Source organism: Globicephala melas, chromosome 15 (assembly GCF_963455315.2).
Source record: "Globicephala melas chromosome 15, mGloMel1.2, whole genome shotgun sequence".
Classification (NCBI taxonomy): Eukaryota; Metazoa; Chordata; class Mammalia; order Artiodactyla; family Delphinidae; genus Globicephala; species Globicephala melas.
In genome coordinates, this window is record NC_083328.1 from 70,012,514 (window position 1) to 70,298,461 (window position 285,948).

A 285,948-nucleotide genomic window follows, 5' to 3' on the forward strand; every position below is an offset into this window, starting at 1 on the left:
CCTCATTTAGCTAAAGCAGTGAAAACAGATTTAGTGACCACTGACAGTAGGGGAAAGTGCTGAGCTCCATTCTGTTGTGTGCAGAGGTGACTGGGCATTTTAAAGGAAGGAGGAGGGAGGAGGGAGGAGGAATGGCAGGGGCTTGAACAGAGTCAGGAAAGTGAGAAATTACAAAAAGTGGGAAGGGGTGTTAGGTCCATGTGAAATCCATCTGGGTTTGCTAACTGGTACCTATCGAAGTTAAGCTCCTACCCTCCCACAGAGACTGAGAGTGGGCCCTGCCTTCAGGTGTTGGCTGGAACAGTGAATTAATTCATTGGCAGCCTTGAGTTTTCTCAGGTAGGAACTTCGAGGCGGCGAGGGTCATTACTAGGGATGCAGGCTTGAGCTGTGAGACGCTATGTTAGTGTTTGCTAAAGTCTCTTTATAGGCCAAAGTTGAGTCCTACAAAGAGGGCTGACAGGAGGCTGGTTAGAGTTTGGTCAAGGAAAGAATCTTCGTCACTGACTTTGAATGTCTGTCAGTGCCAACTCCTTATCTCCACCCCAGTCCTACCCATCCTCTTCCCAGCCCCTACTCCAAAGCCTCTTCCATTAGTAAGAAGCCTTTCCTCCTTGGGGCTCTCATTGGAACACTTGAGATGAGCATGAGATTAAGGATGGTTCTATTTATTCTCTTTAACCATCCACAGGCTCTATTACAGCAAGAACACTCCTCCACCTCCCACAGGCCTGACACAGGACCCAACACACAGTAGGTGCTCAAAGAATGTTTGTTCATTAATGAAGCCATCTAGCCTTAATCACAAATGTTCAAATGTTCTGGAAGTTGCCTTCAAACCACCCTCCCCCGGGACCTGCGGTTGATTGGACAATTACTCCAGAGCTGGAACAAATCACCCTCAGGCGCTCAATAAAACTATTCAGTGAATGCTGCTGACAAAGGAGCTGATTGCCACTGCTTTGACCCTGAAAGTAATTACATGCACCAGTATCCATCTGCCCTCAGGGTGGCCCGAAAGGGGGCCCTCACCTTGACACAGCTCTATCTCCTAAATAAATTCAAAAGAGCAAACATTGTCTCTTCCCCCAGGATCCTTGTCGCTTGTTAGGAATCAAACTGAGGGCGAGAGGTGTAATCTGCATATGTTACTGCCTCCCCAGGCTCAGCTGCGCTGCCTTAACCTTCTCCATCTCAGACACCAAACACTGTTAGTCCCCTACTGCAGGCAAAGTCAGCAGGACAGCCTGGGATCACATGACTGTTTGCTCTGCCCTCAGCCCATCACTGTCACTTCCACATGTCAGCCACTACTGGCACCATTACCTTCTTGCTCCCACGCTGAAACACTGGAAGTTATCCTTGGTGCTTCTGTCTCTTCCTCCATCCATCCATTCATTCATTCTCTCTGCAAGCACTTAGCGAGCACCTATGAGAAGCAAGTGGATGGTGCTGGGTTTATACTAACGAACAAGACAGGCATGATCCCTGCCTTCATGCAGCTTACCATCTAGAGAGGGAAATGGAGATTAACCAAACAGACATACAAATGTTCATTTTAAATGAAACACACCAAGAATTCCCTGGCAGTCCAGTGGTTAGGACTTGGCACTTTCACTGCCAGGGCCCAGGTTTGATCCCTGGTCGGGGAACTAAGATCCTACAGGCCTCACGGTGCGGCCAAACAGATAAAAATAAAAAACAAATAAATAAAACTAAGATCCTGCAAGCCACACAGCACGGCCAAAAAAAATTTTTTTTTAATTAAACGCACCTATTATTTGCTGTGTTCTTTGCCTGTCCCTGTAGGGAAGGAATGCAGCATAGAGGGGGAGGTCATCTCCCAAGGCGGCCTTGGTATTCCTCTCAGCTTGACCAAACTTTAGAGAGTTTCTTCCTGACCCTATGTCACTGAACTCTCTTTCCTTAGAGCAGTTACTTTAGAAAACTTGTCCTTGTAAATTCTTTCTCTGCTCCCCTTGAGATGTAAATCTTCTCCCAGCCTCTTACCAGTTTAACAACCCAGAAATGTCCTCTTAGAAATGTAGTCATCAAGGAAAACAGTGCCCCTGTTTCCCGGTCTGTGCAGGAAGGTAAGAGCTTCTCTTTGATAAGCACCAATTAGCAGACACAGGTGGTCTAATCACCTAGACCGATGGCCTCCACTATTTTTCTGTTACCCTACCCCTGGGCTTAAAAACTCCCCTGCATTTTGTTTCAGTGTAGTTGAGTTCAATCTCTCTCCTGTTGCAATAGTCTTCAATAAAGTCCTCCTTGCCTGTTTAACTCTGTCCGGTGCAATTTTTCTTTGGCATCATACAGAAATGAATAAAACATGGATCCTGCTCCCAAAGAGTTTAAGGTCTGATTAGGAAGACAGAACTTTCAAAATTGTAGTAAACGCTGTGAAAGAAAACCAGAGGAAGCTATAAGAGGGTGCAATGAGGAAAACACATTTAAATGAGAAGGAAGAACTCATGAGGAGTGATATTTAAACTGGGACAAATATCTCTCTGCTCTAGGCAGAGGGACAGTACACATAAAGGCCTTCAGATCAAACAGTCAGCTTCCAATATATTAAGACCCTGTCCCCCCATCAAGTCCTGTGCGCATGCGTCTCTTCTTTCACTTATCAAAGCTCAACTCTGACTGTCTGCTCCCTCAGCTCAATAACATTCCATGAATCCCAGGCACCCCCTGAATGGAGTCCATAGCTCTTAACTTCCTCAGCCTTGGGTCAAGATTGTGTCTCATCTGGTTCGTTTTACCTCTCAAACCGTATGGAGAGAAAGTGTCCCAGTGAATCACAAGCCTTCTCGGGTGTGACAGAGGAGGGAGCTTCCTGCAGAAGCAACTGGAAGACAGCCTAGGAGGTATGAATGCACAGCACTCACGTGACTGAGAGTCAGTTCATAGAGTTGAAATACACAGAGTTGAAATAGAGTTGAACAGGAAATGCCATGCTCTCCTGTGATGAGCTGGGCCCATGCCCAGTCCACACAGCAAGAAATCCAAGGACCCGAGGCTGGAGCACAGAGCTTGGACCCATGACCAGTGGAGCCCGTACCTCCCTTAAGGCCTGTTGCAGCGGCTGGCAGGAAGGGCGTGCTGGCCTGAGAGCGCCTCCTCGGGGAAGAAGGAGTGGTTGACAGGCACAGCCCACTGCAGCCTTGCCCACAGCTCCCAAGACCCAATTACTGTCCTTGACTATGACCTATTGGAGGGTCAACTTCTCCCTGGGAGGAGTGAGAGCACCGCCTCACCACCTCTGCCCAGTCTTTTCCAGCTCTCTTGACCTGCTGGCCCCAAGCACAGGATTGTCTCGGTCAGACCTTCCTCCTGGGTCATGCTCTACATCTCAGAGCCAAAGTCCTTGTCTCTTCATCCACAAAACACCCTCCTTTCTTCACCCCGAGGTCGGGAGACTGCTTATGCCTCTGAGGTCTGAGCAGGGGTCCAAGCACTCAGCTCCTCCCCTGTCAGAGTCAGAAGCTTCCTAGAGCCAAGCCTGCAGCCTCGACTCTTGCTTCTGCGACGAGCTCTACCTGCACCCTGTCGAGGGCGATGAGTTACTGTGGAGGTGGGGCAGGACTTTTCTTCTTTAATTCAATTAAGCCACATGCTGACTGTGATTCTTTCTCTGCTATCTAAGGCAGCAGGTTCCTTTGCAATTACTTCCCCTATGCTGAGGCTGCACGTCGGCAGGGGGTCTCCAGGCAATAGAGATGAGGCTGTAGAAACACAAAGGCAATGTGATGGGGGAGAGGACAGACCAGGAAGACCAGAGGACCAGCCAGGGAGTATCTGAGAGAAAGATCAATCGGGAACGGGAAGCACAGATGGCCCTGAACAAGCCATACCTGGGAACCAGTGGAGATGTGATTTCCAGCTGCTTGCAGGGGCCTTAGAAATGAGCGGCTATGTCTTAATTCGGGTTTCCCCAAAAGCAGACCCAGAGACAAGGATTTGGGTGCAGGCAGTCAATTCGGAAGGTGATCCAAGGAAACACAGTGAAGGAGTGGGGGAGTGAGGCAGGGGAGTGAAGACAGTAAAGTCCGCATTAATGAGCAGGTCGGTCACTGGGCAGGTGGAGCTCAACCCCACTCGGAACTCTCTACGAGGCTAGGTAGCACACACCTGGGAAGTGTCCCCAAGGGGCAAGGAAGCCAGGTGTTCATTCACTGGAGTGGTTGAATGATAGTCCTCAAAAAGTTGTCCAATCCCCAGAGCCTACGAATGTGACCTTCATTGGAAAAAGGGTGTCTGTCACCATAATTAAGGATCTTGAGATGAGAGCACCCCGGATCACCCAGGTGGGACCTAAAGCCAATGACAAGCATCCTTAGAGGCACAGGGAGAAAAGGAGAAGGCCATGTGAAGTCGAAGGCAGAGGTCAGAGTGATGCAGCCACAGGCCAAGGAATACCAGGAACTACCAGGAATTCAAAGTCAGAAAGGATTCTCCCCTAGAGCCTTTGGAGACAGCCAGTCCCTGCCAACACCTTGATTCGATTTCAGACTTCTGGCCTTAAGAGCTGGGAGAGAAGAAATTTCTGTTGTTTTATGCCACCCAGTTTACAGAAATTCGTTCCAGCAGCCACAGAACACGGACACATCCACCAACTCCCATCCCTCCTTGGTTAAGGGTTACTCCTGGGGTCAACCTCCCAGCATTGCCAGGCTGCGCCACCAAAGGCTGAGCCCAAGAAAGACCTCGGGCACAGAGACACCTGTGCTTGTGGTAGGACGCCGTCACTGAGGATGAGAATTGCCCACTGAAACTGCAGTTGACCTGACCTCTGTTGGGGAGATGGTTTGAGGAGGGAGGTGGGCACTGACAGCACCTGCTATAGGATGGCTCGAGTTGGGTCAGGGCCACCTTCTGGTCTACCTGTGTTTTCCAAGGGGACCCCTATCAGGAAGCAGGCTCCTCCTCAGAATCAACCCTCAGGTAGGACAAGCAACTCACATTAGGATGTGCCAGCTGTGTGCCCACATGCACATCCCCCCAAACACACCCTTCCAATGCCCCTAAGGGATATGGAGCATGTGGTGGGAAGAATAATGCTCCCCAAAGATGTTCATGTCCTAATTCCCAGAACCTATGAATATATGACCTTACGTGGCACAAGGGACTTTGTAGATGTGATTAAGAATTATGAGATGGGAAGATGAGCCTGGATTGTCCAGGTGGGCCCAATGTAATCCAAGGGTCCTTATTAGTGGAAGAGGGAGGCAGGAGGGCCACGAGGTCAGAATCACAGGCAGATGAAGATTCTACCCTGCTGGCTTTGAAGCTGGAGGAAGGAGCCTCAAGCCAAAGAATGCAGGCAGCCTCTAGAAGTTGGAAGGGATTCTCGCCTAGCACCTCCAGAAGGGCACACAGCCCTGCTGACACCCTGATTTTAGCCCAGTGAAACCCATTTCAGACTTCTGACCTCCAGGTAAGAGAATAAATTTGCATTGTTTTAAGCCACTGAGTTTGTGGTAATTTACACAACATTGGACATTAACACATTTTATAGACTTAAAAAAAAGGGGGGGGGCTTCCCTGGTGGCGCAGTGGTTGAGAGTCCGCCTGCCGATGCAGGGGACACGGGTTCGTGCCCCGGTCCGGGAAGATCCCACATGCCGCGGAGCGGCTGGGCCCGTGAGCCATGGCCGCTGAGCCTGCGTGTCCGGAGCCTGTGCTCCGCAACGGGAGAGGCCACAACAGTGAGAGGCCCATGTACAGCAAAAAAAAAAAAAAAAATTGGGATTAGTCCAGGGGCTGTGAGCAACGGGATGGCTGGGAGAGCATTTCTGAGATATTAGTTGAGGTTTTCCTTTTCCTCCTTGTAGTTCACTCTTTAGCTTTCTTCCCTTCCCTCCTCCCGCCCCAATTCAAGCCACCAAGCCTCTGAGTTCACTGCCTGCGAGAAGGGGCAGGACGTGACCCAGGTCAGGGAAGTAGAAACAGGACACCTGCCTGGTTTGGGTCTCCACGAGCCTGTGTCCTTGGGGGACATAAACAAAAGTGTGAGAGGAGCACGGCCAAATGTCCTCCACCCCACCAGCCATGAAGATAATCTTCTCCTGGGATTGAGAAGGAGAAACACAGAGATCCTGTGGGGGAAGGGTCCTGCACCTGCACCCCAGGGAGGCTATAGGAGGCTAGAAAGGGAAGGCTGGGGTGGGAGGTGAGCCCAGGTGCGCGGGGCTGGGAGTGGCTGAGAATCCACTGGACTTGCACCTCGTAAGTGGTACGGTATTTAAGATGGAACAAGCCCGACTTGGGGGAACATGCTGAGTACCCTGGTGATTGTGGTCAGAGCTGGGGTTCAGGCGAACCCCTGTGGATGGGGGAAAGATTTCCCCTGAAGGGCACAGCTGTCTCTGCCATGATCCCAGGGCAGGATATTAGGGCATCTCAGACTGGGCAACCAAAGGATGTCCCCTCCCTCTCAGGCCAAAGAGGACATTTGGCAGGGACTCCAAACCTCGTGAATACCTGGGTGTACCCGCTTCTGGGGGCTGAGCTGCCCCTGCCCTGTGGAGGCCAGCCAGAAGTTCCTGGGGTCTCCGCAGTGGTGCTTGGGTCTGCGGGCTGCAAGAGCATCTCCCCAGCCCCACACCCTCAGCCGAGCGACTGAAGGGGTGTGTGGACCCCAGGAGACCAGAGAGGGGGATTCGTGATCATCAGTGACGAAGACATCCCTGTCCCCAGGGCAGACTTCTCACCAGTGTCCCTAGCAGGAGTGCAGCCACAGCAACAGAGGGTCCTGCCAAACCCCTCCCCATACCCACAAGATGGCAGCGGAGAAGTCCTCTGAAATAACGGAGGGGACTTCAGGGGGCTTTACCACCAGCAAGAGGCCCAGAAGGGGCTGATGCCAAAACCATTTAATTGTAGGCGGGATGGGTGATCTCATTTCACAGCCCGGGGAGGCTTCCAGCTTACAATTGTAATAAAACATTTTATGGGGAAGAAACAAAATGGGAGCAAATTTGAGTGTAAGAACAAGCAATGGTTTAGAGTTCTGTATCATTAGCAGAATTAGATCAATTCAAAACATAAACCAGGAATAATAAGCCATCTCTCTCCGGGTCACCCTGTGTATTCAATGAGATCTATGGTGTACAAAGGACCCACCAGAGCCAGTCATACAGTCAGTCTAACTACATAACCAGAGGGTCATTTTTAACACCCTCCGCACACACTCTAGGGCAAAATTTTTCCCAGGAATAATCATGGAATAATCAATAGTAATTAGTTTTTTGATTCATTCTTTAGTTTTAAAATCACTGACAGTTATCAATTATAAAGGAAAAAGTCAATGTTACATATATTATTCAGATTCCATAAAATATTTACTATAGGAACTGAAATTAGCACTTACAGAACACAAATTTTTCCAGCTCACCATGTATACCCCATTTCACTGTTCTAAATTCTAAGCATAAATAGAAACTCCAACTGGTCACATAGAATGATAGAATTAAAGTAATACATTAGTGTTTTTCACCATTTAATTGCTGGCCTATCACTGTTATTATTGAGTCAACTGTTTAAATGCAGGAATATGTATACCACAGGCGTTAGAGACCTGAATTGGGCCCAAAGAGAACTTGAATGATTCTGAATCATTAGGAACTTACTTTTACAATGAACATGTATAGCTGAGCCCATAAATCTAGAGGGATGACTATATAACAGGCAATTCTTTGGATTAAATGCCATGTAAAATACAATGTTTATGAAAGGATAAGTGATTAAAATATGTCAGTTTGAAGCATGCATGTATATTAAAACTGGACGGTAACCACAGCAATTTAGATTGTAGTTCAACTGAATATTTCAGGGTGAGGGCATGTTTGATACAGTTTAGAATTGCCAGTGTATCATAATGATGAAAAACAGACTGGATAAACAACAAAGTCCTACCGTATAGCACAGAACTATATTCAATATCCTATGATAAACCATAATGGAAAAGAATGTAAAGAAAAAAGAATGTATATATGTGTATAACTGAATCACTTCGCTGTACAGCAGTAATTAACACAACACTGTAAATCAACTATACTTCAATTTAAAACATTTTTTTAAAAACACATATATATGGAATCTAAAAAAAATGGTTCTGAAGAACCTAGGGGCAGGACAGGAACAAAGATGCAGACGTAGAGAATGGACTTGAGGACACAGGTAGGGGGAAGGGTAAGCTGGGACGAAGTGAGAGAGTGGCACTGACACATACACACTACCAAATGTAAAATAGCAAGTGGGAAGCAGCGGCATAGAACAGGGAGAGCAGCTCAGTGCTTTGTGACCACCTAGAGGGGTGGGATAGGGAGGGTGGGAGCGAGACGCAAGAGGGAGGGGATATGGGGATATATGTATATATATATAGCTGATTCATTGTTATACAGCAGAAACTAACACAAGATTGTAAGGCGATTATATTCCAATAAAGATGTTAAAAAACAAATAGACTGCCTTTGTTGGTCTTATCATTGTTTTTAAATTCTCTATAGATAACGCTCCCTGTTGTTGCCTGCACCCAGGCAGTGTTCCATCCTCATACACTACAGGTGACCGGAACCCCTTCCATTCTTTGGGGGAAATCATTCCTGCTTCAAAAAATGAAAATAGTTCATACTGATTGTCTGCCATAGCTCTAAGAGCTTCACATGTATTAACTCGTTTACTTCTCAGTACACATCTACGCTGGTGGCTAACTGTCCTTATTGTCATTTTACAGATAAGAACACTGATGTATTCAGAGGCCTTGATATTGTATTTGGAAGTGCTCTGTACACTGTGCCAGACAGATATTACTAAGTTGGCAGTCATGATAGTGAAGTTTTCACGTATTTGGTGATGACAATGGACCAGAAATACCAGGGAGAAAAAGAAGGGTAGATGTTTATGAGGCTGTTAACAACCTGGACAAAATACCAAAGCCAAATTCAACGGCACCAGCGCTCCATATTCCCAAAATGGAGCCTGTGAAGACGGCCAGACGGTGTGACCACGGTCCCCAGTGCCAGGCGGCCAGCTACCAGAGACGTGGTCCAGCTCACAACTGCAGCAAGTCTGTGGTTGCAGACAAATGGCTTCAGCGCTCACAGTCCCCTGGAACCCAGCACCCGCCAGCCGCCCTGACCCCCGCAAGAGCCAGGTCACGCAAGGACTCTTGGCTCTGCAGCATATTTAGAGGGGAGAACTGGGAGAGGCAAGGGACCACACAGCTGCCCGCGGGGATGCCCACCGCCACCCGCGGGCTGAGACGAGGTGGTCCGGACAATCCGTGAACCCCTCAATAGAGGCAGATAAGCAGAATCATGCTGCTCTTTACAAAAGCACATTTAGTGAACACCTAGGGCTTGCGCTGGATGCGTCCATCTTTTCCCTTGCTGTCTTTCATTTATTTAACGCATGCCTCATAAAGCTACTCTTTTCTGCCCATGAGTAATGTATTGTTGGACAGTCACTAAGCTGGAACGGGGTGCAGAGACAGCTGGATTGGTCACAAATAGGACCAGAGCTTGAAGCCCCAGATGACCCACCGTAGACCCTGGGAGCAGCTTGACAACCCCAGACGGGATCCACCCTGGAAGGTCGTGCAGGCCACCCTTGCATCCAGCGCTGGAATGGTCTTGCGCGCCTCCAAGGATAGGGCACGCCCTGCAGCCTGAAACAGCTGTGGACATCTCAGAGGTGAGAAAAAGCAGCCTATTGCCCAAGCACGCCACGCTGCCCCTGTCTCTACACACAAGCCACACCTGTGGCTGGGCCGGCCTTTCAAAGACCTTCGGTGAAGCGCCAGGCTGCCCTGATCAAAATGAATCCACACCCCCACGTCGCCCAGCCCTTGTGTGCCCAGCCCACAGCGGCCTGTGTTTCAGCCTGTTTTATAACTACCTGTCTCCCCCATTCGACTGTGAGCTCTTGAAGGCATAAACTGAGTTTTCTCCTTCATACCTGATCCCCAAAATGCTTTAAAATCCTTTTGTTAAAAAATGCAATTCGGGAATTCCCTGGCGGTCCAGCGGTTAGGACTCTGCGCTTCCACTGCAGGGGCCCCGGGTTCAATCCCTGGTAGGGCAAGTAAGATCCCGCAAGCCGCATAGCCAAAAACAAACAAACAAACAAATTAATTAAGTAGGTGTTGTTTAAAAATAAATGCAGGGCTTCCCTGGTGGCGCAGTGGTTGGGAGTCCACCTGCTGATGCAGGGGACACGGGTTCGTGCCCCGGTCCGGGAAGATCCCACATGCCGCGGAGTGGCTAGGCCCGTGAGCCATGGCCACTGAGCCTGCGCGTCCAGAGCCTGTGCTCCGCAACGGGAGAGGCCACAACAGTGAGCGGCCCGCGTACCGCAAAAAAATAATCATAATAAATAAAATAAAATAAATGCAATTCTTTAACAACAATCACCAAGCTCCCTCGGCTGTCTCTCTCTCTCCCTCCCTCCTCCCTCCCACTCTCTCTCTTTCTCCCTCCCTCCCTCCTTCCCTCCCTCTCCCATGTGAGGAAATCACACAGAGGACCCTCCCTTCCGTGCTGAACACACGGCACAAACCATCAGCCACCTCTCCCCTCCCACACCCTCACCCTACATGCAATTCCCAGCTTTACTCCACCCCCAGAAAATGAAAGTTCAAAGCAATGGTTTTGAGATCTCAGATCGACTTTCTAATCCAATCTCTGTTCCCATGGTTCTCAAGCTTGATCAGGCATCAGCATCCTCTGGAGGGCTTGTTAAGACACAGAGTTCCTAATTCAGGCGTTCTGAGGTGGGACTCAACAGTTTGCACTTCTAATAAGTTCCCAGGCGATGCTGGTGCTGCCAGTCCAGGGACCACACTTTGAGAACCACAGTGCTTGAAGGATGTTCCCAGCCACCGCATGGCTGGCATATGGGGACAGGAGAGGCATGGAGGACTTGGGCAATATCCTGCCTTTTCTCACCACCCAAGACATCCACAAGCTGTTTCAAGCAGCACTGAGCACACTGAAGGCATGGAAGCAGAGGGTACAAGACTGTATCACAGGGGCTTCCCTGCTGGCACAGTGGTTAAGAATCCACCTGCCAATTAAGGGGACAGGGGCTCGAGCCCTGCTCCGGGAAGATCCCACATACCGCGGAGCAACTAAGCCTGTGCGCCACAACTACTGAGCCTGAGCTCTAGAGCCTGCGAGCCACAACTACTGAAGCCCGCGCACCTAGAGCCCGTGCTCCATAACAAGAGAAGCCACCACAATGAGAAGCCCGCACACCGCAGGGAAGAGTAGCCCCTGCTCGCTCCAACTAGAGAAAGCCTGCGCACAGCAACAAAGACCCAACGCAGCCAAAATAAATAAATAAATTTATTTAAAAAAAAAAAAGACTGTCACACACACAGAATCTCCACTGATGATTTATCTAACCCCTGCTTACATACCTCCAGCAAAAAGATGCCCATTACTTGGAAAGTTAGACTACCCCATCTTCAGTTATTTCTTATATTGAGTGACTTGTCACCTCCTACCTATGGTTGCCAAATAAAATACAGGACTCCAGGACTTCCCTGGTGGTCCAGTGGCTAAGGCTCTGCACTCCCAATGCAGGGGGCCCGGGTTCCATCCCAGGTCAGGGAACTAGATCCCGCATGCCGCAACTAAGATTTCGCATGCCGCAACTGCAGATCCCGCATGCCACAACTAAAGATCCCACATGCCGCAACAAAGATCCCACATGCCACAGCTAAGACCCAGTGCAGCCAAATAAATAAATAAATATACTTTAAAAATACAGGATGCTTAATTAAATTTGAATTCCTGATAAATAATGGATAACGTTTTGTTAAGCATGTCCCATTCATCGTTATTTTTATTTGATAAATCTGGCAACTCTACCCATTAGGTCTCCAGGTGCTTGAGCCAAGGTCCTGCCAATCCTGAAGCAGCCAGGTGAACTCAATCTCAGGTGAAGTTACTTCCTCCACGTCCCAAAAACCATTTGAGTCAGAGGCAAGAGCAAACAGAGTCAGCCTCAGGAAATACACTTGACCAGAGCTGTACTTGGAGTCTGGGTCTTACAGCTAGTCCAGGGCTTGGTCACTGTCAGGAAAATGACCTACCACCTGGGCTCCTCCAGTGTGTGCCTCCTTGCCTTGAAGCAGATAGATTTTTATGTGCTGGAGCCCTACCAGACTGCCAATACCTGGTCATCCACCCGCACCTACCCCAGAGGTAAATGCTGGCGCCTAGACTAAAAGCTACTTCTTCTGACTCCCATGTTGCAGCCTTTTCACTGATTCAAGAATAATTTACTAAGAGGTGACCCCAGATAGTAACTAGACTTCTTGTGGTGATCATTTTGAAATGTATATACATACCGAATCACTGTGTTGTTGTACCAGGAGCTACCATAGTGTTGTAGGTCAGTTATACTTCAGAAACAAACCCATAGAAAAAGAGAGCATTTTTGTGGTTACGAGAGGTGGAGATTGGGGGCAGGGGGAGTTGGAGGAAGGTGGTCAAAAGGTACAAACTTCCAGTTATAAGATAAATAAGTACTAGGGATGTCATGTACAACATGACAAATATAATGAACACTGCTGGATGTTACACATGAAAGCTGTTAGAGCAAATCCTAAGAGTTCTCATCACAAGGAAAACGATTTTTTTCTATTTCTTTAATTTTGCATCTGTACGAGATGAGGGGTGTTCACTAAACTTACTGTGGTCATCTTTTTTTTTTTGGGGGGGGGGGTTGCCGAGCCGTGCAGCATGCAGAACTTCCCCGACCAGCAATCTATCCCCTGCCCCTTGCATTGGAAGCGCGAGTCTTAAGCACTGGACCACCAGGGAAGTCCTGCAGTCATCATCTCATGATGTATGTTAAGTCACATCATTATGTTGTACCCCTTAAAACTTATACAATGCTGTGCGTCAATTATATCTCAATAAAACTGGAAGAAAAAAAAAGAGATGGCCCCAGGATCTAGCAGAGGTGCTAAATGGTGGAGAAACCCTCTTGTGCAAGTCTTGTCATTTCAAGATGCCAAATGCCATGGATCAGAAGAGTCCTACCCACTTTCTGATGTCCCCCTTAGAGACCACCCAGCCCAACCAGAGAGGAGAAGGGACTTGCCCAAGCTCTGATTCAAGTTGACAGTAGAGCTGGATAAGAATCTACGTCTACTGACCTCAGCTCAGACATCGTCCCCCCTGCTGCCAGGACCTCTTCCAACCACAAGGGAACTTCTACTGGCAAATGAAAACCGCAGAGGTACACCATTTTCTCCCATGGAACTAACAACAGTAGAAAATTCTGACAATGCCAAGCATTGGAGTGGATGTGGAGAAAATCGTACTCTTCTGTGCTGCTGTTGGGAATGTAAATTGCTAGAGTGACTTTGGAGAAAACTGGCAACACCAAGTAAAATTGAAAGTGCGCATACTATACAGCAAAATGGTCCCCACTCCTCACGGCCTGCCTCCAAGGAAACACCTGTGCCCAGTGAGATCTGGGGCAAGGATGCTTGTGGCAGCATTGTTTGTTACGGTGAAAAACTGGAAACAATCTAAATATGCAATGAGAAGGAAATGAGAAACAAAACATGCCTTATCCACATGACAGAATACCTTGCAGCAGTTAGAATGAATGGATTAGAGCTAAATTTGCCAACAAGAATAGAGGTCAAAAGTGGCCTTGTGTGAAAAACAAGGTGTAGGGGACTTCCCTGGTGGTCCAGTGGTCAAGACTTTGCCTTCCAATGCAGGGGGTGCAGGTTCGATCCCTGGTCAGGGGGCTAAGATCCCACATGCCTCAGGGCCAAAAAAACAAAATATAAAACAGAAGCAATATTGTAACAAATTCAATAAAGACTTAAAAAAAAGAAAAAGAAAAACAAGGTGTAAAGGGACCCAGGGCAAATTTATGTAAATATCGAAATGCATTCCCACAAAACAATGCCATGTATCTATTATTTATACTATATCATAAATGTATATAAAAATACAAATGTTTCAAGACAATTTATTTTAAAAGGCTTGCCCAGAAGGAAACACAGCTCTTCACGAAAGTCACAATAGTTGTTGATTCTGGGAAAGGGGTAAAGTTTAAAATGTTAAAATAAAATATCTTTTGTTCAAAATACACTTGAAGTAAATATAACCCGATGTTCAACGTTATCATCCCAGCAGTGGGCATGCCAATTCATTACTTTTGTGTTTTTCTTTTGTTCTAACTTCTCAAAGAAAAATAAACCGGCTATTCTGAGGTGCTGCTCTCTGGGGCCCCCCAAGCCTACGTGACTGACCAAATACACATTTCTCAGGTTTCAATAATTCATCACCTGAGCGGAGGCATGAGTGCGGGAAAGTCTCCATCCTTAAGGGAATACAGAGGAACGCATCCGGTCCAAGCTAAAATCTCCCTCCCTCCATCCTGACTAGAGATGACCTTGGGTTTGAATGAAGAGGAAGAGGGTTTAATGCACTGGACGCTTCTCCCAATCTACTTTAGAGAGATGGAAGGGAACTCTCACCTGCCTCAATAATTTATCAGAAGTTTAGCATGACGAGATGAAGAACATTACATAGGCATGGGCTGTGAGTTTAGCAACAACTCTCCATGACCACTCGCTGGTTGATTTGAGGTGATGGGCTCATCCAAGCTCGAGGATGGTAAGGGGTACATGATCCCCATAGACGGGAGAGAGGAATCCCTAACGTGCACACAGATCACGTGGGGATCCTGTTACAATGCACATCCTGATTCCGTAGGTCTGGGGGCAGTGCTGGGAGGTTGCATTCTATCAAGATCCCAGATGTTTTTGGGGTGGCTGGTGCATGGACCACACTTTGAGTAGTGAGTTGCTACACTCTCCACTGTCAACTGCCTCCTTCAACTTCTGCTTCAGCATCCACCTTACAAATAAAAGCCGAGCATTGATGGTGTCTGACGGTATTAGGGTCAGGAGAACCGGGAACACCTAACTCCTGCCTGTCAGTCCCAAGGGAGATGGCTGCTGGGGGACCAGAGCACCCCTTCTTAGCGGCCCTGGGTTGTGGGAAGCAGAGGAAGGGGCCAGGATGGAGCATAAGTTTGGCTTTCATTTGCTCTGGACTCCTCCAGCCATTGAGGAGTGGTTAACTCATGGGACACTTAAAGCAAATTGCCTTATATGGGAGGGTATCTGCATTCCCTTAAACATATTTCTGTGTTCAGACCTTGTGCAACAGCCTAGGGCTACAGAGATGGGGGAGGTGCTTGTTCCCAGGCTGGTGGGGAGACAGATGTGGAAGGATGCATTTGACATGCATGTGGTCAATGCAGGGACAGAGCACAGTGCAAAACCCAGCAAAAGCATAGAGTGCAGTTACCAACCCTGCTGTCCATCTCCCACTTCCCTGAGTGGGCTGGAAGCGGCTCAGCTCTGGGGGCTTGTCCTGACCCTCAGAGCACAGATCTGTGCACACAGCTAGTGCTCAAAAATGTACCGTTGGGCTTCCCTGGTGGCGCAGTGGTTGAGAGTCCACCTGCCGATGCAGGAGACACGGGTTCGTGCCCCGGTCCGGGAAGATCCCACATGCCGCGGAGCAGCTAGGCCTGTAAGCCATGGCTGCTGAGCCTGCGCATCCGGAGCCTGTGCTCCACAACGGGAGAGGCCACAACAATGAGAGGACTGCGTACTGCAAAAAAAAAAAAAAAAAGGACCGTAGAGGCCCAGCTCCTGCACTGCCTTCCGGGAGCAATGCCTTGTCTGACCTATGGCCTGAGAAACCAAAAAAGAACATTCAATAGACTGCCTTGCGCTAATGAAACTACTAACATCTAAAGTACTAACATCTAATGAAACTACTAACATCTAAACAAACTGATGCTTGTCTAGATGGAAAGGCAGGCAATCATTTCCTATCTGCAAACTGCAAATTCTCCAGTTAAAACAAAGTGAAAGGGAAGAGTCTCCCCTGTTGACATTAGTGCTTTGATTCTAGCTCAGCTACTGTCTGGCTACCAACTGCTCCAAATCAGGCCACCCCTGGGCCACTGGGCCACAATCACTGGCTCTTGAGGTCGGGGTCCTGCACAGCTCTTATGTTATTCCTACCTAGAAAAACTCCTAACCCCTCCTCCAGCACCCAGTTCCTGAGAAAGCCAGGGAGATGCAAGGGAAAGAGAATCTTTCCTGGAATAGGGTAAACCGGCCTGAGTTTAAATCCTAGCAAGACCATTTATGAGCCAGGTGACCTGCAGCCAGTAATTTACCCACTGGGTCTCAGCATCCTCATCTGTGAAATAGGGATAAACACACCCACTCTCAAGAGTGTGGGGACGATTAAAGGAGATCGTATGAGTAAAGATCCCGGCTCCCAGGTAGACAGCCCGTGGTCACTGCCTCCAGACCCTCCAGCTATTGGGATCTGGTGGTGTGGAAGGAACTGCATGTGAGGGAGAACACTGTTCTGCAGGACTCTTCCTTCCAATTCCACCTCCAACTTTCGCTGCCCTTCTGTGGAGTGCTGGGAGTGGAAGTGTGAAGGCCCCGAGTCCTCCCAGCTGTTCTCTTTGTGACTCAACCTCGGGCAGTCGGCGCAGAAATATCACAGGCAGAGCCTGTTCTGGTGACATTTCAAATCCAGAGCATCTTTTGCATCCCCCTCCCAGGCTGTTTTTGGTCAGCCTCCATGGCTCAAAAACTTCCTGGGGAATTTCTGTCTCCTTTTCAAGGGTCCTTATTTATTCTACTTCACATGGGGATAGTACTTTACAGTTTATAGATAGCACTGTCACATGCCTAATCTTATGCAAGCCTCCCAGCTTCCCTGCCAAGGAGGAAACAAATGCTCGAAAAGTCAAATCAACTGCCCGAGGTTACCCAGTGGGCTTGTGGCAGAGTCAGGATTTGAACCCCCGACTGCTGGTTCACAAGCCTCGCCTTTTATACAAAGTCATATTAACGCACACAGAAATGAAGTAAGGCCACCGTTCCTCTCGGCCTTCAGACTGGCCCTCGGCACCAGGTAAGAGCTGGACCAGACACTGGACAAGCACCTGGAATCTCTAGCACCCACTCACCTCCCACAGACATGCAGTCCAGCCTATGGGGCCAGGAGCCCAGAGCACTTACTTCCCCCAGGTCCCCCTCCCCAGGCAAGGTAGCTGGAACCTCCCAGGACAGGCTCGCTACAAAGCCTGACATCAGCACCAGGAGCACCCACAGTGCAGCATCTCTGACACCTGCATCCCATCAGGCTCAGCCCCGGGGTTGTTTAACAGACAGACCTAGATGTACAGCCCAGCCCAACCTCCAGCATAAACGATACTGCTAAAGGGACCAAAAACTGAATTGCAGTCGGGGCAATTATGAATAATAGGATACAAAAAGGCCACAAACCAACGGCCATTTCTGAGGAGTTGGGAGCAAAAGCAAAGTACTGCACATGAGCCCTGCACACAGCCCCACCCAGGGCGCAAGCCGACCTCCTAAGCCGCACGGCCCGCCCCCACCCCCCCTCCCCCGGCCTGACCCACCCACCTACCCCCACCCTCACCCTCACCCCGTTTAAGGGACCAGCCCGCCCTCCTCAGAGAACGAGCAAGGACACCTGTTTCTTTTTTCTTTCTTTCTTTTTCTTTTTTTTTGCGGCACGCGGGCCTCTCACTGTTGTGGCCTCTCCCGTTGCGGAGCACAGGCTCCGGACGCGCAGGCTCAGCGGCCATGGCTCACGGGCCCAGGCGCTCCGCAGCATGTGGGATCCTCCCGGACCGGGGCACGAACCCGTGCCCCCTGCATCGGCAGGCGGACTCTCAACCACTGCACCACCAGGGAAGCCCATGGACACCTGTTTGTTATTTTCACTCCCCCATGCTGCAGCGTGAGTCCCAATAAAGCCTTGCCTGAATTTCGCGTCTGGCCCTTCTTATCGATTTCTATCGATTGAAGAGGCCAAGGAGCCGCGTCGGTAGCACTGGCACCTTCTAGAGCAGGGTTTCTCAACCTCAGCACTACTGACATTTTAAGCTGGATAATTCCTTATTGTGAAGACTGTCTTTACATCGTAGGATGTTTAGCAGCATCCCTGGCCTCTACCCACTAGATGCCAGTGGTGCATTCCACCCCCCCACACCCTGACCCAGTAGTGACAACCAAAAATGTCTCCATACATTGTCCATTGTCCTCCAGGAGGACAAGATCACCCCCAAGTGAGAACCACTAGAGCAACGTCAGCACCTGGACCAGGACCAGTGGCCCTGACCACTCCATCCCCATCAGCCGTCACTTCACTCTGCTTCCTTCCTCTCCCGGGGCAGCCACCTACCCTTCTCCACTGCCCAGGGCCACCCAGGAAGCAGGCGGGAGCAAGAAGACTGAGTCCATCCGGGTGCACTTAGTCCCAAGCTTCAGTCACCCAGGCTCCTCCCTCCTAGAACTTCCCCTAGTCTGTAACTGCACTGTCACTTATTAGTATTTATTTCCTGGGTCCATTATCTTTTCTGCCTCCCCTGCTAGGATGCAAACTCCTTGAGAACAGGAACTGTTTTCTTCACTGTTCTGTCCCTTACACTAGCAGAGGGCCTGGCCCAGAAAACACAGATGGGAGGAAGGGGGAGTGGCGGGGAGGAAAGAGAGAAAGGAGAGTAGGACAAGAAAGAAGAAAAAGGTTTTCAGAAGAAAGGGGAGAACTCTGCAGAGAGGGGAAGTATTTATCAGATGAAGCAACGAGAGTCAAACATAACATCTGTGCCTTGAGATAATCTGTGGCCAATAAAAGGGATAATGTATCTCTATATTCACAGACATAGAAATATCCCTAATAAAGCTATTTATATATCCATCTGTGTACGTATGCCCAAAGAAATATCTGAAAGAATGCTCACCAAAAGGTTGAAGATTTTTATCTGAGTGGGGACATTTCAGGAGAAATTTTGCTTTCTCTTTTACTTCCATTTCCTACAATAAGAATTATCCTTCCAAGCAGAAAATTTTATAAATCATGTTTTCAAAGAACATATTTTATGATGGGCAATATCTCATGATAAAATGTTAGGTGGAAAGTGAGCTATACAAAGAATTTACTTACTATACATATAGATAGCCCAATTAAAACAACTTTTTAAATTTCACATGGAAAGTACTAGAAAAGAGATCAAGAGGAAATCCATCACATTTCAGGGATAAGGTGCTTTAAATCCTTTCTCTTCCTGCGCCTTTATTTTCTAAATTCTCTAGAGTAGCGCTGTCCAATATGGTCGTGAGCAGCTATTGACACTTGAAATGTGTTATGCATGATACGACTTAGGACCTGAATTTTTTATTTGATTTTATTAACTGAAATTTAAATCTAAATAGCCTCACGTGCCCAGTGGCTACTGTTATTTGAGAGCAGAACTCCGTCATGAACAAATATTTTTTATACTTAGAAAAAGAGCACGAGATGTGATTTTTAAATTAATAAATAAAAACTCAGAACAGAAAACCCAAATGCTGCCCCAGTGTCTGGCCCAGTTCCAGCCCAGGGCTGTGTTCTGCATCTGTTTAGTGTACGATTTGAATGCCCCATCCAAACTTTCTTGGCAGATGTATCATTTTTCCCACTTTTTTAAAAAATAAAAAGTGATTTCTTCATCTCTTATTCAGTTTTAGAAAGTGAGGCAAGTCAATGAACTCACACATATTCCAGAAACTGACTTCCTTAGACCCTAACAGAAGGTACTTAAGTGCACAGATGTTTGCTGGTTTTAAAAGGAGGCCTTGCTGTGTATGAAAAAACGTTCCCCCTAATTTTTTGCTCAATTTGTTTTAAATTGGTAATGAAATCTGTGAATCTCCGCTCCCTTTCTTCAGGAAAAATGGAATTTTGATCTCTTTTAAAAATCAGAACGCGACAGGATAATGGAGAAATCAGTCTCAATAGCACATTTCATGTTCATTTCAAGGCTGTGATGTGTAAACGTGATGATGCTACATTTTTGGGGTCTTTGAGATTTTTGCCACAAGCATAGCAGCTCAGGTGGATTATTGCCTGATGCATGCGTCTTTGGTAGATTTTTGTCAACAACTTGCATGTCTGCTCATTTGAAATAAAATCATGAAGTTGTTAATGCCTTTGCACAAAGACCGCTCCATTCTGTTGGCCCTGGGGAAGGAGACTTTACACTAATCACCTCTTCTCTCCTAGAGTAAAGAGCTGAAAGAGGGACAGAAAACCCACATTGATTGCACTCTTACTACATGCCAACTAGTCACACACATCAGAGGTTTGACTGTCTCCTGGTGATCAGGGGCCATGGTAGAGAACAGAAGGGGTTGCTGCTTGGCCTCTGGTTTCACAAAATAAATCATAATAAAATAAAACACTGAACATTTGTGCTTTATTCACTACCTTATTGTACGCACTTTGTAGATTCTGCATTCAACAATGCAGAACAGGCTAATGAAAAAAGTTCCCCCAAATCTCACCACCCAGAGACAAAAATCACCCATTTTGGAGGGCATTCCACATCTCTCTCTATTCCAGTGGTTCTCAACTGAGAGCAGTTTTGTCCTTTAGGGGACATTTGGCAATGTCTGGAGACATAGTTGGTTGTCACAGCTGGGATGGGGTGCTACTGGCGTTTAGGGGGTAGAAGCCGGAGATGCTATGAAATATCCTACAGGGCACATAGGACAGCCCCCGCCCAGGAAGAACGATCCAGCCCAAGTGTTAGTGATGCCGAGGCTGAGAAACCCCACCACACACATACGGACTCTGTGACAATTACATAATCAAGTTCACACTATGCCAGTGTTGATCATCCTGCAAGGACACATGTATTGCTTATTCGATATGGTTGAGCACTGCTCGTTCCCTAGAGAGGGCTTTGTTTAATTTTTACCAGAACTCTGTAAGAGAAGGAACTATTACAGATTTCTTTAGCTGAAGAGACTGAGGCTTAGAGCGGTGAAGTGTCTAGTCCAAGGTTGCACAGTCATTAGTCGTGGTGCTGAGTCTGAAGCCCAGGTCTGAGGGATTCCAAACCCTGCCTTTCCCACCATCTGTTGATCTGCTCCCTTTCACCCCAGGACCGAGTTTATAAAGGGCAATTAGGAACCTGGGAAGAAGACCAGAAGGAGACCCTTGAATCGTCCTTCCAGAACCCGAGGGAGGTAGGGCTTTGGTCTTCATGTACATCATTCAAGCAATTCTGTTACTTAAATCCTCTCTATAGTCTAATTTATATTTGTGTCAATACGATCTGTCAAGAATCAAAAGAATACATTCAAATTTCTCACTAACTGCTTTTCTGTCAATTTCTCATTGCATGTCCAATATTTTTCTACATATATTTATAAGCTACATTACATTCACAATTATTACCTCAAGGTTGTGGATTAAACTCCAGCAGTCTGTTAAGTGACCTTCTTGGTCTCATTTAATAACATCTACCTTGAATTCCCCTTCCTCTGACAGCAGCGTGTGACCCCTGCCTTCTTTTCGTTTGCATCTGGCTGGTGTATTTGTGACTATTCTACCTTAGTAATTTTATTTTAGGGAATGTCCTAATCTAAAAGTCATTTTCTTTTACTAGATTTTTTTTTTAATTTATACATACTTTCATAACAGAGATCTTTGGCCCCAATTCCATTTTCTTCTTTTATATTTTATATGCTTCTGTTCTATCTCTTTTCTTACTTTTCCTACCTTGCTAATTTGGTAAACAGAATGTTTTTAGTTTGCTATGGTATGAATGTCTGTGTCCCCCCAAAATTCATAGGTTGAAATTCTAATGCCCAAAGTAATAGTATTAGGAGGTGGGGCCTTTGGGATGTGCTTAGGTCATGAGGGTGGAGTCCTCATGATGGGATCAGTGCCCTTATAAAAGAGACCCCAGAGATCTCCCTCACCCCTTCCACCATGTGAGGACACAGCAAGAAGTAAACAGTCTGCAACCCAGAAGAGGGCCTCACCAGAAATGAACCCTGCTGGTACCCTGATCTTGAACTTCCAGCCTCCAGAACCGTGAAAAATAAATTTCTGTTGTGTATAAGCCACTCAGTCTGTGGTATTTTATTATAGCAGCCAAAACAGACTAAAATACTTATTTTCTAATTTTTCCTACCTTCTGCTAACTTGGTAAACAGAGTATTTTCAGTTCTATTGGTGATTATTTTCATATCTTTAAATAACATGCTTTAATTTACATCTCTGAAGTTATAAAATTCAGAAATTAAAAAGTAGCAGTTGACTCCCCTTGTGAAAGACAAGAAAATCAGTCCCCTTATACTTCCTCACTCTCTGCACACCCCTGTGGGTGTGGGCTCTGGGAATTTTTCTCAGTCTTTCATAGTAAAATTATGAGGTTATTTTGCTATGTATACTTTTTAAGAATTATAATAACTCCCTTCTGTTTTCTAATTTTTCCATGGTTTTTTAAATTTAATTTTATATATAAATAGTTACAGAGCACACCACCATCCAATAGATTTCCTTTCCAGCAATGCTAGATGCTTTTCTCATGAGTTCTTTGTTTTGATTCATCTCTTGGTTGACTGAAGCACCTCTTCCAGTATTTTCTTAGCACTCCCTTTCTCACAAGAAGAATATATGAATGATATATAATATTGATATATCAGATATATATATATATATGGATCCCATCCTTTCCCCTCAAATGTCTTCATTGCTTCATTTTCTTCTAGAATCTAATGTCAGAGTTGAAAAGCTGAAGCCATCTGATTTTTATTTTCTTTGAGGACAACTGGCTTCTTCTGCCTGAATTTTCATAAGTTGTTCTTTATCCTTGAAATATAATGGTTTCATCAGAGCATATGTCTCACGATTAGTTTTTTGTATCCCCACTAAATTCACTTGGTCACCCTTGAGCTATCTCCCTTCACTCTGGCAATGTTTTCTTCTATTTCCTTTTTGAATATTGTATCTGTTACACTTGTTCTCTTTCCTACTGTCCTAGAACATAAATTATCCCTACATCAGTTCCAGATTTCCTTCTTCTACAGATTTCAGTGTATCAGTCAGCCTCTGGTCAGGAGACAGAAGCCAGTTATTTTAATAGAAATAATTCAATGTAAATAACTGTCAACTGGGCATCAATGTGTTAACTAGGTACTGAAAACGCAAAAAGAGAACACTAAAATATTCTATAAGTAGCAACTCCAGGGAGCAGCTATCACCGTGACAACTGGAGAAACAAGGGACGAAGTTGGTACTATTAAAACTTAGAAGCTTGGAGCAAGGGCTCCATAAAGCTGAAGAGAAGCTTTTCAGTTTCTGAAAGAAGCTCCAGACTTCTAAGGAGCAGGCACTGCTCAGCTGTGCTGATGTCTCTGAGCTCAGAGGTGAGGCCCCTTGATGCTGGGCTAAGACCTAATAGTTCCTGTGCTCCAAGCCAAGCATTTAACATCCCCTGCCAGAGCCTGAAACAGTGACAGGTCCTATGCAGAGATACTTCTAGGCCGGCAATTCCCAGCCTTGGCTTCACACTGGAGTCACCTGGGGAATATTAAAAAATACTGATGCGCGGATCCCATCCCTTGAGAGTCTGAATTAACTGGTCTGGAGTGGTGCCTGCATTGTGAGTTTTTAAAGCCCCATGTATTCAATTTTCTTCTACATTTGATTATATTTTCTATTTTACTTCAATTTCATTTGCCCATTTATTATTCCAGTTGTGTCTAGTTCTATTTTTGTGGTAGTATTGTTTGTCTTAAGTGGTAAATACTGGAAAATATGAATTGAATCTTTATACTGTACTAATACACTTCAGAACACAAGTATACATTTACTATATGTCTTAAAATATTTTGTAAAAGTCCAGAACTCATATCACTTTGGAAATTAACCACTAGGAAATCCTTTAAGTGTAGGGGTCAAATTATTATTAATAGATTGAGGTAAACTAAATAAGTGAAATATAACTCTATATTTAAAAAAAATTGAATATGTTCCTTACCTTAAGGAAAGCCATATCTTTTGAATATCTTATATATTATTTCTGTTACCACAGGAAACCACTTTATAAGGTCTATTAGAGGTCAAAATCTTTTGTTGTATTAAAAACTGATTGTAGGGTCTTCCCTGGTGGTCCAGTGGTAAAGAATCCGCCTTCCAATGTAGTCGACGCAGGTTTGATCCCTGGTCCGGGAATTAAGATCCCACCTGCCACGGGGCAACTACACGCGTGGGCCACAACTACAGAGCCCATGCGCTCTGGAGCCCGCACGCCACAACTAGAGAGAGAAAAGAACCCGCATGTCACAGCTAGAGAGAAGCCCGTGCGCCGCAACAAAGATCCCGCATGCCGCAACTGAGACGCAACACAACCAAAAAATAAATAAATAAAGAGAAAGAAAGAAAAAAAAACTCAATAGTAAACAAACAATCTAATTTAAATACTAGGTAAAAACTCTATATAAAATATAATAATATTAAAAACCTGATTGTATAAATGACTTATTAGAAGAGAATAAAGTTTTTAAAATATGAAAAAATAAAATAAAATAAAAGCTCCCCAGGTGATTCTAAGTGTAGCCAGGATTCTGGTCTAGAATTATCTCTGAATGGGACCTGTTACCACCTCTGAGAACGTATTCTCAGCCTGAGGCTGTATTCACAGCCCTGGTTTTATAGTATCATGATAATCACCTAGGAAAGTTTTTTTTTTAACTGGTGATGCCCCTTCCCTTCCCCACCCCCTCCCCACCAGAGGTCCTGATTTAATTCACTTGGGTGGAGGGTCAACTTTGGGATTTTTAAATCCCGAGGAGTTGTAGTGTGCAGCCAGGGTTTAGGGAGAGGAAAGACCCATCATGCGTATTTCTATTAGGGAGTTCTGATGAAGAGATGCCAGACATCATACAGAAGCAAAAATTATGCCTAACATTATGTCAGCAACGGAATATGAGGTTGGTGGGAAAAGCCTGACAATTAGACGACTTTAATAGGGGGCCTGTTCGCTATGAGACGGCAGAATGGAGGTAGACTCAGTGGGCCGCACACGCACACACACCCATTGATTCTGCAGTGGAGACGACAGAATCAGGAGAAAATTATGAATGTGAGTTGACAAGATAAGTTTCAATTTCCTTTAATACAACTGCAAGTTCACTTTGGGGTCACTGTCCTAGGGCAGGTGTTCCTGGACCAGAAGCATCAGCGTCACCCAGTACCTTATTAGAAATGCAAATTCTTGCGTCTCACCTGCTGACTCAGAAACTCTGGGGGTGGAGCTCAGCTATCTGTTCCAACAAGTCTTCCAGCAGATTCTCATGCACACTCAGATTTGAGATTCACTTCCCAAGGCACTGGCATCTGGAAAAGTCACACCGGAAAAAAACAAAACACTGAAAGGCCTGTGTCCACCTCTGTCCCAGGAACCCCTTCAGTGGACAACTGCAGAGAGTAGCCCACCCTCCCTCTGGTAGACCAACTGCATCGCCATAGCAACATGGATACTCCCGGTGGGTCTCAGACATTTACCCCAAGAACATCTTTTCTTAATAAACTGAAGAATTTGTATGTAAAATTAGACTCCTGTGCCCTTTGTCCCTTCGCCTGCCTGTGACAACTAGTACCATCTCTTTGCTGTTTCTTTCCACATACTGAGATTTTTGTCTAATCCTGCTTTATCCTTTCAAATCAGTGCAAAGTCCTTCCAGATTTTGACAAGGGATCATCTGATGGTCCTAGCTTTTGCCTACTGTTGTGATTTTGTCCCTTTAGCAATGCTTTCATTAACGCTTCTGTTGCATTCACTTTCTATAAAGGGCCACATCAAACCGTGATGATAACTGAGCTCAGAACAAACTAAAGCCCCTGATTTATTGTCTGCAAGTGATGCTAAGCCACTCCATCTTGCATCTCGGCTGTTAGTATTTTGGACCCAGGTATACAATCTCATAACAGCTCATGAGGTTTTAGCATGTCATTGTTTCCTGATTCAATTGCACCCAGGTAGCAGACTTTGTTCATTCTGGGGTGACCAACTGTCCTGGTTTGCCTGGGACTGAAGGCTTTCCCAGGAAGCAGAACTTTCAGGACTAAAACCAGGAGAGCCCCCAGAAGCAGCTTTTATCAGTAGAAACAGGATCTTGTGGATAAATCAGCAAACTTGCCCTGTGGCAGTGTGATAGGCAGCTTCCAAGATGGCCCTGGAGGACCCTACCTCCTGGTGTTCATGCCTTTGTGTGATCCCCTCCCCTTGAGGGTGGGCTGAACCTAGGGACTCAATTCTAACATAGTAAAAGTGCTGGGATATCACTTCTGAGATTAGGTTACAAAACAACTGAGACTTCCAACTTGCTGGCTTTCTCTCTGACTTTCTCCCTCGCTGGCTCTGAGAGAGGCCAGTTACCATGTTGAGAGGTGCCCTACAAACAGGTCCTCATGTCAAGGAACTTACGTCTTTAGACAACATTTACGGGCTGCCCAGGAACGAGGGGCTTCCAGGGATACGGAACTTTCAGTGTTCAAGCCAGGAAAATCCCTAGCAAACTAGGATGAGTTGGTCACCCTAGCTGAGATGTCAATTTTCATACAACAACTGCTTAGAAACCAAGGACAACAGCCAAACTTTTGGCCGAGAAAGACTCTCGTCTATTCTATTCCTGCAGGTTCCTCTGCACTTTCTACCTCAATCAGCTAGTCACTGAGAGCTACTGTTAATTAACAATATATTGCAGACCAGTACTAATTGCAATAAATATTTTATTAATTTTCAAACAAAAGGTTGCCTTCAATTAACCAAGTGCGAAAAATTTGATTACGGTGGTTTGCACATATGCCCGTAGTTACCATCACCAATTAGCAAGCTCGTGCCCCCAAAGCCCTCATTAGTGCATGTATTTATGACATATAAACAAAAGTTAAAAGCTATGGTGCTGTGGCATCATTTTTCTAAATTCCACCAAGGGCAGGGAAGGAAACGTAGTACTATTTATGTAGGGTTGTAAAAGCAATGGTTACACGTTACGATATAAAACCCAACCATCGTTTCAAAGTGTTTGCCAAGTGGGCCCTCTCCCACAGGAGAGGTGCTTTGCATGGAAAATGCCACCATGTTTTGCATGTAGTTGGTCCATAATAAACACCTGTTGACCAAAGTGGTTGAATGTTAGAGCTACAGAGATTCTTGGAATTAATTCTGCATGACCATGAGGCTCAGAAAAATGAAATGACTTTGCCAGGGTAGCATGGCTGCAAAGTAAAGTTAGGACCAGGGCCTTATTTTAGAACAGGGTTTCTCAACCTTAGCACTACTGACATTTGGGGTGGATAATTCTCTGTTGCGGGGGACTGTTTTGTTCACTGTAGGATGTTTAGCATCCCGGGTTCCCTCCCATCTTCTCCATGGCCTGTGGCTTCTGAAGGTGACTCTGATCTTCCCTGAAAAACCAGACCTGTACCAGACCTCTTGGCCCCAAAAGTTATCCTTGATCTCCCCATCATGCCCAGCAACAACAGTACCTTGGACAGAGAGCAAAATTTCACATGGGAAGGATAAAGAGAAAAGATTATGAGTCAAAGAGACTGCAAGTTGCTGAAGGGTGGCGAGTGGTTCAATAACTGAGGAAATGCAGGAGTTATGGAGAGCTCAGAGGAGAAATAGTTACTGGAACAGCTGTGACTCCAGACCCTCCCTGCTTCAATGGGGAGCCCAGATTCACCCCCGTCCCCAATATTCACCTTTGTATAGCCAACAACAAAAAGTGTCTGAGGCAGAGACAGCATCATCGCTTTTTTACTAGATGATGGATGGATGGATGGACAAATGCTGAATGAGAGCACAGTTGTTCTCTGGAGGCAGAACTAGGAGCATGCAGCTGAGGTGAGTGACAGGGCTTCTGGGTGATCCTGGCAATACCTTATGGCTGGCAGATCTCTTAGGTGAGGGGGACAAGTGGCTGTGAGGGGCATGGAGAGAACAGACCAAGGAGACAAAAGCCTGCCTCTCCACTGACCTGCTGTGAGACTCTGAGCTACTCCCTTCGCCTCTCTGAGTCTCAGTTTCCCCATCTACACAAATTATGGCTGTCCTAGCTCTCCCTCTCTCCGGTGCCTCCCATCTCCCAGATCCAAGGAATCTTCATGGGGTTGGGGTGTCCCAAGGCTGTTAAAGCAGAGGCATGTTCCAGGCCCTCTGCAGACTGGGTCTCCCCGACCATCTGCCAGTCCCATTTGCAGAGCGACACCAGGACGGGTGGGCAGTTGGGAGGTCTCCAACTCCTCCGAGAACATCTCTGCACATGCTTCTGAAAAGGGTGAGACGTGGGCCTTGCAGCGAGTGAGAAGTTTGGAGTACTGCCACTCGGTCCTGCCTGTCCCCACACTCACCAGACAGACACCATCCCCCAAATGCAAAGTGCTGGTGACTCCCCAGTGCCGGGGCGGGGTGGGGGTGGGGGGCTGGGTCCTTCAGTGAGATGACAGGGACTCTACCAGAGATGTCAAAGGATAAATTCCTGGAACCACTGAGGTCATGCTGATGTTGGAAATGATGCAACTTTCCCACCTATGGGGGCACAGAGGGCCACATTTAGGGGGTGCCCCTTTGTCTCAGTTTAGTCCACTTCCTGTTACTCACTGCTCAGGGCACTGTCAAGTCTCTTTTACAAAGATGTTCCTCAGGCCCAGGTAATCGGTTGACGCAAATGTATACCAGGGAGGGGCTCTCAATTCTTTAGACACGAAGTCCTCTTAAACCCAGCCAGGATGTCTTGGTGCAAATCATTAACAAATAATTTCCTTTTATTAGCACTTGCTAAGTCCTCGGTGCTGTGCTAGGTGTCTCATTTAATCCTCACACGGACTCTATGCAGGAGGTCTTCTATCCCAATATAATACTGAGGAGTAAACTGAGGCTCAGAGAGTCTATCCACTTGCCGAAGGCCACTGAGTAAGCAAGTGGCAGAGCTGAGATGGGAATGTTGGTCTATCCACAGGCAGAGCTTGTGCCCTAACCGCCGGGCAGTGCTGCTTCCCACCACAGCCCGGATCTTAAAACCAAAGACTCTTCCACCCGCAACAAACTGGCCCCATACTCTCTCCATTTGGCCTCACTACACCATTTGCAGTTCCCAGTCTGGCCAGAGCTGCCACTCCTCTGCACCCTTTGCTCTCCCCAAAATGCTCCAGGCTCTGCTCATGGGTCTCCTCCTCCAGGAAGACTTCCTGACCATTCCCAGGCCCCAAGGTAGAATGAACACCTCTCTCCTTCATGCCCCCATTGACTCTGTAGGTGCATCTATCACAGAAACATGCCCACCATGGTTTTATATCCATCTCAGCCTCTGGCTTCCAGGATTCCAGGAAATACCGTCCCTGCCTTATCCATTTCTGTTTGCCCAGGACCTAGTACAGTGTCAGGCAGGGAAGTGCTCAGTAAATATCGAATGAAGAGTCAGGTGAACTGAAACCCCATGAGAAATCCAAGGGGAGGAGGCAGCAGGAAGTTTTTTTTTTTAAAGAATGAAATCCAATTTCAAGCTACCCAGAACAGCAAGTTCATGGGGCAGGGATGCCTGGCACACGACACATGCTTGCTCAACAAAAACTTACTTCATAGATGAAAGAATGAGTGACTGATGAAAATAGTCAAATATTTGTACACTTATCCCTATCGAATCTCTTACCAGGTGACCTCGAGGGTTGCTTCCAGATGTAATCTGGGGATTGGAAACAGAAACATCAGGTATTTTCTAGTAAACTGATCGTTAACTCTAAGGTTGCTGTTATGGACTGAATGTTTGTGTCCCTGCTCCCAAATTCATATGTTGAAACCCTAATCCCAATGTGATGGTATTAGGGGAGGGCCTTTGTGAGGTGAGGAGGTCATAAGGGTGGAGATCTCATGAGTAGGATTAGTGCCCTTGTAAGAAGAGGCCAGATTGCTAGCTAGCTCTTTCTCTGCTAGGTGAGGATACAACAAGAAGGGGGCACTTTGCCACCTGGAAGAGGGTCCTCACCGGAACCCGATGAGCTGGCACCCTAATCTCAGAATTCCAGCCTCCTGGAAACATGGGAAATAAATTTTTGTTGTTTACAAGCCGCTCAGTCTACGGTACTTTGTTATAGCAGCCCAAATTGACTAAACAGTCTCAGAGTAACTCCTTAAACTGTCCATGGGAACTTCCCTGGCAGGGCAGTGGTTAAGACTCTGCACTTCCAATGCAAGGGGCACGGGTGCAATCCCTAGTTGGGGAACTAACGTTCCCATGTGCTGCACAGCGTGGCCAAAAAATAAAAAATAAAATAAACTGTCCTTCTGCAACAAAAGACCTTCAAAATGCAATAAGAAGGACTTCCCTGGTGGTGCAGTGGTTAAGACTGCGCTTCCAATGCAGGGGGCCTGGGTTCAATCCCTGGTCAGGGAACCAGATCCCACATGCATGCCACAACCAAGAGTTCCCATGCCACAACCAAAGAGCCCGTGTGCCGCAACTAAGGAGCCCTCGAACCGCAACTAAGACACAGTACAACCAAATAAATAAATAAATAACAATGCAATAAGAAAATAAGCCCTCAATTCAAAACCTTGACAATGAAAGGATATTAGTCACTCCACATCTCAGACAGGCTTGGCCTAATTCTGGAGGGATAATGAGATCCTTAAAATCAAAGTTTAATACATAAAGCCTTTTTAGAGTCAGGATCCCCCAGAAGCAAATCTTGAGACAAGAGTTCGAGTACACGTAATTTATTGGGGAGGTGACCTCAGGAAGCACCAGCAGGGGAGGGGGGAGGAAAGACAGAGAAGGGATGGAAGCCAATTAATAGCATGTTATGGGTCCAATTAGCACTGTGAGCGACTAGAGCTCGATCCTGCTGGGGCCTCTGGGAAACAGTGTAGACTCACTTCTGAACTGACCCACCCATGGGGAAAGGGAGCTGGGCAGTCATTCTCCAACTCCCATCTGCCAAGCCTGCTCCCAGGGGCATTAACTCGCCAGTATTTCCAGCCTGCCCACACACCCAGGGAGGAGAGAGAGCCCTCGAGTGGAGACTGGCGGTGCCTGCAGCAGGAGACCCTCAACAGGGTCAGCGGTGGTGACTGCCGAAGGGGTGTGAGCAAATCATCAATGAGCCTGCTACAAAGCCCAAGGGAAAACAGAGCTGACAAAGGCGTTTTGCTCTAGATTCCATATTTATGCGTTAGCATACGGTATCTGTTTTTCTCTTTCTGACTTACTTCACTCTGTATGACAGACTCTAGGTCCATCCACCTCACTACGAATAACTCAATTTCGTTTCTTTTTACCAAATGTAAAATACATAGCTAGTGGGAAGCAGCTGCATCGCACAGGGACGTCAGCTCTGTGCTTTGTGACCATCTAGAGGGGTGGGATAGGAAGAATGGGAGGGAGATGCAAGAGGGAGGGGATATGGGGATATATATATAGGTATAGCTGATTCACTTTGTTATACAGTGGAAACTAACACACCAGTGTAAAGCAATTATACTCCAATAAAGATGTTAAAAAAAAAAAAAGCGTTTGTCTCTAACAGGTATGAGAACCTAATATAAAGTAAGCAAGAAAGCAAGCTCTAGGCAGAGAAGCTAGAACCTTCCATCTGCCTCTCCTCCTCTCTTTCTTTTGAAGTGTATATGTCTGCCTTTCTGCCTTCTCTCCCTCCCTGACCTGGAATCTATTTTCTTCTCAGTCGGAGTCTTTCTTCCTCTTCCCCCTCAATATCTTCCACCCACCTCTTCTGTCCCAATTTTTCCCATCTCTTAAGAGCCCATAACACAGAAGCGAAGCATCTTGCTTAATATTTGTTTACTTAGGAGCCGTGAGTTTTATGCACACTGTTCTTAATTAACATCTCAGCAAGCTTCCGTTTGTGGATGGGGAGGCACTCTGCCTAAGAAGGGGGGGCTTTAAAATCTTGGCACCCTCTTGCCAATGCGCCCCCAGCACTTGGAAGGAACACTCAGTATTCAGTCTTGCATCAGGGGCCCGTGAAGCTATTCATGCTCTCAGCAACACCGATTATTGGCAATTTCACTCTGTGAGGGAAGTGGATTTCCTTCCAGACATGCTGTAGTGGCACTTCAGGAGTGGTGACTCGCTGCTTCATCTGTGTGGGTGGCCTGATGGATAAATGCTCACCCAAAGCATCAGGCGGGGTATCTACACTCTCCACCCAAACCGCAGTCTGCAGTAATCGCTCTCCCCTGTCGTTTCTGGGGCTCCCCTCTAGATGACTGCATCAATGAAGAAAGTGTCTCACTGTCTTCCAGACTCTCCTCCTCCCTTCCAACTCATTTCCTACATGGCTTTCCTCAAGATCACCCAAATGTCACTTCCTCCAAGAAACCTGCCCTGGCTCCCTCAACTGGCAGTCACCCTCTCCTCTGTGTGCCTGAACTTGGGACCACCTGCCTGTAGGGCATTCCCCAGATTGCATGGTCTGCTCACCAGGCTGTGGGTCCATAAAGACAGAGTCTTCATCCTGGCCAACTTTCCTCACTGGGGGTTCAGCCTAGAGTTCAAGCTTGGTAAATGTTGGACAGATGGATGAATGAATGGAATGCTGGGACTTTAGACTAGAGTCTCAGACCAATTTGTAGGAACTCTTGGGCTGATAGCCAGTGAGAAAGGGAAGGAATCCAAGGTGAGGATACCCAGTGATTTTCACCCTGGGGTGGGTGCGGGGGCCGGAGGACTAAACCTACCCCATAGGGAGCCGGGATGCTCCACTCCTGCTGATTTTACATACTGGGATTCTGGAAATCAAGTTACACCCCTAAAAAGTTAGAAAGCCACTGTTCTACAGTCTCAACCACAGCATTTTGTTAAAGGGGGCATGACCTACGCAAGGGAAGCTTTGCTAGGACCAAAGGTTACTGACTCCTGGTCCATTGCTCGTCCATGGCCAAATACCACAGCCAAGCCTACAGATGTGGTTCTGCCTCCAAATGGACGCCTTGCACCTGCAAGTCCAGAAATAGGGGTCATCTGGCCAGCCCTGAAAGGGAAGTCTGGGATGAGGAGATGGGGGATGGGCAGCAGCAGGAGTGTGGGGCAGCAGGTGGTATCCCTGACCAGAGTGGAAGCAGGAGTGCAGCCTCCAGGTGTCGGGGGGAGGCCAGAGGAGAAGGGATAGGGACCCTATCAAGGTGGAGCTCAGGAGCCTAGACTGGGTTCAGTGAGTCAGGGCGGAAGGCCAGGACAAGGTCCCTCCCCCAGCCTATGACAGTGGATCAGGAGTGACCACAGCCCTGAAGGATGGAGGTCAGAAGCATCCTGCAACACACACTGGAAAGCGCAAATCCCCGCTGGACCCATGTCCCCTCTCCCCGCATCCCGCCTTGTATGGAAGAGTAGTAGCCTGGCAGCCTCCGGATGGAGGAGGCTGGAGGCTGGAGGCTTCCCGGTGCCTCTAGGCCCTCTGAGCAGCAGCCAGCAGAGCAGCGGCGGCGCCACCTGCTGGTGGCTCCGGGGAGTACAGCTCAAGTCCAGCCAGCCTCAGCCTTAGGTGGTGGCGAGGTCAGGAAGCGCGTGGGAGAAGAGTAGATCAGCTGTTTACTTCCGCTTTTTCTACATGTTATCGTGGAAAACTTCAAACATAAGCAAAAGTAGCAAGAACTGTAGTCATGAACTCTCAGATACCCATCCACTTCTCCAGTTACTAGTTCATGGTTGATCTTGCTTCTTCTTTACCCACCCGCACCTACCCCTTCCAAATTATTTCCAAGCAAATCCCAGGCATCTTATCATTTCAAACTAAATGTTTCTGTATGTATCTCTAAAATAAGTATTTTTACAAGGTAACAATACCATTATCTCTGCAAATAAGAATAGAATTCCTCAATGGCATCAAATATTTGTCATATCATCAATTGTTTCATAAATACTTTTCTATATCAGGATCCTGATAAAGTCTACACGTTACAACTGGTTCAATGTGGGTTTTTTGTTTTTTTTTTTTTTTTGGCTGCATTTGGTCTTCACTGCTACGCGGGCTTTCTCTAGTTGTGGCGAGCAGGGGCTACTCTTCGTTGTGGTGCGTGGGCTTCTCACTGTGGTGGCTTCTCTTGTTGATGAGCGTGGGCTCTAGGTGTGCGGGCTTTAGTAGTTGTGGCATACTGGGTCAATAGTTGTGGCTCGCGGGCTCTAGAGCACAGGCTCAGTAGTTGTGGCACATGGGCTTAGTTGCTCCGCGGCATGTGGCATCTTCCCAGACCAGGGATGGAACCCATGTCCTCTGCATTGGCAGGTGGATTCTTAACCACTGCACCACCAGGGAAGCCCCCGGTTCAGTGTCTTTTGAGCCTTTTTATATAGGTTTCCCCTTCATTTATTGTTGTGTTTTGGGTTCTTGTTTGGGTTTTGTTTTGTTTTTTTAAACTTGCAATTCATTTGTTGAAAGAAATTGGTCACTTGTCCTGACATTTCCCACAGTCTGGATTTTGTTTCATCCCTGTGGTATCATTTAATATGTTCCTCAGACTTTCTGAGTTGTAAATTCTGTCAGTTGGGGCTGAATCTAGAGGTTTGTTCAAATTCCATTTTGATCTGTTGTCAGGTCTACTTTGGAGGGGCCGCTGTATTCTGTCAGGAGGCTGGAGATGCCAACTGGCCTCCCTTCCTGTGATGTCAGCAACCATTGACCATCATGACCTAGATCCACTATTTCACTGGGGATCACAAGACGCTGATATTCTAATTCCATCACAGCTGTTTAGTTTTAAATCTGAGATTCACTTTTTTTTTTTTTTTTTTTTTTTTGCGGTACGCGGGCCTCTCACTGTTGTGGCCTCTCCCATTGCAGAGCACAGGCTCCGGATGCGCAGGCTCAGCGGCCATGGCTCATGGGCCCAGCCGCTCCACGGCATGTGGGATCTTCCCGGACCGGGGCACGAACCCGTGTCCCCTGCATTGGCAGGCGGACTGAGATTCATTATTGATTCAGAATTCCTTCCTGCAACAAAAATGGCCCACGGGAGAAAAGCCTCTTCTGGACCCTGGGACAAGTCTTCCTTTTCCAGAACTGTGTCATCTAATCATAATACCCAGATGTGGCTATTAACACCTGAAAATTGGCCAATTGGAATTTAAAATGTGCTATAAACGTAGAATACACTTCCATTTTCAAAGACTTTGCATGAAAAAGGAATGTGAAATATCTCAATAATTTTATATCATTTGCATGGTAATATTTTAACATAGTGAGTTAAATAAAATGTATTATTAAAATTAGTTATGCTTATTCCTTTTTACTCTTGGAATGTGGCTACTTGAAATTTTTAAATTATATATGCAGCTCACATTTGCAGCTGATACTCATTTCTGTTGGACAGCACTGGTCTATCATTTAGTTCTCTCAATGAATTCATGAACTCTCCCATTATTGAGCTCTACCCACGTGTCAAGCACTGTTCAGAGAATACAGCAGTCAACAAAATAGGCAATGCCCCTGCCCTCATGGAGTGTGCATTCTAGAAGGAAGAGATGAACAGAAAAACTAAATATATACTTCTAAATAATCTATGGAATAATAAAGTAATTATAATAACTAGGCAACTAAGTACTACCATCAAAATTTGGGACAATAGGCTAAGGCAATATGTGGAGGAAAATGTACAGTTTCAAAGGTATTTACCATAAAACCAGAGAGAGTTAAAGCAAACAAGCTAAATATTCAATAGAGAAGTTGGAAGAGAGCAAGAGAGATGATGACAGCTTGAACTATAGTAGGGGAGACGGAGAAAAATTGGGAATTTTTTTGAAGATTGAGTCAATAGGATGGATGGATGCTTCTGGAACTCAGTGAAAAGGGTATAACCTAGAGATATAAACCTGGGAGTCATCAGCATACAGGTGGTATTTAAAGCAATAGTCAAGAGAGCAAGTGTAGATAGAGTACAGGACCTAGGTGAACTCATCAGAGCCCTCGTTCTGAACCTAAACTGGATAAATCTTGTTGGGGGTCCCAGCATATGTTAGGTACAGAGATGCTGCCTCTAACCAAAAAAGCCCAGCTGGTGTGTAAACCAGAACACCGAACAAGGCATGTAATTTTCAGGTAGACCAGATGCCACGATCATTATCATCATCCATTCATTCATTTATTCAATATCTCACACAGATGGTATTATTACCCCTGTTATACGAAAGGAGAAAGTGAGCTTTAGGAACTTTGTCCACAACAGTGGCGGGATTCTATCCCATACATCTAGTGCTGCATTGACAGTACAAGGTTGCTCACTGCCACACTGTTCGTAACAGCAAAAAACTGGACACAGCATCAATTGACATCATTAAGGGAGTGTTCACACAATTACAGGTCTGAGTGATACAGACTGAGACATTTAAGATCTATTCCAAAACTCAGTGATAGATGCGGTAGCGGGAACACTGCACATGGAGTCCACCACCGGGACTCAAGCCCAGCTCCACAACTGATAGGTGTGTGATCTGTAGCAAATCACATCACCTCCCTGAGCCTCCGCTTCCTCATCTGTTCAGTGGGGGACAAGACTCCCTCTCCTAGTAACCCCACAGGTTGGCAGTGACAACCACACAGAAACAGATGTGAAAGCTTTTCATTTCAATAGAGGGCTATGCAAACAGGAGTGACGGCTGCTGCTTCTAGAACTCCAAACAGGCCTGGCTCCACTCAGGTGATTCCTAGAACTCTGGGAGGCCCAGTCCTGCTAGCAGTGGGACAGGGTCAGATTTCGAGATCCCCATGCCTCTCTAGCTTTGCACACACAGAGAGTATCACCCTTTGACTCCAGCTACAAGGGCCTCCCTGCCTTGAGTCTCTACTTTGAAGGGTCTTTCTCTGGCCTTCCAATGGCCAATGCTGCTGCCCACAGGGCAAGGAATCTGGAGGTCCAAGAGGATGTGCCCACCTGTAACCCCTCCCCATTCCTAGACCACGCTGCAGTTCCCCAAGTCCCCAGAATTCCCTGCCTACATGTCCTGGGCCGGCTTCCAGGACCTGCATAAATTCTTCTTTGGGCCTTTCCTCCCAAGAGTGGACTGTCCCCACTGTGTGCTTCCCTAGCCTCAAAGGGCCAAAAGGAGGTCATCCGCATGGGGATAAAGGAGGTGGAAAGGAATGGGAAATGCAGAGTACGGTGACCATATGCGTGTAGGGAGACCCCTCATGGTGCAAGGCAAAGCTGGGGATGGAAGCGAAGAGGATGGGCTCCAGACCAGAGCTTCCAATTGTATGCTTGCCCCAGGCCTCTCAAACATTGGGGTTGCACATAAACGTCATAACACTGATCATATCCCTCCCCTTCCCTGGGAAGGCTGGTGATAAAACACAGGGAGCAAAAACAATCACTGCTGGGGCCTAATTATGGCAAGCAGCCTGTTAGTGCTGTATATAGACTCTGCTTTGGGGGAAATGTGCTGATTTATGCAGTTCCCAACATTTAAAGGTGGAGACCAGACTGTGGCTGAATCAGATGAGATCGTTCTTTGGGACAAATTACACCCCTGAGCTGCTCAGCAAAAATGTGTAAGAGATTGCCTGTCCTTCCTTCCCCTGACATGCAACTAGCTTCACCTTGGGTTCTCTGGTCATTCCTTTGAACCAAAGGCTCAAGTTGGCCACGTGGGTATTGAAGCAGAAGCCAGTAATTACAAAGCACCTGCTCTGTGCAAAGCTCTGGGGAAACTGAGGCATCTCAAACCAAGGCCTCCAGGAGCTCACAGCTCAGTGAGCTCAAACAGATCCTCTTGGCATGAAGGCTGTCTAGCTGTGGAAGATTAAAAAAGCACAATCCCCTCCACACCCCATATGTGCACCTTCTTGCTGTTACTTTGAGTCCCCTTCCACTCTGACTCAGCTCTGTCAGGTGACTCGTTTTGGCCAACAGGACTTTAGCAAACAGGATATAAGCAAAGATTTGAAAAGCTCTTGAGAAGTGGGGCTTGTCCCCTTTGTCGGCTTTTGGAATCCACCACGTGAAGAAATCTGGGCTACCCTCCTGGAGGATGAGGGCCACACAGAGCTATGCAGAGAGAGACCACCTGTCCATCATCTCAGACATCCCAGTGAGGCCATGATAAGCCAGCCAGCCCCAGTCAACCCACTGGCACACTGCAGACTCATGAGTGAGCCCAGGCTGGTCCAGAAGAACCACCCAACTGAGCCCAGCCCAAACTGCCAAACTACAGAATTGTGAATTAAATAAATGGCTATGATTTTAAGCCCTCCACAGCAAAGGAGAGGACTGAGTCAGACCTACAAAGATGAGTAGGATTTACCAAGTAGACAAACCAGGAAGGGTAAACCAGGCAGAGGGAGCAGCATCAGCAAAGGCATAGAGGACTCTTCAGAGAATTATAGTCACCCAATACGACTAGATCACAGGACCTCTGGGAAAGACGAGGCTGGTGAGTTAGGCAGAGGCCTTGCCACGGGGGACCTCAGTGCTGAATATGGAAGTTTGGACTTTATCCAGAAAGCAGTGGGAAGCCACTGGAGGAATCTGAGCAGGAGGGGGCCAAGGTGAGCTGTGTATTTTCAAGGACACTTCGGCAGCAGTGAGGGGAATCAGGTGCCCACCCTCCACCTCCAGCAAGGGGCCAGCGCCACCAGCCTCTAAGGGATGTCAGGCAGCAGCCCTTCCTCCCTCCTCCCCTCACCTCGACCTCAGACAGGAGGTGCTGCCGGGAACCCCAGACAAATGCACTTCAAATGAGCCAAGAGAAGTCAATTTCCAACCCCAGTTTCCATGTCTAAGACAACAGCAGTGCTGTCTCAAGGGCAGTGACAGGCATGTTGGATTCTCAGAGTCAGTGACAAGGGAGACAAGTGTGGACAGTGAGAAGGCAGCTTTGAAAAATCAGCCTTTTTCAGAGTTGGAGAGGACCTCAAGGGCCAGCTGCCCCAGCCCCCTCTGAAGTAGGTCTCTACCGCATACCCTTTCTTACATAGCTCCAGTGACAGGGTGCTCAGTACTTGCTCCGCCCAAAGTTCTTCATCACAGACTTATTATTGATCCATGCCTCCTGCTTCTGTCCACAGCAGCCTTCAGAGGTGACAGGATGCCTACTGAAACCCCTGATTTGTCTCTTCTCCAGACTGAACATAATTCTGGAGTGATCTGCACAGAATGAAAAGGGCAGCACTTACTTCACTCCGAAAACCAAATGTCTATCGGTGTAGCCTAAATAACCTTTCATGGCAGTTACATCAGTACCACCCCATGTCACCTTCAGGACCCCTCTCTCGATAAGGTGGTATTTTGTACGTCCTTCTATTATAGCTGAACTGCAATTCTTTTCCTACATGACAAAATGATTGAAAAACGAGCCCTAGAGCAAATGAATCTTTGTCCCTTCACCACGCCAGCCCAAGGTCTGGGATAGAGTAGCAGCTCATAAAACATCTGCTGAATGAATAAGCCTGTTTCCTAAAGAGTAAGGGCTATGGGATGGGACGTACTAAGCAAAACAGCCTAGTACCAAACATATGGGCTCAGGAAGAAGAGTGCTTGGGTTCAAGGCCTTGTGTTCACTAGCCCCGCCCTTGTAGGCCCACAGTTCCCAAACTATGGGCCAAGACACCCCTAGGCACTGTGGCAAACCCACAGGGGTACCACGGGTTATCTTAAATGTTCAAGAGGAACACAGTGATATCTGTCGTACATCTACAAACTACAGCTCACGGTAGTCACAGTTTCAACATTAATTTGTGCTACATTCCTTCTGATGACACCAGATCCTTGCAAAGCTGGGTTTCCAGTGGTTACAGTAATAAAAAAAACAAATACCATGTGAAAACCAAAGTGGAACAAAAAATGAAGATGGCAACGTCGCACCTGAGTCTGAGTTCTGAGAAGATGTGCAGAGCCCAACAGGCACACACATCCCATCACTATGTCATTCTGCTTATTTAAGATGGAATAAAATTTTTTTCAATTTGTGTGAACTATTTTTTCCAATAATTACTAAGCTGTTAGGACATAAATATTTATAAGTAGCTGTTTGGACCTAACTACTTAATAAACAGAACTACTAGGTATTTCTTTTGGCCTTTGGATACCATGAAAAAAATACTGAGATACTAAGGATTGTGGGAAACTATGGGAATCTGTTTTAGGCATTTTACATCACTTCTCTGGACCTTAGTTTCGCTAAATATAAACTGGGGGATGACAATAATAGAACGTAAGGTTGTTGATAGGATTGATTAAGTGAGGATATATATGCAATATTCAGGATGATACCTGGTACATAATAACTGCTGTATACATGTTACTATGACATAGAGAAACCGAATCAGTAACTGACAAGATTATAGGGGAAATGTCTAAAACACAGCAGAGAATCATTTTCTAACATTCTCTTCTTGTATTAATAATGTGACTGCCATATACCAAGTGCTCTGACATTCATTACAAAGAGCACTGGACTGGGAGTCTTAATCAGGTGTGCAAACACCAACAGGGACCAGACCCCAGATGGGAGACTGACTCCTGTACAATAAATAGTACAAACCTGAGGAAGTAGGTGATTAATACTGCACAATTGATATGCTAATTAAAACCATCTTTATCAGCTTGTTGCTGCAAATTCCCCCAGGCTCTGGAGGCCACAATCTGAAAGAATGAGTTTCTCGACTCAGTCTGAGCCTACGAAACCACGTGCTTCAAACTGATTCAGACCTTTCACTAAATTAGACCATCTCAGAATGTGTTGGAATAGTGAGGTTTTGCCAGCTGTATAATCAGTTCCTTATTCAATTCCTTAAATAGAGATTTGTTGATAAACCAACCTACTGTTTTTAAAATGAAGTTTTTGGAGAAAAAATAATAAAGCTTTCCTTTAAAAAAGATTTCAGTCTTCATTAGATCAAATTTCCTTTGCCTTTTTGCCTCTAGGTTTCCTAGGCACTCTGAATTTTTTTTTTTTAATGCTGAGTTATTCCTTTATTAGATAATCATTGAAATTGACCTCATTCTCACAGAGGGGTGATTATGGGCACAGAAAATGCATTCACTCCTTTTACAAGGCTGGTGGCTGACAGAAATGATTCTGCTGGTAGCTTCAGTGGAAATGTTGCGTTTTATAAAACGCGTACTGAGATTATTATAAAGCTGGTTTTGGCATGTTTTCCTAAATTAAAAAATAATGAAAATGGAAAAAATGGTTTCTCTCAGATGAAGGGCTCTACAAGTAGAAATAAGACTCCAGGGTCTAAACTCCTCTAGCCTCTTCCCTCCCCAACTAATGAAAGAAGAAGAGTGTCACTCCCTGACCTCACCCTCCAGTCCCCGGGGCCACCCGTCTGTCTCTGAGCCTGGAGCACAAAGCAGACCTACCCGTGGTTCCCAGATCCTCCCTGTGGGCACAGGGCATTGAAACATTGTGATAGCAGAATGTTTAGACTTGACTCAACAAAACAAACAATTATCTTTTGGCTTTTGAAAAATCACTTTACCCCATCCTTGAGACTGACCCCATGACCTCACAGAAACCTCTGGTACAAGGGAAGTCCTCTCACAGTTTCCTACAAAGCTGCTAGAGCCAGATGGCCAAGGTTCAAATCTTGGCTCTGCCACTTAACTAGCTGTGTAACCTTGAGCAAATGATTTAATCTTTCTGTGCTTTGCTTTTCTCATCTGCCCAGTGGAAGTAACAACAACTGAGACATAATATCTGTAAAGTTCTTGGAAGAGGCGCCGGCACACAGTATTTGACGAAAGCCAGCTGCCGGGGTTTTGCCTTGCGTCTGGCCGGCAGCCGATCTTCTTCCCTCCTGCCCATCCTGCACGTCTGCACCTGAGGATGGTCTCTTTCCCTGGTGAACTTGCTGCTCACTTTCTAACCTCTGTCGCTCCGGCTTCTGCTCCAGACAAACATGTTAGGCCTTTACATCTGCTCCATAACCTTCTGATTGGTCCCAGTCTGTCTGCTGCAGGAAAGAGAGTGGGGCGTGAGAGGATGGTCACATTCCACGAGGTCCTGGGATGGCCACCAAGTGTGGGTTCTTAGCTTCACGCAGGGAAGAATTCAAGAGCAAGCCATAGTAAAGTGAAAGAAGGTTTATTCAGGGAGATACACACTCCATAGACAGAGTGTGGGCCATCTCAGAAGGCGAGAGGCCCCGAAATATGGGGTGGCTAGTTTTTATAGGCTGGGTAATGTCATAGGCTAATGAGTGGGGCGATTATTCCAAGTATTTTGGGGAAGGGGTGGAGATTTCTAGGAATTGGGTCACTGCCCACTTTTTGGCCTTTTATGGTCAGCCTCCGAACTTATTAACGAATTACATCGGCAAGTAATGTGTTTCCAAATAAGGTAACTTCAGCATACCTTAGAACAGGGGTCCTCAACCCCCGGGCCATGGACTGGTACCGGTCCATTGCCTGTTAGGAACCGGGCCGCACAGCAGGAGGTGAGCGGCAGGCAAGAGAGCGAAGCTTCATCTGTATTTACAGCTGCTCCCCATCACTCACATTACCACCTGAGCTCCACCTCCTGTGAGCATTATGGTGAGTTGTATAATTATTTCATTATATATTACAATGTAATAATAATAGAAATAAAGTGCACAATAAATGTAATGTGCTTGAATCATCCCGCAACCATCCCCCACACCCTGGTCTGTGGAAAAATTGTCTTCCATGAAACCGGTCCCTAGTGCCAAAAAGACTGGGGACTGCTGCCTTAAAACTGCAGCATATCTTTTGGGGTGACATAATTCAACCCACAACACATGTTTAAATGATACTATGGTGAACACACTGAGGTAAAGTAGATAAAATGAGTAACTGCATATGTGGTTTACTTCGGGGGCTCACATTATATTTCTCTTGGACAGCATTGCTTTAGCAGTGTTTACTGTAGTTACTACTGATCAGGCTTCTTTACAACTCTGAAAGCATAGATGCTAACCCTAAAAAGCAAGTGACCAATGAATTTTTATCCTGTAGAGAAGTAAATGGAAAGATGATAACCCAAAGCTTACAGATTTCTTTTACACGTACTTTAGCAATCTTATTCCAACATTCTTTCTTTCAAGTGACTATAAATATTTCTGCCTCATACTTTTTTGAACTCTCCTTACCATCTTGCTGGTTCCCTCATTACAAGGAGTTAATTAAATCTTTGACACATGCTCGCTTTATGGAAAGTTAAGTTTTCAACATTTTGGAAATTATACTTTGACATGGGGATTCTGAAGATAATGGAGTCTGAAAGGACTTCTTTTTCTTCCCATCCTCACTCCAGGCTATTGCCTTTCCTGAGTAAGAGTTGGTTCCTGAGGAAATCACCGCTGTGAGACTCCTTCCCTCCTGGACAGTTAACTAGTGAGCAGTGCAGGGGTAAAAGTGAAAAGTGGCCACACCAGGGAAAAACTGGGCTTTCAGGATCTATAGACTCGGCATGAGTTGCTGAGCCTTCCTGACCTTTAAAGTGCCAGGAAGTTTCTGGCATGGTCTGAGCTGCCCACCCTCAAGTCTGGAAGAGTCCAGAGAGACCAGGGAACAGAGAAGCCTCCTTTGGATGCGCTGGCAGGGGGCCAAGAGCCTCCCATGGATTACAGGTCTTCAGGGCCAGAGACCCTTTTCCTCTGCCCATCTTTAGACACGTCTCAGCCAGATCTAAACCCTAAGGAGCAGACAGCAAAAGATAACAGCCCAACCAAAGGACCTCAGAGGAGGATGAGGTAGAACAATCAGACCACATGGCCACTGAACAGAACTGCAGCTGGAAGAGACCAATTAACACCTGAATTTTTAAAATGATAGCAGGCTATAAGAAGAGACAAAAACCCATCACAAAAAGATTTGAAACTTAAAAACAAGAACTTTGAGCTTAAAAAAAAAACAACCCATAGATGAATTAAAGGAAAAGATGTCATTTTTGAGCCCTGAATCAGAAACCTGGAAGATCACATATAAGAGATACCTTAAAGCTTAGAGAAAAAAGACAACAAGACAAAAGTCATGAAGGAAAAAAAGATAAAAGATTTAGAGGAAAGATCCAGGAATCCTAACATGCAAAGACACGAGTGCCAGATGGAGACAAAACAAGAGTAGGAAATGAAGCAAAAATTAAGCTCAGACCAGAAGAAAACTTCCCTGCACTGAGAAAAGGTCTGGATAGCCTGTACAATCCATGGAGACAAAAGGACTGCTGGCTAAGTAATTATTCACATGATAGGGTAGAAGAAAGATACTCAAGGATATGCAAGAACTCACCATCATCGTGGTGAGCCAGCAGACAGAGGACAATGTGTGTGAGCCACAAATTAGCTGCTGTTTCACCTCTGCCTTCAAAATCTCCCAAAAGAATCTCTCTTGAGCCCCACACTCACAAGAAATATATACATAAGAGAATTTGCAAAATTACTCAGCCTAGCCAAGTTCACATATTTCAAAGCCACTACAACCAGCTAAGGCTGAAAGAAATTAACAGATACCGTTAGCCCCATCCTCACCGAGTGGCTTCTGCTCAATAAGCAAGCACGTGGTATGAGGGCTTAGCTATTTCTGCCCAATGAGGGACTCCCTTCATGGGCAACTGTTGCCTCAGAGCTCCCTTGTCAGGCTGGCAGAAACAGTATTAGGTGTACATCATGATGTGATGGCTCCGCTGCCCAAGCCTGCATCCTGCCATTTCCTTTCACAGGGGTTACTACACCATAAATCTGTCTGAGCAACTGCATCTCAGAAATTCCAACCCCCACAAAATAATGTTAAAGCAGCTATTATAACTATGCTCAAGGCCTCAAAAGAAAACATGCTTCAAAAAAATGAACAGGGAATTTCAACAGATGAATAGAAACTACAGCAAAGAACCTAATGAACATTCTAGAACTGAAAATGACAATACCTGGCTTTTTTTTTCAAAAGTTCACTGGATGAGTCTAACAAGAGTTTGAAGGTGACAGAAGAGTAGATGTGCTGGAAGGTAGGTAGAAGTTATCCGATCTGAAGAACAGAAAGAAAAAGACAAAAAAAAAAAAAAAATTAACAGGACCTCAGGGATCTGGGGAGCAATACTAAAAGGTTTAACGTGTGTATAAACGAAGTCCCAGAAGGCAAGGAGAGAAGGGGACCAAAAAAAATTTTTTTTTCAGAAATAATGGCCAAAATTTTCCCATTTCAGTGACAGTTATAAATTTACAGGGTCAAGCTCAACAAACGCCAAGCAGGAAAAACTACAAAGAAAACCATGCATGGATACATCACACCAAACTGCTGAAAGTCAGAGACAAAATATCACGAAAGCAGCCAGAGAAAAATGACAAGTGGCGGGGAGCAGTGATGTGAATGACTTCTGACTTTGCATCAGACATAATGGAGGAGAAAAGACAATAGAATAGTGTCTAGAGTGATGGAGGAAAAATTGTCAACCCAGAATTCTAAAGCCACTAAAATATACTTCAAAAATGAATGTATTGCTGCCTAAGAAATTACTGCAAACTTGGTGGCTTTAAATCAACACGTTTATTATCTCACATTGGGTCAGAAATCAGAGGATGACTCAACAGGTCCTCTATAAGGCTACCCTCAGGGTGTCAGCCGGGGCTCAGTCCTCATCTGGAAGCTTGACTAACAACAATGAATCCTTTTCCAAACTCACTTAGGTTGGTGGCAAAATTCATTTCTTAAAGTCTGTAAGATGAGGCCATCCTCAACTAGATGCTGCCTACAATTTCTTGCCCTGGCAGCTTGCTTGCTCAGAGCCAGAAAATGAATGAGAACCTCTAAGTCAGCTAGCAAGGCAGAGTCTTTTACAATGTAACATAATCATGGGAGTGGCAACACATCACCTTTGCCATATTCTATCAGGTTAGAAGCAAGTCACAGGTCCCGCCCACACTCAAGGGGAAGGGGGGGGGCGCGGTCCATAAAGTCATGAACACCAGAAGGTGGGGATCACTGGGAGTCACCTCAGGCTCTGTCCACCACAATGAATGGGAAATAAAAAACATTTTCAAATGAATAAAAACTAAGATAATTCATTGCCCGCAGACCTGCACTACAAGGAATACTAAATGAAGTTCATCAAGTGAAGTGAAATGACATAGATGGAAACTCATAACTTCAAGAAGGAATGACAATCCCTGGAGATATTAAATATGTAGGTAAATATAAAACATTATATTCATCTTAATTTCTAAGAAGAATGCATCTGACCATTTAAAGTAAAAATTATACCATTGTATGGTAGGTTCATAATGTAATATGTATGATAAATACAGCATAAAGGTTGGGGTGGCAGTAAATTATTAAATTTTGTGTGAAATGGTAAAAATATTAAATCTAAGTAAAATGTGGCCAAAATTCAGAATGAATAATCACTAAGCAACTGCTTTAAAAAATGCAAAAATGTATAGCTAAATAGTCGATTAATAAATTAAAATGGAGTTCTTAAAATTATTTATTTAACCCAAAAGAAGAAAGAAAAAGTGGAACAGAGAAACAATACATATATATATATATGACAGACAAATAATAAAATTGTAAACCTCTATCAAATCATATCCATAATTATAGTATCTGCAAAAGACTAAACACTCCAATTACTGGGCATATACTCTGAGAAAACCATAATTCAAAAAGAGTCATGTACCACAATGTTCATTGCAGCACTATTTTCAATAGCCAGGACATGGAAGCAACCTAAGAGTCCATCGACAGATGAATGGATAAAGAAGATGTGGCACATATATACAATGGAATATTACTCAGCCATAAAAAGAAATGAGGGACTTCCCTGGTGGCGCAGTGGTTAAGAATCCGCCTGCCAAAGCAGGGGACATGGGTTCGAGCCCTGGTCCGGGAAGATCCCACATGCCGTCGAACAACTAAGCCCATGCACCACAACTACTAAACCTGCGCTCTAGAGCCCGCAAGCCACAACGACTGAAGCCTACGTGCCACAACTACTGAAGCCCAAGTGCCTAGAGCCTAAGCCACTGCAATGAGAAGCCGACGCACCACAGCAAAGAGTATGCCTGCTCACCACAACCAGAGAAAGCCCGTGCACAGCAATGAAGACCCGACGCAGCCAAAAATAAATAAAATAAATAAATTTATTTAAAAGAAAAATAAATGAAATTGAGTTATTTGTAGCAAGGTGGGTGGACCTAGAGTCTGTCATACAGAGTGAAGTAAGTCAGAAAGAGAAAACACAAATACCGTGTGCTAACACATATATATTGAATCTAAAAAAAAAAATTGTTCTCATGAACCTAAGGGCAGGACAGGAATAAAGACGCAGATGTAGAGAATGGACTTGAGGACACAGGGAGGGGGGAGGGTAAACTGGGATGAAGTGAGAGAGTAGCACTGACATATATACACTACCAAATGTAAAATAGATAGCTAGTGGGAAGCAGCTGCATCCCACAGGGAGATCAGCTCGGTGCTTTGTGACCACCTAGAGGGGTGGGATAGGGAGGGTGGGAGGGAGACTCAAGAGGGAAGGGATATGGGGATATATGTATACATATAGCTGATTCACTTCGTTATACACCAGAAACTAACACAACAATGTAAAGCAATTATACTCCAATAAAGATGTTTAAAAAAAAAAATTAACCACTGAAATTGCTTAAAATAGTGGAAAGTAGAAATGTGTTAGAAATTAGTATACATTAATTAATGTATGATTAATACATTAGTAATTGTTTAACGGTAATGTTTATGGTCCTAAATAATAAAAAAAATTGGGGGAAAAAAGTTAACAGATAATGTCAGAATGGATTAAAAAACAAATACAGAACAGGCTATATTCTGACTACAAAGCACACTTTAAATATAATAATACAGATAGATGAAAAGAAATGGATGAGAAAAGATGTATCATACAGCATAAAATCGGGGCATAAAAAGGCTGGAATGGGGGCTATGTTATTTCAAATGAAGGAGACTTCAAGACAAAGAGTATTATAAGAGTTAAAAGGGACATTTCATGATGGTAAAATGGTCCATTTTCATCAGGACATAAAAATTTATAATTACATCTAATGATAAAGCTTCAAAATGCATGAAACAAAAATTGACAAAATCTAACACTCCTCTCAGAAACTGACAGAACAACTAGACTTTTTAAATCATTACAAATTCAAAAGACTTGAACAATGCCATAAACCACGTGGATCTGATTTAAATTTATAGAACACTATACCCCAAAATAGCAGAATACACATTTTTCTTTTCAAATGCTCATAGTACAATTCACCAAGATGGACCATATCCTGGGCCATAAAACAAGTCTCAATAAAATTAAATTGAAGTAATACAGAGTGCATTTTCTGTCCATGATGGAATTGAATTTTAAATCGTTAGCATTTAGACATATAGAAAAAAAACAAATATTTGAATATTAAGCAACAAACATAATCCTTGTCAATGAAGAAATGAAGTCAATGAAGAAATGAAGTCAATGAAGAAATCATAAGGGAAAATATTAAACATTTTTATATGCATAATAAAAGTACAATACATCAAAATTTGTGGGATGCAGCTAAAGCGATGCTTGGTGGGAACTTCATAATCTAAATATTTATACTAGAAAATCAAATACATGCAAAAGAAATTACCTAAGTTTCCACCTCAAGAAACTAGAAAAATAAGAGCAAAGCAAACCCAAAGGAGGTAGAAATCAGGATTTTTTTTAAGAACAGAAATTATCAAAATAGAAAATAAAGAAAATTAACAAAGCCAGAAGCTGGGTCTATGAAAAGATCAATAAAACTAATAAACCCCTAGCCTGACAGACCAAGAAGAGATAAAACACAAATTACCAATATCAGGAATGGAACAGGAGACAGCCTTACAAATCCTACAGATATTTAAAGAACAATAATAAAATATCATAAATGACTTTATACTAAAAATTTAGACAACCTAAATCAAACAAATGCCTTGAAAAATGCCTTGAAAACTACAACTTACCGGGGCTTCCCTGGTAGCGCAGTGGTTGAGAGTCCGCCTGCCGATGCAGGGGACACGGGTTCATGCCGCGGTCTGGGAGGATCCCACATGCCGCGGAGCGGCTGGGCCCGTGAGCCATGGCCGCTGAGCCTGCGCATCCGGAGCCTGTGCTCTGCAACGGGAGAGGCCACAACAGTGAGAGGCCCACGTACTGCAAAAAAAAAAAATACAACTTACCAAAATTGATATAAAATAAAATAGAAGATGTAACTTGCCACATATCTAACAAGAAATTGAATCAATAATTAAAAACCTTCCTACACATCCACACAGAAAATCCTTCCCACAAAGAAAACTTCATGTGGCTTCACCAGTGAATTTTATTAAAAAGGAATTAACTTCCATCTTACAAAAACTCAGAAAATGGAAAAGAACGCTTCCCAACTCATTTTACTAGACCAATGCAATGCTGATAACAAACCTGACAAAGAAATCCTTTTAATGTCGGACCCATATCCTTCATGAACACAGATGCAAAAATTCTTCTTTTGTTTTTTAAATTTATTTATTTTATTTATTTTTGGCTGCATTGGGGCTTCATTGCTGCCCGCGGGCTTTCTGTATTTGCCGCAAGCGGGGTCTACTCTTCGTTACAGTGCGTGGTCTTCTCATGGTGGTGGCTTCTCTTGTTCCGGAGCACAGGCTCTAGGTGCACGGGCTTCAGTAGTTGTGGCACGCAGGCTCAGTAGGTGTGGTGCACAGGCTTAGTTGCTCTGTGGCATGTGGGATCTTCCCGAACCAGGACTCTAACCCATTTCCCCTGCATTGGCAGGCGGATTCTTAACCACTGAGCCACCAGGGAAGCCCCTAGATGCAAAAATTCTTAACAAAATATTAGCAAATAGAATCCAATAACATATAAAAAACAAAATGCATCACAACCATATTGGGTGTATCCTGGGAATCTCAGCTTGGTTCAACATATGCAATGCCAATCAATGTAATTAACCGTATTAACAGACTAAAAAGAAAAACAAAACACTTATTTAAATAGATTCAGGAAAACCATTTGAAAAAAATTAATCAACAGCCATTCATTTGGAAAAAATCTTCTAGCAAACCACAATTAAAAGGAAATTTCAACTAATTAATGGCATCTTTAAAAACCCTGTCAAGGGCTTCCCTGGTGGCGCAGTGGTTGAGAGTCCGCCTGCCGATGCAGGGGACACGGGTTCGTGCCCCGGTCCGGGAGGATCCCACATGCCACAGAGTGGCTGGGCCCGTGAGCCATGGCCGCTGAGCCTGCGCATCTGGAGCCTGTGCTCCGCAACAGGAAAGGCCATGATAGTGGGATCCCCGCATACCGCAAAAAAAAACAAACCAAAAAAACAAAAAAAAAAACCTGTTAACATTATACTTAATAGTTAAATACTGAATAAATATTCCCCCTAAGATTTGGGATAAAGCAAGGATATCCACTTTCACCACTTCTATTCCACACTATACCAGAGGTCCTAGCCAGTGAAATAAGGCAAGGAAAAGAAATAAAAGGTGTACAAACTGGAGAGAGAAGTTAAAACTGTCTTTGTTCACAGGTGAGTGATTGTTTACATAGAAAACCTTAAGAAATCAACAAAACATCTAGAACTAATAAACTAGCAAACTCGTAGATACAAGGACAATAAACAAAAATCAATTGTATTTTTATATTCTAGCAATGAAAAAATGGAAAGTGAAATAAGAAAAACAATTTCACTTACTCTGTTGTCAAAAAACATTACTCAGAAATAAATTTAACAAAAGACCTTACCTCTACACGAAAAACTTCTACATCAAAGTTCCATTAAAATTACATTAAAAACTACAAATACTGGACTTCCCTGGCGTTCCAGTGGTTAGGACTCCGTGCTTCCACTGCAGGGGATACAGGTTTAATCCCTGGTCAGGGAACTAATATCCCACATGTCGTGCAGTAGGGCCCCTCCCCCAAAAAAACCTACATATACTGAGATAAATTAAAGACGACCTAAACAAACGTAGAGATATACCAAATATATCAATTGGAATACTCAGTGTTTTTAAGATGTCAGTTACCTACACATTTCATGCAATCCCAAAAATAATCCGATCAGGCCACTTCGTAGAATTTGACAAACTCATTCTAAAATTTATATAGAAATGCAAAGGACCTAGCAATATCCAAAGCAATCCTGAAAAAGGACAAATTGATGGGAACTCTCTGGCGGTCCAATGGTTAGGACTCAGCACTTTCACTGCCATGGGCCTGGGTTCAATCCCTGGTCAGGGAACTAAAATCCCACACACTGGACCGTGCAGCCATAAAAAAGGACAAACTGGGAGAAGACTAACACAACTTGACTTAAAGACTTACTATAAAGCGACAGTAATCAAGGCATTGGAGCAATGGCATAAGGACAGACAAATAGCTCAATGGAACAGAGTAGAGAGCTCAGGAATATATCCTCGTTTATAGGGTCATCTGATTTTTGATGAAAACAACAAAACAATCCAATAAAGAAAGGAAATTGTTTTTAACATATTGCTCTAGGACAACTGGATAACCAATATGGAGAAATAGTGGCCCTCAACCCTCACCTCCTCACACCTTGTACAAAAGTTAAATCAAGGTGACTCAGGGACCTAAACATAAAAGCTAAAACTATAAAACTTCTAGAAGAAAATGTAGACCATCTTCTCAACTAGAGACTAGACTTCTTTGGCAGCTTTCTTAGGGAGGACTTAGAAAGCAATAATCATTAAAAAATCATAAAGAGGGGCTTCCCTGTTGCTGCAGTGGTTGAGAATCTGCCTGCTAATGCAGGGGACACGGGTTCGAGCCCTGGTCTGGAAAGATCCCACATGCCGCAGAGCAACTGGGCCCGTGAGCCACAACTACAGAGCCTACGCATCTGGAGCCGTGCTCCTCAATGAGAGGCCGCGACAGGGAGAGGCCCGCGCACCACGATGAAGAGTATCCCCCGCTTGCCGCAACTAGAGAAAGCCCTCGCGCAGAAACGAAGACCCAACACAGCCAAAAATAAATAAATAAATTCAAAAAAAATCATAAAGAATAACCATGAAATAAACATTTATAAATTAGACTTATTCAAATTTAAAACGTCCACTCATCAAAAGACACCTTTAAGAAAATGAATACAGCAGAGGGCAGACAGCAAAAGCAAGAACTGCAATCCTGCAGCCTGTGGAACAAAAACCACATTCACAGAAAGATAGACAAGATGAAAAGGCAGAGGACTATGTACCAGATGAAGGAACAAGATAAAACCCCAGAAAAATAACTAAATGAAGTGGAGATAGGCAACCTTCCAGAGAAGGAATTCAGAATAATGAGAGTAAAGATAATCCAGGACCTCGGAAAAACAATGGAGGCAAAGATCGAGAAGATGCAAGAAATGTTTAAAAAAGACCTAGAAGAATTAAAGAACAAACAAACAGAGATGAACAATACAATAACTGAAATGAAAACTACACTAGAAGTAATCAATAGCAGAATAACTGAGGCAGAAGAACGGATAAGTGACCTGGAAGATAAAATAGTGGAAATAACTACTGCAGAGCAGAATAAAGAAAAAAGAATGAAAAGAACTGAGGACGGTCTCAGAGACCTCTGGGACAACATTAAATGCACCAACATTCGAATTATAGGGGTTCCAAAATAAGAAGAGAAAAAGAAAGGGACTGAGAAAATATTTGAAGAGATTATGGTCAAAAACTTCCCTAACATGGGAAAGGAAATAGCCACCCAAGTCCAGGAAATGCAGCAAGTCCCATACAGGATAAAACCAAGGAGAAACACACCAAGACACATAGTCATCAAATTGGCAAAAATTAAAGACAAAGAAAAATTATTGAGAGCAGCAAGGGAAAAATGACAAAATACAAGGGAACTCCCATAAGGTTAACAGCTGATTTCTCAACAGAAACTCTACAAGCCAGAAGGGAGTGGCATGATATACTTAAAGTGATGAATGGGAAGAACCTATAACCAAGATTACTCTACCCGGCAAGTATCTCATTCAGATTCAATGGAGAAATCAAAAGCTTTACAGACAAGCAAAAGCTAAGAGAATTCAGCACCACCAAACCAGCTCTACAACAAATGCTAAAGGAACTTCTCTAAGTGGCAAACACAAGAGAAGAAAAGGACCTACAAAAACAAACCCAAAACAAATAAGAAAATGGTCATAGGAACATACATATCGATAATTACCTTAAACGTGAATGGAGTAAATGCTCCAACCAAAAGACACAGGCTTGCTGAATAGATACAAAAACAAGACCCATATATATGCTGTCTACAAGAGACCCACTTCAGACCTAGGGACACATTCAGACTGAAAGTGGGGGATGGAAAAAGTCCATGCAAATGGAAATCAAAAGAAAGCTGGAGGAGCAATACTCATATCAGATAAAATAGACTTTAAAATAAAGAATGTTACAAGAGACAAGGAAGGACACTACATAATGATCAAGGGATCCATCCAAGAAGAAGATATAACAATTATAAATATATATGCACCCAACATAGGAGCACCTCAATGCATAAGGCAACTGCTAACAGCTATAAAAGAGGAAATCGACAGTAACACAATAATAATGGAGGACTTTAACACCTCACTTACACCAACAGATAGATCATCCAAAATGAAAATAAAAAAGGAAACAGAAGCTTTAAATGACACAATAGACCAGATAGATTTAACTGATATTTATAGAACATTCCATCCAAAAACAGCAGATTACGCATTCTTCTCAAGTGCGCACAGAACATTCGCCAGGATAGATCACATATTGGGTCACAAATCAAGCTTCAGTAAATTTAAGAAAATTGAAATCATATCAAGCATCTTTTCTGACCACGACGCTATGAGATTAGAAATGAATTACAGGGAAAAAACCATAAAAAACACAAACACATGGAGGCTAAACAATACTTTACTAAATAACCAAGACATCACTGAAGAAATCAAAGAGGAAATCAAAAAATACCTAGAGACAAATAACACTGAAAACACGACGATCCAAAAGTTATGGGAAACAGCAAACGCAGTTCTAAGAGGGAAGTTGATAGCTATACAAGCCTACCTCAAGAAACAAGAAAAAAATCTCAAATAAACAATCTAAACTTACACCTAAAGGAACTAGAGAAAGAAGAACAAACAAAACCCAAAGTTGGCAGAAGGAAAGAAATCATAAAGATCAGAGCAGAAATAAATGAAATAGAAACAAAGAAAACAATAGCAAAGATCAACAAAACTAAAAGCTGGTTCTTTGAGAAGATAAACAAAATTGATAAACCATTAGCCAGACTCATCAAGAAGAGGGAGAGGACTCAAATCAATAAAATTAGAAATGAAAAAGGAGAAGTTACAACAGACACCGCAGAAATACAAAGCATCCTAAGAGACTACTACAAGTAACTCTATGCCAATAAAATGGACAACCTGCAAGAAATGGACAAACTCTTAGAAAGGTATAACCTTCCAAGACTGAGCCAGGAAGAAACAGAAAATATGAACAGGCCAATCACAAGTAATGAAATTGAAACTGTGATTAAAAACCTTCCAACAAACGAAAGTCCAGGACCAGATGGCTTCACAGGTGAATTCTATCAAACATTTAGAGAAGAGCTAACACCCATCCTTCTCAAACTCTTCCAAAAAATTGCAGAGGAAGGAACACTCCCAAACTCATTCTATGAGGCCACCAACACCCCGATACCAAAACCAGACAAAGATACTACAAAAATAGAAAATTACAACCAATATCACTGATGAATATAGATGCAAAACTCCTCAACAAACTACTAGCAAACAGAATACAACAACACATTAAAAGGATCATACACCATAATCAAGTGGGATTTGTCCCAGGGATGCAAGGATTCTTCAATATACGCAAATCAATCAATGTGGTACACCATATTAACAAACTGAAGAAGAAAAATCATATGATCATCTCAATAGACGCAGAAAAAGCTTTTGACAAAATTCAGCACCGTTTTATGATAAAAACTCTCCAGAAAGTGGGCATAGAGGGAACCTACCTCAACATAATAAAGGCCATGTATGACAAACCCACAGCAAACATCATTCTCAATGGTGAAAAACTGAAAGCATTTCCTCTAAGATCAGGAACAAGACAAGGATGTCCACCCTCACCACTATTATTCAACATAGTTTTGGAAGTCCTCGCCACAGCAATCAGAGAAGAAAAAGAAATAAAAGGAATACAAATTGGAAAAGAAGAAGAAAAACTGTCACTGTTTGCAGATGACATGATACAATACGTAGAGAATCCTAAAGATGCCACCAGAAAACTACTAGAGCTGATCAATGAATTTGGTAAAGTTGCAGGATACAAAATTAATGCACAGAGATCTCTTGCATTCCTACACACTAATGATGAAAAATATGAAAGAGAAATTAAGCAAACACTCCCATTTACCACTGCAACAAAAAGAATAAAATACCTAGGAATAAACCTACCTAGGAAGACAAAAGACCTGTATGCAGAAAACTATAAGACACTGATGAAAGAAATTAAAGAGGATACCAACAGATGGAGAGATATACCATGTTCTTGGATTGGAAGAATCAATATTGTGAAAATGACTATACTACCCAAAGTAATCTACAGATTCAATGCAATCCCTATCAAATTACCAGTGGCATTTTTTACAGAACGAGAACAAAAAAATCTTAAAATCTGTATGGAGACACAAAAGACCCCGAACAGCCAAAGCAGTCTTAAGGGAAAAAAACGGAGCAGGAGGAATCAGACTCCCTGACTTCAGACTATACTACAAAGCTACAGTAATAAAGACAATATGGTACTGGCACTAAAACAAAATCATAGGTCAATGGAACAAGATAGAAAGCCCAGAGGTAAACCCATGCACCTATGGTCAACTAATCTATGACAAAGGAGGCAAAGATATACAATGGAGAAAAGACAGTCTCTTCAATAAGTGGTGCTGGGAAAACTGGACAGCTACATGTCAAAGAAGGAAATTAGAACACTCCCTAACACCACACACAAAAATAAACTCAAAATGGATTAGAGACCTAAATGTAAGACCAGACACTATAAAACTCTTAGAGGAAAACATAGGAAGAACACTCTTTGACATAAATCACAGCAAGATCTTTTTTGATCCACCTCCTAGAGTAATGGAAATAAAAACAAAAATAAACAAATGGGACCTGATGACACTTAAAATCTTTTGCATAGCAAAGGAAACCATAAACAAGACGAAAAGACAACCCTCAGAATGGGAGAAAATATTTGCAAACGAATCAATGGACAAAGGATTAATCTCCAAAATATATAAACAGCTCATGCAGCTCAATATTAAAAAAACAAACAACCCAATCCAAAAACGGGCAGAAGACCTAAACAGACATTTCTCCAAAGAAGACATACAGATGGCCAACAAGCACATGAAAAGCTGCTCAGCATCACTATTTATTAGAGAAATGCAAATCAAAACTACAATGAGGTATCACCTCACACCAGTTAGAATGGGCATCATCAGAAAATCTACAAACAACAAATGCTGGAGAGGGTGTGGAGAAAAGGGAACCCTCTTGCACTGTTGGTGGGAATGTAAATTGATACAGCCACTATGGAGAACAGTAAGGAGGTTCCTTAGAAAACTAAAAATAGAATTACCATATGATCCAGCAATCACACTACTGGGCATATACCCAGAAAAAAACATAATTCAAAAAGACACATGCACCCCAATGTTCATTGCAGCACTATTTACAATAGCCAGGTCATGGAAGCAACCTAAATGCCCATCAACAGACGAATCGATAAAGAAGATGTGGTACATATATACCATGGAATATTACTCAGCCATAAAAAGGAATGAAATTGGGTCATGTGTAGAGACATGGATGGATCTAGAGACTGTCATACAGAGTGAAGTAAGTCAGATAGTGAAAAACAAATATCGTATATTAACGCATATATGTGGAACCTAGAAAAATGGTACAGATGAACCAGTCTGCAGGGCAGAAATTGAGAGACAGTTGTAGAGAACAAACGTATGGACACCAAGCGGGGAAAGCGGTGGGGGGTGGGGGTGGGGTGTGATGAATTGGGAGATTGGGATTGACATGTATACACTGATGTGTATAAAATTGATGACTGATAAGAACCTGCTGTATAAAAAAGTAATAAAATAATATTTAAAAAAAAGAAAATGAATACACAATTCTTAGACTAGAAAAAATGCACAGAACATGTATTTCTGACAAATAGCCAGCATTCAGCGTAATTTTTTTTAAAAGTCTCCTACAACCAATAATACTAAATTTAAAAGCCCATTAGCAAGCACTTTACAAGAGAAAATATATGAGTGGCCCATATGCACATGAAAACACGTTCAGTATCTTCAGTCATCAGGAAAAGCAAATTAAAATCACAATGAGATACCGCTACATATTTACCAAAATGAATATATTTAAAGACTAACACCAGGGCTTCCCTGGTGGCGCAGTGGTTGAGGGTCCACCTGCCGAGGCAGGGGACGCGGGTTCGTGCCCCGGTCCGGGAGGATTCCACATGCCGCGGAGCGGCTGGGCCCGTGAGCCATGGCCGCTGAGCCTGCACGTCTGGAGCCTGTGCTCCGCAACGGGAGAGGCCACAACAGTGAGAGGCCCGCCTACCGCAAAAAAAAAAAAGACTGACAGTACTGATTGTTGTTAAGAATGTGGTGTGATCACAGCTCACATCTTGTTGAGGGGAGTGGAAAATGGTACATTTGGGGAAAAGATCCATCAGTGTCTCATAAAACTAAACGTATACCTACCGCATGACCAGTCATCTCACTCTTAGCTATTTACCCAGGAGAAAGAAAGCATATGTCTACAAAAAGAGATGTACACAAATGTTCATAGCAGCTTAATTCATAATAATCAGAAGTTGAAAATAGCTCAGAAGAATGGATAAACATACTGTGATGTAGTCATATAATAGGATACTACTGAGCAATGAAAAGGTACAAACAATATAAATATATCTCAAAAATATTATGAAAAGTGAAGGAAGTCTTACTAAAAAATACTTATACTATATTTCACTTACATGAAGTTGTAGAACAGAAAAAATTAATATGTCATGAAAAAATCAGAGCAGTGGTCATTTCTGGGGGCGTGGGGTGGGAGTGATTGGGAAGGGACATGAGAATAGTTTCTGGGGTTGATGGTAATGTTCTATAACTTGGTTGGCATTTGGGATATAGAACAGCATGCATTTGTCAGCGCTTGTTGAAAGGTACACTTGAGATTCGAACAACTCATTGTATATAAATTATATCTGAAAAAATCTGTAAACAAATATTGAACTAAAATTAATAATATGATGCTAAAGTGTTTAGAAGTGAAGAGTACTGAAGTCTACAACCTTGAAATGCACCAAAAATAAGATGGGTTGATAAAGGAAAAGGCGAAGGAGTAGCTGGTACATGGGCAAATATAGCAAAAGGTTCATTGTAAATATAGGTGATGGGTGTATTGATGTTAATTGCATAATTCTTTCAATTTATCTATATATTTAAAATTTTCTAGAATAAAATTTTAGTGAAAAAAAAATAGCCTCTTCAGTATTTTCAGTAATTTCACTCCTGGGAATCTATCCCATGGCAATGAAAGTACTAGTCTATAAGAAGGGATGTATAAGATGTTTATTGAAATATTGCTCTTAGTGAACAAGAACTGGAAGTAAAACGAATATCCATCAGTAAGGAGTTCATTTGAATAAACTGTGGCATGACCGTGCCATGGTCTAGTACATGGCCATTAAAAAGATGAATCAGGGCTTCCCTGGTGGTGCAGTGGCTGAGAGCCCGCCTGCTGATGCAGGGGACGCGGGTTCGTGCCCGGGTCCGGGAGGATCCTGCATGCCACGGAGCGGCTGGGCCCGTGAGCCGTGGCCGCTGAGCCTGCACATCCGGGGCCTGTGCTCCGCGGCGGGAGAGGCCACAGCGGTGAGAGGCCCGCGTACCGCAAAAAAAAAAAAAAAAAGATGAATCAGAGCTCCTCCAGATAGTTTAAAGGAATTTCACTGAGGTATTGTTAAGGGAGAAAAGCAAGTGTGAATATGATCCTATAGAGGAGATATGGGGATTTATGTTTATGTATACCTGATTCACTTTGTTATACAGCAGAAACTAACACACCATTGTAAAGCAATTATACTCCAATAAAGATGTTAAAAAAAAAACTCACACACACACACACACACACACACACACACACACCCTGTATGGGATTATATATGTAAAGAGAAAAATATGGAAGAACATATTTTAAATTGTTAACACAGCTTATAGGGAGAGGCTAAGATAAGGGGTTGAGTACTGATGCAGGGTTAAGCGGGGAAATCTATGATAAAAACAGCATGTGTATCATCCCATTTAAGTTAAAGTGTCCACATGTATGCTGTGCGTGGTACCTGAAGAGATGCATAGAACTAAAATGTTGCAAATGGTCAGTCACGCCAGGGTGGTAGGATTCCTAGGTGACTCTTATTTCCTTCTCTTTGTCAGAAGGAATGGAGGGGGAGAGGGAAGGAAGGAGTCATCCACAGTGTTTCTACATCCTCACCTCCGATTCACCCCGCAACCCCACTCCAACCCCATTCTGGCTCAGTCCTTATCTTATTTGACCTCTCTCCAGTATTTCACTTTGTCGATCCTGCCTCCGTGAAATACTCTTTTCCATCAACTTCCACAACACCTTGGTCCCCACCCCTGCCTCTCTGCCATCACTTCTCCTGTCAGCTTTGTGAAATCATCTTCCTCTCCCCATCCTTCCCATATCTTCCCCATATTTCCCTCCGGATTTTGTCCTCAGACCTTTCCTTTTCTCAATTTAATTACCATCTAGCTGCTAATATCTCCCAAGCTTCTCTCTTGTGCTCCAACCAGACATCTCTATCTGGAAGTCCCACCGGTTCATCAGACTCGGCCTGGCCAAAACAAACCTCATCATCTTTCCCCCCAAACCTACTGCTTCTCCTCCTGCAAGTCCAGCCTAAGGAAACTGCAGACATCACCACCCACCCAGTTGCTCAAGCCATCAGCTTGAGTATCATCACTCACTCGCTCTCACCCTCGCAGCCAATCAATCACCCAGTGCTATCAATTCTACCTCCTGGGTCTCTATCAAATCCAGCCTCTTGTCGGCCCCTCCACTACCACTACGGTTCAGGCACCGTACCTCTCTTCTAAAATGACTGAAGCAGGGACTGCCCTGGTGGTACAGTGGTTAAGAATCCACCTGCCAATTCAGGGGACAAGGGTTCAAGCCCTGGTCCAGGAAGATCCCACATGCCGTGGAACAACTAAGCCGGTGCACCACCACTACTGAGCCTGAGCTCTAGAGCCCACAAGCCACAACTACTGAGCCTGCGTGCTGCAACTACTGGAGCCCGTGCTCCGCAACAAGAGAAGCCACCGCAGTGAGAAGCCCGCGCACCACAATGAAGAGCAGCCCCCGCTCACCACAACTAGAGGAAGCCCACGTGCAGCAACGAAGACCCAACACAGCCAAAAATAAATAAAAATTTTTTTAAAAAGAATGTTATTTTTAAAAAATAATAATAATTTTATAAATAAATAAATAAATAAAATGAAGCAGCCTGAAACTCGTCTTTCTGTCCACTGCCTCTCACTCATGCCCCACAGAAACCAGGGAGATCTTTCTAAACCACAAATCTGACCACATCACTTCCTTGAGGCTTTCCCAATGCTCTTAAAACCAAAATCAAACTCTTAATCATGACCTGTTGGTTTAAGGATATGCTCAGCCTCCCCCAGCACACATCGCCTCCAGCCCCTTGCTTCTGTCTTCATCCCACACCTAAGGAGGAAGAATATTGCTGTGGGCCAGGGTGAAGGTCTAGGGCGCTAAGCTAGTCTATGGCACAGACTGAAGAACTAGACACCTCGCAGAGGTGAGCATGTGTTTCCTGCCTGAGAAAACTACCTGCCAGGTGGCTAAAGATGTAAGAGGGTGGAGCCTGCTTCTCCTAGAGTGACAGCCTGCCCTCTCTCCCTTATCCCTCTGACACTGTCAAGAGGTTGAGCAATGCGCTGGTTGGAGGCTACTGATCACAGGGAAGAACAGCTGGAGTGGGGCTGAAGCCACTTTTCTCTGGCTTTAAGGAAAAGGTTCCGCTCTGGCCTTCTCCTGAGTTTCCTCCATTTTAACTCCTGACACCTGAATATTGGAGCTTGGGACCAAGCCCAGAGGGCTCCTTTGCTAGTGACCGTCCTCCACACATACACAGCACAGTGCTGGGTACAATAATTGTTTAATTAAATCTCATTCGTGGAGTGTACAATACACCTTTCCCCTCAGCTCTGTGGATGAAGAATATCACCTGCCACATCAGTAAACAAAGGATGTTGCGACCATCAAGCCAGCAGCCACTGCAGCGGCCCCTGATGGTGCGCTGATGGAGGAAAGCAGGATTCTGGCCCTAGTTAAGGTGCATATCAAAGGAATGATTTCAATGAGCGAAGACTGTTGCATCTTCCCATACATAGAAGAAGCACTAAATTCATTAACTTGAGCTGTCTGGTTTTCTTTAATGAACAGTAATCTTTAGATGTTCCAGCTATCTGTTTTTTGTTGCAAAACTCCTATATATCCTGCCTCCTCCCTTGCCTCTTCAGTCCCTCAGAGCTATCTGAGAGGCTGTTTTCCAGGCTTAAGTCCTCAGTTTTGCCTCCCAAATAAAACATAATTCTCAACTTTTAGGTTGCGCTTTTTTTTTTCAGCAGACAGCTCCAAACTCCCAAGCCAAAAGATAAGCCTGAACAGGCTGGAAAAAACTGAGGAAACTATGAAGCTGCAGGCTGGTCAGAGGGGCCTCTTGTCCTTAGAGGTACCCCATAAAGTGGCCGCACACTGCCTTGGGGGTCCACCTATGCTTTTAGAGCTAGCCTCATCTGTCACTTACTGTGTAACTTTGGCCTCATACCCTGAACCTGGCAGAGGGGTGGGGGAGATTACAGGGCTTGTGTGTGTCCGCTTTCTGGAAAAGTCCCAACTTGAATGCTCCTAAAGAACACTAGCCCAGGGCTTCCCGGGTGGCTCAGTGGTTAAGAATCTGCCTGCCAAGGCAAGGGACACGGGTCCGTGCCCTGGTCCGGGAAGATCCCACATGCAGTGGAGCAACTAAGCCCATGTGTCACAACTACTGAGCCTGCGCTCTAGAGCCTGCAAGCCACAACTACAGAGCCTGCGTGCTGCAACTACTGAAGCCTGTGCGCCTTGAGCCCATGCTCCACAACAAGAGAAGCCACCGCAATGAGAAGCCCATGCACTGCAATGAAGAGTAGCCCCAGCTCGCCGCAACTAGAGAAAGCCCGCGTGCAGCAGCGTAGACCCAACACAGCCAAAAAATAAATAAAATAAAGAAATACAAAAAAAAATAAAAAAAAAAAAAGAACACTAGCCCATTCTTTTTTAGAAAGCTTCAACATTTACATATAAATTGCTACCTAGTGGCTCTGCCCTCCTTTATCTTAGCTCCAGGTTCTAATGAGCTGGAAAAATGGTCCTGTGCCAAGGAATAATGAAGCTCCCAGGCTGAAGAAGGAAGACAGTGTAGTTCTTCCCTCACTGTGCCGCGGGAAGGCAAGGGGGGGGGGGAAGCACGACGCCCCCTCCCCACTGGGACAGGCGCCCTACTGTCCCAAAGGAAGGAAAAAAAATTTTGTAACAGTTTGAAACACGGTGGAAAATCAAGCACGAATGTGAAATCCACTACACAATTTGTGAAAAGCGAGTAATAATTCTATTTGTTCTGCCCGATGTACACATCGCAAATTTTTTATCCAGACAGGACTAAAAATAAAGATGAACCAGGAGCGCCATCTGGGGTGAGAGGTGTCACTACCTCTGCCGCTCAACAGAGGTTCTTAAATGGGGCAGATAGAATTTGGGGGCGGGGGGGGTGGGGGTCTGTGGCTGAAAAAAAACCACCTCTTTATTTTCTCCCACTTCTAACTGCAGTTTAGTACTTCCTTCTTTTTATTATCATTATTATAAACTATTTCCCTTTTATTTCTTTTGATATAACAATTAGGACGTTACAATAATTATTTATAATTATTTGCATATTAGGTAATATAATCTATAAATTTTTATTTCAGGATAATATAAGGTGGTTACAAAAAATTTTAAAAAGGGAACATCAGATATGATGGGATTGAGATGTGCTGTTACAGGTATTAATCTGTGTTTTTAACATTGCAAATGATCTTCCCCTAATACGTCCCTCATTGTTCTCTGTCTATGGTGTCTTCCAATGAACTGAGCCTTGATTTTTGATGTGGTCAAATGTAATTTTTCCCATCATATTTTGTGGTTGTTACAACTTTTTTAAGAAATCCTCCTGAAATCCAACAATAAATGGATCTTCTGTTATGTTATTTTCTTCTAATAATAGCTTTGCCTTTCATCAGGGGCTAATTTTTTGTAGTACTTCCTTCTACTATAAATGCGGGCAACAAATCAGTACCTGTGACTTTGTCACCAACAGAAATCATCCATATTTTCATATCCTATTACAGTTGTTGCTGGTATCTCAAAATGCCATTTATGTTCACCACCATTTCAAAATGTAAGTTATCAGGCCCACGACAAGATCTTGTCATTTAATATGCTAATGAAGAAGCACTGTGGTAGCCAAGCGGCTCCTGGAAAATAAAGTTCTATGCAGCATTTGCTGATTCCCACGGTGTAAATACTCCTACCATTGCCAATTTCGAGGATGGCTGTGTTTAAAGACTGGTTTGCAAATTTCCTGAAAATTTAACAGTTAGAAGCAGGGACAAGATGGTTCCAGCACACCCTTGGCACAGAAGTGGATTTTCCTGGGCCTGCCTGCCTCCCTCCTTGTATGTACCTCTCTTTCCTAAAACCCTCGGTGGCCTCCGGTATGATGATGTTAATAATAACAATAATAGATTTTTAAAATATACATTAAATCCTTACTCTGTACCTGGTATATTCATAAGCACATAACATGACATATCATTTCATCTACCAACGATCCTATAAGGCAGATATGATTGGAGTGGTTCTCAATGGGGTGGGGGGAGGGGGGATTTTCACCCCCTAGATACAGCTGGCCATATCTGGAGACACTCTTGATTGTCATAACTGGGTTTGCTACTGGCATCTAGTGGGTAGATGCTGCTAAACATTCTACAATGCACAGGACACACACACAAAACTCAACATAGAATCATCTAGCCCCAGATGTCAATAGTGCTGAGGTTGAGAAACCCTGTATTACTGTTAATCCCATTTTAGAGATGGGAAAACTGCAGAGAGATGAATTTGCCCAAGTTCACAGACCTAACACATTGTAAGTTCTCAGTAAAGACGAGCTCCTACTCCCTGACTTTCCCTCACCAGATGTAGGGAGAGGAGCTTCCTGGAAAGAAGGCAGCCTGCTGGGGTTAGTCTTGGCGACGTGTGCCTCATGGAGGCTCAGGCACTACACGCTGGAGGATCCAACCTCAGCCACTTCTAAAGAATGAGAAGGAGACTTGGCCCCAGAAATGATTTCCGAGGTGTGTCAACCAGGTGGTGCATTGGGCTGGCGGCAAAATGTGTTTAAGATAATAAAATGGAAAGGGGAAGTGAGGATTGCTCTTCCACAAATATTTATTAAGCACCTACTAGTACCAACACTATCTGGGTGCTGGGGATAGTGTAGGAAACAAAGCAAAAATGGCTCTCATGTAGTGTACAATCTGGTGGAGGGGACAGGAAAGCAAATTAAAAATGGGTTAAAATAGGGAATTCCCTAGCAGTCCAGTGGTTAGGACTCCGCATTTTCACTGACAAGGGCGCAGGTTCAATCCCTGGCTGAGGAACTAAGATCCCACACGCTGCGCAGCGCGTCCAAAAAAAAAAAATGATTAAAATAATTTAAATAGATGCTGTGAAAGAAGCAAGTGAAGGGCTGTGAAAAATAAATTTAGGGGGACTTTCTTTAGATATGGTGGCCCAGGAGGAGTTCCCCAAAGACGTGAGATGTGAGCTAAGACCTGGAGGATGAGAAGCCAGCCACGGAAAGAGAGGGGAGAAGGAGGAAGAACAGGAGAGACTAGCAGGGCAGGTGATGGGGGTCTGAGGAGGAAAAGTGGTGGATACATTCTAGTCATCAAAAGGAGGTCACTGGGCTTCCCTGGTGGCACAGTGGTTGAGAGTTCGCCTGTTGATGCAGGGGACACGGGTTCATGCCCCGGTCCGGGAAGATCCCACATGCCGCGGAGCAGCTGGGCCCGTGAGCCATGGCCGCTGAGCCTGCGCGTCCGGAGCCTGTGCTCCGCAGCGGGAGAGGCCACAGCAGTGAGAGGCCCACGTACAGCAAAAAAAAAAAAAAAAGGAGGTCACTGTGACTGGAGCACAGAGGAGAGAGGGGAGGAGAAATTCAGGACCTAAGAGGTCGGCAGGGGCCATTCCACTCTGGGCTTTGTAGGATTCTGTCCCATCCACCCTTGTGTGTACAACAGCTAGAATAGGTGTGACACAAATTAAGCCCCAGGCTAGGAGGGCTGGACTAGTGAGTAGACCTGGGAGTGGGGGGGACCTGTAGGTACCTAGATGGACGTCTGGCCCCTCTTCTGCTCCCTCCACCCATGTCCCTTAACCCAACACTTCTGCTGAACCAAGATTCCTAGATGCCAAGACCCAGGACCCTAAACTGATGAGTGAGTGTGTGTGTGTGTGTGTGTGTACAATAATGACAATGGTCAAATAATCAAATGACATTGGGGGAATCTTCAGCTCCAAGGTCATTCACACCTGGGGAACCAACACACCTCTTACCTGACAAAGTTGCATTAATAACTAGTCATTTGGGGGGCTTCCCTGGTGGCGCAATGGTTAAGAATCTGCCTGCCAATGAAAGGGACATGGGTTCGAGCCCTGGTCTGGGAAGATCCCACATGCCACAGAGCAACTAAGCCCGTGTGCCACAACTACTGAGACTGCGCTCTAGAGCCCGCGAGCCACAACTACTGAGCCCGCACGCCTAGAGCCCGTGTTCCGCAACAAGAGAAGCCACTGCAATGAGAAGCCCGTGCACCGCAATGAAGAGTAGCCCCCGCTCGCCTCAACTAGAGAAAGCCCACGTGCAGCAACGAAGACCCAATGCAGCCAAAAATAAAATAAATGAAATAAATTAATTAAAATAATAATAACTAGTCATTTGGGGAGCTGCAGCCCACTGATGCCTAATCACCCCACTACTGAACAGCAATGGATGGGCTGGTGCTTGAGAGCTGGATAAGCTTTGCTGAGCAGGTTAACAGATCCAGTACCAAGCTCTGTGTACAGAAGCCCAGAGTTCTGGTACAGGGAGGCTCAGCTCAGAGGGCAGGGGATGGCAGGAAGTTGAGGAGACAGGGAGGTAGAGGAGGAAAGGAAACAGATACCAAGAGTACACTCAGTCTGTGCCAGCTGCTATGTAAAGCTTCACTCTACATACATTATCTTGTTTGGTCCTTCCAACAACCCGTATGGTGGGGGAGGGTACCATTTTCCACTCAAGGACTTTAGACCCAGACAGGGCCAGGACTGGAATCCAGGTCTCTCTTTTCCTTACGGAAATGCCCACCCAAAGTGTGGATTATACCACCAACGGTTCAAGGAGCCACTTTGGCCACTCAGGACATAAATAAGTGAGCAAGGAAGCCATCCATGTGCCCAAGACAAATATGGCTCTGATGTGGGGAAGTAATGCTAAACAGGAGAACTTGCTGGAACTCTCCTGAAACAGTGAACGCCCAGAGAGGGGCAAAGATGCTGGGAATTGGGGACTCATTTCACTGCGTAAAGGGGACAATGTTTTTGAAACTATCAAGTGGATCCGTCTATTTTGCATCCCCATAATCATGATGTTATGTGTCCCTTCACCCCACCCCACCCCCGCCCCATTCAATCAAAGGCATGTATTACCTTAAAAGGAGTGCAGACACCACCTGAAATAAAGAGGTCATAGTTTGGCTTTGAGTCTGTCTAGAGACGATAGTCTTAAAATCTGGCTATGGGAGGAAAAAAAAAATAGTTTCTTAAGTCCAGAATCTTCCTTTTACATAACAAGGGCAAAGCCTAAATCTGGAGTTTATTATGAGCAATCAGGAGATGGGATTCAGGAAAAGAGGTCAGGAAAGTGCCCACCCCACGAGAAGAAGGTGATCTCTTCCAGAGCTGGAGGTGGACCCAAGGAAGGAGGGAGACTTGGAAACAACGCGAATAGGAGAAAGACACTGACTGGGCCTCAGGGACCTAGTGCCCCCACCTCTCTCACCCCAAAATGGGAAGGTAAGAAACTAGCAACCCCAGTAGGTAAGGGGATAAGGACAGATCAGAGGGAGTTTTGCTGTGTTGAGGCTCTAAGAGGAGACTGTGCCTCAGGATACCCCCATGCCCACCTGGAGCAGCTAAGATGGTGGAGAAAGGTGGGGTAGCCATCAGGATTTAGTCACAGAAATTAGAGCCTCTGCAAGTGCTATGGGAATAAGATGTTTCATATTGTAAGGACTTACACAGGTGTGGGAGGACTTGGGGAAGGGAAGGAAATGAGAGGGGCAGAGAAAGAGGCGCTATTGTGTCTGCTGGAAACACTGACATGAGTGTTGCGGTGCACAGCAGAGCCTACAGGGTAATCCAAGAAGCTGTTCCTGTCTGCCAAAGGGAGCCCACAAAGGGGGGCCTCATTGTGGAGAAGTGGTGGCAAAGGAGATGGAGAAAGGAGGATAGACTTGAGAGATGCTTGGAGGTAGGATTGAAAGATGAGTAATGGAAAGGAGAGGGGCCACAGAAGAGCCCAGATCTCTGGCTTGAGCCCCTGAGTGGACTGAGTACAACCTACCAAGATGGGGATGACAAAGAGGCTGCAATGGGACCAAGACAAAGGTGAGACGAATGAGGTACTGCCTCGGGCACCAGCTACAAGGGCATGCCAAAAACTCAGTAATCAAGACAAATAATGTTCTAGTGCAATATTTTTTTAATCAAAATGAATGCCAAAAAAAATCCATGATGAACAAGATCAGTACTACTGATTTTTCCTTTGCCTCAGGCTTCAATATGGCTTGGCACTGTTACTGATCCTGTCTAGATTTTAAATTCTGATATCTTTTTCATGGTGGATTTTTTTTGCATTTATTCCTTTTTTTTTTTAAATTGGGGCACAGTTGTTTTACAATGTTGTGTTAGTTTCTACTGTATGGTGAAGTGAGGTAGAGTTCCCTGTGCTATATAGCAGGCTCTTATTAGCTATCTATTTTATACATATTACTGTATAGATGTCAACCCCAATCTCCCAATTCATCCCACCCCCCCCTTCATTCCTTCTTTTTTAAATATTGCGTTAAAATATTATTTGATGGCCATGTTTTTTGGTGCCCCCTTAAATGTTGAGCCTGGCACGAAGGCCTCACTCTCACCCTAGTCCCAGTCCTAAGGAGTAGGACTGAGAAGAGGAGGTAAACTAAGATTCAGTCTTGGATATATGCAGAGGTTAAATGAGATGGCAGATGTTAAGTGCCTGGACCACAGGAGGTCTCTATGGGTGCCTGGCTTGAAGTCACCAGGCCTTACTATTTCAAGGCATGCCAGCTGCCAACACCTGCATTTCCTGCCTGAGAACTGTCTTGGCCACCAAGTGAAATAGGCCAGAAGCACTGGGTAATTAACACCCCTGCAGCAGCCCTCAACCAATGATCCACAAGAGTGTAAATACCCCCACTCCTTCACCCCCCAATGGGGTAATTTTGAAGTGTATATGCTACATCATTTCCAGAGTCCCCAGGTGAGACTAAGCTCCATTGTCCACAATGTAACTGGCTTGATAATACACCTCTAAGCTCTGTCCCTTCCCCACCTCGCTTCCCTTCCCTCCTGGTGTTTCCCAGGATCGCCTCCCAAGTAAACTCCATGGACTCAAATCCTCGTCTCAGAGCCTGCTTCAAGATCCACATGTGTCCTTTCTTCCCTTACCCTCTTCTCTGTGGAATCATGGAATGTTCTGCATATACTTGGAAGTCCGAGCCTGCCCCCAAAGAGAGACCCCTGACTTCCACACTCTCCCGGGAGGGAAGTCAGTAGGGGGGTAATTGCCAGCCAGCGCTGGGAGGCCTGGATCTGAAATGGGTTCCACTGTGTTTCTGTAATCTCTGCACCTTGAGTGGAAAAATAATTGGCAGACACCTTTCCTGGCCATTAATTTTTCATAGCCAACACTGAGCCCTTGGGGCAAAAACTGATTGTCTGCTGTTACTGCCAGCCTGGCCCTGAATTCATAACAAGAAGCATGACTCTCCCCCTCACCCTCTTTACAGACAACCTCTCTTCTCCCATGGTTCCATCTCCCACCCACCCACAGATCCCAAGAGCGGCCAGAAAGGGCTATTGGTGAAGACTAAAGACAAGAAATGACCTGCAATCCAGGGGGCCTAAGGGATTGAGTCAAAAGTCATCGAAGGTGGAGACTTTATGCTTCCTTTTTAGGAAAAAGTTTTTCAGCATCCACGCTTTTTCCCATGATCTCCATTCACACTTGCAACAACCTTATGCAGTAGGTAGGATTATCACGCCCATTTTACAGATGAAGAGGCTCAGAGAAGGGAAGTATGTTAGCTTAGGTGACAAAGACTCTCTCCTTGACCAAACTTTAACCTCTGAACTCTCTTCCCAGCTAGGGTCTGATTTCGAAGCTTCTGTGTTCATCTCTGCTAATATGTACAATTTTTGCAAGAATCCTGCTAAGGTGGTTTCACCAGAGTTCCCCACCCTTGATATCTGAACACAGTCAATATTTAATCAGGTTCCTCATCTTCTACCATCCCCCAGGTGATGACAAATCCCCCTGGCCCGCCTTCAGCAAGAATCCTTTTCGGTTGGTTTAACCAGAATCGCCCCTTACTCCTGATGTTTCCTCTTGATAATTTTCTATCTGTCAACCTGACACGCCATGCTCTTTGGCTATAAATTACTTGTTTTCCTTATTGTATTCGGAGTTGAGCTAAATGTCTCTCCCTACCACAAAACCCCAATGCAGCAGCCCCTACACTTATCTCAATTTTCCCCCCTGAATTGAGTCTGCTTTCCCGTTTTTTAAGAAGGGTGGTGAATAATTTTTTTCCTTAACACATTTCTTTAATTTTTTCCCTTTCTTTCTTAGTCACAGGATTTGGACCCAGGTCTGTTTGACTCAAAGGCCATTCTCTTCCCAGTGTCATATGCCGTTTTTCCAGAGCACCTACTATGCACCAGGCCCTATGCTGAGCCCAAAGGAGGACAAAGGTGAGTAGGAGACATTGCTTCCCTCTAAGAGAGAGAAATTAAAACCTCCCCATTCTGCCCATTCCCTACCCCAGGGGTCAGCCTGGGGGCTTGAGCCTTAGAAGGGCAGATCGGAGTAGGTGCAACAGAGATTTAACCCACAAAGCCAAAGTATGCACTGCCCCACCCTTTACAGAAAACATTTGCTGACCTCTGGTCTACCGGGCTGTGCACTGCAGATGCACCACCTTAACTACTGCTCAACTCAACTCTACAGCTTCATCCTATAGTTATGTCCATTCTACAGATGAGGAATAAGGCTCAGAGGCACAAGATGACTTGGCACACTGCCAGAAAGGTGAAATTTGGATAATTCCAAAGCCCTCCGCCCTTTCCTTTTAGGCACTCCTCCAAGTCACATCCAAAACATTGGCGGCCAAAGTTTTGAAACACTGACATTCACTCTTGAAACAGCCCACAACCCCTACCAGGACTGCGCCACTGGGCCAGTCCCCTGACCTCCACTCTCCCCACCTCCAGACATCTGCCAGGCTGCTCCTACAGCTGAAGCCCTTCTGGTCTCCAGCCTTGTATCATGCTTTTCTCCAGCTAGTACCCAAAATCTGAGGCCCCGAGTAATTATTCCTACTGGTTTTATTATTGAACTTTTTATGAGAAGGGCAGAGCAACAATCACTGGGGTTGGCATGTCAAGGTGGAGCTAGCGAAGGCAGGGAAGGGGTGGGGGGACTGGAGTGTGCTGCATGACAAAAGCGCCCAGATCAGTTCACAAGAAACCGTACATCAATCCATTCTTATCAGGGAAAGATACCTTGAAAACGGAATTGCAAGGGGAGGAAGTCGACATGCCCGTGGCAGATGCCGAGCTAGCTGCTTCGTCTTCTCAACACTCACCCCCACAGCCAAGGTTGCAGTGCTGGCGACACCTGCGCCTCTCTGCCCCAGGGCTTGATTTCTGGCTGTAGGAGACAGCTGGCCACTTGGGCAAGCTGGAAGTGGCAGGGCGTGAACGCTCCTGGAAGCAGCCCTCCTCCAACACGGCTGGCCAGCTGATGTACCGCTGTGAAACCTCTCAGTTGCGCAAAGGCCATTCTCTTCGCCAGTTTGAGGTGTGTGGTCTGCACCGGCTCCCAGAGTCCTCAGGGGACTCCGCAGCATTTGGTATCTTCCCGGACCAGGGCTCGAACTCCGAGTTCTCAACCACTGCGCCACCAGGAAAGTCCCCTAGTGGACTATTACAGTGAGACACTGCAGGGCACAGCGTCCCCTTCAGGCCTGGAGGGCCAGTACTCATTTTTGGCGGGGTGAGTAGGAAGCTCAGGTGGGGGGGTGGGGTGCAGGGCAACGGGGAGAGGCTTAACCTAGGCTGTCTGGAAACAGTACAGTTGGTAGGAAGCACTTGATGGTCTTGGTCTTGTTACATGTCTTTTTTTTTTAATCATTTTTATTGATATATAATCTACGTACAAATACACCCATTTTAAGCATCCATTTCAATGAGTTTTGGTAAATGCATACGTTTGTGTACACACCACCACAGTCATGACATGGAACATTTCCCTCACTCCAGAAAGTTCCTTCCTGCCCCTCTGCAGTCAATCCTCCCCTCCAAACACCAGGCCCCACAACCTGTCCCTTTAGTTCTGCCTTTTCCAGAACATCATGTAAGTGAATTCACACAGCATGTAGATTTTTGAGTCCAGCTCCTTCCACATAGTATAATGCATTAATCCACATTGTTCCTTTTTATTGCTGAGTAGTATTCTATTTTGTGAATCTGTTTATCCATTCACCTGGGCTGTTTGTAGTTTGGAGCTATTATGGGCAGAGCTGCTGTGAACATTCACGTACAAGATTTTCCCAGTTTTGGCAAAGATTTTCATTCATTTAGTTACCAAGTAATGCATGAATACACTCTTCCTCTTATCAAAATAATACACAAGTAGGGCCAAAAGAACGACTCCCTTGCACCTTGCACTGACAATGCTTCTCAAACTTGAATGCGCACACGAATCCCCCGGGAATCTTGTTAAAATGCCTGTTATGATTCAGTAGGTCTGGGATGGGGTCTGAGATCCTGCCTGTCTAACAGGCTCTCAGGGAATGCTGATGGGAGGGAGGTCCACAGACCACGCTTTGAGTAGTAAGACCCCAGACCAGTATTTCCCGAGCATGGTCACTTGACCATCTGCTTTACAATCACGCAGGAGGATGTTAAAACATGCAGATTCCCAGGTTCTGCCCCATACGCACTGACCCCGGCTCTGAGGGATGGAGCCTGCATAGCTTTGAGTTGAAATCATGCTGGCCAGTGTCCACGGACCACTGCTTTGGGACTCGTTTTTGGAGGTCCTGACTAGGTCTGTTTTCACAGCGGTTATGTCCCCTGAGCCTCGCAGAGTGCAGAGACCATGCAAGATGCCTTTAAAAAGACTTACTTCCCCTCCCTCTGCTAGGAGGTGGATTTCGTGCGCTGGGCACACCCCTGGATGCTCTCCAGCACGTTCCACTCAAATTCTCTGCCCTACGACGTTAGAGGGCCACCATGCGATGTAGCTTTTGCTGCCAGGGTAAGAGCTGTAGTGATAAGCATGAGCACTGACGAGGCAATCAGCTTCAGCTTAAATTTTTCCAAATAACAGCATGTGGAACTAATGATGGGTAAAATGTCTGCAAGCCAAGCTCAGTGCCAGGTGGAAGAACAGAAACCTACATGCAGTGGCCTCGGGGAACATCTGTGAGGGGACCCAGCACTGCCTCTCATGGGACTCTGACAGGCTTGGAGCCCACAGCACTGGCTGAAGTCTGCTGTGGGTTCTGTAGTCATTCTTTTCAGATTTCCTCCACGGTCTCGTGCTCTTCACCTGACACATGGCCAACTCAGACCTTTCTCATCGGCACTTCTGCCTCCCGGCTGCCCCAGAAATTGGAGCAATGATTCTGAGTCCACCTGCCTATGAGCACTGGATTTCCATCCTGCTGCCTAGCCTGCTTCCATTCACAAGACAAACATTTTTTGCCACAGCGGGGTATTCCAGGAGCTTCTCAATCCCCATTTGGTTCTGCACAGCAAGAGAGGCAGGGCTGAGTGAGGAATAAGACAGCAGCCGCCACCTATGCCAACAGCGGCCGAAGCTCTTAACTGGCCCAGAGAACAGTACGGCGGCAGCAGCAACGGGCACGTCCAGACAAGCCCAAGGGGGTGAGCTTGGCTCTTAGGGCCGCACCTGAAGAGGACCACAGATGAGTCTCCACACACGAGCAGCCGGCAGCCAAGGTGACAAATGGACTTGAAAGCAGGCCCCAGGAAAGATTTGGCAGAAACTGTAGACATTTAGCCAAAAGAGGGGGCATGAACAGGGAGAGGGTCTGTGTGCTGCCCCCAAACATCTGAAAGACCTATGTGTGGGAAACAGATGTGGTTACTGAACAGCCTCGGAGGCACAATCAGAACCAGCCGGTAGACAGTTCAAGGCAGCAACTTTTTTACTTTCTACAAAGAATTTAATCACAGTGCAAGCTGTCCGAGAATGGACTTGGCTGCCCAGTTAGGCAGTGAACTCTCCATCAGGGGAGGTGTTCAAGTAAGGGCCAGAAAACCTCTGGGTAAGGGCTTGACAATTAGAAGATTTGGATTCAGGGACCTTCAAAGACCTTGTCACTGAGCTTCAAGAGGCGTGGACGAGGCAGCAGGTGGAATTTATCTACCACTGTAATAACAAATAGCCACCAGGTGGCGACAGAGCCGCATCTTCCTAGCCAAGGAGCAATTAGCTTACAGAAAACCATTTGGAAGCAAACACAGCAACTAATGGATTCAAATCAACATTCATGGGCAAAAATTATGAATCAAGTCCTCAGTAGACCTTTAGTCCCCAGCAGGATCCAGAGGGCTCCAGGTCAAGTAAGTTACAATTTTCTTTGCGAGAGATTTATTACCTTTTTTTAAAAATTTTTCCATTGAAGTACCACACACATACAGCAAGGTGCACAAGTCATACGCGTACGGCTTAATGAATTGTCCCAAACACAGCACACTGTGTAACTAGCACCCAGCTCAAGAAACAAACTATGACCAGAACGCCAGAAGCCGCCTCTCTAGTCACTCCCCAGACTCCCGGTCCTAACTTCTAACACCATAGCCTAGTTTTGGTTGTTTTTTTCAGTTTCACATACATGGAATCATAGAGTACGGATTCCCGTGCATCTCGCTCAGAGGGCTACATCGTTGTGAGAGCCACTGATTTTGCTGTGAATGGTTGTAATTCCTTCTCATTGCTGTGTGAATAAACCACAACTAATTTGTCCATTCTCCTGTTGATGGCATCTGAGTGATTTCCAATTTGGGGGCTGCTACACATTATGCTGCTATGAATTTCTAGCACATTCCCTAAGGAGAGCAAATGTACATGGTTCTGTCGGGTGTGGGATTGTTAGGTCATGGGGTAAGCACTAACAGGTTTCCCCTTTAGTGGACCCTACCAGCCAGTCTTCCAAAGCAACTGTATTAAGTTGCATCCCTACTGACAATGTATGAGAATTCTGGTGTCTCCATAGGCACCCCAGCCTTCTCCCTCTGTCTAGATAAGTTTGGGTGGAGGAAGTGTGGGATCTGGAGTGGACATCTCTGCGCACCTCTCAGCCCTCAGAGTGGGTGAGTGTATGGGCAACACGAGTGGGTGAGCACAAGCCAGAAGGAGGAAGATTCCATCCCACCAGCATGTCCCAGTGAGCCCTTCAGCGCGGGTATCTGCTGGATGGACAGCCTCAGTTCCTGGGCTCTGAACAGTTACCACGCTGAGCACTTACTGTGGGCCCGGCACTTTCCTCCATACTGGGGATACAGCAGTGAAGAGACAGACGACATCCCCGTGCTAATGACTCTTATGCTCTAGTGAGGGTGGGGAGAGAGTAAATAAATACACGTTACGTGGTGAAAGTTTGATAAAGAAAAATACAACAGGGTAAGAAAGTACAGGGAGGGATGCTGGTTTAAAGTGGGTGATCACTGTATCACCTCACACCTGTCAGAATGGCTATGATCAAAAATTGAGGATGCGGGGAGAAGGTGGGAGTGTAAATTGGTGCAGCCACTACGGAAACAATGTGGAGGTTCTTTAAAAAACTAAAAATAGACTTATTATGTGATCCAGCAATTCCACTTCTGGGTATACAGCATATCCAAAAGAAATGAAAGTGCTGTCTCAAAGAGATAACTGTACTCTCATGTTCACTGCAGCATTATTCACAGTAGCCAACACATAGAAACAACTTAAGTGTTCATCAACAAAAGAATGGATAAAGAAAACGTACGGGGGCTTCCCTGGTAGGACAGTGGTTGAGAATCTGCCTGCCAATGCAGGGGACACGGGTTCGAGCCCTGGTCTGGGAAGATCCCACATGCCACGGAGCAAGTAGGCCCTTGAGCCACAACTACTGAGCCTGCGCGTCTGGAGCCTGTGCTCCGCAACAAGAGAGGCCGCGATAGTGAGAGGCCTGCGCACCGCGATGTAGAGTGGCCCCCGCTTGGCGCAACTAGAGAAAGCCCTCTTAGAGAAACGAAGACCCAACACAGCCAAAAGTAAATAAAATTAATTAATTAAAAAAAAAAAAAAAGAAAAGAAAACGTGGGGAGGGACCTCCCTGGCAGTCCAGTGGTTAAGACTCTGCACTTCCACTGCAGGGGCGCAGGTTCAATCCCTGGTCGGGGAACTAAGATCCTACGTGCCTCACTGCGTGGCCAAAAAGAAAAAAAATGTGAGGAATGTGATATATACACACACACAATGGAATGTTATTCAGCCATTAAAAAAGAAGGAAACCCTGCCTTTTGCTACAACATAGGTGGACCTTGAGGGCATTACACTAAGCCAAGTAAGTCAGACAGAAAAAGACAAATACTGCGTGTTCACACTTATACACAGAGACCAAAAAAGTCGAACTTATAGAAACAGAGTAGAATACTGGTTGCCAGGGGCTGGGGAGTGGGAGAAATTGGGAGATGTAGGTCAAACGGTACAAACTCCCAGCTCTAAAATGAATAAGTTCTGGGGAACCTCATATACAGCATGGTGACTATAATTAATAATTAACAATACTGTATTAACAACCTAAAAGTTGTTAAGAGAGTAGACTTTAAAAATTATCACCACACACATTCCCCAAAAATTGTCACTATGTGAGGAGATGGAGGTGTTAACCAACCTCATTTTTTTGTTTGTTTTTAATTTACTTCATTTGTCCCCAGTTTTCTTGAGATATAATTGACATACATCACTGTAGAAGTTTAAGATGTACAACATAATGTTTTGGCTTACATATATTGCGAAATGATTACTATAATAAGTTTATTTAGTATCCATCACCTAATAAAGGTACAAGAAAAAGAAAAAGAAAAGGAAAAAAATGTTTTGTCCTTGTGATAAGAACTCTCAGGATCTACTGTCTTAACTACTTTCCTACATATCACACAGCAGTGTTCGTTCTATTCATTATGTTGTGTATTACATCCCTAGTGCTTATCTTATAACTAGAGGTTTGTACCTTTTTTTTAACACCTTTATTGGTGTATAATTGCTTTACAATGGTGTGTAGGTTTCTGCTTTGTAACAGTGAATCAGTTATACATATACATATGTTCCCATATCTCTTCCCTCTTGCGTCTCCCTCCCTCCCACCCTCCCTATCCCACCCCTCTAGGTGGTCACAAAGCACCGAGCTGATCTCCCTGTGCTATGCGGCTGCTTCCCACTAGCTATCTATTTTTTACATTTGGTAGTGTATATATGTCCATGCCACTGTCTCACTTTGTCACAGCTTACCCTTCCTCCTCCCCGTGTCCTCAAGTCCATTCTCTAGTAGGTCTGTGTCTTTATTCCCGTCTTACCCCTAGGTTCTTTATGACATTTTTTTTTCTTAGATTCCATATATATGTGTTAGCATACGGTATTTGTCTTTCTCTTTCTGACTTATTTCACTCTGTATGACAGACTCTAGGTCCATCCACCTCACTACAAATAACTCAATTTCTTTTCCTTTTATGGCTGAGTAATATTGCATTGTATATATGTGCCACATCTTCTTTATCTATTCATCCAATCATGGACACTTAGGTTGCTTCCATCTCCTGGCTATTGTAAATAGACCTACAATGAACATTTTGGTACATGACTTTTTTTGAATTATGTTTTTTTCAGGGTATATGCCCAATAGTGGGATTGCTGGGTCATACAGTAGTTCTATTTGTAGTTTTTTAAGGAACCTCCATACTGTTCTCCATAGTGGCTGTACCAATTCACATTCCCACCAACAGTGCAAGAGTGTTCCCTTTTCTCCACACCCTCTCCAGCATTTATTGTTTGTAGACTTTTTGATGATGGCCATTCTGACTGGTGTGAGATGATATCTCATTGTAGTTTTGATTTGCATTTCTCTAATGATTAATGATGTTGAGCATTCTTTCATGTGTCTGTTGGCAATCTGTATATCTCCTTTGGAGAAATGTCTATTTAGGTCTTCTGCCCATTTTTGGATTGGGTTGTTTGTTTTTTTGTTATTGAGCTGCATGAGCTGCTTGTGAATTTTAGAGATTAATCCTTTGTCAGTTGCTTCGTTTGCAAATATTTTCTCCCATTCTGAGGGTTGTCTTTTGGTCTTGTTTATGATTTCCTTTGCTGTGCAGAAGCTTTTAAGTTTCATTAGGTTCCATTTGTTTATTTTTGTTTTTATTTCCATTTCTCTAGGAGGTGGGTCAAAAAGGATCTTGCTGTGATTTATGTCATAGAGTGTTCTGCCTATGTTTTCTTCTAAGAGTTTTATAGTTTCTGGCCTTACATTTAGGTCTTAACTAACCTTATTGTGGTAATCGTTTTGCAACATATACATGTATCAAATCATCACATTTTACATCTTAAACTTACATGTGTTATATGTCAATAGTATCTCAATAAAACTGGGAAAAAATAAAATAAAGTGAGTGGTTAGAGGAGTGATAAGGTGATTTTGAGCAGAAACCAGAAATGAGGGAACAAACCATTGGAAAAGAGAGCTCCAGATACTGGGAGACAGTCAGGGCAAAGGCCCTGTGGTGGGTGGGTGCTTGGCACATTCAAGGCACAGTAAGAAGCAAGTGGGAGGAGGAGTAAGGAATGCTAGGAGAGGACTAGCGGGGACATGATTGGGTAGGACTCACCCCCACGGATGCTCAAAGACAACCACAAACCCAACCCTTACACACATATACGTTCATATATAGGGTTGAGGCTTGGGGTGATTGTCGTTGTTTATAAGAATAGGGTCAGGGCTTCCCTGGTGGTGCAGTGGTTGAGAGTCCGCCTGCCGATGCAGGGGACACGGGTTCGTGCCCCGGTCGAGGAAGATCCCATGTGCCGCGGAGCGGCTGGGCCCGTGTGAGAGGCCCACATACAGAAAAAAAAAAAAAAAAAAGAATAGAGTCATGCATATATTAAAACTAGCCTTTCTCACTTAACAACATACCACAGGCATCTTTAAACATGGACCGGGGTAGGCAAACTTTTTCTGTGAAGAACCAATTAGTGTATATCTTGTGCTTTGCGGGCAGTCTCTGCTACTCAATATCGCTGTTGTGGCTTAAGAGCAGACACTAGGTAAGTAAGAGGGTGTGGCGGTGCTCTAACAGAATTTTATTTACAAAACCCGAAAGCAGGCCTGATTTGGTCTGGGGCCATAGCTTGCCACAGTCATTGCACTCCACCCTCTTGAGTTGCCATGTTTTCCCAAAATCCATTCAAATTGACAGCCTCTGGAATGATAAATTTTTCAAACATAAGACAGCCTATCAGAATCCAGCTTACATCACTTCAAAGCTTGGGAAATACTTTTGGTTTCCAAAAGTAAGAATACCCACTGGATTGAAAATCACAACTATGCCCTGCTCCAGACTATACTTTACAATCTGGGTAATTATGGATTTGAAGTTATTAACTCTCTTCTGTATCAGATTGAGGCTTCTCTCCCTCTCTTTCTGACAGACTCCTGTCAGCACTCCACAACTTTCAAATGAGCAGTGACCTTTATCTGCCACCATGTTTATAGACACTTCAGACACCGCCACATGCTGTACATCCATCATTTCTCCTTTGAGTTGTTCTTCCAAAATATCAACAGAGGTGAGTTAGATTATCAGCAAGACTCCACAGAAAGCTGATGACCCAACACTCCCTTCAATGATGCTACTTGAGACTGTTTCCTCTTAGGCAATTCAAATTTTTTGTTAAGAGTAGTCAGTGGGTGGTACTTCCCTGGCAGTCTAGTGCTTCCACTGCAGGGGACATGATTGCAATTCCTGGTCGGGGAACTAAGATCCTGCATGCTGCTGCGCGACCAAAAAAAAAAAAAAAGAGTAGTCACTGGGCTCTGGAGAAAGAGAGGTGAGAGAGTGTGGAGGACATCAGCTACATCTTTCTCTTTGGGCAAATGAACTGAAAGGAGAGAGGAGGTGACACCCCACTCCCCATATGCTTCTAAGTACCACCCCATTACCTTCCCAAAAGGAATGTTCAGAGTGGCATTTCCTGGTTCACCTCTTGCCAACAATGAATTTTTGTGCGGCTTGTGGGATCTTAGTTCCCCAACCAGAGATCAAACCTGTGCGCTAAGGCAGTGAAAGCATGGAGTTCTAACCACTGGACAGCCAGGGAATTCCCCAACAATGAATTTGAACAAACTTTAAAATATTGACAATTCAATGAGTGAAAAAAAGGTTATCCCGTTAATTCTTCTTTCCCTAATTACTATATGCCACACACAACTTTTTTAAGATCCACCTATATATTTTACTTACCTAACTTTAAGCACAGTGTAGCCTCTACCATCAGATGCCAGTTATTAACACTCCCCCTCCCCTAGTCGTGATAGCCAACAGACCCCCAGACTTTGCCAAATGTCCCCTGGTGGGGGCAAAATCGCCCCCTTTCAACAGAACCTGTAGAATATCAAGGTTGCCCCACTCACGAAGAGCTGGAATATACGGAGATACCTAAACAGCCAGTAGTATCCCCGTGATGCCATTTCCCCTCAGCTTGTGTGACACCACGCCCTCCAGCTCTCCTTCCCACCTCTCTGGTCACTTCTTCCCAGCACCTTTTCCTGAACTGAAGTTTCAGAGGACTCCAGGGTCTTCTGCTCTCCACTTACACTTATTCCTCTGTGGTTTTCATCTAGTTCTCCAGCTTTAAATGGCATCTCTAGTGATAAACTCCAAAATGTGCGTTTCTGCCACATAGATAAGATGCCTTCCAAACCAATGGGGGAAGGGATCGCGTTGGGACAATGGACTCTCCACAGTGGGGAGAACATGAGCGTACCTCTGGGGCAGGACTGCCAGGTCTTGCTCAACTTTCTTGGGCCAGAGGCCTTGGCCCTGCTCCTTTCGTCGGTAATTACAGCGAGCGTGAGACTGCCATATACACCTCAATCTATAGGTGGCTCCAGGTGCCAGTGCTCCAAGAAAGACCCATGGAAGGAGAGGTGGACGTACAGGGAGGCGGTGAAGTGAGACCACGATGACGGCTGTGAGACCACGATGACGGCTGTGAGACCAAGAGGGACAGAAGCCAGCAGGGCTGTGCGCGCCCGGCCGGGTCCCCACGACCTCGGAGCGCAAACCTCGTACGCTGTGGAAAAGGGTACCTAATCGACTGTGTCCGAAAGCACCTTCCCCACCAGCCGAGCGTGAGCCGAACGACCCGCGGAGAAAATTCGAGCCTCGTTTCCCGGGACCAATCAGAGACCGCGGCGGCCTATTATGACAACCTCGGGAACCAATGAAAAAAGGGATTCTCCTAGCGCCAGTCCTGGACAGATCACACAGAGGAACGGTTCGTTTTTTTATTTTAAGTACAGATTAGAAAACAGGTCCGCGGCTGGAGACGGAATACGACGTTTACAAGGATGTGTGGAGAAAATTCGGTGAGCTGGTAGAACCTCACTTCCCTGAAACTTGGCGGACAAGAACTCGCAAGTCACCCTCGCGCCCAGCGCTCCGGCTTAAAGCGCGGGAGGGTAGGTGCAGCGCGCTGACGCCACACGCCGGGCCCCACCCACAGCCGCCCGCCCTTATAGCGTAGCCCAGGCGCGCGCGCACCATTGTGTGGCTGGACTCGGCCGCCGCTGCGGAGGAAGGTGTGTGTCCGGGCTCTCGCCGTCCCCGCACCCGCGCCGCGGCTTCTGCCTTGCGGTCCGCCGTTCGACAGCCAGCCCTCGGGCCCCTCGCCCGCCACGGACATGCCGCGCGTCTACATAGGACGCCTGAGCTACAACGTCCGGGAGAAGGACATCCAGCGCTTTTTCAGTGGCTATGGCCGCCTTCTCGAAATAGACCTTAAAAATGGGTGAGTCTGGCCTGGGTGCCCACGTCCGTCCGCAGCGCCCCGGGCCTGCGGCGGCAGGGCAACATCGGAAGGAGGAGACGGCCAAGGCCGCGGCGCCGCGTGGCAGGGCCGCCAAGATGGCGGCGGCGCGGGGCTGCGGGAGCGCGCGGGGGGAGCGGGGGCGCGTGCGTGCGCGCCCCCGGCCTAACGACTCCCGCCGGTCTCCCGCCCTCGCACCGCCCCTCAGGTACGGCTTCGTGGAGTTCGAGGACTCCCGCGACGCCGACGACGCCGTTTACGAGCTGAACGGCAAAGAGCTCTGCGGCGAGCGCGTGATCGTGGAGCACGCCCGGGGCCCGCGCCGCGATCGTGACGGCTACAGCTACGGAAGCCGCAGTGAGTCCCACCCCCGCGCGCTCCGCGTCCTTGGGACCCCGGGGGGCGGGCGCAGGCTTAGGGGGGCCGGGGTGGGGCCTCCCAGCCGGGCAGGCGCGGTGGCCGGGGTCGTTTGACTCGGGTGTCCCCGGGGCCCGCTGCCTTCACGCCTGCCCGGTGAAGACACGGGACGCCGGAGCGCGGGGATTGGGTGGTGGGTTTTGCCTAGCCAGGGTTTGGGTGTTTGGGGGCGGGGTTGCTAAGCTGGGAGGGGGTGACGTGCTGGGCCCCTGTCAGCACTGTCGTGGGCTCTGCCTACGGAGGAAGTGAGGGATGGCTGTATTTGTTGCATGCCCCTTACTTACCTGTCAGTGCATTAGCTGGGAATGTGAATGATTTAGCCTAGAAGTTTGGGGACAGGCTGGGGTGGAGGTGGGGTCGGGGCGGGAAAGGGGGTGGGGTTTTAAGAGTAGATTTTAGTGTTATTCAAATTGGCGGGGGCCAAAGGAAATATTCTTTAGAAGTAATGTGGTAGTCTACCACAAAGTAGATTTAAATGAGCTTTATGCTGTATTTGAACTAGTTGGGGCATGTTATTGGGAGGAGGTGGGGGGATTTTTGGTTATGTTAAATGTTTGATGTTGAAATTGTTGCATGTTGAATTCAAACTTTTTAACAAGTCCTTGATGTTTCAATTTGAAAGTGACCAATGGGGCTGAGGCTGTGTCCACTGAGGCTAAGATGACTGCCTTTCCTGATTGGCCTTGGCTTTTCCATACATTGTGTGACCCTTGCCCTATGACCCTTTGGCTGACCTTACCGGAAGCCATGACGACAGCAGCCTTTTGCCATTAGACGCAGGGTGATGGTGAGGATTCCAAGGGTTAGACAAAACTGGTTAATCTGAACTAGGTGACTGTTACCTTGCGTGTTTTGTGGCCAAACCACCACCAAAAACCTCACACTGTGATGTAAGTACTTAGTGTAACTAGTAAACATTTTTGTAAAATGTAGAAATGCATGTAATCAGTTAAGTTTTATATTTTACAATGTTCTGTAAAATAAAACTTAGCGAGGTAAATTGAATAAAGGAGCAGTCACTTTCTAACAGAATGTAGGAGAGTTTAGTTGGATTTAGTCTATTTGACTTGCCCTTAATTTAATTTATGGCAAATCACAACTGTATCAAAGGTTTAGCAATATAGTAGCAAAGTCCTACTCCAGTAAATAAAAGTTGATATGTTTGTACTAACTTTCAAAAACTTGTATCCCTATCACTACAAAGCATCTAATTGTTCTCTTCATGTGATAAAGGTGGTGGAGGTGGATACAGCAGTCGGAGAACCTCTGGCAGAGACAAATATGGACCACCTGTACGCACAGAATTCAGGCTTATTGTAGAAAATCTTTCTAGTCGTTGCAGTTGGCAAGATTTAAAGGTGAGTGCTATGATGTGAGGTAAAAAAGATATGACTAATGGTTAAAAGGTAGGGTTTTGTATTGCTCTTTCATTTCTGAGGATTGGATTTAACGCATAGTTGTTTTCTCTTTAGATTTTTGGGTCTGACCAGTCTTGTTGCTCTTTTTAGGATTTCATGAGACAAGCAGGTGAAGTAACCTATGCGGATGCTCACAAAGAACGCACAAATGAAGGCGTCATTGAGTTTCGCTCCTACTCTGACATGAAGCGTGCTTTGGATAAGCTGGATGGTACGGAAATCAATGGGAGAAATATTAGACTAATTGAAGATAAACCACGAACAAGCCACAGGCGGTCTTATTCTGGAAGCAGATCAAGGTAACTTATTGAAGGATATGGAGAAGGGAGGAAACAGTATTTGCCACAAAGAAAAATTCAGTCAGCAGTATTTCAATTGCTGCTTAATTGAAATTAGGTCAGTTCTTAGTTTCTTTTGTTGCATCATTGGAGCAATTGTTGGTTAGTCTATTTTTCATAAATTGTACAAACATTCACATCAAGATGTCTTGAGATAAAGATTTATTGTCACGTTTCTTGTTACAGGTCACGGTCTAGAAGAAGGTCACGAAGTAGGAGTCGTAGGAGCAGCCGCAGTAGATCTCGAAGTGTCTCAAAAAGTCGCTCCCGGTAATGTGTCCTTGAGTGTTTTTCTGAATTACATACTTTATGTTTATAGAGTGCTTATGTGTTTGGCAAGGTACTGAAAAAAAAAATCTGGCTTTTATTGTCTAGATCCAGGTCTCGGAGCAAAGGTCGATCACGTTCTCGTTCAAAAGGCAGGAAATCTAGATCAAAAAGCAAATCTAAACCTAAGTCTGATCGAGGCTCCCGTTCGCGCTCTCGGAGCAGATCGAAGGATGAATATGAGAAATCTCGAAGCAGGTCTCGTTCTCGATCTCGTTCCCCCAAAGAAAATGGGAAAGGTGATATAAAGTCAAAGTCCAGATCAAGGAGCCAGTCTCGTTCCAATTCACCCCTACCTGCTCCACCCTCAAAGGCCCGTTCTGTGTCCCCTCCACCAAAAAGAGCTTCAAGATCCCATTCTAGATCTCATTCAAAGTCAAGGTCACGATCCAGATCGAGTTCCAGAGATTAACCCAGAACTCTACATTCTTTGCACACTATTACGGAACACTTTCCTACTTGCTTAGGCAGTTACTCTTCCACGTTTGTACTTGGCCTCTTCTGCAAGAAGAGTCTCCCGAAAACAGGGGCATACAAAAATTGGATTTGTAGCCAAATTTGATGAAAAAGATGAGATTCTAAAGAAATGGCATGAAATCAAAGATCTTCTCCCTTTGTAGAATTAAGATAACTTTGATTTTATAGCTTTTGAGCTAAAATAACTTTTGTAAAGATTAAGCTCATTTAGATTTTTTTTTTAAGTATTTCAGCAGCATCTGCTGCAGGGGTTTCTGTCATTGTTATATTTGTTTGCTTAATTTTAAATTAACCGTTTCAAGCTTTGAACACTTAAGGCTTTAGAGGGAGAACCCAATTTCCAATTATGTTGGCTTTTTATAAAGCTTGAGTTATGTAAGATTTCAATAAAAGTTTGCTACCAAGATGATTGCCTTATTGAATAGGTCACTCTTAAATTCCTTCAAATACTGATTATCTTCTATCTGTGGAAGTAATGTAAATTCTACTTAAGTGTAAAACAAGGCAAGTCTCAGACCAGCAATAAATTATTCAATTTGGATAACATTATTTTGTCCTGTTATTCAAATTTGCCAAAGTCATATTGGCCCCCTAAACAGGTTAAGTTAAAAATAAAAGATTTTATAGTCGATCTGTTATGCAATTTTGCCTAAATTAATAGATTTTTTAAATAATGAAACCTTTTTCAAACTTAAATTGATTGAACTCTTCAAAAAATAGTTCCTGTTACTTGGGATCTTATCTAGCCTGGAATCCCACTTTCTGGAAGTGGTCATTGTAATTAGTGTTTTGTTAGAATAAGGTTCCGTGGTCTTTAATGTTTGTTATGTAAAAATGGAAGTAACCTTTCTTTGATCAGAAATTTGGTGTGTTATTCAAAATGGAAAAGCAAATATTTCATTTTCTACTGAAAGATCCTTAACAGGCACTTAAAACAGATCGCTTGATAAATCAGTTTTACTGATTAAAGTAAAATTCCACCTAACAGTCAGTCCCCTTTAGTTAGTGGGGTTCTGTGATAATTGGTTAGATCATCCTTGTAGAACTTTATGTGGTTGGCTTGGAAAAAATTTAAATGGGTTAACCCTAAACTTTTGTACTTCGTCATGAAGGGTAATGAATACTGTGGAAACCAAATTTTATAATACTGCCAATTTGTAGGAGTTACTGGGTTACCAATTAGTCCATACATCCGTTAAGCCTAGTTAGTTGAGATTGCAGTTTGAGAAATGAATTACCATATATATATATATATATATATATATATATATATATATATGTATGTATCTCTTTCTCCAGATTGTTTAAATAAGGTAATTTCATTAAAAGCACTCATTAATCTTAGTCTGAAATCAAGATGTAGGTTATATGGCTCAGCTTTAACATCTTCCTGGGAGCTGTCACTCTATATAAGGTGTTAAGGGCTGGGTAGTGTTAGGGTGTGGTGGGTACCACTCATTGTGCTGCAGGGGGGACTAGAAAGCATCATAATCTAGAGTTGATTTGTAGGTTCAGATAATCCAGAAGGCAAGCCTAATCAAATTGAGACTGTGTGGAAAAGGTTGAGTCAAAGATCTAGTTGCCAAAGTGACACTAACTGCTAGTGTTTGCTCATGTAAAAAGACTTGTTCTAATAATTACTGGGCTTCCTGTTATGAAATCTTAGAGCCTAATCTTAGGAACATAGTGCCCCAGAATGTTGATGCTTCTTCCAAGACCTTATTTTCTTTAATGCTTTTGATATATTTTTTTTAGATGTTCGTAAGAAATATGGTTTGTTTGGGGTTTTTTTTCAATATAAGCTTCAGATTTTGAGAGAAGAAACTGGTATCTGTAATTATAGTTCATTGTTTTGCCTGTTTGAAAGAACAAAAGTTAGGACTCTTACATGAGGAAGCAAGCCTCCACTGCCTTTCAAATTACATTTAAGGACAAGTTACTTTTAAGAATTGGCTTTGACCAAAATTCTCTTGTTTTCAGCGAAAGAACAAAAGCTTTTAGAACCACAGCCTGTTAAAATGAAGGAGGGGAGCACTACAGTGTGAGATTAGGCTTTCTGAAAGTGTGCAGCCTCCTTCAGCTGGGCTTCCTTGTGTCGATACTCCATCGCATGGTAGTCAGGTTTGTTTGCATTGTTAGCTCCCCCCCCACCCCGTGGGTGATTGTGTGGGTAAATGTCTGCATCCATAAGAATTCAGCAGCAAAGGCCAACTTATTAAAATTCTGGTTCCTCTCCCACACCTGTGGACCTACATCATTGGACGTGCTAAACCACTGTATGTATAACGCTGGCCCACTTGACCAGTGAAATGTTTAGTTCCTTGCTAACTTTGAAGTAGAATCTGAGTCTCTACAACTTGCCACATGTTCATCTGTGGCTAGATGGAGTATTAACCTGGTGGAGAGCAAACTAGAAGTGAATGATAACTGGATCCCCCTTTCTTTTATGTGGTAGCGTGTGGACATGCCATAGTGCCTTTATGGCCAGTTCCAGTCCTTCCTGCTCCTGTGACTTAATGTTCCACTCCTGTGTTGTTACCATCTTTTCTCTTGGTATCTTCTTTCTCCCACTTTGTTAACCTGCTTTGTGCTTTATTACTTCAATAAAATGTTCACTGAGGGAAAGGCTTGTTTTGAGTTTATTGCGTATTCCCACTTAGCGCCAAATATTTGGCAGATGGTTTTTTGAATTTGAGTTGCCGTTGGCAAGTTTCATTCCTGATTTGAGTATGCGAAAAGGTCTTGTTTTCAGCTCCTCAGAAACATGAGGTTAGGATCAACATAGTAGATGGTTTAACTGGCTTCAGTGTCATCCGCAAAGTGGTAGGGATAACCCCTCATGGGTGGTGAAGATGAAAAGTTAATATGTGAGAAGTACTTAGAACAGTACCATAATAATAAGTAACTATGCTGTTACGAAGGACTAAACATGCTAAGTCTCTGCTATTGCCCTGCTTCAGTTTTCACACAGAATTTACCCATTGTTACCTTGTAGCAGTTTGAACATTTTCTGTGACAATTGCTCAGATAAACTAGGGAGCTCAGTCATCTTTTCCCACCTAATTTCACTTTTATTTATGTTGCTTTCAGAAAGCATTGTTTTCTACCTTCATCCAGGTTTTGTGGTTGTACACAAATCTTGTGGAATGTTTTAAGTTCCTGATTTAATTTTTAATTACAAAAGTAGTATGTCCTTGGAATATTAAGTATCGCTCTTTTAGAGTCCACTTACTAAGGTAGCTGCTTCTAACACAGTGTATTTGCCCAGACTTCTCCAGTCGTAATTCCTATGTGCTTCAGTAAGGTATTCAAACCATGAGTGTGTTCGGCGACTTGCTTTTTTTTTTTTGGCCAAGCTGTGCGGCTTGTGGGATCTCAGTTTCCCAACCAGGGATCGAACCCACAGCCTCGGCAGTGAAAGCGAGGTGTCCTAACCACTGGACCGCCGGGGAAGTCCCAAAATATTGAGCTTTTTGAGGCAGCAACCACATCTTGAACAAGATACATCTTTGTGTCCCTAACACCATGTATGCTTCCATTCACTAAAAGGATGTGTATTTGCATTTGTGTAATTGGTCTTCTAGATCCTAAATAGCTTGTTTAGATTTGCTTGGCTGGCTTATAACAACTTCACAGATGGGCCCCCAGCATAGTACTTAATAAAGTGATAAAGTGAATAGAAAGGAATCATGGTTCAAAAATCAGAAGGTAAATACAAAAAGTTAATAAACAGTAAATTCCATCCTTGACCCCTTGGAGGAAGCCAGGATTACTAGTTTCTTATGCATCTTTCTGGAGATGCAAACCCGGTAAAATTAATGTTTCCCAGGTAGTTTGATCATAGCTCATCTGAATTTTACAAAGTCAAGTGATATTTAAGTAGTATACCTTCTACTAAGAAACTCTCACGTGTAATTTATATTATTTATTGTTAACATCCAGAAACTTGCACCCATTTTTGAGATCATTACTGAGAAAGGTATGTTATTTGTATGTTTGTTAACAGAGGCAGGATTTAAATCCTGGTTCAGTTCTTAACAGCCCTAAAGTATCAACATCTATTTCAGATACTCATTTCCTCTTAGTGAAAAGCATTGAAGAGGCATGAATGAGCAGTCTTCTTTTATAGTTATTTTGATAAAATTTCAAAATTAGGAAAAACTTGCAATATAGTACAAAAAATTACCCTTTGCCATTCACCAATAATATTTTGTTTCATTTACGCTGTTTTTTCCTAAACCCTCTGGAAGGTAAGTTACATCTTTCTGTTCTATCCCTAAAATTTTGTGTATTTCCAGGGACATTCTCATATAACTATAGTGTCTGCCTATCAATACCAGGAAAATAGCTTTGATATAATCTTATCTCATCCACAGTATTTATATTTTGTCAGTTGTCTAATAACATCCTTTATGCTTTTTTTTCAATTGGCCCAGGATCATTTGCTGCATTTAGTTGTCATGATTTTATTTAGTCTCTTTTAAACTGGAACAGGTCCTTGGCCTTTCTTGACCTTGCCATTTTTGAAGAGTAAAGGGTGGTTATTTTGTAGAAGTTTTCTCAATTTTGGTTTGTCTGATGTCTCCTCATGATTGCATTTTTGGCAGAAATATCACAAGAATGAGACTGTCCTCAGTGCATCATACCTAGTGGCGCATTGTGATAATAACCTGAATCAATTATGAAGTCGCTTTTTCCCTTTATAGTCAATTTGTGGGAGATAACCAGAGCCTATTCAATACCCAGTTCCTATCAAACGGTCACCCACTATTAACATTTGTTGATTTTTTAAGTTTTGTTCATTGGCATTCTGTCGGGGTGCTTTCTGTGGGGGGTAGACTGTTTTAAATGTCAGATCTAAAGAAGGGGTGTTTGGGTTTTAGGAGGGGAAGGAATCCTTTTGGAGACTGACAAAGTTACTGAACGGAGAGCTTTGATGGCATCAATTTGTACTCCGTTATTGTGGAAACCAGGACAGTGGTTCCCCTGGCCAAGGGCCGAAAGGGAGCTGGAGGTAACTTTTACGTAGATGAGAGGAATATGCAATAGAAAACTGTCCTCAGCTATGAAACAGTGTCTTCCCACATTGTAGGCAGTGGGTGCGATCATCAGAGCAGCTGGCACAGCCACTTGTGAAATAGTAGCTGCCTGTGTTGTAAACCATTCCAGGGGACTCCCTGGCGGTACAGTGGTTAAGGACTCCGTGCTTTCACTGCCAAGGGCTCGGGTTCGATCCCCGGTCGGGGAACTAAGATCCCGCACACTGAGCGATGCAGCCAAAGATAAAATAAAAATTTCCATGATTAGAGTAGTCAAACCTTAATGTTCTAGCCAGGTGAGAAAAAGGTAAAGCAGTTGCTGAATATGGTGCCCAAGTATTAGAAATGTCAGTACCCCTTTCCAGTCATTCATGAACAGCCTTGCATGTACTATTTAAATATATTGCTGCTACTTTTATACAAAAGTTCAAACACTGGCTAGAGAATAGTGTGATGGACCTCCTGTGCACTCATCCAGCTTTAACTATCTATATGCCTATCCACTTTCTCTATAGATACTTTTGAAGGAAATCCTAGACATTTCAGCTGAAGATGGTTCAATATATACCTCTAAAAAGACATCTTAAGTCCCACTTATCTATAGGGTCCTCCAGTTTTTTTTTCCTTGCACTGTATTTGGAGTTTTTTTGTTTTTTGTTTTTGCAATGTATTTCTTGAAAGTCACTGTTGAGTAGTTTCTTGGTCTTGATTTCACTGATTGCATTCTCGTGGCATCCTTTAGCGTGTTCTGTCCCCTGCATTCCCTGTGAATTAATAAACCTAGAGCAGTGGTCTGGAAGTGTGGTTCCTGAATCAGTAACATCGGCATCACCTGGGAACTTGTTAGAAATGCACTTTCTCAAGCCCCACCCCAGACTCACTGAATCAAACTGTAGGTGGAGCCCAGCCATAGGTGTTTTAACAAGCCTTCCAGGTGAATCTGGGGCACGCTCAAATTTGAGACCCATTATTCTGGAGGCTTTTTATAAGATTCTGATTCATCTCTTGTTCATATTGGCAGCCACTGATCTTTGTCAGGATCTTTGTCAAGATCCATTAATCCATGAACCCTTGATTTTAAAACTTTTTTTCAACCCACTGCAGTTCTTTTTGATGTTGCTTTATTCTATCTTTGATCAGTGGGAGTCAATTTAAGTTGCTTCCTGAGTTCTTTTGAAACAACCCTAATAATCTTAGCAGTTTTTTTGCTTTCTGGTATAAGATTTCCAGGCTCATCTATCTAGTCCCAAACCTGCAATCAGGCATTTCTCCCAGGAGCCCTGGTTGCTGCTTTAGTCTCAGGAGCCTGAGTCAGACCCACTTGCTGACCTTGGAGAGCTTCCCAGAGAGGCAGGAGGCAAGTGAGACTCCCCCCGGGGGCATACAGAACTGGGTGGCAGCCATTTTGGGGAGCTCATTCTACCATGAGGTCACTGGTGCTGGCAAGCGCCATTTTGGAGTCCTCCCTGTGGCCTATTAGTGCCAGGTGCTAACCCACCAACCAGCAGGCCAGCATCAGTCCCAGAACACCCCAGCCCCACAGCCAGCTGTGGCCCAGGGTTCAGCCTCACGTACCACTGCACCCACAGTAATCAGTTCTGCCACAACAGAAGGGCCACAGAGCCCACATGGGGGCACCCCTAGAGCATATAGCACTGGTGACCAGAGGGGAGTGTGCTGCTGGGCCCCATAGGACATCTAATAAGGCCACTTTTCCAAGAAAGGGAAATGTAACTGATCTACCTAATACAAAGAAATAAAAATAGAGATTTAGGCAAAGTAAGGAGACACAGGAATATGTTCCAAAGGAACAAGACAAAACTCCAAAAGAAGAGCTAAGCAAAGTGGAGATAAGTAATCTACCCAATAAAGAATTCAAGGTAACGATCATAGAGATACGCAACCAACTCAGCAGAAGAATGGATGAGCCCTGGGAGGAGTTTAACAAAGAGTTAGAAAATACAAAGAAAAACCAAACAGCTGAGGAATGCAAGAATAAAAATACACTAGAAAGAATCAGCAGTAGATTAGATGATATGGAGGAACAGATCAGTGAATTGAAAGAGTAGTGGAAATCACCCAAGCTGAACAGAAAAAAAGAATTTTTAAAAGTGACGATAGTTCAAGAGACCTCTGGGTCAACATCAGATGTACTAAGTCTGAGAAGAAGAGAAAGGGGCAGAGAATGTGTTTGAAGAAATAATAGTTGAAAACTACCCTAACCTGGGAAAGGACACAGACATCAAGGTCTAGGAAGCAAAGATAATCCCAAACAAGATCAATCCAAGAGGTTCACACCAAAACACATTGTAATTAAAATGGCAAAGAGAGAATCTTAAAAGTAGCAAGGGAAGTAGAATGGAACACCCGTAAGGCTATCAGCTGGCTCTTCAGCAGAAACTGCAGGTCAGGAGGAAGTGGTATAATATATTTAAAGTGATGAAAAGAAAAAAACCTACAACCAAGAATACCCAGCAAGTCTATCATTTAAATTTGAAGGAGAGAGAAAGCGTTCTAGGGACAAGCAAAAGATAAAAGAGTTCAGCACCACCATTTTGGATTTCTGACCTCCAGAGCTACAAGATAATTAATTTGTATTGTTATAAGCCACTAACTTTGTGGTCATTTGTTCAGCACCAATTAAAAACTAGTAAGGACTTCCCTGGTGGTGCAGTGGTTAAGAATCCGCCTGCCAATGCACAGGACATGGGTTCGAGCCCTGGTCTGGAAAGATCCCACGTGCCGCGGAGTAACTAAGCCCGTGTGCCACAACTACTGAGCCTGTGCTCTAGAGCCTGTGAGCCACAACTGCTGAACCAGTGTGCCGCAACTACTGAAGCCTGTGTGCTCTAGGCCCACGTGCCACAACTACTGAGTCTGTGGTGCAACTACTGAAGCCCACGCACCTAGATCCCGTGCTCCGCAACAAGAGAAGCCACCATAATGAGAAGCCAGCTCACCACAACAAAAGCATAGCCCCTGCTCACCGCAACTAGAGAAAGCCCATACGTAGCAATGAAGACCCAACGCAACCAAAAAGTTAAAAAAAAAATAAGCTTAATCCAGTGATTTTTTTCCCATTGTTTTTTTTAAAATGTTTTTTAAAATTTATTTTATTTTTTTGGCTGCGTTGGGTCTTCGTTGCTGCACGCGGGCTTTCTCTAGTTGCAGCAAGCAGGGACTACTCTTCGTTGTGGTGCGCGGGCTTCTCATTGCAGTGGCTTCTCTTGTTGCGGAGCATGGGCTCTAGGTGCACAGGCTTCAGTAGTTGTGGTGTGCAGGCTCAGTAGTGTGGCTCGTGGGCTCTAGAGCACAGGCTCAGTAGTTGTGATGCACGGGCTTAGTTGCTCCATGGCATGTGAGATCTTCCCGGACCAGGGCTCGAACCCATGTCCCCTGCATTGGCAGGCGGATTCTTAACCACTGCGCCACCAGGGAAGCCCACCCATTGGGTTTTTCAGTAGCATCATGAGACATGAATTCTATCAGTATGTTGAGAACAAGATTCAGATATTTAGCAGGGTTGGGGTAACAGAAATAGCCGAGGCTCTGGCCCTCACTGAGACAAATTTACCTAGTGGTTGCAAACATAAGCTTCAATTCCCAAAGCCAAATACAAATTTTGTCAGTTTCTGATGCTTTGGAAAACATACACCCATACACCTATGTCCAGGGGGAAAGCAGGACCTGAAGCTAATCATATTCGGAAACTTGCACCTCCCCTGCCTTTTCCACCGTGGGACCCCCAGGTCAGGGGTATCCAGTCTTTATACAGGGGATTCAATTTCAACTCCCAGTACCACATGGACCCAAGATCCCATCTCCCATCATTATGTGTGTGATGAAATCCAACTCCCTATCCAGCCACCTCCAGGACAAGAGAGACATCAGGCCACCCCCTGGTTGCTCTGTTTCCATCTTTGTTTCTGACTCCTTCTGACTTCCCCTTCTTTCAAGTTCAGCCATGAATTTACTCTCCTTCCTTCCTGGCTTGCCTGCTTCCTTCCTCCCTTCCTTGTAATATTTTATCCACGATTTTGGGGTGTCTGTGCTACAAAATGCTCCCTATTAGCAAAATGTGCCATACCGCTGAAAGCAGAAGTGTTTTCCCACTTACAAAAAGGGCACATCCGGATGATTTCGTAAAATACATGGACCGCCCCAATGGTGAATTTTAAATCTGTAGGAACAGAAAGGTGTGGGCTGCTCACAACAGTTTTCTCTGTGCTTCTATTCATCAACATTTCAAAAAGCTTTGGGTCCACTCTTGGGTAGGGGGTTAACTTGGAGAAGACACTGGGGGCTATTAACTTGTCGAAGAGGGGGCTGTCTCGTGAGGGAAGAATTGGACTTGATCACTTTCTCCTGAGGGCAGATTGGACCAGCGGAGCAAACTCTGGCTATATTAGAGGGAGAACCTTCCCCAAACACATCCACTTGGGAGGAGCTCTCCATCCCTGAAGGTGTGGAGGCAAGCAGGCCCACCAAAGGTATCAAGACCACCAAAATACTGTTAACGAGCAGAAAAAAATAATATATCGGCAACTCACACCCGCATTCATTGTTTATTCCTGCGTCCCACTAGCTCAGATTCCACTAGTCTAAAAGACTCATTCCTTATTGAAATTTATGTGTTTGTGTAGTTCTGTCACTTTCCTTTAATCTTCTGAATACCTAAAATAAACCTTTTGGAATCTAGAACAAGCACAGTCTGGGTAGAAATGAGAAAAGTGAGTGGATGGTGTGTATGTTGGTGTGAATAAAGAGACTTCCATTGTTATGGCAACCAGCATCCTCAACTGCTGTAATCCTGTTCCCAATAATACGAGTTGTGATTAAAAACTGACACGGCAGCGAGGAAGGACACATGTAATGCGTTGGTGTGGCAACCAGAATAAAGTCTGCATAAATTTAAATCTGATGATCACAACAATTAGGGGAATTTGCCTACAATTAATTAGGAACTCTTTTCTCATCTGCACTGGAAATCAGGAGCCTGGAGGTCTGACCTGTGGCCATGACCTTAGGCCAGATGGACCTCAATATCCTTTTCTGTAAAATAAGAGGTTAGATTAAATCACTAATGTGGGTGTGGGGCACAACTCGACTGTACCAAGAGTTGCCCTGTTTTCATCTGCATGCAGTACATCATTAGTCAACAAACGTTTATTGAGCACCCACTCAAGTGTCCAGCCCTGTGCTAGGTGCTGGGGATACACAAACCAGTGTGTTTCCTTCCCTCTCGGAGCTTGCAGTCTCTTAACCTCTCCAATAACACAAATCTATGTGAAGTTACAGCTGCCGTACGTTTAGAGGCATTTTGTGCTACAAGAACCAGTAACAGGGAGATTTGACTAGTTAGATCAACCAAGGAAATCGAAGCACAGACAGGCAATGATTTGCGCAAGGCAACACCACCACGGGAACCCATTATTCAAAACAAAACAAAACACACAAACAAAAAAACCCAAAACAAAAACCCTACGCCATGAAGTAGCTTATAGTCTTTACAAATGGAGAAATGGAGGACCAGGAGGATAAGTGATATGCCCCAGGTCACAGCAGCAGCCAATGGCAATGTGGTCATCCAGATGCAGGCGCGGCTGATGCTGCCCTTTAGGCCATCAGGGCCAGGATCGGAACCCGCACCTCGCGGGGGGCTCCTTTCTTCTGGTCGCATGGCCCTTCGTGCGCCCTGAGACGGTTTTCTGACGTTCCTCGGCTCTCCTTCCTCAGGTGAGAAGCAGGCGCCGTGGGAAGGCGTTGGATAGCGCAGCGACCCGGCCGGGGTGCGTACGGGAGTGCAGCCTGGTCTTGTCACTGACCACTCAGCTCAGGGGCCCACCAGGCTCTCTCTTCCGGCGCCGTGGTCCCCGCGCCCCGCTGCGCGCTGCTAGCTGTGAGGCAGGGGGTGGGGGACAGGGAGAATCTCGACCCGCCCCGCGCGCGCAGCAATCCGACCCCGGGGCTAGGGGACATTAGGCCCACGCAGTCGGTGCCTGGCAGGAGGGCCCCCGGCCGGCGTCCCCCAAACGGGCTCCGCGCGCGGTCTGCGCTCCGCGTCCTGCGGGGAGGCGGGCCCGCCCCTCTGTGCGCGCAGGCGCGCGCCGCGCGGGGCTCGGACCGCAGCTTGGCGCTGGGTGGCCGCACGCGGGCCTTGCAGGTAGGACCCCGGGTGCGGGGCGCCGCGCCGCCCGGCCCCGCCTGGCAAAGCGAGTGCTCGCGTCTGCGGCCGCGGGGCGTTGCTCCTCCAGAGCGCCTCCGGCGGGGTGCACGGGCCCAAGAGTAGGTTCGGGGAGCCTGAGTGCAAGGGGGTCTGGGCGGGTGCGGGGCTTGAGGGCAAGGCGTCCGCCAGCAGCTGGCGGCGATCGGGAGGGTGGGGAGGGAGGCGACTTGGTTTTTAGAGAAATGCAGTCAATTAAGAGTTGTTCATTAATAGAAGAGAGGGTGTAGAGGGCGGGGCTTTGGTTTTCTTGAAATGGGTCATTTGGCAAACTTTCTCTTTCCTACCGTTAATTTCCAATTTTTATAACGGAAAATTGAATTATTATTATTATTTTGCCATAAAGGGAAAGAATAAAAAGAATTCCGCCATTTTGGCGTTTTAAAAAGTAACCGTTCTGTGGGGCTGACTGGTCAGTGACTGCCCCGCCCGCCGCCGTCTACACTAGTCCCTGGAGGCGGGTACCCTGGAGCCCGCATCCATCCCTCCGGCGTTCTGGCCGCAGCTGCAGCGGGGGGCGGGGTCGAGGCCCCAAGTTTGCGACGCTCAGGCTCGCTGAGGCTCAGAGTGTGTGTTGGGGGTATCTGTCTGGGGCGGTAGCTCGCCACCCCCGACACCTAGAGCAAGGGCGTTTATTGAGGGTCTGTTTTATGTGAGGCCTTGACGGGCAAGGGCTGGGGGAAGCCTTGGCAGACAGTCCAAGAGAAAATAAACACGGACACATTCACTCAATAAATATTTATTGAGCATCTGCTATGTGCTAGACACTAATCTGGGTTGGGAATCCAACGGTTGTTTTAGGTCCGGTTCCCTGGAAACAGACTCTGAGAGGGAGGTTTGAGTGTAGGTTTATCGGGGTGGCCTTGGGAATATCACCTGTAGGGGAGTGAAGACAGCAAGTTGGTTGGGCGGAGGGAGAAGGTGAACTGCTGATGTAGTCTTAACAGAGGCCTCCGCCTGTCCCAAGGGAAGTTCTGGAGGGAAGAAGGCCCTGCAGAGCTGTCCCAAATTGAGGCAAGGGGGCGGGGCCTTCCTACCCCGTATCAACTAGTGAGCAGATGGCTGCTTCGGAGAGGGCACTCGCTTCCCCTGGCTGAGGGCAGTTCAGAGAGGAGCTGACAGCTGAGGGCTGCCAGTGACAACCTTCGCAGTAGCCCGGGCCTCCCACTCTATCCCCTCCTCTTCCAGGCTCTGAGAGACACAGAAGGAGGAAATAGTATTCTAGCCCCTAAGGCAAGAATGGCTAAGCCATTTATGGATTTCAGGAATATGTGTTTCTTCTTATGTTATTGATCACTCTTTACTCCCATCTCTCTTTCATTCATTCACTGACTATTTGTGGGTGCAGGCTCTGGATCAGGCTCTTTGGTGCTTTGTTCTGTCCCAGGGGAAGACACAAGTTAATGTACAGTTAGATTGTGGTGTAGTGGAGAACAGTAGAGGGAGCGATGAACTTTTGGGGGGGTGGATTCTGGGCCTTTCACAGAAGAGGTATCAAGCTGGACCTTGAAGGATGATCAGGAATTTTCCAGACATATGGGATCTGGTAAGGTACCAAGCAGAAGGATCAGCGTGTGCACATAGAAGGCCACAGAAGTGGGGTTCTGAAGCTGTGACCAAGCTGCAGCGGGGAGTGGATGGATTCCTGGCATCTGGCTCAGGCCTGGGAGCCATGTCAGACTGGTTGTGTTGCTGTGTGGACCTAGAGGGACAAAGCTTATGAAAATTCTGTGTGAGCTGCATATTTGGGGGCTGGTAGTGGTAGAGGAGAAGTACACAGAGAAGGTAGTTCCACAGAGAAGGTAGTTCCAGGCCTCGGAGAAGTTAATGGTCCAGCTGGGGAAAAAAACACACACAGTTGGTGCTGCTAGCCAGGAGCCCACAGCCACATGCGATGGGTCCCAAACATCACAGGTGCCCTGGATCCTCTCCCCTCCTGCACTGTCAAGGACTTGTCTTCTAGAATTATTCTTTTTCCCCTGCTCTGTCAGTTTCTTCCTTTATAGGCTCATTTTCATCAACTACAAACATGCTGTAGCATCTTCTATTTAAAAAACAAACCAAACTCCCCCTTCCCTGAGAACTCATCACTCTCCAAATACCATCCCCCACATCCATGTTCTCCTTCCCGTCACAACTCCTTGAAAGAGTTGTTAGTCTTGTTGTTTCTACTACCTTTTCTCCCATCCCCCTACAAAGACCAATTCTTACTGTCAGTTTCCCCACTAGAATGTAGACTCCATAATGGAGGTTTTTGTCTGTTTTGTTCATTACAAGTCTGCATTGCCTAGAACAGTGCCTGGCACATAGTAGATGCTCAATAAATATTGAACTAATCAATGATTTCTCTCTAGAACCCACTCTGATCAAGTTTTTGTGTCCACAGCTCCTCTGAAATGGCACTTGTCAAGATTTCTGGTGATTTCTTTATTGCTAAAATGGTCAACGCTCAGCTCTCATCTGACTTGATCTGTCAGTGGCATTGAACACCACTGAGCAGTCCCACTTTCTAGAAAACTTTCTTCCAGAAATCCCTCCAGGAGCCCAGATGCTTCTGGTTGCCCTTTGATCTCATTGCAGTCTCTTTGGCTAGATCTTCTTCCTCTTCCCAACCTATAAATTTTGGTGAGCTCCAAGCCTCCCACCTTTTTCTTTATACTCGGTACTATAATTTTTCCCTCCCGTCTGTACAGGATGGTTTTTAAATTATAACTCCAGCCTTAACTTTATCCCTTATTTCTAGAATGTAGGCTTCATGAGAGCACTTTCTCTTGTTTGAGACTATTCGCAGGGCACAGAAGGATGCTGATACCTAGTTGGCCCTCCAGTGTCTGCTGAAAAAAGGGCAGAAACCTGAACAGAAGGGCAGCTCTCTCAACCACCCTCCCTTCATAGACCTGAAATATATGATGGGCTTTCAGACGGAATGGAATTCTTTCAGGAGTAACCATATTCACTCCTAATGACTGCCAATGTTTTGAATAAAAAGGTTAACTCTATTTAAAAGAACTTAAAATGGTACAACTGTGTCAACTGTGCAAAGCAAAATAATTGGAATTGAAATTCAGGGAATGCTATTATATTTTAACATTTTTTTGAAGGGGGAAGGGGAGAGAACAAACCTTGGTTTGACTGTTGCCTTAATTCATCAGGTTATATGTTCAAGCCTTTGCCTACCTGAATATACACTCTCTATATACTATATAGGAGGTACTCTGTATTTTAGGGAGGAAAAGCTGGAAGATAAATCAGTGCTCAAGAACAGCAGGAGGGAGGAATGAAGGGTGGGAAAGATAGCAACCATTGCAAGCTGATTTTGCCAGCAAGCAGCTTATTTGTTACTAGAGCTACCGAGCTCCTCAAAATTTCTGTTAAAAGGGAGTGAATTGGTATTTATTGAAGGCCTGCAGGTATCAAGACTTTCCATATTTTTTCCATTTAATCTTCATCAGAGCCCTTCAGGATAGATACCATTACCCCCTTCATTTTACACATGAGGAAACTGAGGCTCAGGGAAGGTAAGCTACTTACTCAGAACCACAGGTATTAAGGGGGAGCTGAGATTCAAACTGACTTGTCTATCTGAAGCCTACATCTATGTTCTTTCCTTTAATCTGTATGCCAAAAGCCATTGTCAAGCCCTGCTAACACCTTAAAGCAACCAAGTATCACTTACTCATACACTCCTTTTTTCTTTTTTTTTGGCTGCACCGCCAGCTTGTGGGATCTTTGTTCCCCGATCAGGGACTGAACACGGCCCCCAGCAGTGGAATCATGGACCACTGGACCGCCAGGGAATTCCCTATACTGCTTTTTTTCTTTAATAAATTTATTTATTTTTGGGTGCGTTGGGTCTTCGTTGCTGCACGCGGGCTTTCCCTAGTCGTGATGCGCAGGCCTTTCATTGCAGTGGCTATTTTTGGGTGCGTTGGGTCTTCGTTGCTGCACGCGGGCTTTCCCTAGTCGTGATGCGCAGGCCTTTCATTGCAGTGGCTTCTCTTGCTGCGGAGCACGGGCTCTACGCGTGCGGGCTTCAGTAGTCGTGACACGCGGGCTCTAGAGCACAGGCTCAGTAGTTGTGGCGCATGGGCTTAGTTGCTCTGCGGCATGTGGGATCTTCCCGGACCAGGGCTTGAACCCGTGTCCCCTGCATTGGCAGGCGGACTCTTAACCACTGCGCCACCAGGGAAGTCCCCCTATACTGCTTTTTATTAACAAGTTCAAATTACTGAAATCCAACACAGTACATACTGTGTGCCAGGGACTATTCTAAGTGCTAGGGATATAGCAATGGACAAGACAGATAAAGTCTCTGCCCTTGTGGAACTTATATTTCTGTGGGGACGACTGATCAAACACAAATAAATAAATGAAGATCATTATTGATTATAATGATGGACATAAAGGAAATCAACACAGTTATGAGATAAGAGATAGGGCGATGGGCGTGGTGCTTTAAACTGAGTGATCAGGAAAGACCTCTTCTGGGGACGTGACCGCTGAGCCGAGGCCTGCTGAAGGGGAAGGAGGCGGCCAAACACAGAGCTTGGGGAAGAGCATTCCAGGTGGAAGGAACAGCAAGGGCAAAGGCTCTGAGGTGCGAACGTTTGTCAAGCAATAGAAGAAAACCAGAATCTATCAAGGGTAGAGAACAAGGTGAAGGGTGGTGGAGGATGAGGTCAGAGAGGAAGGCAGAGGTTGGATTCTATACCGTAAAGCACTTCGATTTTATTCTAAGGGCAGCCAAGAGCCCTTGGGGAATTGTGGATAGGGAAATTATGTGATTTGGTTTACATTGTTAAAGATTGCTCTTAGGGCTTCCCTGGTGGCGCAGTGGTTGAGAGTCCGCCTGCCGATGCAGGGGACACGGGTTCGTGCCCCGGTCTGGGAAGATCCCACATGCCGCGGAGCGGCTGGGCCTGTGAGCCATGCCCGCTGGGCCTGCGCGTCCAGAGCCTGTGCTCTGCAACGGGAGAGGCCACAACAGTGAGAGGCCCGCGTACCGCCAAAAAAAAAAAAAGAAAAAGAAAAATTTTAAAGTTTGCTCTTAGTGGAGAATAGACTGTAGCAGGGGCTGGAGAGGAAGCAGGGAGATGAATTAGGAGGCAATTTCAGAAGCCCAAGGAGAGCTGATGGTGGTTGGGACTAGCATGGTGGTGATGGAGATGGGGGGAAGTGGTCAGACTCTGAGATGTGTTTTGGAGGTGGAGGTGACAGGCTAATTAGAATATGTAGGGACTTCCCTGGTGGTCCAGCGGTTAAGACTTCTGGCTTCCACTGCAGGGGGTGCGGGTTCGAACCCTGGTTGGGGAACTAAGACCCCACGTGCTGTGCAGCCAAAAAAAAAAAGAAAATGTATAAAGTTGTTCTGTGCTAAACAATAGCTATGGCCAGCCCCGGTAGCTACTTAAATTTAAGTACAGTTAAACGGAATTTAAAATTCAGTTCCTCAGACATATGAGCCACATTTCACGTGCTGAGTAGACTCATGTGGCTAGTGGCTACTGTGTTGGACAGTATAGGTATAGGACATTTCCATCATCACAGAAAATTCTACTGGACAGTGCTGGGAGGGCATCTAGGACAGTGGCCGACACATTTTAGGAGTTAAGTAAATGATAGGTATTAAGCACATTTGTTATGTCACTAGGTCTTCTTTCTTATAAACTTACCTGTTCAACTAACTCTTTATTAAATGTCTCTGCTGCCCTGGCTTGATTAAAGCAAAATCACGCACTGCCTGCTTTCTCATGCCCTACCTCTTTGCTCTTGAGATGTATACATTTCTTCAACAGATGTTTGAGTGCCTACTCTGTGCTTGGGATTGGAGGGAGTGGTGGACAGGGGGCATAAAAGAACACGATCAGGAAAGATCATCTCCCAGGAAAATGAACGTGTATGAGTGAAGGAGAATCTGGTACTTGAAGGCTCTGAATCCCCAGAGGGAGAAGGGAGTGATTCTATTGGGGATGGAGGTGGGGGTTGAGAAAGAGGGGGAGTTTGGACTTGGCCTGGGCTGTGCCATGAGACAGCTGGCCAGACAGAACCTTGGCCTGAAACACACTGCCCGAGACTCCCTAGAGTGTACACATCAGTTTACAAAGCACCCTCACACATGCCCATCTTACAGAGACTGGGGGAGGTGCAGGGCCTGGCCAGAGCCCTCACCTGAGTGACCTGGATAGAGCCAGGAGCCAAACTTGATGCTGGGCTCCTAAAACACCCTGCTCCCCTCAGCCCTGAGGCTTTTCTCTGTGGGTGGGCAGCTCCTCCTCAAGGAGGCCTCTTACCTCCCTGATCACCTTGGGGGCTGTGTTCCTTTTGTAGGCCTACCAGGATGGAGGGGCATGCGGAAATAGAGATGCTGAGGACACTGAAGGGGCCCTCCACAGGGGAGGTCAGCGTGCACCTGGTGGCCAGAGACAGCCCAGGTTCAGGCTCTCACCTGCCCGCTGCTGCCTTTATCATTCCAGGTGGGCATAGCCAGGGGTCTGGGGAAGAGAAGCACCCACATACCTGCCCAAGCAGGTGTGGGTCCTGGGGAGGAGATGATACTTTTCACCTGCCTGCACACATGCATGGCCAGATTGGGGCAGGGCCACCAGGCTCATCTGTGTCGTGTCTGTCCGTGTATCTGTTCGCAGCCAGCTCAGCCACCCTTGGTCTGCCCAGCAGTGCCCTGGATGTGTCCTGCTTTCCGCGGGAGCAGATCCATGTGGGCACCTCAGAGCGAGTGGCTGGCAGCGTACCTGTCACCGCCACTGTTCTGCCACAGTTAAGCGCTGGGCCGGCGGCCAGCCCCAGCGCCGGCACAGTGCGGCTCCTGGAGTGGACCGAGGCCGCGGCCCCGCCTTCTAGGAGTGGCCTGCGGGTCAGTATCTGTGAGGTTTGGGGGGGTCCAGCGAGCCGCAGCTGTGGGGCGGGGCCTGCGGGCCTGGAGGCGGGGCCTGAGGCGGAAGGTGGGGAAGCTGGCCGAGAGGGAGGATTCTGGGGGTGGGACTTGGAGTGAGGGACTCTGGGGGCGTGGCTTGGAGTGCAGACCTCCCCAAACGAGACATTTGCGGGGCCCTAGGGGCGCGGCTTATGGGGAATGGGTTCCGGGGGCGTGGCTTGCAGTGAGGCGGCTGGAGAAGGACCATGCTGACTAGGGGTGGGTCAAGGGCCAGTACAGGAGCCGTGGTCCTCTGACCCTCCGCACTCCAGTTTCAGATAAGCGAATACTCACCGCCGAACATGGTAGGAGCGGAGCAGCCCCCAAGCCCCGAGCTGCGGCGGGAAGGCGTGGCCGAGTACGAAGATGGCGAGGCCCTGGCGGGAGGTGGCGATGCGGGCCCCCAGCAGCCGGGTAGGAGCCCAAGGCCCGAAGCTGGGCCCCTGTGGGAGTAGGGGGAGCCCTGAACTCCCTGAGGAGCCACGGCCAGGGGCGTGGCCCGAGGGGGCGTGGCCCGGGTGCCAGCAGGTGTGCCCACGCCCACGGGTCGGTCTTGGGGCGGAGAAGGCTGCGGGCCGGTGGGGTGGGGTGGGAGGGGAAGTAGATGGGGCTATCCAGTAGGGGAGCCCAAGGTGGGGGGACCAAAGGGGAGGCCAAGCGTGGGCTCCGAGGTGGGCGGAGCCTGAGTGTGGAAGTGATGGGTGGGAGGCCTGAGACCCTTTTGGCCCCCTGCAGAAGACCTCCCCCAGGACCCTCCAGGAGATAACCCTCAGGACCCGCCAGAGGATGATGGCACCTGCCAATGCCAGGCGTGTGGGCCTCAGCAAGGCGCTGGTCCAGATCCTGGGGCCTCCAATGATGGCTGCCCCCAGCTGTTCCAGGAACGGTAAGGGGGAGGGAATTCACCTCTTCTTCTCTGCCTGCGGGCCTCAAAGCCCCACGCCTGTTCAGGGGTTAGGAGAGGGTGTGGATGGTGCAGGGTGGGTAGTTCTTTCCCTCAGGCTGCCCCTCCCTCAGGTCAGTCATAGTGGAGAACTCTTCAGGCCAGAACAACTCCTGCACCAGCGCTTCTGAGCTCCTCAAACCCATGAAGAAAAGGAAGCATAGGGAATATCAGAGCCTATCTGAGGAGGATTCGGAGCCGGAGGCCATGGTAGGAAGAGGGCTTGGGGAGGGGAGGGGGAGGCTAGAGGCTATACCTCAATTCCACTATCCCCTCCATTAATCCAGATCGTGGGGCTGGGCTAGAGAAGACACATAGTGACTCACTCATCATATTTTGGGGTCCCATCCTGAGTCAGATCCTGTACTTGGTTGGAGGGAAATAAATAAACCGCTCTCCTGTTTTTCTAGAGCTCCCATCTCAGTCTAGTGGCAGGGCTAAGTCACATTGACATGAATCAATAACCAAGTAGATGTGCAGGCAGATGGAAAGCTTCATCACTGGAGCCCCATCTCTGAGCCAGAGGCCAGGGAGCACAGGGCTCTAGTTGCAGAGAAGCTGGAGAAGACAGAGCATGAAAGTTCCACTGGGCAGGCAAAATTGGCACAGGGCAAGTATTTGTGTCCTCAGTTTCCCCACCTGGGAATGAGGAGAATTGTAGTCAGGCTGTGTAACTAGGGGGGGTGTGCTAATGTGAGTCTCTGCCCATGTGGTAAGGGACTGTCTGCCAGAGCTGTGTTCCTGCTGGTAGCCTAGAAGAATATCCATCTGTTTGGGGAAGAGCACCATGTGACCAGAGAGCTAGGCAGGGGCCAGGAATAGAGGCTGAGGCTTCACGCCAATCCACGAGGACAGGAAGCTGGGATCTGGCTTGCCTTCCACAGGAGAAGCAAGAAGAAGGAAAGGATTCAGAGGGACAGCCCACCACTAGCACCCCAGAAAGTGAGGAGTGGAACAGCAGCCAGCCTGGTATGATGGCCCGTGTGTATATTATATTCATGTGTGGATACACCTTCGGAAGTGTGAGGCTGGGAGTGCGGGTTACCATTGTGATGGTGTGTTGTACATATACAGATAACCATAAGTTAGCACGTGTGTGACAGAGAGAATAAGAGAGACGGTGTTTTTGGTTTGTGCATCAGTATATGTGTGTTCTTGGGGGTTATATCATGTGTTTGTTTATCCTCTTTCATCCAGTTGTGAGCAGGCCTCACAATATCCAAAGACTTGAGCAGCCTTTAATGGCAGCATGTGGTGGCGTGAGCAAGTCCGTACCGGTCATTGGTCTGACCTTGCTATTTGGGCCCCCATTCTGACCCTTCAGTTCTAAGAAAAATGGAACGAAGTTCATTCATAGTTAGCTCTGGCCCTCAGGTCTTCTCCATTACCATCTCCACATTGCCATGTGACAACAGCCAACTGGAGCCAAGTAACATTTATCACACTTATAATCGCCTAGATACTGGGTAGCAATGTCTATCTTCCTCCCTCAAAACCGAATCTCTTCTACTAAGCATCTGTATCCCTGGTCCTTAGTCCAGAGGCTGGTGTGGAGTACACTCTCAATACATGTGTTTGTTCAGTGGATGAATGGAGGAGTTGTATGTTGGTGCTTCCTCTTGGACCATGGCTCAGTTGCATGAGTCACTGTCTTTCCTGTCCCAGGGAGAACCAGAGAGCGAGGTCAGTTCTAGGGCATCATTCTGCCTTGATGGCTCCAGTGCCATACAGAAGAGTGCAGTCTGTGTCCAGGGCTCTGAACTCTATCATGCCTATTCCATATTTTGCCCATCCTAGCCAAACCAGATTTTCACCGCTCTCTTTTTCACCCGAGGCTGTCACATCAGAAGCCAAAGTCTTAGCTCTCATTGGTTTATGGCATCTTAAGTCTTAAATAGAGGAAGGAGTTAGTGTCTAACTGCGGTTGGCTCAACTGCTCTATCTTTCTTAAGGAAATACATTCTTTTTTTGTTTTTGGGGGCCGCACTGTGTGGCTTGTGGGATCTTAGTTCCCTGACCAGGGATCGAAGCTGGGCCATCGGCAGTGAGAGCACGGAGTCCTAACCACTGGACCTCCAGGGACTTCCCTCCCCAGGAATACATTCTTAAACCAGCATTTTTTTAGCTGGCTCCTGTTGACCAGTCTAAAGTTATCTTTTGATTCATACATTTCACCATCTCAACCGTGAACATCAGTGTGGCATTTGTTTCTGGATATTTTCTCCCTTCCGCCTTTTTTCGAGGGAAGAAACTTTGTCAGTAGACAGAAGTTTGCATTTATGGCTAAAATCTTTTTCCACTCATTTTTGGGATCTTTTGGGAGAAGAATCTGGGGGTAGAGGGGGAGGTGGCAGGGCTGCTTGCATGTCCTGTGTGTGTGGATAATCTGTATTTTATCTACATTCTATCTGGTAGTTTGATGGCTACCCTATTGGATTCATGTTCTACAGACCTGACGTATCTAGTCCTGATGGAATGTTCCAATAGTTTAAGAGTTAGAACCATGTAACTCATGTACACACACTCAGCCTTCTCTCCCATATATCTCCTTCACCTTTTCAATTGTTTTGTGTGAAGCATCATTTTCTTTTTTTAAATTTATTTGTTTTTTGGCTGCTTTGGGTCTTTGTTGCTGCCTGCGGGCTTTCTCTAGTTGCGGCGAGCAGGGGCTACTCTTTGTTGCGGTGCGTGGGCTTCTCATTGCTGTGTCTTCTCTTGTTGTGGAGCACGGGCTCTAGGTGCACAGGCTTCAGTAGTTGTGGCATGCGGGCTCAGTAGTTGTGGCTCGCGAGCTTAGTTGTTCCATGGCATGTGGCATCTTCCCGGACCAGGGCTCAAACCCATGTCCCCTACATTGGCAGGCAGATTCTTAACCACTGCACCACCAGGGAAGTCCAATGAAGCATCATTTTCTAACACACCATTGCAAAAGTCTTAATAATTTATATAGTCGTTAATAGCTATTCTGATAATTTTAACAGTTACTGATATTCTCATTTCATCTCTCATCCTGCCCACATCCAGGTCAAGTATCTGCAGTGGCACTCTTTGGGGTCAACTTGTTATAGCCTTTTCAGATTCAGAGCAATGCTACAAGCATCCTGTTCTATTTCCTTATAGTTACTTTAGACATATATTTTTACCCATTTTAAATTGAGTTATTGTCTTAATTATTTGAATTAATTGTTATTAATTCTTTATATATTCTGGATACAAGTCCTTTGTCAGATGTATATATTACAAATATTTTCTCCCAGTTTTTGGCTAGCTTTTTTGTTTTCTTCTGAATGATGTCTTTTGAGGAACAGAAAGTTTTCATTTTGATGATGTCTAACATATCCATTTTTTTACAGTTAGTGCTTTATACATATTTTTACAAGAAACAGCTTCTTTTTTTTGCCACGATGCACGCCTTGTGGGATCTCAGTTCCCCGACCAGGGATCGAACTGGGCCATGGCAGTGAAAGCTAGGAATCCTAACCACTAGGCCACCAGGGAACTCCCAAGAAACAGCTTTTTAATAGGTTTATAGAGATATAATTCACATACCATATAGTCCGCTCATTTGAAGTGTACCATTCAGTGGTTTTTAGTTGATTCACAGAGTTGTATAGCCATTATCACAATCAATTTTAAAACATTTTCATAACTCCAAAGAGAAACCCTGTACCCATTAATTGACATTCCCCCCAAACCACCAATTCCCATCCGGCCCTAGGCAACCACCAATCTATTTTCTGTATATATGGATTTGCCTGTTCTGGGCATTTCATATAAATGGGATCATATACATGTAGTCCTTTGTGACTGGCTTCTTTCACTTAGCACAGTGTTTTCATGGTTTATCCATGTGTAGCATGTATCAGTACTTCATCCCTTTTTTTCCATCTCTTTTTTATTGCTGAACAATATTGTATGGATATATCACACTTTATTTATCAATTGATGAATATATATGGGTTGTTTCCACTTTGGGGCTATTATGAATAATGCTGATATGAACATCTGTGTGCAAGTTTTGTCTGGACATAAGTGTTCATTACTCTTGGGTATATACCTAGGAGTGGAATTGCTGGGTCATATGTTTAGCCTTTTAAGGAACTGCTAGACTGTGTTCCAAAGTGGCTGTACCATTTTATATACCCACCAGTAGCATATAAGTGTTCCAGTTTATCCACATTCTCACCAAGCCTTGTTATTAACTGTCTTTTTGATTATAGCCATCATAGTGGGTATGGAGTGGTATCTCTTTGTGTGTTCTTTTTTTAAATAAATTTATTTATTTGTTTGTTTGTTTTTGGCTGCGTTGGGTCTTCGTCGTTGCACGCAGGCTTTCTCTAGTTGCAGCGAGTGGGGGCTACTCTTCATTGCGTTGCGTGGGCTTCTCATTGCGGTGGCTTCTCTTTGTTGCGGAACACGGGCTCTAGGTGCGTGGGCTTCAGTAGTTGTGGCACGTGGGCTCAGTAGTTGTGGCTCACAGGCTCTAGAGCACAGGCTCAGTAGTTGCAGTGCACGGGTTTACTTGCTCCTTGGTATGTGGGATCTTCCCGGACCAGGGCTTGAACCATGTCCCCTGCTTTGGCAGGCAGATTCTTAACCACTGCACCACTGGGGAAGTTCCTCTTCTTGTGGTTTTGATTTGCATTTCCCTGATGGCTAATGATGTTGAACATCTTTTCTTATGCTTGTTGGCCATTTATATATTCTCTTTGGAGAAATATTTATTCAGATCCTTGCCGTTTTCAAATTGGGTATAAGAAACACGTTTCCTTTCAAAATACAAGGAGTGCCATGCAGAGTTGGGGAACAAGTTGAGAATATAAGTGTGTGATTCAGTACAAGACATTGATCAGTATGCCGCTTGCAGCAGTGCCCTCTTAAATTTACATGCAAAATTCTGTGAATTGCTCATTTTCCTGGGGAGGTGGCCCATGGCTTTCATTAGATTTTGAAAAGAGTCCATTTATACTCCATAGAAACTGAGGGCTGGATAAACAGTAGAGCACAGCATTATGGAGCCCAACCTCTTGAGTCTGGTATTCCCAGGCATAGATCCCTTATACTTTTGGAACACACGTAACAGGCTCTTCATTAAGCATTCTGTCTTAAAATGAACTGATTATGAATTGGCTAACCATGCTCTATAAGAAGTAGATAAATACAGAGATGTATCTGTAGCAATTTAAAATGAAAAGAACCAGCCAATGGTGGCATCCTGATGACTGCTTGTCATCGGTTGTTCTTGAACCATGGTGCTCTGTTCTTTACATTTTTTTGTCTTTCCTGTTGACCTTCCAGTGGAAGGTCTGGCTAGAACCATTCATTTGGGAATTATCTCTACTGAAAAAGCTGAAGCCATGCTGAAGAAGCTTCCAGAGAGAAGATGGGAGGGAAGTACTATATTGATTTCTAGGGATCCACCATTAATGAGCAGGGTTAGGGTGGGAGAAAGAAAAACCTGTAATGGAACTAGAAGAGGCGGAAGATACAGCCAAGAAAGTACAGCAAGAAGGAAATGCTGAGATGGAACAGGTGGTTGGTAGCACATGGAGATCAAGAGAGTTGAGTAATAAGACAAGATCATTGGATTGTGGCCCTGGTGACTCAAGAGAGCAATTTCATTAGTGTGTAGAAGTAGGCTTAAGACTGGGTGATTAAGAAGGGAATTCGTCAAAAGAATGTTAAAGTTCTTCACAATATCCCTTTATCTTTTTGAAGTCTGCAGGATATGTAGTGATATCCCTTTTAAAATTTCTCCTATTATTACGTGTGCCTTCTCTCTGTTTCTTTTTTTTCCCAGCTTTGAGAGGCCCGCGTACCGGAAAAAAAAAAAACAAAAAAAAACCCTATGCTAGGTGCCAGAGATATGGCTGGGTCTTGAAGGATGAGAAAAAGATAGGAGGATGGGACAGGGTGGTGACAGAATCTCTGAGACAGAGGGATCAGCATGTGCCAAGGCACAGAGGCATGGAAATGCAGGATGAGGCTAGTTCACTAGGGGTTTGTATGTGTGGAAAGGTATTTGGATTTTTGGTTTTTGACTGGAAATCCAAAGCCATTGAGGACCTCAAAGCAAAACAATAACAAACTAATTTTTATTTTAGAGATATTCTGGCAACAAACTGAGTTTTAGGCACAGTACATTAAGAGGCTCTAGGACTAGGTTCAAAACAAGAAGGACAGAGAACATGGAGAAGTGGAGATATAGTCAAGAGATAGCTAGGAGTTGGAATCAGTAGGACTCAGGCACTAAAGAATCCTGGGGAGTAAAACAAGAGATGTAAAGGATCCCTTCCAGGCTTCCAGCTTGCATGACTGGATGAACGGTGTGGTGCTGTTGACTAGGATAGAGAATACTGAGAGGGGCAGAAGCTTTGGCAGAGAAGTTGCGAGTTTCGTTTTGGACAGCCTGACCTTGCTAAGAAAGTGCTAGCCAGGGGCGTCTAGTCTAAGGGAGCAGAAATAAGCAAAGGAACATTTCTGGAAATCAAGAGAGGATTGGTGCTACAGCCAGCCTATACGGTGCCTTTGTGCAAATTATAAACAGGTGCCCCTTTGGAACAGACCAATTAGAAGAAGTCAGCGTGTCTTCATAGCAGACTAAGCCACGTGGCCTGGCAAGGAGCCAGGCTAGATTCCAGCCCCCATTCACCCTCTTGGCTGGGCACCTATGTATGGTACACAAACTATACAAACATGCACGGGAGCTTTGGGACCTACTTGAGCTTGGGGATTTGCCTAAAGTTTCAGCCAGTTGTTCACCATGGAAAAAGGATGCAGGAAACTGGAGGAGGCTGGGGGCTTGGTCAGGGAGGGAGTCTAGTCATTACTAAAAGGTTTAGTGGTCAGGCCTCTCTCTAGTGGATTACATTTAATCTCTTTTCCCATCTGTGAAAAGGATTACTACCAGCCCTGCCTATCATGTCCAGACAATGTTAGGATTAAAGGGGACCATGTATATGAAGTCTCTGAACCATCCCTGTACCCCCAGTTTCTGGCACCAGACACGGTACATGGGAGGTACCCCTACGATCAAAGGAACGGTTGAGGTAGAAGGAAGGGGCGGGCGATGGTAAACTGTAAATAATGCGTTATGCCTACGAGAGAATCCAGGTAATAAAGGCCCAGGGAGGGGAGTGGCGGGGAGGATGGGAGGGTAAGGATGGGAGTGTGAGGGATGGCAGGTGAAGATGTCAGAGGTCTCTACTATGGCATGAGGGGCTTAGAGCTTGGCCATGTTGGAGTATGGCTAAAGAGAAATGAACTTGCAATGAAAGAGCCAAGGCGGGGCCAAGGTGCCTGAGATGAGGAATCTGACAGCTAATCAGCTCCTTGGCTTGTGTTATAGTTTGGGAAGAGTGAGACAAAAAGCTAGATGTCATCCACAGAGAACTGGGTGCTGTAAAGGGATTGGTAAATAGTACTGGTGATTTGAAAAAACAGGTATTATGCAGGATGATGTGGAATGCCAGTGGCCAGAAACAGCAAGGTGATGCTAAGCCTGGCATCCTGAAGCCTCCTCCCTGCCCCTCCCCCTACACCGTTAAGTCCAGATGAGGACCGAGTGGGAACAGTGAGAGTTTCTTGAGGGACTGTAGTGGGTGATGTGTTCTAAGGTAGGGGTCCCCGACCCCTGGTCCGGTCTTCGGCCTGCTAGGAACTGGGCTGCAGAGCAGGAGGTGAATGGCAGGCAAGCGAGCGAAGTTTCCCTTGCTTCCCGCTCCCCTTACCCCCGCATCGCTCACATTACCACCTGAACCATCCCCCCTACCCCCCTCCATGGAAAAACTCTTCCACGAAACCCGGTCCCTGGTGCTGAAAAGGTTGGGGACCGCTATTCTAAGGGGCGACCCAGGTTTCACTCTGGACAAAGGGGAGTTGGAAGAGCAAAGGGGAGTTGGAAGTGCTCTAGGTTGCTGTGTCGGTGTAGGTCTCAGAGTTTCCTGGCTTAGTTGATCTGTTGGTGAAGAAAATACCTGCTTTGGCCCATCTGGGTTAGATGGTTGGGATCTCAAGATTCAGTGGAGTGACTGGTGAACTTAGGCAGCTCCTAGGAGCCACGTACGTTCCAATTAAGGAAAAAGCTTCTTCCTGAGTGACAAACCACTCCACACCAGAATGACCCAGAGCAATCGCCAAGCGAGCCAGAGCTAGGCAGAGCGAGAGTCCAGACCAGACGGCCTTCGTGGAGACCTAGGAAGGATCCAGCATCTCATAAGGATCTTTTACTCACAGCCTCTCACTTGCTCTTCCTGATGACCCTCTCTGGTAGACAAAGTGATCTGCATTTGACAGATGACAAAATTGAGGCACGGAAGTTTCTAGAAGAAGCTGGAGCTATTCACCCAAGCGATATGAATTGATTGTGGCAAATTTTTTCAGGCTGACGTTGGGAGCTTACCTTACATGTTGCCAGCTTTTCCCATCTTTAAAGGATGTTTCGCCTCTGTGTTGGAGGCCAGGACTCCATCTCAGGCTAAATTGAAGGTCCCACAGGGAGATTCAGCTCCCCCTCCCCAGGACCTGGAGACTCCGAGGGCTGTAGGCTCTGACCAAAGTACGTGTGTGTGAGTGTGTGTTTGTGTGCACTCTGGGGGGTGTGTGTGTAATCATTCTCTACTCTGTGGGCACGCCAAGCACACATACATACATTTTGTCTCTGTGTGAGCCTGTCAGTCAGTGCTCAGAGGAAGAAGACTCGGGAAAAGGGGGTTTCTTCTTTCTGTGTGGTCTCTTCTGTTTCTTCCTCATTGCATGTTTTCCTCCCATCTCTCTTTTTCCTCTTCTTTCCCGGTGAGCTTAGGTGATGCTGTGATTAAGTCCTCTGGCTCAGGATTTGTCATGCAGCTTCGTCCCTCTGTGGTTGAGACTCTAACCTCTGTTAGTCGCTCCCTAATCCGAAGTGCTTTTGCTGACAGTGGGCTGGGGTGGGACGGGGCGGACAGAATTTGGTACAGCCCGCTGTGTGCGGCACCTCATGGCTGAGTGGGACTAGAGGGCAGCTCGTAATCACAGACAAAAGTTTGTTTTGGAGGTTAAGGTAGAGTTGGGTTGGAAGATGGTATTTGAGGAGCAGCCCAGGGGTCAGCCTGTCTGTCTCCTGCCCACAGCCTCCGGGGAGAAGAAGGAAGGCTGGTCGTGGGAATCCTACCTTGAGGAACAGAAGGCCATCACTGCCCCCGTCAGCCTCTTCCAGGACGTGAGTCACATACTTTCCTCCTAGGAAGAGCTTGTCTTCCCAGTCCAGGGACTCGCCACCAAACTCAGGCCTTCTGGTGTTTTCTGTGTCTGACATCCCTCAAAGGACTTGCACAATGGAAGGTGGAAAGACTCGTTAGGGGCCCAGAGTAGAGAAGGGCTCACTGTAAGGGGCTTCCTCGGTGGGAAGAAATAGGGGAGTGGGACCCAGGCTCACCCATCCCTGGGCCTGCAGACTTTTGAGTTCTGGCACTTTCTAATCAGTTCTGATCTTTCCATGACTTGGGTAAGAGAGAGCCCCGAAATCCATTGTTCGAGGGACCTAGGAGCTAGTCCGTCCTGCTTTGGATCCCTGCACTAAAGACCCCCAAATAAGTCACCCCTTTGGTAGTGCTGGGCGGGTGGAGCCCCAAGGCAGTTCCTTTGCCCCGCGCGCACTAAGCAAGGGTGAGGCTGGAGGGAAGCTGAGCCCTTTTCCATCTGTGCATTGACAGTACCAGGTGGTCACTCATAACAAGAATGGCTTCAAACCGGGCATGAAGTTGGAAGGCATTGACCCTCAGCACCCAAGCATGTACTTCATCCTCACCGTGGCTGAGGTGAGCTGAGGCTGGCACCCCCATCCTGGTGACGCCTCTCAGGATGGCTTGAAGGAGCCAGCCAGGGGCACGGAGGGCTCGGACTCAGATGAGGGGGGCACTGCACTGCCCTCAGAAAGGGGAGGGGAAGGCGCAGAAAGCTAAAAATCGGACAGAAATCAGGCGAAGGGTCGGGGTGGTGATGTTACTGAGGAGGAGCGCTCCTGAGGGCGGGGATGGTGGCTCGAGTCCAACAAGGTCCTTGTCCTCTTAGGAGCTCACCGTTGTGTGGGAATCAGCCAGATAAACGGCCACAGCCCACAGGGGAGATGACAGATGTGAGCAGGGGGGCACTGAGGGGACAGGAGCGGCTTCAGAGAGGAAGGGCCTCCATTGCTGAGTCTCGAGAGATGAGTTGTGAATGAATAGGATGTTCAGGCACAAGAGGCAAAGCGAGCGGAAGCACTGAGGCATGGAATGCCACGTTCAAGGGCGCCGTGCTCAAGGAGCCGCCATCAGCTTGCTGAGGTCTGAGCAGTGAGAGAAGGTAGCAGAAGGAAAGGTCCCTGGGGGCCCTGAGCAGGCCTGAGCCTTGGTCACTGCCCTTGGGATTCTATCCAGGGTTCAGAGGGGCCAGAGAGTGCCTTAGAATCTACCTGTCTTGTGCCCAGAGCTCAGGGCTCATGAGTATGTGAACCATCCTCATTGCAGGATGGGAGGGTGTGGGGCAAAGTGCAGGATGCAGGGAAACCTGGGGGTGAGGAGAGGTGGAGTGGGGAGTCTGCCGGCACCAGAGGCCCTGAGACACCAGGCTGGGCCAGGAGAGGTGAGGGAAGGGGAGTGCAGCGACTGCTTCCCTCCCTCCCCCTCGTGGGGCCAGGTATGTGGCTACCGCCTACGTCTGCACTTCGATGGGTATTCCGAGTGCCACGACTTCTGGATCAATGCCAGTTCCCCTGACATTCATCCCGCTGGCTGGTTCGAGAAGACGGGGCACAAGCTGCAGCCCCCCAAAGGTAAGGCCTAGCTGGGTTGCTCCCAGTGAGGCAGTGAGCCTCCCAGACCTGCCCCCCCCCCTTCCTGTTGGTAGCTCCTTCCCTGTTCCCATTGCACAGCCAGCCTCTCTGCATCTCATCCTGCTATGCCTCGGCCCCAGGGCTTCTGCTTTGCCCTTGCCCTTTGAGCGGACGTCCACCCAGGTTGTGTTCTGCTTCGGCAGGGGTTCCCTGGGCAGGTTCTCGAGGCTTGTGGGGTCCTCAGGCCTGCCTGATTCTGCTGCTTCAGTGTGGGGTGCGCCCGCCATGGCCCAGCCTCTGTCTGCACGGTGCTCTGTTCTTCCCCCCCCGAGGGGCCCAGGTTACAAGGAGGAGGAGTTCAGCTGGAGCCATTACCTGCGCAGCACAAGAACCCAGGCTGCCCCCAAGCACCTGTTTGTGAGCCAGAGCCACGTGAGTGCCCCTGAGTGAGCGGACATTTGCCTCCCAGGATAGAGTCACTGCAGCCGGCCAGTCTCTCTGACTCAGCAGACAAGCACTCATCTCCTGGTGCCCCCAGCTGGGCTCTGGTCCTCACCAGATGGGAGGGGCCCACTGGGCAGGCCCAGGGCCAGAGGAGGAAGCCGATTACGGGGTTCCCCCGGTTCCCTCCCTCCTCCCTACCGCTGAAATCCTTTCCTCCGCACATCCCCCTCTGAGCCTGGGCACTGAGGTGTCATTCTTCTCTTTGGCTTGGGTTTCTCTGCAGTTCTTGGTGTCAGGTCCAAGCCTGTATTGTGGGAGTGGCTTTTTCCTTCCTTTTGACCAACATTGAGGCTTTCCCATTTGGTTCCAACACTCACCCCTTGTCTTTCTCTCTGTTCAAGGCAGCCGGCAACTTTATCCCGCAGCTAAAATATCTCCTAATCCCAAGCAAAAGGTTTGAGAGATACATAGGGAACTCCCAGTACAACTGTTACCATATGGAAAGCCCAGGGTCCCCGTGGGCCAGGGGCTGTACCATGCTGTCCAGGAACGGGCAGGCACCCCCAGCCCCAGTCCAGCCCCAGAGATCATACTTAGAGGTTCCCGTGTGACCGGTGGGCTTCTACCCGCTATTGTGACGGGGGATGCAGATTTTTAAATCAAACTGTTTAAGTCCTGTCCCCACCATTGGCCAGCTTTGTGGTCCTGGGCAAGTCACTTAATTTATAAAATGGGGGTGATAATACCCATCTCCCTAGGGCTGTGGTAAAGATTGAGGGAGGGGATGGTTTTTGGAGTTCATGCCTGACACGTGGCAGGTGCCTCCCTGCCCTGCCCCCGCCGCTCCCTGCCTCACATGTCAACTCCTCTTTCTCTGCCACGCCTCTGTGGACCCACCTGCCTCAGCCCAAGCTGGGCCAGGCTTGTCTGGGGAGGGGAGGCTTGTGCTCAGCCTGGCAGACTCTTTGGGTGAGTGTGTAGCCTCGTGTTAGTCAGTCATCTTCTGCCACAGTGAGGCTTCCTCTGAGAGTCCCTTGGAGGCCAGAAATTCCTGAGTGGCTCAGGGCTGAGGTTGGTGATTCTGCCCTGGAGGGACCCTCTTTCTCAGCCTCTTTGTCCCACCCTCCTCCCTGCCCACCCACCAGGCATGGCCCCCAGGGAACCTACTCCTCTTCCTTTGCCGGTGGGTCCTGGGCCAGCACAAGCCAGCCTGGGCCTGGCCATGGCAGCCCCTCTTCTTGCCCCCAGAGTCCCCCACCCCTGGGCTTCCAGGTGGGCATGAAGCTGGAGGCCGTGGACCGCATGAACCCATCCCTCATCTGTGTGGCCAGTGTGACCGACGTGGTGGACAGCCGCTTCCTGGTGCACTTTGACAACTGGGATGACACTTATGACTACTGGTAGTGGGAGGACCCAGACTTGGCCGTGGGGTTGGGGACGGGGATGGGGAGGGGATGGCGGGGGCGGGAGGCTTCACATAGACCCAGCCCAGCCCTGACATATTGCTCGGGGGACAGTTGACTGCCCTGTGGATTTGATCTACATCACTTATTAATTATGACGGCAATTAAATATTTCATCTAAAAGTACCAAGGTTAAGATGAGCAAACCGCTGTGACCCATGATTGTCCCTGAGATATTAAGGTGCTGTTAGAGTTTTTAGTTACTGTTGGAATTTTCTGACTTTCTCACCTCATATGTCTCACTCTCACTCAGAAGTAACATGAGGGTGTGCCCTGATCTCATAGGATAGCAGATTTAGGACCTCGAAGTTTCATCTGAGACAGTGAATAATTCTTTTTTTTAATTTTTATTTTATTTATTTTTTTATACAGCAGGTTCTTATTAGTCATCCATTTTGTACATATTAGTGTATATATGTCAATCCCAATCTCCCAATTCATCCCACCACCACCCTCCCCGCCACTTTCCCCCCTTGGTGTCCATACATTTGTTCTCTACATCTGTGTCTCTATTTCTGCCCTGCAAACCGGTTCATCTGTACCATTTTTCTAGGTTCCACATATATGCGTGGATACACGATATTTGTTTTTCTCTTTCTGACTTACTTCACTCTGTATGACAGTCTCTAGATCCATCCACGTCTCTACAGATGACCCAATTTCATTCCTTTTCATGGCTGAGTAATATTCCATTGTATATATGTGCCACATCATCTTTATCCCTTCGTCCGTTGATGGATGTTTAGGTTGCTTCCATGACCTGGCTATTGTAAATAGTGCTGCAATGAACATTGGGGTGCATGTGTCTTTTTGAATTATGGTTTTCTCTGGGTATATGCCCAGTAGTGGGATTGCTGGGTCATATGGTAATTCTACTTTTAGTTTTTTAAGGCCCCTCCATACTGTTCTCCATAGTGGCTGTATCAATTTACATTCCTACCAACAGTGCAAGAGGGTTCCCTTTTCTCCACACCCTCTCCAGCATTTGTTGTAGTAGATTTTCTGATGATGCCCATTCTAACTGGTGTGAGGTGATACCTCATTGTAGTTTTGATTTTCATTTCTCTGATAATTATGATGCTGAGCAGCTTTTCATGTGCTTGTTGGCCATCTGTATGTCTTCTTTGGAGAAATGTCTGTTTAGGTCTTCTGCCCGTTTTTGGATTGGGTTGTTTGTTTTTTTAATATTGAGCTGCATGAGCTGTTTATATATTTTGAGATTAATCCTTTGTCCATTGATTCGTTTGCAAATATTTTCTCCCATTCTGAGGGGGTTTTTTTTGTCTTGTTTGTAATTTCCTTTGCTTTGCAAAAGTTTTTAAGTTTCATTAGGTCCCATTTGTTTATTTTTGTTTTTATTTCCATTACTCTAGGAGGTGGATCAAAAAAGATCTTGCTGTGGTTTACTTCAAAGAGTGTTCTTCCTATGTTTTCCTCTAAGAGTTTTATAGTGTCTGGTCTTACATTTAGGTCTCTAATCCATTTTGAGTTTATTTTTGTGTATGGTGTTAGGGAGTGTTCTGATTTCATTCTTTTACATGTAGCTGTCCAGTTTTCCCAGCACCACTTATTGAAGAGACTGTCTTTTCTCCATTGTATATCCTTGCCTCCTTTGTCATAGATTAGTTGACCATAGGTGTGTGGGTTTATCTCTGGGCTTTCTATCCTGTTCCATCGATCTATATTTCTGTTTTTGTGCCAGTACCATATTGTCTTGATTACTGTAGCTTTGTAGTATAGTCTGAAGTCAGGGAGTCTGATTCCTCCCGCTCCGTTTTTTTTCCCTCAAGACTCCTTTGGCTATTCGGGGTCTTTTGTGTCTCCATACAAATTTTAAGATTTTTTGTTCTAGTTCTGTAAAAAATGCCACTGGTAATTTGATAGGGATTGCACTGAATCTGTAGATTGCTTTGGGTAATAGAGTCATTTTCACAAGATTGATTCTTGGGACAGTGAATAATTCTTGCCTTTCAGGTGTGATCCCAGCAGCCCCTACATCCACCCAGTGGGTTGGTGCCAGAAGCAAGGAAAGCCCCTCACCCCTCCACAAGGTGACCCTGCAGCCTGAGCCAAGCCCCCCTCTCCCTGGTCCCCTACCAGTATCTCATTAGCTGGGTCTTTAGGGGGCAGGGGGAGGGGACAGATGTGGCCTGGAGCCTTAGCTTCTTTGCCTGGGAGTTGAGAACCCTCTGATCTTAGGAGAGGCCTGTCAAACCCTGACTCTGTTAAGGTTGAAGGGAAGAAAGTTAGTTGACCCCCACCTCAGCAAGGGAGCAGGAGTCCAGAGCAACGAAAGTGTATCCTTCCCTGTCGGGGTGTTACGCTGGCCCACACGCAGTAGGGGTTCAGATGGGACCGGGGCTGGAGCAGCAGAGCCAAGGAGGGGGCTAGGGGCCAGGGTTCCCAGAAAGCCCTGTGAGCTGTGAGGTGGTGTGCTTGCTTCTGCCTGGCACCCCCCTGCCTCAGGAGCCCCCTGTCCACGGGCCTTTGTCCTTTCCGTGCCCCTGGTCCTGCTTGGAGGGGAGAGCTCCCCCAGTACACCTGGGTGCCTAGACATTGCGCTCATCCTCTCCTCCAGACTACCCAGACCCTGACAGCTTCTGTTGGGAGACATATTTGGAAGAAACTGGGGCCTCTGCTGTGCCCGCCTGGGCCTTCAAGGTGGTGAGTCATCTCTCCCCGCCCCGAGCTGAGCTCGGGAAGGCGAGGAGCCCTCGGCCAGCCAGGATGGGGCCCTGGCCTCCCCCTTTGGCTGTGGTTTCCCCAGGCACAGCACCTGGGCTCCCCTCTTGGGGATTCAGCTCTGCTGAGCTGGGCCTCGGCCTGAAGGCTGCTGTCCCCCCGCAGCGACCCCCGCACAGCTTCCTGGTCAACATGAAACTGGAGGCCGTGGACCGCAGGAACCCAGCCCTAATTCGTGTGGCCAGCGTGGAGGATGTTGAGGACCATCGGATAAAGGTGGCTCTGGGCTCCTTGGGCTGGAGGAGTGGACAGGCCAGTTGGGCAGGGCTCCTGTAGGCTGGGTTGAGGTCAAGGGCATGGCATGAGCCAGACTTGAGGGAGGCTGTGCGTTGCAGGGAAGGGAGCTCTGAACCTGAGGCCGAAGATCTTGGGTCTCAGTCTGGCCTCATCTGTGACTTACTTTTGTGAGTCGGGACAAGTCACGTCCCCTCTCTGAGCCTATAAAATGGGCCTAATCATCCTTGTCCTATCCAAGGATTGATGGGAGATGCCACTAACTTAAAGGGTGAAACCCTTGGGAAGTGTGGTGGCCAAGACAGACTACTGTGGGGTGGGCCCCTTGGTTCTTCCAATCCAGGATCTTGCTTCTGACGGGCCCCAGGGATGGGGAGAGCCTCCTGGAGCCTGGAGGACCTCCCGGCTGAGCTGGGCTCCACGAGAAGCACCTGACCTCCAAGGGTCTTTCCTCCCCAGCTCCACTTTGATGGCTGGAGTCACGCCTACGACTTCTGGATCGATGCCGACCACCCTGACATCCACCCCGCGGGCTGGTGCTCCAAGACGGGGCATCCCCTGCAGCCTCCTCTCCGTGTGTACCCCTGGGGCCCCTGGCCCTCTCCTCCTGATGCCCGGCCCTGCCCCCGAGCTCTGGCACCCCTCCCCCTTCTATAGCATGCCCACAGTGAGCTCTGGGGTCCCTCATCCTCCCCACCTCAGGGGTCTTTGCTACACATAGCAGTGCCTCTGGCCTCCCCAGTTTGCTGGGTTTGGAGCCTGGAGGTGTGAAGGGCCAAGCTCACTTGGGAGCATATGCTTAGGAGGTAGTTGTACCCCTGGGGAGTTCTCTCAGCGAATAGCAGAGCCACGCCGAGCATGCGCTGTGTTTGCTAAGGCAGTGTGGCTCCCTCAATCAGATCGTGGGCCCCTCAGCAGGCAGGGGTTAGAGGTCACCCACGTCTGTTTCACATGTGGTGTTGATTCTTCTTGATTGTTCTCTGCATGTGGGCAGAGCCTAAAAAAGGTCACCGAAGTCTTGGGGGTAAAACTGAGAAACACGAATAACATGCAAATCTGCCTGATGTGGCTTTCCGGGGCAGCTGTGCCCACACCGGCCCTGAGGTGCTCTCCCCAAGGGTTCTCCTCCTTTCAGAGAGTATGGCCTGCAGGTTTCCACAGAGAATATGAGAGCCAAGCCCTCATTCCCCCAAGAGGGGCTGACATCCATATCCACCCAGGAGGTGGTGTCCCAGCCTGGTTCAGGGCCCCTTGCACCCGGGGAACTGGTTCCTAGTCAGGGAGCTGACCTTCCCTGCCCTGCATGACTCCTCTCCCAGCCCTGCCCCCACCGCCAGGGCCCTGTGCTGACCCTTTTCTTCCTGCCCCTCCAGGACCCAGAGAGCCCAGCTCTGCCTCCCCTGGGGGCTGTCCCCCTCTCAGCTGTCGAAGCCTGCCACAGACCAGGACCTCCAAGTACAGCTTTCACCACCGGTGAGTGAAGGGCTCCTGCTAAGAGACCCTCGGGCATTGTTGCTCAGAGAGGGTCTGTTTTATACCCACTATGGGTGGCCGACCAGGGCCCACCCAGCCGCTCTCCTAATGGGGCCAGGGTTGGGAAGAGCTAAGTGGGAACTATCAGATTCAGCCCATCTTAAGCCTTCTTCTTCTCCAGAAAGTGCCCCACTCCTGGTTGTGATGGCTCTGGCCACGTCACAGGCAAGTTCACAGCCCACCACTGCCTCTCGGGCTGCCCGCTGGCCGAGAGGAACCAGAGCCGGCTGAAGGCAGAGCTGTCCGACACGGAGGCCTTGGCCCGTAAGAGGAACTTCTCGGGCTTCTCCCTAAGGAAGAAGCCTCGCCATCACAGCCGGTGCGGAGGGCAAGGGTGCAGGGCCTCGAGTCCTCCTGGGCCAGCCCAGGCCCTGATTCCCTGCCATGGACCTGGTCCCTCTCTCTCCAGGATCGGACGCCCTCCAAAGTATCAGAAGATCCCACAGGAAGATTTCCCGAGTGAGTCCTGGGCCAGTTATTCCTGTGTCCTCTGCCGCGTTCACAATGAGTACTTAGTAATTGGTGGGAGGAGTCACCAGGGGTGCCCAGAGCCGGAGAAGCTGGCAGGCAGGCCACCTCTGCATTCGAGATACTTGGGGATACAGAGCAGTGGCAAGACCACGGGTAGGGCCTTGAGCGACCTCGGATTCCAGCCCCTTTTTATCCCTGGTTTTGCTGTGATTTTCCAGGAAAGGCGCAGAGCCTCTCTGGACTTCTGGTTCGCTGTAAGGTGGGATGATGCCTCCAGCTCTGCTTTTCTCAATCTAGGCTTCCAGGGAGGGAGGCCTTGGCTGTCACTTTCTAGTGTGGCCTTGAGCAACTTAGTTAACATCTCTGAGCTTCAGTTTTCTCATTTGAAAACATGAATAATATCTGCCTTTCCAGTGTCAATTACCTGAAATAATAGTGGTTACTTTGCTGTTTATTGAGCACCTACTATGGGCCCAGCACCATTTCAGATGCTTTACCTATACCGTTGCTGACTCTCACAAGTGGTCGGTAACATAGATGTCATTCTCTCCTGAGAGAAGAGGAGTGAGAGGTTGGTAGAGTGAGGTCATTTGCCCAAGGTCATTCGCCTCATAAGGGGCTGAGCTGGGCTTCAAACTCAGGTCTGACTTCTCCTGCTATTGCTGCTGGTACAACAGACGTAAATTATCTGACCCACACGTCAGTTCACTTTTCCACCTCCTTTGTCTTAACTTGGTGGCAACAGCCAAGTACCACAGACTGGGTGGCTTCAACAGAAGTGTACTTTCTCACACTTGTGGAGGCTGGAGGCCCAAGCTCAAAGGATCAACAGGTTTGGTTTCTTCTGAGGCCTCTCTCCTTGGCGTACAGACAGCCACCTTCCTGCTTGTGTCCCACATGGTCTTTGCTCTATGCCTGTGTGCCCCCAGGGTCTCTCCATGTCTCCAAAATTCCTTTTCTTATAAGGATACCAGACAGATTGGATTAGGGTCCACCTTATCAGCCTCATTTTAACTTAATCACCTCTTTAAAGGCCCTTTCTCCAAATACAGTGGCATTCTGAGGTACTGGAGATTAGAGCTTTAACATATCAATTGGAAGGGGCATGGGACACAGCTCAAGCCCATGGCTCCAAGGGGAGGGACAAGGTGACCGAGCCCTCCACTGCGTGATGACTTCATCTATATCTTCAGCCACCGGCATAGGTCCTGATACACAGTCCTGATCCCCTGATACACATGCTGGGGATCTTGTTTCAGTTGAGTTGAATGCGCATCATTTTTTTTTGTTAGATAGGTAATTTTTTTGGCCACGCCTGGGGGCACACGGGATCTTAGTTCCCCGACGAGGGATCGAACCTGGGCCCCTTGCAGTGGAAGCACAGAGTCCTAACCACTGGACCGCCAGGGAATTCCCTGAATGCACATCACTTTAAGGCAAGAAGAGACCTTGAGAAATCACCTGGATCAATGCACAATTTCTGGGCAGGACCCAGGCTATTCCAGTTCTTCAGGAACAGTCTCTGTAACCCGGGCAGTATGAGCACAGAGATTTAAAGCACAACCTCAAGGCAGACTGCCTTTTACATGCTGTGACAGCTTGAGCAGAAGCCACCTCTCCGAGCCTCAGCTTCCTCATCTGTAAAATGCTAATAATAATAGTGCCAATCTTAAAAGGTGGTGAGAGGCTTAAATGAGGTGGTCCATGTGAAGTGCTCGATAACCTGCGGGAATCATTAGTCCTGATGTCTTGCCTGACTCCCTCTTGCTGCTGTTCCATACTGTTTCCTCTTGGTAGAAACAGAAGGCAATTCCCGCAGCCTCAGGCCTGAGTGAGGCGGGTCTTGGCCTGCCTCCCGGCCCTCAGAGTGGGGACTTTCAGAGATGGGACTGCCGTGGGCACCTCTTCTATCCCATCCTGGTACACCTTGTTGGCTTCCATGTTCTGACTGCCAGAGGGCTCTTGCCTAATGTGTTCATTCCAGAATTATCCTGAGAACTCTTCCCACAGACTGAGGCTGTGGCCCAGATTGGACCGGGAAGGACTCACCCAAGGCCTGAAGCACTTCAGGGACAGGGTGGGGGACAGAGCCCAGGCCTCTGACCTCTGGGCAGAGCTCCCCATTCCACCAGCTGGCTCTCCCAGAGGGGACACTTGTCACTCTGGATTTCATTCCGGAGGAGTCTTCTCACGCATCCGTGGGTAGTCCTCCTCCCTGTGGGTTTGCTGGGAAACAGCTCCCTGGGGGAGACCGCCTGGAGAGGACAGGCCTCAGCTGTGCTCACTCTGTTCGCAGGGCCATTCACGCCCCATGAGTGTCAGCTGTTGGAAGGAATGAGGAAACAGCAGTGATTTCCTTACCCAACCAGTTTATTTACAGATGGAGAAACTGAGGCCCATGTTAAATGACCTGCCCAGGACTAATGAACAAGTTAGTAAGGAACTAACCCCATTTCCTGATTCTGAATCCAGTTTGTGTTTTCTATTATACTGCATTAACCCCACTGCCCCCCGCACCGTGGTTCCCCTGCCTTTCCACAGTGCCTATTCAGCACACCGTTATTAACCTCCAATAATAATAGTGCTATAGACTGAACGTTTGTATCCCCCCCCCAAATTCATATGTTGAAACCTAATCCCCAGTGTCACGGTATTTGGGGTGGGGCCTTTGGGAGGTGATTAGGTCATGAGGATGGAGCCCTTGAGAATGGGATTAGTGCCCTAATAAGAGACCCCTTGCCCCTTCTGCCATGTGAAGACACAGTGAGAAGATGGCAGCCTGTGGGTCAGGAAGCAGACCTTCACCAGATATCGAATCTGTTGGTGCCTTGATCTGGGACTTCCAGCCTGTAGTACTGTGAGGAATACATTTCTGTTGCTTTTAAGCCAAAAAAAAAAAAGAACAAGAGGAGCTGTTTCTGACCTGCAGCTAGATGTTTTGCAGTTAGATAAGATATCACGGGTGCCTGCAAAAGCTCCTGTCCTGTGCTCTGGGGAAGAAAGATACGGAGCAGCACAGCTCCCAGATTCCTCGCCAGCGTACACGGAGCACCAGACACAGGGCTTCAGAGAGGGGCACCTGGTGGACAGGAGGCCAGACCTGAGGGCAGGTAAATGAAGGGCTGGTGGCAGTGGCTGTCACAGGAGATCCGGGGTGCACCCCAGATGGGTTTGGGCTGATGAGCAGAGAGGCCGCAGGCAGGCTGAGTTACAGAAGAACAGTCAGTGGGGCTGGAAACGGGATCCCAGAGACTCTGAGGGTGATTGTGAGGTGCAAGGAGTCAGGGTGAAAGGCTGACGCGAAGAGGAGGGATGCAAGGACAATGTGATGAGCAGGGTGGGCCTGCAAGAGGAGGGCAGTGGGGGGCTGCGTTCACGAGAGTCTAGAGTTACCACCTGAACAGGATGGAGCCAGCTGTCTTGGATTCTGGGCAGAGGCAGGGCAAGCCCCATGGGACAGTGGCCATGTGGCCCATCCAAGGCAGGTAAGGTGGGTAGGGACCAGGTTTGCCAGAGTGGCCAGAAGTAGATGAAGTCCAAGCAGACAGCCACCAAGCCTGGCCAAAGAGGAAGCCAGGTAGAACAGGGTCACTCACCAAATCAAAGAGCCGCTTGGAGGCTGGAGTCGGGAGCCAGGGGTTCCAGGAACAGATCAGGAAGCAGAGGGACAGGCAGCATGCCGAGTGGGTCAGGGGTCACCCCAGATGTGCCTGAGTAGACCGGGGTCTGGTGCGCAGAGAATAAACTAGACCCGGCTGGGGACGTAGTGGGGAGGAGTGGAGCTTGAGACAGAGGCAGCAGGTAGCAGGTGCGTGTCAGGCTGGGCAGGCTGATCCTGATTCTCAAACAGGATCCCCCTGAGGCTGCAAGAATGGGGGCCCAAAAGGACTTAGGAAAAGGAGGACAAGCAGAATGGACTTTTTTTTTTTTTTTTTGCGGTACGCGGGCCTCTCACTGTTGTGGCCTCTCCCGTTGTGGAGCACAGGCTCCGGACGCGCAGGCTCAGCGGCCATGGCTCACGGGCCCAGCCGCTCCGCGGCATGTGGGATCTTCCCGGACCGGGGCATGAACCCGTGTCCCCTGCATCGGCAGGCGGACTCTCAACTACTGCGCCACCAGGGAAGCCCCAGAATGGACTTTTGATGTCCGGGCTGAGGTTGCTTGGATGTTGGGGGCCGTTTTGATGCAAGGTATCTAGCGGTGTTTCTGGGATGCTGCAGCAGATCCAGGAGAGAAGAGCATCCTCGAAGGGCCCAGGGTGATGCAGCCTCAGAAGGATGGGGGTGGGGTCATCCTACACAGTCTGTAACGTGAGGAACCCACTTTACCCCAAGGGGCGAGCCCTGGATGAGGAGTCAGGAGATCTGGATCACCCTCTTGGCTCTGCAGGGCTATCCGAAAGGGGCCATGGTCCTGCCCACTCTGCCAGCCAGTCTCTCAGGTGGCCTGGGGATGAGCGGGCTTCAGAGACCAGGTTAGCCTTTGGCCTTGGCCGCCAGCCTCTGCTTCTGCCTCTGCCTCTGCCTTCCAGCACTGACCACTGACGTCATGCACCAGTCCCTCTTCATGTCGGCCCTGTCGGCCCACCCCGACCGGTCACTATCAGCGTGCTGGGAGCAGCACCGCAAGCTCCTACCAGGAGTGGCGGGCATCTCGGCCTCGACAGTCGCCAAGTGGACCATCAATGAGGTGAGGACCCCTCCCTCTTCCTCCTCCTCTGCTTTGCCCTCACCGCACCCTGGCAGGAGGGCTCAGGAAAGGCCCCTGTCGGGCAGAGGCCCACACTGCTCCTGACTCAACCTCCTGCGGTCCACAGTCCCTCCCAGCTGCTCAGTGGGGGCCTTGGGGGGGACTGAGGGACTGTCTGATAGGCCCATCCTAGTGCATGGGGAGGAGGGCGTGTTGCTAGTCTAGCAGGAGAGACAGGCTCAGGCCTGGGCCTCGGGAGCAAGGGGCCCCACCTCGCTCACTCAGCAGCACAGAGATGCAAGATCCTCTTAGGCTGATAAGAAAAAGCAACACTGCCATAGCCCAGGAGGCACCAAGGCCGGGTAGGCCGGCCTCCTCCCTCCTCTCCCAAGCCCCGTCGCCTTGGCAACACGTCTTCTTTGGTTTCCAAGGTCTTCGGCTTTGTTCAGACCCTGACAGGTTGTGAGGACCAAGCACGGCTCTTCAAAGATGAGGTAAGGTGCAAAGCGCAGGGTGGGGACAGAGGAGGGTCACCATCGTTGAGATAGCAGGATGCAGGAGCCCTCCCCAGCACTGCCCCCAGCTAGAGAGGGCCCTCTGTCATCCCACCTAGGGGGACCAGTCATAGTGACCCACGTCTCTGGGAAAAATCTGGTACCCACCATGGCCCAGCTTGGGAACCAAACCCTCTGTTCAGACCGTCCTCAGGAAGGGAAACCATCCTGGAAACAGGATTCCATTCACAACAGAAATTGTGCTCTCTGCTCGAACTTTTGTTTTCCAAACTTAGCTTCCTCAATGCCAGTCAATTAAAGTGTATTTTGACTGGCACAGCTATTGCCATTTACTGCAAGGATCCTAACACACACTTAAAATTAAGACCCAAAAGCTTACCGAAGTTGAGAAGCAGTGAACTGTAGGTGAAAGACCACTAGTTTTGTGGACAGGTGGATTTGAATCCTAGTTCTGCTGGTTGGAGCTCTTTTGAGTCTGCATCTTCTCATCCGTGAGGTAGAGGTGGGGAGTTCCCTGGTGGTCTAGTGGTTAGGATTTGGTGCTTTCACTGTCATCGCCCAGGATCAATCCCTGATTGGAGAACTGAGATCCCATAAGCCATGCAGCATGGCCAAAAAAATAGAGATAAAATGGGTATAATGATGACTGCCTCGCAGGGCCATGTGAGCGCTGGAAATGATGAGTGGATCACTATACCAGAATGTCTAGTGTAACTATATCGTCAGCATCTATATTATTATCTACCAATGCTGTAGAGTAATATACAAATCACATCACTATAGCCACATGCCTGATACAGGGAGAGCTCAATCCATGGTGTTTCTGGCTTTCAATGTGTAGTTGTCCTCAAATAAAGAGCTTTATCGTGACTCGCCTAATTCGTAGAGTTTGAAATTGGAAGGGACCTTTCAGTTCATTTAGGTCTTCCTTCCAAAGAATACACATACCCCCCTTAACCCAAGAGAGCGTGGTTTCAGCTCCCCATAGATGCCAGGTCAGGTGCCCAGGAGAAAGAAGTATATTCCTCTTTCCCTGGAAGAATCTCTTTATCCAGGCCCAACACAGCCAGTTTCTTCATTGCCCCTTGGGTGGTGGCGCTCCCAAACTCCTCCGCGCTCTGGGTGCTTGCCTTCTGGGTTGTTGATCTTCTTATCAGAATGTGTCTATGCCGCAAGTTTCAGATGCCGTCTGACCAATACAGAACACACTGGGCTGCTGCTCCCCTGTATGTCTGATGCTTTTGTTTTTAAAAAGGCTTTATTTTTTTTTAGAGCAGTTTTAGGTTCAAGGAAAATTGAGAGGAAGGTACAGAGAGTTCCCACGTACCCCCTGCCCCCTACACATGCACAACCTCCCCCATTATCAGCATCCCCACCAGAGTGGGACCTTTGTTACAACCTATGAACTGACACCTAGATGTTTTGTTTTCTTAATGGAGGTAAAATATGCATGGAATGAAATGCACACATCTTAAAAGTACAGTTCTACAAGTTTCGTGGACTGTATACACCCTGAACCCAACATGTCAATCAAGATATAAAACATTTCCATCATACCAGAAAGTTCTTTCCTGGCCCCTTTCGTCAGCTCTCATAGGCAACCACTGTTCTCATTTCTAGCACCATAAATTGGTTTTACCTGTTCTTGAACTTCACATAAGTGGAATCATACAGCACGTACTCTTTTGCGTTTGTCTCTCTTCAGTGTAATGTTTTGCAGGTTCATGCATGTTACAGTGTACACCAGCAATTAGCTCCTTTTTATTTCTGAGCAGTGCTCTGTTTTATGAAAATCCCACAGTTCTGTTAGTGGGCATTTGCATTGTTTTCTCCTTCTCCATATTTGAACCCTATGTTTTTGTTGGCAAAACTTAAGTTTGCACTAGCTTTATTACAGCCACGTCACACCAGTTTGGAGTTCATCAAAGTCCCCCAAGTGCCTTTTCTGTCAATTATCTATTATAGTCTAACCAAATTTTCCAGTGTGTTCCTTGTACCACTGGGGGTTTTTTTTTGTTTGTTTGTTTTTTTAGCCTAATGTAAAACTTTACATTTATCCCTATTAAATATTCTCTCGTTGGTTTCATAGTCTCATTGTTTTAAATCTTGATTCTGTCATCTCTGATATTCATAGGGCTTTCCAGCCTCACACAACTTGTACATTTGAAAACTAAGCTTTCTGTGTCTTCCACCAAGTCTTCACCACATGTGTTTAATGAGACAGAGCAGAAGCACGTGACACCCATTAGAGATCTTCCTGTAGGTGACAGCAGGTCACAAATCAACGCTCTTTGAGTGCAGTGGTTTAGCCAGCTGTGGAATCACCCCAGAGTTTGATCCTTGGGCATCCTCCCCTTTTTAGGAAAAGGTCCATCTCTCCCAGGAACATCTACTGTGTATCTCAGTTCAGCATGACCTGTGAAACAAAAAAGCAATGGCAAAAGCGGGGAAGGTGTGCTGGTGGCCCACGGGCATCAAATAGAGTCTCAGGGTGGAGGAGGACCTTTGCAGGGTCTGAGGATTACCTTCTCCGGGATCTGGTCCATGTCATCCATTTCCCCAGGGAGGACCGTGCTCCAAGGAATGGGCTTTCTCTGGCTGAACTGATGCTTTCAGGGACATGAGTCAGGATTCTTTCCAGCCAGGACGCAGACCGTTCATTAGAGGGATGCTTCATGAGTGAGAAATTAGAGCATATCGGATAGATGGTCTTAGGGGTAGTCTGTTCAGTCTGGTGGTTGGCACTGATGGGCCTAAGAAAAGTCTGCTCAGTCCTCCCTTTGTCACCTTTATTGTAGCTCTCATGTATTTGTTTAACTTACTCGGCAAATAATTATTGAAGTCTGCTGTGTGCCTGGCCCAGCATCATGTGATGAGGGCAAATTCCTTAGTCTTTCTGCCTCAGTTTCCTCACCTGTAAAATGGGGGTAATTAATACTGGTACTGCTTCAGAGGGGTGTTGTGAGAATTATTAAATCAGTTAATATACGAAAAGTGTTTAAGAACAGTGTTGGCCATATAAGAAACACCATAGAAGTGTTTTGTTTGCCATGATTCTTAAGGAGGGAGCATAGGAGGGATGATACCTTTTCAAAAAAGGGGTCCCAGTACCCAGAGGAGGGGATTCTTCAGGCCAAATGGTGGGACCAGGAGCCACATGGCCCTCCTGCCTAGAGGCTCCGCAGCCCAGCCAGGCCCACCCGCTGAGAGAAAAGGCCCTTGTGCTCACCATACCCCACCTCTAGCCCCATCTCCCGCCCTGGCTGTCTGCATCTCTTTCCCTCCTCCACAATGGGCTTCCTCCCTCCCTTTCCCTACCCATCTCCCTATCCCGGAGAATTAACAATTATTTGCTTCACCTTTTTTTTTTTTTTCTTTTTTTTTTTGCGGTACGCGGGCCTCTCACTGTTGCGGCCTCTCCCGTTGCGGAGCACAGGCTCCGGACACGCAGGCTCAGCGGCCATGGCTCACGGGCCCAGCCGCTCCGCGGCATGTGGGATCTTCCCAGACCAAGGCACGAACCCGTGTCCCCTGCATCGGCAGGCAGACTCTCAACCACTGCGCCACCAGGGAAGCCCTGCTTCACCTATTTTTAGATGAAGCAGGTTTTTTTTGTTTTTTTTTTAAGAAAGGTTATTTTATTTATTTATTTAGGGCTGCATTGGGTCTTTGGTGCTGCACGCGGGCTTTCTCTAGTTGCGTCGAGCAGGGGCTGCGCTTCGTTGCGGTGCGTGGGCTTCTCATCACGGTGGCTTCTCTTGTTGTGGAGCACGGGCTCCAGGCTCACGGGCTTCAGTAGTTGTGGCTCGTGGGCTTAGTTGCTCCGCGGCACGTGGGATCCTCCCGGACCAGGGCTCGAACCCGTGTCCCCTGCATTGGCAGGCGGATTCTTAACCACTGCGCCACCAGGGAGGTCCCAGATGAAGTAGTTTTAAGTAGATAATGGCCATCATGACATGTCATCCCTGAGTACTTCAGCACGCATCTCTAAAAACTAAAGTCTTTCTCCACATAACCACAACCTTGTAATCCCACTGAACAAGTGGACAGTAGCTCCTTTATATCACCTAATACCCAGCCCGTATTCAAATTTCTCTGCTCGTGCCCAGAGTATCTTTTGCAGTTGGTGTTTTTGAGCCAGGACCCAAGCAAGGTCCACACAGTTGGTTTGGGTTGTTATGTCTCTTAAATATCTTCTATTCTAGAATAGTTTCCTCTCCTTTTTTTTTTTTTTAATTTTTTTTTTGTGTGTGTGACATTGGAAACAGTCTTGGTGAATGTGAACTTCTAGATCTGTCTCACTGCTTCCTCGTGGTGTCGTTTAACTAGGTCCACTCTCCCCTGTGTTTCTTATAAACTGGACGTCAGGTGCAGAGCTTGGTTAGATTCAGATTTCATCTCTCTTTTTCTCTCTTCCTCTCTTCCTTCCCCGCTGCCCCTTCCTTCTCAGGAATAGCTCATAGGTAACATGGTAGCGCTCAGCCTGCAGCACGTGGGAATGCCTTCGGTGTCTGCTTATTTACTATTCGGAGTGCCAAGATTGACCCTTATGTGGGCACAGCAACAGCAGGTATTTTGAAGCCGCTGTCAGTGAGGACTCAGAGGACATTATGTAAACACATACTGAAATCCAGACCAGCCAGCAGAAAGAGACAGAGCTAGAGCACATGTGCGTGCATGTGTGTGTGTGTGTCTGTGTGTGGACGTGGGGAAACCAGTGGATATCTTTCTTTCCTTCTCTCTCCCCATTGCTGTCTTCCTTTTTTCCTTCCTCCCTCCCTTGTCCTTTCTCCTCCCTCTCCCCCTCCCTCCTGTTTCCCTTCCCCCCCTCTGTCCTTTACTCCTATTTTCTTTCTCCCTCTCCACTCCCCACACACACCCCCTCCTTCCCCGTGACCCTCTCCACCTTCTCCGCTTTCCACCTCCCTCCTGCAACTCCTCAGATGATTGACGGCGAGGCCTTCCTTTTGCTGACACAGGCGGACATTGTGAAGATCATGAGTGTCAAGCTGGGCCCAGCCTTGAAGATCTATAACGCCATTCTCATGTTCAAAAACGCCGACGACACCTTAAAGTGACCGGCTCAGGGCTGGTCTCTTAAATATCTCCCTCCGCAGCTGCTGCTTCCTTCCTGGCTTGAGATCCTCACATCCCATCCGTGCCCCTGCCACCCTCTGTCCCTTATCAGGGGTGGTCCTTCTCTCCGGGGCTGCCTTGTACAAGGCCCAGGGAAGCAGAGGAGCCCTGAGGAGGATGGAGTCCTAGCCCCCGAGTCCTAGAGCTCATCTGCCACCGGGCACACCGGTGAGGGTGAGACTGGGCGGGGGGAGCGCCACTGATGGAGAAGTTTGAAGGTGCCCCACCCATGGCGGCCCCGCATCTCCAGCGACTTGTTTCATCACCAAAGGGTCTTTCTCTCAGCCGTTAAGAACAGTCTGGTAGAACAGGAGTCCTCCAACCTGAGGCCCTTTTCTCTTTGGCATCTCTCTGCGCTCTTGCTTCCTTGTTCCCTTTCCTCCTATCAGGAAGCGACCCTGCCGAAAATGTATTTATTCAAAAAGACACCTCCCCTCTTTCTGTCTGCTGGTTTTGCTGCCCACATTCTGCTGCCTGGTTTCCTGGGCACGGCCCAGCCAGACCCCGCTGGCTCTTCCCCCTTAGACGGGTGAGCCCCAGAGGTATGTCTTCATAGGATCCATTGGGAGGCTTTGGCTGCCTTTCTCTCTTTTTTGCCTGGAAGTGGGGGATTCTGAGCCAGGATGCCTTCTTCAACACACCCAGTTCTGGACCACATGGTATTTTAGTGTCCCATGCCCTGTCCTGTTTCCAGCAGAGCGGGTGGTCAGAACCTGTTTAACTTCTGTAGCAGAGGTTAAGGCTCCACGATGTCCCCCTTACACCCCTTCTGTGTCAAGTGTGGAGAAGAGGCACCCTGGCTGGCTAGGTGGCCGAGGCCAGCCCCAGGGTACATCATATAACCTCGGGCCTTGGGCCAGCGGGGCAGTCCGGCAGGCATGGTGGCTTTCAAAGCTGGGTATAGCATCCTTCTCTGCAGCCGTGGGTCTCAGCCAACGTGTTGCCCGGGAGGTGAGGGCCCTGTGCCTGCCAGGCCTCCTGCCGTGGGGATGTAGCACGCTACCTGGCACATACACCCCATGGCATCACATTCAACCTGTCTTGGGGAGTCTTACAAACACCCCTTGAAGTTGGGAGTTGGGAAGAAGGTGAATTCTATCTTTCATGTCTCCATGTCCCTTAAGCCTCTCTTACCACTCTCCATCTGTCTTGCACTGCCAGCCAGGTGCCTGCCAGGGCTCTGGGACTTTGACCTTTCTGTCCAGGAGGGGGCCTAGCCTCCACTGAGCCACTGCCAAACCCGCCTCCCAGCCTGCAGGGGCGGGGGCAGAGGCCACGGCAAGAGCCAGCCCCACACGTGGAGGTGCGGAGCTGCCGCCAAGCTCCTGTGGAGCCAGGGGCCTTCCCCAGACCCCTCCCGTCCATCATGTGATGTGTACGTGCGGGTGCTTGTAGGGCACTCTTGGAAGTGTTTGACAGGGTGCAGGTGTGAGCCTCGGTGCTGGGAAAATGTCAAGGGCTATTATTGTTAAAATATGAAGCTTTATCTTTGGGAAACCCAAAGCTCTGTTGAGTCCCTGCCCCAGTCCAGGAGGGAACCTTCTCTCACAGAGGCAGCTTGGCCAGGGCAGCCATTCAGCTCCCCCAGCTGAGCTGCCGCAGGGCCGCAGACGGTCCTCAGAGGCTCTGCCTTCCTGGGAGGGCTCGGCCAGGCCCTGCCTCGGGCTGGGGGCTGGGTTTACGAGGCTTGGGGCCCCCTTGGCCAGGAGTAAGGTGGAGCGAGCTGAGCCTCTCTCTCTTGGTTGCTTGGGTGGCAGTAAAACCCACCAGCTCCGTGGCCTCGTCTGCTCCTTGTGAAACTGGGGAGAGATGCTCGTTGACTCTGGTGTGAGGAGAAGACAGCAAGTACACACAGCTGTGCTGTGGGGCCTCTCCGCGTCTAAGGAGTGCAGCTGGGACAGCTGTGCCATGTGGGTCTGTCCACCACCATCCTAATGCTTGTCTACAGGAGAGACAGGATGGACCAAGGGCCTTGGAGAAAAGGGCCCCCAGGCCTCCGAACTTGGAGGCCTCAGCACTGTCTGCGCCAACATCAAACTCTGGAAAGAAACCAAATCATAAAAAAGGGGGAAAGAAATCTGCCTTCTGTCGACCCCGCTGCCGCTTCACCCCTATCCCTTCCCCAATGAGATCATTGCACCTTGACCTGGGCGCGTGCGGTGAGGGGTGAGGGGAGGGAGTTGGCACCGCTGCCCTGTGCCCTCCGCCCTGCTCTCCAGCGGCAGGAACCACATACCCTTTGGCCCCGGCAGCTTCTCCCAGCCCTTGCCCAGCCCCGGCCTAGGGCAGTGAGACGCCTTCTGTTTAATTTATGAAGCAGAGAGAATGATCCCAGAGTTCAAAAATGAAGCCTGTTTGCACTTTCATTCACATGCACTTTGGTGGAGTTAATGTTTTTTGTACTTGCCTCGTGAGAGAGAGAGAGTGTGTGTGTGTGTGTGCGCGTGTTCGTGTGTGCACGCACATATGCGTGTTCTTTAAGAGAATCCTCTGGTTAAAGATAAAGTCACTCTTGACTCTTGAGAGAGAAAAAGTGACAAACAAAATGTGGTGTATTTTGTCAGTGTATTGAAGCAACATAAATAAACCTGAAGAACGGGATGATTTGCTCTGAGTCTGTTTCTCTTTTCATGATCCAACGTCCAGAAAACACAAGACGAATCTTGTGCCATCACTGAAGAGAATAAAGCATTCTGTTTGCTGTTAGGGGTCCTAAAGAACCTGATTTTTATTCTATTTTAAAGATAAAAAACAAAGGATAAAGATGAATGGGTATACTTGTCAACACTGAGAAATGTAAACAACGGGAACCTCCTGAAAACAGTGTGAAAATGGCCTGATCCTTGACAGTTTATACATGGTCAAGGGCAGAAAATTCAACGAAGCCTCTGGTTTTTAAAATAACCTCAGATTTGGGGGTGGGGAAATGTCAAGCTGAACAGTTAGAATTTCTTAAGGTTCCCAGAGATAGTATGAGCTGATGGGAAAGTGGCAGAAAAATTCAATCACATCAACGCCTTTCTGTCAAGGTCCTTAATTCCTCTGCCCACTGCTTTAGCCAGACTACTTGGCTAGAATACCAGCCATGGAGCTGTCCAAGAGCCCATCGTCTCCACACCTTAACCAGGAACTTATCTTACCGAGTCGATTTGTGCCATGGTTGACTGATGATCTCTGGCTTCAGTGTCAACCCTTAGGGCTGCCCAGGAAGCAGCTGGAATTTGGAGGGCGGGTGATGGATTAGGTTTGACTTCCCTTTTCATGCTCCTCAAACCTCCTACCCCATCACCTTCCTAGTTGTCTCAATGGATGTCCTCACCATCTATGTCACAGAGAAAATGGGGGTCCTCAGAAGGAATACCCCACCTTCCAGCCACCTCATCTTCCAGTCCCCTCCTACCTACATCCATCCTTCCTTCTTTCCTACTATCATAGCGGAATAATTGATCCTTCCATTTGTCCAAAGTTAATCGCCTACCAGCCATGGCTGCTATAAAAGGAAAAGAGGGGCTTCCCTGGTGGCGCAGTGGTTGAGAGTCCGCCTGCTGATGCAGGGGACACGGGTTCGTGCCCCGGTCTGGGAAGATCCCACATGCCGTGGAGCGGCTGGGCCCGTGAGCCATGGCCGCTGAGCCTGTGCGTCCGGAGCCTGTGCTCCGCAACGGGAGAGGCCGCAACAGTGAGAGGCCCGCGTACTGCAAAAAAAAAAAAAAAAAAAGGAAAAGAAACATTGAGTGATGAGTAGGGACTTCTGGAAATTTCAAATGTGATTGCAGAGATAATTCAATACAAGGGTTGAAAGATAAAGTTGATATTGCTGCAAAAGTGGAATAAAAAAAGATGAAAATGGGAAAGAATAAGAAAATTAGAGGACTAACTAGAAGTCCAATATACAACTAACAGGAATGCCATTAAGAGAGAACAGAGAAAACAAGTTATATGAAACAAACTTAAAAAAAAAAAAGGAAATTTCACAGAGAGACAAATTAAAAAATCACACTGAATGCCCAGCACAATGGATGTAAAAGGAACGATACCAAGCCTCATTACGGTGAGATGTCAGAATAATGAGAACAAAGAGAAGATCTAAAAGCTTCCAGAGGGAGTAAGGCAGGTCACATCCAAAGGAACATGAATTACAGTAGCACTGAACATCTCAATAGCTATGCTGGAAGCAAGAGAAAGGAGCAATGTCTTCACAATTCCAAAGGAAAATTATTTCTACCCTAGAATTCTGTACCCAGCCAAGCTATTGGTCAAATATGAAAGCAGAACATTTTCAAACGTACAAGGTTTCAAACTTTTATCTCCTATGCACCTTTCCTCAGGAAGCCACTGGAGGGTGTGTTCCGTCAAAATGAGAGAGTATATAAAAAAGGAGGAAGATCCCAGGAATGCAAGGATATGTCTTTTCAACATAAGAAAACCAATCTATATAATATGCCACCTTACTAGAATGAAGGGGGAAAACATATGATCATCTGAATTGATGCAGAAAAGGCATTTGACAAAAATCCAACACCTTTTCACAATAAAAACTGGCAGAAAACTAAGAATAGAAGGGAACCTCCTCAACATGACAGATGGAAAGAATTAATATTCGGAGGTAGGAAGACAATATTGTTAAGACGTCAATACTACCCAAAGTGATCTATAGGGTCAGTGCAAACCCTATCAAAATTCCAATGGCCTTTTTTGCAGGAATGTAGAATCTGCTTCTCATGTTTGTATGGAATTGCGAGGGGCTCCCAAAAGCCAAAACAATCTTGAAAAGGAACAAAGCTGGAGGACTCACACTTTGTGATTTCAAAACTGACTGCAAAGCTAATGTAATCAACGTGTATGATACTGACATAAAGGCAGACCTAAAGACCAATTGAATAGAACTGTGAGTCCAGAAATAAACCCATACATTTATGGCCAATTGATATTTTTAATAAATTTATTTATTTTATTTATTTTTATTTTTGGCTGTGTTGGGTCTTCGTTGCTGCATGTGGGCTTTCTCTAGTTGCAGCGTGCAGGCTTTCTCTACTTGCAGCACGCGGGGGCTACTCTTCGTTGCAGTGCGCGGGCTTCTCATTGCAGTGGCTTCTCTTGTTGCGGAGCATGGGCTCTAGGCGTGCAGGCTCAGTAGTTGTGGCGCACGGGCTTAGTTCCTCCGCAGTATGTGGGATCTTCCCGGACCAGGGCTCAAACCCATGTCCCTTGCATCAGCCGGCACATTCTTAACCACAGCGCCACCGCGGAAGCCCCAGCCAATTGATTTTTGATAAAGAGTGTCAGGTCCATTCAATAGGGATGAGAACAGGACAATAGGATTCCCACATGGGAAAAAAGTGAAGTTGGATGCCTACCTTACACTATATAAAAAATAGAGCTAAAACCATAAAACCCTTAGAAGAAAACAGAGGTAAATCTTTATGACCTTGGAATTGACAATGGATTCTAGATGTGACACCAAAAGTACAAGCAACAAAAGAAAAAAAATAGATAAGTTGAAATTCATCAAAATTAAAAACTTTGGGGACCTCCCTGGTGGCGCAGTGGTTAAGAATCTGCCTGCCAATGCGGGAGACAGGTTCGAGCCCTGGTCCGGGAAGATCCCACATGCTGCGGAGCAACTAAGCCCGTGTGCCACAACTACTGAGCCTGTGCTCCAGAGCCCACGAGCCACAATTACTGAAGACCACGTGCCTAGAACCCATGCTCCGCAACAAAAGAAGCCACCGCAATAAGCCCGCACACCGCAACGAAGACCCAACGCAGCCAAAAATAAATAAATTTATTTTTAAAAATTAAAAACTTTTGTCTATCAAAGGACATTATCAAAAAGGTGAGAAGAAAACCTGCAGGGAGAGAATAGGTGCAAGTTTTATATCTGACAATAGTTTAATAACCAGAATATATAAAGAATTCCTAAAACTAAACAACAAAAAGACAAGCGACCCAAATAAAAAGTGGCAGAGGACTTGACTAGACATTTCTCCAAAGAAGATACATTGACACAAATGGCTAATAAACACATGGGAAGATGTTCAACATCATTAGTCATTGCAAAAATGCAAATCAAAACCACAATGAGAGGGCTTCCCTGGTGGCGCAGTGGTTGAGAGTCCGCCTGCCAATGCAGGGGACGCGGGTTCGTGTCCCGGTCCAGGAAGATCCCACATGCCGCGGAGCGGCTGGGCCCGTGAGCCATGGCCGCTGAGCCTGCGCGTCCGGAGCCTGTGCTCCACAACGGGAGAGGCCACAACAGGGAGAGGCCCGCGTACCGTGGGAAAAAAGGAAAAAAAAAAAACAAAACACAATGAGATACCATGTCACATTCACTAGGATGCCTTAATCGAAAAAAAAAAAAAGAAAAATAATAATTGTTGGCAAGGATGTGGAGAAACTGCTGGTCGGAATGTAAAGTGGTGCAGCCACCATGAAAACTTTGGCTCTTCAAGGAGAAGTTTGGTTCCTCAAAAAGCTAAATATAGAATTACCATATTACCCAGCAATTTCATTCCTAAGTATATACACTTAAAAGATTTGAAAACGGATTATTTGTATGCCAGTGTTCATTGAAGCATTATTCACAATGGCCAAAAGGTAGAAGCAACCCAAGTGTCCACTGATAGATGAATAGGTAGACAAAATATAGATGAACAGGTAGACAAAAACTGGTATATCCATCCATACAATGGAATATTATTCAACCATAAAATGGGCTAAGCAACATGGATGAACATTTTGCTAAGTGATATAAGTCAGGTACAAAAGGACAAATATTGTATGATTCCACTTATATGAAGTATCTAGAATAGGCAATAGAGACAGAAAGTAGATTAGAGGTTACCAGGGGCTGTGGTGAAGGGGGAATTGGGAGTTACTGCTTAATAGCTACAGAGTTTCTCTTTGGGGTGATGAAAAAGTTTTGGAAATAGATAATGATGGTGGTTGTACAACACTGTGAAACGACTTAATGGTACTGAATTGTCCACTTCATAATGGTTAAAATGGCAAATTTTATTTATGTAGATTTGGCCACAATTTTAAAGATTAAAAAAAAAAAGAAAGAGGACACAGAGAAAGAAAAATAAATACCATATGCTAACACATATATATGGAATCTAAAAAAAAACCAAAAAGGTTCTGAAGAACCTAGGGGTAGGACAGGAATAAAGACGCAGACATAGAGGATGGACTTGAGGACACGGGGAGGGGGAAGGGTAAGCTGGGATGAAGTGAGAGAGTGGCATGGACTTATATATACTACCAAATGTAAAATAGATAGCTAGTGGGAAGCAGCTGCATAGCACAGGGAGATAAGCTCAGTGCTTTGTGACCACCTAGAGCGGTGGGATAGGGAGGGTGGGAGGGAGACGCAAGAGGGAGGAAATATGGGGATATAGGTATATGTATAGCTGATTCACTTTGTTATAAAGCAGAAACTAAGACACCATTGTAAAGCAATTATACTCCAATAAAGATGTTAAAAAAAAAAAAAGAGGACAACATAGGATCCAGGAAATAGGACCTCCAACAAGGAGAGGGACAAAAAGGGGACTTCCCTGGCGGTCCCGTGGTTAAGACTCTGTGCTTCCACTGCAGCGGGCACAGGTTCGATCCCTGGTCAGGGAACTAAGATCCTGCATGCCACGCGGCATGGCCAAAAAAATTTAATTTAATTTAATTTTTTAAAAAAGGAGAGGGACAAAGGGAATTTCTAGAGTGATGGGAAAGGAAGGGCCAAGTTGTCAACTGAACAGCTGCCCAGATGAGGACAGAAGGATGAAAGTCCCCAGGAAGGATGAGAAAAAAAACAACCAAACAAACTGAAATCGATATATTATTGTATTAGGAGGCTATTTTCAACTCTATCAGAGAGTTTGAGAGAGAATTTATATACGTGTGTGTATGTATGCAGAGGTATATGTTCAATATTTCAAGCCATCGAATGAGGCAATTACTAATTAACTTTAGGAAAAGCAGAAGTGTGTATTTGGATGAGCGAGATCTAAATATTGTAAGAAGGAAGTGAGAGAGTGGCATGGACTTATATATACTACCAAATGTAAAATAGCTAGCTAGTGGGAAGCAGCCGCATAGCACAGGGAGATAAGCTTGGTGCTTTGTGACCACCTAGAGGGGTGGAATAAGGAGGGTGGGAGGGAGACGCAAGAGGGAGGAGATCTGGGGATATATGTAAATGTATAGCTGATTCACTGTGTTATAAAGCAGAAACTAACACAGCATTGTAAAGCAATTAGACTCCAATAAAGGTGTTAGAAAAAGAAAAAGAAAAAGAAGGAAGCCACTTGAGAATTTCTAAAAATGACAGATGGAGGAATCGCAGTATAATCATGCTATTTAGACACGTGGACGTGATTACCAAAGGAAGCAGCTAAAGTGCGTTCCTTGTCGATGAGGAATGAGACAAGGAACTGAAGTTTTTCATTATCCACCTCATAGTCCAGCTTGATTTTTAAAATTTGGTACATTTATCACTTTCTAAAACTCTTTTTTCCTAAGAGAAAACTGGGGGGCTCATCTCTGGCCTGTGTGTGAACGATGTTGGCCCAAGCGTCCTGCGCCCAGCCCACTTGGGTAACAGGCTTTTCAGTCCAATGCCTGTTATTCCCTCGGCCTATGGATGAATCTGCAGGTGTGAGAGGGTGTGTGCAAGTGTGGGGTATTGGTGGGAGTAGGGACAGGGGACCAGATAAAGCACAGAAAAGTGGGCTGAGGAATGTCAAGGTGGAGGGAATTTTCACGGAAGTGGGTTCCTATTGGTTCAGGCTCTCGTTTCCCCTTCTCATCCCTGAGAACAAACCTTTGACCTTCACACCCAAACTACAGAATCCAGCCAGCTGAGAGAGAAGAGACAGGGAGATTGGAAGGGGAAAGAAGAAGGAAGATGAAGATGGGAAGGGATTGCCTTACTGCAGTGGCATCAGGGTAGGGGTGGCCTTGGCTATTTTCTGCAGTATTTTGAGGGGAATGGGCAAGTTTAAGCACTGCCGATAGCCATGTCAGTTGGTACAGCTCGTTACAGTAATTTGGTAGATAGGTCAAAATTAACCCAGCACTCCCACTTGCAGGAGTTTATCAGACGGAAACGCTTGCCCAAGGTCACAGGATATTAACACAAAGATGTTCTCTGCGGCCCCGCTTAGAATTACTGTGATTTTGGTAACAGTTTGAATGTCCATCAGCAAAGGAAGAGTGAATAGGAAATAGGAATGGGAAATTAATCCCACAATATACAATGTGATACAGATGTTTTTTAAAATGTTGTATGTGTTGACATGGAAAGCTGTGTGTGAAGGGAAGAAAGTGAGTTGCTGAACAATAGGTATAGTACGGCCCATTTTTCTGGGGGGAAAATTGGTGCGATATGTAGACGAGGGCGCAGACAAAAGTCTGGAAGGAGAATCACCGTTTTGTTAACAGCAGTTACCCCTGGCGATGAGATGGAAGGTGGGTTGGAGGAGAAACTTTCACTGTTTATTTCAAAGTCTTCGGTATGTTGGAATTGTTCCCTACAGTTTATGCAACACCATTATGTGGGTTGTTTTTTTTTTTAACTGGCTTTGCGAGTGTGTGGGAGGAGGGATGTAGGGGAGGAGGAGCTTGGCAGAGCAGGCGCAGCTCTGTCCGGAAAGGGGCAGGACCCGGGGCTCTGCCCTGGTTTGCTTGGTGCCCTTGGCCAGCCACCACTTCTCTCGGGGCAGGAGCCAGACACCTGCCGCTGTGTGTTGGCGGAGGCTGGGAATGAGGTGTGCAGGGTTCCTCCAGAGCACATTAGAGCAGCCAGTTTCTAAGGCACTAGAATGACTGGGAAATTGTTGACATTTTAATAAAAAGGCAGCGAAGGAGGCAGCATGGCAGTCAGACTCTTGAGTTGCCTGCTAAGAAGGGGGCACTGGGCAGAGGTTTTCTCACCTGTCCAGCAGGCCAGGCCCTACGCCTTCCCTGAGTTAGAACCCTTGGTCTGGGCAGCTTCAGATCAAGCAGGAGAAAGCCTGGGGTGAGCTGAGCCCTGGTGCCTGAGCCTCAGTTCTCCAAAAAGCCGAGCGGGGCATGGGTGTCAGCTCAGCCATGGTTCTCCTTCCAGGACGGTGCCCAGGCAGTGCAAGACCAGGTGAGCTCTGTGCCCTGGCTTTGGGTCAACACAAGAGAGTGCCAGAGGTATCAGGTGATGAGGCTGGCTCCGCGGAGGGAATGAGCTGCCCCTCTCTGGATGGATCCACGATTGGGCTAATCCCAGAGGCGGGTCGTCCCCATCAGGGAGAGCTGTGCAAGACAAGCCCTTTCCATGGTCAGTTCTCCAGGCTCTAAGAGAAAGGGAAAGTGACTCCGCTGATGGAATCAGGGAAGGCTATGTGGGAGAGTCAGCATCTGAGCTGGAATTGGAGGTGGGGGTCGGTGGAGGGGGGCGGAGGGAAGATTTCAGAGAGTGAAATGTGACAGTGTTAAAGGGACTTCAGAGCTCCTCCCTGTAAGGCAGAACACACACCGTCATCACCGATTCACATGAGGCTCAGGGAGCTGGAGTCGCTTGCCCAAGGTCACACAACTTAAGCTGTGCTGTACCTTTTTCAAAAGGGTCCCCAGGGCAGGGCCCCGTGGAGGAGCCAGTGGGAGCAGCCAGCGTCGTGATTCAGGTCCAGCGGTTAATTAGTAACTGGAAAGCCCTGCAGCCGGTTCCCAGCCAGCAGGTCTGGGAGGTTGAACTTCAGCTGGTTTGGGAGCCTGAGCGAGTGGATGACAGGTCGCTCCTGACCAGGAAGGTTGTTCGGCAAGTCAGGGTTGGGTTTCAGGTCAGAGGGACCATGCAGAGAGGCCGGAAGGCAGAGCTGGGCACGGGACTGCTGCCCAGGACCTGAGCTGGGATACAGCCTTCTCAGGTGAGCGGTTCAGCCGTGAGCAGGGCACCTGCCTGCCGGCCTGTTGGTCTACCAAACTGGGGAACTAGTTACCTAGCTAATTTCCTTTCTAACTACGCTATGGACTTCTTTCCTTCCTAACACGCTCCTTGCTAACTCCCTTCCTTCATTTTTTCTATAATTTCCCTCCTCCCTTCCTTTTTCTTCTTCTTTTTTTTTTTTTTTGGTGGGATCTTTAGTTCCCTGACCAGAGATCGAACCCACACCCCCTGCAGTGGAAGCGCGGAGTCTTAACCACTGGACCGCCGGGGAAGTCCCCCTCCATCCCTTCTTTGCTCTTTTCCTTCCTTCCCTCTCAACTAATTCTCTGCCTTCTCAGCTGCCTAATTTTCTTCCTTCCTAACTAACCCATTTCATCCTAACTTCCTTCCCACTAACTTCATTCCTTTCTTTTCTAAATTCCTAACTTCTTCCTGAAATTCCAGGCCATGGGCTTTGGAGTCAGACTGCCTGGGTTCAAAACCCAGTTATATCATTTACTACCTAGATGTCTCAGTCAAGTCACTTCGCCTCTCCATGCCTGTTTCCTCCTCTTTAAAACAGCAATGATGATAGTTCCTAACCCATGGCACTGCAGGAACAAAATAAGACCCAGTTGGTATGCACTGTCATTGGTATGTCATTGCTGGGCACTGGGCAGGCAGGCTTGTAAAGGAATAAATGACAGTAGAGTGAAGACAGTGTAATAACAGAAGTGGACCCAAGGAAGGGAGCTAGGGTTCATGGCACTGGGGGTGGTCTGGCGGGGCTTCTGGGGAAGGCGAGCGAGGACAGGTACAAAGGTTAGCTGAGCAGACCAGATTGGTCAGGGGAGTGTTCCAAGAAGAGGGAGCTGTGTGACACCACCCGCACTCCCACCGCATTCAGCAGGTCCAGGGAGATGGGGGCAGGTGAGTGTAGTGATGGGGCAGAGTGATGCAAGTCTAGGCTGGGGCAAGTTAGGGGGAGGAACAGGCTGGAGGGTTCACGGAGGAGCTTGGACTACCCCCCCGCCGGGAGTTTGCAGGGGTCTCTGCAGGTCTGAAGAGTCAGAGGAAAAGTATCGATGTTCATTCAGCCTCTGGCCAGAAAAATCAGAGGGCAGTGGTACCAGGAGAGAAAGATGCTGAGAGTTTGCTCAGGTGTAGGAGTCACAGTCAAGGTGATGGGAGAGTGTGTTTGGGGGCCGCAAGCATGTCAAAGCTCCCACCAGGACTTAGTACCTAAGTATTAAGTGAACAGCAACACTTTGAGAATTTTTACACAGTGGTACAAAGATAAAAAGGAACGTAACCCACTGTCACCTTGGGTCGTGTCCCTCCAGCCGTTTCTTTGATGGTTATTTGCATGTCTATACTTTCTTTACAAAGATGGTATTCCTGGTCACCTACCATTTGGAAACCTGCTTTTTGCCTTGACGTTGTATCACATGTATGTTCCCGTTTTGATTCACATAAGCTTGTATACCATTTTTTTAATAAATTTATTTATTTTTGGCTGCGTTGGGTCTTCGTTGCTGCGGGCTTTCTCTAGTTGTAGTGAGCGGGGGCGACTCTTCATTGCAGTGCGCAGGCTTCTCATTGCGGTGGCTTCTCTTGTTGCGGAGCACGGGCTCTAGGCGCACGGGCTTCAGTAGTTGTGGCTTGCGGGCTCTAGAGTGCAGGCTCAGTAGCTGTGGCGCACGGGTTTAGTTGCTCCACAGCACGTGGGATCTTCCCGGACCAGGGCTCGAACCTGTGTCCCCTGCATTGGCAGGAGTATTCTTAACCACTGTACCACCAGGGAAGCCCTCGTATACCATTTTTTAGCTGGGTAATTTTCCATTTTACGTATGTACTATAATTTATCTTATCAGTTCGTCCCTTGATTCATCAGTCAAATAGGTACTGAGCACCAGCCATATGCCAGGTTCTGATCTAGATGCTGGAGATTCAACAGTGAACAAGAAAAATCTTTGCACTTACAGAGCCGATGTTCTAGTTCAAGACAGAAAATAAACAATTAAAGAGTTGCAGGATAAGGTGTCAGAGAGTGAGGTCTTACACCGGATGGGGAACCGGTGGGACTTGTATTGCGGTGTGGCCAACCATCCTGGTTTGCCCAGGACTGTACTGGTTTAAGCACTGAAAGTCTCACATCCCAGGAAACCCCTAGGTCCAAGACAAACTGGGACAATCAGTTATGCACAATCAGAAAAGTCCTCTCTGAGAGGTGACATTTGAGCAGAGACTTCTGTGATGTTAGTGGAAGCCAGCCATGCAGACATCTGGGGGAAGAATTCTAAGCAGAGGGAAACGTAAGTGCAAGGGACAGGAGACTAGAGGGAGCTCTGTGTGTTTGAGGAACAGCAAAAAGGCCAGACAGGTCCTAGCGTAGTGAGAGGGAGGGCCTGGAGACCCAGGTGGAGATGGAGATGGGAGCCGGGTCACGTGGAATCTTGTTGACTGTGGAAAAGACTTTGGATCTGAATCCTAAGTGTGGTGGGAAGAACAATGGAGTTTTTGAGCAACAAAGTCACATGATCTGATTTCCAGTTTTAAAGGGTCACTCTGGCTTTGGTGAAGAAAGATTCTAGAGGCTCAAGATAGAAATAGGGACACAGGCATATATACAATGGAATATTACTCAGCCATAAAAAGGAACTATATAGTGTCATTTGCAGAGACGTGGATGGACCTAGAGAGTGTCATACAGAGTGAAGTAAGTCAGAAAGAGAAAAACAAACATTGTGTAATATCGCTTATATGCTGAATCTAGAAAAATAGTACAGATGAACTTATTGGCAAAGCAGAAATAGAATTACAGATGTAGAGAACAAACTTATGGATACCAAGGAGGGAAGAGAGGGGTGGGACGAATTGGGAGATTGGGATTGACATATATATACTACTATGTATAAAATAAATAAGTAATGAGAACCTACTGTTTGCTCAATGATCTGTGCTGACCTAAATGGGAAGGAAATCCAAAAAGGAGGGGATATATGTATACATAGAACTGATTCACTTTGCTGTAGAGCAGAAACTAACCCAACATTGTAAAGCAACTCTACTCCAATAAAAATTAATTAATTAAAAAAAAAAGAAATAGGGACACAGTAGGGATGCTAGGGCAATAATCCATGCAAGTGATGATGGTGGCTCAGGACAGGGTGGTTGCAGTAGTTTCTGGATATATTTTGAAGGTGGAGTCTAATGGGATTTCATGGTGGAATGGAGGAGGGATGAGGGTGCAGAGTTTCTAGAATGAATTCCGAGTTGGTGGCTTGAACTTTTGAGTAGGTGGTAGTACCATTACTGAGATGGATGTCAGAGGGAGGAGTAGTCTGGGGCAGAGTGGAAGGAATAAGGTTCAAGACTTTCCTTTTGGACATGTTAAGAGTGAAGCACCTCTAGGCATCTAACTAGTGAAGTGTCAGAGAAGCCAGAGTCAGGAGAGAAGCAGAACTAGAGAGATGAGTTTGGAAATCGTGGCGTTTAGTCGACACTTAAAACCATGAAACTGGTTGTGGTCAACTGGGGAACAAGTATAGATAGAGGCCGGGCCAGTGTTTCAGGGTAAAAAAGAGGGGAATCCAGTGGAAGGTCTGAAGAAAGAGCAATCCACGAGGCAGGAGGGAAACCGGGAGATCCTAAAGCCAGCTGCGAAAAACAGGTTATGTCCTCAGAGACACTGACTTAGATGAGGACGAAGAATCCATCTCTGGCTCTGCCACAGGAGGTCATTGGTCCACTCTTCTGGAGGCATGTTGGGATGACAGCCTCTTTGGAATGGGTTCAAGAGAGAAAAGGAGGGGGAGTGGGGACCAAGTCCAGACAACTCTTTCAAGGACTTTAACTGAGAAGCGAACATAGCAGTGGGACAGTCTCTCAAGAGGGATGTAAGTTCCAGAGAGGGCGCTATTACAGCCGGCGGGTATTCTGAAGTGCCCTACTGTGGGACACTGAGGTTATTATTATTTTTATTATTGTTTTCCTGTTCTAAGCAGTGCTCCTAAATGAAGGCTGCATCAGTGTCTCATCATTGAAAAGAATTGTTCTGGGCATTTGTTTTGCCAACATGATATCCTGTCCATCTGTGTATTGGTTCAACATTTCTGTTCTTAAAAAATGGAGAGCTCTGATACTGTTCTTGGGTTTTCCTCGTATGACGCCCCCGCTTCAGAGCCCACAGACAACCCCCAAGGCCACTGGGCTTAGGTCCCTCCCTGACCAGCCCCCTCGGCCCCAGCTGCACAGATACCCACCCTGTGGTGAGCTACAGAGGTCTGGGTGTGGCATGTGGTAACCACATAGAAAGTTCCAGAAGGGCAGGAGCTTAGTCAGGCCCTGTCAACTCCTTCATTCCCCAGAACGCCCCATGTAACCTCCGCGAGAGAGAGGAAGGGACCCTGTGAGTACCTGATTATCGCACCAGGCAGCAAGGCCTTCATGCACCAGGGTGCCACCGGGACCCTGCTTCCTGGCTCTTTCACAGCCAACCAGCCCTGCCCTGGAGACAGCGACCAGAGCCCCGGAGGGCCGGCAGGGAAAGGCCCAGAGGGCCAGGTGTTCAGCAAAGACCAAGGCCACGCTGACTGAACCAGACACCCGAGCTCTGAAACACCTGCAGGTTCTTGGGAGGCAAAGGGCTCTCGGCTGCCACGGTGAGGTCTCTGGAACCTCATCTTCAGCCCTAGATGGTCTGCACCAGGCCTTGGTAGGCCCTGGGGAACATGTCTCCTCACAGACAGGCCCCCTACACACACACACACGCACACACACACACATACAGCACACACACACAATTTACTGATATACACCAATATGAACACAGACACACAATGACGACTGTCACACACAGGTATCACACAGACTCACACTTATACACATACACACAGCACGTTAACATATATAGAGGTACACACTGCCATGTCCACACACTACGCTACACAGAGACTCATTGAAGCACATCTCCACACAGTGAGAACAGAGAGTCACAGATGTACAGACACACGGACAAAATTATACAAATGTGGTCACACTGATGCACAAATACCCTGACATACAGGGACACACTGGTACACCAGACAGACAGACACACTGACACACATTCTGCACGAAACACCTGCACACACACTCCTTGCCCCACACTCTCACACGCATTCTAACAAGCCCCAGCGTCGCCCGGGCTCTCTGGCAGCTGTCGCTCACCGCCTTCCACCCACACCCCCCAGGGGGAGGCGATGTCCCCGAGGGAACAGAGGTCTTCGGTCCCTTCTTAAGCCCCGCTGGCTCCCGCGTGACATCAACAGCCCCCTTGCTGCGGCCGGGAGTTCCGAGCTGGGTGCCGGGGCCGGGCCGGCGCCAGGCACAGACACTTCGGCCCTTGTTGGGAGAACAGAGAGAGGCTCTCTTGTCCACTGACCATCCTCCGGCTCCAACCACTGGTTCTCCCCGCGGCCTCTCCTCAGGCTGTGCAGGTACGTGGGGCTGGGGAGGCCAGGGCCTGGCAGAGGGGCTGTCAGGGCCAGGCCAGGGGGGCGTGTGGGCTGTCTGCGGGAGCACAGACACGGGGCACTGGCTGAAGCCAGGCCGCACTCCCTATCTGGGCAGTTCCGTGGCTCAGGGCTCCTCAGGGCTGGGCCATTCCCTCGCTTCCCCTGTGGTCCCTTTCTCAGCTCCCAAGAAGGCCAGGGGGTGATTGCTCCAGGGACCCCCTTATAAAGACGGGTGGTCTCTACTGCAACCCAGGTCCCACAGTAGGCCAAAGCTGTGGTCCTGGCATGCACAGTGCCCAGCAGCCTGCACGAGCAACTGGGTTCTCAGGTGAGATCTCGGTTCTTGGCCTTGACCTTCCAAGCAGGGATAGGGCTCTGGGGTCCTGGGCACGCTGAGCCAGGGCCTGGACATACCGGCCTCCCCCACCCTGAAGGCTGGGGGCAGGGAAGACATATGCTCCTGGCCACATAGACCGTTGGTCACACTCTCCACTGTTTCATCTCAGATAGACATAGGTCAGTGGGTCTGTCCATGGCTCTGGCCCAAGGTCCCCAGGGCAGCTGCCCTTCCAGGGACATTAGGCGGAAGTCTCTGTGGCAGAGAGATAATAGTCAGCACAGAGCCCAGCCCGGGGCCGTCCACAGGGATCCAGGGGAGCCCAGCCTGCCCCTCACAAGCTGTGGGACCCTAGGCAAGTCCCTTTCTGGGCCTCAGACTTCCCACCAGTGACATGGGGGGAAGGGTCCAGACTTCATGCTCTGCAAGTCTCCTTCCAGCCTTGGCCACCCCAGATATCCAGAGTTGCCCTGGCTCACAGGGGTCTTGCTGCCCTGGCCGTCCTCAGCCCTTGAAAGGACCCAGCCTGGGAGGGGCCACCGCTGACCATCCTCTCTCTCCCTCCTGAGGTGTTTGATGGGAGAGGCTGGGTCCAGGGGATATCATTTCTTGTCCCACGCAGGGGTTGCTGACCTCGGGCAGGTGTCTGGGTTGGGGAAGGGTGGAGAGGGCAGTGGTGCCTAAGGCCCCAGACAGGTGACACTAATTCCCCAACATCAGCTCTCTCATCCTGCTTCTCCTTGTGTCCCCAGAGCCCACCTGCTCACTGTTACAAGATGGACTCTAGCCCTGCTGGGACCCGCAGTCTGCAGGTGAGTGGGTCTTGGTTCCCCCACCCACCACCAGGGGGCTCACTTCCTCCCAAGGCTGAGGAAAGCCCTGGAAGTCCCAGTCAGCCGCGTGGGCGGTCCCAGGACTGGGGGTGCTCGCAGGGGTCACTGTGAGCCCACAGAACTGGGACATTTACAGGGTAAAGAGAGAAGAGACTTGGGCAAGGGCTTCAAGAAGTAAATGGGGTGGGAAATCATGGGATTGGCCCTGAGGACACCTGCGTTCTCATGCCAGTGGGGCATCCTGGAAGTCCTTGGATGGCTCTTTTCTGGGCTTCAGTTTCCTCACACTCATATTTGGTACAACGGTCAGCAGCCTCCCAAGGCTGTTGTGTGAAGCAGGTGAGATGGTGGGTGGGTTGGCAGGTGGACGGAAAGAAGGAAGGAAGGGAGGGAGGGAGGGAGGGAAGGAGGGGGGAGGGGGAGGGAGGGAGGGAGGAGGGAGGGGGAGGGAGGGGAAGGGAAGGGAGGGAGGGGAAGGGAGGGGGAAGGAGGGGAAGGGAGGGGGAGGGAGGGAGGCAGGGAAGGAGGGAGGAGGGAGGGGGGATGGGGGAGGGAGGGAGAGAGGAGGGAGGGAGGGAGGAAGGAGGGAGGAGGGAGGGAGGAAGGAGGGAGGAAGGAGGGAGGGAGGGACGGAGGAGGGAGGGAGGGAGGGACGAGGGAGGGAGGGAGGGAGGAAGGCAGGGAGGGAGGGAGGGAGGGAAGAAGCCTAATAGAGATACTGGAAAAGGAGCAGGACTTGGACCAGGGGAAAGAGAGGGAGCCAAGGACTAGGGACCCTCTGATTTTAATCACTTCTTTCTTTAAATGTTTCTAGCCCTCAAGGGCCAATGGGAATATCAACCTGGGGCCTTCGGCCAACCCAAAGTGAGTTCTCATCTCTCATATAACTTTCCTCCCTGGCTCCCCTCATACCTGGCTCCCCCCTCCCCTTGGGAATATAATCCAATTCTCTGGCCCAGCGTCAAGATCCTCTGCCATCTGGGCCTAGGACCGGCGCCTAGCTTCATGTCCCACTAATTCCCCAGCCTCTGCCCATGCTGAGCCCTGTGGCTGAAGTATCCCCCCAGAGTCTGCATTACTAGCAGCTCCCCACCCTCCAGGCCCTTCTCAGTCTTCGGAGGTCAGATTCCTTTGCCTTCTATGCTGTTGCGTCTGGTTTTCTCCCGGCCTTGTCTGTTTTTACATGATTGTGAGATCCCCAGGGGCAGGGGCCAGCCTTATAAGACCCTCCTGGCTGGGAGAACGTGGCGTTCTTAGAAAGCTCCCTGCCTTCTCCAGCTTCAAAGTTAAAAAGAAGCTCTGATTTGAACTAAAGCATCGAGTTTCCCAAGCTTGCAAATGCTGACCCTTGTTCCTCCCTCGTCCCCCAGTGCCCGGCCCACCGACTTCGACTTCCTCAAAGTCATCGGCAAAGGAAACTACGGGAAGGTGAGTGACCCGTGAGCTTGGAAGGCCTGGGTCTCCCCTTCTCTGGCCTCTTCTGCCCCCTGCTGTTACCTGCACATGCAGAGAGGGAGCTTACAACCTGCAGAATCATGGGCGCAGGGCAGGGGCTGGAGGCCTGCACTGCCATCGAGAAATACAAAGCCTGGAGGAGTAGTCACCACGGGTTCTGCATTTGTCTTTCTGCTCAGGTCCTACTGGCCAAGCACAAGTCCAACGGGATGTTCTACGCAGTGAAGGTGCTACAGAAAAAGTCCATCTTAAAGAAGAAAGAGGTACCAGGGCTTGGGCCCAGGCATCTCCTCTCCTGCTTCTTGACGGCCCCCCGCCCCCAGCCTCAGGTGGCTTCCAAAGATGCGTCGCAACTCTGGGCGCAGAGGTGGCCCAGCAGGGGGGCCAGGTGGTGCCTGGGATGCTGACCCTTCTCCAGGAAGGCAGGCTAACCGCCTTACCCCAAGGGCCTGCAGGTGACCCGGCCCGGCTCTCTGCTTTCCCCTAAAGATTCAGGGCTCCATGGTGGACCAGTCCTCTGCTCTGTCAGGTGCCGGCCTCCCCATCTGTGCAACGTGGGGGTCACACTTCAGGCTCTCCAAAGGCGCTTCAAGCTACAGCCAACGGGGAGTTCTAGATACTTTGGCTGACTTGAATCTCTTAACACCAACTCCATGAGAAGGACAGAGCGGGCCCTGAGAGAGAACTGGATGTCAAGTTGGAGGACTCAGGAGAGGGAATTAATGTTAACAAGGACATCGAAGGGAAGGTGTCCTTCAGAAAGCTGAAGGAGGTGGCCTTGCAGCTGGCCTTGAAGCTAGGATTTTGATGGTCTGAAAACGGCATCCAGGCAGGGGGACAGCAACCAAGGCTGAATGTGGATAACGCTCAGCTGCTCCCTCTGCAGGATTGTCCTTGGGACTCATTTATGCGGTATTAACATAGCTTTGCTTACTGTCCCGGGGAGGGGGCGGGGCATTTGGATCCAGGGCTGGAGGTGCACCCACGTGGACTGGTCAGGGATGAGGTAGACCGCAGAGTCCTGGATACTAAGCAAGGAGCCTGGGCTTGGCTCTGAGGGCAGTGAGGAGTCACGGTGGGTGTTTGAGCAGGGGCACGAGAAGGTCCTGGGTGAGGTGGCCGTGTAGGCGGTGACACGGCCCGTCTGTGTGACTCTGCAGCAGAGCCACATCATGGCGGAGCGCAGCGTGCTCCTGAAGAACGTGTGCCACCCCTTCCTCGTGGGCCTGCGCTACTCCTTCCAGACGCCGGAGAAGCTCTACTTTGTGCTGGACTATGTCAACGGGGGAGAGGTGGGTATAGGTCCACCTGGCGCCTTCCCTGCCCAGCCCTCAGCAGGAGTTTTCCATCCCACATGCTTATGGTGCCCCAGGTTCTGGAACAATCTCCCCTCATCCTTACAACAGACCCATTCTGCAGCTAAAAAAAACCGAGGCTCGGGCAGGTAACTCACTTGCTCAAGGCCACTCAGCCTGTACCCGGCAGAGCCAGGATTTGAAGGCAGGTCTATCGAACTCCCAGCCATCATCATGACTTGACTTCCAAGCAGAGCTGCCCACAATCCCTTCAGTGGACCTGGGAAAGGTCAATGTTAGAGGAGCTCTGTGGTCAGTATTTCTAATGCCCCCATCTTACACCAAAGAACACTGCATGGGAGTGACCAGTCCCTGTGGGAATGATCTGAGGCCACCTGGTGCCCCAGAAGCACAGCTGGGATAAGCTGGGCTCCCTCTTCTGTCTCTCTGATCAAGATGACAAGATGGCCCTTCTCAGTGACCCCAGATTTAACCTGTGTGACCTCATGCTCCTTAGCCTGGTGCCAAGAGGGAAGTTTTTGTCCTGCATCCCTAAATTCCCCGGTGGAGATAAAGGGCTTTCTTTGCCAGCCAAATAGACCAAAGCAACTGGCCCGGGAGCAGATCTAACCTAGGCTCAGTCTAACCATCATAATCATTTTATCACTGGGTTGGAGGAAAAGTACATCTTTGACGCACCCGGGTTCACATCACAGCTCTGCCGATTACAGTACGTGACCTTGGGCAAGTCACCTGACAGCTCTGACTCTTCCAGTTTCCTTTTCTGGGAAACTGGCCTCCTACTTGATACCTGGAAGGTAGTCAGGAAGATTAAAGGAGATTAGAGACATGAGAGGGTCTGGCTGGAGCCTGAAACTCAGTAGGTGGTCCACCCCTGCTAATTCATCTTTCCTGCCGACACTTTGCCCGCTCTGTGGGGCAGGGACCGGCATGCCCTTCCTTGTATGAGGACATTGCAGCTTAGAGAGTGGGTCACTTGGCCAGCTGCCCCCCACCCCACTCTCGAGGAGCTGGAGCCCCCCAGGAACCCGCTCACCTGTCTCCTCCCCCTCCAGCTCTTCTTCCACCTGCAGCGGGAGCGCCGGTTCCTGGAGCCCCGGGCCCGGTTTTACGCCGCCGAGGTGGCCAGCGCCATTGGCTACCTGCACTCCCTCAACATCATTTACAGGTGAGGCCTGCCTGTGGCTCAGAGCTAGGCCTGGCCCTTCTGCCCCAACAGCCAGGCGTCGTATGAACCCCCAGACCCTGCTGAAATCCTGGCGAACCTGGTCCTCTGTCTGAGGAGGAGGGCCCGCCAGCGAGTGGGGGCCCCCTCCTTCCTGAGATTGAGTGCCCATCCTCCTCGGGCTCTCCCTGTGCATCTCTGCATCTCCATGAAGATTCCTCTTGCAGGACCCCGGTCCCCAGCTCATGTCACTAAGCAGCTGTGACATCACAGCGCCCTTTTCTCTCATTTTCTGCAGGGACCTGAAACCAGAGAACATTCTTTTGGACGGCCAGGTTGGTGGGCATGTGTGCGCACGTGTGTGCTGTGTGCCCATGAGTGTGTGTGCACACATTGTGCATGCGTGCATGTGGCTAGGGACGCATTCAAGTATGTGTGTGCATGTGTGCCTATGCCTGTATACACACATACATGTACACGCATATGCGTTATGTGTACACGTGGCTACGTATCCATGTGCGTGTACGTGTATATGGGGTGGGGGGCAGGGGTGGAGTCATGTGGAGGCTCGAGGATTTTGTAGTCCTTCCGTGGCACAGACTGTGTTCCCTGGAAATAGACTCTGAGATGGGCCACTGGGTGCAGAAGCTGCCTGGGGGACACTCTCAAGAGATCCACGTTTAAGGGGCTGAGGAGGCAGGACTGGGAAGAGGAAGCAGCTCGCCTGCCTTGTGGTTGCAAGTGAGGCCTCCTCAGCTGATCGTACAGGGGTGGGGTGGGCCTGAGCTGGGATGACTCTTTGAACTGTTCCAGACTGAGGCAAGGAGGCTGGGCATCTGTGCCCCCACACTGACCAGTCATTGGATGGGGATTGCCCCTTGAGTGGGGGCATGACTTTGGATGAGGGCAATGGCCCAGCATGGGGGGATGCGTGGGACAGCTCCTAAAGAGGGGATCTGGACAGAGCCCCACAGCATCCACTCACTGCTCTACCAACCACCCTCTCGCTCAGCTGCCACAAGGCACGCTTTCTGGGTCCCCAGCCCTCTGTTAAGGGGGCTGCTGCCACTAGGCCCCTCCAGCGAGAACATTCTGGAACTGCTGCTGTTGTAGGTTGTCGATCTGAGTTTGTGATGAGCTGGGGGTAGACAGTGCAATGCCATCTCCCCACCTGGCCCCTGTGCTGCTCTTAGCATCCAGGTTAGAAGCACTGAGTCTCTGAGTGGAGCCGCCAGCTCGTGCCTTTGCCAGGGACATCAGACCCCACAGCCACTGCCCCAGATGTGGCATCTGGGCTTTGGGGATAAACCTGGGTATACCTTTGGCTCAGACCACCCTCCCACCCCTGCCCTCCCTCCTCTATAGGGACACGTGGTGCTGACGGATTTTGGCCTCTGCAAGGAAGGTGTAGAGCCTGAGGAGACCACGTCCACGTTTTGTGGCACCCCAGAGGTAAGCTAAACCTCCTGGGAGGCGCAAGGCTGGGAGTGGATTAGGCCACAGCTCCTGATTAGGGCCACAAGCTTATATCAGAGGGACTCACTTCTTCCACCCAAGCACTTCCCCGAGCCGGCTGTACACTCAGCCTTGGTTCCCTCCTCCGTGTCATGGGGGCACCAGCTCTAGGGGCTGCTGGGACCCGGCTGGTGAAACCCTGCAGTAGTGCTGTCCGATAGAAATAGGAACAGAAATGCAAACCATATATGCAATTTAAAATTTTCCAGCAAGCACATTTAAAAAGAAAAAAGAAAGAGGAGAAATCAATTTTAGTAATATATTTTATTTAACCCAACACAGGCAAAGTAGTATCATGTCAACATACAATCCACATAAAATTGTTGAAATACTTTATTCTTTTTTTTCCTAACTAAGTCTTTGATCTGGTATGCCTTTTATACTTATGGTCCCTCTCAGCTCAGCTCAGCCACATTTCAAATGCTCGGCAGTCATGCGTGGCTAGTGGCTACTGTATTGGACAGCACTGCCCTACAGGGTGAAGTCCATGTGCCACAGGAGGCCCTGGCCTGACAGTTAAGATCAAGGTTTGCAAGGGTGAAGACACTGGTCTACCTCCTTCTTCCAGCCACCAAGATCCTGGAGGGTTAAAATTTGTGAGTTTCAGCAGTAATTCACATACATCTCTCTGTCCTGCCAAGGCCTCCCTGCAGCTTTGGGGTTAAAAACCTTTCCTTAAACTCCTTGGACCTTGGGTCCAAAGGGTTTCCCAGCTGCTTGGACAGATGTCTGGATTGGGGGTGGGGGACTGAGGCTGCAGGGCTGGCAAGTCCTCCCGAACTGGCATGGGACAGGAACTTAGCTTTTGTTTTTCTCCATGTGCTTGAGAATCTGGGTCTCAGATTTCAGCTGTCTCCTCAATTTGGTTTTAGGGGAGCTGATGGACAGACGGCCTCTCTAAGCAGGAGCTATTGTCTGTGTTTGGGTATGGCAGGGTGTCCTCAGACAGAACTGGCCTCCCAAAGCCTAAAAGCCCAGCCGTCCCTTCCTTGGACACTGCTGAGGCGAGGAGGGGATACGGCACCTTGGATTGTGTCGGAGACATGTGGCCCTGACGAGTCTCTTCCATGACTCAGCCACTGCCATGGTGCTGGGAGCACAGACAGGAGTAACCACAGTTGCTCCCATTGTTCAAGGGGTAACACATATGTTAGCATGTGTCCTTAACACAGCCCCTAGAGAGGGATTCTGCAGTCCCATTATGTGGATGAGGAAACCAAGGTTCTAGGAGGTTCAATGACCTGCTTGTGACCACACACCCAGTAGGGCTCAGGTCTGCGTAATTCCCTGCCCCTCTCCGCACGCACAGTCTCTCGAAGTGGCTTTGTCTGTTGCTGAGACCCCTTTCCTCAGTGGCAGAGACACCAGGCTAAGAGGCCACTAAGCCCTCGGGTTTGGCAGGAAGCACAGCTCTGCCTCAGGTTCTCTCCTTGCGCAAGGCACGCATTCAGCTGTCAGGAGGAACACAAGTGCCACCTCCTCTTTCCTGACTCCTTTCCATTCATCTGTTACTAAGATTTCCCGAGCAAGTATGTGCCACACTGACTTACACTTTATCCGTTAGTCTTCCCACTGCCCCGGGAGTATTCCCAGGGCTTTCCTAGTCCCAAGACACTGATTGGATGCTTTTGAGCAAATTCGATAAAGGCACCCACTTTGGGCAGACTAATTAGAAAAAGTTTCCCCTTTAAATATATGTCAGTTGGGACTTCCCTGGTGGCACAGTGGTTAAGAATCCACCTGCCAATGCAGGGGACATGGATTCGAGCCCTGGTCCGGGAAGATCCCACACGCCACGTAACAACTAAGCCCACGTGCCACAACTACTGAAGCCTGCACACCTAGAGTCTGTGCTCCACAACAGGAGAAGCCACTGCAATGAGAAGCCCTGCACCACAGCAAAGAGTAGCCCCCACTTACTGCAGCTAGAGAAAGCCTGAGCAGCAACAAAGACCCAACATGGCCAAAAATAAATAAATAAAATTTAAAAATAAATATATGTCAGTTGTCAGATGCACCCCTATACTAGGGTTATGGCTTGGTGAGTTGATCATAGCCAGGCTTGCAGCCCCTTTTACCCCTTTGGTTGGTACTTTTGTGTGATGCACAACACATACAACTGTACAGGGCAGTCCTGCCTGATCTCCTCTATGTCCCTAGCACACTGGCAAAGAGCCCCACGCAAATCAGGTCTTTGACAAATGGATGCTGAATAAACATAGGCACAGACAAGTAAATATCACAGCAGGATCAACCCCTGTTTAGCTTTTCCTCCAAGTGCCTTGCTTACAAATGGGGAGACGGAGGCTGAGTGTCTTTCAGATACATGTATTTCCCCTCAACAGTACCTGGCTCCAGAAGTGCTTCGTAAAGAGCCTTATGATCGGGCAGTGGATTGGTGGTCCTTGGGGGCTGTTCTCTACGAGATGCTGCACGGCCTGGTGAGTGGGGTATAGCGGACTCTGGAAGAGATGGGGGTGGATCTGTCCCTTGTGTGGCCTCCTCAGGCTCCTTGAGGAACTGAATGAGCCATCACTCCTCTCCAAGCTGAAAAAAGATGATGCCACAGTGAATACAAGGATTAGATATATTTTTTCAATAAAGTCAGTTCCGCACTTTACAGTATACCGTCTCACATGTTACTCCTGTGGTGCCTCGTGACAAGGAAACTGAGACCCAGAAAGGTCACAGTGCTGGCAGGTTGTGGAACCAGCCCCTGGACCCAATCCTAGGCTGCCTGCTCTTCTCATCTGAAAAATTACAACCTGTCTCAAAGGATGGTTGTGAGGCTGGGATGAAATGATGACAGGAAACTGTTAACTTTGCAAAGTGCAAAGTCGTTGCACAAGCTGGATTAAGAGACATGGGATAGAGGAGGCACCTGGGGGATCCACAAGCCTCACACTGGTGGGGAGAGACTTCTCGGCCTTCCCAACAGCCTGTGCACTGTGCTGGATGCCCTTAGGTCTCTGTCTCTCTCCCATCTGCCACGTGAGCCATCACAGAGACACAGGTCTGGCTGAATCCTTCCAGCTGCCCACTTTGCTCCAAGTGTCCCTGAGAACTGTGCCCACTTTAGCATGGATGGTCCTCCCGTCTCTCTCTCTCTCTCTCTCTCTCTCTCACCAGCCGCCCTTCTACAGCCAAGATTTGTCCCAGATGTATGAGAACATTCTGAACCAGCCGCTACGGATCCCTGGGGGCCGGACAGTGGCCGCCTGCGACCTCCTGCAAGCCCTGCTTCACAAGGACCAGAGGCAGCGGCTGGGCTCCCAAACAGACTTTGTAAGTGACCTGCTAGCGGAGCACTGGCCCCTCGTGGGGCTCTCAGCTTCCTGCAGAGGCAACCCAGAAGCAGTGACATGCATCCAGCTATTTTCTAAAACCAGGCACTGCTAATTCACGCATTTGGAGAGTCACAGCTGCCTACTTATTTCCTTCATTCTAACGCTTTTATTCAACCAGTATTTATGCAGCACCTACTATGTGCCAGGCATTGAGCTAAATGCTAGGGGTTCGTTAGACTGGGTCTCTGCCCTTATTAAGTTTATGAGGGGAAGGCAGACAGACGAACACAAATTATTACAGAGTGTGACAATACGATGAGAGGCCAGACAGGAATTCAGGCAGGGCTTTACTGGGACTTGTGCTATACAGCACGAGGGGGCAAAAGAAAAGTAACAGGTGCCCTCTCTGAGGAGGGTGGACTCATTCCTTAAATGGGGTGAGAGTAGGGGCAGATCTGTGGGTTGGGCAGGAGGGGTGGCTTAGGTTGTCTGCCCACCCCCTTGGTGGTGGTGTGTGCAGGGCTCATGCCCGGTATCCTGCTTTTGCTCCCAGCACCTCAGAAGCGACAGTTGGTTTTTGGCCTTTTTGTATCTTATGGTTCATAATTTGTCCCAACTGTGCATGCGCCCTAGAAGCTTGCTCTTCTAGCCTAGAAGTTGAGATGCATGGATTGTGAGACAGACTACGTGGGTTCCGATCCCTCCTCTACCAATTACTAGGTGCAGGACCCTGGGCACATGGCTAGCCTCTCTCTGTGCACCTGTTTCCCCATCTGTAATAACAGCACCCAGCTCATAGCTCTTATGAAGATTAAATAATATATACAAACACCTAGGCCAGCGTCCAGCACGTAGTGCTTTTACAAACTGCCCTATATGCCAGATACTGTGAAGTGTAACAACATTTAGGGCATTTGCCTACCCATCCCTGGACAGCTTAAAGAACAGGGCTTTCATGAAGACAGGTCCCCTCCTTCCCAGAGGAAATTTGCATCTTAAAAAATATGTATGATTTTTAAAATAAGGTATACATTCCCATAGATCAAAACCCAAAGGATATTCAGAAAAAGTCCCTCCAGCCACTGAGTTTTTTAAATTTGGGGGCAATGAGTGTTACCAGTTTCTTGGGTGTTCGTCTGGAAATAGTTTTGATCTGGCTTTGTAGCAACCCCCCGGGGGGGTTTGATATGGAGCCAGAGAATCATTCTTTGAGAAACACAGGTAGAGAGAAGGTCCTGCTGGAACAGGTGGACGTTCGTGCCAGCACTGGTTTGGATTAGGAGAGAAGTGGTGAATCACGCCCAGGGCTGAATCCTAAATTCCGGATCTTTGGGAAACTGCAGCTTTTCTTGGGGCTTTATTTCCCAAATCTTCCATAGTGAGTCGATTTGCTCTATTTCTCTGGTTAGAATTCTGGAAGAGTCAGGATGCACTGAAGCAGAATGGGGGACAGGGGGTCCCCAAGATCCCCTGGGGCCCCCAAGAGCAGGTCCTGCTGTCTTGTTCACTGACATACCTCTACAGCCTAGTATGGTACAGAGTAGGTGCTCACTAAATAGCTGTGGAATAAACAACTGCTACGAGGAGAAGGCTGGAGTTCGAGATAATGGCGAAGGGGAGAAGTCTAACTGCAGACACTCCTTTGTCCCAGGAAACCAGCCAGAACGGCAAGTTACCTTCCTGGTAAAGAGTTTAGGGCTTGACAACCGGTTGCCAATAGAGTTGGAGCTCCGAGGCATGTGAGGTGGGGTGGGAACGCCAATGGAAAGGGCTACTTCTGATCAGCACCTTCTTCCTGCAGCTTGAGATAAAGAACCATGTATTCTTCAGCCCCATAAACTGGGACGACTTGTACCACAAGAGGCTGACTCCACCCTTCAACCCTAATGTGGTAAGAGGTCTTCACATTCTAGATTCTGGATTCCCAGGGCTGATGGAAGCTTGGAGGGTATCTAGGGAGGGTATCTGAGCCCGCTGTCTTTCTACAGATGGGAGAACCAAGGGTCCAAGAGGCTCAGTGATTTGTCCAAGGCCACCCCATAAGTTAGAGGCAGAATTGGGTCTAGAGCCCAGAAGTCCTGGCCGCCAGTTCAGCTCTGTGTGAGGAGCCAGGCTGCACTTCTTAACTTTTAGCACCAATAACCCTCATCGCAGAGCTCTTTACAGTTTTTAAACCGCTGTGTCACGGAGCTCCCCCAGACAGAGCCAAGCCCTGTAAAGATTTTCTCTCTCTGTTTAGCTTTTTTCCTTATAATAACAATGGCATGTATTCTTTCTAGAAAGTGTGTAAAACAGATGTTTAAAGCATCAAGGAGAAAAAGCTTATTATCTCACTACCCAAGAGAAAGCACCACTGGCATGTTTCCTTCGAGTCTTTTCTATGTTTTTTACATAGGTCACACTTCATATATATAAATATCATCTCTCCCCTCTTTCTTTTTGCTAAAAACTAAGTCATTATTTCCCTAAGTCATATAAGACATTATAAGTATGATTTTAAGTGGCTGTATAATATTTCAGCCCTATGTTGGCAACATAACTTATTCTACCACATTCCTAATGGTGAACTTTAGGTTATTACCATTTTTTCTTTATCATAACGGACTGATGAATAGCTTTAAGTGCATATCTATGCCCAAGTTGTGATTATTTCCTTAAGATGGATTCCAATTGGGGAATTACCAAGTCAAAGAATGTGAATGTATTTTTACTTATTTATTTATTATTGAGATATAGTTGACTTACAGTATTACATTAGTTTCAGGTGTACAACATAGTAATTTGATATTTTTATACATTATACTCCATACGAAGTTATTATAAAGTATTACTATATTCCCTGTTCTGTCCATTATATCCTTGTAACTTATTTTATACCTAGTAGTTTGTACCTCTTAATCCCCTTCACCTATTTTGCCCTTCCTCCCACCCCTCTCCCCTCTGGGAACCACTAGTTTGTTCTCTGTACTGTATCTGTTGTGAACTTTTTTTTTTTTTTTTTTGCGCGGTACGCGGGCCACTCTCACTGTTGTGAGAGGCTCCGGACACGCAGGCTCAGCCGCCATGGCTCACGGGCCCAGCCGCTCCGCGGCATGTGGGATCTTCCCGGACCGGGGCACGAACCCGTGTCCCCTGCATCGGCAGGCGGACTCTCAACTACTGCACCACCAGGGAAGCCCTGTTGTGCACAGTTTTTATGTCCTTGATTCATACTGCATTTATGTCACAATCTACTTCCTACCAGCAGCGTCTGGAGGGTTGGTGTGGAGCAGGTAGGGTGCTGGGGTGGGGGATGGAGGAATTGATAGATTGTTATTGGACCTCATGGAGTACAATGACCAATGTAAATACATAAATAAGTGACAATTAAGTAAGGATGCCCGTGGGGCACTCAGAGGGGAGCATTAACATCTCTCTCATGGCTGTGGGCTCCTTTGACAGCTCTGACCCCAGTGTTCCCTTCTTATCATTGGCTTATATTCACAGGCAGGACCTGCTGACTTGAAACACTTTGACCCAGAGTTCACCCAAGAAGCTGTGTCAAAGTCCATTGGCTGCACTCCCGACACTATGGCCAGCAGTTCTGGGGCCTCAAGTGCCTTCCTGGGATTTTCCTATGCACCAGAGGATGATGCCGTCTTAGATTGCTAGAAGAGAAGCACCTGTGAAACCACTGAAGCCAGCTTGTATCTGTAAGAATTACATTCAGCTGCTAGTCACAGTGACCCAGAGTAACGATGGCTTAAATAAGACTTTTTTTCCCAGCCAATAAAAGAAGGGTGATGTTAGGTGGTCCAGGGCTGGTATGACAGGTTATCAGAGGCTTTCTGTATTTCTGCTCTGCCGTCCTTGGCAAGTGGCTTCTACTATTAGGATTATTATATTATCGTAAGGTGGTGCTGGAGCTCTAACCACTGCTTCTGTGTCCTGGGCAGGGAAAAAGGAGGAAACGGCAAAAGGGCACCTTTATAGAGCTTCCCCAGAAGCCCCACCCAATGACTTCTGCTTGCATCTCAGTAGCCGTCCACCCTACCTGTAATGGAGGTTGGGATATATGTCTGATTAACTGGGCACATTACTCCCCACAATAACACAGGGGTCCAACACTAAGAGAGAAGGGGGAAATGTTGGGTAGGCAACCAGCACCTCTTTACCAGAGGGTCTCTTGGTGTTTGGAGTTTGATCTCAATGTGTAAAATGACGGAGATGTAACAAGCCTATAGGGTATCACCCAACACCCTCTTATTTTTCTATGTCGATGATGTCTTTCTTTGGGTGGATGGATTGCACATTTGTTAGGTTTGTCTGCCTGGCATCTGAACCTCTTGCTATATTCAGGGAATCTCCTGTTTTATGAGCCATAATGAGAGGCAATAACTACCTCCACTTACAGTAGCTGAAAATACTAGATACTAACTTTCCCAGCCCACCCTGCGGCTCGGGCCAGGCATGTGGCCTCAGGATGCACCTGTGCCAGATTTTTGACTCAAGGAAGGAACTGGGAGCTCTCTTTCATGTGGTAGCTGCGGTAACAACACCCACAAAACTGAGCTCCTGGTGTAGAAGTGGCAACGATATAGCAATTGGTACTTATTGGCAGCATCAGTTTCCTCATCAGATCAGCGCTGCAGCATCATTCCTGTCATTCCTGGGAATCCTTGAGTCTTATTCTCTAGTTTTCCCAATGATTTTGAGAGATTCTGATCCTGTTAACCACTCCTTCTTTGCTTAACTGGTCAAAGTCAGCTTGAGAACATTTGCCTATGCTGAACCAGTTTCTGTGCTAGAGTTTTTCAAGTCTCAGTTTTCATCAAAACAACCCCAAGGGAGCAACTATCCCCTTTTTACCAATGAAGAAACAGAGAGAAGTTGTACCTTGCCTGGAGGTCACATAGCTAACAAGGGCCAGAGCTGGGACTTGGAGCCATATAAGCTGACTCTGGGGCTCTCACAGGTAACCTTTGTGCTGGTCTGCCTCTCACTCTGTTAGATCCAAGCAGAATGACTTTCAAAATCTCTAAGGAGAGCCAAGCCGGGTTATGGGAAACGGGGTCTCGAAGAGGAGGCATTCAACTGGATGCTCATCGTCTGAGCCTGGCTGCCAAGTTCATGCTATGCTCTACCTCACACACCTCTGTATGTTTGGCAGGTCTAGGACCATAGGGAGCCCAGGCTGGGGCTGGTACAGTCCTGGGGATTAGCCATTTCTAAAAGCAATACTGATTGGACGGAAGGTGAGCATATAACACCCCATGAGTCCAGGACACCCTGCACTTATCTGATGGATCATGCTGCCTTATTTCAGTGCAACAAAAGTCTTTTTCACAAGCTTGTGGTTCATCACCTACGTCATGGTGGTCTCATTAGCTTTCTGATTTGTGAACAAGAGAAGAACTTTCTTACCATCAGTGTGTGCTGGTGATTTTACTGCCTTTTCCTCTTAACTCAGTCCCACTCTTTGCCTTACATTTTTGTTTATCCAGCCCCCTGCCCCAGGAATTATGGGGGATGAAGCTGGAAGACCATGGAAAACACACCAATGACACTGACACTGACCTACTGGGGATCAAAGCTGAGTCAAGAAGAGCTACTATTATCCTTTGATATGTGCTGTGAATTCTGAGCGAAACACTATGATTTCCATCTTAATAGCGTCTGCTAATAGACAAATGTGAACTGTGATGAGGGCGAAGCCAAAATCCCAACTTCCCAAAGCAAAAAGCAACAGAGCGTAGTTGTCAGAAATGTGATAGTATTGTCAAAGTATACAACTTTCTATGGGTTGTGAAACACGTAATGGTTCTATCTGCTCTAAGATTGTAACATCACAAAATTTTCACCAGGATAGAAAATAAAAATGATAAATTATGAATCTTGAATTGATCTGTTCAATATCAGAACAGATATGTTCACACCTCGGTTTCCTGAGCACATTCTGAGCTGCATGTGCATTATCTACAATCCTCACAATAAGCCAGCATTTAGAAATTATTAACCTGACTTTACAGGTAAGAAACTTTCACTCAGAGATAGTAAGCAACTTGCCCAAGGTCACCCAGATGGTACAAGGCACAGCCAGGAACTGAACTTGGTGGCAGCTGGTTCTAAGGCCCTTGCTCTGTCTACAACCTCCAACAGCGGAAGAAGTGCTCTGGGCAGCTACTTTTTTGGTCTTCTGGCAAAGCCTGACTGCAAACTGTATTCACCCAATTTGGTACCAAAAGACAGCATCCTCAGGAAGAGAAATCACAATCACTCTCTTCTTCACTTTTTAACTTTGCAGTCACAGTAGTTGTGAAAAAGCAACAGGAGTAGTGTGTGTGTGTGTGTGTGTTTTAAGACCCTAAAACTCCGACTACTCTGTACCCAATGAAGACTGTAACAAAAATTCTACAGTCTCTGCTCACATCGGTTTGAGCCAGCGAGACAGCTGCATTGCACACACGTCCACGCTCCCTCAGGGCAGGCACTGAGCCCTCCCCTGGGGAGAAGGGTTGCCTGTTTGTGGTTATCGGCGTCTTGTTTCTCATTTTCACGGCGACAACAGGGCAAACCATACTTGGCGATGGCTCTTCCGCATAAGCAGTTCCTTCTGCCCAAATGCCCTTCCCCGACCCTTGCCTTAATGAACCATTCTTCTCTCACTTTTCTGCTCAACGGGGACCCCTGTCTGCCCAGCTTCGGCCTCTCACAGCTCCCTTAAAACAGTTTATATTTTTATTTTTTGGTAGAATCTGGTCAGGTCTAACTCGCCGCCAGGGGATGCCCAGAGGCTGGTTCACCTGGGCGTGGCACTGTTGCGCTCAGAGATGCGGGGCTAATCAAACAGAAAGAATTATCTCATATTCCCATCCTCACCACTACACCTGCCCACCCTCCTCCTGGAGGACCTCCCCGGCCTCCCAGGGCGCTGAAACCCTCCTATAACGCGCGCAGTGCCTCGAGTCCCGCGTTTTAAAAAGGGCGACAGCGACCCACAACCGCAGCCGCAGCCTCAGCCGCAAAGCCCCGCCCCGCATCGGGCCACCGCTCTGCGCCTGCGCCCTTGGGATCAAGGCTGGGCCTTCCGCAAGCTCCGTCGGAAGCCTCCACTAGTCTCCTCCCTTAGGGTGGGACGAAGTTTGGGCCCTTGTGCCTATCATTTTTATCAGGCTTTAATGAGACTGGGTATTAAAGGAGAAAATGAAATGAGTTTATCTTTGGCCTAAAGTTAATCCACATTCTATTTGGATTTACCCCTCATCTAAAATAATGGTACAGTCCCACATTAGTCCCGCCCCCTGCCCCCACCCATACTTCTCTCTGCTCGCTAGCTAGGTAAATCGGCCTCTTCCGTCCTGTCGTCATCACGTCGCTCCGGAGGTAGTTCCACGCTCGGGTCCACGCCCTTCCAACGCGCAGCTTCACCTGCGCAGTTGCTAAGCGGCCTTGGATACCTGGCCGCGGGATGCTGGGCGGCGTCAGGTGAAGATGGTGGTCACTGGGCCTCAGGTAAGACGGACTCCGACCGTGGTGGGCCGGCCGAGGTGTTGGGAATTGGCGAGGGCCTCGCCGGACTGTCCTCGAGGCCGCTGGGCCCGTCTTAGAGAAAATCGAGGTCCGCTAGGGTAAAGTAAAAGTGGGGGGGGGGGGCGCAGATATAGGCCCAGATCCCAGACCTCAGACTGGGCTCGAATCTAACTCGCCTTCGGCTGGGAGATGTTTAGTCATCCTGCTCAGTATGAAAGAGCATTGGACAAGAAACCATAATGTGACATCCTAGTTCCATCCCCTTTTTCTAGGAATCCTGCTCTTAGGAATCTGTCCTATGGCAAAAATAATTAATGGCAGAAGCAGAAATATGTACATTTCAGTAGGATCTACGATGGCAAAAAATTGAAAAGATGCTCATGAAGATTGAGTTTATTATGGCATAACCACGCAACCACTAATCTAATCAGAAGGCAGAATACAATGTTGTATGTACACACTGTGAAAATAAGCATAGGCATGGATGGAATGGAACATGAAAAGATAGCTGTGGTGGGATCATGGGGGGATTTTTTTTTTTTTAAGTGACAAAATGATTTTAAAGTTCAGCCTAAAAAATAAATATGTGGGACTAACGAGAAAAATTCTAAAACTTAAGAGTAATAAGAGAGATTAGCTCGTATCAGCACCACCAAGTATTATAACATACATATTATAAACCTGTAGTAATTAAAATAGTATGGGGCTTCCCTGGTGGCACAGTGGTTGAGAGTCCGCCTGCTGATGCAGGGGACACAGGTTCGTGCCCCAGTCCGGGAAGATCCCACATGCCGCGGAGTGGCTGGGCCTGTGAGCCATGGCCGCTGAGCCTGCGCGTCCGGAGCCTGTGCTCTGCAATGGGAGAGGCCACAACAGTGAGAGGCACGCATACTGCAAAAAAAAAAAAAAACCCAAAACAACAACAACAAAATAAATAAATAAAATAAAATAAAATAGTATGGAACTGGGCAGGATCTTACAGGCAGATAGAATATATAGAATTCATGATAAAATTCAGTTTTTAGGGATTTATTATATAGGCAAGGTGGTATTTTAAATTAGCATAGAAGGGATGGATTGGTGTCAGGCAGCTTGCTAGTAATTAAAACAATAACAAAATTAAAGCATCAAAATAAAGTCCAAATGGACTAAAATTTAAGTCTTAAAAATTTTGACATCATAAAAGTACTAGGAGAAAGCATTGTTGGATGTATTTATAATCTTAGCATGGTAAAAACTCTTCTAAAGGGCTTCCCTGGTGGCTCAGTGGTTAAGAACCTGCCTGCCAATGCAGGGGATACAGGTTCAAGCCCTGGTCCGGGAAGATCCCACATGCCATGGAGCAACTAAGCCCGTGCGCCACAATTACTGAGCTCATGTGCTGCAACTAGTGAAGCCCATGCACCTAGAGCCCGTGCTCTGCAACAAGAGAAGCCACCGCAATGAGAAGCTGGCGCACTGCAACGAAGAGTAGCCCCCATTTGCCGCAGCTAGAGGAAGCCCGCGTGCAGCAACGAAGGCCCAACGCAGCCAAAAATAAATAAATAAATAAATAAATTAAAAAATAAAAACCCTTCTAAATATGTCATGCAATCCAGAAGCCAGAAAGGAAAAGATTAATGCTTTTGACTCTATAAAATTTTAAACTTTCTGTGTGGCCTGCAAAATTCAAGCAAACTAAACCAAAAAAACTACCAGCAGCTAAGTCTAAAGACAAATAAACTTATGGAAGTCTTTATTTAATGATCAATTAGAAAAATTTTAAACCCAATAGCAGAGTATATGAACAAGAAAATCAGAAGAAATACAAGTGGCCAATATAAACAGTGAAAGATGGCCATCTTACTAATTTCAAAGTGCAAATTAAAATAATAAGGATTTTTTTTTTGCCTGTCTTATTAGCAAAGATTAAAAAAATTAAAAATAAGATTGTGTGGAAACAAATATATTAGCGTTAGTGGAAGTAAAAATTAGTACAATATTTTGGAGGGCAATTTGGAAATAATTTACTTAGCTATTCAACAGGTAGGAATTTATTCTATAGATATGCAAAGTGCACAAAAACATCATGTTCAAAGATGATGTTTGTAGTATTCTTTTACTAGCAAAAATTTTGGGGAAAAAACATGTCAATCAGTATATGAGTGGTTACATAAATTTCAGTACATCCACAAAATGGAATGCTGTGCAGCAGTTAAAAAAAAAGTGGTAGATCCATATATAGTGACATGGAAAGATGTGAAAGATACAGGTTAGGTGAAAAAAGTGTGTTGCAGAATAGTGCATATGGTCCTATTTAGTAAATAAAACTAAGTTACCATATGTATAAAGAGAATTTAGAAAACTATACCCCACACTTAACAATAGTTAGCAGTGAGGAATCAGGTTGGAAACATGGTTCCCCACACTGTAGTGTGATGGCAGGGCAGGGCCATGGAAGTGGGCTGATGGGAAGCCCAGGGTTTGCCTTGGGTTTCTGCAGCCATGATTTCAGCCTTTGAATTGTAGGGAAATTGTAGCTAAGTTGCAGCTGTGTACCTTTTTTAAAAATAGATTTATTTAATTAATTAATTTGTTTGTTTAATTTTTGGCTCCGTTGGGTCTTCGTTGCTGCGCGCGGGCTTCCTCTAGTTGCGGCAAGTAGGGGCTACTCTTCATTGCGGTGCGCCGGTTTCTCATTGCGGTGGCTTCTCTTTTTGTGGAGCACGGGCTCTAGGCGCGTGCGCTTCAGTAGTTGTGGCTCGCAGGCTCTAGAGCACAGGCTCAGTAGTTGTGGTGCACAGGCTTAGTGCACAACTGGGAAGATCTGTGGGATCTTCCCAGACCAGGGCTTGAACCCGTGTTCCCTGCGTTGGCAGGCGGATTCTTAACCACTGTGCCACCAGGGAAGCCCACCTTTTCTTAATGAATTATAAGAAGTAGACTATTGGTTCCTTTTAGGGTCTTTCTTTTGGAATATTGTTTATTGTTTCCCTTTTCTCTGATCCCTTCTTTTTTCCATAAAGTGACCATGGAGAAAGAGCTTCGGAGCACCATTCTTTTCAATGCATACAAAAAGGAAGTATTTACCACCAGCAATGGCTATAAATCCATGCAGAAAAGACTTCGGAGTAATTGGAAGATTCAGAGGTGACCGAGTGAATTGTTTTCCCTTCTAAGTGATAATAACAGCCTGCTTATAACACTGAAAAGTCTTTATTTTCTTATGTAAAATAGATTGTTTAGGTGGGAGGAATTCCATTTAAAGGTCGTTCAGAAAAAAATAAATGATTATTAAAACATATCTTTCAAAACTTGGCAATTAGCATATTACTAAGTGGTCCCCCCAAATCACAAATCAAGTAATTATTCCAGTTATACATATGCAAGTTTTTAAGAGGTTAGAGGCTTTCCCCATATTTTAACTTGGGTCAGTACTTTAGTTTAGGGAAAGGAAAAATGAAAGTATCTGTGTGTGTGTGTGTATGTGTGTGTGGTTTTTCTTAATGGGTAAAGGATGTGTAATCATACAAGCTAATGATAGAGCTGATTGAATTAGTAGTTGGAGGACTTCTTTATGCTCTAGTGTGGTTTAATTTGGACACCTTGGCTTATAGGTAGTGCTTGAGCACAGGCTGATGACTGGGGCAGACCTATTAGAGGGGATTGTCACTTTGGGAGAGAGGCTGGACCAGGTACCTCTAAATCCCTTCATTTCTGTGCCTCTGTAGCCTCTGATTCCATACAGTCTAGATGCTAAAATAGCTCATAAATTGGTTTAAATAATGGATCTAACACTTGCTTTTAAAATCGTATTTCTAGCTTAAAAGATGAAATTACATCTGAGAAGCTAACTGGGGTGAAGCTGTGGATTACAGCGGGGCCAAGGGAAAAATTTACTGCAGCTGAGGTAAGAAATATCCATAAAGAAGAAATGTAGTGAGATAGTTAGGAGCATGGGCTCTGAAATCCCGGGCTTAAATCCCTCTTCACCACTTGACTGCCTTAAGGTGGTCACTTCGTCTCTTTCTTCATCATAGAGTTGTTGTGATGATTAACTGAGTTAATGCATGATAAGTGCCAGACACATAGTGCAGGCTAACTCAATATTAACCATACTTCTTTGCCATGTTTTTGCTTTAAAAATAGGAAAATTCCATTTAAAATTAAGCTGTTTTTTATTCTGTTTCATGGACAAAGAATCGTTAAGTGTAAAACCCAAACAAAAATAACAAGTGTTGGGCTTCCCTGATGGCACAGTGGCTGAGAGTCCGCCTGCCGATGCAGGGGACACGGGTTTGTGCCCCGGTCCGGGAAGATCCCACATGCTGCGGAGCGGCTCCGCAACGGAAGAGACCACAACAGTGAGAGGCCCGTGTACCACAAAAATAATAATAAATAAATAACAAGTATTGACAAAGATGTGGAGAAATGGGAACCCTTGTGCACTATTGGTGGAAAGGTAAAATGGTGCAGCCACTATGGAAAACAGTATGGCGGTTCCTCAAAAAATTAATAATAGAATTATATGATCCAGCAATCCCACTTCTGGATATATATATTCAAAAGAATGGAAAGCAGCGTCTCAAAGAGGTGTTTGTACACCCATGTTCATCACAGCATTATTCACAGTAGCCAAAAGGTGGAAGCAACGCAGGTGTCCACCAACAGATGGTAAATAAAATGGGATCAATACATCAATGAATTATTACTCAGTCTTAAGAAAGAAGGCAGTTCCGGTACTTGCCGCGACATGCATGAATCTTGAGGACATTATGCTAAGTGAAATAAGCCAGTTACAAAAGGGCAAACGCTGTATGGTACCATTCATATGGTGTACCTAGAGTAATCAAATTCATAGAAAGTTGAAGTGGTAGTTGCCAGGACCTAGAGGGAGGAGGGAGACGGAGTTATTTTGTAATGGGTATGAAGGTTTTGTTTTGCAAGGTGAAGAGTTCTGTAGATTGTTTGTACAACATTTTGAATGTATTTAACTTTACTGAACTGTACACTTAAAAGTAGTTAAGAGGGGAGATTGTATATTATGTATATTTTACCACAGTTAAAAAAGCAAAAAACCCAGAACATAGCAAGAGCCTTTCTCACAGAGACTTGGAAGTGCTTGGTGTTCAGGGAGGGTTGTGGGGAGGAGGGAGGGAGTAGAGGCAGGGCGGGGCCGGTGTGGTCCTTAGACTTAGGTGTCCAAGGTCTCCTTCTCTTACTTTGGGTGAGGCCACGGGGAGGGGTCCACAGGGGAGCATTCCTGTTGTCCTTTTTTTTTTAGATATTGGGGGTAGGAGTTTATTAATTAATTAATTTATTTTTGCTGCGTTGGGTCTTCATTTCTGTGCGAGGGCTTTCTCTAGTTGTGGCAAGCGGGGGCCACTCTTCATTGCGGTCCGCGGGCCTCTCACTATCGCGGCCTCTCTTGTTGCGGAGCACAGGCTCCAGACGCCCAGGCTCAGTAGTTGCGGCTCACAGGCCTAGTTGCTCCGCGGCATGCGGGATCTTCCCAGACCAGGGCTCGAACCCATGTCCCCTGCATTAGCAGGCAGATTCTCAACCACTGCGCCACCAGGGAAGCCCCTGTCGTCCTTTTTTTTCTCAACCTGACTGCAAGGCCGCCCTCTCATCTGGGAGGGGCATGGAGGGAGACATAACTATTTAATCAGGTTAACTGAGAGGAGGAGCAGGGATTATCATTGGGAATGTGGAGGTGACCAGCCACTCCTACCCCATGAGACCCCTCGGAAAGTACACACAGCGGGCAGTGGCCTGCAAAGGAATACTGTTGGGCTTTGGTCCCACACTCTGATAGTTTCTCTTCCACCTCCCTTCTCCAGCTAGGGAGGAAAGAGAGGTGTCCCCGTCTGGGCCAAGGAGCAAGCAGCCTCAGGAAAGCCGGGGCATCCAGAGAGGGCCAGAGACCCATGCCTGGGCCTTCTTCCAAGAGGAGATGAGCGCCAGGCCAAACCTTTTTTCAGGCTTTCAGGGATGGGAAGCAGTGGCTTCCAAAAGACAAGGGTCCCTGGAGCGGCAGATTTTGTTCTTTGGAACTTTAGCCTAATGTTCTGTCACCAGACCAGACCAGCCCCTGGCACCATGTTTTCTCTTTAGAGTTGGAGTGAGGCGGGAAGGAAAGGGAGAAAAGCGTTTAGCTTCTGCCTAAGAACCAACATCCTGTTGTGTTTTTATGCTTCCACTGGGCTGATTGTAGTGGTCAGCAGAGGTCTTCATCCAGGGCAGAGATCACCGCTTTCCTGGTCATCGTTGCTGGTCTCTGAGGACTTGTAAAGGTTCAGTTCACACCTCAAGCACTATGTGATCCCTCTTTGATGTTGTCCTCCAGAAACTTCTGTGACAGAACAGACATCATATGTCTGACATTAGATGCAAGAATCAAGCTAGAGGCGAGGCTGAATTCACAGTCTTCCCCTGTTTCCCACCTCACCTCCACTGGCTCATCACACTCGCTTAGTGGTGGTATTCAGTTATCTCCAGCAGCCCACGCCATGCTTCCCAACCCTGTCAGATCAAGGGCCACCTTATTACAAATGCCCCTTTATCATACTGAATTGAAAAGCGTAGATAATATAACTCATCACCATTTAAAAAAAAAGTTGATGCTCTAACTATATTAAAGGGAGATGATTTATTAAAAAAATATGAATTTCAAATTGTAAATGTATGGGCATACATACTCTAGAAGAATATGTATGTTTTAGTATGTTAATCCTTGAACTTACATACAGTTAGAACACTTCTTTACATTTGCCATTTTGAAACAAAGGCTAAATGTAAATCTGAGTATACAGAATCCCCGTGAATGGGACAGCCTGTTGTGTGGAGTCCAGAATCAGTGAAGTTTTGTCTCATTTGGGAGCAAGCCATCTTGGCGATGTTAACTGTTGCACTGTATTTTCTATATTTAGGGGATTGGGGGAGAGAAGCAAATCCAGGTTGTGTGCAAGAGGAAGAGGGCCGTGCTGTAGCAGAGCTGCTTTGGGACAGTGGTTTCCCAAGTGGGATGTGTGTGATGAACCACTGGGGTGCCAGGAGGAAATTATTCATATCTTTATCATCCTTAAAAATGTCCTTTTGGGGAGTTTTTGTTTTGTTTTTGGCCACGCCGCGCGGCTTGCAAGATCTTAGTTCCCCAACCAGGGATTAAACCCGGGCCCTCGGCAGTGAAAGCACAGAGTCCTAACCACTGGACTGCCAGGGAATTCCCTGGGGAGAGTATTTTGTAATGATATAAATATACATACTTTCTATACATATTGGAGCGCACATTCAAATTTTTTCCTGATGGGGTGCTTGAAGAAAGTTGAGAGACTGTTGGTCTAGACCGCCCACCCCAGGTGTTCTTAGGCTAGGTCAACAAAATCAGCCCTAGATTTTCTTCTCTCCCCAGCTTTGTGAAAGCAAGAGAGCTTTCCAAGAGATAGGTAGACAGCATGCCTTTCTTATGTGGTTTGATCAGTCAGTGACTTGAACAGAATTTGTCCCTGAGAGATGGTATGAAATGCCTTTATCCTGATATCCTTGGCTGGCAGTGAGGAAAAGGTATGATCTCTATCAGTAGTTTTCAAACAGGGATGGCTTTGCTCACTCCACACCCCGTCCCCCAACCCCAGGGGACATTTGGCAACATCTGGAGACATTTTTGATTGTCCGGAGAGGGTAGGTACAACTAGCATCTAGTGGGTAAAGACCAGGGATGCTGCTGATTGGTGGAGACCTGTGAGCTTCCTTTAGCTAATAGTTTTCCACTTTTAGTTTGCTGTCCAGATAGTCAACTTGGAAAATGTCATTTCAGTTTGAGTATTTTGGAGCTTTATACTAAAGACAAGTGTGGAAATCCTACACAGAGAGTAAATTTTATATTATCTTGATATAGATTTACATTTAAGTGCCTTTATAGATTTGAAGTTGTTTCTTTTTCATCTAGTTAAGGCCTTTTTTTTTTTTGGCTGTGTTGGGTCTTCGTTGCTGCGTGCAAGCTTTCTCTAGTTGCAGCAGGCGGGGGCTGCTCTTCATTGTGGTGCACAGGCTTCTCATTGCAGTGGCTTCTCTTGTTGCAGAGCACGGGCTCTAGGGCACATGGGCTTCAGTAGTTGTGGCGTGCGGGCTCAGTAGTTGTGGCTCATGGGCTTAGTTGCTCCATGGCATGTGGGATCTTCTCGGACCAGGGCTCGAACCCGTGTCCCCTGCATTGGCAGGCGGATTCTTAACCACTCTGCCACCAGGGAAGTCCCTAGTTAAGGTCTTATTCATAGTAGTTTGGATAAAAGTCTTCAAGGTATATTCATAGATTGTTTCTTTTTCTTTGTGTAGTTTGAAGTCCTGAAGAAGTACCTTGATGGCGGTGGAGATATCCTTGTAATGCTAGGAGAGGGTGGGGAATCCAGATTTGACACCAACATTAACTTTCTCCTAGAAGAATATGGAATCATGGTTAATAACGGTAATTATTATTGTTGTTTTAATAGAGGCAGTAATTTCCTGTTTATTATTTATATCATAGTCCTCTGGGACTAACAGTACAATGGAAAAAGCCCTGGGCTGTGAGGGTGCATGGTCCAGGATTCTGGCCTCACCGGCAGTCTGAATTTTCTAGTGCTAGGTTTCTTCCATTTATAAAATGAGAGAGATTGGAATATAGTTCCAGGATTCCTTTCAGGTCAAAATTTGTATGTGTCTATAATATCAAACTTACTTCTAATCTAAGAAACGCCTTCCTCTCTTTTTCCCTTAAAGATGCTGTGGTTAGAAATGTATATTATAAGTATTTCCATCCTAAAGAAGCTCTAGTTTCCAATGGAGTCTTGAATAGGTAAGCATATTGAAAACAGAAATGACTTTGCCAATGACTCTCCCCTTTCCTACATGACTCTTCCCTTCTCCCTCTCACACATTCTTTTCTCTGGCCCTTTTTCCTTTCTTGCCTTTTCTAAAAATTTTATTATATCATAGTTTATTTTATTATATTACTTCTCATCCATCAAATTGCATTCCTCCCATCTTTTGAAACCTTACTCCACATCACCTTTTTGACGATCAGAATATATTCAGTTGCAAGTAAAGAAAACCCTATTTGGATGGGATTAAACAATACAGAGACTTTATTGATTCATGTCATTGAAAAGTCGAGAACTAGGGCAGGCTTTGGGTATGGATTGACTATAATATTCATAAGGTCATCAGGGCTCCAGTTCCATTTCTCTGCAGTTCTCTTGGCTCTGCTCTCCTGTTGTGGGGGAGCTGACTAGTTTTAACAGTTCCCAAATTTGTATCCTCATGCCACACCATTTAGGGCAAGAGCATATGCCTTGGTCCCAGCATTCCCAGCAATAGTAGACCTGGGGTTTGCTGTGACAGAAGGCATAGAATGCCCTGGTGGCACAGTTATGTCATATTTTCCACCCCTGGAACCTAGGATGAAGTCAGTTTTTTCTCATCCATTGGATCCTAAAACATAAATTAAGAGCTTTGAGAAAGTGAGAAATGAATGCATGAGGGGGCAACAACAGGGGCCTTCTGGGAGCTTTTCCCTATATTCCAAATGATTCATTCCACACTTGAACTTGCCAGGTACTCTGCTCGGTCTGAAGATAGAGAGTCTAGGACACAGGACTAGAATGCGGGTCTAGTACATATACGGACCTTTCCCTCAGGACTCAAGAAAGAGGAACTGATTCTTATATTTTCATGTTCACTTTTGCAGGCTTCCCAGTAGAGCTGTAGGTGTGTAGGAGTACCTTTATTTGATTTTTAAGAATGGTATTTTGAACAAGTCTGCACAATACTTGTATCTAATTCATAGTTACTATTAATGAATGGATTGTGAAATTCCTAAAATTTTTTGTTTACTAGATTTTAATTTTTTTCTTCAAGGGAAATTAGCCGAGCTGCAGGGAAGGCAGTGCCTGGAATCATTGAAGAGGAGAGCAGTGGAAACAATGCCCAGTGAGTGTTTTCTGAGGCCACCTGAAGAGGATGTATTTGCCATTTGAAGAGTTTTCTTTTTCAAAGCGAAGCATTTTCATTTCTGATTACAAAAGTAATTCTCACCAAAAACCAGATTGATCAGTTCAAAAGGAAGAAAATAGAAGTCCTCCGGCGTAAATCCATGCCCCTCTCCCCAAAGATAATCCTTCTTAACAGTATTTAGATTTTTTTCGGGAATTCTCTGGCGGTCCAGCGGTTAGGACTCCGTGCTTCCACTGCAGGGGGCATGGGTTCAGTCCCTGGTCAGGGAACTAAGATCCTGCATGCCGCACTGTGTGGCCAAAAAAAAAAAAAAAAGGTATTCAGATTTTTAAATTTTTTTTCATATATAAAAATAGAGTTAGGTACTTTATCCTTTTTATGACTGGATTAAACTGGATGTATCCTAATCTACTCAATCTCCTATTATTGAACATTTAGGTAGTTTATAGTATTTTGGTTTAATAATACCACCTAACATTCATTGAGCACTTTCTGTGTCACAGGCATGTATTATTACCTCATTTAATCCTCACAACAACCTATAAGGTTGTTGACAAGATAACAGTTTAATTGCCCAAGCTCACTTGACTAGTAAGTGTCAGAACTGAGTTTCAAACCTAGGCAGTCTGCTCTAGGGCCTGTACTCTTAACTTCTTTTCCTTACTGTTATTATAAACAGTTTTATATTATCATAAATAACAAAGCACAAAGTAAATGTCTTTGTATGTACAATTTGTGCACTTAATGCTAATATCTTAGTAGGCCAGATTCTTAGCATTGCCAAATGCGATGCATTGCCAAGTCACCCTCCAGGCTTTTGTAACATTTACAGTCCCTGTGAACAGGCCCCTTTTCCCTCTCTTGCCAGCATGGAATATTCTGTTGAAAATGATACCACTTTATTTTAACTTGCAATTCTTTTTTCTTTTCTTTAATAAGTTTTTTTATTTTTATTTATTTTATTTTTGGCTGCGTTGGGTCTTCGTTGCTGTTCATGGGCTTTCTCTAGTTGCGGAGAGCGGGGGCTACTCTCCGTTGCGGTGCGCGGGCTTCTCATTGCGGTGGCTTCTCTTGTTGGGAGCACAGCCTCTAGGCACGTGGGCTCTAGAGCGCAGGCTCAGTAGTTGTGGTGAACGGGATTAGTTGCTCCGCGGTATGTGGGATCTTCCTGGGCCAGGGCTCGAACCCATGTCCCCTGCGTTGGCAGGCGGATTCTTAACCACTGCGCCACCAGGGAAGCCCCAATTCTTTGATTATTATGAATGGGATGGCTTTTAAAGTCTACTGGCTGATTGTATTTATTCTGTGAATTCCTGCTCACTGCTTTTTTGCCTGTTTTTCTATTAATAGTTTGTCTTTTCTTATTCAATTATAAGACCTCCATGGGTTGCAAATGTTTTTCCCAGTTTACCTTTTTACTTTGGGGTATTTTGCCCCATAGAAGTTGAATGTTTTTATATAATTAAAGCATATTACAAAGCTCTAGTAGTTAGAATAATGTGATACTAATATAGAAATAGTGAAAAATAAATTAAAAAATTAGAATCAGATCCAAAATATGTGGAAGGTAGGGGTTATTAGTTTATAGTTAAAGTGACATTTCAAATTATTGGGGAATGAATGGTATAATTTTTTTTTTTTTTTTTTTTTTGCGGTACGCGGGCCTCTCACTGTGTGGCCTCTCCCGTTGTGGAGCACAGGCTCCAGACGCGCAGGCTCAGTGGCCATGGCTCATGGGCCCAGCCGCTCTGCGGCATGTGGGATCTTCCCGGACCGGGGCACGAACCCATGTCCCCTGCATTGGCAGGCGGACTCTCAACCACTGCGCCACCAGGGAAGCCCTGGTATAATTTTGGCTAATCATTTGGAAAAACATTTCCATTTTCATGCCACGCCCCAAAATATATTTCAGATGGATTAAATCTTTAAATATTAAAAATGAAACCATAAAAAGCACTAAAAGAAACTATAGGTGAATGTTTTGTAATCTTAGAGTACAAAAGACCTTTCTTAGTATGAAACCAAGGTAAAGTCATAAAGAGGAAAATGTATAGCAACATATATCATAAGTTGACATTTTTGACATTCAAGAATCACAATCTGATTCTTGGTGAATAAGTGAAAGAACTGTGGACTTGGAGTTAGAAGGATTTAGAAGTTCCTGACTTCATGCCTTACTTGCAGCGTGACCCAGGGCAAAGTAACTCTTAGCTTCAGTTGCCATATCTGTGTAATGGGGACAGTATTAATCTTACAAAGTTCTTGGGAAACTCCAGTGTGGCAGTACGTGTGGAAGTGCTCTGTAAGATAGAGGGCATTGTACCTTACCTGTGAAGTGACCATCATTACTTCTCAGTAGTTGTCGTGAAGGGCAGATGGCAGGTTGTTAATTTCCTGGGTCATCCCGGAAGCAGCACAGTGTCTTGGGAGGCTTTGAGGTGGGATAAGCAGTCCTGCTTTGTGCTTTGAAATATCTTGACCTAATGGAGTCTCAAGCTCTCATTTAGCCCCATTTTTTATCATGTCCCTTTTTCCTTCTCCTACTCAGCCGTAGCCGCACTGACTTTGTTCTGATTCCTTAAGTATGCCAAGCTCTGTCTCACCTTAGGGCCTTCACATATCTGCTCCCTCTTCCAGGAGTATACTCTCCCAGCTAATCTTACTCATTCACACTTGGTTAGAAAAACTCCTGTATTTGTTTTGGGGGTGGGTGTTTAACCTTATGCTTAAAGTCTTACCAAAATGTCAGTCTGATTGATTTCTTAGTAATAATAAAAGAAATAGAGGAGTGTAAATAATAGCTTGACAATTTCTGTCATATAATCATTCTACCTTCCTCCTTAAGAATGATCTCCCTTGAGTGCGTTTGGGGAAGGTGTGGGGAAGAATGTGCCCTGACACCCACAGAACTGTTTCTCCCACTTATGTTTTCTTCCTCCTTGGCAACTGCTCATTTTTTTCTGTTCTTGTCCTGGAAATCATGGGCTGCACCCCCCTTACTGGGATACTACTGGGGTAGGGGCGGAAGGAGGAGAATGGGGAACATGGGGCAGGTACCACTTCTCAACCACGGTGAGACACAGAAGTCATAGCAGTAGGTGAGACTTTACTGAAGGGATGGGGAAAACTAACACTGGAAGGAAATAATTTAAAACTTAAGCTAAAAAGAATGGTCTAAGAGAAAGGAAAATTAAAATCTTCATAAGGAACTCTTCATGGGTATTCCCTCTGCCCATTCCCCCTCCCCTCCTGCCCCGGTTTCCAGTTGTATGCTTTGGTTTTAAGATTCTCGTTTCTTTCCTTTCTGAGGACACTTCCTTCAAACAAATACCTTTGCAGAGCTCCATTTTTCTTTCACTAAAACCCTAGCCCCTCCTGCAGGGGTTGACCTCCTCTAGGTCTGCACCCCACCCTTATCCCCTCCATCCCACACCCTTTCTAGGAGTACATTGCCCCAAGTACTGATTCACTCAAGACACTCGCAGTCTTTGCTAGGACAGTGGAGAGTAGAGGAGGGACTCCAAAGCAGGTCTGTGTAAAAGTGTCCAGTGTGGGATAAATATATGCCTCTATTGATATAAGCACTCAACAGGTAGCATACCCTTCTGATGACAGATACTCATTCTTAGAGATAACATCAGTCAAATTTATAAGGGAGAGGAAAGTATTTACATCTAAGACATTGTTACACAGAGCAGGCTCATGTATGGCTCTGGTTCAGTTCTTAGATGAGGCCCCCTCTTCTTCCTCTTCCTCCGTTGGGCTACTTTATTTCTTCCAGTTACAGTCATTTACACGTACGATTGTAAATTGTTAATTTATACTCACATTTCTTAAAATGCTTTATTAAACCTGTAGCTAGAGTGATACTAATTTTAAGTTAACAAACCAAAGCTTATAGAGTATTTTGTTTGTTTGTGACTTGCTCAAGAAACACTGAGATTACCTTCAAAAAATTTTTATTCATTAAAAAAAAACCTTGAATATTTCTTTATTTCTTTCAGGGCTCTCACCTTTGTCTATCCTTTTGGTGCCACATTGAGTGTCATGAAACCAGCAGTGGCTGTTCTGTCCACAGGCTCTGTCTGTTTCCCACTTAACAGACCCATCCTGGCTTTCTATCACTCGAAGGTACAGCCTTTCTTAGATAAGGGTGGATGTGTAATTTTTATTACTGAAATAGGAAGAACTACTTTAGTTTCCGTGGGGTTTCATATATTTTCTCTTTTTTTTTTGGCTGCGCCACTATGTGGGATCTTAGTTCCCTGACCAGGGATTGAACTCATGCCCCCTGCAGTGGAAGCTTGGAGTCCTAGCCACTGGACCACCAGGGAACTCCCATATTTTCTCATTGGTCTTCACAATAGTCCTGTGAAGTAGGATTTCAATGAACTACCTTTTACTTATGGGGAAACAGTGGATTGTCCAGTCATTGATGGAATCAAGACTATACCTAGCTCTTATTCTAGATCCAAAGCCTTTCCACTGTAGCATGAGGCCACTGTAGTATAACTGTCTCTGACTACCAGCTCTCACCCTCAGTATAAGAGAATCCATTCAGAGAAAGGTTGAGTTAGCAGCCTATACCACAGTGCGCAGAATTGTGCTGCTGGTATTTTAGTGTGTCCCAGGAAAACATACCAGAAGACTAGTTGTTCAATTCTCATCCTGGAAACCCCACAAAATGTGGGAACAGGTGGTCCCAGAGGACACAGCCGTCCTCATTATCACCCCACATATCCACTGCCTTTTAATTCATGTTTGCTGAATTCACCTTCATCTGTCTACCAAGACTTGGAATTCACCAGCTGACCTCTCAGTTTTTCTCCAGAGACTTGCATGTCTCTAGCTACACATGATTCTGTTTTTCTTTGTGGGACCTAAGTATTACTTTTCCCTCTTATATTTAAAAGCTCTGACGTCATTTTTATTAGGAAGTAAATAAATGTCTACACTGTGTTTGAAAGATGATATGTAGACAAAATTGGTATAGCTATTAATGGTAGTTAGTCTCTTCTAAACAGCAGGAAATACTGTTTTAAAATTAAACTGTTATTGGACTTCCCTGGTGGTCTAGTGATTAAGACTCTGTGCTTCCACACACAGAACTAAGAACACACAGAACTTAGTCCGGGAACTAAGATCCCGCATGCCCCACGGCACGGCCAAAAAAAACCAAATTAACATGTTGTTAAATGATTCAAGACATGGAAATAACTGTTTACATTAAATGTCTGTTTATAGGCACAAAAGTAATGAGACACCATCTTAAGGGGCCTCTGGTAGTATAATACTAGAACTGTTATAATTATTTGATTTTCTAACTGTGCACAGAGATTTTACCTGGCTTAAGCAGTGGATTTTTATGGAGCATCTGTTGGGTACAGAATTCTGTGCTAAGTGTGGTGATTCTTCTAGAATGCATGAGATTATCATGTGCTCATTGCCTAGCTATTTAAAGCCCATTTTCTCCTCCCGATAGGCTTTCAGTCCTGCCTTATAAACACAATCTTTCAGAGAGCTTGTTGCCTGTCACTCTTGTTGGTGAGATGAAGCAGTGATCCCAGGGAGAGGCTCCATCGGGAACCCATAGCAGCGCCAGGCTAGCACCGGGGCGTTCTGCCTCCTTGCCCAGGGCCATTGCCTTCCTTGAGCTTATCATGGTCCTTTCTAGGTCTTTGGTTTACTGGGATAGACTCATTAACATTGAAGGAGCAAATTGGTCCTTGAGTAGACATACTCTTATTTAATTGGAACAAAGTATAGACAGATGCTGGAAAAGGAAGCTGAAGACAATGGTAGAATCAGTCAGGACAGAATAAAAGGATTAAAGGATGATGCATAATCTATTTGAAATAAATGAGGTAGGGAAAAGAAAGTACAGTTGACTCTTGAGCAGTGCAGGGGTTTGAGGTGCCAGCCCTCTGCACAGTGGAAAATCGTGTGTTACAGAGTCAGTCCTCTGTATATGCGGTTGTGCATCTGAGAATTCAACCAACCACGGATCGCATAGTACAGTACTCTTTACTATTGAAAAAATGCGCTAGTAAGTGGGCCCATGCAGTTCAAACCCATGTTGTTCAAGGGTCAACTGTATACTAAGGAAAAGATAATATAAATCTGACTGTGAGTAGAGGTGTAGGTATTTACTCACCTACAGGGATTCAGATCGCAGCCCAGTTCATTCAGTCACGTCCCTGCTATTTCTATAGAATTCCACCCAATTCACTTCCTATTCTCAGTAACCTATCTGTTTGCAGTGGTTATGGTATAGTAATCGTATTATTTTTCCTCTGAAGCATTTGCTTTTAATGTGGGACAGGTCAGAGTTTATTTTGCAAATTTTGTTTTATTTACAGAATTTGTGCATTTGTAGCTCAACAACTCTGCTTAGGTGTCATTCTTTCCCAGCGTGGTTGCAGTTGTGCCTGTTCTCTGTATGCGATGTTGCTAGAAAATCTGATTTCATTTTGTGTTTTTAATATTGCACTGTTTGTTTTCTCATTACAAAAATAATATATGCTCATTGTAGAAAGTTTTTTAAATGCAGAGATGCACTGCTCTGAGGCAGCCCAGGCTGACGTTTTGATCATTTTCTCCCACTTTTGCTTGTGCCTCATTTTTGTTTACTTGCCTCACAGGCTTTAAGCTCCAATAGCTGTACAATTGATGGTACACTTTTTTTTTAGCCTAATGTTATGACAGAAGCATTTTCCCATATTATTGAGAAACCTTTCTAATATATAATTTAACAACTGGGGGAGGTTCCATTATTCTTAACCATATTTCTGTGGGTGGACATTTGGATTTGTTTCTAATCTTTTGTGATTATGACTATAAAGTTGTGCAGAGTTTTTGGTATATTTTATACTGCTTTGTTGCGTTTGTTGACAGTTTCAGCAACGTTGTGTCAAAGAAGTTACTTCACTAAACCTGACCAACACTGTTTATAGTCATGTTTTTCTTATTAATCTGATAGGAAAAAGTACTTTGTTTTGATTTTTTAAAATTACTAATATTAAAGTTTTTATTATTAACCAGTTGTTTCTTTTGTGAATTTTTCATGCTTGTGGCTTAGTTTTCTGTTTGGATCTTAAATACTGTTTTTTGGTATTCATAAATGTCTAAATCTTTATAGATTATCTATGGATTTGTCTGTTTTTTCCTTTAAGATTATGATATTCATTTATAATTTCACTAACAATGGGAAAATACTGTCGAACGAATTCACACTGCTTTCTATTAATGTCAAATTGAAGGGTATAGAAGTGTCTAAATTGAGAAGCAGGTTGGAATATAGGTGTTACGATAATTGACATTTCTAGACCATTAAAATACCCATGTGGATTGGCACTTCTTAGTGTATAAGACATTTGCTCACATGGTTGTAATGATAAGTGTTTGGGGACTGAAATGCACGTGGTACATTTTGGGATCTGAATATCTGACACTGCTTTGTCATCAACAGAACCAAGGTGGGAAACTGGCAGTGCTTGGCTCATGTCACATGTTCAGTGACCAATATTTGGATAAAGAAGAAAACAGCAAAATCATGGTAAGCTCTTCTCTTTTATCTAATGAATAATATGTATGATTTTCCTGTCATTAAAAAAAAAAAAGTACTGCTGCGTTCATCTAGTCATTTAAAACCAGCTATTCAGAACCCATTATACACCAGGCACTAAGGATACAAAGATGATTCAGGCATAGTCTCTGCTCTAAAAAAGTATATAGGACCCTGAGAGAGAATGTGAGAGACAGAGAAGTAAATCCAGAAGGACGTGGCGAGTGTTTCTAAGCACACCACCCCGGGCTGGGAGCCACCCTGGAGAAGTGGGGAGGAGCAGACCCAAGCCGGGCCTCCCGTATAGAGCCTAGGAACTCAAACTTTCTTCGAAAAGCCACGGGGAGCCCTTGTAGAGTGTCCAGCAGCCTTGGGCATAGTCAGATCTGTGAATGCAGAAGATGGAAGGGAGAGGGCAATCTGGAGCCAGTTAGGAGGCTGGCAGAGAAGGAACAAGGACCTGAATGAAGGCAGGGAAGGTGTCAGTGGGGGGAGGGGCTGGCCAGCACAGTGGGATTTAGGAGGGGTTATGATAGGACTGTCCCTGATTGAGGCGGGGAAGGAGGGAAAGGCATGGCAAGTGCAAAGGAAACATGTCCTGTGAAGGGTGACGGGGTGCAGGCCAGAGCTGGATGTTGGCGTGATGCCGGTGACTCACTCAACCAGAGGGAGAAGGTCCCACTGAGCTTTCTCATTAATGAAATAAGTTCCTTCAGCCTTAAGGATTATTGTCTTATTGAGAGATTGATTTAAGATCTCGTTTCTGGGAATTCCTTGGCGGTCTGGTGGTTAGGACTCTGCACTTTCACTGCCGAGGGCTTGGTTTCAGTCCCTGGTTGGGGAACTAAGATCCCACAAGCTGTGAGCTGCGGCCAAAAAAAAAAAAAAAGATCTTGTTCCTGTAGAATCTACACGAAGTTCCAGCGTCTTTATCACATTCTGGGGGCATCTTATTATATTGTACTTTTTAAGTCCAGACTGTCATCAGCACATTACACAGGGATTGTTTCAGAACAATGAACAAATTTTAATAAATTCTGGCTGGTGATTAAAGGTTAGAGTGCCCTAAGATAAATGATAAATTTCCAATAATAAAAATGGCACTAGGGTAAGGAAAACTTTGCAGTTTTCATATTATTTCACCAAGATAAGGGTGGCTACACTTTTTCAAATCACTGGTGGGTATTCTCTTTCCCTTTATCATTTTTCTTGATTGGTTTAATTCCCTAGTCCTGCCCTCAGCTTTCTCAAATAACCAAATGGGTAATTCTGTGTTTATTTTTTTTAATTTAGGATGTTGTTTTCCAGTGGCTCACAACAGGAGACATCCACCTAAACCAGATTGATGCTGAGGACCCAGAGGTAGGAGGTTGTGAATCATTAAAAAAAACTTTGAAATGAAAAATGGGTCCAGCTTCTCAGCACCACTTCTAACAGTTCCAAAGGAATATCTATCTCTTACTTTATCTGTTAGACAGATGGCAAGAAGTGATGCTTTTTAAATTTATTTATTTATTTTTGGCTCTGTTGGGTCTTCGTTTCTGTGCGAGGGCTTTCTCTAGTTGTGGCAAGCGGGGGCCGCTCTTCATCGCAGTGCGCAGGCCTCTCACAATCGCGGCCTCTCTTGTTATGGAGCACAGGCTCCAGACGCGCAGGCTCAGTAGTTGTGGCTCACGGGCCCAGTTGCTCCGCGGCATGCGGGATCTTCCCAGACCAGGGCTCGAACCTGTGTCCCCTGTATTAGCAGGCAGATTCTCAACCACTGCGCCACCAGGGAAGCCCAAGGAGTGATGCTTTTTGGCAAGACGAAGGCCATGTTGTAAAAAAATAATAAATCAATGAATTATATAATTCGTCGTAGAGTTCAGTGGGGTGGGAGCCTCTCTCTGTATATGTAATAATTGGAATTTAATTTAATGTATGCCCTCTGGCCCAAACTTTCAGAGTCAGTATCTCTAGAGAAATACTTCTTTCAAAAATATGAAGGGTAAAAAATTAATTTTTTCATGAAGAAACAAAGATCATCAGAATTTAAGTTTTAAACTCTCATTTTGTTGCCTTTAGGAATAACAATCCTAAGGGCATTATGATAATACTTATCAGACAAATCAGAGTGGTGAGACCGGCACTGGACTAGGAACCAGTAACTACATTCTAGGTCCCACTCCACCATGAGCCCTGGGACCTTAAGCAGGTTATTTCGGACCTTTTTCATCTTAGTTTTCTCATTAGTTTTGGGAACACTAATACCTGTGTTCTTTGTCTCACAGGATAATTGTGAGGCCTAAATGAATAGATGTAAATTTACTTGTTAAACTAAAGGCTGTAAAAAGGGCTGTATATCTATCAAGACGTTAAAAAAAAACTCTTGTATTTATTATCTACCAAGCACTGTATATCACATACTTCCACATAAATCATCCTGTTTAAACCTCACCACAGCCCTGGGAGGTAGATGGTCTGATTCTCATTTTACAGATGAGGAAACTGAAATTCTTCAGGATTGTAATATGCCCAAAGAGCAAGCAATTACAGAGCTGGGACTCAAACCCAGGTCTCCTAATTCAAAGTCTACTCGTTCTTCCTTTAGTTCTGTGTTTCTTAAACTCTGAAATGTCAGGAAAGTGATTTCTTGGCGATGGGTAGCAGGAGGTGGGCAGAGGCCATCAGAAATGGCTGCCCACTGACTGCTCCTGCCCTCAGCTGAGGACTGACTTCTCTGGGAAACCCAGGGGCTGACTAGGGTTAGCAAACACGAGAGCCCTATGTCTAAAATACTCCCTTACATGGAAACATTAAGTGTGGAGCAATTTTGCTTAAATTTCTCCTGAAAAGTGATGTTCGCCCCCAAAACAGAAGAATTGGGGTACAGCCAGGAATTCGCTTTGCAGGTCTCACAGGACCCAACTCTGAGTGGACGGCATCTCTGACAGCCGCCAATCCTACTTAGAGTGTCGTGGGTCTAGGGAAGCAGCACTAAGAGGTGCTGCGTCTGCTCCTGTCCTGTGTGGCCACTTTGCTCCTGCTAAGTTTCTGTCATTCCTGTTTTCTAGCTGAGGAAGCTGAAGTAAGTAAATTCTTCAAGGTTCCCACTTCGATTAATACCTGCTCAAGCCATTCTTAACGCCCACTTCAGGCTGATTCCGGAGCCTGAGCCTTTTCTACTGCTCTGTTGTTCACACTCCACCACGTGTGACACTGGGCTGGTTCCAAAGGGAAGAAGCATCAGTAGAAACCAGAGGAGGGGAGTGTTGTTAAGGCCTTTCTCTAAAACCGTGCAGTTTCATATATCTTCCAGTTGTGAGACCTGGTGAAAAACATTCTTTGTATTGTAAGGCTTTGGAAAGTAAAACACTGGACCCAGTGACATTGTACAGTAAGAAATTCTGAAAATCTAAACTTCCTGTGATTTCACATCAGATCTTATTATGTTGGAATGGGTTTCAAACCCAGACAATAGCCCAGTTTCAAATGATATTTAATAAAATAATAGTTTGATAAAGAGCTGAAGGAATTTACATAACAAGTTTTAACCTCAAAATCTGCCAGGAAGTCATGAAAACCAGTGGTCTTGGGAGCACTCTTTTTATTTATTTATTTATTTTAACATCTTTATTGGGGTATAATTGCTTTACAGTGGTGTGTTAGTTTCTGCTTTATAACAAAGTGAATCAGCTATACATATATCCCCACATCTCCTCCCTCTTGCGTCTCCCTCCCACCCTCCCTATCCCACCCCTCTAGGTGGTCACAAAGCGCCAAGCTGATCTCCCTGGGGAGCACTCTTTTTATGTTTCTGTCTGGACATCTAAGTCCTTGCTACTTGTCTGAACTAGGATTTTGTAGCAGGCTTCTGTGCGGAGCTAAGAATCAGCCACGGGACCTTTGGGATTGCTGGGCCCATACTTAACTCTGTGCCGTGACCCGAGTGTATGTTCTGCCATAGTCAGCACCCTTGTTACTGCTCTGACCTTCATCCCTGTCCTATTAGAGGGTTGAAGCCTCTACAACAGCCAAATAGTGCTAGGAAGGGCATTTATTTGTTGATGCTTCTCCCCCGTTTCTTGTCTAAAAAAAAAGTTTGAGAATTGGGGGAGTTTTCGACGCTTGGGATATAGGGAAAAGTGAGCCTGTGTGTCTTGACGTCTCATTTCCGTCACGCTCAGGCACGTTTCCCCAAGTGCTGGCTCTGGAGAATGTGGAACAGTATGTTGTGGGTGACTTCAGAGACCAGTTTTTAAAACTATCACCAAGTTGGCCTTGTTAGAAGTCAAGGCTAAATGCAGTTCAAAGGGAAATTAGGAATACACAAGACTCCTGGTTGCCAGCATGCATTTATTTAAACTTCAATTTATTGCTCGACTAGGTAATGCCTTCACATAGTTTGGAATTCAAAAGCATACACAATGAACAGTCTTCCTTCTGTCTTTGCCCAGCCACTTGGTTCCCCTCCCCAGTGACAGCAGTCTTAGCAGTTTCTTGTATGTTCTTCCAGAGAGATTTTATAGAGAGATGAATATGCATATGTGTATGCTCTCCTTCCCCCTTGTTTTACCCAAATGGTGCTGTGTACGCTTTGTATATACACTGTCTAGCACCTTGCTTTTCACAATTACCAGTATGTCTTGGAGGTTTTTCTGTACTTATTCATAAAGAGCTTTCTTTTGATTGTTTTTTGTTTTGTTTTTTGAAAACTGAATTTTCCATTATTTGTACTGTGGTATATTTAACTAGTCTCCTATTGATGGTCATTTAGGTTTTCCCGGTCTTTTACTGTTACCAACAGACAGCACATGTCATCATTAAGGGTTCTCAGCAGTGCTGCAGGCATGTCCTCGGCTAGGTGAGAAGGGCTGGGGTCTAGTGTCCAAGGAGGGGTTGCCTGTGCTGGGGTCACAGGTGGTTCGAACACAGGACAGGAGAGAAAGCAGAGTGTACGGCCCAGATGCTAGTGGGTGGAGAGAGGATAGATGTTGAAATGGTAGCTTGTGGACTTTCTTTTATGATTGTGTCTGTTTTCTCACTGATGTAGAAAATAAGATCATCAGCTAAAATTAAGAGATAGAAAATCATATTAGATGGTTGAAGTGACAGAAGGAAAGTGTTGCCTACGAGAATGGGAAAAGGGAATGATCTTGAGAATTTAATTGATGGCTGAGCACTCAAGATCAGTGTGTAATGAAAAGGAGACCAGTCAGCAGGGTTGTGCGTTTCTCCAGCCATATTCAGCTGTGTGCGGACCAGCATGAATCATTGCAGAGCTGAGTTTTGTCAGCGTTGGGGATTACCCAGGTGACCTTTGTCCTTCTTTCCACCGAGAGTGGCTTATTTAAGCTTTAGTTGTCAGTGACCATGAACAGTGAGGTGTCTTAGCAAGAGAGTAGAAATATTGCAGATTTAGACCTGAGGCGCTGGAGACCAGACAGAGTAAATTCTTGCCCCTGCTATGCTGAAAGGAACCCTCTTGTGGCTTTCAGATTTCCGACTACATGATGCTGCCCGACACGGCCGCCCTGTCCGAGCGGCTGCGAGTGTGTCTCCAGGAGGGCGATGAGAACCCTCGGGACTTCACCACCCTCTTCGACCTGTCCATCTACCAGCTGGATACCACTTCCCTCCCCAAGGTCATCAAGTCAGTACCTCGGCTCCCTCAGATGCTCTGCACGCCATTGAGTGTTCGGTTTGAAAACACTAGCCTTGGGGGCGGGAGTTAGGGGCACGGCAAGTGCGGTGTGCAAAACGTGTTCTCAGACCTGTGAGGAGGTTGGCCGAGACAGCTGGGAGTTTGGGGCGGGGCTCGATACAGAGGAAACTGCCAGCAGTTGTCAGTTCCTGCTGTGTTCCAGGCTCTGTATTGGACATTTAGAGAAACCAACTTGTTCCGGTTTGCCCAGGACATTCCTGATCTGAGCACAGGGAGTCCCACGTCCCAGAGACCCCCCTCAGTAAACCGAGGTGGGCAGTCACCCTGTAAGCACTCCACACTGTCCCTTCATTTAATACTTTCAGTGGTCCTCTGAGTTACCTGCCTCACTTCCAGCTGAGGAAACTGAGGTTTAGAGAGGGAAAGGATTCTCCCACGGTGGGAGCAGGGATCTCAAGCCAGGCCTGAGTGTCTTTCAGGCCAGTCCTTGACTCTGTTTCATGCCGGCTTTGTTGGTGGTGTTCTGCATCCCTAACAACAGGGGCAGGGCCTAACACTTTTGAGCATCTCTGGCCTGGCACAGGATCTACATCTGGATAAACCAAAGGCTGAAGGCACAGCTACAGATGATTGTCTAACGTCCTGGCCCTGTACTTATGTTCAGGGTCATCAAGCACTCATAGAGCTCTGACTGTGCTGAGCACTGTACCTAAAGTGTATGGTTTTATGGAGGAGACAGACAAAAGCTGTGATGCAAGGTTAATCTAATGCTAAACGTGAAATGTAAAACTGGAGGCCATGGCATAATGAGGAAAGAGAATTCGATTCTGACTGGGGTGAGCAGGGAAGGCTTTAAGAAAGAGGGGCCGTTTTAGCCAGGCATTGAGGATTTCAAAAAACATTTCTGGGTGACTTGTGTCTGCTTGGCCCTCTGATGGATGGCGCACTTTAAGGGGTGAGAGGATTTCAGGAGATGGTTTGGGGTGTTGGGAGAGAACATTCTGCAGGGAGGTTGCTTTCTGAGCAAAGGCAGGGTATGTCCAGGCAAGGAAGTTCATTCCTAGTTGCCATTTGAACTGCATTTAGCCTTGACTCCTAACAAGTACCGTGTTAATTTTTTTATGTACGTTGCTTTATCATGTACTAATCACAATACAGTTATTATCCCTGTTCTACGTATGAGGACACTGAGGCACAGAAAAAGTAAGCGAGTTGCTTAAGGTCACGCGGCTAGGTTTTGGTGGCACCTGAATTTGCATCCAGCCGCTCCTAACCCTGAACCTGGGAAGAAATTATCTGGAGATTTATTACTGTAGGAAGTTAGAGAGTCTCTGAAAAAGAGGACAACACTGACACCCCCAGAGCTGCCGGGGCATCTCTGTCACCCCCTCACCACCTGCGGCCTGCGGGTGGCAGCCAGGTTGTAAGTCCTGCCTGCACATTTGGCTCTTCATTTGCACTTTGGTTTTGAGCTCTGATGTTCTCCTTCTAACTCAGGGCTTTTCTTAGGATAACAAAGGTTCCATCAGGCTGCTCCGCTGGCTGCTTCCAGTCCGACCGGCTTCTGCCGTTTTGACTTGCTTCTCTCCTGATGCAGGTGGGCCAGGCCATCACGACCATTCTTCAGCGTTGAATGAGGGACTGATTGGAACTGTCTGCTGTTTTAGTGTCGGCAGAGTCAGGTGGTGGATGTTTCAGAGGCTTGGACGGCTCCTTTAATTGTATTTGTCTTTCATACCACAGCAAAGGGCAGGAGTTACTGGTTTACAGTTTCTGTATGGAGCTCTTAGGAATTTTTATTCGCATGTAACAACTTTTGAATGCAGTTTCTCTTTTTGAATAAAAATTGCATTCGTCATTAAATATTTATGTCAGCTGTAGGGTATTGCTCTGAAGTGACTTCATTTGTCCAGCCGGTCTTTATTGATGCCTGTGGGGTGTGAGGTAGAGACAAACAGTGTGGCGGTCCCTGCCCTCAGAGTTCATGGTGGGATGCAGAGTGAGACATGGGTGGTGAAAATGCACCACCAGAGGTCAGGCCAGAGTATTCTGGAATATAGAGCAGCCCCATTTCACAGATTTGTGTGTAGCAGTGGCATTTATTCTTGCCCTTTTCCCATATTGATCATCTTTCTGAATTAGGTTTTGCTTGCTTTTAAGATTAGCTTCTCCACCCATTCCCCACCCCCATCAAGTACATGTTGGCTACTAGTAGGAGGATGATTTGGGCAGGTGGTGAGCCGAGTGGAGAAAGGGAAGACTTAGTGGAATTTATTTTATTATTTACACAGGGCTTCAGCACAGTCAGCTCTACCTAGGGACAGAAAACAGAATGTCATGGCTAGAATGACCAAGGCCAGGACTTGGCATCAGGGTTCTTTGTGTGTGGGTACTAGAACCTTTAGCTTAGAACTGCCTCTAATTCTGCCATCTGGGTAGACTGAGTCGCGGGGCTTCTGGTTGGCAGGGATTAGCCAGGTCTGAGTTCTGACCTTGCCTTTGTTGCTTCCTAAGCACATGACCTTGGGGAGCTACTTCAACTCTATACCTCTGTTTCCTCTTCTGTAAGAGATTACACCCACTGTCCAGGGCTGTTTTGAGGATTACATTAAATAAGTGCCTCCCACAGGGTCAGGCACAGCACGTGGCATGTGGTAGATGCTCAAGAAAAGTTATTTCTCTTCTCTCCGTGGGGATCATCTGCTCATTGCTAGGATAGACGCCTCCCAAGCATCTTGGACTAGTGGAGGTGGTGACGGCATAAGCTCAGCTAGCCATCTTTCTGCGGTCATAGACCTGTCTCCTTTCTCAAAGCACCCCTACAGAGAAACAGTCATGAACTTTGTCCACACCCCTTGGCATTTGCTTGCTTAGATGAATTTTGAAAGGCCACAACTGAGCACACAATTTAAGTTGGGTGAGTGAGTATATTTTAATTTGCCTCATTCCCAGAGGAGGTCACAGAGCTAGTACAATCTATACCCCGATGCAGAAGGTCAAATTAAGGTTTGGGAGGACGGAGGCAAAGGGGAAGCTGCAATAAAAAAACTACCGTGGGGGAAGGTCAGCCCTTGACTCCATTAACTCCTTCGTGCCGTTCTCACTCCGCCACAGCTGCTCTGGCTGCCCTGCTGTTCCGTGAAAATGTCTCGCTCCCCGTTCCCTCTTCTTGCTCTGGCCTCTGCCTGGGACGCCTCTGAGGGAGACTGCCTGACCTGCCCCTCCCCTCACTCAGGGCTGCTCTGGCAAAGCCCCACTCCCTGCCCCTTCCCTGTCTCTGTCCCTCTCTCCAGATTTGCTTTTCTTCCTAATGCTTATTAATCCCTGGCATCTTGGCTTTTGTTTATTGTGTGTCTCTCTTCCGCTAGAATGTCAGTCCCATGAGGGCCTGCCTTGGTCTCTTTTTTCCCCTGCTGCCGTACTCCTGGCAGATAAAACTGCCTGGTACACAGTAGGTGTTCAGTAGATGTTTGTGGAGTGAATGAGCACACAGAAGTGCATATCCTGTGGATCTGTTCAGTCGCCAGAAGCAGACTTCAGATTTGACTCGTGTCTCTTGATGGTGAAAACAAATAAGGAAACACAGTGAGTTACAGGATTCATGGTGTCCAGTGGGTAAAAATTAAAAGCCTATTTAGGAGAAGCCCGATAGGAAACTTGAATGAACTTTCCCTTTCAGTTCTCAATAAAGTCATGCCGTCTGTTGCAGTAGAGAAGATTCCTGAAAGGATCATTACATTACGTGTAACAATACATTTTGTGTGATTTTTATTTTTTTTGCCAAAGTGCTGAGCCTCCTGATCGTTGGAGACGAGCACCGTGAGATCAGTTAGACATGCTTTGCATCAGTGTCTCATCTTGATTCCTGCTTTTTTATCTTCTTCTTAACACAGGGCTCACGAACAGCTAAACGTGAAACATGAACCTCTCCAGCTCATCCAACCTCAGTTTGAAACGCCGCTGCCAGCCCTTCAGCCAGCGGTCAGTGGGTGTGTGTGGGGCATCCTGCCGCGGAGCCCTGCTGTTTGCCCCTCCCTCACCAGCTGGCCTCGTGTGGGGCTGGCTTCCTCATGGGGTCATGTTTCTCTGGCTCAAAACATGCATAGAGACTAAACCTGTTAGTATTCTACAGGGACTTCCATTTGGTGTAGTTCCCAACTGAGGAATCACGGGTGTGGACCTCTCTGGCTGTTAAACGTTTCCTGTCTTGTGGGGTTGAAGGGCATGTATGAGAACACCTGGCTGAAAAGGAGGAAGAGCTTTGTGCTAGAAAGCTTTGAGCTCTCCAGGCAACGGGCACTCAGATTCACAGCACAGTTCTAAGAGCCCAGGGGACAGTCATGTGTCTATAGGTTATTTTTCAACATTCCAGTCCAGCGTGAGCTCCACTTGCCTTCAAAATTGTCTTATCCCACCACATTCTGGAAGGTTATGAGCCAAGTTGGCTTCACCTTGGTAACCTGAAAATCGGCCACAGTGGAAGTGTTTACAAAACAGGAAATGACAAATGCTACAGATGAGGCTTCTTGTTTTGAGTGATAGCTCAACATTTATCAGCACACCACTGCCTCATACCTGCAAATTCTGGCTATAAGTTCAGCACTTTCTACATTAATCTACATCTGTTTCCCCAATTTCTGTCCCTGAAGAACTCATCATCAGATGAGAAACGACTCATGCAATCAAGTGTTCAACACAAATTTGCACAAAATGCAAATAAGCCAGATAAGCCCCAAGCTGTGTGTCCTTGCATGAGTTGGTACATGCAAGGGCGCTGGTACATCAGCTTGGCGAGTTTGGCGGCGTGCTTGGAGCTGGTTCTACTGGGTTGCTTGCACTGGGCCGCCGTATTGCTTGCCGTGGCCTCATGGGTTAGGGCGGAAGGAGGTGATGGGCGCTGGGCGGTTCTTCGTCTCATTTTCCTTACATCTCATCACCGTCAGTTATGGCTTTGGATGCGCTCTTTCATGAAAGACTTTATTGCCTTTTAGGTTTTCCCTCCTAGCTTCAGGGAATTATCCCCCCCTCCGCTGGAGCTGTTTGACTTAGATGAGACGTTCTCCTCTGAGAAGGCCCGGCTTGCTCAGATCACCAATAAGTGTGAGTGTGGTCAAATTCTTGTTTGTTTTCTTTTGTGAGTTTTATAAATTGTGAATTTCTGAGATTTGCCCTGAAAGAAAGCTTAGAGTTTGTTTAGGGAGAACAGAATGTGAATGGAAGTATAAAAGCACAGTTTTTGTTTATTTCATGTGAATGATGTGGCTTGTTTCCCTAGGGGTCAGTTAGCTCAGTGAGCTAGAACATGGTGCCAGGCAGAGGCCAGGGTCTCAGCTTTAATTCCTGTGTGTCTTTAGTTCTGACCTGTTGGGTGACCCCAGGATGAATTCTGACTCTGGCTGCCTCTTAGCAAACCTAGGCCATTGGTCACAGGAGCCGCTGAATAAAAAAATTCAGTCAGGGCCAAGAGAATTACAGAGACTTCAAATTGGAAGGGATTCTAGAGAGATTCAAGTGTGCCCACCCTGACCCGTGGGTGAGGAAATGAGGCTCCGGGCTGCACAGCTGCAGGGTGAGTGATGTTCCCGACTCTCAGCCCCGTGCTCCTCCTGACATGCCCTTCCTCCAGCACAGCAGGTGGGCCTGCACACATGGATTCGGAGACAGAAAATTGAGGCAGTGACCCCACTCCTGGGAATCTAACCTAGGGAGATAAATGAAGGTACACAGATGACTACGACATTACTTATTAAAAAATAAAATACAGTTGGGAATAGCCTTAGTGTTCACTCACAGGGAAATGGTAGTAAATTGCACCACATTCAATCAGTGGGACAATATGTAGTCATTATAAAAGAGGCTTACAAAGGCCAGGGGGTGACACTGAGATTCCTAAATGAAGAAAGCAAGATATAAAACTGCACTTAGAGTAGGATCCCAACTATGTGAACATCTATATGTGCTCGAAGACCAGAAAGGAATGTGCAAAAATGAAAATAGTTCAATGTCAGACACCTTTACTGCATCTCTGTTCCATGCCAGGCATTGTGGTAGGTGCTAGGCAATCAGAAATTAGCAAGACCTAGTAATTAGTCCAGTGGGAATAATAGACCTGTGAAGGATCAGACCCTTTGACCATGCGTTTCTGTTTCTAGCGGTTTATCCTGCAGAAATCCTAGTAGAAATGCATAACAGAAAAGATATAGAGATATTAATTGTAGCATTCAAAAAATAGACAACAACAGTCTAATAGTCTATCAGTAGGAGAATTGGTTTAAAAAACAATGAGACAAAGTGGAATATTATACATCTGTTAAAAGAAAGATGTGGAGCATAAGCTTTGACTGGAATGTCCATGTTACATTGTTAACTGATGACAGCAACTTACAGAACTATTATAGTTTGATCCCCTGTTTTTACACATATGTAGACATGTAGACATACATGGCAGTAATTACCCTAGGAAGTATTGGTGGGGGTAGAGCTAGAGTGAGAGAACACTTCTATCATAACTTTAAAAATGCAAATCAGAGGGGAAGAAAAGAAATTACAGTATAGTGTAAGTAGGGCAGTAATGGCTGTCCATCCTTGATACAGGACTGGGGATGGTTACACAGAGAATTATGGATGATTTTTTGTTTCTTTTATTTCCTTTCCTATAATATTGCTATAGTAAATGCTATTTAAAATACCCCTGGGACTTCCCTGGCAATACAGTGGTTAAGACTCCACGCTTCCATTGCTGGGGGCGCGGGTTTGATCCCTGGTCAGGGAACTGAGATCCTGCAAGCTGCGTGGTGCGGCCAAGAAATTTTTTTAAAATAAATAATATAAATAAAATACGCATATGTCCTTCACATAATGATCCTTGCGGCAATCAGAGAATGGTACTTTGATTCCCCGCTGGTGGGTCCTGTTCTTTGTAACGTAGGAATGCCAGATCTGGTGATAGCGAGCCAGAACCTGGCTAGCTTTATTCTAATTAGGAGTGTCACACTTTTGTCCTAATTTACAAAAACAGCACATCAGAGATCTCTACAGTTTGTCACTGTTTAAGTCCTTTGGTCACATTACCCAAGGGAGAGGTGAGTGATCTTGAGAGATGTAGGAACCTGACAGGGATACCCAAACCACAGTAAGTCTGTACTTGGGGAAGGGCAGAGTCACGGGTGAACCTAACTGCCCCAGCTGTGCTTAGGTACTGAAGAAGACCTGGAATTCTACATCAGGAAGTGTGGTGACATCCTTGGAGTCACCAATAAACTACCAAAGGACCAGCAAGATGCCAAACATATCCTCGAGCACATCTTCTTCCAAGTGGTGGAATTCAAGAAATTGAACCAGGTACAGAACCCAGAAGGCCCACTCAAGTGGGAGTCCTTCCAGTGGTGATATCATCCATAAACTGGACTTCTCGTGTTCCATGCCATTCATTCTGCGGGCATTTCACTAGCTACTAGGTGAACAAAACAGGTGATGTTCCCTGCACTTCTGGGACATATATCTAGCTGGAGGAGACAGTAAACAATAAACGTAATATATAAGTAAATCACATAGGATGCTAGGAGATGATAAGCACTATTAAAAAGTAGAGCAGGGTCAGAGGGATCAGTGTGCTGAATGTGGTGATATTAAATTAAATAGGGTGGTCAGGATAGGCCACACTACAAAGCTGACATGGGAGCAAAGACTTGAAGGTGTTGAGGGAGTTGGCCATGGAGATAGCTGGGGGACAAGTGTCACAGGCAGAGAGAAGACCTGTGCAGAGTCCCTAAGGCTGGGCTCTGCCTGGCTTGTTTGAGGGACAGCGGTAATGCCTGTGTGGCTGGAGATAACTGAACCAAGGATGGAGCAGCAGGACGTGAGGTCAGCACCTTATGTTAGAAATCATCTTGCCCAGGGCTGAGGACCAAGAACTTAAAAATTATGCCTGGCCTTCATCTTGCGTATCCCTGGACAGGATTTCTAAAATTAAATGTCCAACCAAGGTTGGTAAATGGGCATTCATTTATATACTACTGATGAGAGAATAAGCTGGTTCCACTTTTATGGAGATATTTTTTATAATATCGTTCAGAAGCCCTAAATATATATATATATATATATATATATATACACATATATATATATATATATATATATATATATATATATGCCTTTGACCCAGCAATTCTAATGCTTAGAATTTGTCTTAATAATATAATCCTGGGATTTCCCTGGTGGTCCAGTGGTTAAGACTCCACACTTCCACTGCAGGGGGCACAGATTCAATCCCTGGGCGGGGAACTAAGATCCTGCATGCCATGTGGCGTGGCCAAAATATATATACACATTCTGAATGTGTGCAGATTTACCAGTCAGGATGCTCAGTGAAGCACTGTTTTAATTGAAGAAAAACTTTCATCTGTAGGGAACAAGTACCTAGGGTGCATCCATAAGATTAAGAATGTTTAGAAGGATGTTTAAGGACTTAGGAAGACATTCATGATACAGTGAATGGGGTGGGGGGAAAGGACTATAAAACAGTATAAAGAGAATGTCCATCTTTCATACACACACACACACACACTCGATTTTAGATGCTGAACAGAAAGACTGATTAGGATCTGAGCCACTACTGGCGGGAGCTGGCTCTGCTGTGTACTCATACTATAATATATGCCTCGTATGTGCCGGCCTGCTGCTAGATGTCAGGGCTGTGGCGGTGAATGCTGTCGTTGCTGTCTGCCTGAGCTACGTGCAGTGAGCGAGACAGGAACATCTGAGCAATTAGAGTGCTCTGAGATCAGTACCAGGAAAGCAACTCAGAGGCAAGGTATTGGTATACTTGCTCAGCACTGAAATGTGGGATGGGGGCCAGGTAGATTCCCAGCAGTACTTACCTTGGTGGCAAGGCAGGGTCAGGCCCCTAAGGCCAAGGTAAGAAGTCTGGTGTGGTGTCTGCATCAGTACCTTCAAATGTATTTGCTCCCCATTCATCATGGTGGGTGGTGGGCTGTGGTCAAAGCCCTGTCCTGGTCGTGAAAACTTAATCCTCGGGCTGGATTTAGCCTTAAAGCCCAGAGATTAGCTATGTGTCCCAATCAATGATGATTTAGAATCTCTAATCAAAGTCCAAAACAACAAAGAGTTCACATTTCAGGTTTCGAACTGAAATTCTAAAATTCTCTGTCTTATTCCCTCATCCAGGAACATGATATTGATACAAGTGAAACGGCATTCCAGAACAATTTCTGAGGACCAAGCCTCTTCAAGGATTTTCTGCCTCCAGATTCTCTCTTTATAAACTTTTTGAATTGTCCCTCAATTCTTTATCAAAATTGTCTATACAGTCTTTCTTCTATGAGCTGTGGAAGGTCTGTGCATCTTCTATAGTGCCCAGAGAGGGATAACATTTCTAACTTCTGTAAGGTATGTTCCATTTTTTAAATTAAACCTGTTTGAATCTGTATTTTTATAATTTATGCATCAGTCTTTCATTGAAGTCTTTTCTTTCGACTCCAGTTCTAGATTTGAGTCTCTTTTATCAGAAGCATAAATAACTCTCAAGCTTATGAATACTGTACAGCTTTTGGACTAGCTCAAAAGGATAGAAAACAAACTTAACCCACAGTCTGTTTGCCCCACTGTACCTAATGAAAAAGGTAAAATAGTTGATAGGTATCTTCTTTACATAGCTTACTCACTCCTTCATCTCCCAGCTGCACACAGGCACAACCATTTGGAGGCTGTTGCCTTCACCCACACTTTGTCCCTCTCCTCTGAGCTCCTGCCACTCAGTTCTATCATCGTTTTAGGTTATAATGCAGGGCAAAATGTGATCATCTGTCCCAAGGACAATGGGAGAGACTGTACCTGCTTGAATGGAGCAGTTGATGTGGAAATGCACAGCATTTGTGCAAATGTACTGGAGACACTGGGAACCAGCTTTGGGGAAAGCCTGAAAGCCAGATAGAAGATTACAAAACCACTGCCAGTGTGTAAGGGGTATGGTGCAATGGGGATAGCTTAGCTGGTGGGTTCTGTAAAGATAGAACTTTGGAAGGAAGGCCCTTAGGGGGAGTGTCATATAACTCCAAGAGGAAGTAACGGGAGTGCGGATTTAAGATGCTGTTGTAGGAAAGGTGGCATTCTGAAATAGATTTGGTCTGGGCGTTAGAGGTCAGGTTGGCAAGATTTTGAGCCTGACTGCCTGGGACAGTGGTGGAGTTTTTGGAAGACGGGGATTCTGAGGTGTGAGCTGTTGCAGAGCATAGGAGCCAGCTGAGACAGTGGCGATACGTGCAAGTGGTAATAACCAGTAAATAGCTAGAAATACCTAACTAAGGCTTAGGAAAGGTGTCCAGTCTCAAGACCTGAGTTGTTCACATGGACTTGGATAATTGAAGCCAGGAAAATAGTCTGTCGAGGAATTAACATTTTTGGAAGTTCATTTTTTGAAATTTGTATTGGAGTCTAGTTGCTTTACAGTGTTGTGTTAGTTTCTGCTGTACAGCCAAGTGAATAGTTATACGTATACATATATCTCCTCTTTTTTAGATTTCCTTCCCATTTGGGTCACCACAGAGCATTCAGTAGAGTTCCCTGTGCTATATAGTAGGTTCTCATTAGTTATCTATTTTATACATTTTTGGAAATTTAAAACCTTGGGGAGAAAGGCTCAAGTCACATCCTGAATTTCAAATGATTTTTTCACGTTAAGGCTCTGCAGGCTTCCATTCTCTGACACTGAAGCCCTAGTGCAGGGCTTATTCAGAGTAGCCAAGCCAGAACACAGTGTTAGGGATGGGGGAGGCCACTTTGCTCAAAGGGCAGACCTGGGGGCCAGCTGAGAACAAGCAGCTCTGGAACAGCAGGGAGTGTCATGGAAATGTATTTGGAATACGTTCCAAAAATGTGCTCAACAATTACCTCCCATCCCATGTGCTCTTCTCTTACGCTGTGGTTTTGGTTCTCCTGCCATTGAGAGGTGAGATCTCTGTTCCCTCCTTCTCAATCTGGCACTATGTTACTGACACTGTGACTTCTGAGGCTAGGTCATAAAAGGCTATACAGCTTCTGCCTGGTTCACTTGGGGCACTCGGAGCCTCCATACAAGTCTGTGGCCACCTGGATAGGCTACGTGGATATGCCACGTATAGATGTTCTGGCCAACAGCCAGAGGTCCCAACCTGTATGAGCATCACCTGCTAAACACGTGAATGAAGAGGACTCCAAACATGAAGTCACCCCTAGTCTGTTGAGTTGTCCTAGTTGAGTTCCCAGACATCATGGAGCAGAGACAAGCTGTCTCTGCTCTGACCTTCCTGAATTCCTGACCCACAGAATCTATGAACATAATAAAATGGCAGTTTTAAGCCATTAATTTGGAGTAAACTGTTATGCAGCAGTAGATAACAGTTTTGTTATTGAGGTAACACTGGTGTATAACATTCTGTGTTTCATGTGTACATTTCTACTCCTCTTGTTTCCTACAGTGTGCTCACCACCATAAATTTAGTTTCCAACTGTCGCCACAGTTGATCCCTTTTATCCATTTTGCCCTCCCCCCTGCCTCTTCCCCTCTGGTAACCACTACTCTGTTCTTTGTATCTACGTGTTCATACCTACAATTTTATTTTTTATCTTTTTATAAATTTACTTATTTTATTTATTTATTTTTGGCTGCGTTGGGTCTTCATTGCTGCGTGTGGGCTTTTAGTTGCAGCGAGCGAGGGCTGCTCTTTATTGTGGTGCGCGGGCTTCTCATTGCAGTGGTTTCTCTTGTTGCAAAGCATGGGCTCTAGGTGCACGGGTTTCAGTAGTGGCACAAGGGCTCAGTAATTGTGGCTCGCAGGCTTAGTTGCTCTGCGGCATGTAGCATCTTCCTGGACCAGGGCTCAAATCCGTGTCCGCTTCATTGGCAGGCGGATTCTTAACCACTGCTCCACCAGAGAAGTCCCATACCTACAATTTTAGAAGGAACTTTTTGGATCTGAATCTAATCTAACTTCCCTTTCCAACTGGGACACAGAGGACTAGGGAAACCTAGGTCCAGAGGAGCACTGCCTGCCTGCTAACCTGGAGCTTCTCCCCCCACACTACTGACTCGAGAAGGTTCCTCGGAGGAAGCAAGGCCTGTCCTGCCATGCGTCAGCTGCCTTTTCCCCTTCGTCTATGGGTGACTGTGGCAAGGATGTATGTTTTTCCCCACATTCTTATGAAAAACTTGAACCATACAGAAAAGTGGTAAGAATAGTACAATAAACACCAGTACCCACCACCTACTTTCAAAAGTTAACATATTGCCATGTATACTTGATGTGTGTATAATTTTTCTTACTGAACATCTGAAATTAAACTTCAGACATTATAATACTTTACCCCTTAATATATATCAGTGTATAACTACAACACACCATTATCATACCTAATATTTAATATTTATTCAGATGTCTCCCAACTGTCCCCAAAATGTTTTATAGATGTTTTTTCAAGCCAGGATCCAGTCAAGTTTCACATATTGGATTTGTCTCTTTAGTTTCTTTAACTCCAATACACAGTCTCCCTACCCCTTTCTTTGGTTCCTTTTTCTTTCCTTTTTTTTTTAAATGACATTGCCTTTTTGAAGAGACTAAATTAGGTGTCCCACATTATAGATTTATCTGATTAACTTGCCCCTTTATCTCCTTTATTTCCTGCATACTGGAAGTTAGACATAAAAGGCTAGCTTTGAATTAAACATTTTTGGCAAGAATATTTCATAGGTGATGCTATGTATAATGTCAGATTGGTCCAGTATTAGTGAAGTTAAGTCTAAACAATTGGTTAAGATAACGAGCAGGGCTGTTTTTAAATTCAAACATGAGCCCTTTATCCCAGATGCTGTTCACCTATGTGCACATACTTTTTCTGGCACATAAACCACTTGAGATGAAAAAGTTAACTGACTCGAACAAGTGTTTCAACTTCACTCTTTAAAAAAAAACACATACACACAAAACAACAATAAAGTGGTAGTACCAGTCCTAGCAGGTAGCAGCAAAAAAAAAAATTGTTGGAGACTTTGTTGAACTCAAAAAATCTCTCATCAGAGAAATGTTGGTATCAAAACGAAGAGGAGGGGGCTTCCCTGGTGGTGCAGTGGTTAAGAATCCTCCTGCCAATGTAAGGGACACGGGTTCGATCCCTGGCACGGGAAGATCCCACATGCCGTGAAGCAACTAATCCCGTGTGCCACAACTACTGAGCCCACGTGCCACAACTACTGAAGGCTGCGCACCTAGAGCCCGTGCTCCGCAACAAGAGAAGCCACGACAATGAGAAGCCTCCACTCACCACAACTAGAGAAAGCCCGCGCTCAGCAATGAAGACCCAACACAGCCATAAATAAATAAATAAATTTATTTATTTAAAAGAAAAATGAAGAGGAGGGACTTCCCTGGTGGCCCAGTGGTAGAGAATCCACCTTGCAATGCAGGGGACGCAAGTTCGATCCCTGGCCTGGGGAACTAAGATCCCACATGCCACAGGGCAACTAAGCCCACGGGCCACAACTACTGAGCTCTCACACCTCAACTAGAGTCCGCGTGCCACAAACTACAGAGCCCACGCTCTCTGGAGCCTGCACGCCACAACTAGAGAGAGAAAACCCGCACTTCCCAACTAGAACGAAGCCTGCGGGCTGCAACGAAGAGCCAGTGTGCCACAACTAAGACCCTATACAGCCAAAAATAAATAATAAGTAAATAAATATTAAAAGAAAAAAAAAAAGGGCTTCCCTGGTGGCGCAGTGGTTGAGAGTCCGCTTGCCGATGCAGGGGGCGCGGGTTTGTGCCCCGGTCCAGGAAGATCCCACATGCCGCGGAGCAGCTGGGCCCGTGAGCCATGGCCGCTGAGCCTGCGCGCCCGGAGCCTGTGCTCCGCAACGGGAGAGGCCGCAACAGTGAGAGGCCCGCGTGCCGCAAAAAAAAAAAACAAAAAACGAAGAGGTGATAACATAATGAGAGAGATGTATGGGTGACAAAGGGTCTCTCCTCCCGCAAGAGCACGGAGGAAAACTTGAAGTATCTTATGATAGATCATAGATCCATTGTGTGGCTTTTGCTAAGTTACTTCTTATTCATAAAATCATATGTGAGACGTTTTCAAACTCTCCCGTAAAAGGTCCTAGAGCGCTACGTATGCCGTAAGGAAATTTAAATTTAAAAAATTTTAGGTAATACGTAAGCACGGGGCTGAAGGATGTTGAAAGAATTTCACCCTCTTTAGCCATTCAGTTCCTCTTTCTGCAACCAATGTTATTAATTTCTTCCGCTGCCTTCAAGAGACAGGAAGAAATATATACTTTAAAAAGAGTAATAAATCTTGCTTATACCAAATTTTAACACGAAGCCCACTAATGATTCATCCTAGGGTTGCGCTCCTGCAGCTCACAATGCGAGAGAGAAATTAACCTCGTAAGAGTTGCTGACGGTGACAAATAGCGTGAAGGAAACTTGCAGTGTCAGGGGCTTGTGCAGGGCTTGCTGAGCCACACGGCGAGCCAGGGACGGCTCGAGGTTGAAGGGGGTCAACCGGGCTCCGGGCCGTGACCGCCATAGTGTCGGAGGCCGGCGACGTACCTGCCCTGCTCCCTCTCCTCCCCCGGGCCTTTCACCCGTCCTCTCACGATCAGGATCCCAGGGAGTATGGCTCAGAGGGCGCGGGGCCGGCGGGGGTCACCGGGCGAGACCGCGTCGCGGGGAAAGTCTGCGGGAGCTCCACAGCCCAGCAGCCGGGATCCAACCTAACCCCAAGCTCGCGCCCTATAATGACGTCAGGCGGTGCGCCTCCCGCGATGCCTCGCGCGGAGCCGGAGCCGGAGCGCGCGCCTGGAAGTGGGCCGGCTCTGGGCGGCGGCGTGGGCCCCGCGGTCAGACGGCCTGGGATCTTCGGCCTTTATTCACTAGTTGGACCCCTCGAAACAGGTCACGTCTCTTGTCCCTGCTCACTGTGGGCGGCGAGAGACTGCCAGGTGGACTCCAAGGCCTGATTTTCCCTCTCCATCTTCACAGAGGTGGGTGATGTTACCTTCAAGTGCGGCCGCGGGGCCTGGCCGGGCTGGGCCGTGCAGGTGGTTTCCACCCGCCTCTGGACTAGGCCTTGGTGTCCGTCGTTCGTTCCCTCCCTGAATTTGTGCCCTAACTCCTTAATCCGCGACTCCTTCCAGCTTGATTGCTGAACTGCAAGTGGCCATGTTACAAAAGGAAGAACTAAATGTTTGTGAAAGCTGATGCCCCAGAAGGCCCAGGATAAGAAGTCAGAGGTGTGGGCTAGACGTGGTGTGTGTATTAAAGCAGTCCAGGATCCTGGCTCTTCTCTTGGAGTCTCATACCCCTCATCAGGAATGCAAGAGATTTGCATTAGTTCCCCGATTGACCAGGGATGGAACCCGTCCCCCATGAAGTGGCAGTGCGGAGTCCTAACCACTGGACCGCCAGGGAATTCCCAGAAGGTTTCTAAGAGACCAAATTCTCACCCTTTGCGATTGCATAAATGAGGACACAGCTGGGGCGGGCATGAGTCTGGACAAGCCCACGCAGGGTTGATTGCCCTGTTCTGTGGTCAATGACCCCACACTTCTCCCAGTGATTGAAGAGGGACCCCCTAGAGTCATGCAAATGGAACATATCCATCACTCCCCAAAACGTCCTCGTGTCCCTTTGTCATCCCTTCTCTACAACCACTGTCACTTTAGATTGGTTCTGTCACTAGATTGGTTTGCAATTTCTGGAGTCGTGTGTAAATGGAATCACAAAGTGTGTACTCTTTGTCTTCTTTCAGCCTAATTATTTTGAGATTCACATTGTATAAGTAATTCCTTTTTATTGTCAGAGTGGATATATTTGTTTTATATCTATAATTTGTTTATCCAGTTACCTGTTGATGGACATTTGGGGTGTTTCCAGTTAGGGGCTATTACAAATAAAAGTATGTAAAAGGCTCTGTGTGAACATGTGCATTCATTTTTCTTGGCTCCATATGGCTGGGTCATATGGTAGGTGTATATGTTTTTAAGAAACTGCTGAGCTGTTTCCAAAGTGGTTGTACACTTTCACATTCCACCAGCAGTATTGGAGAAGTCTGATTACTCCCCATCTTCAACATTTGACATGATTAGTCTTTTTAGTCAGTGATTGTAATAGGTGTGTAAATCTCATTGCGGTTTTAAATTTGCAATTCCCAAATGAAATAGTATTGAGCATCTTTTCGTGTGCTTTGCCACTAGATATATTTTGAAGGTAGAGTTTGAGGGTAGAGCCAATAGGATTTGCAGATGGGTCAGATAGATGATGTGAGAGAAGAATCAAAAATGACTTCAACTCAACTCTACTCAGTGCTCTGTGGTGACCTAAATGGGAAGGAAATCTAAAAAGAGTGGATATATGCATAACTGATTCACTTTGCTGTACAGCAGAAACTATACTCCAATAAAAATATTTTTTTTAAGTCAAAAAAAAAAAAGTGACTTCAACTCTGGGCAGTCTGAGTACTTCCTAATATTTCTCTCCTTGATATGCACTGGCTTTTCCCTCTGGCCACCTTGCAAATTCCTAAGTCACCCAGCTTTGAAGAGCCTTCAGTGACCCCTTTGGTTGATAACCACAGCGCCTGCCTTTATCTTCGCCCTGATAGATCTAATTTTCTGTTTACCCATTGTCTCTCCTATCACCTGGTGAGGTTCTAGAGAGTATGGATGTTGGATTGTCTCCTGATGACTAGCTCCTGGTGCAGCCCAGCCTCAATCATTTCGACATATTTTCACAAACTGTCCTCTCAATTTACATTTCAAAGGATGGGTGCTTTGCTTCAAGCCACCTGCCCCCTAGCTGTGTGATCATGGCAACTTAACACCTGTGTACCTCAGTTTCCTTATCTTTAGAATGAGGAGCTTACTGTTTGACACCTGCCTCTCATAGTGATGAGCATTAAATGGAAAATGAAGGCAAAGCTCTTAGTATGGTGCCTGGCCCATGGTGTCTTCCCCAGTAAAATCCAGCTATTATTTTCTGACCTGAATGTTTTGCAGGTCCTTTGCTGGAACTCAAATATAGGTGCTTTGCAAATAGTTATTCCTAAAATCTCAATCTTTTGAGAAGTGGGTGAGGAAATTTCTCTGTTGAGGTCTGATTTCTTGAATCAGTTAATTGAATTGCTTCCCTGCATTGGGATCCACCCTGTTGTTGAAAGTTTCCCATTTCCACTGCTGGTTCTGGACCTCTCATGCCTCTGGCCACTTACCTGCTGCCATGACTCTGTCCTCTACACTGATGCCCTTGGGGGTGAGGCAGAAGTATCTTTTTTTAAAAAACGTTTTTCTTTTTTTCCGGCCGCACAGTGTGTCTTGTGGGATCTCAGTTCCCTTCAGGGATTGAACCTGAGCCCTCGGCATTGAGAGCACAGAGTCTTAACCACTGGACCACCAGGGAATTCCTTGGGCAGAAGTATCTGAAAAACATTCCTTTGTTTCAAAATCTCTTTTGATGGTCCCTGTAAGGCACAATCGAAACTCTAGCATTCCAAGTTCCCCCAGTTCTGTGCCTTCCTAACAACTCTCCAGCCCAAATGTTAGTTTTAACATTTCATTCATTCAATTAAAAATGTGTAACACCGCTTCTGTGAGTACCTGCCAGGAGCCAAACATTATGGTCAACATCTGAAGCTGAAATGTGAATGTGGGGCTGTCTGCTCTTGAGAGAGCAAGTAAAATTACGGGCAGAGGAAGTACGGTGGTGGGAGGACAAGGGTGAAAAGGGAGGTGCTCAGTAAGTGGAGGGGAAGACGCCAGGCAGAGGGACATATGATCCTACTTATCATTTATTTGTGATCAATCCGTGTTTGTTTTGTGTCCAGGCTTATGCTGCATCCTGAGCATTTAATAGATTTGATGCTGCCTTCCCAAGACAGGGGCAGGCCCTGCGTCTGGAACCTGGGGTGGGGCAAACTGTGGAATGACCAAATGACTGAAGCCTCCCTGTCCAAGGAGGGTATGTGCAGGAAAAGGTTCCTGGTAGAGTGCAGTCTATATGTTATCAGTCCTGAGCCCAGGGACCACTCCCAGCTGTGGCTGCACCCAGGACACTTGGAGTCTTCTCTCCAGGGGTATCTGTTGGCATGATGGTAACTGGAGAAGACACACTTGTGCAGATAACCAGATTCCATCTGGTACCAGGGTGACCTCCCTGCTCTCTGACTCGCAGCACTGACTCCAGGCTTCTTAGACTCTGATATGGACAAAGAATATCACCTGCCACTTCAGTAAACAAAGGATGTTGTGGCCATCAAGCCAGCAGCCACTGCAGCCACCCCTGATGGTGTGCCCTGAGGGGATTCAAGATGGAGAAAAATAGGATACTGGCCCTAGATAGTTAAGGTGCGTATCAAACAAGTAATTTCAATAAGCTCAGACTCCTGCATCTTCCCACACATAGAAGAGTGCTAAATTCATTAACTTAAGATGTCTGGTTTTCTTTAATTAGCAGTAAACTTTTGATGTTCTGACTACTTGGGGTTTTTTTGTTTTTGTTACTGCAAAAACTACTATATATCCTGGCTCCTCCCTTACCTCTTCGGAACAGTCCCTCAGCTATCTGAGATGCTATATCCCAGGCTTAAGTCCTCAGTAATACTGCTGAATAAAACATAATTCTCAACTTCTAGGTTGTGCATTCTTTTTCAGTCGATAAGTGTATTGGTCAGCTGGCTAGCAACTGGAGACAGCCGCTCCCTGTCTCTTGCCTTGGGCAAATACCTTGCCTGAGCTGGTAGGTCCTGTCTCTCTCCTGAAATGGGACTAATAATCCATGTGAGAGTGTGTGCTGTGTGCAAAGCAGCTTCCTAGACCTCAAAGGGCAAGCATGAGAGCAACTGAAGAGTTATAATAACAACAAAAAGTAATATAGTGCTTATTATGTACCAGAGATTATTCTCAGTGGTTTACATATATAAGTTTATTTAATCCTAAAACCATCCCACAAAGTAGGTACCAGTGTAGTGATTAATAGCATATACTCTGGAACTAGACAGCCCAGGCTTAAATCCCTTCTTTGCCATTTACTAGCAGTGTGACCTGGGGGGAGGCCTGTGTCTCAGTGTCCCCATCTGCCAAAAGAAGAGAATACTAATACTACCTCATAGGGTTGCTGTGAGGATTAAATGAATTAAAATGTATAAAGCATACAGAACAGTGGCTGGCACATAGTAAAACCAATCTAAGTCTTTGATAACTCATTTTTATAGATGAGAAAACTGAGGCACAGAGAAGTTATTTGCCTATGATCACGTAACTAGTAAATGATGGAGCTGGGAATCAAACCCTAGGAAGTCCGGCTTCAGAGCCTACACTCTTAAATATTATGCCCTAGCAATGAAGAGGGGATGGACATCTCCACATGAATTACTTTAGGAGGGAAGTGGGTGGGGGAAGCCCTGAATTAATTGATGTGGAAGCTTCTAGCAAGTATAATAAGATGTCAGTGTTCCTTCTGTTGTGGTAAGTGAAGTTTGCAGCAGTGGGCTGGACTGTCCCCAGGTGGCCAGAAGTTTCTGGAAGAGGGGTCTGAGGCATAAGCAGGGGCTAAGAGGTTGAGGTTTAAGCCCATCTCCCCAGGCTCCTGTCTCATAATTCATTTACCCCCCCCTTTCAGCACCTGTCTTGGATGTGGGGTGACACTCGGGAGGTACTTGGTAAATGGCAACTTAAAATGGAAAATCCTTGCTAAGCCTCTAGGAGTTTAAGCATGTGGTAAACTGAATTCAGTGCAACAGTTGAATTCTGGGCCCTGGGGATACTGCTGTGAATTGAGGGGCCACTTGGACCTTAGCAATCCCATAGTTCAAATGGGGAGACGCACGAGTCAACAAGCAGGTTGTGGGCCATGGACTCTAAGGATAAACAGGAACTATTCGGGTGGGAGGGGTGGGAAGTGTACTGGGCCCGAGTAAAGGCCAGGAGGCTGCGAGTTTTCTTTGGCTGGGGGCGGTGGGTTGGGGGGTGGGGCGGTGATCTGGCAGAATCCTATAAACACCTGATTACAGAGTATTTTACCCTGAGGTAGAGGACCTAGATTTTAAGTTCTGGAGAGTCAAGATCAGGTTTGCATTCTAGGAGGCTCACTTTTGGCCGCCAGCAGTCAAGCTGAGGAGCTGGAGCCATTGAATTCGAGGCTGGAAAGGAAGCAGGGAGATGGTTTCGAGGCACAGACCCGGTCTAGGTGGGGGTGAGGGGGCCGCTTTGAGGTGGGGCTGTAGGGACGCAGGAGCAGCTTGGACTAGAGCTGCCCCTTTTGCACAGGTGGTTTCCCCGGCCTGACTCTCCCATCCTTGCGGCTCACTCCCTTTCTTCAGTCTTTCCTCCAGGGCCGCCCCGATCAGTCTTGGCTCGAGCCAGGCCTCAGTCACCTGGCTGCTTGTTCGGAGCCACACCCACGCCCTCTCCCTGCCCTGGGGCTTCAGGGCTCTGCGCAGGTGCGGTGTTCTTCGGCTCTCCGGCCCCGCCCCCCGAGCACGCCCCGCCCGCTGGCCCCGCCCCGCGCACGCCAGCCCGCCCGCGCGCCAGGCCCGGGCGGCGCCGACGCGCTTGGCGGGAGATAGAAAAGTGCTTCTGTGCGCGCCGGCGGCTACCGCAGCCCCTGCGAGCAGCGGCGGGACCTGCGGCCACGCTGACGCTTCGCAGCGCGGCCCCGGGGCCCGGAGCGGCCGGAGAAGCCCAAACCCTGACCCCGGCCCGGCTCCCGCTCCGGGCTCAGCCGGCGGGCGGGCGAGCGCGGCGCGGCCCGGGCCGGGGGGATGTCTCGACGGACACGCGGGTGAGAGGAGCCGGGAGGCTAAGGGCCCCTCCCCCTCCCCGACCTCCCCCCCAACCCCGACCTCTGCCCCCACCCTCGCCGTGCCCTTCTGAGCCGGGCGGGGGTGGGGTCCTCAGGAAACGCAGTGTCCTGTGTCGCCCGACGCGGGGAGACGCGGGGGGTGCGCGCGAAGCCGGGGTCTCACGGGGGCCCCTCGCTCGGCTCCCTGGGCCTCGGAGCTGGGGCGGGCGGGTCTCCTGGGACCCGGGCCAAGCCCTGCATGATGTCATTTTGTCTCCCGCCTAATTGCGGGGTGGGGGTGGGACGGCGGTGTCAGCTGGAAGGGGCTTTACCGGTGAGGGAGGCGACCCCTGGAGAAGGAAAGTGATTTTCCAAGTCACGGCGAGCGGGCGGCCAAAGCCTGGGAGACCGTTGTCGTTCAAGCCTTTTGGGGTTCAGATTTGCCGGTGGCCATTTCTTAACATTCGGGGAAACACAGAACCCCAAACTCCCTCCCTCGACCTAGGAAGGATGCAGGGGCGGGGGTGTTGACTTTTTGGTCCCCCACCACCTGGGTTGCGGACCCCAGCTCGTTTTCGTTTCGGAGACCTGTCTTCCTGTTCCACATGAGGGGTTTGGGGCAGCTGAGGTTGAAGGCGAGGGGAAGAGAGACTGATGTGTATCGAGACCGCTCTGTGCCAGCAGCCCCTGGGGTGGAGGCAGGAACTGCGGTCTCCATCTTACTTAACTCGCCAGAGAATGAGTAGCAGAGTCAAGCCAAGAACCAGGTCTGTGGGCTCCAGGTCCGTGTCTTAGACCTGTGCACCCGGTGCCTGAGCTCTGGGCTTTTCAACCAGGCAGGGAGTCACGGAGGACAATGGGATTCTGCCCTGTTCCCTCCCTGGATTCATGCAGCCCAGATAACTTCAAACCCCACTTCAGATGGTGTTTGCCTTCTCAGGCCCAGCATATAGACCTGAGAAGCAATCGTTGCTGGCTTTCCCTAGAATTCCTTTCAGCAAGGAAGCATCTGATCCCTGGGCAGTGTTCAGGCTCAGGGTGTGTCTTCCTCAGGCCACAATTTCTCAGGGCAGCTCCAATTCCCAAGGGTTGTTCTGGGCAGGCACTAGTCAGGCCCTGAATTTCTGGTTCAGGAAGTGTTAACTCCAGGCAACAACCAAGGCCCCAGACAACCCCCAGGTCCTCTGCTACTTCTCCCCTGGGGCTCAGTGGAGGACCTCCCCCACCCCAGCCAGGTGAGGGATGAGTTCTGTACCCTGGAACAGCATTCAGTTTGATTCTCGGCGACCCGCTGTAACTCTCCTCTGCACCAGTGCCCTACTTCCTGCTCAGCTTCTGACTCACCCTATCTGGAGCAGAGCCCAGCGCATGAAAGGGCATAGAAAGGGTGTGTTGGACCTCCATGTGGTTGCCACTACTGACTTAGCCTCTGCTTTTCCAGCTGGGATTACGAGATGAGGACTGGAAGGTGCTGGTTAGAGCCTGGCTTAGTGGAATTGGCAGGTGGCATAACCCTGTGAGCCTCAAAATGTTCACATCTATTAAATGGGGATAATGAGAATGCATGTGAAGTAGACAGTCATCATCGTGTTGGTGCTAGAAGTATATTACCTCACAGAACTCTCCCAGCCATCTGAGCTGCTCTCCCCATTAAATAGAGTATTTTGGAGCACCAGAGAGTGTTACACAGAAACAGTCTCTTCCTCGAAGGAACATTTGCTGAGCTTCTGTCAGAAGCTGGGTGCTGGAGAACCAAAGGTAGTTTCTGTCAAAACAGTCTGGGGGGCAGTTGATGTTAAAGCCAGCTTCCTTCTGTTATTAGCATCTTGTAGAGTTTTTTTGCCTCCTACTTTGTGATAGTGGAGGACCCCATGAATTGGTTTGGGAATGACAAGACAAGGCTGAATTCCAGCTCCTCCTATGACTGGTGTATTGCTGGGTTTAGAAATTCGTCTGTCCCTTTCCTAATTCTAAAAAGTTTACTTGTATTAGCATTTCTTATCGACTAAGAGGCAGCAATTTTGCATGTTTATTCATTCCTATGTCCAGCCATTCCCAGAGCAAACATTTCTTAAGGCATTTTGTTGCTACCCCCCAAAGGCCCTACAGAAATGAGGTGGAGCCGACCTCTGTCCACGTTGTCAAGGAGACAGGCAGTTGCAGCCTAAGGGCTTATGTTATGAGACGGGAGGATTTCCAATGTGCTCTGGGGAGTGTGGGTGTGATTAGGAAGATGCTGAGAAGGGGAAAGGAGCGTCGCCACAGAAGGAAGTCCTCTTCCTCTTTTGGAGAGGCCTGTGCTTGCCTTGCTTGTTTGGAGACGTCTAGGCTTTTTTCCCACTTAAAAATGCCTGACTTCGGAATGTCCCTGACAGAGGTGACCTAATGGAGTTGGAAGGGTGCTCTTGTGAGCCCCGGACATGCCTGGGGGTGGATAGCATGATCTCCATTTTTGTAACTATTAAACCTGATAAATAGGAAGATTTTGGAGTAACTTGGAAAATTACCTGTTAGAAAATAAAAGCATCCAGAATTCAAAGCTGCTTGTACTCTGATTTTTAGCTCCATAAACTAGACCTATGTGTAGGCAAGGATTGAGAAGGGGTATGCAAAAATGGACATAGTTACTGAGTTAATGTATTTTAAATGGTTTTCTCGAACAATATTTCTTAAAATCCTGGTGCTTGATGATTACATACATCGTCAGCTTTTTTTTTTTTTTTTTTTGGGCTGTGTTGGGTCTTTGTTGCTGCATATGGCTTTCTCTAATTGCAGTGAGCGGGAGCTACTCTTGGTTGTGTTGCGCGGGCTTCTCATTGTGGTGGCTTCTCTTGTTGCGGAGCACGGGCTCTAGGCACGCTGGCTTCAGTAGTTGTAGCACGTGGGTTCAGTAGTTGTGGCTCGCGGGCTCTAGAGCACAGGCTCAGTAGTTGTGGCGCAGCGGCTTAGTTGCTCTGCGGCATGTGGGATCTTCCCGGACCAGGGCTCGAACCCGTGTCCTCTCCATTGGCAGGTGGATCCTCAGCCACTGCGCCACCAGGGAAGCCCACATACATCATCAGCTTTAATCCTTAAAATACCCGTGCAAGTTGAAAAAGTTTTGTTATTTAAAAGAAAATTTGAAATAGGTGTCTGGTGTTGAATATAATATTCTTGGTGAAATCTTTTCTCTTTAATAAATTTATTTATTTATTTTTGGCTGTGATGGGTCTTCATTGCTGCACACGGGCTTTCTCTACTTGCGGCAAGTGGCGGATACTCTTTGTTGCTGTGTGCGGGCTTCTCCTTGCGGTGGCTTCTCTTGTTGTGGAGCTCCGGCTCTAGGTGAACAGCCTTAAGCATTTGTGACATGCGGGTTCAGTAGTTGTGGCTTGTCTGCTCTAGAGCGCAGGCTCTAGTAGTTGTGGAGCACGGGCTTAGTTGCTCCGCGGCATGTGGGATCTTCCCGGACCAGGGCTCGAACCCGTGTCCCCTGCGTTGGCAGGTGGATTCTTATCTACTGCGCCACCAGGGAAGTCCTTGGTGAAATCTTAACTTCTTTTTTCTTGTAGCTTTTGAAATCATTAGAGTGTTAACTGAAAATGAAAGAGTAAAGAGGTCATGGCCACAGTCCACACTGTCCATCCATCATGTAGCAGCAGGTGGAGAGACACATGTCCTTGACCTTTGGCTTGCTTTCCCTGCAGTGAGGAGCTGGATGAGCTGCACTACCAGGACACAGATTCAGATGTGCCGGAGCAGCGAGACAGCAAGTGCAAGGTTAAATGGACCCACGAGGAGGTGAGTGACACCGAGGGGCAACTGCGGGGGTGGAGGTGATGGCAGCTGGGAGGCTGGACCAGGAACAGAGCCTGGGTTGTGTCTGCCTGATGCCCCGACCAGTATGATGAAGAGGAGGAGCTGATGAAAGAAGCAGATGGGGGAATTCCCTAGCGGTCCAGCTTTAGGACTCGGTGCTTCCAGTGCTGGGGGCCCGGGTTCAATCACTGGTCGGGGGAACTAGGATCCCACAGGCTGCATGGTGCGGCCAAAAAACAACAAAAAAGAAGCAGATAGGCACTCTGGTTCTCCCTGATGATTCTTCTCAGAGCATTCCTGGACACTCTCAGTATTGAGGACTCTTACAGGGATGCATCTCTCAGACCTTGGGGCCAGCAGTTGCTGTTGTGTCTCTTGAAAGCTGGTGTGTTCTGCATCGTGGACTTTAATTGTGCTTCTTGTCCATTAACTGCTGGGAGGTTTAGCCAAATCTGCAAACCCCCTCTTCATTATCATTTTTAAAAAATCATTGTATTTTGTCTGCGATAGCAAGCTCTGAATTGATTTTATTCTTTAATCAAGTTTATGAAGTATAATTTATATACAGTCAAATGCACCCTTTTAAAGTGAACAGTTCCAGCAGTTTTGATAAGTGTGTATTACTCACATAAGTACCACCTTGATTGTCCCCGGAAGTTCCCTTTGTGGTCCATCGTTCCTGGCTCCAGGCAGTCGCCCATCCAGTGTCTCTCTGTTTGATCGTTTTGCCTGTTCTCGAATGTCCTACAGATGAAATCATACAGCTCTGCTCTTTTCTATCTGGCTTCTTTTGTTCAGCATAATGTTGCATGATTCAGTAATTTGTTCATTTTTTCTTCCTGAAGAGTATTCCATTGTATGGATAGACCATAGTATGTTTCCCTTGTTGATGGGCATTTGGGCTATTTCTAGTTTTTGGCTACTGTGGATAGAGCGGCTGTGAAAATTCTTGCCTAAGTGTTTTTGAGGATTATGTTTTCATTCATCTAGAGAGGATACTTAGGTACGCTCATGGTGTATGTATATGCTTAGTTTAGAAACTGTCAGGTTGTTTTCTGACTTGGTTGTACCAATTTAGACTCCTGCTGGCCTTATCTTTTTATTCTACCTCTATTTTCCTGTATGTGTTTAGTTTTAAGTCTCTTTTTTTTTTTTCCCCCTTACTGTTTGAGTTGTGAAACACTCTTAAATCATAAAAGATGTTTCTTCAGAGGAGTGCTAAGCCAGCCTTTTCTGTTCATCCCACTGTGGACCAGGGACTATATTCCACTCTTGCAGGCTTAGAAGAACAAGCAAGATGGGGTCCCTACCCCAGAGCATCTCTCTGCCTGGACCATGCCCAGGCCCGTGGACATGCTGTGGCCATCATGGTGCTGGCAAGACTGGCGTCTTTTTTTTTTTATTTACTTTTGGCTGCGTTGGGTCTTCATTGCTGCACACGGGCTTTCTGTAGTTGCTGTGAGCGGGGCCTACTCTTCGTTGTGGTGTGCAGGCTTCTCATTGCAGTGGCTTCTTTTGTTGTGGAGCACGGGCTCTAGGCTCATGGGCTTCAGTAGTTGTGGCATGTGGGCTCAGTAGTTGTGCCTCGTGGACTCTAGAGCACAGGCGCAGTAGTTGTGGTGCACGGGCTTAGTTGCTCCGCGGCATGTGGGATCCTCCCGGACCAGGGCTCAAACCCATGTCCCCTGCATTGGCAGGTGGACTCCAAACCACTGTCCACCAGGGAAGTCCCAAGACTGGTGTCTTTTGTGCTCACTGTGGTGTCTCTCCTGTCTTATACTAAGCCTCCTAGACATAGGAGGCACCTGTAATTGTCGAAATGCCTTTTTTTTTTTCCTTCTCTTTCTCTCTCTCTTTTTTTTTTTTTTTTGACCTAGAGACTTGTGGGATCTTAGTTCCGCGACCAGGGATTATAACTCGCACCCTCAGCAGTGAAAGCGCAGAGTCCTAACCGCTGGACCATCTGGGAATTCCCCAAAATGCTTTTAGAAGTTGAGTTTACTGTTGTCTGAGAAGTTAAGAACAGTTTCATGGAGTAAGGATTTGGAAATTCAGCAGTCAGGTGTGCAAAATGGTGGGTAAGTCAATAGGAAATGGGTTACAGGTGGAGAAAAGCAAGAGGACCCCCCGTTTGGCTGGAGCAAAGGGTCCTTAAAGAGGAAGCGTGGTTGATTAAGATGGAAAGATCGAATGGGGTCCAATCCCGGAAGGCCTTGGACTTCGGACTCAGAGATGTAGGCTTGTTCAGCTGGCAAGGTGAAGCCATTGAAGGTTTTTGAAGCAGATGCGGGACATGACCACAGCTGGGCTCCAGGGAGCTAGTCTGCTGTGTGTAGGGTGGGTAAGGGATTTGGGGGCAGCCTGAAGCTGAGGGAGTTGGAGAGGTTGCTGTGCCGGGCAGGTGGGAGAAGATGGCTGCGGAGGGACAGGGACAGTGCAGGCGGGAGTGGACAGGTGGAGGGGGCCCATGGGGTCTGGCAGGAGCTGGAGACGAAAGTGTCCCCCCCGCAGTTGTCGGGGAGGATGGTGGTGCTGGAGATGGACACAGGGGACATGGGCGGAAGGCAGGGGTTGGCCTGGCCAGGTCGGGCAGGCGGCAGGGGAGGGCAGGGTGTCCGGGGCTGGCTGTGTGGCCGTGGGCTGGCTCAGCTACAGGATTCATGGGGACTTTGTCCAGCTGATGCTGGGCTGTGGCCAAGCTGCAGTTGAGGGTCTGGATTTCTCTGGTGGCCTTTTTTTCTGTCCAGGAGAGAGAGAGAGAGTGTGTGTGTGTGTGTAAAAACACCTAACATTAAATGTACCCTCGTAACTATTTTTAAGTGTACAGTTCAGTACGTGAAGTATATTCCCACCGTGCAGCAGGTCTCTAGAACTTTGTCATCGTGCAAAACTGAATCATTAAACACTTAATTCCCCCCTCTCCTCCTCCTAGCCCTTGGCAACCACCTTTGTCTCCTTTCTGTTTCTATGATTTGACTGCTTCAGATTCTTCACAAGAGTGGACTCATACGCTGTCCTTTTGTGTCTGGCTTATTTCGCTTAGCATAATGTCTTCAAGGGTCATCCACGTTGTATCTTGCAACAGAATTTCCTTCTGTTTTAAGGCTGAATAATGTTCTACTGTATGGATATACTACATTTTCTTCTTCTTCTTTTTTTTGATTGAACCCAGGCCCTTGGCAGTGAAAGCGCGGAATTCTAACCACCGGACCGCCAGGGAATTTCCTACATTTCCTTTATATATTATAAAATATTAAAAAATTGATTCGATGGAAGAATACTTTACATACAATCAACTACAACCATTAAAGTACAATTCAGTGAGTTTCAGTGCACGTGCTACCATGAAACTCCCAGCACCGTCATCGTAGAGCGCTTCCATCACCCCAGGCATTTCTTGCTCCCTTTGCTGTCCATTTCTCCCTACCACCACCCCTGACCTCAGACACCACTGACTATCTTTTTGTCCCTGTAGCTTAGTTTACATTTTCTAGAAGTTCTTAAGCGCAGAATCATGCAATGTATACTCTTTATGTCTGGCTTCTTTCCCTCATCACAATGATACTGTGATTTCATGTTGTTGCGTAAATCAGTACTTTATATTCAGGAGAACGTTTTAACAGGTACTGTTTTCCTTCCCTTCTGAGTGCGCTTGATTCTGCCCATGTCCCCCATCTCCAGTGCTGGGTCACTGTCGTCTCTGGCCCAGGTGCCTGTAATGGCCTCCTCTCGTTCATTCTGCCCACCTGTAGCCCCTTCTCCTGCAGCTGCCAAAGTGAAGTTCATAACAAGCACATTGAACCGTGACCACCCACTGCTTCAGTGCATCAGTGGCTTTGCATGACGCAGAGGCCCGAATCAACCCTGCTTGTGGTCTGGCCCCTGCCGTCCCCTCCAGAATCCTCTTGCATCCCTCCTGCTTGCTTCCTGCATTCTAGCCTCACTGGACTTCCTTGGGGCCTGTCCCTTGGACCCCCCCAAATAGGCCTCACCATCGACCTCTCCGTACCCCCCAGCACCTTTCCTTTTGTTTGCAGGAGGCTTTGATTAACATCTGCTTCCCTCTAGACTTTAAGTCCCATAAGGTTGGGCAGCTCCGATGCTGCCCACTGCCATGCCTGGCGTGCCTGGTGTGTAGTAGGTGATCATTTCATGACTGAGTGGATGAGAGAGGCTGTTTTCTTTGGGGAGGGCTCCGTCAAGAGCAGCTGTTTTCTGCACACGTGTAGCTGAGCGCTCTGTCTTCCCGGTTTTGGCAGGATGAGCAGCTGAGGACCCTGGTGAGGCAGTTTGGACAGCAAGACTGGAAGTTCCTGGCCAGCCACTTTCCCGTGAGTGCAGCCCCCTGCGGCCCCCTCCCCCAGGACAGTGGGCCCAGGACAGACTTTGTGTCAAGGAGAAGAAAGGGGGGTTCCTTACCAAGTCCCCCCCAGCTCTCCCAACAAAACAACCTTCCAGGCTTCCTAGGCCCTTTCTTCCCAAACCGGAATCCAAGGCACCCTGGTGTAAGCGTCTCCACGCAGCAGCCTCCGTGTGCCTGGGGGTCTTGGGCTCCGTGCTCATGAAGTCAGATCAGTGACATATTTGCATTTCTTCCTGCAAGTCAGGAGCGAGTTGGTGCTCGGTTTCGGTTTCTCAACCGTGAGACTGAAACTGAGGGGAAACAGTACTTGAGCAGGCTCCATGGCGAGGCCCCTGCCGAGCTGGCTGGTGCCACCATGTCCAGCATCTAGAGGCTCCTGGTGATGCGGGTCCCCCTCAGGTCCCCCACCCCCAGCACTGCAGGCGTCTGGCAGGGAGGGGATGTGGCAGGAGCTGCTGTTGGCTTATTTCCTGGCTCATCGGGCAGTTCAGGGACCAAGTCACCAGACCCTCGTCACCTCCCCCTCCTCCGTGTGATCTGAAACCTTCAGGGAGATACTACCCTCCCCGAAGCAAGCAAGGATCCCTGATGTAGCCTGCGGGCTGGCACGGGGCAGCCCCCTTGTGTTAGGGCAACTGGCGGTGGCTTCCCACATGGTTCTGAGTTTGCCTGGTTCCATCCGGGCCCTCTGGTAGCACAGGGAAACCATGCGTGTTCCGGCCCGTGGGCAGGCAGTGTGTGGTGGTGCAGGAAACAAGACAGAACCCCACCGAGGTGTCCCCTGAGCCCAGTGTGTGTCCAGGGTCCAGGGCCACCATCCCAGGAGTTCTCACGGGTGCCTGTCCTGTTCCCAGAACCGCACTGACCAGCAGTGCCAGTACCGGTGGCTGAGGGTCTTGAATCCAGACCTCGTCAAGGGGCCATGGACCAAAGAGGAGGACCAGAAGGTAATGCCCAGGACAGTGCCTGCCACATGGCGGGCCTTCACCCACCCCCGGGAATCAAGGGGCTGAGGCTGCCCTGGGTGGTGGCTGGGCTGTCCAGCTGGACCTTGGGTGTGTGACATCCCACTGGTCGGTGCTGGGGTGGGGAAAGGGCCGGTCCCGCCGGCCTCACAGCAGCTTTCCCCCAAGGTCATAGAGCTGGTCAAGAAGTACGGCACGAAGCAGTGGACGCTGATCGCCAAGCACCTGAAGGGCCGGCTGGGGAAGCAGTGCCGCGAGCGCTGGCACAATCACCTCAACCCCGAAGTGAAGAAGTCCTGCTGGACGGAGGAGGAGGACCGCATCATCTGCGAGGCCCACAAGGTGCTGGGCAACCGCTGGGCCGAGATCGCCAAGATGCTGCCGGGGAGGTGAGCCGCCTGCTGGGGCCTTTGCGGGGATGTTCCAAGGCCCAGTCCCGATTTCTCTGGAGTTGTTCACTTTTCCCAGAAGCGAACGAGTCCTTCAGATTCTTGACGGGATGGGAGGGGATAGGGGAGGGGGGGCAGGGGGGGACCCAGCTGCTTGGAGTCTGGAACAGGGAAGGGAGGGAGGCCTGGGGGCCTCCCATTCACTGTGCAGCCTCTCATCTGGTCCCACTTTCGGCTCTGTGCCATCCCTGCCCTCTGCTGTGGCCGGGGTGGCCTGGTTATTTTTTAGAGAATAAACCTCTTTCCTCCTGCCTGTGAGGTCAGGCCCAGGATCTGGACGTCCGAACCACTGCCCGTTTCCACCCTACTCTTCACGCTGGGCCTGGCCCCTCCAAGCCCTGGGCCTCTTGGTGTTCTGCAGGGAGCATTAGGACGACTTGGCTCCATTCTTGCTAGAATCCTGCTCCAGGGTCAATTCCCAGTCTCCTAAGTTGCTCACTGCTCCCCTAACTGCTTTCCATCTTCTGGAAACTTATAAAAAATCACTTACTCACCACTGTCTTCTACCCTGCTCTTTTCGTCTGTGTGCATTTTTACCTTATTTTGTTTCCTTTCTTTGCCATGGCATTGCGGTCCTGGGAAGGAGAGGAAATAAAATGCCAGATGGTCTCTTTCCCCTGGAGTCTGGAATCATCTGTTTCCAAAACTCAAACCGGAGTGTGTTATCCTTTTGGCATTTCTGAAAACACTTGGGTTGAGGACTCGAGCCTCTTTCCCGTGTGGCCAGCCTGGCCTGGCTGATGCCACCAGCCTCGCCTTGATCTGCCGTCACCCTTGCTCATCTTTGGGGCCTTAGCTGCTCCGACCTCCTCTCTCCCTTAGACACGGGAGAGCTCTTTTCTGAGCACGAACGCCCTGTGCTCCTGGCAGCTTGGATGCCCTCTAACTTGTACCCATGATGTAGCCAACACGCTCTCATCCTTTGGTTCTCAGTGGGGACGTTATTTCCTCAGGGAAGGTTTCTCTGTCCTTTCCAACTGTGGTCAGTCCCTGGCCACCTCCCCACCGTGCCCCGACCCCTGCGCAGCCAGCACTGCGTCCTGACAGCCTTCAGTGGGAATGAACAGAGATCCAGACCCTCCTCTTAGACTGGTGGCTCCGTCAAGCTGCTATTCTCTGTTCACGGTTCAAGGGAAAAGCACTCTGCTCGGAAACCCAAAGAAGGCAGCGCCTCTGTGTGTCTGCACTTCTGAACTGCTGTAGGTCTGTGGGCTCTGAGGCTGCTGAGCCCCCCGTGCTACTCACCGTGATGCTGCTGTGTGCTTCTGTAGTTTCGTACTTCTTTGGGCTTCGTACTGCTGTCTGCTCCTGCTGCTCTGTTACTCTGTCTTGCGGTCCCTGTCTGCTTCTCTCCCCCCGCTTCCCTGACTCCTGCACCACTGTGCTACTTTCTGCTTCTGTAGTGGGGGTGCTACTCCTGACTTACACCATATGTGTTTCCTCTTTAATCTTCAGCAAGTGATGGAGAGTGAAGTAGTCTTTTGATTCTCCAGATAAAAAAGCCAAGGCTCAGAGTGGTCAGTAGTGGATCCTCTGTGCCCTCTTTGGCCATTTTCTGTCTGTGGGACGTGATCAGGGCTTGTGTTCCAGGTCACTGAGCCTCAGGACAGGGGCCACCGGCCGGCAGCTTGCTTACGGTTTCTACAAATGCAGAGTGAGTGGGAAAGGGAATGAGAGTTCCCAGAATGTTTCAGTGTTAGGATTTTACCCTGTAGGCTGAATAAGACCTTTGCTTATTTCTCAGAGGTGTGTGGAAATACTCTGTAAATCGTTACAGGCTGCAAGCATGTCAGACTTCATCTTAGAGCTAAGAGCCCTTAGAACTCCTCAGGCTGAACCCGCACTTACAGAGGTGGGAGCTCAGCTCAGGGAGGCTAGTGACGCGCCCGGTGGCGCACGGGCCCCAGTGCTGGGGTCAAAGATCCCCGGTTGGCCCCTGTAGGACAGACAATGCTGTGAAGAATCACTGGAACTCCACTATCAAGAGGAAGGTGGACACGGGAGGCTTCCTGAGTGAGTCCAGAGACAGCAAGCCCCCCATGTACTTGCTGCTGGAGCTGGAGGACAAGGACGGCTGCCAGAGTGCCCCGGCCTCAGAAGGCCAGGTGAGTGGGGCGGGGATGTCAGGCAGCTCAGCCACTGGGCTTGGGCTAGTTGGTTTGTTTTCATGTGTATCCGATGCCGTCTCACCAACACCTATTCCTCCTTTTTCAACTGTTCCATGGCTGTTCCGTAATCCTACAAGAGGTTCTCACTGTGGCCTCACATCTCTCATGAGGGCCTTTCCCTGTGTCACCTGTGCCCATGCTTGGTGCTCATCTGTCCACAGATGCAGGATGCCAGAGCCGACGCCAGGTGAAGAAGGGTCAGGTGGGGAGGTCCTCAGCCTCCTCCTGTCCTCAACAGCTTCCTTCCTACCCGTTGCTCTTTCCAGCCTTTTCATACTAAAAGCACATTTGCAATTCTAAAAAAAATCAGATTTGTTGAGGTACAAGCACATACAGTAAAATTCACTGTGTTTCATGTGCAGGTCTGAGTCATGACAGCTTTAAACAGTCCTGTGGCCACCACCATAGTCAACACACAACCTCTCCATCACCCCCCATATTCTTTCAGCCCTTCTCCCATCCTTAGTCCCTGGCACCCTTCATCTGTTTTCTGTCTCTATAATTTTCTAGAAAGTCATATGAATGAAGTCATATGGTGTTACATTTACAATTGTTAACATCTCCCATCCTACACTCCAGAGCATACTATTTTTAAAATTGAAGTATAGTTGATTTACAATATTATAGTAGTTTCAGGTGTTTTTGGTTATTTTTGAACTATCTCATATGATTTATTCTTAAAAAACAAAGATTTGAAGCACATGTGTCAGAGTATGAAGATGGGCCGTTGCTGGGTACATGGCAGGTGACACGCTTCCTCTACACTGTTTTCCAATCTTTTCTGTAATCGTGAACTATTGAATAGTTCTTTTTAATGCTCCCCCTTTCCTTTTCCTGCTGGCCAGATTATAACTGTTCACTGCTCCAGTTCTTCTGCAACACCCTGCTGGAGCGTTATATCATGTTTTTGCCTCTCTTTCCGGATTTTTCAGCTTCAGAGACTATTCCTTACTTACCAGATATGAGAGCATCTATGCGGTAACAGTTGAAAAAGCTGTAAAGTGAAACGTAAAAGGACTTCTCCCTCCTGTCTGGATTCCCCATGGGTCCCCTAACCAGAGGAATTCACTTCTCAGTTTCTTGTATGCCTAAGTAATATGTTTTCCAGGCTTTTACTTCTGATTAAATAAAAAGCATCCGTGCCCCAGAGAGAAACAATGTGCGTCAGCAGACACGGAGAAGTCGTCTTTCAGGATAGGGCGGAGTGGACAGTAGTCTCTGAAAATCCTCCTTGGCTGAAAGTCATTTCCTAGACTCTGTTTTCACCCCCCTGGCGCTTTGTGTCTGGGAGGCTGGCCCTGCTGGGCCAGGGGGAGCTCCAGACCTTGATCCTGAGCACACAGGTCAGGTTACAGTGTGGGTTTCAGCCTCACCCACTCCTCTCCACTGTCATTTTAATGGTTCTATTGTGCTGGTAATTTCTTTAATTAAGGTTCACCTGACTTTTTGTTGTTAGAAACGAAACTTTAATGTTGTCCTCGTAGCTAAATCACTGCTCAGTTGTCTCTTGGGAAATTCCTAGAGGTAGACAGATACATTCTTTAAAAACGATAAGGGACTTCTCTGGTGGGCCAGTGGTTAAGATTCCTGCTTCCAGTGCAGGGGACCTGGGTTCGATTCCCTGATCAGGGCACTAAGATCCCCCATGCCGTGTGGCATGGCCCCCCGCCCCCCAAAAAACAAAAACAAAATAGACGTTAATACATTTTGCTAGATTGCCTGCCAGAAAAGGTTCACCTGTTCTGTGTGTATGGGACTACCTCACTAGTCAGTGCTTGCAATTACAAATGATAAGTACTGAACTTGATTAGAAATTGCCAAACTTTTTCCAAAGTGGCTGTTTTCTGAAGTGGGAGTCACATGTTGGTAGCTTTTAAATAGTATTCATAGCATTCTTCCCCTCCAGTTATAGCAGTTATAAGGTTTTAATCCAATCTGCTCTTATCTCCTTTTCTTTCTTTGCTTATATCACAAACCATTTCCATTCTGTTCACTTGACAGCAGTGGCAACAGTAGCTACTAATTAGGTTGAAAGGTTTTCACACAGTTGTTGATCTGTGCGCCCTCCCCGCTCAGTAAGCCTCAGTGTCCTCATTTTATAGGCGAGGAAACTGACCCTCATCACAGGCTTGCCGGAGCTGGGAAATGGCAGAGCTCTGTCTGCATCCAGAGACCACGTCCCCCCCCCCCCCCCCCCCGTTAACACGGGACCCGCTTCTCGCTCTCGACCAGGCCTCTGTTAATCACTTGTGCTGTTTGCAAGGCTCCTCAGGGGCCGTCAGGTCAACGAGTCAAGCTTGTTTCGGAGGTTCTGCCAGGAGAGCGATTGCCCTAACGATCTACCTCTTTTTCTTTATTTCTTTCCTGTCACAAAATCAGTCTCAAAAAAAAATTAGTCTCCACTCCTTTTTCAAACTTTCATTTTGAAATAATATTAAGTACACAGAAAAGTTGCAAGAAAACTGCTCGCCTATATCCTTTACTGGGTTCATTCATTTTTAACATTTGTCAGATTTGCTTTATCTTTCTCTATGTACATTTATTTTTTTTAAAGACCTTGTAGTTAATCATTTACTTAATGGCTGTGGCATGCGGATCCAGGCCCCCTGCAGCGAAAGCCTGGAGTCTTAGCCGTCGGACCACCAGGGAAGTTCAATATGCATATTTTTTTAACCTGAGTTATTTGAGAGTTGATTCCATACATTGTGCCTTTTATTTCTTAATACTTGAGTGTGTGTTCCTCAAAATAAGGACATTCACCTGTGTGACAACAGTACGCACTTGGAATTTAACATTGGTGCGGGGACTTTTGACTAACCTACCGTCTAGATTCCACTTTTTCCTGCCCATGATCCAGTCCAGGTTTAGACACTGCTTCGTTGTCATATGTCTTTCGTCTAATTTTATCTGGGATAGTTCATCAGCCTTTCCGAGCCTTTCACGATACTGATGTTTTTGAAGCATAAGGTAGGGCTAGTTATGTTATAGACTGTCTCTCAGTTTGGGTTCACTTGTGTTTCCTTATTATTAGATTCGGGTTGTGCACTGTTAGCTGGAATACGGCATAGTTTATATCTCATAACGAAAAATCCAAACCGCGTGCCCTGTGCCCACCAGGGAAGTCTCGTGACCGGCTGGCCCCCGGCGTTCCCTGCCCTGAAGGAAGAGGAGAGCAGTGAGGAGGAGGCCACGGCGGCTGCCCCCTCCCAGGAGCAGGAGCCCGTCCCCACAGAGCTGGATGGAGTGCAGACGCCAGAGCCGCTGGAGGACTTCCCCAAGCGTGAAGACCAGGAGGGCTCCTCGCCGGAAACCAGCCTGCCCTACAAGTGGGTGGTGGAGGCCGCAAACCTCCTCATCCCTGCCGTGGGCTCCAGCCTCTCTGAAGCCCTGGACTTGATCGAGTCGGTAATGTTGGTCACGGCGCTTCACAGTGGGCCCCGAGCACCCCCAGCAGGGAGCACTTTCTCTCCGTAGGCGTCCGTCCTTCCGTCCGTTCGTTGTCTCGCTGATGTGGCTCAGCTGGTGCCGAGTGCCCAGCCCAGCACCAGGGCCTGGTGATGCCAAGATAGTGGCTGTGCAGCGCCTGCCCTCGGGGAGCTCCTGCCTCACCTGTACAGCGCAGGGTGGGCTGGGAGGGCTCGCGGTGGAAGCCGTACGACAGAGTCCTCAGGGCTGATGGGGAAGGGTGTTTGAAGCGGTAACACAGCCTGGGTGGGCACTGGTGTTTGTGGCAGCACAGGTGGTTGGGTGTCCCTGGAGAGGCCCCTGGGAAGGGCCAGGGTTTGGGGCTGCAGTGGTGAGCGGGTCCTGATTGCTCAGGTACAGCTGCCCCTGGGGCCGCGCTGCCTGTGGACTGTGCCCCTTTGGGGAAGGCACCCCGGTGGGGGGTGTGACCAAGGTGGGACCTCCCAGGTCCATCAGCCAGGCCTGTGGTGTGAAGTGGGTTTTAGGAGGTGGTGGGCAAGAGGCCGGCGACCAGGGGTAGAGGGGTTCAGTGGGCAGCGCCCATACTCACCTTCCCACTTGGGCTTCCTCCTATTGGCTGAGAATATTGATGTTGTTTATTGAGCATTTGCTAAATACCAGGCTGTGGGTTTAACACATGGTCCACATGGTATCCTGTGAGGGGTGTCCTTTCTGTATTTTGCAGATGAGACTGAGGCTCAGAGAGATCAAGTAAGTGTACCCAAAGGTCAAAGGTCACACAGCAAGTAAGGTCTTAACCATCATGCTGTGCTCCACTGTCCTGCCCAGTGAGCGTTTGGATGGTGGGGTGGGTCTCAGGTGGGCTGTCTGCTCAGACCCTCTGGCTCTGGGTCTCACCTCTTGCCCCTAGTGGCTGGGACTGTGGTGTCCCCTTCACTACAAGGGATTTCAGGGTAGCGATGCGTGTGTCAGTCTGTTCAGCAAATAGCTCCGGGGCCACCGTGGGCTGTCACTCCTTTGGGCTCTGAGGAAGGGTTGAGATGAGAGTGGGCCCACTCTGCACTGCTGGTGCCGGTGGAGTGGGTGGTGGACTCAGCTCAAGCTCAGAGAGGTTAGGAGGCTTGTCCAGTGTCACACAGCTGGCGAGTGCCGAGCTCGAGCTCTCCACGATGACCTTCAGCGACTGATGGGGAGCGATAGTAGTTGCAGAAACACTGCCGTCTGTCTCTCCGGGCAGTCCTTGAAGCATGTGCTCTGGTCTGTTAGATGCCATCCATTCCGGGCCTCTCCGAGGTTGGGGTTGGCTGCTGGGAGGAATGCCTGGAGACGGCATAGCTCTGAGCCGGCCTCCACCCTTAGCAGTGAACTTGCCAGGCTTCTTTGAGCTCCAAGGACCAGAAATAGAAATCACCACTAGGGTCTTGGTCCATTCAGGGCCAGACCTCCAGGGACCAGTGGAAACTTCTGTATCCAGAAGCCTTTGGGCTGGGTTGTAGTTTACTGGGCAAGGGCAGAAAGACGTGGGCATGCCTCTTAGAATTGCTCTTGGAAACTTAGTGACTTCAGGGCGATCACACCCTCTCTGACCTGGCTTCCTCAGTATGAGAAGGGAAAGTAATGCTTCTCTAGCAGGGTGGCTATGGGGTTGGAAACAGTGTAGGTGAAGCACCCAAGGAGGCGCTGCGATTGACAGGGTCATGGAGCCCAGTGGTGCGCTCTGGGTACGTGGCTGGCAAATCAAGACCCTTCAACCTGCTCACGGCCTTGGGCCCAAAGCCTCACTTCCAGTTCTCTGTTAAGGAAATAGCTACAAACGCAGGAGAAGATTTACATCCAAGATGTTCATAAAGATGCTATTTTTAATTTTTAAGAATTAGGGGGGAAAACCTAATGTCCTATAGAAAGGGGACAATTATGTAACATGTCCAAATGATGGTACATTTTACAGCCCTTAAAATTGTTAAAAGTTGACCTTTTTTCACTATAATAACAACTAATATTGATAGTAAATATTAAACTCATAGGTAATAGAATGAGGTGCAATCATTATTCCAGCTTTACCGAAACTTTAAATGGAAAAAAGAAGTTAACTAGAAATGATTTGTACTAAAGTTAGAAACATTGAAAATACTAAATATTTAGGGACACATGTAAGTGGTAATTGATGAACAAACGCATAAAGATGGTAAATTCAGGCCGTGATATCCTGCATGCGGGCTGAGGGTGTGCCAGGTGGACCTGGCGCTTTAGTGACAAGGTTTTATTTCTTAGGCTTATTGATGGGTATGTGAGTTTTCTTTGTGCTTTTTGTATATCTTAAAAACGCACAGAACATTTTTGTCAGTAACAGCAAGCAGCCACGGGCACGATGTGACTTCGGTTATGTTTCCAAATACAGATACAAAGAAGGATCTGAGGAAAGGCAGGCCAATGTTAAGGGTGATGGTTTCTGGGCTGTGGGATCATCCTTTTTTTTTTTTTTTTTTTTTGGCTGTGCCACGCGGCTTGCGGGATCTTAGTTCCCTGACCGGGGAACGAACCCGTGCCCCATGCAGTGGAAGCGTGGAGTCTTAACCACTGGACCACCAGGGAAGTCCCTGTAGGCTCATGCTTGATGCTTGTGTATTTTCCTTTAACGAATGAGCCCTGTGGTATATGAACCGGTACAAAAGCAGAGCCGTTGCAGTTATTCCTAAACCCCCTCTCTGGGCAGGACCCCGATGCCTGGTGTGACCTGAGTAAGTTTGACCTCCCCGAGGAGCCGTCCGCAGAGGGCAGCATTGGCGGCAGTCCGGTGCAGCCCCACCCATCGCAGCAGCAGCAGCAGGCCCCGCCACCCCGCCAGCCTGCCGCCGCTGTGCCCAGCGTGACCGAGTACCGCCTGGATGGCCACACCATCTCGGACCTGAGCCGGAGCAGCCGGGGCGAGCTGATCCCCATCTCCCCCAGCACTGACGTGGGGGGCTCGGGCATCAGCACGCCGCCCTCGGTGCTCAAGCGGCAGAAGAAGAGGCGAGTCGCCCTGTCACCTGTCACGGAGAACAGCGCCAGCCTGTCCTTCCTGGACTCCTGCAACAGCCTCACCCCGAAGAGCACGCCCGTCAAGACCCTGCCCTTCTCGCCCTCCCAGGTGCGTGGACCCCACCCCGACTGTTCTCTGGGTGCGGGTGACAGCCCCCCTGTGCCCAGTGCTGGGGACCCTGGAGGGCAGAAACGGGCCTGGCCCTGCCCTCATGAAGCGTCCGTGCTGATGGGAAGACCAGTTAATAAAAAAGCACCCAAATAAACGTGCTGAATGGAGTAAAAAAGGCGGCTTCTGGTACTTCGGGTGCATCTAGTCGGGGAAGGGTGTCAGCCAGGGCTTCTATGAGCAGGGGGATTGCTGGAGCTGGGGGCAGAGGGTGATAAAAGGGCCGAGAAGGGAAGAGGACTCGGTGTGTGTTAAGAGTGAGTTTACTGAGCACCGATTTTATAGCAGGTTTGCCAGCCCTGGGGAGCGAAGGGGCTGATGACAGCCCTGCCCATGAGAGGATGGCTGGGGTGGGGGACTTGGTGGTCACCATGTCCTGAGGAAAGGGCTGTGGGAGGAGCAGTTATTGAGTCGCTGAGGGCTTGTTGTGTTGAGTACTGCTTCCCAGGCTCTGTTTGTAATAGACACAGTGCTGGGGGGAGCCTGGGGGCCCTGTCTTTCCTAGTGGTGAGGGAGGCACTCAGAGTGGTGTCCCAGGTGGGGGTTGCTGACCGATTGATCGGCTTGAATAAAGGCTTGGAGTCAAGGGGAGAGCAGAGTGTGGTGTGAAGTCCAGAGCTAGGGCTCACGGACGGGGGGCAGGAGGACTGATGGGGACAGGAGGAGGGTTGAGGGATGGGGGCTGGGGCCTCGGAGAGTCCTGGGTACAGCTAGGGGGTATGCACTGCGCTGGGGGCTGTGGGTGGGGGATAGACTGGAGGGGTGGGGCAAGGGGGGGGCAGCGGCTTTGGGTCTCAAGGGTCTCCTCCCTCCTGTGGGGACGTGAGAGAATGAGGCCCAGTGGTGGCATGTTTCCAGAGGCCACCGTCTCTGCTGTAGAAGGACTGAGGCCAGACCTTTGTATCGGGATGTCTGGTGGTTCTGCAAGGTGCCCTGTGTTAGTTCACTTGGGCTGCCGTGACGAAGAACTGCACACAGGGGGACTGGAACAACGGACTCATTTTCTTAGTTCTGGAGTCTAGAAGTCCGAGAGGGTGTGAGCAGGATTGGTTTCTTCTGAGGTCTCTGGCTTCTAGGTGGTAATCTCCTCTCTGTGTCTTCAGGTGGTCTTCCTTCAGTGTCTGTGTCCTAATCTCTTTTCTCTTATAATCTCTTCTTCTTTTGTAAACTTCTTCTAAGGACACCAGTCTTATTGGATCAGGGCACACCCATGTGGCCTCATTTTACCATAATCACCTCTTTAAAGGCCCATCTCCAAATACAATCACAGTCTGAGGTACTGGGAGTTACGGTGTAAACGTGTGAATTTGGGGAGAACACAGTTTCGCCCATAGCAGGCCCCCCGTGAGGGCTGCTGGCTGGAGAAGGAAGACAGCAGGGCTGGAGCTGCCCAGAGAGCAGCCCAGGGTGACGGGGTGCAGCTGCCCTGCCCAGGGACCCTGCAGAGGGCAGTGGGCCTGAGGGCTGCAGGTGGCCCTGAGCTGCCAAGGGCATCTTCAGGGCAGAGGGGAGAGTGTGGTGCTTCAGATCTGTGTTTGAGTCCCGCCTCTACCTCTAGCACTCAGTGCAAGAATCCAAACCTCTCTTATCTGTAAAGGGGGATCGTGATCTTTACATTTCAGAGGATCTGTGAAAACTATGTGAAATTCTCAGTGTGCAGTGCTCAGCTCTGGTGTGAGAGGGTGTGTCTAAGTGTTGATGTCACCATCTCCATCATCACTGACCCGCCTGTCGCAGTTCATTTAAGAGCTACTTTCTTTTCTGAAAAGGAGCTGCTCTCGGTCAGCTTCCTTTGCCTTAAGTACACCGTCAGCAGCACGTGGCGGTGGGAGATGGACCTCCCATCATCCTGGCAAAGCGAGGATTGGGTGATGCCCAGCCTGGGGTCTACATGGACCTGCTCAGTGGGTCCCTGCCCATCTATCCTGGCCTCTGCTCTCTGGCGCCTGCCGGTGGGCTCTGAGGTCATCACCTTGTCTTGTTTCCTTTGTCTTCCTGGCAGTTTCTGAACTTCTGGAACAAACAGGACACACTAGAGCTGGAGGGCCCCTCGCTGACGTCCACCCCCGTGTGCAGCCAGAAGGTGGTGGTCACCACGCCACTGCACCGGGATAAGACACCCCTGCACCAGAAACATGCTGCGTGAGTGCTGTGCCCCCGCCCCACCTGCACTGGGCCTGCCCCTCCCCAAGCAGTGGCCGGCCTGGCGCAGGAGGTTCTCTGGGGGAGGGACCCCTTGGAAAACCGCCTGAGACTCTGTTACAGGAAGACCGCCTCCTCCTGGTCACCACACCTCTTCACTTCCGTCAGGGTAGTCTGCTGCTTCACCTCTGTTCTAATTCTTTCTTTTTTTTTTTCTTTTTTTTGGCCGCGCCACATGGCTTGAGGAATCTTAGTTCCCTGACCAGGGATTGAACCTGCGCCCTCGGCAGTGAAAGCACGCGGAATTCTAACCACTGGACCACTAGGGAATTCCCCGTTTTTTATTTTTTAACTTGCTGGTTTTCTAATCTCAGAAATGGAGAGTCCACACTGCCACGAAAAATTTAATCTCTGCATCCTTTATAAGTTTCAAGTGCAGATCTGCTGTGTTTGAGTAGCCCTGCGTGGAGGACAGAAGGGCCCCCGGTTCTCTCGTCTCTCTGGTGCTTAGTCAGGGGAGACGGCCGTGCCCCGCCTCCCGTGTGTGTGAAGCACAGCGTTTCACCTCCAGCCTGTACAGGTTGCTTACCTGCTTCTGTGGAGGTGCTCTCACAATAAGTTTCCTCCCTTGTGTCATCGTGACTCTTGAATTCCAGGTAGAGAGAGTTACTTAACTGGTCGTCTGCTTGTTACATGTGCCGGGGAAGAAGCATTGCTATTTATGTTTCAGCAGTTAAGTTGTAATTCAGGAATCAGTTCAGGAGTTTTAGTTCTTGTAATGATACGTAATTTCAGAAAAGATGTATGAATCGCTTGGTCAGAAGTCAGTCTCTCAAGAGTTGATCTAACATTTAACATAAGTAGGCTTCATGAGAAATGATTCTCCTTTCAAGCCGAAATCCTGGACTTCAAATCTAAGCTCTTAAACTTATGCTGGAAGCAAGAAAAAGAATTGATACTTAGATAACGTTTCATGAGAAATGATTCTCTATTCAAGCCAAAATCCTGGACTTGAAGTTCTTAAACAGACAGCTGGAACCACAAAAGGAGTCGCTGCTTCTCCGGAGAGAGGTTGGAGAGGGATGCGGTCTTCCTGGATCCCCACCTTCCTCGCCTCCCCCTTCTCTCGCTGGTTCTGCAGTGTGGCCACAGGCCGGCCTTGTTTTATGGAGAATCCTAGTGACAGCAGCCTTCTCAGTCGTTCTTCCAGCCTTTCGGGTGTGCTGGACCCTCTCAGACCCTTTCCCGTTTCTGAGGATAGCCCTTCCTCTCAGCCCCCGTAACTCCCTTCGGGGGTGGGGAGGTGGGTGTGTGGGCAAGTGTGATGGGAAGAGACTGTGTCCGGGGGTGGCCTCCCTGCTGCTGAGGCAGAGGTCTGGTGGAGGGCGGTGTGGGACTCACGGGCAGCCTGCAGCAGAGCAGCTGGTGTCTGCCCCCAGCCCCGTCGTGAAGCCGCCTCCTCTGTCCCCGGCAGGTTTGTAACCCCAGATCAGAAGTACTCCAGGGACAGCACTCCTCACACACCGACCCCGTTCAAGAACGCCCTGGAGAAGTACGGACCACTAAAGCCCCTGGTACGTGGTACGGCCGGGCTGGTCCTCCAGCCATTTACAGTTCACAGGGCCCCGTCCCTCTGAGATCTCATTAGATTCTCCCAACAGCCTTGAGAAGTTGCAGATACCCTAGTTTTACAAATGGGGCCCCCGGGGTGGAGTCACCAGTTCATCAGACCTCTCTTGAGCAGCTGCCACGTGCCAGGCGGTGCTAGGTGCTGGAGCCACGGTGGCGTCCTGGTGAAGCTGGGAGTTTGGGGTGGTGGAAGCTGGCATTCAGCATGTAAGTGCATAAATGACTAAATACTCAGCACATGGCCATGCCAAGCGGAACATGGGCAGGAGTTGGGACGGAGAAGGACCTGCTCGGGCGCTGGGGCTGGTTCAGGAAAGTGGCGAATTGCTCCTCAAACCGAAGCCTTTTGACCAACTGCCCGTCCTTTGCAAAACACGGGAAAACACTCGGGTGGGCTGGAGATGGCTCACCAGTGAGAAGACACCTCCTGGCGTGCTTCCCCAGCAGTGTGAGAACGGCCCTTCTCCCCTGACTCTTCCTGGTTCGCGGGACGGTCCTGCTTTCCCCAAGGGCAAAAGAGAGAGCTGGCACCCCGGGTTTTCCGAAATAGGCTGTGTCTTAGAAACCAGCTGAAGGTGGGAGAAAGGCAGGTTGTGGAGAAGCATTTCCTGTGGACAAAGCCTGCAGCGAGCTCCCCTCCGTGCTCACCACGTGGGGTCTGGGTGGTGGAGCCGTGGTCTCCCCATGCTGGGATGCAGCTGGTGAAGTTGCACAGGCCCCAGTCAGCACTGCCCTTTCCTGTCTGAGTGGGGTTCGGCTCCCGGATACTAAGAGGTCTGCGTGCTCTCCAGGCACAGCTGGAGGGTGAATCTGCCCTTGGCAGCGATAGTTCAAGTACATGGGGGCTTTTATTATTATTTTTTAAATAAATTTATTAATTTCTTTATTTTTGGCTGCGTTGGGTCTTCGTGGCTGTGCGCGGGCTTTCTCTAGTTGTGGTGAGCGGGAGCTACTCTTTGTTGCTGTGCACAGGCTTCTCATTGCGGTGGCTTCTCTTGTGGAGCGCGGGTTCTAGGCGCATGGACTTCAGTAGTTGCAGCACGTGGGCTCAGTAGTTGTGGCTCGCATGCTCAGTACTTGTGGCGCCCGGGCTTAGTTGCTCCGCGGCATGTGGGATCGTCCCAGACCCAGGGCTCGAACCCGTGTCACCTTCATTGGCAGGCGGATTCTTAACCACTGCGCCACCAGGGAAGCCCACATGGGGGCTTTTAGAGTGACTTCTCGGGTGTTACTGTACCCTACACCTGCTGCTCAGTAGCTCTCTCCCTCCCCTGGTCTCTGCCGCCTGAGCCCCCAGGCCCGAGAAAGGGAAATGGAATCAATGTCCCCATTACTGTGGCACTGAGGGGTGAAGGAGTTAGGGTTTTGAGTGCATCCAGGTTCTAACCTCACAGCTGTGTGGCCTTGGGCTGGGGTCTCGCCCTCTCTGAGCCTCCATTTCTACCTCGTGGAAGAGGTAGACAGCTATTTCCCCGGGTTGTGTGAGGTTGGCTGTGGTCAAGTGGGGACAGTCCGGGCTGTGCGGCTCTCGGTGAGCAGAGGCCAGTGTCCCAGGCAGGACAGTTAGTGGCCGTGAATACTGTGTGTGAGGCCAGTGTCCCGGCACTGGGCCTCCTCCCTGCTTTGCCTGGGTCTGCCCCGCCGCTCCCGTGAGCAGGCTCTGCCTGTGTCCTACGGTCTGGGTGCAGGGCCTCACTCACATCCCTGCCTGTAGCCCCAGACCCCGCACCTGGAGGAGGACTTGAAGGAGGTGCTGCGCTCTGAGGCCGGCATCGAGCTCATCATTGAGGATGAAGTGAGGCCCGAGAAGCAGAAGAGGAAGGCTGGGGTGAGTGGCTGGCCGAGCGGGGAGCGGGTCTGGTAGACATAAGGCACCAGGGGAAGTGGAACTGTGGCCCCGGCCCTTTGTTCCTGCAGAGTGGTTGTCCGTGAAACCAACCAACGTAAGGCCTTGGTGCCTGGGACCCTTCCCTCTTCCCCTTTGAACTGGTGCCTCACTTATTCAGCACTGTTTGGACCCCTCTGAAGCGGGCTCTGGGCTGGGGGTGGTCGTCAGAACAGTAAGCAAGACCCAGAGTGGTCGCTCCCTCCAGGAGTGCAATGGGTGGAAACGGCAAACACCCTAGTGCCTCAATACATACAGTGTTACGGGGGTAGAAAGGGCACAAAGAGGATCTCAAGGGAAATCCTTGGTATGGAGCCAGCCAGGTGTCCTGGCTGCATGAGCAGGTGGGGGACAGCGGGCTCCGGTGAGGTGGGGAGCTGCTCTGGGCAGGGCCGGGCCGTACTGGACAAGCTCTCCCGCCGCCGGGCACGTGGGGTTTCCCAGCAGCAGGTGGCTCCATGTCCCCTCTGTCTTTGTGCCCCTTTTTGTGCCCTCCTGGGGGCAGGGAAGACGGGACTGTGCCGGGGTAGAGGGTGGGTGGGAACGTGGGTGGCCAGGCTGGGAGGGACCCACTGGGCTGCGTCCCTGGGCGTGTACGTAGAGCATGGCCGGGACCCTCCGTGGCCTCTCTGTGTCCGAAGGTGGTTCTGAGCCGCGGTGGCACCTGTTTGGGGCACAGTGCTGGGTTGGGGGGTGAGTACTAGTCTCAGAGCCCCTCCCTGGCATTGGAGCTGACCCCTGGCCTGCTTATAGGAAGTGCGGGGGTGGGGCTGAGCATTCCTTTAACAGCCTGTGTCCTGTGGGGTCCCACATCTCCGTGTCACTCACCGGCAGGTAGGTGTTTTAGCTGTAACTTGGCTGTTTAGGGGAGCGTTTCGTGCAGTAGAGACTTGGGGGCTGCACTTGGTCCCTTTGGGGATGAGGTTGGGTGGAGGGTGGCGTTGGTGTCCTCAGTACCAACACTGAGCATCTGGCCGGGCAGTCTGCTCTGTGGGCAGAGTCTGCAGCAGGGCCAAAGTGTCCCGGTCCCCCCCGCGGCCCCCAGAAAATCCTCGCCAGCCGGGCATGCTCGAGGACTCCCCTGCACCAGGGCCTGGTTCTGTGACCAGGGCAGCTGGGGCAGGCGTCATCAGGCGCTGGTGGTGACCCAGGGGAATCCAAACGCCTGCCCTAAGCACCTCCTCCTCCCCCAGCTGCGGCGAAGCCCCATCAAGAAAGTCCGCAAGTCCCTGGCCCTCGACATTGTGGATGAGGACGTGAAGCTGATGATGTCCACACTGCCCAAGGCTCTGCCTTTGGTAAGGGGTCTGGGAGAGAAGCCATCCTGTGAGGCCACCTGCTCCTCCCCACCCGAGCTGCAGGAGGCTGGGGGGACAGAGTCTTCCTGGGGGCCTTCGCCTCTTGAGCCCTTTAGCCTGGAGAGGACCCTGGAGATGGAGTCCGGTGATTCTCAGGCTGGGCTTCCACGTGCCGGGCTCAGCAGGGAGGGGGCAGCTGGGCACCACCCCCCTGGCTTCAGTCCAGACAGCCCTGCTTGTGTCTTTCACAGAAAGGTTTGTTTGGCAAGAGTTGCTTTGCTAGAACCCGTTTGACAGCCGTGGTTTCTGAGTCCCCAGCGCCTTCCCTTGCGTTCTGCTGCCGAGGGTGACCCAGGAGAGGGTTGGTGACGTGCCTCAGGGCATAGCCAGGGGATTGGGGCACCTCAGCTCTGGCATGGGTGCTTCCCAGTTCCCAGGCCAACCTCCAGCAAGGGGGCTGCTGCCTACACAGAGCCTGGGCCCCAGAAACCATGCCATGCTAGTGATCCCTTGCAGCAGACAGTGGGGTGAGCCTGTCTCCCACTGGTAGCAGACAGTGAGGGCTGTGGCAGAGCTCATGAGACAGCATTGCCTGACCAGCTCCTGCAGGTGCGCCTGCTGCTCTCGTAGCCCGTGCAGACAAACCTCCCTTTGGCCAGGCATCCCCGCCAGGCTGGGGACTCAGTGCCCGCCAGCCAGACCAGCCAGCATCGCCTTGGGCAAGTAGAATAATTAGCAGAAAGAGAAAAAGTTAGGGCAAGTGGTTAAGAGCAGAGGAGGTGGAGTGGGAGGCCTAGGGTGAGTCCTGACACCGGGCTCTGGTCTCTGGCATCTCTTAGGGCCCTGAGCCTCAGGTTCTTGCCTGTAATGAGGGCACTGAGCCCAGTAGGCTGTTAGGAGGGTAAAGGCCGGTCCGGGAGTCCTGGGGTGCTTTGTGCAGCTCCCAGTGAGTTCCAGTCGACGCCGGCACCTCTGGGTGTTTCTGGTCCCAGGAGAAGCTGGAGCATCTTCGTCTCCACCTGGGACGGGGAGGAACCAGATTCATGTAGAAAGGCACCAGCATTATTGGGCGTTTACTAGGTGCCAGGCTCTGAAACAGGTACTTTACAGCTGTTTTCCTACTGAATCTTTAAATGAATTCCCATCTGGAAGAGGAAACTGAGGCTTAGAGAAGGAATATCCTGCCCAAGATCCCAGCAGAGGTGGTGGTGCTGGAATGTGCCTGCTGTTTTGTTTTCTCCTTCCCACAAAGAGCTCATGGCAAAACGTTGAGCCTTCGATTTGGTTTTGGTTTCAGCCAACCAACATCCCACCAGGCTCCTCTGGCCTCACCCCGTCGGGCAGCAGAGAGGACAGCAGCCTGCTCAACGAGGGCTTCCTGCAGGCCAAGCCCGAGAAGCCGGCAGCCCAGAAGCCCCGAGGCCACTTTCTAACTCCTGCCCCTGTGAGTGCATCCTCCTCGGACCCTTGCTCTGTGCGCTTCACACCTCAGGGCCTTTGCACAGGCTTTGCCTCTTCCTGATTAACCTGGGCTTCACATCTCTGTCCAGACGTCACTCCCTCAGGGAATCTGTGTACTAGAGACCACGCCCTCCACTAAGCCCCCCCTTCATGATGTGGCCTCACTCGTAATTAAGACATTGTCTCTGTGACTTCTGTCCTTGAAGGCAGGTGTGCCCTGCCTGCTCCTCTCACCATCTGCACAGGTCAACCCCTCTCTGCTCCTCACCAGCCTGCGTGGCTGTAGCTTTTCCTCATGCGGAGGCTGGTGCCGCGTAGTAGGGGTGGGGGTGGGGGGGCTTGTGTCCTGGTCTAGCCTCCTTGCTCTACATCTGAGGACTCCCAGAGATGGGAGTGACTTCCCCAGGTCCACCAGGAAGGTGCAGTGAGCACAGAAAGACTTGTGGCTTCTAGAGGGAGGGAGTGTCATAGAAATGTCCCCACCCCTCCCCGACCAGAGTCGCCAGGCTTCCCTGGGAGCACGCTGCCCCTGCCTGGATGGTAACCCTTTTGCCTCCTCCCAGATGACCAGTGCCTGGAAGGTGGTGGCCTGCGGGGGGACCAGGGACCAGCTCTTCATGCAGGAGAAAGCCCGGCAGCTCCTGGGCCGCCTGAAGCCCAGCCACACATCTCGGACCCTCATCTTGTCTTAGGGGCTTGGCAGTCACGAGCCCATTCTCATGTTTACAGGGGGCTGGGGGGCTGAGTCTAGGCTGTGAATTTGAGAATCACACAAAGATGACCGCCTGCAGGGAGCCTTCTGCCGCCGGCCCCTCCCCAGACTGCTCAGGTGGAGACAGAGCAGGGCCACCCACTGTCCTGTCTCCGAGTCCGGCTGCAGCTGCGGGCGATTCCTGGTGCTAACAGAACAAAGTCCCACCTCTGAGCTGGCCCAGCCCTCCCCCCGGTGCCACAAGGAGCCCCGTTAGCTTCTCCCAAGCCCTGGTCAGGCCTGGCCTCATCTCAGACCCCTGCTTAGGACAGGGGATGCGGCCAGCGTGCTCCTTCCTTCAACCAGTTGTTACATTTTCTTGAAAGAATAAAAGTTGTTTTTCTCCTGTGCTCTGGACCCCACCTTCCTCCTGGATCCTGCTTGTGCTTCCCTGGTGACAGTGCTTCCCTGGTGACTGTCCTTAGGGCCCTGAGGGATGCGGGGACCGGGGCCCTCATCATCAGAGTGCAACCTTGTCTGCACAGCCCAGGCCTGGGTCTCCGGACTCTGTTGCCCCCAGGGACCCAATGTGCTGGAGGCAGTTTTCTCTGTACCCAGTGGGTGTTTCTCAAAGCTCTGAGGACTTGGAGAAGGGGTGGGGCAGTGGTTGGCCCTTGCCGTGGGTGGTGGTTGGCTGAAGTGGCCTGTGATGAGCCCCACCCCCAGATCAGGCTGGTAAACAAGGAATGACCGGCAGCTGGGCAGAACCTTCTGGCCAGGGTGGCCCTAACTTCCCACGGCCAAGGCAGCAGTTCCAGCCTGGGCTCTGGACCCTGGTCATGGCCCAGTGCACAGACTGTGGCACTTGACTGGTGGCCGGGAAGAGTCCCTGGGGACTGAAGAGGGGCGTGTGTCTGATTTAGAGGGGTCTAAATCAGGGAGTGATGTTTTCAGCAGTGGGGTCCATCTGACAGGGCATGTGACCATCCCCGCGGGCTGCGGTCTCAGTTCACCGCAGGACGGCATCTGTCTGGGCAGCCCGGTATCCACACCCTGCTTCAGTGCCTCTGGTTCCCAAGGGAGACTTGGGGGCAGGTCCTCTTGCCTGGGGTCCCCAGCCTCTAAAGAGAGGACTGGGAGTTAGGACGCCAGGGTTCAAGTCTGCCTGACTGACACAGCCCTGTCCTGTCGGCTGCACACCGGGTTCTGTGACTCAGCATTGAGCCCTCCCCAGGCAGCCCCTGTCGGTCACACGTAGCCAAGCCTGGTTTGAGCCTGGCTGCGTCCTGGTCCCCGTTTGAGACCCGTGACGGGCCTCTACCCTTCCCACCTGCCTCCTGCCCACGTGGCTGAGCTGGACACTCTAGCCAATCCCACGGCTGGGCCATGCCAGCTTCATGCCCCTGTGCATTTGCTGATTTCTTGGCCTGGACGCCCCTCTGCCCACCTTCAAATCCCTTCCTCTGGTGACCCAGGCGCTGTCACTGACTGCTCCCCACAGGGCTGTTGGCATTGATGGGTGACCTGCCCTGCAGTGAGGGTGGGGGCAGGGGGGTACCTTTGTCTCTAGGAGGTCATACTGTGTGGAACACCCACGTCAGACCCAGATGCAGCGTGCCTGGGGACCACTTGGGATTCCCCCCACCGGGGTCATCATAAGCTCCTGGGGGTGATTCACAGTGGACTGGCCTGCAACCTGCCAGGGGCGTCTGCCCAGCGACACCCTCCCCACTGTCCTCCCCACCCACTGGGGCTTTACCCTGAGGCTCTTACCTGTCCCCCAAGCAAGGTGGCTGCGGTCACTGCAGACCTGTTAGCTTGCCCTGGGGCTGTTCTCTGCTTTGTGCCTGAAATAAACACGCATCCAGGGTCCCTCCAACCACTGCCTCCCCACCCCCACCCCCGGCTTCGGATGAGGCATGCTTCTTTCTGGTGTTGAGGATACGAGAGCAAAAAAAAAAAAAGAAAAATACCCCACCGACTCCACCCCCAAACAACCTTACTCTTCTGGAGCTTAGACTCTAGAGAGGGCAGACAGATCTATATATAACATGCCAGAGGCAACAGGGGCTCCGAAAAAAACAGCAGAGGAGCAATAGCATGGGGGCTGGGCTGTCTGCTAAGAGGCAGGTTTGAGAGAAGGTCTGTCCACCGTGTGGACAGGGAGGGAAGAGCCCACTTGGGAAGGGTGGATTGGGTGCCACCGCAAGGGTGCTGAGGGCCCCGCTTGTGGTTTGACCATGAGGTTGGGGACCACAGTGCTCCAGCGGGGCCGGCAGCCTGGGGAGCTTGACTATCCCCGCTCAGCCGGAGCCCGGTGTTTTCCAGGCCAGAGTGACAAGCAAGAGGGAAATAGCCAGCAAGGAGCCGAGGTGCCCATCTAAATGCCCAGCAGTGAGAGTGATGGATCGTATGGCATTCCTATTTTTTTTCCTATTTTGAGTTTATGTTTTGTTTCAATTAGGTTTTGGGTACTCGCCGAAAAGCTGGGCTGTTAAAGCCTTTGCAGGGATGGTGCAACTCTATCGCCACCTGGTGGCCATTGGCGTGTGTGCAGCAGCAGGTAAAGTGAGCCATAGAAGTTTCTTGAAGTGCTTGGTAGGTCTTTGAAGCATTTTTCTGATTTTCAGGCCCCTTCTTCAGCATCCATCATCAAGCAGTTGTCTGGCCTTTGCTTGAACTCGTCCACTGAAGGGGAGAGGTGGCTCTTACTTGGCAGCCAGCTCCGTTGTTGGACAGCAATTGCGAAGATAATGATGCTTTTACCCAGAGAAGAAAATGTCCCCCTTGTAATATCAAAAGCAATAGGAAAGCTGGTGGGTGGGGAAATCAGGCTCTCAGGACAGGTAGCCGATAGGCCAGGATAAGCTTGGGAGTATGATTGCTTGAATGAGCCACTTTCTCAGCAGACCCCAGTGAGAAGATTTTCTATGTTCCAGCTCTTTCCAGAGATCACCAAGGCTCTGATGCAGTCATGACAGTGATTTAACCCCCTCTAAGATAGATTTTATGTTTCCACCCTTGGCTGGATGTGTTTGAGAGCAACTAAAGCTGAGTTTCGATGTGAGTTGAAAATCGAATTTTTCACTGATGCAGACCAGTGGTCTCAAGCTGGTCAGGACGCTGTTTTGTATATTAACTAGGGCTGACCTATAGGTATTTGGGTTATAGTACGTAATGAACGGGACAGTCTGACAAGGACAGGTACAGAGCCTGAGTCTCAAATGCTCTTCAGAAAGGCATGGGGGATGTCCTTCTCCCTGAGTAGCAGGCCTGGTACCCAGTAGGTGCTAATTGATACCTCATCCTGCCATGATGTGATGTGGCCAAGAGGGAAGCCTAGGGCAGCTAGGACTAGACGAGTAGGGAAGCCTTCATGGTTTTTTAGTGTTGATTCCTAGCTTAATTCTTCTGTGTTCAGGGAGCAGAGTCTCTGTGACTTCAAATCTTTGAAATGTGTTGAAATTTGCCTTTTCTGGTCAAGCATATCATCAATTCTGTCAGTGTTAGGCACTGGGAAAAAACGTGAGGTCTGCAGGCACTGGTGGCGGTGTCCCTTTTTTCTTTTTTCTGCTTTTTTTTGTGGACCTAGATTAGCCAACTCCCAAATGACACATGATAAGAATGTTGTTTGAAGCCACTGAATGTTGGAGTGGTTTGTTACACAGCATTAATGTGACAATAACTAGCCGATAGGAAGGTAGCTTGTGTCAGCTAAAGAACCCTGAGGAAATGAACAGTGCACGGTGGGCTCAACAGCGTGGAGGAGGAACTTAGGAGACCAGGAACTTTGTTGGAAATAAGTGGGAGGAAGGATTCCGGAATCCAGAGCCATTGTGACGATGCCTGTGTCTTGATTGTTACCCAGGACACCTGGCAAGCTTTCCAGGGGTTTCCTGGTAGCCATGGATAAAGCTCTGACTTTGGATCAGACAGACCTGGATGTGAATCCCAGCCTGGCTCTTTCCTGCTCTGAGCCTTGGAGTTCTTGGCTATAAAATGGGAGAACCCTTAACCTTCCAGAGTTGTTGAAGGGGTTGGGTAGAACACTGGCACACACTTGGGGCTCAGAAAACATGGGCTCTTACGATATTATTACAAAATGCTTTCTCATTTCTTTCTGTCCACAAGAACCCTGCAAACGAGAAGATAGTGTCCATGTTTCAGTTGACTGTTCTGAGCAGGAGTTACTAGAACGTGGTCAAGTCAGGACTTGAGCCCAGTTAAGGCCAGCACTTTAGTGCCCTGTTTCGTGTAACCATCTGTTTCGTAGCCAGGGAATCAGAAGCAGTAGAGAAAGCATCTACGTTAGGTATAGGTTCAATTTCTCAAGACTTTCCATGGAATTTCAACATACAGGACAATACACAGATCCCAAGTGATCAGCTGGATGAATTTTCACAAAGTGAACACACTCAGGTAACCAGTATGGTGATTGAGAAATAGACCATGACCAGCACCCCAGAACTCCCCTCCCTACCCCACCAAGGGTAACCACCATCCTGAATTCAAACACCATCGAGTTATCTTACTTTTTCCAAAACAACATTGTGTAAACTGAATTTCGCTTTATGTGAAACTACCCGTGCTGACTGGGTAGTTATAGTTGGTTCATTCTCATGACTGTATTGTGTTTCATTGTGGGACATTTCCATACTACGCCCGTTTCTCCTGAAGGACAGGTGGAGTGTTTTCAGGTTGGCATTATAAATAGTGCTGCTGTGAACAGCTGTCCTCATCTTTTGGCAAACTCACGTACATATTTCTGGTTTCTACAAATTTAGGAGTAGAGCTGCTGCGGATCGGTTCAATTTCATTAGGCCACTTGCCACTTACTAGCTTTGTGAACCAAGGCAAGTTAATGAGCTTCTTTGAGACACTTTTCACGTCTGTATATTGGAAATAAAAGTACTTTCCCCTCAGGATTGTGCCTGGGACAAGGCACCTGCCCCAGGGTCGCCCCCCTTTCTTTCCTCCTTCCTCTGCTGTGCCAGAGCCCCCTCTGCCTGAGCACATGGCTTTTCTGCCAGGCTCCTCCTTTGCCAGGAATCCTCAAACATGAGATTGGAAAGTTCGCCCGCTACCCAGGGCTGCGGAGCCTACCTTTCCCCAGCCCATTCAGCTCTGATTCAATCACTGGCACCCAGCCCAGCACTGGCTTGCTGTGGTCACCGTCACCGCTCGCTAACAAGTGTTTTTTTAATTTATTTATTTTTGGCCGCCCTGTGTCTTCGTTGCCATGTGCCAGTTTTTCTCTTGTTGCAGCGAGCTGGGGCTACTCTTCGTTGCGGTGCGCGGGCTTCTCATTGCGGTGCGCGGGCTTCTCATTGCGGTGGCTTCTCTTGTTGCGGAGCACCACCTCTAGGCGCGCGGGCTTCAGTAGTTGTGGCTCGCGGGCTCTAGAGCACAGGCTCAGTAGTTGTGGCTTACGGGCTTAGTTGTTCCGCGGCATGTGGGATCTTACCAGACCAGGGCTCGAGCCCGTGTCACCTGCATCGGCAGGCGGATTCTCAACCACCGCGCCACCAGGGAAGCACTCAGCAAAACTAAGAAATTCACATCAGTAGAATGCTGTTAACTAAACTACAGGCTTTATTTGTATTTCACCAAGTTTTCCACTAATACCTTTTTCTGTTCCAGAATCCAACCCAGGATACCACATTGCATTCAGTATATATATATATATATATATACACACACATACACTATATACATGCATATATAGTTTATCTTACTATCTCTCTTATTTTTATATAAATTTGAAATCTTCTGTAATATATATTTAAAATATATATTGCATATAAATATATATTTATATATTTAAACCTCTTAATTAAAAATATAAAATATAATATACATTGGTAATAATATATAATATACATTTGTACATAATATATAATATAATATATATATGCTTAAATTTTTAAAAATTGAAGTATAGTTGATTTACAATATTGTGTTAGCTTCTGGTATACCGCAAAGTGATTCAGTTTTATATATATATATATATATATATTCTTTTTCATATTCTTTTCCATTATAGTTTATTATAAGATATTGAATATAGTTCCCTGTGCTATACAGTAGGACCTTGCTGTTTATCTATTTTATGTATAATAATTTGTATCTGCCAATCCCAAACTCTGAATTTATCCCTCCCCCAATATATATTTTTATAATATATCTAATATATTTTATATATTAGATATAATAGTAAATATATTATAAAAATATATTAAAATATATTTTAAAACTATTTTTATTATGGAAGATTTCAAATTTATATATGTATTTTTAAAACTTTTTAGTAAAATAGATAATATATGTAATTTATATAAAATATATAATATTGTATGATATATCTTTATATTAAAATATATTGTAAATATATTAAAATATATTTTAAACTATTTTTATTATGTAAGATTTCAAATTTATATAAAAATAGAGAATAGTAAAATGGTAAAATAAACACATTTATATAAAAGTAGAGAGAATGTAAAATTTATTCTTTACTCAGCTCCAACAATAACTAACTCATGACCAATTTGTTTTATTCATTCCCCAAACCAAATTACTCTTTTTTTCCTGGTCTTGTTTTTTTTGTTTGTTTGTTTGCGGTACGCGGGCCTCTCACTGTTGTGGCCTCTCCCGTTGCGGAGCACAGGCTCCGGACGCACAGGCTCAGTGGTCATGGCTCACGGGCCCAGCCGCTCCGCGGCACGTGGAATCTTCCTGGACCGGGGCACGAACCCATGTTCCCTGCATCGGCAGGCGGACTCTCAACCACTGCGCCACCAGGGAAGCCCTCCTGGTCTTGGTGACCTATAGTTTGCAGCTATATGCTCTACACACCACTTTCTTATTTCACCTACTTCCTATGTGGCAATTCTCTAGTCCAAGCATTTTATTAACCATGGAATTTCAAGGGCCAACACCCAGAACTTCTCCTTTTTTCCAAGAAGAAATCTTTATGTAACACTTTGTAGAAACAGTTGAAGGGGCCAGGGGTGACAAAGTTATGAGTACTTAAAAAAAACTTAGCAGTTAAGACTTCCTTCTGAAAAATTTCAAAAGATTTAAGTCTTTTGCTGTTTTAGAAAAAATGTGTATTTTAATTTTTTGACCAGATGATGCATTCAAGTGTGTTCATATATAAAAGTTACTATAGGTAAAAACTGTCTCTTCCCTGTCCTGCAATCACCTAGTTGTCTTCCCTGGGGCAGCTGACGTTAGGGAAGAGGGCAGCACATATTTTCTGTAAGGGATCAGACAGTGAACATTTCAGGCTTTGTGGGAAGACCCCTGTACTAATGTACCCTTGAAGAGAAATTCTATGCAAGTACAAGCACATCCTTACACAGTCCTCTTCCACAAATCTACAAAAACAGTGACATGGACTTGGCTTTGATCAGTTGCAGTAGGGCTTGGCATACAACAGACCACAGGCCAAATCCAGCCCATCACCGGTTTCTGTAAACAGTTCTGTTCGTGGTCTACATATCTCCTGTGGCTGCTGTCATGTTACCAAGGCAGAGCTGAATAGTTGTGACAGAGACCATATGACTCGCAAAGCCTGAAATATTTACTCTCTGGCCTTTTATAGAAAAAGTGTGCTCGTCTCTGAGTTAAACAACATGTCTTAGCCTTTCCACGTCTTACGAAAGAGTGTCCTCGCTCTTTTTTCACGGCAGCATACTATTTCATCACCTGGCGGCACCATAATTTATTTCATCAAATACTCCCAACGGATATTTAGATCAGTTCGGACCTTTTGCTGCTACACATGATGCTGCCATGAATACCCTTGTTCTTACCTCATTGTCCACATGTGTGAATATATTACAGGATGAAAACCCAGAAGTAGAATTACTCCATCACGTTGATAATTTTTATAGCTATTGTCAAATTGCCCTCCAGCGAAGTTTACCAACTTACGTTCTCTTACCAATGTTATGAAAGTGCCCATTTTGTCCCATTTTTGTCAGCAGAGTGTTATTAAACCTATCTGTTAGGTAAAAAGGAGCATCCCACTGTAGTTGACTTTGTATGCCTTTTATTCTGGTGAGTTGCATCTCCTTTCATGCATTTAAGACGCCTGCATCTCCTTTCTGCGGCTGGCGGTTTACTCTCCTGGTCTGATGATCTTCTGGCGGGGGGGTCAGGGATGGGGTGTGGTCCTCTCTCTCTGACTCTCTCGCGTCGATTTCACAAGTAAGCTTTTGGGGAACAAAAGTCTTAAGGACAAACATGGGGTGGGAATTCGTGCTATCTACATTCCAGACATCAGAGTTGGGGAGCCAGCGGGACACTGGAGGGGTGTTTCCGTTCTGCTCTGAACTCGGAAGGCTGAACTTCAGAGGGCTCAAGCTGTCCTCTTCCTCCACTGTGCTTCTGTTGACACAGGCAGCCTCATGCTCCTCCAGCTTTTTGATGGGGAACACGTGGCAGGCGTTGTATTTGCAGCTGGCCATCTTTTTAGCTTTTTTGGGGTTCTTTCTCCTGCATGATGCCAGGTGGTATTGAAATCTTCTGAGTGGGATTCGGTGTTGAGGGTTGTAAGGGCAAATTTGTAAGGCTTCTGGCTCCATGGGAAATAGTTCTTGAAGCAGAGGAGTCCAATGCCCGGAGTCAGAATGAAACGTCCTTCGTGGAAAAGCCCTTTGGTAAGAAAGACGGAGCAGTCCTCTGCCAGCGTTGGCCCTTGGAGCTCTGTTGGCGCATGTCAGAACAACCTGTGCTCCCTGCTCTTTGAGACCACGAGCGGTGGGTTGAAGAAGGACAAGGGGCTATTAGGAGCAGCTGCACAGAGAGCAGACAGTCATCAAATGGCACATGAGACAGAAGAACCACACAAAACAGATGCAAGAGCCCAAACCACAGCAGCCCCTCAGGCAGGTGAAGAAGGTATGTGGCAGCCCGCCCTTGCCTCTGACTCAAACTATGTGATGTCTCGGGGCAGTCACGGACAGTCACAATGGGCAGCGTGTGTCATCAGAAAGAGGCTGCTTGTTGCCCATCGCTTTCAAGGGACAAGGTGGGCTTGGGGGAAGCTGCCATTCAAAACTGTTGTCTTTTTCTTAAATTGAAGTATAGTTGATTTATAATATTGTGTTAGTTTCTGGTGTACAGCAAAGTGATTCAGATATATATATATCTGAATATATATATATATATTCTTTTCCATTATGGTTTATTACAGGATATTGAATATAGTTCTCTGTGCTATACAGTGAGACCTTGTTGTTTATCTATTTTATATATAATAATTTGTATCTGCTAATCCCAAACTCCTAATTTATTATTTACCTGTCTTTAAACCTACATGTTTAATATAATTTCTGATATATTTGGGTTTAAACCTACCATCTTATTTTGTGCTCCCTAGCCTACTCTTTGGTTCATTTTTTTTCTCCTTTCTTCCCTTATTTTAAATAGACGTTAAAAAAAACCTTCCCATTTCTTTCACTATTTTGTAAGTTATGCATTGTAGAACTAATCGTTTCGTGGTTACTCTACAATGAAAACATTTATAGATAACTTATCAAGGCTTAAAGTTGATAAGTATTCCCTTCTTCCTGGATAATACAGGGCTTTTCCTTCATTTGCTTCCCTCCTGACTTATTATGTTCCCTGTATTTCAGCCTAATTTTAAAGGAAGCGTCACAAGATGGTATTGCTGGTTTGTTTACACTTGTGCTCACATTTACTTCTATCTGCTTTTGCATCTCAGACTCACCACGTGGGATCACTTTGTTTCTGCTCAAAGTTTTCTTTTTTAAGAATTTCCTCTAGACAAACACTTTCGATTTCGTTTGTCTGAAAGTGTATTTATTTCACCCTCCTTCTCGAAGTTATTTTTGCTGAGAGTAGTTGTGCTATTTTCTTTCTTCATGTTGAAGCAGAGCCCAGTTTCTTTCTAACTTCTATCCTGTGGTTAAGAATTCAGAATCCCATGGTTACCTCACTTTTTTTGAAGTGAATCTATGTCTTTTCATAGGTCTGTTTCAAAGAACTTTTCTTTATCTTTGGTTTTCCTACAGTTTCACTACGATGTCGACCTGTGGATTTCTTTTTATTTATTCTTTCCTTTTATTTGTTGGTTGGACCTCAGGAATCTATGGATTAGTGTCTTTCATTTGTTTTGGAAAATGGTCAGGCATTGTCTCTTCAGTTATCGCTTCTACCTTATTCTTTTACTTCCACTGAAATGATAAATGCTCATTCTACTGACATTTCATTGTCCAAAGTGAGTTTCATGGCCACACCTAACTTCAGGAGTTGAGGAACTACAGGCCTGTCATATGCACAGAAGGAGGCGAATAGGAACTTTGACAAGAGTCCTAAGAATGTCCCCATTCTGTTCTTTTTGTCACCAGTATTTTTTTCACTTTTCTCCACACATACAGAGCATGCCTTCTCCCCAAGAGAGAAAACCCAAAGTCCTAGCTCAGACTTGGTGAAAAACGCTCAACCAGTGCTCACTGGGGGCTTCCTGGGTTCTGGCCAGGACCTTACTCTGCACTGATGGGAATCCTAGTGTCTCCAACGAAGCTAAGCTGTCCCCTGTGAGGAATGAGAGACCTGCAGAGTCATGCTTGCTGTATCCCACCACCAACTTGAATGTCCTATACACAAGCATGGCTCCTGGTATACTTTGCTGAGAAGGAGTCCTTGGTAAATTGTAACTTCCACACCATTTACGTGACAGCCCATTTCCTCTAAGCCTGCAACCCAGTATTGAAGGAACTCTTGGCCCTACTGGGAGCTAACTAGTGGTTCAGCATCTGCTCTGATGTGTCCCCAAAGCCCAGGATGGTGTTTGTTGATGATGTTGACAATGTTTTTTTGTTCCCAGTCCCATGGCCTCTTTCATGCTTGTGACCAGGGGTGGCCCAGACTCAAGTGATTCAAGCATCTGTAAGTCTGCTAATGGAGATGATAATGAAAGCATTTCTTCTGTCACTGAAATCCACATAATGAGGAACAGGGCATTAGCTGTTGTAGGTTTCTTTGTGGCCAAGGACCCATTAGCGGGGCAGGCTAACATTTAATCCATTACAGAGGGAGGGAAGGCCTGGCTTGTTAATGTTTTTAACAGACGTCTTGAATGGTCCTCCAGCCTGCAGCCTTCTCCAAGCATCTACTTCATGCCTGGGACCTGACAGGTCACTCACCATGGCAACAGGAGGGAAGAGAGGGATGCAGACACACCTGTCTGGGCAGCAGTTCTCAGGCCCGTGCATGTCAGAGACTAATAAAGCAAGCGAGGTCAGATCTGCTTTCTCTCCCTCCCTTCCCACTCTGATCATCTTGAGAGATGCTGCCAACAGCTGGAAAAGCAGGCATGGAGAAGAGGTCATAGAATGTGCAGAAACAATGTTTCCTGAAGATGAAAACTTGTGTGTCTTGGCCAGCCAAGTCAGCAATTATCATTAGGGGGTGGGATGGAGAATCAGAGTCACTATGAATCCGAATCCTTCAGGCTTGGAGAGAATTCTTTTTTTGTTTGTTTGTTTATTTATTTTGGCTGTGCTGCGCAGCATGCAGCATCTTATTTCCCTGACCAGGGATCGAACATCTGCCCCCTGCAGTGGAAGCACGGAGTCCTCCATTCCCTGGAGGGACCTCCAGGGAATTCCCTCGGAGAGACTTCTGATGACATTCAGGCCAGCTTCTCTCCCAGTGCCAGCATCCCCTTCCAAGCATCCCTGGAGGAAGATCATATAGTGATGGGGTGCTTCCTACCCACCCGCCTGCCCCGAACTTTCCCTTGTTAGGTTTACACTATAGTGTGCAATAGTCACACAATTATGTCTAAAGCAACAATCTACATACTTTTTTTTTTTTTTTTTTTTTTTTGTGGTACGCGGGCCTCTCACTGTTGTGGCCTCTCCCGTTGCGGAGCACAGGCTCCGGACGCACAGGCTCAGCGGCCATGGCTCACGAACCCAGCCTCTCCGCGGCATGTGGGATCCTCCCGGACCGGGGCACGAACCCGTGTCTCCCGCATCGGCAGGCGGACTCTCAACCACTGCACCACCAGGGAAGTCCCTGCATACTTTAATTTAAAAGTACTTTATGGCTAAAGAATTCTAACCATCATCTCGGCCTTCAGGGAGTCGTAATATTTTTATAATAGTAACATCAAAGATCACTGATAACACAGATCACCATAACCCGTATAATAATAATTTAAAAGTTTGAAATATTGCCAAAATGGCCAAAACGTTACACAGAGACATGAAGTAAGCAAATGCTCTTGGAAAAATGATGCCAATAGACTTGCTCGATGCAGGGTTGTCACAAACTTTCCACTGGTAAAAAATGCAATAAAGCAAAGTGCCCTAAAAACGAGGTATGCCTGTCCCATGACCCTTCATAAATAGCTGATCCTCAAGAAATAGAGAAAACCTTAAAACAGGATTTTCTGAAATACGTTCCATGGAAAACTAGCTGCTCGAGGTGGTATGAGGTGTTGGGAGAAAAGGCTGCACTCAGGAGACACTGAGCGGGGCAAGGTCCGTGGTGGTTCTGCCTGAGGACTTCTGGGTCCATGCTGGTGGCACTGGGATCACCAGAGCTACATGCAGGACCCATGCTCCAAGGAATGTCAGCTTGGAGAAAATAAGTTCAGTGTCATAAATAAATACAAACAGAAAAGACATTTCATTCAAGCATCTGTAAAGAACTGACAGAAACAGATGCTATTCTAAGCCACAAAGACAACCTCCGAGGTACTAACAAGCAGTTTTTTTCCAGCCACATTATCTGACCACAAAGCAATAAAAAAAAAAAACAGAAATTGACAACAAAAGGGTAAACAGAAAGAAAATTAAACCAGTTGGAAATTTATTCCTAAATAACTCAAATCAAAGAAGGGAACAAAACTGCAATTACAGGCCATTCAGAACATAATGACAATCGGAACTTCACATAGCAAAGCCCATGGAATGTAAACGAGTACTCCCAGGGCTCTAAATGTTTGTGTTGTTAAACGGGGAAGACTGAAACTTGATGAAGGATCCAACTCAAGAAGCTAGAGAATAAGCAACAAGATAAACCTAGGGAGAGAATTAAAAGTAAAGGTAAAAATTAATTAGACGGAAAACATAAACATCAGTAGAACTGGTAAATGTAAGGCTCAGCTACTTGTAAATTGCTATAAGACACCTAGACTTGTAAAAGCCCACTAAAGGGAGGGGCCAGGAAGCAAGTGAGAGAGAGGATACAAAAAAAGAGAGAGAAAGAAAGAAAAAGAAAGAAAGGAAGAAAGAAAAGAAGGAAGAAAGAAAGAAAGAGAGAAGGAAAGGAAGGAGGGAAGGAAGGAGGGAGGGAGGAAAGAAAGAAAAGCAAAGGAAATTTAGCCAAAGCTGCAGAGAAGAGTTTTCACATTACTGGAGCTTCCCTGGTGGTCCAGTGGTTGGGACTCCATGTTTCCACTGCAGGGAGCATGGGTTCCATCACTGGTTCTGGAACTGAGATCCCACATGCCCTGTGGTGTGGCCAAAAAAAATAAAACAGAGAATAATTAATATATATGGTACACTAGTTAATTTGGAGGGTTCAATGGAGAATGCATGTCAACTCAGGTTGCCATAATAAAATACCACAGACTGGGTGGCTGAAACAACAGAGGTTCATTTCCTCATAATTCTGGAGACTGAACATCCAAGATCAAGAATCTGTGCCTAAGAGTCTCTCTGCTCTAGCAGCCTGAAGTCAGCCAGACCCCCTTTCCACACTTGGCCCCAGGAGCAACTCAGGCCTCATTCCAACATCAGTGATGGGGATGTGACGTGGGGCCATGGCCCCGGGTGCCACAAGCCAGCCCTCCCGCACCTCCCCAGGGGTCACTTCAACACTGAGCATTAGTCCCCAACAGGTGCCCTGTGGATTTGCTTCCGTGCTCCCTGCTGCTTGGAGCTCGCCAGTTTCATGGTGTTCTACCAGGGATGTGACTGTCTTCACCTGGGTTCTCCTAGAAGCAGAGCCTGAGACAAGGATTCAAGTGCAAGTAGCTTATTCAGGAAGGGCAGGTATGGTTGGGGAAGTGACATACATTTGTACGTACACTCACATGCAGATGGTGAAAAAGAATGAGGCAAAAATTGTAGCGGGGGCTTCCCTGGTGGCGCAGTGGTTAAGAGTCCACCTGCCGATGCAGGGGACGCGGGTTCGTGCCCCAGTCTGGGAAGATCCCACATGCCGCGGAGCGGCTGGGCCCGTGAGCCATGGCCACTGAGCCTGCGCGTCCGGAGCCTGTGCTCCGCAACGGGAGAGGCCACAACAGTGAGAGGCCCGCGTACTGCCAAAAAAAAAAAAAAAAAAATTGTAGCAGTATAGTCTCTATACTTTCTAAAACTTCCTTGAGCATATCTTTCCATACCAAGAAGAATCAAGCAAAGATCATATTTAGAAAAACATTTATGGAAACGAGTAAAGATTTACGAAGTTTAAAGGATTGTAATAGGGGTGGGGTGGGGGGCTTGCAGCCGTTAGCATGAGACTGTTGTCTCAAGACCCTGAGGGAGGCAGTCGGAGTCCCGCTCCCAACAGTCAGCTCACAGGGGTCCTCCCTGCGCTCTCCTGGGGCTCTCCAGGCCCTTTGGCCTTGGGGCTGGCGGGTGATCTGGGGGGCCCGGGGACTGGCTGGGGCTGTGTCCCGCAGAGCTCTAGAGCCCTCGCCATGGCCACCCACTGCCAGGCCCAGGCCTTGAAGCAGCGATGAACCCCTCCCCCCTCCCCACCTCCTCGACCTCATGGCGGTGGTGGTCCCCATGGGTCTCGTGAGGTCCATGGAGCTCTCAGTAACTGGAGTATATGGACACTGCCATTAAGGTAACAGCCTCAACCAGCTTCAGTCTCTCCGTTCAAGTTTCAAAAATTGGTACAGCGTAGATCAGCTGTCTTCCACTAGAGCGAAGTTGCAAGGACACTGCACATCATTACTTCAGGTCCACCTCTGTATTGGGGCGTTCCTCAAAGAAGGGCAATTGCTGTGAGCTGGGAATTCACCTGATGGGTATCTGCTACCACATGTATTCCTATCGATCCTATACAAATGATTCGCTCCAGTTTAAATGAAAAGCCCGAGGGCCGGCTGGGTCCTGGGCACCTGGCTCCCTCAGTGATGACGGCTGGGTGGGGTCTGGGGACCTGGCCCTGAGGGTGCCACCAGCTGATATCTGCCTCCTCACCCGGGCCTGGGCACTGGCGGGAGGACCCAGACTGGGTGCTGGACGAACTCTCCCTGGAAGGGTAACCCAGCCCGTGCAGGGACCCCTCCTCTTAGCCAGGGCCTGGACCTCAGAGGGTGAAAGTTGAGCCTTGGGACCTCGCCCTTTCTTGTCAGCACAGAGAATAACATTTGTTTTGTTCCCGGAGGTTTACAGGAACATCTGTGACCTGACCTTAAGAACAAAAGATCTGACACTAAGAAGTTTGCAACAACTAACCACGCCCCTCCCTCACTTGCTGAAAGCTTCTGGGGAGTTCAGGGTTTTTAAGGCACGAGCCACCCATCTCCTTGCATGACCCCACAATAACCTTTCTCTGCTCCAAACTCTGACATTTGGTATTGTTTTGCCTCGCTGTGCGTCAGGCACATGGACTTGCGTTCGGTAACAGTATGAGTGATCAAGCCATCTCGCTCCTTCTGAAGGCCTTTGGGGAAACTATGGGAAATGGTGTAAAGCACACAGCTCAGAATTACCCCAGCCAAAGGGGGAGGGGCCTGGGGCGTGTGTACACCAACTCCCAAGAGACTCATTTGTTGAGGGCTATCGTAGGAATGTTTGTAACTTCCTTGGCATTTCCGACCTGCCGAGCGTGGGCAGTTCTGGGAACAAGAGCCCATCCACCCGAATTCCCCAAGTGCAGAGACTGGAGGTGGATTGGCGAGAATGCTGAAAGGTCCCACAGATAAGGGTGAGGCACTGACCACTTCCGACACTTTTATTTGGTGACTTATGGTGCCGTCAATCCAACAAATGTTTAACCAACAGCGCAAATTGGTTTTTTTTTTGCTTTGTAGCATCTGCCAGTTTCCGTGGTGTAGACATTCCTGCTAAGGCCAAGTTCAAGCTACCGATGGTTTAATAACCAGCTCTCAAAGTTCAGCTCTTATGAGGCAGTACGAGCTCCACCCAGCTCACCAACAGTCAGGCCTTCCCTCCCTTATTACATTTCACCACGAGGCTGTGAACATGTGGTTTGGGTTCCCTTCTGGTTTACATGCTCATATAGATTTTCCTGTGTTTCTCCTTTGACCATTTCAGCAAGCGTCTGTATACCACTGCCGGTCATCTGGAAATCTCTTCACTTTGAACCTTTATGTGGCATTTCCCTGGACGTGGGCTTTTCGTACACATCATTGATTTGAGGACAGAGAGGGAAAGCTGCTGCCCTTTGCTCGCCCTGACTTCTTCCCAGGAGGAGTTACCGACCTCACTGGCCAGACTGCAGATTGGTGAGCCCGCTTTATTTATTTATCTATTTATTTTGCGGTACGCGGGCCTCTCACTGCTGTGGCCTCTCCCGTTGCGGAGCACAGGCTCCGGATGCGCAGGCTCAGTAGCCATGGCTCACGGGCCCAGCCGCTCCGTAGTATGTGGGATCTTCCCAGACTGGGGCACAAACCCGTGTCCCCTGCATCGGCAGGCGGACTCTCAACCACTGCGCCACCAGGGAAGCCTGGTGAGCCCGCTTTTACTAGTGGGAAGGTCACCTGCTAGTCCACGTTCCCCTTTACGTGGCTGGGTGGGTGGCATCTCCCTCTTTCCTGGATCTCATTTTCTAATATACCTGCTATGGCATGATGGGTGGCTACAGAAAATACGGGCCACCCAGTTAAACTTGAATTTCAAATAATGACCCCTTTTTAGCTCAAGTAGGTCCCAAATATTGCATGGGACATGCTTAGGCTGGAAATATACTTAGGAATCCAAATTGGATCATGTTTCAATGCACAGTGGCTGCATTTTCCCCATGTTAGAAGGATCCTAAGGAAAGCACCTTTTGTTTTCTTTTAACTTCCTAAGGTCTAGCTCAGAATCCCCGAGGATAGAAATGTATTTCCCTATGGCGGGAATGGGATTTTAACCTCAGTCACATCGTAGGGGCTGGGATAGCTGTGGAATTTTCTTAGAAACTCAAGCTTCCAAAAACAAGTAGTTAAAGCTGGGGAAAGAGCAGACAAAAATAATAAAATGACTTTTTAATATTCATTAGTAAATGCTGTTGTGCCTGGAGGTGTCAGTTTTTTGGGTTTTATTTTGTTGTTGTTTTGTCATTTCTTGCGTGACCCATATTTCTCCAAGGCAAATATCATTTTTATTTTAAAAAATTAAAAAATAAAGAATTCTTTGGTGTCACCTGAAATCAAGTGTAAATGGGCATCCTGCATTTTTACTTGCTGCATCTGGCAGCCCATGAACTGGTGCCCTTGTCCTTGTTAGGGCTCAAGCCTAAGCATAATAATGTGGAAACTTGTTTTCTGTTTTCTTTTGTTTTTGGAGAGTCTGTCTCTTGGGAACTTCATGGGAAGGGGTCGTTTGGTATTGGTATTCCTGGGTCCTCCAGCGCAGGGTTTGGTATTCCTGGGTCCTCCAGCGCAGGGTTTGGTATTCCTGGGTCTTCCATCAAATATCAGGAAAACCTCACTTTGAAGTCTAACAATTTGGATTTGGGTTTGGGATCCAATCTACGTCTTGGATGAATTTAATCTGTGCACATCTATTGTGTCACCTATTACGTTTGGTTTACTTCTGTCATTTTGTTTCTAACGAGCCATGCTTTCTCCAGTTAGTTTTCTTGGGTGGGTTAGAAGTCATACCTCTTGTTTTTATTATACCAGAGGTTATCTTAAATACAGAAATCTTGATTTCCCATCATATGCTTTTCCTTCCTCTCTTATCTCTCATTTTAGGGGGAGATTCTTTGGGATTTTTACAGGCAGATCATTATGATCATTATTATTCATAATAAATTATTTTAACGTACTGTGTATCTCCAGCTTCAATACTTATTTCTGATAATTGAGAGTGGGTTTCATGCCTCATTATCTGTAGGCAGCCCTGCATTTTTGCATTCTGGTTGTCACGCATTCTGGTTGTTAGTTTCTATTTTCTTTGTACTGTTTCTACGCTACGCTTGAATTCGCCGTTTGGGTTCCTCAGTCTTATCCTCTGCCACCAGGCCATTGAACGCGGGAGTCCTCGGGGCTCTGTTTGCTCTTCTCACTCTTCCTGTCTGTGTGCAGACAGCTCACCAAGATCCAAACCACCTGCTGAGTGCAAACCCACAAATCCACTTTGCTAATTGGCGCCTCCCCTTGGACAGCTCATGGGACCCTCACGCCTAGCCTGCCCCAAACCGTCTAAAAACAACCTTCCTGCCCTACCTGGTCCTGTGTCAGAGTTCCCGTCTCAGCCGACCATGCCATCACCTGTCCACTTCTATCCACTCCTACAGAATAGGGACCCTAATCTTTCTTTCCCTCACTCCTCCCCCCCACCCCACCCATGTCGAATCCATCACCAAGTCCCACCACTCTTAACTTCGGGGCAACTTTTGAATCCATCCAGATTTCTTCATCCCGTCACCACTGCACTACTTCTAGGGACTATTGTCTCTGCTCTGGTCTAAGGTCTCCTAACTAGTCTCCCCACCTCCCCTCTGACCTCTGTCTACACCAGACTCACAGGGAATATCTAGAAATCCAGATACAGTGCCACCCCCCACCCCGCTGCTTCCCACTGCTATTAAGATATGGGGGAGGGGAAAGATAGGGGTAGAGGATTAAGGGGTACAAACTGCTATGTATAAAATAACTAAGCTGCAAGGACATATTGTACAGCACAGGGAATGTAGCCAATATTTTATACTAACTTTACATAGAGTATAATCTATAAAAATTTTGAATAGCTATGTTGTACACCTGAAACTAATATAATATTATAAATCACCTATGGTTTAATAATAATAATAAAAAAATATACAGTTAGGATTCTTCAGGTGTCCAAAAGGCCCTGCACACCTAGCCGGGCCTGGAGCACGTTTCTGCTTCTCTGTTCTTCTCAGCCTCTCACGGGCTCTGTGCTCTCTGCCACCAAGGGCCCTTGGCATCTCCTGCTTTGAACCTCTGGTTTCCTCTCTTTGTGTGGTTAAGCTCCTACACCGCCTTCAGAGCTCAACCCCCGCTGAACTCCTTGCTAGGGTGAACTCCTCTATTCTTTGCCCTTGTAGCCCCAGTGCCTCTCCTTCACAGCACTTTATGCCGTTGTCACTTTACATTCATTACTGTCCCTCTTCTGATGAGCACCTGCCTTCCCCAGGAGGCTCCAGGCTCCCCAAAGACATGGATCGTGTCTGTTTCAATTCTCTACTGTATTCCCAGTGCCCAGCATAGCACCTGGTGCCTAACAGTACCCAAGAAATATTTGTTAACTGAATGAGTAAGTGAATGATTTGGAGCTGGTCACAGCTACAAGTGACATTGAAGATCATCCCTATTACTAAGAGTGGACCTTGAGGCTGAGACCCCAGGGGAGGGAGGATCCCTGAGAAGCCTGGGCAACTGAGAGTCAGCTTCTAGAGTTTTGAGTTCCAAAGTGCTTGATTCCAAGAGCCGGATGCAGGAGAGAGAGAAATGTGTCTGTTCACTTGTTTTTTTAGTTCTCAAAGCTTGGCTTGGCATATCACACACAAAGCCAAGGGGACCCAGAGCACACAATTTACACCATAAACCACAGGGTGGGGAAGAACGGGTGGCAATGAAGAATGTTCTCCTGCCCTGAAGGAGATGAGTTCAATTAGCGAGTGTGGAAGGACCAGATGGAGGGGCTGTGGTTACGGTTTAGAATTACTGGGCTCCCGAGAATGTGTCCAGCATCCCATCCTCCAAGTCAACCCCAGTTAATGTTGTAGGGAAGGCCTCATAGAGAAGCCCAATATGGCGCCCGACTGGTGGAGCAGAGTGGCCGAGGGAAGTGTAGAAATGCAGCGGCCTGAGGACAGCATCAGTGAGGCCAGCGACTCCAGCACAGCATCGAGGGGCAGGCTAGAGTCCTCAAGCCCCCAGAGAGGGTGTGCATGTGGCTGAGTGTGTATGCTGTCCTGAGTGGGCCTCAGGGTCTCAGGAATTATCAGGGGCCTTGGCTGAACTGTAGTTCCTGCAGCAACAGGAATCAGGGGGACCCCGACTCAGAGCCCAGTGAGGGCTGAGCGCCACTCCCAGCCCGACAACCCTCCCAGGTGCTGGTGCGGCATGTGACGCCTCCCCACCTTGCCTCTGGGCTCTGGCTTGGAGTGCGCCCGTGAAACCTGAAGACAAGGGGCATTTACTGAAAGAGGAGTGGAGTGAAGTGGCTGTTCTGTTTAATGTTTGCACTTTGTTTCCCTACCTTCAGTGGAAATGGGAGCTTAAAAGCTAGAATGAGTTTAAATATGAAGAAATAGGGAAATCGGTTTCTTATACCGGGGATGTGGTCTGGGAAGTTTATACTTACTGCATAGACTAACCCACTCCTTGTGTTACTTGAGGTTCCAGCAGGGAACGGAATCCAATCCAGGTGGATTTAGTGAGGGGAAAAATGGTGGGTAAAGGGACCCAACCCAGGCATCAGGGTCCTATGGAAGAGCAACAGTGGGAAGAATGGGAGGGTGGGTGGACAAGGGCAGGGGATAGGGGTTCCACTGAGAACTGGAGACATAAAGCAGGGGCCACCCCGCAGGAGCTGTAGTCACGGAGAGGGCTGAGCTACTGCCAGAAATGTGACCCAAAGGAGGAAGCCAGCAGGGAAGAAATATTGCCCTTTCTCTCTCCTCCCAGCTTCTGGGACCCAGAAGCCAGCCAGCAAGTGTGTCTGGGTGGTGCAGACCGCAGAGGCCAACTTCTGGGGCACAGAGCAGGGTGGGAAAATGGGTGGGGTGGAGTAGGGGTTGGAGATGAAGAATAGCTAGCACATTCTTCTGATTGAATAGATGGGGAGACTGAGGCCCAGGCAGGGGAAGGACTTGCCTAGGGTCACTTAGCAACTAGAAGGCAGAGGATGCCTCCACCCCCACCACCTCCTCATTCTTGTATTAGAGCTCATGGTCCAAAACTGCACTGCTGTATTTCCTTAACACACAACTGTATTTTCTCATTTTCAAACCTTATCATAAAAAGGAATCAGAAAATGAAAAAATGTAGAAAGAAGAAAACATGATGGGGTCTGTTCTTCCAGATTTCCTCACTATGCTTGGACACACACATTTGATAAAAATGGGGGCGGGCTTAATAAGGCGGGACAAGGAGGGATCGGCACTCAGTGAGTCAGCAGCAGGGTTCCTTGAAGGAAAGGCACATGGAAAAGAGGAGAAAAATGAAAAAAACAAAACAAAACAAAAATCCAGTCGAGGGAAAGAATGGTGGTTGCTGGGTCCGGCCTCAGTTTCCCCAGCTGCTCCTGGGCAGGGGTGTTGTAAGGATTAGATAAGAAACAGACAGCAGAACACTTGTGAGTCCCCGGCGGAATTCCTTTCAAACTCTGGGCCTCAACATGCTCACCTGTACCGGGAGGGTCTCAGCTCCCACGTTCCTCTGTACGGGGCTCCGCGCTGGTGATTGCCTGGTGGTGATGTTTGCATCCTTAGAGCCGCCCTGGGAGGGGCCGGGTAAAGCCTCGCCTGCCCTGAGGCTCGGTACACGCCCCACTGGAGGTATGTGAGCGATGTGCGGCGGTGTTTCGGTGGGCGGTGCTTCGGTTAACAGTTACACACATGTTTTAATGAATATGAGCTGATCACAAACATATTTAACAACTGGCACAGCGCAGGACTCAACCAATCAGAATGGACAGTGTCAGTGACTAACCCTTGAAGGTTAACTGAACCAGAGCAGCCCGCCTGGTAATTGGGGTGATAACTGTCCCCCGAGAGTGGGTTCATGTTGTTTTCATCACCCTGGCCCCAAGACCCTCGGACAGCAGCCCGGCCACCACAGACACGCTCCAAGCTTTGAGCTTTCTTTGTTTTTTGGTTTTTGCGCGCGGTCTTTAGTTGCAGCGATCAGGGACTACTCGTCGTCGAGGTGCACGGGCTTCTCATTGCGGTGGCTTCTCTTGTTGCAGAGCACGGGCTCTAGGTGCACGGGCTTCAGTAGTTGCTGTGCGTGGGCTCAGTAGTTGTGGCTCCCGGGCTTAGCTGCTCCGCGGCATGTGGGATCTCCCCGGACCAGAGCTCGAACCCGTGTCCGCTGCATTGGCAGGCGGACTCTTAACCACTGCGCCACCAGGGAAGTCTCCAAGCTTTGAGCTTTAATCTCAGCCTTGCCCGCCCCCCAGGAAGGAAGGAAGGGGGGTTGGGGTGGGGTCAGGTGGCTGCTGCCTGGAGGTGGATCACCTGGGAGACCCCTTGCTGGTCAGCCTGTTTCTGGAGCATTTATCCAGGCGGGGCTCCTGGCACCGCCCAGCTGTTTTATCAGGAGGCCAAGAGCTCTTCCCAGCATCCCAGAGCCAGGTGGGTCCCCGCCCCTAACACCGCTGCTCGATGTCATCTCCCTTATTGTCAGGTGTGTGGTTGTAAATTACTTGTATTTCACGGCTTATTTTTAAGTTTCATCACTTTTTTTATTGTGAGATAAAAATACAGAAAAAAATGCAGTCAACTCATATGTCCAGGTTAACACATGATTGTAACTACTTCTCAGATTAAGGGGAGTTGGGCTTCTGGGAACTCCCACTATCCTTTCCCAATTACAGCCTCCTTCCTTCACCCAGAGATCACCCCTATCCTGACTTTTATGATAATTTCTGCGCTGTTCTTTATACTTTCACCGCCTGGGCAAGTCATTGTTTATATTTGTTTGTCAAATGGTAATCTTCATTGTAAAAAATTTTTGGTAATCCTTGTTTTCTTTTTTCCCCACTCTTCCATATCTCCCTCCCCTGTCCTATTTATAGTGAGTAAAATTGTTTTTTTCCCCATCTACTGTGAAGATTCAAGTTTCTTTTTTCTTTTTTTTTTTTTTTTTTTTTTTTTTTGCTTTACACGGGCATTTCACTGTTGTGGCCTCTCCCGTTGTGGAGCACAGGCTCCGGACGCGCAGGCTCAGCGGCCATGGCTCACGGGCCCAGCCGCTCCACGGCATGCAGGATCCTCCCGGACCAGGGCACGAACCCGTGTCCCCTGCATCGGCAGGCGGACTCTCAACCACTGAGCCACCAGGGGAGCCCCAAGTTTCTTTTTTTAAAGTGAATTATTTTAGGGAATTCCCTAGCGGTCCAGTGGTTAGGACTCCGTGCTTTCACTGTGGTTGGCCTGGGTTCAACCCCTGGTCAGGGAACTAAGATCCCACAAGCCACGTGGTGTGGCCAAAAAAAGGGGAAAAAAGTTATTTTATACACTAACATTTAGAGACAAAAAAAAAATAGAGCGGGTGTCATATGAGATGGGCAAAATGGTGATGCTACCCGAAGAGCCAAAGTTTGGAAAACACTGTGTTCCGTTTGCAAAGAGAAAGAAGTCCTGGAGAGGTCACTGTTGAGTCAGGGATGGAACGAAGGTGCGCGGCCAATATGGGCCACTGTCCTTCGGGAAGCCTAGCAGCTGCAGCGCCACCATGACCACCAGAGGGCAGCACGGCCCCAGTTTCTCCGGCCATCCCAGCTTCTCCAGTGGGTGGCTCACCGCATCTCTCTGGATCCATTGAATCAGCACCTCGGAAGCTCCAGGCATGTGGGATGTGGGATGTGGTGTGTGTGGAGGGTGTGCGGGGACAGTTTGGACAGGACGGTTACCGCCTGGAGAGTTTTGCTTCCGTAGATTGCTCTACGGAAGTGGGCACAGTCTTCTAGGTTCAGAGTCTGGGGGTTGCGTGTGCGTGTGCGTGTCCTGTGTGTTTGTGCTGGTTGTGCTGGTGGTGTGGGAGTGGGCGACCATCAGGCAGAGCAGAGCAAGTGCGACAAGTTGGAGGCTTTGGGCTTTGCATTCTGGCCTCATCTCTTACCCGGGTGGATGGAAAGTTTTTTGTCTTTGTTTTTGGTTTTTAGATTTTGTAATCATCCATCCGCCCATTTATCCATCATCCATCCAGTGTAGTAACTAAACTCTTATTATGTGTCCTTTTTAGGTGTGGGAACAGAGTGGTGGACAAGATGCCCCATCCCTACCTTCCTGGAGTTCATGCTTTTGTGGGAAGGTCAGATAATAGCAAATCATCCCATAGACATGAAGCGACAGGTTGAGATAGCTGCTTTGAAAGGAGAGGAAGGCTGGTGTGATGTGAGTAAAGAACTATGGGACCACGTGGGAAGGTGTGAGGGGTTCTTCCCTTAGGAAATTATGCTTGAATTGAGATCTGAAGGGTGAGTAGGAGTTACCTAGGCAAAGAGTCAGGAGGAAGAGCATTTCAGATGGAGGACTGTGCATGTGCAAAGGCCCTGGGGTGAGAATGGGCTCACTGCCTTTGAGGAACTGCAAGGAGGCAGCTTGGCTAGAGTGCAGGGAGAAAGGGGGAGAGGGCCTGGACCTGGGATTTGGAGAGTAGGCAGGGACCCTCAGTAAGATTTGTTTTGCAAAGATGATTAAGTGTAATGATGAGTCCAGAACGTCTCAGATAGGGCCCAGTACACAGTTGGTGTCAATAGATGTGTGTGTGAGGGGAGGGCACCTGGGGGGCACAGCCTGGTTAAAGGGTGAGCTGTGGGAAAGCACCGGGCAGGTGTGGGCACTGGAGTTGTCTAGGTTGATGGTTGACGGCAGGGCCCAACTGAGAAGCACATTTTCACCATGGTGAAAATTACGGTTGGCATCACTCTCTTGTTGAAAACAAAGTGAAATTGGAGAACATACTGTTTTCTTTAACTAGGCCAAGATGACTAATTATTAGACTCATTTTCTAAAGGTTACCATATACAGACATGCGATTAGATGGAGAGAGGAGAGTTTGGAAACCTGATTCATTCTGAAACTCCGATTACATGGAACGCATGTGTGGTTTCTGAGCAGAACGACTGTGACCATTCAGTTTCACTCAGCTGTCACCACAGGTGTGACACAAAACAAAATGTTTTGCATCAGCTCTAAAGAGCATCTTGGGGTAGCTCACGGCAGCACCTGGGGATCTCTGTCAAATTGTAAAGGGTGTGAATGTGGGAGCTAGTATTGGGTAAGGGAGGGAGAACCAGCCTCCGAGTCCCAGCTATGGCTTTGACTCTTAGTGGTCGTGTGGCCTTGGCTAACTCTCTCTTTTCTTTTGGGCTTGATTCTCCATCTGGGAAAAGAAGGGCCAGCCAGATGCACGAGCCCAGTGTGGTCCAGTTTGGGGATGCACAAGCCCAGTGTGATCCAGTCTAGAGATGCACAAGCCCAGTATGGTCCAATCTGGGAATGCACAAGCCCAGTGTGGTCCAGTCTGGGGATGCAGAAGCCCAGTGTGGCCCAGTCTGGGGATGCACAAGTCCACTGGGGTCCAATATTCACAGACCCAAGGGGCCCCTCAAGGTCCTTCAACCCCTTCAAAAATCACTTCCCAACTCTGGGACTTGCAGTGGAACATTCACAAAGCCAGTATCAGGGCCAAACATGGCCCAGGGCTCTCTAAGTGCCAAGTGCAGTGTTGGGCACTTGGACATACATGGTCTCATATCCTTTTCACTTGGCTTTTCACATGTGAGGGAGGTACCATTATTCCTACCTTTGGGGTGCAGAGGGGCTAAACAATTTTCAAGTCACGGAGTAAGTATGGGACAGAGGTGGCATGTTTACTCAAGCCTATTTGATTCCAACACCTCCCCAATTTGGAAACAACAAACAAAGTCATGAATAGTTATCAAGGTTTAGAGGCTTCATAGCAGAACAGTGGAGGAGACCTTGCAGGTAAGCAGGAAGCCTGGCAGTTTCCCCACCCATCCTCTACTTCCTGGCCTGGGACCTGATGGCAGAGAGGTTTCATTGCCCATGTGGCTGCATGAGACTGTCCATTTGCTCCTTCCTGTGGTCAAACTCAGTGGTGCTAGAGCATCACTGAACAGGACTGAGGCCATGTTTAGTCTGCTGGATTTGTTGTGTAAAGCATCTTCCCTGGTAGTTGTAAAAACACACAGCTTTTGTCTTAATTGCTGGCCTTATGGCTAAGCCAGACGAGGTCAGGCGTATCCTCCTGGGTGCCCTGAGTGTACGTACTGCCGTTTGGAGATCTGACACGAAGCAGAAGTAGTTGGCTGTGTCTGGACCTGACTCTCGCTTCCCAACAATGGGATTGCCCATGAATCAGTCACCCTATAGCACCCTAAGTGGGTCATTCTTATCAAAATGGTGCTAAAACTGAACATAAGCCACTATGCATTATCAGCAATAGATTTAAGAATATAATCCATAATTGAAAGCAATGTTTAAATCAATGTAAATGGCTCAACACAAGTAAAAGATTCTTGCTCCAAGTACAGCCTTGACACTTTCTAGGGATGGGCACGACCCCCCCTACCCCCCCCCACCTTGGCATATGAATATGTTTTTCAAACTATTTCCCAAATCAGACCATTTTCCACCATTTCCACTTTACCACCTTTGTCCAAGCTCCCAGCAAATGACGTGGATTATTGCAGAAGCCTCCTTGCTGTTCCCCCTCCCCTGAGCTTCTCTCCCTGCCGGTTATTCTCTGCACAGCAGCTGAAGGATCCTGTTAGCAACTGGAGTCAAATCATACCAGTTTCTGCCCACCACCCTCGAGTGGTGTCCGTCCCACTTGGAGTCAGAGCCGAGGTCCTTGCAGTGGCCTACATGGCCTTACGGGTCTGCCCTCCTCCCCCTTCGAGCTCGTCTCCTGCTGTTCCTTTGCTCTTCTTCCAGCCTCTTTGGCCTCCTTGCTATTCTTCCAAGTGTCTTCCCACCTCAGGACCTTTGCACTTGCTGTTCTTTCTGCGTGAAACACCCATGCATATTCCCCCAGGGATCCATGTGGCTCCCTCCCTCGCCTCCTTCAGGTTTCTGCTCGATTGACACTTTCCCAGAGAGGCTCTCTTGACCACTCCACCTAAAATATCAGGTCCCTTCACTCTTTTTTTTTCAGTACGTGGACCTCTCACTGCCGCGGCCTCTCCCGTTGCGGAGCACAGGCTCCGGATGCACAGGCTCAGCAGCCATGGCTCACGGGCCCAGCCGCTCCACGGCACGTGGGATCTTCCCGGACCGGAGCATGAACCCGTGTCCCCTGCATCAGCAGGCGGACCCTCAACCACTGCGCCACCAGGGAAGCCCTCCCTTCACTCTTTATCCCTCTTCCTGCTTACTTTTTCTTCACAGTTTGTCTCCACCTGACGTAGGATGTATTTATTTATTGTCTTCCTCCACTGGACAGTAAGCTCCATGAGAGCAGGGACTTTGCTCTCCTGACTTTCACATCCGCAAGGCCAAGACCAGTGCTTGGGCCATAGTAGGACATCAGTAATGTTGGTTGAATCAAATGAAGGATCAAACAAACAAACCAAGCTTTCATTTGATAAGCATTTTTGTCTATGATGGAAGAACTTTCTAAGTTTCATGAGTCACATTTTCTGATTTCCATATTGAATGTACTATATTGAAGTCATTCACATGGTCGATTTGAGCTACACTATAATTTGATATTCCTTTTCAGTATATATAGCTCTACATCATCACTTTCTTGGATGCCTTCACTTTTTCTTCATTTCCTCTTCACTTCTATTACCAACACAAGCAGTTGGATTTATTTTGGAGCCATTTCTCACAACAGCAAAGTTTCATCACTTGGGAGCAGTTGGGGGGACATGTAAGGACAAAGAGAGAGCAACAGACCCTGTTGAAATGCACTGGTGGTGGGCTTGGCTCACTCGCTATCCAAGGGACTCACCTTCAATACCTCCTACACCCAGCTCTGCAGTGCATGTAAGTTGAACTCATTCCTCAGTGAAATAACAAGTGATCTCATGTCATCATGTTTGAAGACGGCTTACAAATAATTCATGTTGACTTCATGAATGCCAAGGAGTCTGTTGGATTTATCTATTCAATCTCTGCTTAACCATGGTGTCTTCCAGGCTTCTGTGGCTCCATCACATTCTAAAGTTCTCTTTGTTTACTCTTGGTTCTAGAATCCTAACTGCTGGGTTTCCATCAGAATCTCTCACTAGGAGGAGAGACATGTCACTAGCTCTTAGGGAGTGAGATGGCCGTGTTTGGTCTCCCAGTGTTCTTATGGGCTAAGCTTTTAGCCATGTCCCCCTTCTCCCTTGATTTCTCTCTTACACTGTAGGAAAGTAGACAGTGGGAAGCTGTCGCCTGAGGTCAGGATTGAAAATTCTGAGATTTTTTTTTACTTTTTAAGCTCATGAAGGATTTTGATTTCTCTCTTGGCTGCCTTGATATGTGGTCTCCTTTATTCCAGCTGCATGTATTGAGGACTTGTGTGGACCATGGTCCTCTGAAGGATAGAGGGATGAGCAAGACAGAGCTCTTGCTTCTCAAGGATGCGTGGTCCAGGAAGGGAACGGAACTCGTGTGGCGACACCTCTGGAGTAAGGAGAGTGACATGCATGCCATGGGGTCGGGGGAGCTGTGATTGTAGCTAGGGTGGGGTCAGGGAAGGACTCATTGTTTTCATAAAAATAGTGCATGTGTGTTAAAATGCAAAGTGACAGAACAGTACAATAAATAAAACAAAAAGACCTCTTTCCACCCCCCAAAACCATCACACTATGTTTCTATTTGGAGTTTCTAGGTGGAGAGATAGGTAGCAATATTTTTGTGAAATGGGATACTTTTGAAAGTAAAAGTCATTAACTCTAACTTTACTTGACATGAACAGAAGAAAAGGTAACCAAAGAAACCAAAGGAGTTTCTGAACCTCAAACAAATATTATGTCATCACCAATGGAATTGTTTCCTAAAAGATTCCTCCAAGTTTAACAAGAGATTAGGGAAAACATTGTGGTTGGAGTCATATGTTTTTTCAAATCTGTGTGTTTTGTTTGTTTGTTTTGGTTTGATTTTTGTTTTGTTTTGTTTTGGCCGCGCCACGTGGTTTGCAGGACCTTAGTTCCCTGACCAAGGATCGAACCCAGGGCCCCAGCAGTGAGAGCACTGAGTCATAACTGCTGGACTGCCAGGGAATTCCCAAAATCTGTGTATAATAAAGTAAGCACAGGGCTTCCCTGGTGGCGCAGTGGTTGAGAGTCCGCCTGCCGATGCAGGGGACACGGGTTCGTGCCCCGGTCTGGGAAGATCCCACGTGCCGCGGAGCGGCTGGGCCCGTGAGCCATGGCCGCTGAGCCTGTGCATCCGGAGCCTGTGCTCTGCAACGGAAAAGGCCACAACAGTGAAAGGCCCGCGTACCGCAAAAAAAGAAACAAAAAACCCCCCACAATTAACAATCACATTCTCAGATAAAATAGTTAAATTAATCCAACAATGGAATTTTTGAGAGAGCAACATAATATTGTCCATTAAATCAAAAGACATGGGCATATTTTGTGAAAAGTCTGTGACTATTGTCTGCATCCCTGCCCTAATGCATTTCTCACAGAGCCGTGTTGTCAGTTCCATGAGTTTTGACAAATGCATAGTCGCGTAGCCACCCCACAATCAATCGAGGTGTGCAATGGTTCATCGCTCCCCAACCCACATTCTCTGCGCCCCTTTGTAGTCAATCCCTTCTTCCACACATGGGCCGAGGCAACCACTGATCTGTTTTCTGTGCCCATTGTTTTGCCTTTTCCAGAAAATCGTGTAACATGTACAGAAGATAGGCTTTGCACTTTGACTTTTTTCACTTAGTATATTGCATTTGAGATGAATGGTGTCATGTCTTTTAGTTCACTCCTTTTTATTGCTGAGTCCATTGTATGGACGTACCACAGTTCATCTGCCCACCAGTTCAAGGACGTTTGGATTGTTTCCAGGCTGCGGCAAGTGTGAATAAAGCTGCTCTAAACGATTGCATACAGGGTTTTCTGTGGACATAAACTTTCATTTGTCTTCGGTAAGTACCTAGAATTGGGATTGTTTTGTTAGATGGTATTTGATATCTCTACTGTCATTTCTTCTGTTATGTTTGTTAAGAGTTTATGCTTTTAAAATATTTGTACTCTTATTATGCAGTTTTATATCAGCACTTTGGTAAACTTTTCTTCCGTTTTAGGTTGTGCTTTCTTCTAGACTGGATGCTTTGCCTGTCGATGATTGTTTTCTTGGGCCGTTAGCTGCAGTATGTTTGCACAGTTGCCATTTGCTTCTTACTGTGTCCAGGCATTCTCATTTCTATCCAGAGATATTATTGTATTATTCTTATTTTGCTGCTTTATAGAGTGGCTTTGGGACTCATTACGCAGTATGTCTGAGACAGGTTACTTTTCCTTGTCAAGTTGTAGTTTCAGGTCTTGGTATTTTGTGTTCTGAACACTTTTTGTTTGGGATCACGGTGGGATGAGGGTCAGGAAAGTGGAAAAGCTCGTGCAGATCAGTGTACAGCCTTTGGAAGAAATACCTGGGGTTGTTCCCTCACTTCTGAGATTTTTGCCAGTACATTACGTGAAGTTTACACACCCTTGGGGAAAATATCACTTTTCTTTAGAATATGGGATAGCTCATACTCGTTCCCCAGCTTTGCTGAGGGGGAGGGGACTACAAGAAAAATTGCATCTGTTAAAAAACAAAATTTAACTGAGTGAATTTGAAGATCTAGTTGGCTTTATTAAACAGTTCACGAATCAGGCAGCCTCTCATCTGGCAACAGAGAGATACTCTGAGGGGGTTACACAACGTGGAAGGCTTTTATAGTAAGGAGGACAGGACAAGGAAGGGAAGTCATCAGCAAGGAAAAAAATTCAAGTTCATTGGAGGAAAGTAAAAGTTCAGGTGATGACGGCCTCTCATTGGCTGAGCTGCGGCGTTTTCCATTGGCTGGGCTTGTTGCCCGGCAGGAAGGAAGTCTTCCTCCTCCTGCTGGGATAGTAAAGTAGTAGCACCTTCTGTCAGTGCAGGGTAGGTCTCTTCCTGTTGGGGTCGGTAACTGAGGTCTTCTGGTTGGGGGCAATCGATGTCTTCCTGTTTGGGGTAATTGACGATGAGTGTATGAGAGCTTCCTCTACAGGCCTTCCCAGCTCCAAGTTTAGTTGAGATGTCCTTTTATTCATTTTCACTCACCCAGCATCTGAAACAAATAAGTGAAGGTGGTGGGGTGAGCCCCGTGGGGCAGCTGATGGCTGAGTCAGGCTGGTGTGCTGGAGGGGGCAGGACGAGGTCGCCAGACCTGGAGCGTCCTTGGTCTCCTTAATGGCCATAACGAGAGTAAGCCCGTGGTGCCAGAGTGGGACGCCTCGCCTGGAAATGCTGGCAGTGGACGAGGACCCCTCTGGCTGCTTTTGGAATGTGTGTCAGGATCCGAATCCTGCAGTTGAGAATCTGGAAGGCTCTGTCCCAGTGGCTAGAGAGTCCAACTCCATGATAAAGTCGTCACCAGGGGCCATTTTTTGAAGTTTTTGAAGTTTCTGAGAAGGAATATATCAACTAAGATGATGTTCGTTTATTACATCCATCATGTCTTTCAAGGCTTTGAAAAACACTCTTCTTTTGTCTAATTAGTCATTGTGACCATGTCTCCATGGAAACCATTATGTTTGTACCCACAATAGACACGTGTGCATCCATTAAAAGGGACACAGTTGCCAAACGTGAGCTGTGGGCCCAGGGTGGAGTGGCTTTTTACAGCACCGCCATTGGAGCTTCGGCAAGAGGTGTCAGAAAACAAGCAAATGGCTGTCCCTGTCCATGAAGAGAGACGCTCTCTCTGGTGTCAGGCCCTGGATTTAGGGGAGTGTGAAACCCAGGAAAACTGGGTGCTCATGGGGTGAGCCCATGGGACAGATTTACTCTTTTTTTTTTTTTTTTTTCAAACTGGTGTCAAAGATTTTTTTTTAACCCATTCATTTCTGAAGAAACAAGGTGTTAAAAACTGGTTCAGAAGAGATTCCAGAGAGTGGATGTGAATATAGGAAGTCAGGAAGGTGGAAACGAGTAGGTTGATAGATGCAGAATTGGCTTCTTCCAAGGAGGGTAAGGTGGGTGGAGAGAAGGTTTAGGTTTTCATTTTTAAAAAAATATTGAGAGGGAATTCCCTGGCGGTGCAGCAGTTAGGGTTCGGAGCTTTCACTGCCCTGGGCCCAGGTTCGATCCCTGGTCAGGGAACTAAGATCCCGCAAGCCACACGGCACAGCCAAAAAAAAAAAAAAAAAGAAAATACCGAGAGCTGAAAAGTGCCCGGTGGAAGTAAGTGAGCGCTGATGGAGGGAAGCACAGGCTGGGATGGGGGACTAGAGTGGGACCATGCTACCTAGACCTGGCTGTCCAGGAGGGCTACGCAGCACAGGAGCAGGAGGCTGCCAGGGGACGAGGCTGGGTGGGTCCCATCCTGCTTATTTTATGCACCCAGCGCAGGTCCAGAATCAGGTAAGTGCACGGCCGACACTGGGACCTGAGGGGGTGGGAGAGTCTCGCCCGCGAGAGTGGAGCTGGAGCAGACCAATGAAAGCCCAGGATTACAGTACACCAGCTCTGCTCTGGGGCTAGAAACCAGTCCCTCACGGTATCACTTCACTCATTTCTGCCTCAGAGCCTAGAGATGCAAAAGGACTTTTGTGTTCCTCCCGGCTGCTTTGTCTGATGGGATTTCAGGACTAAAAAGACCTGAGCTAACTTGCCAGGTACTGACCATCAGCACAAGCTATAGAAATACTACAAGAATGAAGTCCTCAGACTCCAAACAAAAAACCTTTTTACTAAAGCATTCAAAAAGGGAAAAAATGTACTAGAGAGGCACTTGGCTTATCTAGAAACTTCACCTCTCTGGACCCAGGAAACGAACAGAAGTGAAGCTGTCACAGATCTCATTGTCTATAGACCCATGCGAGGCAAGCCCTTATTCATAGCAATTATCTCTTGTTTTGCACACAGTTCTAATAACCCCTGTATTTTTGGCTTCCTGGTCATAGCGGATTGCAAGTAACAAGAGCTGTTGGTATGGCTGTCTGCAGGCACATTGGCACCAGCCGGAGGGAGCAGCTGAGAGCCTGACAGTGAGGGCAGGAGCCTGAGAAATATAAAAGCATTTACAAAAGGCTGCTGCGGCCTAGGATGCTGGGGCCGTATCATATTGGAGTAAAAAGCCCTCCACTCATCCCTGGCCTGGCCCAGCTATTGACCTTGCTTAGCGATAGACTTGAGTCAGCAAGGAAAAAAGTTCCTGACAACAGCCGGAGTTTGGGGGCCATAAATTTCTGAGTTCAATTCCTCACTCATTGTTTGTGGGACTCCAGGCAAATCACTTAGGAAAATGCTTTCATCTTAGAGTGTTGGGAGGATTAAATGAGCCTACCGGGCACACAGTAAATGTTCATTCAAAGTTAGCTACTATTAGCAGAGAGGTGAATGATGGTCAGCTATCTGCCACGACGTGGACAAATCTCAAAAACATTATGGGAATGGCTTTGTGGTCCAGTGGTTAGGACTGAGTGCTTTCACTGCCATAGGCCTAGGTTCAATCTCTGGTCAGGGAGCTAAGATCCTGCGAGTCGCGTGGCCAAAAAAAAAACCCTAAAACAAAAAAACACAATGACGAGAGAAAAAAGGCACAAAAGGGGACCCACTGTGTGGTTCCATTTACAGAAATCACAAAAACAGGCAAATCTGATCTCTGACCTTAGAGGTCAGGATAACAGTTCTGGGACTTAGTGACTAAGCCGGCCTTGCCCTTTCTGTTGTAAAATAGAACACATACGTACAGAAATCCACATGCAACAGATGTGCAGCATCTTAGTGTGTTCTTGTAAGGCCACCAGAGAGACCGGTCCTGTTCACTGCCTCCTTCCTCCCTCCGCATGTTTGTTTCTTGATCTGGGCGTTGGTTACCCAGGGGTGTTTTATGAAAAGTCAGGGAGCTGTGTACTTAAGATAGGTGCATTTCTCTCCATGCATATGACTATCTTGGGGGGGTGGGAGCTGCGCCGCATGGCTTGTGGGATCTATGCATATTATGCTTCCATAAAATTTAAAATGTCCGTTATTATTATTGTTATTAATATTATTATTGTATTAACTACTATAAACTTCGAGCTCTTCATCTGTATCACGGGGATGACGATTCCTTTCTCTCGCAGAATTGTTGCAAGACGCGGTGCTCCCAGCACATTCACCCATCGGTCCATTCAACAAATATTTTCTGAGCCCCTACAGATCCGGGCACTGTTCTAGGTTCTGGTGGTAAAGCAGTGAATCAGACAGACAAAAATCATGAAGCTTATGTGCTAGTGAGGGCAGAGATACATGCTAGGCCTTCACTTAAAGGAACCTATTAAATTCTGACAGCGCCCTCTGGTTCAGAAGACAAGATCCTGGAGCACCTCTCCATCCCAACTGGTTAAGATACTCATTTAAAAAAAAAAAATTATTAGGCTGCACTGGGTCTTAGTTGAGGCATGCACGCAGGATCTAGTTTCCTGACCAGGGATTGAGCTCAGGCCCCCTGCACTGGGAGTGCAAAGTCTTACCCACTGGACCACCAGGGAAGTCCCGTTTGGCTTGGGTTTGATTTGTTTCCCTAAGTCTTTTTTTTTTTTTTTTTGCTGTACGCGGGCCTCTCACTGTTGTGGCCTCCCCCGTTGTGGAGCACAGGCTCCGGACGCGGAGGCTCAGCGGCCATGGCTCACGGGCCCAGCCTCTCCGCGGCATGTGGGATCTTCCCGGACCGGGGCACGAACCCGTGTCCCCTGCATCTGCAGGCGGACTCTCAACCACTGCACCACCAGGGAAGCCCTCCCTAAGTCTTTAACTTCACTTGTTACGAAACCTTGGTTAGAACAAAGTCAGACCGAGAAAGTCTTGTGCGTGCTACACTGAGAATTTCCTCCTGTCCTAGAATTTCTGGGTGCAGTTAAATTGTGACTTAGAGCAAACCACCCTTCATGGGCTGAGGGATGGATATCCCATCAAAAGAAACGTCTTCTCCCTCCTGCTTTGAGGAACTTAGGTTTCCAGGCCCTGAGCCCTGCAGGCAGGAAAGTGTTAAGAAAGAAATGTGCATTTCCACTGAACAAGAAAATCAACTTAGAAAAGAAATGTGTATTGGAAAATATCTATTTGCCTGCAAAATAATGTAAAAATAATGAGCTCCTATTCCCCTTTGATGTGCAGCGCACGCTTTTAAGGAAAGATTCTGCATTTCTGAGATACTGGGCCTGGCGTGTAATGAAGTGGTTGTTATGGCAACAACTTTCAAAAGCAAGTATTTTCTGAGAGATGTGCTCCACACAGCCATCGTGAGAGAGGAAAACATGAAAACAGAGACAGGGAGATGAGCCCAACAGAAGGCATCAGATGCCGGGAGCCCCCGCTCTGTGTCCGAGGGGGAGGGAAAGGGGCCCCTCACCACCACCCCTGCCTGGCTTTGCAAACCTGCAGGGGAAGCCAGGGCCCTGCCCTGGAAGGAATCGGGGTGAGGGGCTGCCCAGAGGAAGTCAGGGCTGAGATGGTGTCTCTCCCCTGGAGACGCACCCTGAGTTCCATCACCAGTCCCCCCTCCTCCTCTTCCAGGCCGGCCTCCCAGCCTCAGCCTCTGCCCCTCCCATCTTTCCATCCGCTCCCTCCTGCCCCCGCGGCTTAAGAGCACCAAACACCAGCCAATTCATTCCAGAGCCCTATTTCTTTCCACTCGCATTCAGGCCCACCAAGCTGGTACTCAGCGTGTGCAGACACGGCTCCAAGAGCTGGCATTCGTCACCTCCTCTAACCTTCACAATGACGCCAGGTGCCCAGAACAGTGCCTGGCGCAGAGTAGCTGCTCCTCTCTATTTGTTGAGTGGATGGATGGTCCTTCTCTGGTAGCTACTGCCATCGTCCCCATTTTTCACATGAGGAAATTGAGGCTCGGAGATGTTCAGTGATTGCCCTCACCCTGAAGACAGCGAGCAGTGGAACTCGGCTGCCGCACCTCAGCCTGGCACTGCCTCTTTGTACCCCCTCTTCCCTGCTTCCCTGTCTTTGCTCATATGCTTGTCTCTGCCTCGTACACCCTCTCCTGTGTCCTGTAAGGCCTGGCTCAAAGGCACCTTGACCATGATGGTTTTTTTTTTTTTTTATAATTTATTTATTTTTGGCTGTGTTGGGTCTTTGTTGCTGCGCACGGGCTTTCTCTAGTTGCGTCGAGCGGGGGCTACTCTTCGTTGTGGTGCGCGGGCTTCTTATTGCGGTGGCTTCTCCTGTTGCGGAGCACGGGCTCTAGGCATGCGGGCTTCAGTAGTTGTGGCACGTGGGCTCAGTAATTGTGGCGCACGGGCTTAGCTGCTCTGCGGCATGTGGGATCTTCCCAGACCAGGGCTCGAACCTGTATCCCTTGCACTGGCAGGCGGATTCTTAACCACTGCACCACCAAGGAAGCCCCAACCATGATGTCTTGAAAAAGCCACCTCTAAACTAGAGCCCTGGCTGTGTCAGGGCCCAGGGATGGGGGGTCCTCATTACCTGCTGGTGCATCTGGGCAGGGACTGCAGGAACAGAGCCGCTTCTGGGGGATGATATCTGTCTCTTTCACTTTCCCCCTGCCAAGCAGTGCCTGGCACAGGAGAGGCACTCAGTAGCCCTTTGTTGAAGGAAAGAAACTTTGGAACCCAGACAGTTCTGGATAAGCCTGTTGGGTCAGTCGCCAGGTTTCTGAGATCCTCAGGGCTGCCCCAGCCAAAGCTTCCTTGCGACTGGGAAACTGGGTCACATCCTGTTCAACTTCACATCTGACAGTGGCCGTGAGGAGAGGAGCATTTGGGTGTGTAGGGCACAGGAGTGTGTAGAGTGTGTAAATGTGTGTTTGTGTATGTGTGTGTGTGTGTGGCCTCTTCAGAGGTGGTTTGCTTTAAAAGGGAGTCTGGGGCTACGTATTCCCCAGCATGTGCTTCTGAGTCTGGGGTAAGGTGATGGGTGTATTCATGGCTCTGGATCTGCTCTCTAGAGGGGCATGTGTCTAAGGATGTGCGTGTGTTTCAGGAGGAGAGAGAGTGTGTGCATGGCCTTGACTGAGCGGACTTGATCTCTCAGGGAGCATTTGTTTACATGCAAGCGTATCTGTATGTGTGTGTGTTTCATGTGCATACATGCGGGTGTATGTCAGTGTGTGTGCATTCCTGGCCGTGATGTAGAGAGAGAGAGTGTGTGTGTATGTGTGTGTGCTGCAAGGAGAGATTGTATAAACGTGTGTAAGGAGCGTGCCTGGGAATGTGTGGATGTGTGCGTGGGGAGAAGGGCGTATGCATTCAGGGGCTGCTGTGTCTGCAGGAAGAGGCAGAAGGAGCCCATTGATGATGGGCTGTATTTTCAGTTCAATGCTGGGAGAGAGCTCCTAGCAGCTGCTGGCTGACCCGCGATCACAGAGTGAAAACTATGCCATTGGACTGTCCTCTGGATCATGAAAGTTAAGGGTTAGAGATGGAATCGGCTTTGGAAGTCACCTAGTTCTACCCCTGATGCCACGCCTGATGATAAACAGAGGGGGGAAGTGGGCTCCAAGATCACACAGCAAACTCAGGATAAAGCTGGAACTTGGACTTGTACCTGGGTCTGAGATTCCCTCATTAACCCCAATCCACTGCCAGGTCCCTGAGGAGGAGGGAGAGGGTGAACCACAGAGTAATTAATATCAGGCAGCAGAGTATTATAAAATTTCATTCCCACTTTAATTAGGGGAACTTTTTTTTTTTTTAATAGACGTCTTTGTTGTGTCAATTAGTTGATTGACTATCATTGGTTTCTGGGTTAGGGAAACTTGATCCGCCGTGAATGAATTTGTTTATCAGGGAAAAGGAGCCAGGGGATGGGAAAAGAAATTCAATTAAGTGTCAGCCTGCTGAGTGACAGGTTGCATTTGATAGGACTTTTAGCTTAATTGCTTGTATTTCATTAAAAGATTTATTTGTCAAGAGAATTCTTCATTTTAAAATCTCGGGCAGTGTCTGAGCAGCTTCTGGGTATTTTTTCTGCATTGATTGAGATTTTGCTGAAACATGGACCTGGAGAATTACCTGGCACCTCAGAGACATTCTTGTGTCTACTAAGATCCTCCCTAATCCTAGCTCCTGGGGCTGACACTCCCTCTCATCCTTCCTGTCCCAAAGTTATACCCAAAGCCTGGCAAGTGTCTGCGTGTCTCTGGGGAGAAAAGCCCATATTGCTCTTTAAATTTTCAAAGGGATGTGAGTTCCGAAGAATGGAACACTCAATAGGCTGACCACCTTTTGTTCTTTGTTTTTTTCCGCACAAAAACGGGTTGAATTTCGTGCAGATTTGTAAAATTGTCCATGAAGGCAGTGCTAAATATTGCTAACTAACTAATAACTAAATATTACTCTGTATTAACAAAAGTGACTTTCAAAGTAAGTATCCTTGAAAATAAAGTCATCCCTACAAGATTTAATTTAATTGGAGAAATGATTACTACCGGGTTTTTTTTCAAAGAATGTCAAGTAATCTCAAAAGTGGGTGCATTCTAAATCAAACGGGTCTTGGTGTCCTGGAGGTAAATACAATGTATGTATTGTGACTTATTTGAGCTGTTTTTCTTTGAAGGCTTCCTGGTCCTTCTCATGATACTTGTCTAATGTACAACTTATAATAGTTGTAGGGGATGATCACCTTGTTTTATAAATGAGAAAACTGAAGCACAGAGAGGGCAAGAAGTTTTTCCAAGGACACACAGCAAACCAGGGGCAGAACTAGGATGAACACCTGTTCCCCCAGCTTCTTTTCCAAGAATCTGGCTCTCTGTGGGGCCTCCGGAATGGCTGGGCTTAGGGCCTGCAAGGGCAGCTCAGCTGACAACCCATCTTTTCCTTTTGATTGATTAAGGCAGGAGAGCAGAATGATTAGGACTGCCGTCACCACCTGTATTTAAATCCTGGATCTGCTGCTTATCATGTGACCCTGGGCAAGTGCCTCAACGTCTCTGGTAAACTGGGGATATAGTAAGATTATCTGTTTTACTGGGTTGTTGGGAGGATTCCATGCAACGTACTTGGACTGTACCCGGTACATAGTAAATACTTTATAAATATCAGTTGTAATTATTATTGTGCTCTTCAAGTAAGATTTCATTGGGAAGTAAAAGGTTTCCGACTCTTAAAGATAATTGAGGACCATTGTTTTGTACTATGTAAACTCCATTCCCACCCCTCGTCCTTAAACAGGAAATAATTTACTCCAGGAGATGGGAGGATTCCGTTTTAGTCCATGACGAATGGTGGTGAAAGCAGATTTGCTGCCTCCTCGGGCATTGCTCTTTCTGGTGTTCCCTGGTACCAGAATTTTTTTTTTTTTTTTTTTGCGGTACGCGGGCGTCTCACTGTTGTGGCCTCTCCCATTGCGGAGCACAGGCTCCGGACGCGCAGGCTCAGCGGCCATGGCTCACGGGCCCAGCCGCTCCGCAGCACGTGGGATCTTCCCGGACCGGGGCACGAACCCGTGTGCCCTGCATGGGCAGGCGGACTCTCGACCACTGTGCCACCGGTGAAGCCCTGGTACCGGAATATTTTAATTTTCTTCTCTATGGTAAATATTTATTCTCCGTCTCTTCTCCTTCCTGCCTTCTTCATTACTCTCTCCCTTATTTCTCTCCTTCCCTCCCTTCCTCCCTCCCTCCCTTCCTTCCACTCAGGTACGGGAACTGTCTTCTATAGACTCGTAAATGCCAGTTTTGCCCCTCTCTTTCCAGCTCTGCATTCAGTGGTGTCATGTTGGTGGCCATAGTGTCAATACTTACACTATGGAAATTGGGGAACGTGTAGTGAGGACTGTTTTGGTTTGTTTGTGTTTTGGACAGTCATTTTACAGCACATCATTGCCTCCATCCATCCTTCCTTCGTTCATCCATCTCTTTGTATGTCCATACATCCACCCACCAAACCATCACCCGTCGAACCATCCATCCATCCCACATTTATTAAACACTTTTTGTGGGCCGGGCCCTGTATAAGATCTACAGGAAGGGCAGAATTGGCCAGAGCCTGCTCCCTGCCCTATAGGAACTGACAGTTTAGTGGAAGAGACACCTTACATCTGTCTCACATTCAGGGACTGTCTGGGCATTATTTCATTTGATGATCATGGTCAGTATTGCTACCTTAGTGAAACAACTGAGGAGATTAAAGCTCAGAGAGGTTAAGTGAATTGCCTGAGGTCACACAGCTAGCTGTACATTCATTTGTTTACCTGTCTGACAAGGCACGATCTTCAGCTTACCAAGCTGCTCAAATCCAGCCAGAACGTCAAGGTGAAAACAGATTTTCAAACCTGTCCTTCAGAAATAAGCCGTCTTTTAAAAAAAATGAAAAGAAAGAAAGGGAAAGAACAGGGAAAGTTATTTTTCCATCTTGCTTAGATGGGGACAGTTTTGAATTTATTTTTTCAGATTGAACAATCGTTCCTCAAATGGATAGTGATAGGTGATCTAAAAAATAATCTTTAAAACCGTCGCCGAGTTGGGCATTTCCTTCAGGTGACATAACTCACTGTGACAGAATGCATTTAAATTCACAGAAAAGAAATTGAAAGGAGTGGAGGGTGTTGGTGTGAACTGCCAGTTTCTTAACCCTCTCCGTTCACCACTCTCACCCCTCTCCTCCATTGCCCATGGGCCTGTGGGCACTGCCATTCTCCCCTTCCTACCTTCAGCCACATGTCTCCGTATCCATCAAGCACTGAAAGCATCTCTTTTGTGGATCACAGGTCCCAGGCCAGGGAAAGAGGGTGTGGATTTCCTGATAGGGCAGAGAAAGAGGTGCTTGGACCTTTCGTAAGATGATGCTCACTCTTTCTATATGGATTCTTATCTGTTCCCTTTGCATTTCTTTTTTTTTTTTTTAACCCCCTTTGCATCTCTGTCCCCCTCTACGGCCACAAGGAGTGGGCTTTGCTTTGGGAAGGCCAACGTGAGGCCAGATGGGGCTCAGGGACGAGGGTCAACTTAATGCACAGTGTCCGTGGAATCCATGTCACAAGTCCTCCTGGTTTGGTGGGTGGCCTCCCTCCAAAGGCAGAGTTCCAGGGCCATGCTAGGGTTACTGGCAAGAGTTCTGTTGGACAGCATGGTGTTCAACACCTTAGACTTTCTTCTGTGCGATATCTTCATTGCCCTTCCCAAGGCATGTTTTTTTATCTGCAAGCTGATTTCTCTTTTTCTGCATCCTGTCTGCCACGATGGCTCTGGAGAAAGAAGAGGCAGATCTGATATAAGGGAGGGTCTTAGATCAGCTTCCTAGAGTCAGAGCCTGAGATGGGGATTCATGTGAGAGTGACTTATTGCAGAGTGATCTTAGGAGAAGAGGGGCCAGGGAAGCATGAGAGACAGGCCAGCTTCAGCCTCATCCCACAAGGAGCTCTGGAACATGAACTGTGTCACCAAGTTGGTCCCCACTGGAGACAAGGGGCTGGCATTTGTACCTCCATGTCATCAGTCAATGGCCATAGGATGTCGCTGGTTGGGGAGGGAGAGTAACCTCCTAGGGGAGGGAGATCCTGCCAAAAGCAAGTCTCCAGGGAAGGGGACAGTATTATTATTATTATTTTTATTTTTCTTGCCACGCCTTGCGGGATCTCAGTTCCCCAACCATGGATTGAACTTGGGCCCACAGCAGTGAAAGCGGGGAGTCCTAACCACTGGACCGCCAGGGAATTCCCAGGGACAGTATTATCTTTAGCTGTCAATTCTCACAGGATCTGGAGCTTGGGGCCACTAGTCTGGTAAAGGGGACACAGCTTGGAAACCAACAGCATCTAGTGCAGGGAGGGTCCCGACAAGAGAGGAACAGGAAGTGGAGCAGCGGTTCCTCTTCCTGCCCTGGTGGATTGTGGGAGGAGATGGAAACCAGAGGACGAGCAACGGTGTAGGCACCACGTGTCCAGACCCGCCCTCCTTGGCTTAAATATAGACAGGACAGGCCCTGATCTCTCCTTCAGGAGGCCTCTGCTTGGCTTCCTGTTTGGGCTGCCAGGAGGAGAGAGCTATGTAGGAGGCCCCTGAAGACTGCGGTGGGCTGTGAGGTGAGGGCAGGCAGAGGGAAGGGTCCAACCATGGGGGTTCAAAGCAAGAGCCTGTCACCAAGGCAACTGTGGTGAGAGGTCGGGGGTCTTATAGGAAAGGCTCCCACCAGGGGATGCTTGAGGGCTTTATGGTGATGATGTTGTGCTGGTAGGAGTTGAAGTGAGAGTGGGAATATTCAGAGAAGACCCCAGCCTGATCTCTGCTGGAGAATGGACCACAAACTTAGTAAATGCTAACAGAATGTCTAGGATCAGGCCCTGTGGTAGAGACAGCTAGTGTTCCATCTACCAGGCATTCGCCCTTGCCCTTGCATAGTGTGGAATTGTTGCTAGGAGTGGCTGCCCAGAGGTTGAGACACAGACGTAGAGAACGGGCGTGTGGACACCAGGGGAGAAAGTGGCAGGCGGGGATTGGGATTGACATGTATACGCTAATATGTATAAAGTGGATAACTAGTGGAAGCCTGCTGTATGTATAAAAAAATGAATGAAATAAAATTCAACAAAACAAACAGAAAAAGGAGTGGCTGCCCAGACAGAGACTATATTTCCCAGTGAAGCTTGCATGTATGCTTGGCAGTGTGACAAGTCCTCACCAGTGGAATGTGAGTGAAAGTCGTGTGTGTGCATTCTGGGAAGTAGCTTTTAAGAAGGGGGTGGGACTTCTCTCTGTTCGTCTAGGGGCTAGAAGAAGACTTTATGGTCCGAGAGGTTGGCAGAGCCAAAGATGGGAGGAGCCTGGGTCCTTGAATCATCACATGGAGGAAAGCTGCCCATAGACTAGGAAACACCTCATTGGACTGTTATGTGAGCAGTGGGGGAAAAAATCTATTGTGTTAAGCCAGTGGGATTTGGGGGTTTATTTGTTACAGAAGTTCGTGTTGCCCTGACTATTTGAGGCCTGACCAGGCATCTCCAGCAGACACAAATAGGCACTAGCACAGGGCCAACTCTTCACCCACTTCTGATCTCACTCCCCACTCCCTGGGAGCAAAAGTTCACTTATAAAGTCCCCCTTCAATAGTCAGGTACCATCTTCAAAAGGTGGAGGTGGGAGAAGAGATCTGAAAGACTCATTAATAAAAGACAGACTGACATGAGAGATGGTTTAAATATTTGCTCTTCAACGTGTGGTCCCTGGTCCGGCAGCATCAGCATCACCTGCAACTTGTCAGAAATGCAGATTCCCAGGTCACAGTTCAGGCCTCCTGATTCAGAATCTGCATTTTGAGAAGATCCCCAGGTGATTTGCGTGAACATTACAAGTGCGAGGAGCTCTCCTTAGAGAAAGGTACTACATCATGAAATGTGCCTCTTGGCCAGGCACACAGCTGAAGACAGTGCAATGTATTCATTCATTCTATTCATTGTTTCATTTGTTGTTGCAACCCATCACTACTTATTGAACGTCTGCTATTTTCCAGGCAATGTTCTGGAGAAGCAAGGCAGATACAGTCCCTGTCCTCATAGAGCTTGCTGTCTATTGCAGGGGAAAGAGACATTAAACATAAAATTATACAAATAATTACAATTGTGATAAGTATTAATATTACAAAGAAAAAGTGCAGGTGACAACGAAAGCATAAAACAGGGAAACTGCCTAGTTCTGGGGGCTCAGAGAAAGCTTCCCTGAGGAAGAACCATTGAAAGTGAGATTTCAAAGAGGAACAGAGGGACTTCCCTGGTGGCGCAGTGGTTGGGAATCCACCGGCCAGTGCAGGGGACATGGGTTTGAGCCCTGGTCCAGGAAGATCCCGCATGCTGTGGAGCAACTAAGCCCGTGTGCCACAACTACTGAGCCTGTGCTCTAGAGCCCGTGAGCCACAACTACTGAGCCCACGTGCCACAACTGCTGAAGCCCACGCGCCTAGAGCCCATGCTCCACAACAAGAGAAGCCACCGCAGTGAGAAGCCCGCGCACCACAATGAAGAGTAACCCCTGCTCGCCGCAACTAGAGGAATCCCGCGCGCAGCAGCGAGGACCCAAGGCAGCCAAAAAAAAAAAAAAACAAAAAAAACAGAAATCAGCCAGATGAAGAATGGGGGTCAGCAGTGTTCCAGGCAGAAGAAAAAGCATGTGCAAAGGCCCTGAGTCAGGAAGAACCTTGAAAATCTAGAATAATAACAAACGAACAAAAAAGAGCCCAAATCCTTGCTCTGAACTTGAGAAGAATAAGTGAGAGAGAGAGTGGGGTGGAATGGAATGGAGAGAAGGAAGCAGAGATGAGACACTGCAGGCTCTCAGAGGCCATAAGAAAGATCTTGGACTTTACCCTAAGAGCAGAAGGGCGTCCTTGGAAAGGATGTTTAGTGTAACTGGTAAGAGCTTGAACTCAGGAACCACATTGCCTGAATTTAAATCCCGGCTTAGCCAGTTACTGGCTGTGAGACCTCAGGCTAGTTACTTAACCTTTCAGCACCCCAATCTTCTCATCTGTAAAAGGAGAATAACCGACTGCCTATTTCATGGCATAGTGTGGCTTTGAGGATTAAATGAGTCGCTATGTGTAAAGGGCTTATATGAGTGAATAGCACATAAGAATTTGCAATTACTGCTGAAGCGTTTTAATCAAGAGAGTAATATGATAAGATTTGTGCTTTAAGAAATCACTCTCCATACTGGACTTCCCTGGTGGTGCAGTGGTTAAGAATCTGCCTGCCAATGCAGGGGACACAGATTTGATCCCTGGTCCGGGAGGATCCCAGATGCCATGTAGCAACTGAGCCCCTGCGCCATAGCTACTGAGCCTTCACTCTAGAGCCCACGAGCCACGACTACTGAGCCCGTGTGCCACAACTGCTGAAGCCCTTGCACTCTGGGGCCCGCATGTCACAACTGCTGAGCCTGCGTGCTGCAGGTACTGAAGTCCGCGCACCTAGAGCCCATGATCCACACTGGGAGAGGCCACAGCAATGAGAAGCCTGCGCACGCGAGGAAGAGTAGTCCCCGCTCACCGCAGCTAGAGCAGGCCCGCGTGCAGCAACGAAGACCCAATGCAGTCAAAAAAAAAAAAAAAAAAAAATCACTCTCCATACTAGATGAGGGGAAACTAGATTGCAGCAGAGAAAGAGTGAAAGCAGAGAGCCCGGTTAGAAGATTATGGTTACCCAGGAGTGAGATGATGGCGGTTTAGACCAGGGTGGAAGCAATGGAGATAGAAAGAGGGTGAATGAATAGGACTTGGTGGTTTGTTGGGTATGTGTGCTGACGGTATGGTGAGGGGTTGGTGGGGAGAAGAGGAGTCAAGGGCGACGGCCAGGTTTCTACTTTGAGCATCTTGGTGGATGGCAGTGTCAGTTGGTGGATGACGGTGCCAGGTTTTCAGTGGAAGCTGATGAGTTCAGTTTTGGACATGTTCAATCTGAGATGCCCGAGAGACCTTAAAATGGAGATACTGAACAGGGAGATGAGATGCAGGAGCTGCGGATAAATACTTGGGAGCCACTAGCATATAGATGACAACGAAAACCATGGGAAGAGATGAAACTGCTCAGAAAAAGCATACAGAGTTAGAAGGGTTTGCAGTCACGTAGGCTTGGATGTGAATCTCCATTCTCTGCCAGCTGTATGGTTTATGGGAGAGTTATTTAGCTTCCCTGAAACTCGGTCTCTGATATGAAAAATGAGGATAATTATTCCTACACCGTAGGGTTGTTGTGGATGTAAATGAGATAACGTGTATCAGGCACTCAGCTCTATCAATATCCATGGCTTTTCTCCGTCTATCTCCCCTTCCTCACTCATCACACAAAGTTTTTCTGGCCTTGGTCTCTGAAGTATCCTACACGCAGAGCACACCACAGGCCTGCTCACAACCACTGCCCAGGTGCTGAGCCCACAGCAGTCAATGTCCAGATAGGAGCCAGTGACACCAGCTAAAGCTGTCACACACATACTGTGTGAAATGAACCCTGGCCTCCGAGTCAGCAGGACTGTCATTCAACTCTCATCTCTGCTGCTCACTTGTTTGGGACCTCAGGCAAGCCTTGCACCTTCCGGGGCCGCAAGCACTTCATCTGCAAGGCAAGGAGTTAGGTGATTCTGCTTTGTGTTAGTTTCTAGGGCTGCTGTAACAAAGTGCCACAAACTGGGGGGCTTAAAACAACCTTTATTCACTCACTGTTCTGGAGGCCGGAAGTTTGAAGTTTAAGGTGTGGGCAGAGCCATGTTCCTCCGAGAGTCTGGGTAGAGTCTTTCCTTGCCTACTCCTAGTTTTTGGTATCCTCCAGCAGCCCTTGGAGGTCTGTGTCTTGCAGATTCATCACTCTGATCTCTGCCCCTGCCATCGCACAGCCTTCTTTTCTTGTGTGTGTCTCTGTGTTTCCTCTCCTTTCCTTATAAGGACACCAGTCATACTGGATTAAGAACCAGCCACCCTACTCCAGTATGCCCTCATCTTAACTAATCACATCCGCAATGACCGTATTTCCAAATGGGATCACATTCTCAGTTACTGGGGCTAGAACTTCCAAAGATCTTTTTGTAGGGACACAGTTCAACTCATAACATACTCCTAATCTTTTTTTTTTTTTTCCTGAATTTGTGGAGAGTGAAGGTGGGAGGTGGGGAGTCTCCACAGAGGAGGGAGCTGGGGAATGTTAATTATATTTTTACTTGTGGTTAGAAAACCGTTTTCTGACTGCTAGAAATATACGTTCTCTCTGTTAATTATGATCTCCTCGTGGTAGGTAATCACTGCAGGCAAAAAATCCTCTTATTGAGAGAAGAAACAGAAAGGTAAGGGCTGGGCCCAGCTACACCTGGGGAAAAGATGTTTGTGCTGAACTGGAAAATGCACATCTCCCCCCCCTCCCCGTTCTCCCTGGCACACTCTTTCCAGGGTGGAGGCAGGGCCAGGTGGGGGGTGATTATCTCTGCTCCTGTCAAACTGGACCACGAGGCATTGTTTGCCTTCTCCTGGGATGGGCAGCAGTACACCTTGGCCGTCCTGCTCCAGGGATAAGCCAGCTCTCTGATCGTGAGAGACTCTGATGGCTTCACCATCCTCGAGAGTAGCCCACTGGCCCAATCCATGGAAGAGGTTGTCCTATCGACCCTAGAGAATAATAAGGGGCCCATGTCCTGGAGGTCTTGTTGGGCCTCAAAAATTCATGGGCCAATTGCAGTCCTTAATATTTACCCACGTGAGTTGAAAACATCTCCACACAAAAATCTGCACACAAATGTTTATAACAGCTTTATACACACTTGGAAGCAACCAAGATGCCTTTCAGTATGTGAATGGATAAACAACTTGTGGTCCGTCCACACAATGGAGCGTTGTTCAGCAATTTAAAAAAATGATTAAGCCACAAAAAGACACGGAGAAACCTTCCAGGCTAAGTGAGAGAAGTCAGACTGTCAAGGCTATATTATTCTGTGATTCAACTACATGATTTCTGGAAAAGGCCGAACTGTGGAGACAGAAAAAGGATCCGTGGTTGCGGGGGGTTTGGGAGAAGCAGGGCTAGAGATGAACAGCTGGAACACAGGGCATTTTTAGGGCAATGACACCGTTTTGTATGATACTGTAATGGTGGATACATGACATCATGCATTTGTCAAAACCCATGGAATCTACAACACCAAGAATGAACCCTAATTAAACTATGGGCTTTAGCGATTAATAATGTACAATACTCATTCATTAGTTGTAACAAATGTGCTACCCTAAGCAAGATGCTAGTAATAGGAGAAGTGTGTGGAGGAGTGAGGGAGCAGGAAACTATTTGCTGCCCAATTTTTCTGTAAACTTGAAACTGCTCTAAAAAATCAAGTCTGTTAATTAAAAAACAAACAAACAACCCTCATGGCCAGTCACTTAAGGCTAAGGGTGTGGGGCCTGTCGGAATTTCCCTCGTGAAGCAGCAGGTAACCGAGGCAGCTCTTCGCATCTGGGTGGCCAGGCGATGAAACGCCACCAGCTCTGAACGGCGCTCCAGGCAAGAGGAACGTCCATAGCTGGTCCAGACAGCCGTGCAGGTGACTCTGCCTTTCGACAGGTGTGGTGGCACGTCAGGATGCTGTTTGCAGCTGGTGGAAAATATTGAGGTTCCCAGCAGATCGTGCCAGGCTAGAGCAGGACTAGGGTGAGGCAAGTAAGACTCCTGGGCGCAAGATGTAAAGGGATGCAAAGAAACCCTCCGTAATCAAGATTGGTAATATTTTATCCTTTTTATTTTTCAGCCTTGCTGCATGGCTTGTGGGATCTCAGTTCCCCAACCAGGGATCAAACCTGAGCCCACTGCAGTGAAAGCGCCGAGTCTTAACCACTGGACCGACAGGGAATTCCTAAGATGGATAATATTTTAACTCAGTGTTTTTTAAAAAAATTAATGCACAAAAAATCCATCATCAAAATATCAAAACTTAAAGTAAAGACAGGATCTGACCCTGTATTGGCATGACTTGGCTTCACTTGCCTCACCCTAATCTGGGCCATGTCAGATCCTGCCTTTATTTAATATTTTGATACTTTGTTCTTCATAGATTTTTTTGCATTAATTTTTATTTTAAAAAGCATCTCAACAAAATATTTTGTATCTTGATTACTGAGATTTGGGCCAACTCCCTTAAATTTTGTGCCCAAGGCTAGTGCCTCACTCGCCTTACCTGAGTGTAGGCTCAGCCCCTATGTCTCTCAATGGTCAGGTTAAGATCTTCATTCTATAAATGTTTATGAAGGATCTACTATATGTCCTTCACCAGTGGACAAGATAACTCGGCCCACGCGTGTTGATCTTCTCCCTTCCCGGGCCAGCACCTTTGCTCCAAAGCTCATGGCCAAGTGGCCATGGCAGCATGCATGCACCCAACGCCCAGACTTTCTGGGCTGCC

General features: G+C 47.4%; 6 protein-coding genes across 14 annotated transcripts; 5 read left to right on the forward strand and 1 right to left on the reverse strand.

Annotated features, from left to right (window-relative positions):
• Positions 1-81,089: 81,089 nt before the first annotated feature.
• On the forward strand, positions 81,090-87,226 carry SRSF6 (serine and arginine rich splicing factor 6). 3 transcript variants are annotated; one of them, XM_030843585.3, is made up of 6 exons: positions 81,318-81,606; positions 81,833-81,981; positions 83,275-83,399; positions 83,550-83,758; positions 83,984-84,067; positions 84,173-87,226. In XM_030843585.3, the coding sequence occupies exons 1-6, from the start codon at positions 81,500-81,502 to the stop codon at positions 84,534-84,536; spliced, it is 1,038 nt and encodes a 345-aa protein (XP_030699445.1). In that variant the 5' UTR covers positions 81,318-81,499; the 3' UTR covers positions 84,537-87,226. The 3 variants fall into 3 exon arrangements, 2 of the variants coding, with proteins under 2 accessions (XP_069899736.1, XP_030699445.1); XR_011376733.1 differs by lacking the exons at positions 83,550-83,758; positions 83,984-84,067; positions 84,173-87,226 and adding an exon at positions 82,664-82,931 and having other exon boundaries at positions 81,090-81,606; XM_070043635.1 differs by lacking the exons at positions 83,550-83,758; positions 83,984-84,067; positions 84,173-87,226 and having other exon boundaries at positions 81,090-81,606; positions 82,664-83,393.
• An 8,010-nt stretch (positions 87,227-95,236) lies between these two features.
• Positions 95,237-134,350, forward strand: L3MBTL1 (L3MBTL histone methyl-lysine binding protein 1). 7 transcript variants are annotated; one of them, XR_009558921.1, is made up of 22 exons: positions 95,237-95,376; positions 102,191-102,336; positions 102,508-102,734; positions 103,067-103,208; positions 103,530-103,680; positions 103,812-103,947; positions 104,622-104,706; positions 112,848-112,936; positions 113,430-113,534; positions 114,394-114,529; positions 114,870-114,961; positions 116,222-116,373; positions 118,411-118,487; positions 119,015-119,100; positions 119,284-119,394; positions 119,872-119,986; positions 120,786-120,885; positions 121,067-121,404; positions 125,948-126,105; positions 126,537-126,599; positions 131,071-131,190; positions 131,600-134,350. XR_009558921.1 is itself a non-coding variant. In XM_030843477.2 (22 exons), the coding sequence occupies exons 2-22, from the start codon at positions 102,201-102,203 to the stop codon at positions 131,696-131,698; spliced, it is 2,544 nt and encodes an 847-aa protein (XP_030699337.1). In that variant the 5' UTR covers positions 95,237-95,376; positions 102,191-102,200; the 3' UTR covers positions 131,699-134,350. The 7 variants fall into 7 exon arrangements, 6 of the variants coding, with proteins under 6 accessions (XP_030699337.1, XP_060140290.1, XP_030699335.1 ...); XM_030843477.2 differs by lacking the exon at positions 131,071-131,190 and having other exon boundaries at positions 121,067-121,264; positions 121,355-121,404; positions 131,564-134,350; XM_060284307.1 differs by having other exon boundaries at positions 131,071-134,350.
• Positions 134,351-147,994: 13,644 nt separating this feature from the next.
• On the forward strand, positions 147,995-163,896 carry SGK2 (serum/glucocorticoid regulated kinase 2). The gene is made up of 14 exons (XM_030843480.2): positions 147,995-148,133; positions 149,241-149,300; positions 150,136-150,185; positions 150,692-150,749; positions 150,956-151,039; positions 151,937-152,068; positions 153,148-153,260; positions 153,556-153,592; positions 154,623-154,709; positions 157,118-157,213; positions 157,902-158,057; positions 159,861-159,950; positions 161,546-161,751; positions 163,543-163,896. The coding sequence occupies exons 2-13, from the start codon at positions 149,265-149,267 to the stop codon at positions 161,708-161,710; spliced, it is 1,104 nt and encodes a 367-aa protein (XP_030699340.1). The 5' UTR covers positions 147,995-148,133; positions 149,241-149,264; the 3' UTR covers positions 161,711-161,751; positions 163,543-163,896.
• Positions 163,897-165,376: 1,480 nt separating this feature from the next.
• IFT52 (intraflagellar transport 52) lies at positions 165,377-198,196 on the forward strand. Its single transcript, XM_060284665.2, has 14 exons — positions 165,377-165,550; positions 168,574-168,697; positions 169,370-169,457; positions 173,885-174,014; positions 174,308-174,383; positions 175,445-175,516; positions 179,545-179,671; positions 183,009-183,095; positions 184,398-184,466; positions 188,582-188,736; positions 192,642-192,729; positions 193,740-193,848; positions 195,944-196,089; positions 197,935-198,196. Exons 2-14 carry the CDS (start codon positions 168,579-168,581, stop codon positions 197,980-197,982), a joined length of 1,314 nt encoding a protein of 437 aa, XP_060140648.1. The 5' UTR covers positions 165,377-165,550; positions 168,574-168,578; the 3' UTR covers positions 197,983-198,196.
• Positions 198,197-203,563: 5,367 nt separating this feature from the next.
• Positions 203,564-237,446, forward strand: MYBL2 (MYB proto-oncogene like 2). Its single transcript, XM_060285324.1, has 15 exons — positions 203,564-203,638; positions 203,694-203,782; positions 213,260-213,353; positions 217,631-217,702; positions 218,589-218,681; positions 218,868-219,088; positions 221,091-221,253; positions 224,434-224,721; positions 227,456-227,872; positions 229,935-230,074; positions 231,549-231,648; positions 233,418-233,531; positions 234,782-234,886; positions 236,184-236,330; positions 236,911-237,446. The coding sequence occupies exons 1-15, from the start codon at positions 203,564-203,566 to the stop codon at positions 237,037-237,039; spliced, it is 2,247 nt and encodes a 748-aa protein (XP_060141307.1). The 3' UTR covers positions 237,040-237,446.
• A 7,717-nt stretch (positions 237,447-245,163) lies between these two features.
• Positions 245,164-245,629, reverse strand: GTSF1L (gametocyte specific factor 1 like). Its single transcript, XM_030843539.2, is given in 2 exon segments — positions 245,164-245,217; positions 245,219-245,629. Coding segments are annotated over 2 exon segments (465 nt in total).
• Positions 245,630-285,948: the final 40,319 nt, after the last annotated feature.

Coding starts and splice junctions, on each gene's coding strand:
- SGK2 (XM_030843480.2), top strand. CDS start 149,265: ATGGACTCTAGCCCTGCTGGGACCCGCAGTCTGCAG. Junction 150,186..150,691: donor GGGCCTTCGGCCAACCCAAA/GTGAGTTCTCAT, acceptor CTCGTCCCCCAG/TGCCCGGCCCACCGACTTCG. Junction 159,951..161,545: donor CACCCTTCAACCCTAATGTG/GTAAGAGGTCTT, acceptor TTATATTCACAG/GCAGGACCTGCTGACTTGAA.
- SRSF6 (XM_030843585.3), top strand. CDS start 81,500: ATGCCGCGCGTCTACATAGGACGCCTGAGCTACAACGTCCGGGAGAAG. Junction 81,982..83,274: donor CTACAGCTACGGAAGCCGCA/GTGAGTCCCACC, acceptor CATGTGATAAAG/GTGGTGGAGGTGGATACAGC. Junction 83,400..83,549: donor GCAGTTGGCAAGATTTAAAG/GTGAGTGCTATG, acceptor TGCTCTTTTTAG/GATTTCATGAGACAAGCAGG.
- L3MBTL1 (XM_030843475.2), top strand. CDS start 102,201: ATGGAGGGGCATGCGGAAATAGAGATGCTGAGGACACTGAAGGGGCCC. Junction 102,735..103,066: donor CTTCTAGGAGTGGCCTGCGG/GTCAGTATCTGT, acceptor TCCGCACTCCAG/TTTCAGATAAGCGAATACTC. Junction 114,962..116,221: donor TGTTTGTGAGCCAGAGCCAC/GTGAGTGCCCCT, acceptor TCTTGCCCCCAG/AGTCCCCCACCCCTGGGCTT.
- IFT52 (XM_060284665.2), top strand. CDS start 168,579: ATGGAGAAAGAGCTTCGGAGCACCATTCTTTTCAATGCATACAAAAAG. Junction 174,384..175,444: donor TCCAATGGAGTCTTGAATAG/GTAAGCATATTG, acceptor TTTTTCTTCAAG/GGAAATTAGCCGAGCTGCAG. Junction 175,517..179,544: donor AGCAGTGGAAACAATGCCCA/GTGAGTGTTTTC, acceptor TATTTCTTTCAG/GGCTCTCACCTTTGTCTATC.
- MYBL2 (XM_060285324.1), top strand. CDS start 203,564: ATGCCTCGCGCGGAGCCGGAGCCGGAGCGCGCGCCTGGAAGTGGGCCG. Junction 217,703..218,588: donor TCCTGGCCAGCCACTTTCCC/GTGAGTGCAGCC, acceptor TCCTGTTCCCAG/AACCGCACTGACCAGCAGTG. Junction 224,722..227,455: donor CCCTGGACTTGATCGAGTCG/GTAATGTTGGTC, acceptor CTCTCTGGGCAG/GACCCCGATGCCTGGTGTGA.